The sequence below is a fragment of the Dipodomys spectabilis genome, unplaced genomic scaffold, assembly GCF_019054845.1.
Source record: "Dipodomys spectabilis isolate Male_0828 unplaced genomic scaffold, ASM1905484v1 ptg000266l, whole genome shotgun sequence".
Classification (NCBI taxonomy): domain Eukaryota; kingdom Metazoa; phylum Chordata; class Mammalia; order Rodentia; family Heteromyidae; genus Dipodomys; species Dipodomys spectabilis.
The window spans coordinates 914,535-1,202,892 of record NW_024870943.1 but is presented as its reverse complement, the minus strand read 5'-3'; the positions used below and the strand labels follow the sequence as shown (position 1 = coordinate 1,202,892).

Below are 288,358 nucleotides of genomic sequence, written 5' to 3'. Positions count from 1 at the left end.
TGCCAAAAGCTTTAATTGGCAGTAACTATTGAGCTGACATGAGCTACATGAAATTCATCTGCTCAGGAAAAAGTTTGTAAACCTGAGAGTCCATTGATCTCTTTCTAAAGGCCTACAAAGGTAACTTAGGCATTGTTAGGGTCACTAGAGATCACATTCCTAAGCCATCTAAAAGGATGTTTTTGCAAACCAGAGTGCTAAACAAACTACACTGCTGTAGCTGGAGAAAAGGTCTGTGCAGTTGTCAAAATATTGTTCTTAATGACATCTAACCCTGATAGCCTCTTTGTAAAATAGGCTAAGGTTATAGGTCCCTGGCTAGGTAGGATCAATGCCCCTGAAGTCAGCTTGAAGAAGTTATAGAAGATGGACCTTCACCCATCAACCCCCTTTTAAGATACAGAGTCTAGAGACAGTTTTAAAAAAATGAGGCAAACTAAATAAAATAATAATTTTTTTTAAAAAAGGCATAAAAAATAGTGTTAACAGCTGTGCAAGTGTTGAGACTGCATCTGTCAGAGATGGTTACAAGACTAAGCCTTCTGTGCCTGTTTACAAAAATATCTGGTTAGTAAAAAAAAAGTTGTAATTTTGGTAAATTGTCCTGGGCTATTGTTTAAAGGTCTGAAAAACCAGCGGAATCAAAGCCTGCCAAGCCTACGTATTACTTGCATCCTTAACCAGTCTGTGTAGGAATTTACAGCCCAGCATGAAGTGTGACAGTTCTTTGGAGCCACTGAGAGTTCCTGCTGCTGCTGTACACCCTAATGGGTAAAGTTCAACGATGGCCTGACAGTCACCTGGAGGAACTCCTGCCTGATTCCATCACCTAAGTTTGCTTCCTGGTTGACAGCTGCTAAATCTAAGATCTTGTGGGACATTCCTTTGGGTGATATCCAGAAATTCTCTCTATTCCCACAGTGGATACTGGGGACAAGGATATCACTGGTTTGCTTACCTTAGGCACTTCCATGCATAGTGACTGGAAATCCACTCTATAGTCACAGCCTAGTTTGGCTCTGGTATGGTAATAACCTGAGTGTGTTATCAATGGAAGTAGTACTCTTAGCCTGAACTTCTGCATCACAGTGGTGCCTTAAGGCTGTTCTAAGATAAAGGTTCCACAAGCCAAAGGAGGGAATGGCGCCCTGCAACTCATTCAAAATCAAGTGTGGAGACCTCTGGCAACAGCCTACGCAGCCAGGAACTCCACATTCCCACACCCCTTCCAGATCGGCGATGAGGTGTATGTGAGGAGACATCAGTCCAGGACCCTCGAGCCTTGCTGGAAAGGCGCGTATACCATACTACTGACCATCCCCACAGCATTAAAGGTGGACAGGATTGTGGCCTGGATTCACGCCTCCCACGTTAAACGTGCACCACCCGAGGTCAACAAGAATCCCACAGCATCGCCCAGATGGAAGCTGCAGTGTATTCAAAATCCTCTCAAGATAAGACTCTTAAAAACTGCTTAATGTTTTTTTTTCTATCGTGGCTTTGACCATAACAGAAGGACGCAGTGTCCATCCCCTGGCAGGCATAAACCCACACTTTCCCCAAAACCAGACGTGACAAGTAGTGACTGGGCAGAGGGCCGTAATATGGTCTACCTCTACCATAGGCCCCCTGTGGACTTGGTGGCCAGATTTGTATCCAGACCTTTGCAAGGTAGCACTGGGAGAGCATGGCTACTGGGACCTAGGGCAGTATTTTGACCCGGTCAAACTCCCTCGGGCCCTACCCCTGAAAACAAAATGGGGGGCTGCGGGGGAGCAGAAGGTGGGAGTGACCTAAGATCCCACTCAATATAAGTTTGTCTCGAATATCATGGGGACCGCTCCACCAACTGCTGCGGGGGAAGGAGTGACTACTTTTGTAAGGCTTGGGGCTGCGAGACCACAGGTGACAACTATTGGAAGCCTTCCTCCTCTTGGGATTACATAACTGTAAAGGCAAACTACACACACCCTCCTCTGTGGGATCCATCCATCCACAAATCCAAGGGGCCTGACAAGGTGAATCCTACGCTCCTTAACGAGTGCCAAGCTTGGTGTAACCCCCTCAAAGTACAATTTACCTCTAAGGAAAAAAGACCGAATGTGGGATGGGTCACTGGTTTTTCTTGGGGCATCAGGTTGTACAAGGACTTACACGATGATGGGTTTCTCATGATCATCCAGCTACGAGACCCCCGCACCCATACTTTTAAGGCCAAATCTGGTGCTGGGAGAATGAGGTTCCCTCAAAATGAGACCCGTGTTAAAAAAAAAATGATTGCTGGGGTATATGGTGACCTTTAAATGGGCCAATCCCGGGATGCCTTGTGTTAATCTTGTGGTCTTTGCTTTTAAAAATCCGTGTAACTGCTACTCTGGGCTCTCTCCCTTCCCAAGGCAGAGAGTCCATTTGTGCAAACATCAAATAAACTCCTCTTGCTTGTTGCATCTCCCGGTCTGGAGTCTGAGTTTCTGGGGCACCCTCCCATTCGATGGAAGTATCCCAGGGGGATAGGGTCTTTCACTCCTAAGGTGATCCCTTACCCAGAGTGTGGAACCTGGGGTCTCTCCTGCAGGTGCGCTTCTCCAGTGGCAGTAACACAAGTGCTGGCCTCTTCTCTCAGGATGTGCATTGCAGGGCGGGTCGTTTCTGAGATGCACATGGGCACTTCAGAGCTGCATAGGTCTCCTTAGATAGGGGTCCAGGAGGGCGGCAGCTGAGGTCGTATCCCGCGGGAGCAGTGATTTTCCCTTCACCTGGTGTGGCAAGCCAAGTTCTCAGTAAACTTTTTCTTTTCCCCAATGTGTCAATTATCAAGACACTTTTCACTTTCGTCTGGGTGCTTCTCCAGGGGGCAGGGGAGTGATGCAGTCGCTTACCGCTCCTGGATCCCAGTAGGCCAGCAGGAGACACTAAGGCCTAACTTGAGATGACTGTCTGTAAACAACCATAGCGATGTGTGAGCCATGTGTCCCCAAAGTTTCTAACCCAAAGTGTCACTTTCCTTTTTTTCCCCCCTTTCTGAGACTTGAACTCAGGGCTTGGGCACTGTTCCTGAGTTGCTTTGCTAAAGGCTAGCACTCTACCATTGGCGCCACAGCACCACTTCTGGCTTTTTCTATGTATGTGCTGCTGAGGAATTGAACCTAGGGCTTCATGCATGCTAGGCAAGCACTCTACCACTGAGTCACCTTCCCAGCCCTCCTCATCTCAGTCTCATTTTCTTTTATCATCATATATTCTATTAGCCTTTTCTTTTATCATCATATATTCTGTTAGAAAACAAAAATGGAACCCTGTACTGATGCAATCTCAGGAGCCTGATATCAGAGAATCAAGGTTCAAAGCCAGCCTGGTGAAGAAAGCACATGAAATTCTTATCTCCAATTCTTATCTCCACTCTCTGGTGGTAGAGTGCTAGCCTGGAATAAAAGAGCTCAGCAACAGCATCCAGGCCCAGAGTTCAAACCCCTGGCCTGGCACAAAAAAGAAATGAAATAGAATGAGACATTCCTGTACAGGAGTTTCTTTGGCAATAATGGCCATTTTTTTCTAAAATTGTTTTCATCCCTAGAGACCCCATTTAGAGATTAGAGGTAAGCATTTCATGCATATTCCTGAAAGCAGGGTGATGAGTGATCTCTTTTCATGCCAGGTCGTTTCTGAGGAGATAGCTTCATTCACTAATTCCCTACTCATTTTCATCGTTATCAGTGGTGATTTTGAAGCAGAAATTTGTCACTGTGCTCAGGAGAGGATCAGCAGTGACTCCTCACCCTGGGTTTCTGGTCTACCTCATTGCATGTGACTCCATTCCTCACCTGGACCCTTCTGGTCTTGCTAACAATTCCTCTGCCCTGTTCTTGTCTGTTTCAAGAACATGCATTTGCCTTTCTGTGTCTGACTTCTTACATTTTCCACAGCGATCTGTAGTTCTACAGATGTGGCAGCAAATGACATGATTTCCTTCTTTTTCCTGGCCTAATCATACTTTATGATGGAAATAGGCTACATCTTCTTCTTCTTCTTCTTTTTTTTTGGTGAAACATCTTTTTCTTAAACAGCAAAGCAGAAATGCAACACAATTTTAAATATTTGTAAAATTGAATCACAAAAGGGATTCAAAATGTTTGCAGTATGACTATTACCTCTTCACATATTTAAAGTCATTTATGATCATATACTAACACATAAGATTATCCAATGATTATCGTAGTTGAAATCTATTAACCGTAAGCTATATTAATGGATCTTGTTTCCTAGTATAATATCTTAATATTACTTCTGATATTTGTTCAGAGCCAACACTAAAGCTCTAAGGTCATCTTGACCCCTATGCTCAGTTGAAGGCACGTACAAGGAGCTGGCTTACTTAAAAAACACCTGGTGCCCAGGATTGCTTTTCTATGTCTGCAGAGTTTGTTTTACTTTCTACCAGTTGACATTGTCTTGTTTTACTGCGCTTTGTTTTTATTGAAATTTTCCTTGCTTTTCTGGACTATTGTAACCATATGTTACCTCTTGACTTCAAATAGTATATATTAGGGAAAGTTAAAAATAAACGTTGCTCCAGTCTTGAGCTGCAGACCTCCAGACCCCATCTTTGTCTTATGTCTTTATTTTACCTCATCCTCACCCCCTAATTCAGGATTCCCTTTTGTTGCTGGCTGGCTCCGGCAAGTGGCGCCCGATCAGGGACCTGAACACCTGGAATCATGGCAGAGGACCGAGCCAAGGTAAGAGGACGCCTCCGGAAAAAGACAGCGGTTGAAAGTATAGTTGTGAGTAAGAAATTATGGGGCAAGTTAAGATCCGCACATTATATATGTGCAGGCTCTTAAGGGCATGCTTCAAGCTGGAGGAGTGAAAGTTGGACAGAGTCAGTTAGTTTCCTTTGTTTTGTCAAAGAAGTATGCCCCTGGTTCCTGGAGGAAGCAACCATTAGTTTAGAAACTTAGCAAAAAAAAAAAAAAGGAAAAAAGGATTCAGGGACACTATGATGCAAATGGCGTGTAAGTTAAAACATTGCTGCTTTGTAATTGTCTGGTATCTGTGTAGCCTGCAGGTTCTGTATTGGGGTGGCAAGAGTCTTGGCGGACATGCTATAAGACAGCCAACTTGGCCGGTGGGAGCCATCCCCTGGATCCCCATCAAGGTAAACTTATACCTAGTGCGGAAATATGGGCCCGTCTGTACTCCGGCACTTTCTGTCTGACAGTCTATAACATGCATGTTGTAAATGTGTTTTGTCTCAATGTTTGTGTGTATGTATTTTGGAATTCTTGGAATGTTTCTTCTCTCAGATTCATCCTGATGTGAGAGCCCGGAGGAGGCTGGCTAACACCCCCTTTTAATATCTGTTTCTCAAAGGAGGAGGCTGCAATGCTTGCTAAGAAATGTACGCATTAACCTGTCCATGTGATTGTAACCCCTCTGTACAGTATGTTCACAAAAAATAAAAATTAAAAATTAAAAAAATAATATCTGTTTCTGTCTAGCTCCTTTTTTTTTACTTACGCTTTAAACTGACCCCCCTTTCTATCTTTCACTGCCACCTCCTCCACCCTCTCTGGATCCAGAAGTAGGTCAGTGGTGGGGGTGAAAAACCTGGAGGATCTAACAATAACTTGAAAGGGCCGGCAGGGAGAACTTGCAGCCATATGAAAATGCCACTGACCACCTGCAAGTGACACCAACAAGATCTTAGCCTCAGGCCTTGGCCCAGGGGGTCTGAGTTTGGGGGAGAACCTGTCAGTCTGAGGGGACGGCCGCTAGGGACTTCTTTCCCTTGCCCCAAGATGTCTAGGAATTTTCCTCAACCTTGGAAGGTCCCTGGGTCAATGTTTGCAGAAATCTAAAAGAAAAAATCCTCCAGAGGTGAGTAGAGGAGGTGCCAGTCCCCTGGTAAGTGGATTTGATTCCCAATTGTGAATGGTGGTGAGATGTTGCCCCATTCACTGAGACCCGATTTTGTCTTTGCGGCCACTTGTCTGTCTTGTTTACTTCAGTGTGTTTTCTGTTATGTTTTCTGAGGTAGGGATAAACTGGGGGCCCATTAGCCCCCAACTCAGCTTGATTGTTGTATTGTCTATTTCTGTTCTAGAATTGGTACCAGTTTTAAATGTACATACAACTCATTTGATTTTTGCACTCTTTAAGAACTGTGTGTGTTTTATATGTGTTTGTGAACATGTTCAAGATAAAAATTATCAGCATGCTGTAACAATTGTGTAAGTTTAAGTTTAAAATTTAAAAGGTTATGAGGTTTGGACATTACCAAAAATTTAAAAATTTTTTCACATTGTTTTTAATAATTTTTAAGGATTCTTTAACTTAAAAAATTTTAAAGCTCTGGTATTTTAATGACATTGCCCCATTTGTTAGGAAATAGAAAGGCTTGGAAAAAAATTATATTAAGTGAAGTAAGCCAGGCCCAAAGAAACATAGGTGCCATGGTTTCCCTTATTTGCAATAACTAGTATATGTCTGAGTCAAGCAGAAAAGGCCAGATAAGTTGATGTTAGGGAAATGAACCTTAAGATATGTACTCAAATGTTTTTTCTTTCATGTGATTGTTTCTAACATATTTATAAGATTATTTCTTTGTTGTCTTGTATGTCCCTCCCCCACGGTATAACCCCTGCTTTCACTGTATTTGATGTTGGTATAATTTGTGGAGGGGAAGAGAAAAAACAAAGTGTTTAAATAGGGATACAGGTGGACCCATTGCAACAATGAGATGTACAAATCGTATGTCAAAAATGAATTTACAACTTTGGTGGTGGGGGGGAGGAGGGTTGGGAAAGGGGGTAGGGGGAGGATGGGATGGGAAGGGAAAACAAAGGAGGAGGCTACAATGCTTGATAAGAAATGTACTCATTGTCTTGCCCATGTAATTGTAACCCCTCTGTACAGTATTTTCACAATAAAAAAATAGATATATCAAAAGTCTAAAAAAAAAAAAAAAAACTCTGGTATTTTAAAATGCATAAGGCTGTTTACACTGTAATCAAGTTATCTGGCTTAACAAAAATGCATTGGCTGTTTGAAATTTAGTTCTCTTGCCTAAAATGTGGGGATAAATATTAAAAGTTTAAATATCAAAGTTTTTTTTAACACTGTCAAAGACATTACCTGTTCTGTCTGTCTAAAACTGTGTATTTTCATTCAAAAACCAAAAGATAAGAAAAGGAAAAAACTTAAAAGCCAACAAAAGACCTATCTTTAGGGACAAGGGGTACACAGGCAAAAGTGCAGTTCAGCTGGTCATATATGGTGGGACGGGCCATGGGAGAAGTCCAAACATGGTAAAAGAAGACAAGCTGGCACAAACGCAGTTCATCTTACCCTAAAGAGTGAGATTAGGTGTGTGCCCATTCCACAGGAGGGGCCAAGTAGGCCAGCTTTGTTCTCTCCTTTTTCTCTACAGATAAATACTGGAAACATGATGGTAAAAATTAGTGATGTGATTCTGATTAGTATTGCTAAAACTGCCCCTTGGACTTAAAAAGAGGGTTAAAAAATGTATTTGTATAATGTGACTTGTTTTCAATGATGTTCTACAATTAGGATATGTTTTTAAAAGTCATATATGTGTTAAGTTTAACTTCTTGGTACAGTGATGATTGTAATTCTTGCATTAAGAACAAATTGTCATTTGAGTTTAAAAGTTTTAATGCATCTGGTTTAAAACAAACAGCCAAGAGACAATGAATGACACTTGGCCTCGAGATTTTAAGGGAATTTTTTTAATGTAACTAAAAACTAAAATATAAAATAATAAAAGAGATTAATAGGAGGCTTAAAAAATAGGAATGGATTTCTGGATATAAAATTTAAGAGTAAATTTGTTCTTCACATTTGCCTCAAAGTAAAAAAATTAGGATTACCAAAATAATTGCTTAATTGCTATTCCAGATTGCTCTTATAGGTTTTTTAAGTTTCCAGCAAGCCAAGAACAAAGCACAGAGGATTCTTAAAAGTTTGTCAGATGTAACTTTGGCTCTTAATAAGTTTCAGGTAAGAGCATGCTTAAAAGCTCCTTCTATGTTGACCACCTTGTTTCTTTTAATTGTAGTAAAGTGGCCTTTTATAAGACTCATTCATCTGCAAACTGGTTCAAACCCAGCCCGGGCAAAAAAGGTTCCGGTGAGACTGTCACCCCTACTCATCCAGCAGAGTGCTGAAAGAGCAAGCAGAGTTGCTTTGGGACTCATAGTGGCAGAGTGGTAGCCTTGAGTTGTAGAGCTGAGGGACAGCACTCAGGCCCGAGTTCATGTCCAGCAAACAGCTAAGGAAAATACAGATAAGACAGTTATCCCAGGGTAGAGAAGACATTCCTGGGACAAGAGCGATGGAGGAGCATCCAGAGGCAGTAAGCCACTGCTTGGATGACAAAAATGTCAAATCCTAGAGTCATTTGTGCATGGCCCTTCAAATATTGGTCAGAGCAAACTATCTTCATGGGAAGATAGTTTGTAAGCATGCCTAATATCCATGACTATCTACTTTGTAGGGACAGAAACTTGTGATAGTACTAAAAAGCTAAAGTTATAACATGTGGGGGATGGTTTAAATCCCAATCCTTGGATGTGCCAAAAGCCCTAATTGGAAATAACTTTCGAGCTATCACCAGCTACATAAAATTTATCTGCTCAAGAAAAAAGTTTGTAAACCTAAGAGTGTGTTTCTATTAACATCTTTCTAAAAGGCTGCACAGGTGACTTAGACATTGTTAGGGTCACTAGAGGTCACATTCCTAAAGATGCTTTTACAAGCCAGAGTGCTAAACAAGCTACACTGCTGTAGCCAAAAAAAAAGTCTGTGCATTTTTCAAAAGTTAAAATTTTGTTCGTAATGACATCTAATCCTGGTAAACCTCTTTGTAAAATAGACTAAGGTTATAGTTTCCTGGCTAGGTAGGATCAATACCCCTAAGTCACCTTGAAAACGTTACAGAAGACAATCTTCACCCATCATCCCCTTTTTAGAACTAGAGACCAAAGTCATAAAAAAATGTGATAAAATAGACCAAAAAAAGACATGAAAAATAGTAGTACAGGCCTGAGCCCTCTATATCTGCCTAAAAAAAAATCAGCCTTATTAAAAAAAAACTATCTATTTAAAAAGGTTGTCATCTTGGTAATTTGTCCTGTGCTATCTTCTAAATAGTCTTAAAAACTAGTGGGGCCAAAGCCTGCCAAGCCTATGTATTACTTGTATCCTTAACCAGTCTGTGTAGAAATATACAGCCCAGCACGAGACGTGACAGTCCCTTTGAGCCACTGAGAGGCCATGCTGCTGCTGCTGCTATAGCCTGACAGTCACTTGGAGGAAATCTACATCGTTATCCAGACCACCTCCACCGTGGAAAAAGTAGACTAAACTCCTGCCTGATTCCATCTTTTGGATGGCTTCGCTTTGTCCATGTTACCATATACCTACTCTAATTTTATTATGGCTACTCCTCTTGCTGGGGAGACTAACAAACATTGTATTGCTAATTCCCTACGCTGCTTTGCCATTATGGGACTTCCTAAACATATTAAAACTGACAATGGTCCGGGATATGTTGGACAAGCTTTTCAAACTTTTTATAAATCTTACCAGATTTTTCACTCTGCAGGTATTCCCTATATTCCTCAAGGACAAGAAATTGTTAAACAAACCAAAGGACTATTAAAAAACCAAATTTTTAAATTAAAATGGGGGAATTATACCCCTTCTCGTCTGTTAATATTCTTCTCACACTTTATTTGTACTATTTTTTTTTTTGTTCCGGTCGTGGGGCCTTAACTCTGGGCTGGGCACTGTCCCTCGGCTCTTCAGCTCAAGGCTAGCGCTCTACCACTTGAGCCACAGTGCCACTTCTGGCTTTTTTTCCTTTTTGCTTATGTGGTGCTGAGGAATTGAACCCAGGGCCTCATGCATGCGAGGCAAGTGCTCTACCACTGAGCCACCTTCCCAGCCCTTGTACTAAATATTTTAAGCTTAGACTGTGATGGCCTTTCCATAGCACAGCAGTTTTTGGAGAAAAAAAAAGAGAGAGACAGAGCAAAGAGCTTTTGCCCAAGTTAAGTGGAAGTATCCTTTAACAGGTGATTGGCACGGGCCCCATCTGGTTTTAACATGGGGTCAAAGACATGTTTGTATTATTTTGCCACTCTAAATTGGCAAAAACTGCTTAAAAAAAAAACAACTGTTTAAACAATTTCAATGCTGTATCACTTCCCTGAATTATGTCAAAGGATTGCTAATGTCATTCCTTGGCCTGGGAATGCTTTTACTGATGGTTTTTCTATGCCTTCCTTGTATTATACGTGCACTGCAAAACTCTCTTGAGTTTATCCAGCCAGCTACATAAGATCAAGCTCCATATAAATAAATTCCGCCCGAGAGGAACTGCAGCCAGAGATGGTTAGAGGGGGTGCCAGTCTGACCAACCTAAGACAGGGCCTTCAGCTTCGCTCTGAAAAAGTGCCCGATGACAGGTAAGGCAGACAAAGTTGTTCACCCAACCTAAGGCAGGCGGGTTCGCTTCTTCAAAGATGGGGAGATATTGATTCCTTTACCAAATGGAATCTATGAACTAAATTTTTAGAAATTGTTATGAGAATGACTAAAATTCTACCAACCAATTAGCTGCATTTACAGAGTGAGATAAAAATACTGAGCTTACCAAATATTATACATATAAAATTCTCTCATTCATGATTCTAGTAGCAGTACACTCTACAAGAAATTTGGTAACAGTTAATTGACTAGGTACAAAAAATAAACCTTGCAACCAAACCCTAAAGCTGGAATAGCAAAGCATGTGGTATATGTAAGATCAGTCAAACTTAAACTATTTTCATATATATATATATATATATATACACATATATATGTATATATATGTATATGTATGTGTGTGTATATATATATATATATATATATATATATATATATGTATATATATATGTATATATTCCCTGGAAGATCTGTTCTGTGCCAGAGACAATACAAAATCTGGAGTGAAAACATTTGGAGTTGGTTGCTACTTTTATCACATTATTTTTTTTTTTTTACCTATTTCTATGTATTCCTCCCAGACTTTCTACTTCTAATCAATACATAACCAAATTCTTTTTTTTGGGGGGGGGGGTACTGTCATGGGGTCTGAACTCTAAGCCTTGACACTGCCCCTCAGCACTTCAGCTCAAGGCTAACCCTCTACAACTTGAGTCATAGCACCACTTCTGGCATTTTTTTTCTTACGTTGTGCTGAGGAATCGAACCCAGAGCCTCATACATGCAAGGCAAACACTCTACTACTGAGCAACCTTCGCATCCCATAACCAAAATTCTTATCTTTTCAGATAGCAAGTGCGTTATTTGGTGGAAAAGCAAGTTGGTTTTTTGTTTTTAAACAGTTCTCAAGTTGATAATTTAGTTTCAACCTAAAATCCTCTTTATAGCCCAAATCTGTTTTCAAATGGTTAAAAAGAAACCATCAGACCTATCTTATTATTAGAAAGTAATTGGGGAGGATGAGGCAGATGGAGGAGAGGCACACAATGGTGAACAGGTACATACATAAAGCTATGCATTCAGTACATGATTTTGGTCACATTTTAACAACGTGGTTATTTTCTTGTATATCTTACTAAGTAAGCGTGTAGTAAAAGGCTAAGACTATATATCAAAGCAAATTCAATAAAATATTCATCTTCAAGTTTCATAAATATATGCAATTCTAATTATAAAGTCTATACAATACATCTGCACATTTTCTTAGACTAACATAATACACAGACTCATGGAAGTCTCCTGTTAAGTAGTTAATTTTGCCTAGATTTGAAATTATTTTCATAAACATTCAATGAAGCCACAAGCAAAGATACTTTAACATTTGGAATCTACCCAAGTTTTAAAGGGGGGAGAGAGGGAGGAAGGGGGAAGGGACGGAGAGAAGAAAGGGAGAGAGAGAAGCAGTAATTCTGTAAATGAGAAGGGAACTCAATCCCTTACTTTCTTTTGCTTTTTGCATCAGTTATTTGGAAAACACTGGAAGCAGACATGAGGTTTTCTATATATTGTCCAAGAACTTGGTCTACTGATTTTAGCTTCAGGTTTTCTTCCTTAACTGCATCTATTCTTGCTGAGAGATGTTCAAGTGTGTGTTGGAGTTCCAACACTTGATTAATCTCATGCTTTTTCCTCCAGTTCAAGCTGATTTTCAGCATCAACATCCATGTCAACGTGCATCATCCTGGGAACTGAACTGCTCCTCAGACAGAAAAATCCTGATGAAAGGTCCTCAGAGGCACCCAGAGGGTTGGGATCCAGAGATCACAACTCCGGCCAGGGACTCCAGCACCGACTGACCAGGCTACATCTTCTTTACGCATTGATCCACAGTTGGGCCTGTGACCACTGCTCTGAACCTGGCTGACTTTGCTCCACATGACCATGTTCAGTGTCACTCATTTCTCTGCAGACACCATGGAGCTTCTGAGTTGTTTCCTGGCTGTGGTCAATAGTGCCACAGTATATATGATATTCAAAGACCTACATATTCTTGAAATTATGCCTAAACATTTCATTTTCTATTGTTTTTTTTCTGTCGGTTGTGGGGACTAAACCCTGGGCTAGGATGCTATTCTCAAGCTCTTCAGCTCAAGGCTAACACTCTACCATGTGAGCCACAGCACCACTTTTGGCTTTTTCTGCTTAGGTGATGCTGAGGAATTGAACCCTGGTCATCATGCATGCAAGGCAATCAGTCTACCACTGAGCTACCTTCCCAGCCCCTCATTTTCTATTCTTTTTTTTTTTGGTCGGTCATGGGGCTTGAACTTGGCCTGGACACTGTCCTTCAGCTCTACAATTCAAGGCTATGGCTCTACCATTTGAGCCACAGTGCCACTTCCAGCCTTTGCTGCTTATGTGGTACTGAGGAATCCAATAAAGGGCCTCCTGCATGCAAGGCAGTTTATCACTGGGCCACCTACCCAGCCCCTTTTTTGCTTTCGAAGACAGGGTCTCAACTGTGTAGTCCAGACTAGCCTTGAACCTAGTATCCTCTTGCCTCAGCTTCCTCAGTGCTAGAATTTCAGGTGCACATCACTAAGCCCAGCTGCATTATTTACCTAACTGTTCATCAGTTCCATTGTGATGCCAAAGAGATGCTTAAATGCCTTGATGAGAGGCTTTTCTGCAGGGAAGCTCTCAGTTACTCTTCGCCTTCCCGGGGTGTAGGGCCTACTCTTCACCTCAATGCAGCTTGTTGATCTGCCATGCCCTGGGGGAGGAGGCCTTCTGTGCCCACCAGGGTTAGCTGGTCTCAGTGATGTCACTGCACTCAGCACACGTGACATCATTGTGCTCCGTGCACTGGAGCAAAGCAGGAGAAGCACACAGAGGAGGGTTTGCAGTCCACTGAAGTGGTTGCAATCAGAGCTTTGGGGTTAGGACCCTATCTACTCAGGCTGGCCTAGTAGGGTATACCTTGGTCCCAGCCTGGTTTCTTCAAGGGAGGGAGGGTCTCGGTGCTGCTTCTCCCTTCATGTGAACATGCTACGAGAATTTGATGCACCTGTTCTCTGGGACTGCTGGGACAAATAGCCTCACCCAGTGGCTTACATTCACAGCTTCTATGGGGATCCACTCTGAGTTCCTCTCCTCACTTCAGGCCCAGTTATGGCTCTTGATTTTCTTGGCCTTATGGATGCATCCTCTGCCTCCCCCTGTCTCTGTCCCCAGGCTGTGCCCTCTGGGTACTGAGTCTTCTCCAGCTCGGGTGCTTAGGACGACACTGTGGTTGGCTCTAGGACCCACCTTCAATTCAAAGTGAACTCATCCTGGGATGTTGAAACACTCACCCACAGACACTATTTTCCTGTCCACCAGCACTGGCTCGCGACTGGGAAATAGCTTACAGCATATATGTAAAGACAAACAAAATTCCCTGATTTTCCTCGACATTTCCACCACAGTCAACAGAAAAAGCTTTGGCCCTGAAAAATGTGATCACATCTCCCCAATAGCAAGCTAGCATTTCCCTTTTTTCTTTCTTTTTTTTTTTTATCCCTTCCCAGCCTCCCCTCTCCCCCCCAATCCCAATCCTTCTCCTTCCCCCCCCCTTCCCCCCTCCCCGACGTTGTAAAGCTCGTTTTGGACATGACAACTAGTACTTCTCATTGTTGCAACAGGTCCACCTGTATCCTTAAACAACTGGTTTTTCCCCATCTCCTCCACAAGTTATACTGACATCAAATATAGTGAAAGCAGGGGTTATACTGTGGGGGAGGGACATACAAAGCAACAAAGAGATAATCTTATAAATGCGTTAGAAACACATGCATGAAAGAAAAAAAAATTAAAATACATATCTAAGGGTTCATTTTCCTGACATCACATTATCTGACCTTTTCTGCTTGACTCATACATATACTAGATATTGCAAATAAGGGAAACCATGGGACCTATGTTTCTTTGGGCCTGGCTTACTTCACTTAATATAATTTGTTCCAAGTTTTTCCATTTCCTAACAAATGGGGCAATGTCATTCTTTCTGATGGAGGCATAGAATTCCATTGTGTATATATACCACATTTTCTTAATCCATTCATCTACTGAGGGGCATCTGGGTTGGTTCCATATCTTAGCTATGGTAAATAATGCTGCAATAAACATTGTTGTGCTGGTAGCTTTAGTGTGGTCTTGTTTGTAAACATTTGGGTAAATGCCCAAAAGTGGGATTGCTGGGTCATAGGGGAGTTCTATGTGAAGTCTTTTGAGGAACTTCCATACTGCTTTCCAAAGTGGTTGAACAAGTTTACATTCCCACCAACAATGAAGTAAGGTTCCTTTCTGTCCACATCCCCTCCAGCATCTGTTGTTGTTAGAGTTCTTGATTTTTGCCGTTCTAACTGTGGTGAGGTGATATCTCAATGTTGTTTTGATTTGCATTTTTTTTATGGCTAGGGATGTTGAACATTTCTTCATGTGTCTATTGGCCATCCTTCTTTCTTCTTCAGGGAAGTTTCTCTTTAAGTCTTTCGCCCACTTGTTTATTGGGCAGTTGTTTCTTTGAGGATTTGTTGTTGGGGGATTTAATTTTTTGAGTTCCAAGTATATTTTAGATATGAGACCCTTGTCCGTTGTATGGCTAGTAATGATCTTCTCCCAATCTGTGGGCTTTCTATTGATCTTGCTAGCTATGTCATTTGCCCTGCAGAAGCTCTGCAACTTTATGCAATCCCATTTGTCCAACCTTTCTTTGATTTGTTGTGTTTCCGGGTCTCTATTCAGAAAATTTCGGCCTGAGCCAAGGAGACCTAGGGTTTCTCCTATTCCATCCTGTAATGTTTTCAGAGTGTCTGCTGTGACTTCAAGGTCTTTGATCCATTTGGAGTTGATTCTGGTGCAGGGTGATATATAAGGATCTAGCTTTAGTTTTCTACATGTAGTTAACCAATTTTGCCAGCACCTTTTACTGAAGAGGCTGTCTTTCTTCCATTCTATTGTTTTAACTCCCTTATCGAAGATTAGATGGCTATAGGTCTGTAGATTCATTTCTGGGTTTTCAATTCTATTCCATTGGTCCTGAGGTCTGTTCTTATGCCAATACCAAGCTGTTTTGATTACTATGGCTTTATAGTAGAGTTTGAAATTTGGTATTGCTATTCCTCCAGCAGTGTTCTTTCCGTTGAGGAGCGTTTTTGCTATTCGGGGTCTTTTATTGTTCCATATGAATTTTTGGATTGCCTCTTCTATTTCCTTGAAGAATGAGGTTGGAATTTTGATAGGTATTGCGTTGAATTTGTAGATAGCTTTGGGAAGTATTGCCATTTTCTCTTTTTTTTTTTTTTTTTTTTTAATCTGAGACTAGAACTTCAACTGGGAATCTGATGCTTTTGCTCATTGACTGGTGCTCTACCACCAGAGCCACAAGTGCCCCCCCCCGCTGAACATTTCCTTATGCAACAGCAGACACAGCCCGGCCCCTCTAATTCAGTTCACTTCTCACCCTAACTTCCCCTGCTGCGGATGTGAAAGCCCAGGTTGCTTGCCTGTGTTTCTGACTCTGCCCCCACCTGGAGCTGATCAGCTCAAAGGAATCAGGACCAGGGACAAATCCTCACGGGTTCACCATAAAGGATGCTACTGAAAATATTTGTATGGCAAGGCCCCGGGAGCCGAGAGCCTTGTCTATACCCCCTATGCTCCACGAACCCTCACATCTTCAACTATCTGGAAGCTCTCCAAACCCTCTCGTTTTGTTCTTTTTTTTATATATATATAGACTTCAATGGGTGGGGAAGACTGTGTCAAAGTGTGATCAAGCAGAAAGGGTGTGACAGGGTGCTGATATGGCCAGGCTGGGGGCCTAGCAGCACCTCGGCCTGGAATCTTTGGACCACTTATTGGCACATGGGGCTGGACCCATCCCGTGACAGGTCTTCAGATGTACCATCAGACACTGGTCAGGATTCTGCTGCGATGGCTCTGAGATGGAAACGCTGGGTCCAGTAGTTATCATGGCCCTCTTCTGAAACAAAACTCGGGTTCTATAGGCTGCATTCCCGAGGAAGTTAATGAGCCAGAAACTGCACCCAGACCCACCTGTACAGTCTCAGGATCCCATTCACCCATGGTGGTACCCACAGCACGGCTGTGGATGACCCTATGTGGTCATTGCTATTTTGAGAAAAGATCTTACTATGTACGCCAGGCTGGTTTGGAGTCACAATTCTTCCACATCAGTCTGCTGGGTACTGGGATTACAGGTATGCATCAGCATACCTGAATTTTGTTTTTATAGTAATAGTATCCTATTGTTTGTTCTCTCATCATCACTGTTAGCCACAAGTCTTGTGTTTAAGTGCCTGCTTTGCCAGCCATCCTCTTAGCTCCATGAGCTGGCCAGAGCTTCTGTCTTGTGCTGTGCCTCACAGCATTGATGCTGTGAGCCAGCTTCATACCTTATACGATTGCTTTGAGGGTTCAGTGAGGTCACAGGTGTGTGTGTCTTGTCTAGGTCCTGGCCCAGAGCATGCATGCATGCATGCTATGCTGCCGCTGCTACTAAGTGGAGTATGTGGTGTAGTAGCCAGTGATGGGCAGAGTGTGTGATCTTATGAGAACTCGCAAAGTGCGCTGTTTCTATTGAACTGTGTGCTCCAGGTCAGAGGAGGGCATGGTGAGTGTGCTGAACATCTGTTCCCAGCATTGTGGAGCTCCCTTGAGTCTGGGATTACTGACATTCTCCCTCCTTATGCTCTCCTCAGCTTCGCCTGAACAGCATCAAGAAGCTGTCCATCATCACCTTGGCCCTTGGAGTGGAAAGGACCCGAAGTGAACTCCTCTCCTTCCTTACAGGTGGGGAATCCTTTGCCCCAGTGCAGTGGGGGAGGGGCCTGCAGATGGCTTCTGCTTAATAAGAGAAGCCCACCGCAGGGGCCCTGGATGATGGGGTACAGAGGCTGAGGTGCAGGTAGACAAGCTTTATATACTGCAGGACTGTGTTGAGGGGAAGGGTGAGGAAGAGAAGGGTGGAGGCAGGATGTCCTCTTGGAAGTCTGCTGGAAGGCAGCCGCAGCACTGGAGTGAGAATCCCAGCCTGAGACCTACCTTGGGCTCTGCAAGGTGGAAACAGTCATGTGACTCATACTAGAGACATGGAGAGCACTCAGTCCATTTAACACCTAAGTGTCGGCTGTGAGGACAGTCTCATCAGACAATGTTCTGCCTGCCTGGATGGAAAGAACTAGGTCGAGGGATGGGGGGAATGTAGGAACTTCAGGCCAAGAGCCACTGGGGATCCAGACACTTGGGGTCAGAGTCCCAATGGGCGTTAGGTTCCTTCTTCTCTGGACTTGTTGCCTGGGAGCCTCTCCAGTCACATGTGGCAAGTGCCGTGTCTTTGGGAAAACGAGGTGCTGTCCACAGAGAAAGCAGAAACCTCGGCCTCATGCCTGCAGAACATGCAGGATTGGCTTTGTGAGTGATTACTGCAGCATGATTGTGGGCTAGAGCAAAATGCCAGGCTGGCATCTTAAAGGACAGCAGCGTAGTGTCTTGGTTCTTTATGTGGTGCTCTGAGCCCTAGGTGCTTCTCTTCCTGTGGTGAGTCCTAGGTCAGAAAGGAACAATCCCCGAGATTGCCGGAGCCCCAGCTTGTCCTGCCTAGCCCTGAGGCCTGATACTGTGGCTGGGCTTGGCACTGTTTTCGGGTGGGAGCCAGGCAAAGGGGCCGGTGGTTGTGGGCAGGTTGGGGGAGGGACAGCCTGCAAAGTCTCTAGGAGGCAGTAGCTGAACCGAATCTGAACAGATAGAAAAGGATTTTTGGCAGAGAACAGTGCTGAGAGTGTAGGCTGTACCTGAGCAGGAAATCTGCATGCCACTGTGTTGCATAGGATGGGACTCAGTCTCCCCTCCCTGAGGGGTGTAGAGTGGCCCTGTCATGCAGTGCTCCCCCACCCACCCACAGCTCCTATCTTTTTCTCTTTGCTGGCCATATGGGAAAACTCTGGGTACTGACAGCTAGCTTGTGCATCTTGGGGCTGGGATCCCAGGGTGCAGGAGCCCCAAGAAACTGGAAGTGGCACTAAGCTCCAAGTGGTAGAGCACTAACCATGAGTAAAAGAGCTCAGGGACAGCACCCAGGCCCTGAGTTCAAGCCCTACTACTGATTTTCTGCTGCCCCACTCCCCCGAAAAAAGTCCTTATAATAAGGATCCATCTGCTTTAAAGGTTTCTCCACCAAGCACTATCAGCTGTAAGAAGTGAGTTGTTGGAATTTTAATGAAGTAGAAACAATGGGAAGGTAGATACAGTCTGGCAGGGACTTGACTAGGCAAGGTGTATGCAGTGTGCAATAATGGCTGCCATCAGGCCTGGACTCCGGTGTGACCCAGGAACAGAAGTCAGATGGCGACTGTCCTAGGCGTTAGTCAGTGGTTACTCCCAGATCTGACCAGGCATGAGGGCTTCCCCCCAAAACTTCCCCAGGACAGGACTTTCTTGGCCCTTCAGGATGCTGCTGTTTTGATCCCAATGGCCAGGCTTCTCCAGGCTGGATCTTTTGCGAGGATGGCAACCACAGTGTGGCATGTTCTACCAGCAGGAGGTGCACAAGGGGTGGGGCCCGGAGCCCCCAAGCTAAGCATGCAGGGTGTCGGGGGGAGCTGACCTCCCAGCCGGTTCATGAGCTGAGTCGCATCTTTGTGTCACAATCCATTTTTCCTGAAAGGCTTTGTCTGGAGCTTCAAGTCATCCCCCCGAGTGAGAGGTGAGTGTGTCTCATCCCTCCTTCATATTGAGCATAGTCATGAGATGCTGCTGTGAATGAAGCCAAGTGAGGAGCTGGCTGTGAGCTCTTGCCGGCAGATGTGCTTCGGGAGAACAGGAGTTGGGAGGTCCAGCCACAGTGTGGCAAGGACACAGGGGACAGGAAAGGGATTCGTACAAGATGGTGATGCAGAACCGAGGGTGTTCAGGAAGAAAGGAGGAGACAGAGATGGAAAGAGATGTCCTGAATGTGTGAACTCTCCAGAAGTAATGAGTCCAGGCAGGGCTGCATGTCAGCGTGACAACGGGAGGCTGTCCTTCCAGCCACTGCAGGGGTGTGTGAGGTGCAGAGCCTCACCTTGAGCTGAAGATGTGAGGGACAGACAGAGCCTAGGCCCAGAGTTCAAGCCACATGACCGAGCAAAGAGAACAAGAGGAAAAGCACGTGGAGCATTGCTGAGTGATGTTGGGGAGGGGAAGCTCACGGCATGGGTTGTCTTGGATTTGGATTGTGCTCAAGACAGAGGGGGCGGTGGGTGGAGGGTGGGTTGCTCCTGGGGAACGGGTGCTGACATGGGGTGGGGGCAGGGAAAGCCTGGGTCCCGTCAGAAGGCAGGGAGCTGGTGGAGGACTCATGTTGCCCCTAGGTCAGGAGGCTAAGTCCACATCCATGCTCTCCAAGGTGACACAGATGGGGAGGACCTCTGGGGACAGGAACACCAGAGGTCAGGAGAGGACCACGTGTGCGTGAGGTTAATGATGACACCAGACAGCTCCCCATGGAACCCAGAGCATGCGTGTGCTGGGTGGAATGACTTTGCACTGGATTAAGGGTGTGGGCATGGAGGGAATATGCCTGAAGGGAGTGTGGAGGGAGGGAGTGCAGGGACAGCGGGGCCTCTGGTTCAAGCCTTTCTGAGGATGGGTGGCTGTGGGAACTTCAGGATCAGGAGGAGACGCCTGGCTCAGGGCCCACAGTTCACTCAACACCCGTCATAATCGCTGGATGTCTCCTGGAGACAAGCCTGCAATCTTCTTGCTTTCCTTTTCTGTGTCAGTCCCAGGACTTGAGCTCAGGGCCTGGGGCCTGTCCCTGAGCTTTTGTGCTCAGGGCTGGTGACTGTCCCCAGCAAATCAGTGCTATTTCTGGCTTGCTGTCACCCTGATATTCATTCCTGAGAAGAAAAGGGTGGCAGTGGAGAGCCCTGGACAGGAGGCTCCTCCTCTCATTCACCACAGCAGCCCTGACCTGCACCCCAGAGGCTGTGATAAAGTGACCTCATAAAAACGGACATGAGGAGCACTGCAGGAAATGTCACAATAGCCAAGCAAGGGACTTTCTCAAGGAGCCTTCGTGTTGCAAAAACAACTTTACATTAAAAAATGTGCTTTTCAAAAGTACACTTAATGTCCTTGTTGAATTAGCAGAGAGTCTAGAGATATGTAACATAGACCGCCAAGGAAAATCAAGAGTTGTGAAAATAAATTATGTGGAAGAAATAAGCACAGACAAGACTAAGGGAGTAACTGTCAGGAAAGAGCCTTGATGTTTGTGGTCAGTGCTACACCATCAGGATTCCCTCCCTCCCTCCCTTCCTTCCTTCCTTCCTTCCTTCCTTCCTTCCTTCCTTCCTTCCTTCCTTCCTTCCTTCCTTCCTTCCTTCCTTCCTGCTGTGCTGGCTTGCCATCTCTCTTCTCTGTCTGTCTCTGTCTGTCTGTGTGTGTGTGTCCCTCATTCTCTCTTTCCCTCTTTGTGCCATTCCTGGGGCTTGAAATCTGGGCCTCTGTTGTATCCCTGGGACGATTTTGCTCAACACTAGCACTCTACCACTTCAGCCACAGCCCCACCTCCATCTTTTTTTTTTTAGTGGTTTCTTGGAGATGAGAGTTTCGGAGAGTTTTCTGCCTATACTGGTTTGAACTGTGATCCTTAGATCCCGCCTCTTCAGGAACTCAGAACACAGGCATCAACCACCAACACCCAGCTGCTATTTTCTTTCCAACTACTTTCTTCTCCAGAACAGAAAGGGCTTTAAGAATGATTTGCTTCATTGCATAGTGAACTGTTAAAGACAGAAGGAACAACAAATCAAAGACTCAAAATGGAATTAGGAATACATGTTAGGTGAGTTTAAACAGTTTATCTTAAACTTGACATGAACATCACTTAATGGAGCAGATTCTCTGGAGGAAGTTGACATGATCTAATAAGCATTATTTCAAAATCTAACATTTTCACTTTCACATACTTTTGTGGGGCAGCACAATAGAGATAGTTGAACACACACAGATATATAGCACACCAATGCACAGGTGTGGACGTGTGTGCACACATCTATCTCTCAGCAGATGACCTTTATCTAGGTGTAGAGATTGTTGAATGGCCAAGCAAAGTTCAACGTGATGCAAGCTTTGTGGTACTCAGGGGAGAACCACTTTCTTCTTCTTTGTGCAGGTGAAAAGGAAGCTGCATGGAGAGGAGTGTCTGCTCATGAGCAGGAAAGGGCTGAGGGCTGGGAAACAGCCCATAGCAAATGCTGCCATATAGGGCAGCACAGGGCTGGGGTTGGAAATCACAAACAAGCAAATTTGATAGATGCAGGATGCGGTGTAAAAGGAGACAAAGGTGATCACCAGAAGGAGGATGCTTATGGTAGCTCTGGACTGAAGAGAGGCTCTGGTGGAAACACAGGTCCTCGGGATGTGTTTCATTCTCTGCATGTGTCTGTACAGGACAAAGAGTGTGGAACTGCTGGCCCAGAGGATGAGCCCCAGACACAGAACATCAGGCACTGAGAGCTTGGCCAAATATAGCACATCAGCAGCTGGGTCGTGATGCACAAAGGAACAATATCCATAGGTGATTAAGCTCATCATGTTCTTGTATGCTTTGGGTCCGGTCGTGAACATGAGAAAAACAATGCTCACCAGGAGGAAGACACCCCCAACTGAAGTAGACGGTGGAGACAATGTGCTTGTGGGCTCTCCCCATCAGCCCTGCCCACCTGGAGTCCCCCTGGCTGATGATGACAGCAAGGAAGATACTCAGGGAGGAAGTGCTACTGATCGACACCCCCCTGCCCACTTGGTAAAAATAGAAGATCATTTTGCACCCCACATCATTGAAGAAATTTCTCTAGCCCCAAGACACCATGGTTTGGGGAACACCCCTACACAGAAGACTTAGGAAGTTGGCCACAATTAAGTGCCTAAGAATCAAGTCTGTGGCTCTCATCCTGTTCCCCATGAGGAAAGGAATAGACAATGGGAGAGAAGATACAAATTACCCACAAACCCAATCACAATCTGGGCTAAGAGGATCACCTCCATAGACACATGGGCATCGCCCATCCTCTCTGTTACTTGAGTTTCATCCAGAGGCTCTGGCTTGGGAAACTAACGCCTGCATGGTTCCAGGGGAATTCAGCATTCTCCATCCAGCATTCAGACCACTGGAAATACTGTGCTACTGTCTCTCATGTATTAGGAAAAATCCAATTCTATTCACCCATCGGGAAGAGGAAGATGGCATGTTCAGGGAAATTGGTGAACCTGGAGAAATGGCATTAAGGGAAGATGAGTCTGGTTCTGAGGTGAAGGCAGCTGCATTTCTCCTCTGTAGAATCAGATGTAAGATTCTAAACAAGCAAGGCCCTAGTGGCTCAAGCCTGTAATCCTAACTACTCAGGGGCTGAGACCTTGCATTCCCAATAAAAAGCCAGCCCAAAGAAGGAAAGTCTCTGAGACTCTTTTCTCAAGTTAAGCACCAGCAAATCAGAAGTAGACCTGTGGCTCAAAGTGGTAGAGGCCTAGCCTTGAGCAAAAAGGGCTCAAGGAACATGGGCAAGCCCCAAGTTCAAGCTATCTGACTGACTAAAGAAAAAAATTTGAAACATGCGTGACAGGTTCCCGGGGTCACATGCACTTATACCTCAATACACTGGCTGCGGGTGTTGGTCCAAAGTGTCACCCTTTCTTCAATGGGAGGGAGCCCACATTTCACAGAAGAAATACCAGGAAGATGAACCAGGTCCGTGGTGGGGATGGTGCGGGTGAAGGAGGAGGTGGATGCCAGAGATAGAGAGGGGGCAATTTTAGGTTCAAATGCCATTCTAGAGTCGCTGATGTGAACACATGGTCCCCAGCCCCTGGACAATCAGGATTCCTCCTCACTCGTCATAAACCAGGACAGACTCTGTGAGGGAGAGAAAGTTAGGAACCAACAGGGCTTGGGTGTGGGGGACCTAAAACCCCAGTTCTTTTCACTGTCCTAGCCCATTCCTATCATTCCCTGTTTCTTTGTCATGTAACCCAGTTCAATCTGGAATCCCTGCTCTTAAGGTGATCCCATACCCAGAGTATGGAACCTGGGGTCTCTCCTGCAGGCTCCACCTCTCCAGTGGCAGTGAACACAAGTGCTCACCTCTTCTCTCAGGATGTGCGTGGCAGGGCGGGTCATTTCTGAGATGCACATGGGCACTTCAGAGCTTCAGAGGGCTACTTAGATAGGGGTCCAGGAGGGCGGCAGCTGTGGTCGTCTCCCGCGGGAGTGGTGATTTTCCCTTCACCTGGGGTGGCAAGCCAAGTTCTCAGTAAACTTTTTCTTTTCCCCCATGTGACAATTATCAAGACACTTTTCATTTTCTCATGGGTGCTCCTCCAGGGGCAGGGGAGTGCTGCAATCACTTATCTCTCCTGGATCCCAGTAGGGGAGCTGGAGTCACTGAGGCCCAACAGGAAATGACTGTCTGTAAACAACCTCAGCGGTGTGTAAGCCATGTGTCCCCAAAGTTTCTTACCCAAAGTGTCTCTTCTCTTTTTTTCCAGTTCTGAGACTTGAACTCAGGGCTTGGGCACTGTTCCTGAGCTGCTTTTGCTCAAGGCTAGCACTCTACCATTGGCACCACAGCACCACTTCTGGCTTTTTCTATGTATGTGCTGCTGAGGAATTGAACCCAGGGCTTCGAGCATGCTAGGCAAGCACTCTACCACTGAGCCACCTTCCCAGCCCTCCTCATCTCAGTCTCATATATGCTGTTTTATCATCATATATGCTGTTAGAAAAGAAAAATGGATCCCTGTACTGATGCAATCTCAGGAGCCTGATATCAGAGAATCAAGGTTCAAAGCCAGCCTGGTGAAGAAAGTCCATGAGATTCTCATCTCCAGTTCTTATCTCCACTCTCTGGTGGTAGAGTGCCAGTCTGGAATAAAAGAGCTCAGCATCAGCATCCAGGCCCAGAGTTCAAACCCCTGGACTGGCACAAAAAAAGGAAATAGAATGAGACATTTCTGCGCATGAATATCTTTGGCAATAATGGCCATTTTTTTTTCTAAAAATATTTTCATTCCTAGAGACCCCATTTGGAGATTAGAGGTAAGCATTTCATGCATATTCCTGAAAGCACGGTGAGGAGCGATCTCTTTTCATGCCTGGTCATTAATGAGGAGCTAACTTCAATCTCTAAGTCCATACTCATTTTCATAGTTATTAGTGGTGATTTTGAAGCAGAAATTTGTCACTATGCTCAGGAGAGGATCAGTAGTGACACCTTACCCTGGGTTTCTGGTCTACCTCATTGCATGTGACTCCATTCCTCACCTCGACTGTTCTGGCCTTGCTAACAATTCCTTGGCCTCTTCTTCTCTGTTTCAAGAACATGCATTTGCCTTTCTCTGTCTGACTTCTTGCACTTTCCACAGTGATCTGTACTTGCACAAATGTGGCAGCAGATGACAGGATTTCCTTCTTGTTCCTGGCTTAGTCATAATTTGTGATGGAAATAGGCTACATCTTCTTAATGCATTCATCCACAGTTGGGCCTGTGACTCCACTGCTCTGAACCTGGACAACTTTGCTCCACATGACCATGTCCAATGTCACTTGTTGGTTGCCGACAGCAATGGTTAAATATCATCTTGACCCTGGTGTTCACTTGAAGGCACGTACAAAAAACCAGGTGCCTGGTATTGCTTTGCTATGTCTGCAGAGTTTGTTTTACTTTCTACCAGTTGACCTTGTCTTGTTTTTACTGCACTCTGTTTTTACTGAAATTTTCCTTGTTTTTCTGGTCTATTGTAACCTTATGTTACCTCTTGACTTCTAATAGTATATGTTAGGGAAAGCTAAAAATAAACGTTGCTGCAGTCTTGAACTACAGACCTCCAGACCCCATCCTTTGTTTTATGTCTTTATTTTTCTGCATCCTTGTCCCCTAATTCAGGATTCCCTTTCGTTGCCGGCAGGCTCTGGCAAGTGGCGTCCGAACAGGGACCTGAAAACCTGGGATCAAGGCAGAGGACCCCGCTAAGGTAAGAGGACGTCCAGAAACTTAAAATAGAGAGTGGGAGAGAGTACAGTTGGAAGTAAGAAATTATGGGGCAAGGTAACAGTCACACGCTATATGTGTAGGCTCTCAAGGGTATGCTTCAAGCTCGAGGACTGAAAGTTAGACATAGTCAGTTGAATGTTTCTTTCACTTTGTTGAGGAAATATGCCCGTGGTTCCTGGGGGAAGGAATCGTTAGTTTAGAAACTTAGCAAAAAAAAAAAAAAAATGGAAAAAAGGATTCAAGGACACTATGATGTTAATGGCCTGTAAGTAAAAACATTGCTGCTTTGTAATTGTCTGGTATCTGTGTAGCCTGCAGGTTCTTTATTGGGGTTGGCAAGAGGTCTTGGCAGAAACGCTATAAGACAGGCGATTGGGCTGGTGGGAGATGTCCCCCGGGTCTTCATCAGGGTAAACTATCCACTAGTGTGGACAATTGGGCCCATCTGTAGTCTGGCACTTTCTGTCTGACAGTCTACAACGCGCATTTTGTAAATGTGTTTTGTCTCAATGTTTGTGTGTATGGATTCTGGAATTCTTGTAATATTTCTTCTCTCAGATTCATCTTGATGTGAGAGCCTGGAGGAGGTTGGCTAACACTCCCTCAATATCTGTTTCTCTCTAGCTCCTTCTTTGTTATTTACACTTTGAACTGACCCCCCTTTCTACCTTTCACTGCCACCTCCTCCACCCTCTCTGGATGCAGAAGTAGGGGGGGGGTGCAGGGTGAAAAACCTGGAGGATCTAACAATAACTTAAAAGAGCTGGCAGGGAGAACTCCCAGCCAGATGAGAATGAAACTGACCACCTGCAAGTGACACCAGCAAGATCTTAGCCTCGGGCCTTGGCCCAGGGGGTCTGAGTATGGGGGGAAACCTGTCAGGCTGAGAGGACGGCCACTAGGGACTTCTTTCCCTTGCCCCAAGATGACTGGGAATTCTCCTCCACTTTGGAAGACCCCTGGGTCAATGTTTGCAGGAATCTAAAAGAAAAAATCCTCCAGAGGTGAGTAGAGGGGTTCGAGTTCCTTGGTAAGTGGATTTGAATCCCACTTGTGAATGGTGGTGAGATGTTGCCCCATTCACTGAGACTTTATTTTGTCTTTGTGGCTAGTTGTTTACTTGTTTGTCTTGTTTACTTCGGTGTGTTTTCTGTTCTATGTTTTCTGAGGTAGGGATAAACTGGGGGCCCATTATCCCACAACTCAGCCTTTGGTTGTTGCCTTGTCTAGTTCTGTTTTAGAATTGGTAACAGTTTTAAATGTACGTACAACTGATTTTGGCTTTTTGCATACTGTAAGGTCTATGTGTGTTTGGAATGTTTGTAAACATGTTTTAGATAAGGATTATGGGCATGCTGTAACAATCGGGTGATGTTAAGTTTAAAATTTAAAAGATTAAGAGGTTTGAACATCACCAATAAATTTAAAGAATTTTCACATTGTTTTAAATGACCTTTTAAGGATTCTTTAACTTAAAAAATTTTAAAAAATCTGGTATTCTAAAATGCATAAGGCTGTTTACACTGTAATCAAGTTATCTGGCTTAACAAAAATGTATTGGCTGTTGGAATTTAGTTCCCTTGGCTAAAATTTGGGGATAAATATTAGAAGTTTAAATATAAAAGTTTGTTTAACACTGTAAAAATCATTACCTGTTCTGTCTGTCTAAAACTGTGTATTTTGATTCAAAAACCAAGAGATAAGAAAAGGAAAAAACTTAAAAGCCAACAAAAGACCTATCTTTAGGGGTAAGGGGTACACAGGCAAAAGTGAAGTTCAGCTGGTCATACATGTTAGGATGGGCCATGGGAGGAGTCTATGCATGGTGAAAGAGGACAAGCTGGCACAAACTCATTTCATCTAACTCTAAAGAGTGAGATTAGGTGCCTGCCCATTCCATAGGCAGGTCCAAGTGGCCCAGCTTTGTTCTGTCCTTTTTCTCTACAGATAAATACTTGGAACATGATCATAAAAATTAGTGATGTGATGGTCTTATTAGTATTGCATAAACTGCCCCCTTGGACTTCAAAAGAGGGTTAAAAAATGTATTTGTATAATGTGACTTGCTTTCAATGATGTTCTACAATTAGGAAACGTTTTTAAAAGTCATAAAGGTGTTAAATCTAGCTCCTTGATACAGGGATGGGGATTGTGATTTTTGCATTAAGGAAAAATTGTCATTTGAGTTTAAAAGTTTTAATGTGGACCTGTTTTAAAACAAGCAGCCAAGAGACAATGAGTGACACTTGCCCTCAAGATTTTAAGGGATTTTTTTAATGTAACTAAAAACTAAAATATAAAAGAATAAAAGAGATTAATAGGAGGCTTAAAAATTAGGAACGGATTTTGGGATGTAAAGTTTAAAAGTAATATTGCTCTTAACATTTGCCTCAAAGTGGAATAATTAGGATTACGAAAATAATTGCTTAATTGCTATTCCAGTTTGCTCTTAGAGGTTTTTTTAAGTTTCCAACAAGCCCAGAGCAAAGCACAGAGGATTCTTACAAGTTTGTCAGATGTAACTTTGGCTCTTAATAAGTTTCAGGTAAGAGCATGCTTAAAATCTACTTCTATGTGGACCACCTTGTTGCTTTTAATTGGAGTAAAGTGGCCTTTTATAAGAATCATTAATCTGCAAACTGGTTCGAAGCCAGCCCCTGCAGAAAAAGGCCCTTCTGAGAATGTCACCATTACTCAGAAGAGTTGCTTTGGGACTCAAAGTGGCAGAGTGCTAGCCTTGAGCTGTAGAGCTGAGGGACAGCACTCAGGCCCCGAGCTCAAGTCCAGCGACCAGCTAAGAGAAATGCAAATGAGGCATTTATCCCAGTTTAGAGAAGACACTCCTGGGACAAGAGCAATGGAGGAGCATCCAGAGGAGCAAGCCACTGCTTGGATGGCAGAAATGTCAGATCCTAGAGTCATTTGTGCGTGGCCCTTCAAAAATTGGTCAGAGCCAGGAGGTCATGAGAAGATAGGTTGTAAGCATGCCTGATGTCCCTGACTATCTCCCTTGTAGGGACAGAAACTTGTTAGTAATCTGTGATAGTACTAAAAAGCTAAAGTTATAAAATGTGGGGGATGGTTTAAATCCCAACCCCTGCATGTACCAAAAGCCCTAATTGAAAGTAAATTTTGAGCTAACACCAGCTACATGAAATTTATCTGTTCAAGAAAAAAGTTTGTAAACCTGAGAGTATGTTTCTATTAACATCTGTCTAAAGGCCTGAACAGATGACTTAGGCATTGTTAGGGTCACTAGAGGTCACATTCCTAAAGATGCTATTACAAACCAGAGTGTTAAAGAAGCTACACTGCTGTAGCCAAAAAAAAAAAAAAAAAAAGTCTGTGCATTTGTCAAAAGTTAAAATATTGTTCTTAATGACATCTAACCCTGGTAACCTCTTTGTAAAATAGACTAAGGTTATAGGTTCCTGGCTAGGTAGGATCAACACCACTGAGTCAGCTTGAAGAAGTTACAGAAGATGAATCTCCACCCATCATCCCCTTATTAGAACAAGGGACCAGAGTCATAAAAAAAAGTGGCAAAATAGACAGAAGAAAAATGCATGGAAAATAGTAGTACAGGCCTGAGCCCTCTATATCTGCCTAGAAAATTAGCACTATTAAAAGAACTATCTAGTTAAAAAGGTTGTCATTTTGGTAAATTGTCCTGGGCTATTGTCAAAATAGTCTTAAAAACTAGTGGGGCCACAACCTGCCAAACCTATGTATTACTTGTATCCTTAATCAGTCTGTGTAGAAATTTACAGCCCTGCAAGTGGTGTGACAGTCCATTGGAGCCACTGAGAGACCCTGCTGCGGCTGCTACAGCCTGACAGTCACCTGGAGGAAATCTACATTGTTACCCTGACCACCTCCACCGTGGAAAAAGTAGACTAAACTCCTGCCTTATTCCATCTAATGGATGCCTTAACTTTGTCCATGTTACCATATACCTACTCTAATTTTATTATGGCTACTCCTCTTGCCGGGGAGACCAGCAAACATTGCTCATTCCCTACACTGCTTTGCCACAATGGGACTTCCTAAACATATTAAAACTGATAATGGTCTGGGATATGTCGGACAAGCTTTTCAAACTTTTTGTAAATCTTACCAGATTTTTCACTCTACAGGTATTCCCTAAGACTGACAAGCCTTCATCCAAGAACAGTGAAGGCATCAACTAAGAAAACTAGAATATCATAAAAGTTTAAATTCAAATTGTCACTGGGGAATATATTAGAATATATTACAAAATTAGTCCAGGGGCTGGGAAGGTACCTCAGTGGTAAAGTGCTTTCCTTGTATGCCTGAGGCCCTAGGTTCAAATCCTCAGCACCACATAAGCAAAAAGAAAAAAGCCAGAAATGGCACTGTGGCTCAAGTGGTAGATCACTATCCTTGAGCTGAAGAGCTGAGGGACAGTGACCATTCCCAGAGATCAGGCCCAATGACCAGACCCAAAAAAGAAAAGAAAAGAAAAGAAAATTAGTCCAACACATTAGAAAAAATACAAGGAATGGATTCAGTCTTTGCATGTTGGACCCATTAGGTTTGATCCAAGATAACTTTAATCACCTAACTTCATCTGTAATCAAGCAGTATATCGATTCACTGATGGGTTAAACCAGGTGTTCAGAATTACCACCAATGCCCCTCAGACAGGTTCAAAAACTAAGAAAGGAAGAAGGCTACCAAACTCCCTCTCATACTAAAATGAGAACAGACTAGAGACAAGATTAGACACCTATTTCCTTGAAGAGCACAGATGTAAAATATTTCATAACATACCTGCAAGTAAGATCAACAATGCATTGAAAGATCGTGCACCATGTCCATGTTGCATTCCACCCATAATTGTAAGTGTGGCTCAACAAGTCCTGGACAATTTGAAGAGTAAGACCCTAGACACCTGTGTCTCACACCAGTCATCCTAGCTACTGAGGCTGAGATCTGAGGATCACAGTTCAAAGCCAGCCTGGACAGAAAAGTCCAGGAGACTCTTCAATTCCGTACCAAAACACTGGCAGTGGCACTAAGCTCCAAGTGGCAGAGTGCTAGTCATGAGGAAAAGAGCTTAGGGACAGCACCCGGGCTCTGAGTTCAAGCCCCACTACTGATTCCCATTCCTCCCTCCAAAAGTCATTATACCAAGGATCCATCTTCTTTAAAGGTTTCTCCACCAAGGCACTATCAGCTATAAGAAGTGAGTAGTTAGGGATTTTAATGAAGTAGAAGCAATGGGAAGGTAGATACAGTCTGGCAGGGACCTAACAAGGCAAGGTGTGTGCAGTGTGCAATAGTGGCCACCATCATGCCAGGACTTGGGTGTGACCCAGATACAGAAGTCAGATGGTGCCTGTGCTAGGCGTCAGTCAATGGTTACTTCCTGATCTGACCTGGTGTGAGCCCTTCCCCCAAAAACCTCCCAAGGACTTTCTTGGCCCTTCCGGAGTCTGCTGTTTTGATTGCAATGGAAGATGATTCATCAGGCTGGTGGTTTTGTGAGGATGGCGACCACAGTGTGACTTGCTCTACCAGCAGGAAGTGCACAAGGGGTGGGGCCGGAGAAAGCAAGCTAAGGATGCAGGGTGTGGGGGTGTGTGAACCAGCCGGTTCACAGGCTGAGTAGCACCTTTGTGTCACAACCCATTTTTCCTGAAAGGCTTTGTCAGGAGCTTCAAGTCATCCCCACCCGTGAGAGGTGAGCATGTCTCATCCCTCCTACATATTGAGCATAGTCACCACGTGCTGCTGTGAATGAAGCCAAGGCAGGAGCTGGCTGTGAGCTCTGGCCAGCAGGTGTGCGGCAGGGGAACAAGAGTCAGGGGTCCGGCCACCGTGTGGCAAGCACACAGGGAACAGGAAAGGGATTTGTACAAGATGGTGGCGCAAAACTGAGGGTGCTCAGGAAGAAAGGAGACAGAAATGGAGATATACATCCTGAATGTGTGAACTCTCCAGAAGTAACGAGTCTAGACAGGGCTGCATGTCAGCATGACGATGAGTGGCTGTGCTTACAGCGGACTGCAGGGGTGCGTGGGTGGAGAGCCTAACCTTGAGCTGAAGAGCTGAAGGACAGCGCCTAGGACCAGAGTTCAAGCCCCAGGGCTGACCAAAAAAAAAAAAAAAGAAAGAAAGAGGAAAAGCATGTGGGGCATTGCTGAGCGCTGTGGGGGAGGGGAAGTGCGGGGTGTGGTTTGTCTTGGATTTGGATCTTGCTCAAGACAGAGTGTGAGGTGGGTGGAGGGTGGGGTGCTCCTGGGGACCAGGTGCTGAGAAAAGGTGGGTGGGGGCAGGGAAAGCCTGCATTCCCTTACAAGGCAGGGAGCTGGTGGAAGATGCGCGCTGTCCCTAGTTCAGGATGCTAAGTCCACATCCACGCTCTCCAAGGTGACTCAGATGGGGAGAATCTCTGAGGATGGGAACACCAGGGGTCAGGAGAGGACCAGGTGTGGATGAGGTTAATGATGACACCAGACAGCTCCCCAAAGAGACAAGAGCACACCTGTGCTGTGTAGAATGACTTTGGGCTGGATTAAGGGCATGGGGCATGGAGGGAATCTGGCTAAAGCCAGTGTGGGGGGAGGGAGTGCAGGGATGACAGGGCCTGTGGTTCAAGCCTTTCTGTGGTGGGGTGGCTATGGGAACTTCAGGATCAGGAGGAGGCACCTGGCTCAGAGCCCACAGTCCACTCAGCACCTGGCATAGTCCCTGGATGGCTCATGGAGGCAGGCCTGCCATCTGCTTGCTTTCCTTTTCTGTGCTGGTCCCAGGAATTGACCTCAGGGCCTGGGGCCTGTCCCTGAGCTTTTGTGCTCAGGGCTGGTGACTGTCCCCGTGGCATTAGTGCTACTTCTGGCTTGCTGTCATCCTGCAATTCATTCCTGAGAAGAAAAGGGTGGTGGTGGAGAGCCCAGGACCGGAGGGCCCTGACTGTCACTCAGCACAGCAGCCCTGACCTGCACCCCAGAGGCTGTGGTAAAGTGATCTCATAACAAGGGACATGAGGATCACTGCAGGAAATGTCACAATAGACAAGCAAGGGACTTTCTCAAGGAGGCTTCATGTTGTAAAAACAACTTTACATTAAAAAATGTGCTTTTCAAAAGTACACTTAATGTTGAATTAGCAGAGAGTCTAGACATATGTAACATAGACCACCAAGGAAAATAAAGAGTTGTGAAAATAAATTATGTGGAAGAAATAAGAACAGACAAGACTAAGGGAGTAACTGTCAGGCAGGACCCTTGATGTTTGTGGTCAGTGTTACACCAGCAGGACTCCCTTCCTTCCTTCTTTCCTTGCTTCCTTCCTTGCTTCCTTCCCTTCTTCCTTCCTTCTTCTTTGCTGGCTTGCCATCTCTCTTCTCTGTCTCTGTGTGTCTGTGTGTCTGTGTCCCTCATTCTCTCTTTCCTTCTTTGTGCCAGGCCTGAAGCTTGAACTCTGGGCCTCTGTTCTGTCCCTGGGATGGTTTTGCTCAAGACTAGCACTCTTCCACTTCAGCCACAGCACCACCAGCACCACCTCCATCTTTTTTTGTTTTTTAGTGATTTATTGGACATGAGAGTCTCAGAGAGTTTTCTGCCTAGACTGGATTTGAACTGTGATCCTTAGATTTCACGTGCTGAGGAACTCAGAACACAGGCATCAACCACCAACACTCAACTGCTATTTTCTTTTCTTGTTTTTTTTTTATTGTGAGAATACCCTACAGAAGAGTTACCATTATATGGGCAAGATAACGAGTACATTTCTTATCAAGCATTGTTGCATCCCTTTTGTTTCCCCTTCCCATCCCTTCCCATACACCTGCCCTCCCCCAACCCAATTCGACCCCACACCAAAGTTGTGAAGTTCATTTTTGGACATAACGATTTGTATGTCTCATTGTTGCAATGGGTCCACCTGTAGCCCTAAATGATTTGTTTTTTCCCTTCCTCTCCACAAATTATACCAACATCAAAAACAGTGAAAGCATGGTTATACCGTGGGGGAGGGACAAAGCAACATAGAAATCATCTTATAAATATGTTAGAAACAATTGCCAGCTGCTATTTTCTTTTCAACTGCTTTCTTCTGCAGAACAGAAAGGGCTTTAAGAATGATTTGCTTCATTGCATAGGGAACTATTAAAATAAGAAAAAAATCAAAAGACTCAAAATAGAATTAGGAAAACATGTTAGGTGAGTTTAATCAGTTTTTCTTGAATTTGACACCACTACCAATTAATGGGGCAGATTCTCTGAGGGAGTTGTCATGACCTAATAAGCATTATTTCAAAATCTCACATTTCCACTTTCATATAATTTTGTGGGCCAGCACAATAGAGACAGATGAACACACACACAGATATATAGCACACAAATGTGCATGTGTGGACAGGTGTGCACACCTTTATCACTCAGCAGATGACTTTTATCTAGGTGTGGAGATTGTTGAAGGGCCAAGCAAACTTTAGCAGAGATGCAAGCTTAGTGGTCCTCAGGGGAGGACCATTTTCTTCTTCTTTATGCAGGTGAAGAGGAGGCTACAGGGAGTGGAGTGTCCTCTCATGAGCCGGAAAGGGCTGAGGGATGGGAAACAGCCCATAGCAAATGCCGCTATAAGGTACAGCACAGGGCTGGGGTTGTAAATCACAGACAAGCAAATCTGACAGATGCAGGACATGGTATAAAAGGAGACAAAGGCGCTCACCAGGAGGAGGATGCTTATGGTGGCTCTGGACTCGAGAGAGGCTCTGGTGGAGAAAATAGTCCTCGGGATGTGTTGCATTTTCTGCTTGTGTCTGTACAGGACAAAAAGCATGGAGGTGCTGGCCCACAGCATGAGCCCCAGACACAGAACATCAGGCACCGAGAGTATGTTCACGTGCAGCACATCAGCAACTGGATTGTTAAGCATGGAAGAACAGTATCCATAGGTCTTTAAGCTCGTCATGTTGTCATGCACTTTGGTTCCGGTCATGTGCATAAGAAAAACAATACTCAGGAGGAGGAAGATCCCCCAGCTGAGGTAGACTGTGGTGACAGTGTGCTTGTAGGCTCTCCCCTTCAGCCTTGCCCACCTGGAGTCCCCTTGACTGATGCTGACAGCAAGGAAGATGCTCAGGGAGCAAGTGCTAATGATGGACACCCCTCTGCCTACTCGGTAAAGATAGAAGACCATTTTGCACCCCACATCATTGAAGAAAATTCTCCAGCCCAAAGCCACCATGGTTTGGGGAACACCCCTACACAGAAGACTTAGGAAGTTGGCTACAATTAAGTGCCTAAGAATCAAGTCTGTGGCTCTCATCCTGTTGCCCATGCAGGAAAGGAATAGATAATGGGAGAGAAGAGACAAATTACCCACAAAATCAACCACAGTCTGGGCTAAGAGGATCACCCCCATAGACACATGGGCATCTGCCATCCTCTCTGTTCCTTGAGTCTCATTCAGAGGCTCTGAGTTGGGAAACTGAGGCCTTCATGGTGCCAAGGGAACTCAGCATTCTCCATGCAGCATTCAGACCACTGGAAATACTGTCCTACTGTCTCTCATGTATTAGGAAAAATCCAATTCTATTCATCCATCAGGAAGAAGAAGATGGCATGTTCAGGGAAATGGGTGAACCTGGAGAAATGGCATTAAGGGAAGGTGAGTCTGGTTCTGAGGTGAAGGCAGCTGCATTTCACCACTGTAGGATCAGATCTAAGATTCTAAACAAGCAAGGCTCTAGTGGTTCAAGCCTGTAATCCTAGCTACTCAGGGGCTGAGACCTTGGATTCCCAATTCAAAGCCAGACCAGAGAAGGAAAGTCTGTGAGACTCTTCTCTCCAGTTAAGCAACAGCAAACCGGAAGTAGACCTGTGGCTCAAAGTGGTAGAGGCCTAGCCTTGAGCAAAAAGGGCCCAACAACATGGGCAAGCCCCAAGTTCAAGTTCTCTGACTGACTAAAGAAAGAAACTTGAAACATGCGTAACGCATTCCCGGGGTCACATGCACTTATACTTCAATACCCTGGCTGCGCAAGTGGGTCCCAGGTGTCACCCTCTCCTCAACATGGAGCTGAAATTTCACAGAAGAAATACCAGGAAGATGAACTAGATCTGCGGTGGGGATGGTGCAGGTGAAGGAGGAGGTGGATGACAGAGACAGAGAGGGGCAATTTTAGGTTCAAATGGGATTCTAGAGTCGCTGATGTGAACATATCTTCCCCAGCCCCTGGACAATCAGGATTCCTCCTCAGTTGTCATAAACCAGGACAGACTCTGTGAGGAAGAGGAAATGAGGAACCCACAGGGCTTGGGAGTGGAGGATGCCCTGAACCCTAATTCTTTTCACTCTCATAGCCCATTCCTATCCTTCCCTGTAGCTTTGTCGTGCATCCGGGTTCAATCCAGAATCCCTGCTCCTAAGGTGATCCCTTACACAGAGTGTGGAAACTGGGGTCTCTCCTGCAGGCTGCGCCTCTCCAGTGGCAGTGAACATAAGTGCTCGCCTCTTCTCTCAGGATGTGCATGGCAGGGTGGGTCATTTCTGAGATGCACATGGGCACTTCAGAGCTGCAGAGGCCTCTTTAGATAGGGGTCCAGGAGGGCGGCCCCTGAGGTCATCTCCCGCGGGAGCGATGATTTTCCCTTCACCTGGGGTGGCAGACCAAGTTCTCAGTAAACTTTTTCTTTTCCCCCGTGTGACAATTATCAAGACACTTTTCACTTTCATGTGGGTGCTTCTCCAGAGGGCAGGGGAGTGGTGCAGTCACTTACCTCTCCTGGATCCATGTAGGCCGGCAGGAGACACTGAGTCTCAAAGCTAGATGACTGTCTGTAAACAACCTCAGCGGTGTGTAAGCCATGTGTCTCCAAGTTTCTTACCCAAAGTGTGCCTTCTCTTTTTTTCCAGTTTTGAGACTTGAACTCTGGGCCTGGGCACTGTCCCTCAGCTCTTCAGCTCAAGGCTAGCAGTCTACCACATGAGCTACAGCACCACTTCTGGCTATTCTTTCCTGCTTCTGTGGTGCTGAGGAATAAAACCTAGGGCCTGAAGCATGCAAGGCAGGTGCTCTACCACTGAGCCACCATCCCAGACCTTATGATTATATTTCTATCCACTGTTCTGGGTTTGCTTTTATATTGTGCTTCATCGTTGATTGCATTTGAGACACCTGTTTTCATGCCAGGCCTGCACAGTTGTAAATTCCCTGAGCTTTTGCTGCATCCCAGAGTTTCTGGAAAGTTGTGGTATGGTTTTGATTCTTGAATTTGTAAACTTGTTCCTTCGTTTGATCCTTAAGTCTTATGCCTGACGTTGGGCTCGATAGTATATCACTTGATGAGAAGGGTCTTAAGCCAACATTCTAACTTGGCCTGGACTTACGGGTCCATGGCATCCAGTAGTACTAGTTCATGAAACCAGGGCAGCAGTAGGCATCTGTGTGCTGGCTCGCTGTCAGTCAGCAGAGGGTGACGGTCTTTATCTCATCAGCCTAACTTGGGTTTGATGTCTCCCCTGCTCTCGTGGAACAAGCAACTGGGGCTCCCTTTCAGGTCACTTCCCATTTGCTTGGGACAGTTTTCCACCCAGAACTTTCAGTTTTCAGTTTGGCTGGTGAAGTGTCATCTCACTGCAGTGTTGGTTTATAACTGGGCCGGGCAAGCTCTCCCTCCTGGCTGAGAGGCACAGGGTAGAGCCGGGTCACTGCTTTATAGTTCGGGCAGGTGTATACAGTTCCAGACAATACTGCCAGCTTTATGTTGTATATCAATTCCCCACTAACAAATAGCTCCAAATTTTTCATATGCTATCTATTGCCATCTACTCCTTTCTATCTCGTATATTTGTCTGTTCTGCTAAAAAACAACTTTCCAAAGCCTGGCACTTGCAGGAAAATGGATGGAACTGGAATTCATCATACATCTTGGGAAGGAAAACAACCCAGACAAGAAATGTAAATATGTTTTTCTCAGGTAGAATCCAGACTTTAAAAGACACAAACCTAGACAGGTGCCGGTGGCTCACTCCTGTCATCCTCGCTACTCAGAAGGCTGAGATATGAGGATCATGGATCAAAACCAGCCAGGGCAGGAAAGTCCATGAGACTCTTATCTCCAATAAACCACCAGAAAACCAGAAGTGAGGCTGTGGCTCAGGTGGTAGAGTGCTCGCCCTCAGCTGACGAGCTGAGGCACAGCAGCCAGGAACATAGTTCAATCCACAATCCACATGGGTAACCAAAAACAAAAAAGATATAAAGCTGTAAAGGAGACTCACACTGATGTCCTCTACCACAGGGGCCTTGGGCATGCTTGCAGTACCCAGTGGGAAACCCAGGTTTTGAGACAATGCTATGAGCTCATCAAAAAACATAGATGATTTTCCCAGGGCCCGGGTGTGGCTCAGTGAATAGTCAGAGGACTTGAGCAGTAGGAGGATGTGAATAGTAGGAGGATGTGAACAGTAGGCACTTTGCAGGCAGCCTGGGTCTTTGGCCAGCTCTGCCACAGCAGGCAGCATGCCTAGGGGTCAGGACACTCAGTGTGAGTGTTTAAGACTAAGTCTCCTCACAGAAAAGGGCAGAGACCAAGTCCCCAGGACACTCTCCCCAACCCCCACTAAGACCTGAGGGCCAACTGTTTCTATACCTTTATTTCTTTGTAAAAAGAAGGAAAAGGGGAATAAAATATAAACAGTACAGTAGACACAAATAAACCACCGTGGTGGGGGGTTGGGGGAGGGAAGGGGAGGGCGGTGGGAGGGAAGTATGGATGGGGTCCCCATCTCAGCAACAAGAGGCAGTGACCCAGATGCTCTCATCTCTCCCTACAGGGCAGGAGTGGCACCTTCCTCCTGGCTGCTGTCCATCCCACTGTGTGTCCCTCAGCCTTTGGGAGGGAGCCGGGCGCCGTCTCCCCAGTGGGCTCAAGGAACGTGAGTGGGGCCAGGTCTGGGATCAGGCCATGCACAGGGAGGGCTGTCAGGGACTCACTGTCTCCTTGAGGGGGGAGCTCAGGGAGGGTTGAGCAGAGGGTTGGCCGGAGGCCAGGCACTGAAGGCCCAAGCACTGGCTCTTCTTCCAGCATCAGGCAAGAGACAGAACTGGAGGAACAGGAATGGGCCGGCTCAGAAGCCCAGCCTCGTCCTCTTGTGTCCCTGCCAAGGCCCCACCACCCTCTCCCCATCCACCTGCCTCTCTGGTCCCCAGCCCCTGCCTGGGCACTGCCACCCTCTGGCACTCCTGGGCCCCTGCCCGGGCACCACCACCTCTCCCACCTGTCACTCCCCGCCCACCCCCAGCCCGCACCAGTCAGGGCCTCCTGGGCAAAGTCCTGGTCCTGGGTCAGCTTCTCCAGGACCGGCTTGACCTCGCTCTGCAGGGTGCTGGAAGCAGAGGGGAAAGGGCTGGAGCATGAAGCTGATGGGGCCCACAGCTTTGAACTCAGCTCAGGCCTAGCCAATCCCTGCTGAATTACAACTTGCATCTCCAGATGGCTAGCGATGCTGAGCCACCCATCACCTACCTTCCCTTCACACCCCCCTCCCCAGAAGGCTCGCCACTGCCACTGCTGACTCCTCAGTCTACAGTGAAGCTGACACTGGGAGGAAACAGCAGGGAGCAGTGGCAGCTGAACACACTGGTGCACATCTGGAATCCCAGCCACTGAGGAAGCCCTAGCAATAGCTGGGCGTGGTGGCACCTGTTATCCTAGCGGTATGAGCAGCATGCACAGACCAGGCAGCCTGGGCCTACACATGCATTCTGTGAAATATAACAAAGGCAAAAAAGCACTGGGGGCATGGCTCATGTGGCAGAATGCTTGCCTAGCGAGGTCAACCCTCAGTATCACCACAAAGGAAGAAACAGTGTAGCTGGAGAGGAGTATAAGAACAGCGATGGGCCCCATCTTCTGCAGGGACTTGGCCACATTGAAGCAGACTTTGGTGTCAGGGTCCCTTGCTATTCCCACAACGGTGGCCAGCATGTGCTTGGTGATGATGTCCTGCCTGCACACCTCTGACAGAACCTGGCCAAGCACAGGCACACGATCAGTACAGTCAGTGCCTGGCACATGGGCCTGGGTGTCAAGGCGGCGAGAACCCTCACCAGCATCCAAAAGGCACACACAACTGACACCACCTCCCCGCGACTACGATTTACAATGAGATCAACTCTGAACACACAGCCAACAGTGTGCCTCACACAAGGTCACCCACACCCAGGCCAAGGGTGCCAGAGGCCTGGAGTCCGCCCAGCTCCAGATGTGTACCACTGGCCCTGGCCTCCGGCCTCTCCACTCCCAAACTTGGTGTCACAGCTTGGCTGTGGGTGCCTCTCCCCTGCCAATCCGGCTCCTCGGCGCAGTTGGGGCGCGGGCCACACTCACGTTTATGCAGAAGTGGGTGGTCATAAGATGCAGATATTTGGGGTATCCGGACATGGCCAGCACCTTGAGGATGATGGTGGTATGTGCCCACTTCTTCCCGAACTTCTCCACCAGCTTCTTGAGGTTTCTGGTGGCTGCCTCATAGATGGCATAGACTGCAAGGGGGACAGGAAGGCCATGGGGGAGTTTTAGAGTGGGTCAGGGCTCAGCGCCAGCCTCCCACAAGGTTCCAACAGCAGTCGGCACTACACAGACAGAACAGTGGCGAGGCCCCGCCCACTGGCTGCCAGCTCCTTGTGGCAGGACTCACCATGGTCCACCAGCCATGCCATGCACAATGAGTTGAGTTTCTCATCAAAGAATTCTATTCCCTGCCAGAGGAGAGAGGTGGTGAGGGCTCTGAGGGTGAGGGAGGCTGGCCAGCCTCCTCTCCCCTCCCCGCCCTACCTGGCATGCCCTGGATCATGCACCAGCTACCTAGCCAGCAGGGGCATGTACTCAATGATGGCCAACCACAGGCACCACTTGGCGTCCTCGGCTAAATCCACGATGGCTGGCAGAAGCGACTGGGACAGCTGCCAGATGGCGAAAATCTTCACATAGTCCAGGTTGGAGATGATGTTCAGCTGCACCTCTGGGCACTGCAGAGGATGGGGCTCCAGTGATGCCTGGCCCAAGGAGGCCCAGAATGGGGGGAGGGGTGTGCCACCCCACAGCAACACCCTACAGACCTGCCATCTCCCCAAGGTCACTGCCCCAGCCCCAAACTGGCCCTGGCGATACCTGCTGGACTCTGCGATGGCAATCGATCACCTGGGTGGGGGACTCGGGGAGGGAATACTCACCTGTCCCTCAGCTGGGCCAGGAAGAGTGGCAGGAGGTGATCAATGGTGTTGTCTTTGCCCAGAAGGGGAGAGAGGCCGATGATGACAGAGGCCAGGGCAGACTTCACGTGCTGGTTGGCATCTGACACCAGTTCCTGGGAGGGAGAGGAGAGGGAGGCCCTGGGGGACCAGCCTCAGCCTCCTCTGCACATGATTGGCAGGGGGCATGGGGGCGGGCTGCAGGGGTCCTGTCTCCATCTCTTTGGCTGAAGCCTGTGACCCAAGTGCCTGGTCCGTTTCCACAGCCTGTTCTGTGCCCTCTTTAATGCCCAGCTGACTCCCTCCCTCAATCCAGTTACCTTGACGCACAGCAAGATCTGGGTCATGATCAAGTTCTCCCAACAATCTACAGAGAGGTTCTCGCAGAACTCTGCGGGACAGGGTGGGGGATGAGATGGTGCCGGCTGCACCTCCAACCTGAGCCCCCCTCCTCAGGCATGGGCCACGGGCACACACCTTTCACCTTGTGGGAGGCCGCGGCCCTCACCTTGGCCTCACAGTCCTTCATCAGGTTCTAGAAGGCAGGCACCAGGTCTGTCTTGGTGATCTCAGGCCCCATTGCTTTCTGGAGCTGTAAACTTGGAACCAGGGAGAGGCAGGGTGTATGGAGCGAAAGGGGTCTGGAAGACTCTCTCAGCTATTGAGGCCAAAATCCAGGCAGAAGCGGTGCAGAGGTGTGGAGACTAGGCAGGCTGCTCTCCCCAGAGCCAGGAGACATCCCCAACAGCATGTGCCAAAACCACAGACCTTAGTTCACATTGTCCCAAGTGGGGCTTTCTGTGACCAGATCCAAAAACATGCCAGCGATGCACAGTCTCCCGCTTTTACATTTCTACTAACATATAGTGGGCTGAGTCACTAAATGGGCAGGGGAGCTAAGGAGAGACTTCTCAGAAGAGGGAAGAATGGCAAAGAAGCACAGGAGGTTATGCTCATCATTCCTGGGCATGAAGGAAGTACAAATCACAACAACCCTGAGATTCCATCTTAATCCAGTTAGATTGGCCAGCATTGTGAATTGGAACAAATGCTGGAAGGGATGTGGAGAAAAGAAGCCCTACTGAGCTGCTGGTGGGAATGTGAACTAGTGCAGCCACTCAGCACAGCAGTCTGCAGGTTCCTCCAAATACTAAACACAGACCTTCCCTCCCACCCATTCCTGGGCATCTACACTGAGCATCATGACAAGGACACCTGCACACCCATGTTCACTGCCACACTACTCACAATAGCCAAGATACAGAAACAGCCCAGTTGCCCCACAGTAGATGAGTGGACCCACAAATGTGGACAATGGAACTTTACCCAGCCATTAGAAAGAATAAAATAATGTCATTAGCAGGGAAATGGATGGAACTAGAACAAATCATGCGAAGTGAGGTAAGTCAAGATTGGAGATTAACGGTGCACGTTCTCTGATATAAGGAAGTTAGATCTAAAATGTACTGGGATATGACAAATGCCACAAGATTCCAGAGACTCACACACAGTGAGACCAAAGGAGAATAGTCTTAGGAGAGAATCACAAAGGCCCAATGCCTAAGCATCTCTTCATATTCATATAAAATATTACACGTACAGAAACAAATCCCAAGATGTGGAAACAAAATACATATATATGTTTTGGTTTTAGCTTTTGATACTTCTGTGTTCTTTATCTGATAAACAGTCTGTTCTCATGTTATCTTTGGGAGGGTCCAAGGAGGGAAAAGGGATGGAAAAAAGTGCATCCATGGAGCTCACTGGACATTGATGAAAGTGAACTGCACAACTCATGGGTGGAGAAGGGAGGGAGGGGCTGGGAGGGAATGAGAGAACAGCAGGCACTCACTGTACAAAAGAAAATGTCCTGCCGAAACTAAACCAAGATGAGTTAAACCTTCTTAACAGGGCCATATCAAGTATTGAAATAGAAACAGCAGTAAGAGTCCTCCCATCTAAGAAAAGTCCAGGACCAGATGGTTTTACAGTGGAATTCTACAAGACCTTCAAAGCAGAGCTCACACCAATACTCCTCCAACTCTTCAATGAAATTGAAAGAGAAAGTTCACTACTGAACTCATTCTATGAAGCCATCATAACCTTCATCCCAAAACCAGGCAGGGACTCATCAAAGAAAGAGAACTATAGACCCATTTCTTTGATGAACATTGATGCAAAATTTCTAGACAAAAGTTTGGCCAATCAACTTTAACAATTCATCCAAAAAATCATACACCACGATCAAACAGGATTCATTTCAGGGATGCAAAGCTGGTTCAATATACGCAAATCAATTAATATAATTCATCATATCAACAAGAGCAAGGATAAGAACCACATGGTTTTCTCAATAGATGCAGAAAAAGCATTTGACAAGATCCAACACCACTTTATGATAAGGGTTCTGGAAAAATTAGGAATCCATGGAACCTTCCTCAATACAATAAAGGCTGTATATGACAAACCAACAGCCAGCATTGTACTTAATGGTGAAAAACTAAAGCCATTTCCTCTAAACTCAGGAACGAGACAAGGATGTCCACTCTCTCCACTGCTCTTCAATCTAGTATTAGAATGCCTAGATACAGCAATAAGACAAGATGCATAAAGGGGATCCAAATAGGGAAAAGAGAAATAAAACTCTCCCTCTTTGCAGATGACATGATCTTGTATTTAAAGAATCCCACAGACTCCACTCCCAAATTACTCAAGCTTATTCAAAACTTTGGCAAAGCAACAGGGTATAAAATTAACCCTCAAAAATCAACAGTTTTCCTGTATGCTAACAATGAGAAAAGTGTGGCTAAAATAAGGAAAGCAACTCCATTCGTAATAGCCCCACAAAAAAAAAATTACCTAGGAATTAACTTAACCAAAGAAGTGAAGGACCTCTATGATGAAAACTTTAAAAACTTGAAAAAGGAAATCAAAACAGAACTTAGAAAGTGGCAAAAATTCCCATGGTCCTGAATTGGAAAATGGCAATACTTCCCAAGCCTATCTACAAATTCAATGTGATACTTATCAATATTCCAACCTCATTCTTCAAGGAAATAGAAGAGGCAATCCAAAAATTCATATGGAACAATAAAAGACCCCAAATAGCAAAAGCAATCCTCAACAGAAAGAACAGTGCTGAAGGAATAACAATGCCAAATTACAAACCCTACTACAAAGCCATAGTAATCAAAACAGCTTGGTATTGGCACAAGAACAGACCTCAGGACCAATGGAATAGAATTGTAAACCCAGAAATGAACCTACAGACCTACAGCCATCTAATCTTCGATAAGGGAGCAAAAAACATAGAATGAAAGAACGACAGCCTCTTCAGTAAATGGTGTTAGCAAAATTGGTTAACTACTTGTAGAAAACTAAAGCTAGATCCTTATATATCACTCTGCACCAGAATCAACTCCAAATGAATCAAAGACCTCGGAGACAAAGCAGATACTCTGAAAATATTACAGTATGGAATAGAAGAAACCCTCGATCTCCTTAGCACAGGCAGAAATTTTCTTAATAGAGATCCAGAAACACAACAAATCAAAGAAAGGTTGGACAAATGGGATTGCATAAAGTTGCAGAGCTTCTGCATGGCAAAGGACATAGCTAGCAAGATCAATAGAAAGCCCACAGATTGGGAGAAGATCTTCACTAGCTATACAACAGACAAGGGTCTCAAATCTAAAATATACCTGGAATTCAAAAAATTAAATCCCCAACAACAAATCTTCAAAGAAACAAATGCCCAATAAGTAAGTGAGCTAAAGACTTAAAGAGAAACTTCTCTGAAGAGGAAAGAAGAATGGCCAATAAACACATGAAGAAATGCTCAACCTCCCTAGTCATAAAAGAAATGCAAATCAAAACAACATTGAGATACCACCTCACCCCAGTTAGAATGGCAAAAATCAAGAACTCTAATAACAACAGATGCTGGAGGGGATGTGGACAGAAGGGAACCTTACTTCATTGTTGATGGGAGTGTAAACTTGTTTATCGCATGAGATTCTTATCTCCAATTCTTATCTCCACTCTCTGGTGGTAGAGTGCCAGCCTGGAAAAAGAAAGCTCAGGAACAGCATCCAGGCCCAGAATTCAAACCGCTGGACTGGCACAAAAGAAAGAAAGAAAGAAAATAGAATGAGACATTTCTGTGCAGGAATTTCTATGGCAATAATGGCCATTTATTTCTAAACATGTTTTCATCCCTAGAGAACCCATTTGGAGATTAGAGTAAGCATTTCATGCATATTCCTGAAAGCAGGGTGATCTCTTTTCATGCCTGGTTGTTTCTGAGGAGGTAGCTTCATTCTCTAATTCCCTACTCATTTTCATCGTTAGCAGTGGTGATTTTGAAGCAGAAATTTGTCATTGTGCTCAGGAGAGGATCAGCAGTGACTCCTCACCCTGGGTGTCTGGTCTACCTCATTGCATGTGACTCCATTCCTCACCTGGACCCTTCTGGTCTTCCTGACAATTCCTCTGCCCTGTTCTTGTCTGTTTCAAGAACATGCATTTGCCTTTCTGTGTCTGACTTCTTGCATTTTCCACAGCGATCTGTAGTTCTACACATGTGGCAGGAAATGACAGGATTTCCTTCTTGTTCCTGGCCTAGTCGTACTTTGTGATGGAAATAGGCTACATCTTCTTTTTGTGTGTGTGTGAAACACCTTTTTCTTAAACAGCAAAACAGAAATGCAACACAATTTTAAATATTTGTAAAATTAGGTGACAAAAGGGATGCAAAAGGGATGTTTGCAGTATGACAATTACATCTTCATATAGTTAAAGTCATTTATGAAATCTTATACTAGCACATAAGATTATCCCATGATTAAAGTAGTTCAAATCTAATAACCATAAGCTATATTAGTGGATCTCCTTTCCTAGTATAATATCTTAATATTACCTCTGATAGTGATTCCTTTATCAAATGGAATCTATGAACTAAATTTTTAGAAATTGTTATGAGAATGACTAAAATTCTACCAATCAATTAGTTAAATTTACAGAGTGAGATAAAAATACTGAGCTTCCCATGATGCTGATCACATGTATGGTGTATAGTGTACACCATTATATGTTATAGGCTGTGATAGACAATTTGCCCCAGAAAAGTTAGAATGAACTTATGACTTTAAACAAGCATCATTATTCCACAATACTGTGAAATTTGGGAAATTATGTAATCACTTAACCACAATTTTAAAAAAAAGAACATCAGGGAAGGTGGGGAGGGAAGGGATGGTAGGGGGAAAACAATGGAGGGGGAAACAATACTCAATAGGAAGTGGACTCATTACGTTGCTCATGTAACTGTAACCCTCTGTATAGTATCTTTACAATAAAAAAATTAAAAAATACTGAGCTTACCAATTATTATACATATAAAATTCTCTCATTCATGATTCTATACTAGAACACTCTTCAAGGAATTTCATAACAGCTAATTTACTGGGTACAACAAATAAATCTTGCTACCAAACCCTAGAGCTGGAAGAGCATAGCATGTGGTGTACTGTAAGATCAGTCACACTTAACCCATATTCACATATTTATTTATATATATATATATATATATATATATATATATATATATATCCTGGAAGATCTGTTCTGTGTCAGAGACAATACAAATTGGGAGTGAAAACATTTGGAGTTGGTTGCTACTTTTATCACATTTTTTTTTTACCTATTTCTATGTATTCCTCCCAGACTTTCTACTTCTAATCAATACATAACCAAAAAAAAATTTTAGGGGGAGGGAGTCCAGTTGTGGGGCCTGAACTCTAGGCCTGGGCACTGTCCCTCAGCTCTTCAGCTCAAGGCTAGCACTCTACAACTTGAGCCATAGCGCCACTTCCGGTTTTTTTCTTTTTGCTTATGTGGTGCTCAGGAATCAAACCCAGGGCTTCATACATGCAAGGCAAGCACTCTACCACTGAACCACCTTCACAGCCCATTACCAAAATTCTTATCTTTTCAGATAGCAAGTGGGTTATTTGGGGCAAAAGCAAGTTGGTTCTTTGTTTTTAAACAGATCTCAATATGATAATTTAGTTTCAACTTAAAATCCTCTTTATAGCCCAAATCTGTTTTCAAATGATTAAAGAGAAACCATCAGTCCTACCTTATTATTAGAAAGTACAACTGACAAACTTTAGGCAAGGTTTTGGTTAACTTCAGGACTTACAGATCAGATGACTGTCAGTTGATTACTACTCAAAGTACTTTTACAAATGTGAAACTATCTTGACTTAGGAGAAGGTAAATGCGGAGGATGAGGCAGATGGAGGGGAGGCACACAATCGTGAACAGGTACATACATAAAGCTGTGCATTCAGTACATGATTTTGGTCACATTTTCACAACATGATTATTTTCTTATATATCTTACTAAGTAAGCATGTAATAAAAGACTAAGCCTATATATCAAAGCAAATTCAATAAAACATTCATTTTCAAGTTTCATAAATATATGCAATTCTAATTATAAAGTCTCTACAACACATCTGCACATTTTCTTAGACTAACATAATACACAGACTCATGGAAGTCTTCTGTTAAGTAGTTAATTTTGCCTAGATTTGAAATTATTTTCATAAACATTCAATGAAGCCACAAATAAAGGAACTGTAACATTTGGAATCTTCCCTAGTTTAAAGGGGGGAGAGTAGGAGGGTGGGGGAAGAATGGAGAGAAAGAAGGGGGGAGAGACAGAGGGAGAGAGAAGCAGCAATTCCATAAATGAGAAGGGAACTCAGTCCCTTACTTTCTTCTGCTTTTCATGTCAGTTGTTTGGAAAACACTAGAAGCAGACATGAGGTTTTCTATATATTGTCCAAAAAGGTGGTCTTCTGATTTTAGCTTCAGGTTTTCTTCCTTAACTGCACTACACTTGCTGAGAGATCTTCAGGCTTGAGGAATTGGCCAAGGTCCTGGAGCTGGACAATGTCAAGAGTGAGATCATCCCCATGTTCTCCAATCTAGCCTCTGATGAGCAGGTGGGTCCCTGCCCCATTCCCCACCCCTCACCCCCCCTTGGGCCCTCGGCCCGTGTGCCCCGTGGGCACTCAGCACCCCTTCTGCTCCCCAGGACTCCGTGCAGCTTCTGGCAGTTGAGGCATGTGTGAACATCTCCCAGCTCCTGGCCCAGGAGGACCTGGAGGCCCTGGTGATGCCCATACTGAGCCAGGAGGCTTAGGACAAGTCCTGGCGCGTCTGCTACATGGTGACCAACAAGTTCACTGAGATGCATGAGGCCTGCAGTGCACAGGCAGGGCCAAGGCTGAAGGGAAGAGGGACAGGTGTCTGTCCTGCATGGAGCGGGCACCCTGACATCCGTGGGTAGAGAAGCCAGGGCTGGATCTTGGCATGGTCAGGTTAGACCGACTTGCGTGCAGCCCCGCTGGCCCCACCCCTTGCGGGGTGCATGTTCATGCTGGGAAGCTCGCCCCACTTTGCACATGGCAGGGCCTAGGAAAGACAGGAAGGCAAGCTCTCTGACCTGGGCTCCAAGCGAGGAAGACAGCTCTTGTCCTGTCCAGAAGTGCAAGTTGCAGACAGACAAGGAGCTGAGGTAGAAACAGGGCTTCCCACCAGCACTCCATACCAGTTACACTGGTAAAAGAGCATGAGGAACTACGAGGGCTGCCTTTGTGTGTGTCCTTACTGTGGACCCATTGGCTCTGGTGGTGATCAGGAGCAAGTGGTGGTCAGGAGCAAGCGTAAGACATCTCTGGCAACCAGTCTCAAGAAAATGCAGAGTCACTAGGCACACCTTCATCCAGACACGTGTTCATACTGGCAGAATGGGGCTCTGAACTGGAGCCTTGTGCTCGCTGGGCAGGTGCCCCCTTCTTGAGGCACACCCCACACTTTGGATTTATTTTTCAGCTAGGATCTCAAGCTTTTGCCTGGGCTGACCTTGGATTCCAATTCTCCTAACTCTGCTTCCTGTATAGCTAGCTAGATTGTAAGTGTGAGCTGGTGTGCACAGTCCATTTTATACATGTATACTGTTATTATAGAGGGGATGTATAGAGGGATTACAATGGCATGCATGAGTCAGGTAATGAGGACATTTCCTTTTTGTACAGTGAGTGTCTGCTGTTCTCTCATTCCCTCCTAGCCCCTCCCTCCCATCTCCACCCTCAAGTTGTGTAGTTTACTTTCATCAGAGTCTAGTCAGCTCCATAGCTGCAGTTTTTATTTCCAAACTTTTTCCCTCTTGGACCCTCCTAAAGATAACATGAGATCACACTGTTTATCAGATAAAGAAAACAGAAGTATCAAAAGCTAAAACCAATATATATATATGTATGTATTTTGTTCCCACATCTTGGGATTTGTTTCAGTATGTGTAATATTTTATTTGAATATGAAGAGACGTTTAGGCATTGGGCCTTTGTGATTCTCTCCTAAGACTATTCTTTGGTCTCACTGTGTGTGAGTCTCTGGAATCCTGTGGCATTTGTCATATCCCAGTGCATTTTAGATCTAACTTCCTTATATCAGAGAGAACGTGCACTGTTAATCTCCAATCTTGACTTACCTCATTTCACATGATTTGTTCTAGTTCCCTCCATTTCCCTGCTAATGACATTATTTTATTCTTTCTAATGGCTGGGTAAAGTTCCATTGTCCACATTTGTGGGTCCACTCATTTACTGTGGGGTATCTGGGCTGTTTCTATATCTTGGCTATTGTGAATAGTGTGGCAGTGAACATGGGTGTGCAGGTGTCCTTGTCATGGCGCTCAGCGTAGATGTTCAGGAAAGGTTTGTGTTTAGTATTTGGAGGAACCTGCAGACTGCTGTGCTGAGTGGCTGCACTAGTTCACATTCCCACCAGCTGCACAGTAGGGCTCCTTTTCTCCACATCCCTGCCAGCATTTGTTCCAATTCACACTGCTGGCCAATCTAACTAGGATAAGATGAACTCTCAGGGTTGTTTTGATTTGTACTTCCTTCATGCCCAGGGATGATAAGCATTTCTTTGTGTTTCTTTGCCATTCCTCCCTTTCCTGAGAAGTCTCTCCTTAGCTCCCCTGCCCATTTAGTGACTCAGCCCACTATATTTTAGTAGAAATGTAAAAGGGGGAGACTGTGCATCGCTGGCATGTTTTTGGATCCGGTCACAGAAAGCCCCACTTGGGATAATGTGAACTAAGGTCTGTGGTTTTGGCGCACGCTGCTGGGGACGCGGCCTGGCTCTGGGGAGAGTAGCCTGCCCCGTCTCCATACCTCTGCACCACTTCTGCCTAGATTTTGGCCTCAATAGCTGAGAGAGGCTACCAGAACCCCTTGGGATCCACACTCACCCCTTCTCGCTGGTTCTGGGTTTCCAGCTCCAGAAAGCAGTGGGGTCTGAGATTACCAAGACAGACCTGGTGCCTGCCTTCCAGAACCTGATGAAGTACTGCGAGGCCAAGGTGAGGGCCATGGCTTCCCAAAAGGTGAAAGGTGGGTGCCTGTTTTCCATGCGAGGAGGAGGGGAGCGCAGAACGGTGGAGGTGCAGCTGGCACCATCTCATCCCCCACCCCAGCCCACAGAGCTCTGCGAGAACCTCTCCACAGACTGTCAAAAGAACATGATCATGATCCAGATCATGCTGTGCACCAAGGTAACTGGTTTGTCGGAGGGAGTCAGCCGGGCATGAAAGAGGGCACAGAACAGGCTGTGGAAACACCCCAGGCACCTGGGTCACAGGCTGCAGCCAAGGAGATGGAGGCAGGGACCCCTACAGCTTGCCCCTAGCCCCCTGCCAATCATGTACAGAGGAGGGCTGAGGAAGGTCTCCTGGGGCCTCCCTCTCTTGTCCCTCCCAGGAACTGGTGTCAGATGCCAACCAATATGTGAAGTCCACCCTGGCCTCCATCATCATGTGCCTTTCTCCCACCCTGGGCAAAGACAACTCCATCGAGCAACTCCTGCTCCTCTTCCTGGCCCAGCTGAAGGACTAGGTGAGTCTCCCCTCCCCCAGCCCCCTGCCCAGGTGATTGATGGCTATCCTGGAGTCCAGCGGGGCTGCTGAGCTGAGTGATGAGTCTATGTGTGATGGGTAAGCATGCACGTGTGGGGTTGAACAGAGCTCACAATCTGGGAGCCAGAAGCAGTTCAAACTCTTTCTGTCATGGAGCACCTGCTGTGTTTGCCCCGGCCCTGCTGGATAGTGGGGGCATGGCATGGATGAGGCTTGCCCTGGAGGCGGGGCTGTGCTCTGGTGGGGGTTCATGTCAGTGGAGGGAGTTGAGGTGACAGGAATGAAAGGCGCAAGTCTCAGTACTGGTGGGCCAAGTGTCATGACTCCTCCCTTCTGGCTCAAGCCTCAACTGGGTCCTGACACAGCTGTCCTGGGTGGAGTTGGGGCTCACCTTTCTTCTCCCACTGTGTTATTTTTCCTCATGAGTCATTCTCTCAGAATGACTGCAGGTGTCATATGATGCCCAAGCCTCCATCACTTAATGTCAAGTGTGGCTCTGTATGTGGCCTTGTCACTGTGTCCCTGGGGCCAGGTTGGAGTTAGGGCAGTGGCCCTGGGGAGATGGAAGGTCTGTAGGGTGTTGCTGTGGGGTGGCACTCCCCTCCCCCCATTCCAGGCCGCCTTGGGCCAGGCATCACTGGAGCCCCATCCTCTGCAGTGCCTGGAGGTGCGGCTGAACATCATCTCCAACTTGGACTGTGTGATCTAGGTGATCGGAATATGGCAGCTGTCCCAGTCGCTGCTGCAAGCCATTGTGGAGCTAGCCAAGGACACCAAGTGGCAGATGCGGCTGGCCATAATCGAGTACATGCCCCTGCTGGCTGGGCAGCTGGTGCATGATCCAGGGCATGCCAGGTAGGGCGGGGAGGAGAGAGGAGGCAGGCCAGCCTCCCTCACCCTCGGAGCCCTCACCACCTCTCTCCTCTGGCAGGGAGTGGAATTCTTTGATGAGAAACTCAACTCATTGTGCATGGCATGGCTGGTGGACCATGGTGAGTCCTGCCACAGGGAGCTGTCAGCCAGTGGGCGGGGCCACGCCACTGTTCTGTCTGTGCCCTGCCTCCCAGTGTTGGAACCCTGGCTAAGGCTGGTGCTGAGCCATGACCCACTCTAAAACTCCCCCATGGCCTTCTTGTCCCCCTTGCAGTCTATGCCATCTGTGAGGCAGCCACCAGCAACCTCAATATGCTGGTGGAGAAGTTCGGGAAGGAGTGGGCACATGCCACCATCATCCCCAAGGTGCTGGCCATGTCTGGAGACCCCAACTACGTGCATCCCATGACCACCCTCTCCTGCATAAACGTGAGTGCGGCCCACACCACACCTGCACCCAAGAGCCGGCTTGCCATAGAAGGGGCACGCACGGCCCTGCCGTGACAACAAGCTTGGGAGTGGAGAGGCCGAGGGCCAGGGCCAGCAGTACAGATCTAGAGCTGGGCGGGCTCCAGGCCTCTGGCACCCTTGGCCTGGGCGTGGGTGAGCTGGTGTGAGACACACCGTTGGCTGCGTGTTCAGAGTTGAGCTCGTTGTAAATCATAACTGAGGGGAGATGATGTCAGTTATGCGCTCCGTTTAGATGCCAGTGAGGGTTGGCGTAGGCTTGACACCTGGGCCCAGGTGCCAGGCGCTGACTGTACTGATTGTGTGCCCATGCTTGGCCAGGTTCTGTCAGAGGTGTGCGGGCAGGACATCACCACCAAGCACATGTTGCCCACTGTCATGCGCATGGCAGGGGACCCTGTTGGCAACGTCCACTTCAATGTCGCCAAGTCCATGCAGAAGATCGGGCCCATCCTCCACAACAGGTGCACTGGGACTTGCTGTTCTTATGCTCCTCTCCAGCTACACTGTTTCTTCCTTTGTGGTAATACTGAGGGTTGACCTCGCTAGGCAAGCAATCTGCCACTTGAGTCATGCCCCCAGCGCTTTTTGCCTTTGTTATATTTCACAGAGCACATGTGTGGCCCAGGCTGCCTGGTCTGTGCATGCTGCTCACACCACTAGGATAACGGGTGCCACCACGCCCAGCTATTGCTAGGGCTTCCTCAGTAGCTGGGATTCCAGATGTGCACCACTGTGTTCAGCTGCCACCGCTCCCTGCTGCTTCCTCCCAGTGTCAGCTTCACTGTAGACTGAGGAGTCGGCAGTGATGGTGGCGAGCCTTATGGGGAGGGGGTGTGAAGGGAAGCTAAGGTGAGAAGTGGCTCAGTATTGCTAGTCGTCTGGAGATGCAAGGGGGTGGCCAGGCCTGAACTGAGTTCCCAGCTGTGGGCACCCATCTGCTTCATGCTCCAGCCCTTACCCCTCTGCTTCCAGCAACCTGCAGAGTGAGGTCAAGCCGGTCCTGGATAAGCTGACCCAAGACCAGGATGTGGGCATCAAGTACTTTGCCCAGGAGGCCTTGACTGGTGCGGGCTGGGGGTGGGTGGGCAGTGGCAGGTGGGAGGGGTGGTGGTGCCCGGTCAGGGGCCCAGGAGGGCCAGAGGGTGGCAGAGCCCAGGCAGGGACTGGGTGGCCAGACAGGCGGGTGGATGGGGAGAGGGTGGTGGGGCCGGGGCAGGGGCGCAAGAGGGCCAGGTTGGGCTTCTGAGCCAACCCATTCCTGTTCCTCCAGTTCTGTCTCTTGCCTGATGCTGGAAGAAGAGCCAGTGCTTGGGCCTTCAGTGCCCAGCCTCTGGTCCACCCTCAGCTCAGCACTCCTTGAGCTCCTCCCTCAAGGAGCCAGTGTGTCGCTGACAGCCCTCCCCGTGCTTGGCCTGATCCCAGACCTGGCCCCATGCACATTTCATGAGCCACCTGGGGAGATGGCGCCCGGCCCCCTCCCAAAGGCTGAGGGACACACAGTGGGATGGACAGCAGCCAGGAGGAAGGCGCCACTCCTGCCCTGTAGGGATAGATGCGAGCATCCAGGTCACTGCCTCTTGCTGCTGAGATGGGGACCCCATTCCCATCTCCCTCCCACCTTTCTCCCTTTCTCTCCCCCCACCTCCACCACCGTGGTTTATTTGTGTCAACTGTTCTGTTTATATTTTATTACTTTTTTCTCTCTTTTCAAAAGAAATAAAGGTGTAGAAACAGTTGGCCCTCAGGTATTAGTGGGGGCTGGGGAGAGTGTCCTGGGGACTTAGTCTCTGAACTTTTCTGTGAGGAGACTTAGTCCTAAACACTCACACTGAGTGTCCTGACCCCTAGGCATGCTGCCTGCTGTGGTAGAGCTGGCCAAGGACCCGGGCTGCCTGTGGAGGCGCTACTGTTCACATCCTCCTATTATTCACATCCTCCTACTGCTCAAGTCCTCTGACTATTCACTGAGCCACACCCCTGCCCTGGGAAAATCATCCATGTTTTTTGATGAGCACATAGCATTGTCTCAAAGCCTGGGTTTCCCACAAGGTACGGCAAGCATGCCCAACGCCCCTGTGGTCGAGGACATCAGTGTGAGTCTCCTTTACGGTTTTATATCTTTTTTTTTTTTTGGTTACTCCTGTGGATTGAACTCTGGTCCTGGCTGCTGTGCCTCAGCTCATCAGCTAAGGGCGAGCACTCTACCACCTGAGCCACACCCTCACTTGTGGTTTTCTGAGGGTTTATTGGAGATAAAATGTCTCATGGATTTTACTGCCCTGGCTGGATTTGAACCGTGATCCTCATATCTCAGCCTTCTGAGTAGCTAGGATGACAGGAATGAGCCACCGGCACCTGTCTAGGTTTGTGTCTTTTAAAGTCTGGATTCTACCTGAGAAAAACATATTTACGTTTCTTGTCTGGCTTGTTTTCCTTCCAAAGATGTATGATGAATTCCAGTTCCATCCATTTTCCTGAAGGTGCCAGGCTTTGTTCTTCATGGAAAGTTGTTTTTTAGCAGAACAGACAAATATACAAGATAGAAAGGAGTAGATGGCAATAGATATTATATTAAAAATTTGGAGCTATTTGGTGGTGGGGAATTGATATACAGCATAAAGCTGACAGTATTTTCAGGATCTGTATACACCTTTCCAAACTGTAAAGCAGTGACCCAGCTCTACCCTGTGCCTGTCAGCCAGGAGGGAGGGCTGGCCCGGCCAGTTATAAACCAACACTGCATAGAGATGATACTCAAACCCAAGTTAGGTTGATGGGATAAAGACCATCACCCTATGCTGACACACAGCGAGCCAGCACACACATGACGACTGCTGCCCGCGTGTCATGAACTAGTACTACTGGATGCCATGGACCCGTAAATCCAGACCAAGTTAGAATGTTGGCTTAAGACCCCCTCTCAACAAGAGATAGGCTGTCGAGCCCAAAGTCAGCCATAAGACTTAAGGATCAAATGAAGGAACAAGTTTACAAATTCAAGAATCAAAACCATAGCACACCTTTCCAGAACCTCTGGGATGCAGCAAAAGCTTCTCAGGGAATTTACAGCTGTGCAGGCCTGGTATGAAAACAGTCAGGTGTCTCTAATGCAATCAACGATGAAGCACAGTCTAAAAGCGAACCCAGAACAGTGGATAGAATGATAATCATAAGGGCTGGGAAGTTGGCTCACTGGTAGAGCACATGCCTTGTATGCTTGAGACCCTGGGTTCAATTCCTCAACACCTCATAAGCAGGAAAAAAAAAGCCGGAAGTAGCACTGTGGCTCAAGTGGTAGAATGCTAGCCTGAGCTGAAGAGATGAGGGACAGTGCCCAGGCACAGAGTTCATGCCCCACGACTGGACCCCTCCCCCCGACCCCCCGCAAAAAAGAAAGATAATCATAAAAATCAGCATAGAGCCAGCCAGGCACTGATGCTGCTCACCACTAATCAGAGCTACTACAGAAGTTCAGATCGTAGGATTGTGGTTCAAAGACAGCAGAAATGTCCATGAGGCTTATTATCAATAAACATCCCCAGAATGTACAAAGCAGAGCTGTGGCTCAAGTGGTAGTGCACTAGCCTGGAGGTAAAGAAGCTTAGCAACAGTGCCCAGGCCCTGAGTTCAAGCCCTAGGACAGGCACACACATAAACACACACAGACACACACACACACCAAAAAAAATCAGGGTAAAAATGAAAAAAAATTGAGATTAAAAGAACAATGTAAAAAAAATCTGTGAAAGGAGCTGAGCGCTGGTGTTTCATCCCTGTAATCCTAGCTACTCTGGAGGCTAAAATCTGAGGATCATGAGTCCATGAGACTCATCTCCAATAAACCACCAGAAATTTTGAAATGGCGACTGTGGCTCAACTGATAGAGTATTCTCCTTGGGCTAAAGAGCTGAGGGACAGTGCTCAGGCCCAGAGTTCAAGCCTCAGGACTGACAAAAAAATCAAGAAAGGTAAGAACTTTCCTTGGTAAGATAGCTAAGACTGACAAGCCTTCATCCAAGAACAGTGAAGACATCAACTAAGAAAACTAGAATGTCATAACAGTTTAAATTCAAGTTGTCACTGGGAAGTATATTAGAAACTTAATCCAACACATTAGAAAATATACAAGAAATGGATTCACTTCTTTGCATGTTGGCACCATCAGGTTTGATCCAAGATGATTTTAGTCACCTAACTATATCTGTAATCAAGGAGTAAATAGATTCACTGACAGGTTCTACCAGGTGTTCAGATTTACCACCAATACCTCTCAGACAGGTTCAAAAACTAGGAAAGGAAGAAGGTTACCAAACTCCCTCTCATACCAAAATGAGAACAGACTAGAGACAAGATTAGACACCTATTTCCTTGAAGAGCACAGATGTAAAATATTTCATAACATACCTGCAAGTAATTTCAAAAATGCATTGAAAGATCATGCACCATGCCCACGTTACATTCCACCCAAATTTGCAAGTGTGGCTCAACCAGTCCTGGATAATTTGAAGAGTAAAATCCTGGAAATCTGTGGCTTGCACCTGTCATCCTAGCTACTGAGGCTGAGATCTGAGGATCATAGTTCAAAGTCAGCCTGGGCAGAAAAGTCCAGCAGACTCTTCAATTCCCTACCAGAAAACTAGAAGCGGCACTAAGCTCCAAGTGGTAGAGCACTAACCATGAGTAAAAGAGCTCAGGGACAGCACCCAAGCTCTGAGTTCAAGCCCCACTACTGATTTCCCGCTGCTTCCCTCCCCCCAAAAAAGTCAATATAGCAAGGATCCATCTGCTTTAAAGGTTTCTCCGCCAAGGCACTATCAGCTGTAAAAAGTGAGTAGTTAGGGTATTTAATGAAGTAGAAATAATGGGAAGGTAGATACAGTCTGGTAGGGACAGGAATAGGCAAGGTGTGTACAGTGTGCAATAGTGGCTACCATCATGCCTGGACTCAGGTGTGACCCAGGAAAAGAAGTCAGATGGTGCCTGTGCTAGGCGTCAGTCAATGGTTACTCCCAGATCTGACCTGGCGTGAGTGCTTCCCCCAAAAACCTCCTCAGAACAGGACTTTCGTGGCCCTTCTGGATTCCGCTGTTTTGATCCCAATGGCAGCGCTTCTCCAGGCTGGTTGTTTTCGAGGATGGCGACCACAGTGTGGCCTGCTCTACCAGCAGGAGGTGCACAAGGGGTGGGGCCCGGAGCCCCCAAGCTAAGCATGCAGGCTGTGGGGGGGAGCTGACCTTTCAGCTGGTTCATTGGCTGAGTCGCACCTTTGTGTCACAACCCATTTTTTCTGAATGGCTTTGTCAGGAGCTTCAAGTCATCACCAGGAGTGAGAGGTGGGCGTGTCTCATCCCTCCTTCATATTGAGCATAGTCACGAGAGGCTGCTGTGAATGAAGCCAAGTCAGGAGCTGGCTGAGAGCTCTGGCTGGCAGGTGTGCTGCAGGGGAGAAGGAATCGGGGGTCCCGCCACCCCATGGCAAGGACACAGGGGACAGGAAAGGGATTCCTACAAGATGGTGGTGCAGAACTGAGGGTGCTCAGGAAGAAAGGAGGAGACAGAGATGGAGAGAGACATCCTGAATGTTGGAACTTTCCAGAAGTAATGAGTCCATGCAGGGCTGCACGGCAGCATGAGGACAGGCGGCTGTGCTTCCAGCAGACTGCAGGGATGCATGGGGTGCAGAGCCTAACCTTGAGCTGAAGAGCTGAGGGACAGCGCCTAGGCCCAGAATTCAAGCCCCAAGGCCGACCAAAAATAAAAAAGAGGAAAAGCGCATGGAGCATTGCTGAGCACTGTGGGGGAGGGGAAGCGCGGGGCGTGGGTTGTCTTGGATTTGGATCATCCTCAAGACAGAGAGTCAGGCGGGTGGAGAGTGGGGTGCTCCTGGGGAGCAGGTGCTGAGAGGGGGTGGAGTAGGGGCAGGGAATGCATGCGTCCCCTTAGAAGGCAGGAAGCTGGTGGAGGAGGTGCGCTGCCCCTAGGTCAGGAGGATAAGTCCCAGGACTTGAACTCAGGGCCTGGGTCCTATCCCTGAGCTTTTGTGCTCAGGGCTGGTGACTGTCCCCATGGCATCAGTGCTACTTCTGGCTTGCTGTCACCCTGATACTCATTCCTGAGAAGAAAAGGGTGGAGGTGGAGATCCCTAGACTGGAGGGCCCTGCCTGTCATTCAGCACAACAGCCCTCACTGGTACCCCAGAGGCTGTGGTGAAGCGACCTCATAACAAGGGACATGACGAGCATTGCAGGAAATGTCACAATAGCCAAGCAAGGGACTTTCTTAAGGAGACTTAGTGTTGTAAAAACAACTTTACATTTAAAAAAAAATGTGCTTTTCAAAAGTACACTTAATGTCCTTGTTGAATTAGCAGAGAGTCTAGAGATAGGTAACATAAACTGCCAAGGAAAATAAAGAGTTGTAAAAATAAATTAGGTGGAAGAAATAAGCATGGACAAGACTCAAGGAGTAACTGTCAGGAAGGAGCCTTGATGTTTGTGGTCAGTGCTACACCAGCAGGACTCCCTTCCTTCCTTCCTTCCTTCCTTCCTTCTTTGCTGTCTTACCATCTCTCTTCTCTGTCTGTTTCTGTCTGTCTGTTTGTCTGGGTCCCTCATTTTCTCTTTCCATCTTTGTACCAGTCCTGGAGCTTGAACTCTGGGCCTGTTCTATCTGTTCTATCCCTTGGACAATTTTGCTCAAGGCTAGCGCTTTACCACTTCAGCCACAACACCACCTCCATTTTTTTAGTGGTTTATTGGAGATGACAGTCTCAGAGAAATTTTTCCCTAGACTGGCTTTGAACTATGATCCTTAGATCCCACCTTCTCAGGAACTCAGAACACAGCCATCAACCGCCAACACCCAGCTGCTATTTTCTTTCCAACTACTTTCTTCTCCAGAACAGAAAGGGCTTTAAGAATGATTTGCTTCGTTGCATAGGTATCTATTAAAGAAAGAAAGAAAGAAATCAAAAGACTCAAAATGGCATTAGGAAAACATGTTAGGTAGATTCACCAGTTTATCTTGAACTTGAAACCACCACCAGGTAATGGGACAGATTCTCTGGGAGAAGTTGACATGATCTAATAAGCACTATTTCAAAATCTAACATTTCTACTTTCATATAATTTTGTGGGCCAGCACAATACAGACAGATGAACACACACACAGATATATAGTACACAAATGTGCAGGTGTGGACATGTGTGCACACCTCTATCTCTCAGCAGATGACATTTACCTAGGCATGGAGATTGTGGAAGGGCCAAGCAAAGTTCAGCTGAGATGCAAGCTTGGTGGTCCTCAGGGGAGGACCACTTTCTTCTTCTTTGTGCAGATGAAGAGGAGGCTGCAGGGAGTGGAGTGTCTGCTCATGAGCAGGAAAGGGCTGAGGGCTGGGAAACAGCCTATAGCAAATGCCGCTATAAGGTACAGCACAGGGCTGGGGTTGTAAATCACAGACACGCAAATCTGACAGATGCAGGACATAGTGTAAAAGGAGACAAAGGCGCTCACCAGGAGGAGAATGCTTATGATAGCTCTGGACTCGGGAGAGGCTCTGGTGGAGACACTGGTCCTCTGGATGTGCCCCATTCTCTGCTTGTGTCTGTACAGAACGAAGAGCATGGAGGTGCTGGCCCAGACCATGAGCCCCAAACACAGAACATCAGGCACAGAGAGCATGGTCACATAAAGCACATCCTCAGCTGGATCATGACGCACAGAAGAACAGTATCCAAAGGCCTTTAAGATCGTAATGTTGTCATGTGCTTTGCGTCCAGTGATGTACATGGGAAAAACAGTGCTCACCAGGAGGAAAACCCCCCAGCTGAGGTAGACGGTGGAGACAATGTGCTTGTGGGCTCTCCCCTTCAGCCCTGCCCACCTGGAGTCCCCCTGGCTGATGCTCACAGCCTGGAAGATGCTGAGGGAGCAAGTGCTACCTATCGCCACGCCCCTGCCCACTCGGTAAAGATAGAAGACCATTTTGCACCCCATATCATTGAAGAAATTTCTCCAGCCCCAAGCCACCATGGTTTGGAGAATACCCCTACACAGAACACATAGAAAGTTGGCCACAATTAAGTGCCTAAGAATCAAGTCTGTGGCTCTCATCCTGTTTCCCATGCAGGAAAGGAATAGATAATGGGAGAGAAGAGACAAATTACCCACTAACCCAACCACAGTCTGGGCTAAGAGGATCACCCCCATGGACACATGGGCATCTGCCATCCTCTCTGTTACTTGAGCCTCATCCAGAAGCTCTCGCTTATGAAACTGAGGCCTGCACAGGGCCAAGGGAACTCAACATTCTCCACTCAGCATTCAGACCACTGGAAATACTGTCCTACTATCTCTCATGTATTAGGAAAAATACAATTCTATTCATCCATCCGGAAGAGGAAGATGGCATGTTCAGGGAAATGGGTGAACCTAGAGAAATGGCATTAAGCGAAGGTGAGTCAGGTTCTGAGGTGAAGGCGGCTCCATTTCTCCTCTGTAGAATCAGATCTAAGATTCTAAACAAGCAAGGCCCTAGTGGCTCAAGACTGTAATCCTAGCAACTCAGGGGCTGAGACCTTGGATTCCCAATTCAGAGCCAGAACAGAGAAGAAAAGTCTGTGAGACTCTTCTCTCCAGGTAAGCACCAGCAAACTGGAAGTGGACCTGTGGCTCAAAGTGGTAGAGGCCTAGCCTTGCGCAAAAAGGGCTCAAGGAACATGGGCAAGCCCCGAGTTCAAGCTCTCTGACTGACTAAAGATTGGAACTTGAAATATGTGTGACAGGTTCCCGGGGTCACATGCACTTAAACCTAAATAGGCTGGCTGTGGGAGTGGGTCCCAGGTGTCACCCTTTCCTCAACATGGAGCCCACATTTCACAGAAGAAATACCAGGAAGATGAACCAGGTCTGCGGTGGGGATGGTGGGGGTGAAGGAGGAGCTGGATGACAGAGACATAGAGGGGGCAATTTTAGGTTCAAATCCCATTCTACAGTCGCTGATGTGAACACATCTTCCCCAGCCCCTGGACATTCAGGATTCCTCCTCACTTGTCACAAACCAGAACAGACTCTGTGAGGGAGAGGAAAGTTAGGAACCCACAGGGCTTGGGGATGGGGGGGCCTAGAACCCCAGTTCTTTTCACTGTTGTAGCCCATTCCTATCCTTCTCTGTTTCTTTGTCATGCAACCGGTTTCAATCTGGAATCCCTACCCCTAAGGTGATCACTTACCCAGAGTGTGGAACCTGGGGTCTCTCCTGCAGGCTGCACCTCTCCAGTGGCAGTGAACACAAGTGCTTGCCTCTTCTCTCAGAATGTGCGTGGCAGGGCGAATCATTTCTGAGACACACATGGGAACTTCAGAGCTTCAAAGGCCTCCTTAGATAAGGGGTCCAGGAGGACGGCTGTTGAGGTCATCTCCCACGGGAGTGGTGATTTTCCCTTCACCTGGGGTGGCAAGCCATGTTCTCAGTAAACTTTCTCTTTTCCCCCATATAACAATTATCAAGACACTTTCCACTCTCATGTGGGAGCTTCTCCAGGGGACAGGGGAGTGGTGCAGTCGCTTACATCTCCTGGATCCAAGTAGGCTGGCAGGAGACACTGAGGTCTGAAGCGAGGTGACTGTAAACAACCCCGGCAGTGTGTAAGCCATGTGTCACCAAAGTTTCTTCCCCAAAGTGTCCCTTTCCTTTTATTTTTTTCCAGTTCTGGGACTTGAACTCAGGGCTTGGGCACTGTTCCTGAGCTGCTTTTGCTCAAGGCTAGCACTCTACCATTGGCACCACAGCACCACTTCTGGCTTTTTCTATGTGTGTGCTGCTGAGGAATTGAACCCAGGGCTTCATGCATGCTAGGCAAGCACTCTACCACTGAGCCACCTCCCCAGCCCTCCTCATCTCAGTCTGCTTTTATTATATCATCATATACGGTGTTAGAAAAGAAAAATGGAACCCTGTACTGATGCAATCTCAGGAGCCTGATATCAGAGAATCAAGGTGCAAAGCCAGCCTGGTGAAGAAAGCCCATGAGATTCTTATCTCCAATTCTTATCTCCACTCTCTGGTGGTAGAGTGCCAGTCTGTAATAAAAGAGCTCAGCAACAGCATCCAGGCACAAACTTCAAACCGCTGGACTGGCACAAAAGGAAGAAAGAAAATAGAATGAGACATTTCTGTACAGGAATTTGTTTGGCAATATGGCCATTTTTTTAAAATGTTTTCATCCCTAGAGAACCCATTTGGAGATTAGAGGTAAACATTTTATGCATATTCCTGAAAGCAGGGTGATTTCTTTTCATGCCTGGTTATTTCTGAGGTGGTAGCTTCATTCTCTAATTCCCTACTCATTTTCATCATTAGCAGTGGTGATTTTGAAGCAGAAATTTGTCACTGTGCTCAGGAGAGGGTCAGCAGTGACTCCTCACCCTGGGTTTCTGGTCAACCTCATTGCATGGACACCATTCCTCACCTGGTCCCTTCTGGTCTTGCTGACAATTCCTCTGCCCTGTTCTTGTCTGCTTCAAGAACATGCATTTGCCTTTCTGTGTCTGACTTCTTGCATTTTCCACAGCGATCTGTAGTTCTACAGATGTGGCAGCAAATGACAGGATTTCCTTCTTGTTCCTGGCCTAGTTGTACTTTGTGATAGAAATAGGCTACATCTTCTTTTTCTGTGTGTGTAAAGCATCTTTTTCTTAAACAGCAAAGCAGGAATGCAACACAATTTTAAATATTTTTAAATAGGTCACAAAAGGGATGCAAAAGGGATGTTTGCAGTATGACTGTTACATCTTCATATAGTTAAAGTCATTTATGAAATCTTATACTAACACATAAGATTATCCCATGATAAAAGTAGTTCAAATCTAATAACCATAAGCTATATTAGTGGATCTCGTTTCCTAGTATAATATCTTAATATTACCTCTGATATTGATTCCTTTACCAAATGGAATCTATGAACTAAATTTTTAGAAATTGTTATGAGAATGACTGAAATTCTACCAAACAATTAGCTGCATTTACAGAGTGAGATAAAAATAATGAGCTTACCAGTTATTATACATATAAAATTCTCTCATTCATGATTCTAGTACCAGTATACTCTTCAAGGAATTTGGTAACAGTTCATTGACTAGGTACAACAAATAAACCTTGCAACCAAACCATAGAGCTGGAATAGCATAGCATGTGGTGTATGTAAGATCAGTCAAACTTAACCCATTTTCATATATTTAGATATATATTCCCTGGAAGATCTGTTCTGGGACAGAGACCATACAAATCTGGAGTGAAAACATTTGGAGTTGGTTGCTACTTTTATCAAATTATTTATTACCTATTTCTATGTATTCCTCCCAAACTTTCTACTTCTAATCAATACATAACCAAAATTTTTTTAGGAGGGGGGCGTCCAGTGGTGGGGCCTGAACTCTAGGCCTGGGCACTGTCCCTCAGCTCTTCAGCTCAAGGCTAGCCCTCTACAACTTGAGCCACAGCTCCACTTACGGCTTTTTTCTTTTTGCTTATGAGGTGCTGAGGCATCGAACCCAGGGCCTCATACATGCAAGGCAAGCGCTCTACCACTGAGCCACCTTCACAGCCCATAACCAAAATTCTTATCTTTTCAGATAGCAAGTGAGTTATTTGGGGCAAAAGCAAGTTGTTTTTGTGTTTTTAAACAGATCTCAATTTGATAACTTTGTTTCAACTTAAAATCCTCTTTATAGCCCAAATCTGTTTTCAAATGAGTAAGAGAAACCATCAGTCCTATCTTATTATTAGAAAGTACAACTGACAAACTTTAGGCAAGGTTTTGATTAACTTCAGGACTTACAGATCAGATTACTGTTGGGTGATTACTACTCAAAATACTTTTACAAATGTGAAACTGTCTTGACTAAGGAGAAGGTAACTGGGGAGGATGAGGCAGATGGAGGAGAGGCACACAATGCTGAACAGGTACATACATAAAGCTGTGCATTCAGTACATAATTTTGTTCACATTTTCACAACATGGTTATTTTCTTCTATATCTTACTAAGTACGCATTTAGTAAAAGAATAAGCCTATATATCAAAGCAAATTCAATAAAACATTCATTTTCAAGTTTCATAAATATATGCAATTCTAATTATAAAGTCTCTACAATACATCTGCACATTTTCTTAGACTAACATAATATACAAACTCATGAAAGTCTCCTGTTAAGTAATTAATTTTGCCTAGATTTGAAATTATTTTCATAAACATTCAATGAAGCCACAAACAAAGATACTGTAACGTTTGGAATCTTCCCAAGTTTTAAAGGGGAGAGAGAAGGAGGGTGGGAGAATGGATGGTGAGAAGGAAAGGGAGAGAGAAAGAGGGAGAGAGAAGCAGCAATTCCGTAAATGAGAAGGGAACTCAATCCCTTACATTCTTTTGCCTTTCATGTCAGTTGTTTGGAAAACACTAGAAGCAGACATGAGGTTTTCTATATATTGTCCAAAAAGGTGGTCTTCTGATTTTAGCTTCAGGTTTTCTTCCTTAACTGCATCTACTCTTGCTGAGAGATCTTCAAGTGTCTGTTGGAGTTCCAACACTTGATTAATGTCGTGCTTTTTCCTCCAGTTCCATCTGATTTCAGCATCAACATCCATGTCAGCTTTCATCATCCTGGGCACTGAACTGTGTCTCAGACAGAAAAATCGTGATGAAGGGGTGTTATCTCAAGATCACACCTCTGGCGGGGGACTCCAGCACTGACTGACTAGGCTACATCTTCTTTATGCATTCATCCTCGGTTAGGCCTGTGACTCCACTGCTCTAAACCTGGCTGACTTTGCTCCACATGACCATGTTCAGTTTCACTCATTTCTCTGCAGACACCATGGAGCTTCTGGGTTGTTTCTTGGCTGTGGTGAATAGTGCCACAGTAGATATGCTGTTCAAGGACCTACATATTCTTGAGAATATGCCTACATATTTCATTTTCTATTGTTTTTTTTTTTCTGTCGGTTGTTTGGCCTAAACTCTGGTATAGGGTGATGTTCTTAAGCCCTTCAGCTCAAGGCTAACACTCTACAACTAGAGCCACACCACTACTTCTGGCTTTTTCTGCTTAGGTGATGCTGAGGAATTTAACCCTGGTTATCATGCATGGAAGGCAATCAGTCTACCACTGAGCTACCTTCCCAGCCCCTCATTTTCTATTCTTTTTTTTTTTGGTCGGTAATGGGGCTTGAACTTGGCCTGGACACTGTCCTTTAGCTCTTCAACTCAAAGCTATGGCTCTACAATTTGAGCCACAGTGACACTTCCAGCTTTTTCTGCTTATGTGGTGCTGAGGAATCAAACCCAGGGCCTCCTGCATGCAAGACAAGCAGTCTATCACTGAGCCACCTTCCCAGTCCCTTTTTTGCTTTTGAAGACAGGGTCTCAACACTGTAGTCCAGGCTAGCCTTGAACCTAGTATCCTCTTGCCTCAGCCTCCTCAGTGCTGGCATTTCAGGTGCACATCACTAAGCCCAGCTGCATTATTTACCTAACTCTTCATCAGTTCCATTGTGATCCTAAAGAGATGCATAATGCCTTGATGAGAGGCTCATCTGTAGGAAAGCTCTCAGTCAGTCTTTGCCTTCCCGGGGTGTGAGGCCTACTCTTCACCTCAGTGCAGCTTGCTGGTTTGCCATGCCCTGGGGGAGGAGGCCTTCTGTGCCCACCAGGATTAGTTGGTCTCAGTGATGTCATTGCACTCAGCACACGTGATGTCATTGTGCTCCATGCACTGGAGCTAGGCAGGAGAAGCACACAGGGGAGGGTTTGCAGTCCACTGTAGTGGTCGCAATCAGAACTTTGGGGTTAGGACTTGTCTACACAGGCTGGCCTAGGCGGGTGTCCCTTGCTCCCAGCCTGGTTTCCTCAGGGGAGGGAGGGTCCCTGCTGCTTCTCCCTTTATGTGAACACATGACGAAAATTTGATGCACCTGTTCTCTGGGGCTGCTGGGACAATAGCCTCACCCAGTGGTTTACATTCACAGCTCCTATGGGGATCCACTCTGAGCTCCTCTCCTCACTTCAGGCCCAGTTATGGTTCTTGATTTTCTTGGGCTTATTGATGTATCCTCTGCCTCCCCCTGTCTCTGTCCCCAGGCTGTGCCCTCTGTGTACTGTCTTCTCCAGCTTAGGAGAAGACTTAGGGTGCTTAGGAGGACACTGTGGTTGGCTCTAGGACCCACCCTCAAATCAGAGTGAACTTATCATGGGATATTGAAACACTCACCCACAGACACTACTTTCCTGTTCACCAGCACTGGCTCAGAACTGGGAAATAGCTTACAGCCCATGTGTAAAGACAATCAAATTTCCCTGATTTTTCTCCACACTTCCAGCACAGTCAACAGAAAAGCTTTGGCCCTGAAAAGTATGATTATTTTTCCCCAGTAGCAAGCAAGTATTTCCTTTTTTTTTCTTTCTTTTTTTTTTTTTACCTGAGACTAGAACTTCAACTGGGTATCTGATGCTTTTCCTCATTGGCTGGTGCTCTACCACCAGTGCATTTCCTTATGCAACAGCAGATACAGCCCAGCCCCTCTAATTCAGTTCACTTCTCACCTTAACTTCCCCTGCTGCGGATGTGAAGGCCCAGGTTGCTTGCCTGTGTTTCTAACTCTGCCCCCACGTGGGGCTGATCAGCTCAAAGGAATCAGGACCAGGGACAAATCCTCACGGGTTCACCATAAAGGATGCTACTGAAAAGATATGTATGGCAAGGCCCCGGTAGCCAAGTGTCTTGTCTACACCCCCTACGCTCCAGGAACCCTCACATCTACAGCTCTCTAGAAGCTCTCCCAACCCTCTTGTTTTGTTCATTTTTCTGCAGACTTCATTGAATGGGGAAGACTGTGTCAAAGTGTGATCACGCAGAAAGGGTGTGACAGGGTGCTGACAAGGCCAGGCTGGGGGCCTAGCAGCGGCTCCACCTGCACCCTGTGGCCCTCCTGTTGTCACGTGGGGCTGAACCCATTCCGTAACGGGTCTTGGGATGTACCATCAGACACTGGTCAGGATTCTGCTGCGATGGTTCTGAGATGGAAACGCTGGACACAGTAATTACCATAGCCCTCTTCTGAAACAAAGCTCAGGTTCTATGGCCTGCATGCCGGGGGGAGTTAATGAGCCAGAAACTGTGCACCCAGACCCACCTGTACAGTCTCAGGTTCCCGTTCACCCATGGTGTTGCCCACATGGCTGAGGTTGCCCCTCTGTTGTCATTGTTATTTTGAGAAAGGATTTTTTACTATGTACCACAGGCTGGTTTTGAAGTCATGAATCTTCCACATCAGTCCACTGAGTACTGGGATTACAGGTGTGCATTAGCATACCTGACTTTTGTTTTTGTAGTAATACTATGCTATTGTTTGTTCTCTCATCATCACCATTAGCCACAAGTCTTGTGTTTAAATGCCTGCTCTGCCAGCCATCCTCTTACCTCTGTGAGCTGACCAGAGGTTCTGCCTTGTGCTGCGCCTTACAGGATTGACACTGTGAGCCAGCCTTACACCTTCTACAATTGCTTTGAGGGTTCAGTGAGGTTGCAGGTGTGTGTGCCTTGTCTAGGGCCTGGCTCAGAGCATGCATGCATGCATGCTAGGCAGCGGCTGCTACTAAGTGGAGTATGTGGTGTAGTAGCCAGTGGTGGGCAGCGTGTCTGATCTTACGTGAACTCGGAAAGTGCACTGTTTCTATTGCACTGTGCGCTCCAGGTCAGAATAGGGCATGGTGGGTGTGCTGAGCATCTGCTCCCAGCACTGTGGAGCTCCCTTGAGTCTGGGATTACTGACATTCTCCCTCCTTATTCTCTCCTCAGCTTCACCTCAACAGCATCAAGAAGCTGTCCACCATCGCCTTCGCCCTTGGAGTGGAAAGGACGTGAAGTGAACTCCTCCCCTTCCTTACAGGTGGGTACTCGTGGGGCCCAGTGCAGTGGGGATGCCTGGAGATGGCTTCTGCTTAATAAGAGAAGCCCATGGCAGGGGCCCTGGATGATGGGGTACAGAGGCTGAGGGGCAGGTAGACAAGCTTTATGTACTACAGGACTGTGTTGAGGGGAAGGCTGAGGAAGAGAAGGGTGGAGGCAGGATGTCCTCTCGGAAGACAGCTGGAAGGCAGCTGCAGAACCGGAGTGAGACTCCCAGCCTGAGACCTGCTTCGGGCTCTGCCAGGTTTACACAGTCCTGTGACTCATACTAGAGACATGGAGAGCATTCAGTCCGTTTAACACCTAAGTGTCTGCTGGGAGGACAGACTAATCAGACAATGTTCTGCTTGCATGGATGGAAAGAAATGGGCCTGGGATGGGGGTAATGTGGGAGCTTCAGACCAAGAGCTGCCGGGTATCCAGACACAATGGGCTCAGGGCCCCAAGGGACTTTAGGTCCCTTCTTTGGATTTGCTGCCTGGGAGCCTCTCCAGTTGCATGTGGCAGGTGCCGTGTCCGTTGGGAAAAGGTGGTGCTGTCCAGACAGAAAAGCAGAAGCCTCAGCCTCACGCCAGCAGAACATGCAGGATTGGTTTTGTAAGCGATTACTGTAGCATGATCGTGGGGTAGAGCAAAATGCCAGGCTGGCATCTTAAATACAGCAATGTAGTGTCAGGGTTCTGGAGGTGGTGCTCTGAGCCCTTTGTGCTGCGCTTCTTGTGGTGAGTCCTAGGTCAGAAAGGAAGAATCCCAGAGATCACCCGTGTCCTGGCCTGCCCTGCCCAGCCCTGAGGCCTGAGACTGTAGCTGGGCTTGGGACTGTCTTTGGGTGGGAGCCGGGCACAGGGGCCGGTGGTTGGGGGCAGGCTGGGGGGAGGGGACAGCCTGCAAAGTCTCCAGGAGGCAGTAGCTGAACCGAGTCTGAACAGATAGAAAGGATTTTTGGCAGAGAACAGTGCTGAGAGTGTAAGCTGTACCTGAACAGGAAATCTGCTTGCCACCGTGTTGTACAGGATAGGACTCAGTCTCCCCTCACGGAGGGGTGTAGAGTTGCCCTGTCACTCAGTGCTCCCCCACCCATCCCCAGTTCCTATCTTGTTCTCTGTGCTGGCCATATGGAAAACTGTGGGTACTGACAGCAAGCTTGTGCATCTTGGGACCAGGATCCCAGGATGCTCGGGTCACAGGGTGGGCTGTGATGGGAATGCCCTGCCCCTACAGACACCATCTATGCTGAGAATGAGGTCCTTCTAGCCCTGGCTGAGCAGCTGGGAACCTTTACCAGCCAGGTGGGGAGCCAGAGTACGTGCACTGCCTGCTGGTGAGTGACATGCAGGGTCCTTGTTCTCATCCCTGGAGCAGAGACAGGAGCCATGGAGCAGGGTTGGTAGGGGGGCGGGGTGCTGTCGAGGGGAATGGCCTCAGGGCTGGAGGGCTGAGCAGAGCATCAGTGAAACCCATCCCTCCCCCGCCCCTGCAGCCCCCACTGGAGTCGCTGGCCACGGTGGAGGAAACCGTGGTGCGGGACAAGGAGGTGGAGTCCTTGCGGTCGTCTCCCATGAGCACTTGACCGCTGAGCTCAAAGCCCATTTTGTGTCCCTTGTGGAACGGCTGGTGGAGGGCGACTGGTTCATCTCCCGCACCTTGGCCTGCAGCCTCTTCTCCGTCTGCTACCTGTGAGTGTCCACCGATGTGAAAGGAGAGCTCTACCAGTGAGTCCGGGTCTCCCTTGTCACCGCCTGCCCAACTGCCCCTGTCTTGTCCCCTGGGGTCAGCTCACCTGCTGGGCCTCAGTGGCAGTCCCCTCCCCCACCCATGTGAGTATCAATGCGCAGTAACCCTACTTGCTGCTCTCTTGAGCTGCCCTGGCCAAAGGCTCCCCTCCTACTCTTCCTCCTATCCTGAGTGAAGCCTCCTATGTCCTGGGCAACAACCATGGCACCCAAGGGTCCACGCCCTCTGATCTCTCCTGGCTCCATGAGTTCTTCCTGCCCAGCGCCACTCTAGATCCCCAGGTATTTCCAAAATCTCTGTTCAGATGACACCCCCATGGTGCGGCAGGCCACAGCTTCTAATCTGGGGGAGTTCGCCAAGGTCCTAGAGCTGGACAACGTCAAGAGTGAGATCATCCCCATGTTCTCCAACCTAGCCTCTGATGAGCAGGTGGGTCCCTGCTCCACCCTTCCTCCTCTCCCCTTTTCCCCCTCCCCCATTCTGCCACTGATCCCTCTGCCCTTATGCCCCAGGGACACTCAGCACCCCTTCTGCTCCCCAGGACTCCGTGAGGCTGCTGGCGGTGGAGATGTGTGTGAACATTGCCCAGTTCCTGCCCCAAGGGGACCTGGGGGCCCTGGTGATGCCCACACTGCGCCCAGCGGCCGAGGACAGGTCCTGGCACACCCGCTACATGGTGGCCGACAAATTCACTGAGGTGCGTGAGGCCTGCAGTGCACAGGCAGGGCCAAGGCTGAAGGGAAAAGGGACTCATGTCTGTCCTGCATGGGAGCGGGCAGCCTGACATCCGTGGGCAGAGAAGCCAGGGCTGGATCTTGGCAGTGTCAGGGGCGCACATTCACACTGAGAAGCTGTCACTCGCCCTGCTTTGTACACGGCAAGGACCTGGAAAGGTGGGAAAGTGAAGCTCTCTGTCCTGGGCTCCAAGGGAGACTCTTGTCCTGGCCAGGAGTAGAAGCTGCAGACAGACAAGGAGCTGAGGTAGAAACAGGGCTGTCCATCAGCACTCCATACCACTTACACTAGTAAAAGAGCATGAGGCCCTTGGAGAGCTATGCCTGTGTGTGCCCTTAGTGTGGTCCCATCGGCTCTGGTGATGGTCAGGAGCAAGCGTAAGGCATCTCTGGCAACCAAGAAAAGGCAGAGTCACTAGGCACACATTCGTCCAAACGTGTGTTCATACTGGCAACTTGGGATGTGAACTGGGGCCTTGTGCTCACTGGGCAGATGCCCCCCTTCTTGAGGCACACCCTACATTTTGGATTTATTTTTCAGCTAGGATCTCCACCTTTGCCTAGGCTAACCATGGAGTCCAATTCTCCTAACTCTGCCTCCTGTATAGCTAGATAGATTGTAGGTGTGAGCTGCTGTGCACAGCCCATTTTATACATGTGTACTGTTATTATAGAGGGGATGTACAGAGGGATTACAATGGCATGCATGAGTCAGAGAATGAGGACATTTCCTTTTGTACAGTGAGTGTCCGCTGTTCTCTCATTCCCTCCCAACCCCTCCCTCCCATCTCTACCCACGAGTTGTACCGTTCACTTTCATCGGTGTCCTGTGAGCTCCATGGATGCACTATTTTTTTCTATCCTTCCCCCCCCCCCCCCCGTACCCTCCCAGAGATAACATGAGAACAGACTCTTTATCAGATAAAAAACACAGAAGTATCAAAAGCTAAAACCAAAAAATATAGATGTATTTTGTTTCCACATTTTGGGTTTTGTTTTAGTATGTGTAATATTTTATATGAATATGAAGAGATGCTTAGGCATTGGGCCTTTGTGATTCTCTCCTAAGACTATTCTCCTTTGGTCTCACTGTGTGTGATTCTCTGGAATCCTGTGGCATTTGTCATATCCCAGTGCATTTTAGATCTAACTTCCTTATATCAGAGAGAACGTGCACCATTTATCTCCAGTCTTGACTTACCTCACTTCTCAGGATTTGTTCTAGTTCCATCCATTTCCTTGCAAATGACATTATTTTATTCTTTCTAATGAATGTGTAAAGTACCATTGTCCACATTTTGTGGGTCCACTCATCTACTGTGGGGCATCTGGGCTGTTTCCATATCTTGGCTATTGTGAATAGTGTGGCAGTGAACATGGGTGTACAGGTGTCCTTGTCATGATGCTCAGTGTAGATGCCCAGGAGTGGGTGGTAGGGAAGGTCTGTGTTTAGTATTTAGAGGAACCTGCAGACTGCTGTGCTGAGTGGCTCTACTAGTTCACATTCCTACCAGCTGCACAGTAGGGCTCCTTTTCTCCATATCCCTGCCAGCATTTGTTCGAATTCACAGTGCTGGCCAATCTAACTGGATTAAGATGGAACCTCAGAGTTGTTGTGATTTGTAATTCCTTCATGCTCAGAGATGATGAGCATTTCCTCATGTGTTTCTTTGCCATTCTTCCCTCTTCTGAAGAGTCTCTCCTTAGCTCCCCTGCCCATTTAGTGACTCAGCACACTATATTTTAGTATAAATGTAAAAGCAGGAGACTGCATCGCTGGCATGTTTGTGGATCAGGTCACAGAAAGCCCCACTTGGGATAATGTGAACTAAGGTCTGTGGTTTTGGCGCACGCTGCTGGAGACGAAGGCTGGCTCTGGGGAAAGCAGCCTGCCCAGTCTCCACACCTGCACCACTTCTGCCTGGATTTTGGCCTCAATAGCTGAGAGAGGCTGCCAGACCACCTTTCGTTCCACACACCCTGGCTCTTCTGGTTCTGGGTTTACAGCTCCAGAAAGCAGTGGGGCCTGAGATCACCAAGACAGTCCTGGTGCCCGCCCTCCAGAACCTGATGAAGGACTGTGAGGCCGAGGTGAGGGCCGCAACCTCCCACAAGGTGAAAGGTGGGTGCCCGTGACCCATGCTTGAGGAGGTAGGCTCAGGGTGGAGGTGCAGCCGGCTCCATCTCATCCCCCACCCTGGCCTGCAGAGTTCTGCAAGAACCTCTCCACAGATTGTCAGGAGATCATGATCATCACCCAGATCTTGCCGTGCACCAAGGTTACTGGTTTGGCGGAGGGAGTCAGCTGGGCAGGAAAGAGGGCACAGAACAGGCTGTGGAAATGCCCCAGGCACATGGGTCACAGGCTGCAGCCAAGTAGATGGAGGCATGGACCCTGCAGCCCATCCCCATGCCCCCTGCCAGTCATCTGCAGAGGAGGCTGAGGCAGGTCCCCCTGGGCCTCCCTCCCAGGAACTGGTGTCAGATGCCAACCGATATGTGAAGTCAGCCCTGGCCTCTGTCATCATGGGCCTCTATCCCATCCTGGGCAAAGACAACACCCTTGAGCACCTCCTGCTCCTCTTCCTGGCCAAGCTGAAGGACCAGGTGAATGTCCCCTCCCGTATCCCCCTGCCAAGGTGATTGATGGCTATCATGGAGTCCAGCGGGGCTTCTGAGCTGAGTGATGAGCCGATGTGTGATGGGTAAGCATGCACGTGTGAGGTTGATCAGAGCTCACGATCTGGGAGGCAGGAGCAGTTCAAACTCTCTGTCATGGAGCACCTGCTGTGTTGCCCGGGCCCTGCTGGATAGTGGGGGCATGGCATGGATGAGGCTTGTCCTGGAGGCAGAGCTGTGTTCTGGTGGGGTCTCATGTCAGTGGAGGGAGTTGAGGTGACAGGAATGAAAGGGGCAAGTCTCAGTACTGGTGGGTCAAGTGCCCTGACTCCTCCCTTCTGGCTCAAGCCTCAATTGGGTCCTGACACATCTGTCCTGGGTGGAGGTGGGGCTCACCTTTCTTCTCCCACTGTGTTATTTTTCCTCATGATTCCTGCAAGTTCTCTCAGAATGACTGCAGGTGTCATATGATGCCCCAGCCTCCGTTACTTAATGACAAGTGTGGCTCTGTATGTGGCCTTGTCACTGTGTCCCTGGGGCCAGGTTGGGGCTGGGCAGTGGCCCTGGGGAGATGGCAGGTCTGTAGGGTGTTTCTGTGGGGTGGCACTCCCCTCCCTCCATTCTGGGCGGCCTTGGGCCAGGCATCACTGAAGCCCCATCCTCTGCAGTGCCCGGAGTGCGGCTGAACATCATCTCCAACCTGGACTGCGTGAACAAGGTGATCGACATCCAGCAGCTGTCCTAGTCGCTGCTGCCCACCATCATGGAGCTAGCCGAGGATGCAAAGTGGCGGGTGAGGCTGGCCATCATCAAGTACATGCCCCTGCTGGCTGGTCAGATGGTGCGTGATCCAGGGCATGCCAGGTATGGTGGGGAGGGGAGAGTAGGGTGGCTGGCCTACCTCTTCCTTGGAACCCTCACCACCTCTCTCCTCTGGCAGGGAGTGGAATTCTTTGATGAAAAACTCAACTCGATATGCATGGCATGCTGGTGGACCATGGTGAGTCCTGCCAGAAGGAGCTGGCAGCCAGTGGGTGAGGCCACGCCACTGTTCTGTCGCCCTGCCCCCTGATGTTTGAACCCTGGGAAAGGCTGGCTTTGAGCCATGACCCACTCTAAAACTCCCCTATGGCCTTACTTTCCCCCGTGCAGTCTATGCCATTTGTAAGGCAGCCACCAGCAACCTCAAGAAGCTGGTGGAGAGGTTCAGGAAGGAGTCAGCACATGCCACCATCATCCCCAAGGTGCTGGATATGTCTGGAGACCCCAACTACCTGCACCGCATGACCACCATCTTCTGCATAAACATGAGTGTGGCCCACGTGCCACCTGTACCCAGGAGCCGGCTTGCCAGGGGAGGGGCATGCACATCCCTGCCGTGACACCAAGCTTGGGAGTGGAGAGGCCCGAGGCCAAGGCCAGTGGTACACATCTGGAGCTGGGCGGTCTCCAGGCATCTGACACCCTTGGTCTGGGCGTGGGTGAGCTGGTGTGAAGTACACCATTGGCTGCATGTTCAGAGTTGAGCTCATTGTAAATCATAGTCGCGGGGAGGTGGTGTCAGTTGTGTGCAACCTTTGGATGCCAGAGAGGTTTTGCTCAGCCTCACCACCCGGGCCCAGGTGCCAGTCACTGACTGTACTGATTGTGTGCACGTGCTTGTCAGGTTCTGTCGGAGGTGTGCAGGCAGGATATCACTACCAAGTACATGCTGCCCACTGTCATGCGCATGGGAGTGGACCCCGTTGCCAAGGTCCCCTTCAATGTGGCCTAGTCCCTGCAGAAGATCAGGCCCATCCTCCACAACAGGTGAGCTGAGTCTCGCTGTTCTTATGCTCCTCTCCAGCTACACTGTTTCTTCCTTTGTGGTGATACTGAGGGTTGACCTCGCTAGGCAAGCATTCTGCCACTTGAGCCATGCCCCAGCGCTTTTTGCCTTGGTTATATTTCACAGAGTGCATGTGTGGCCCAGGCTGCCTGGTCTGTGCATGCTGCTCACACCGCTAGGATAACGGGTGCCACCACGCAAAGCTATTGCTAGGGCTTCCTCAGTGGCTGGGATTCCAGATGTGCACCACTGTGTTCAGCTGCCACTGCTCCCTGCTGCTTCCTCCCAGTGTCGGCTTCACTGTAGACTGAGGAGTCGGCAGTGGCAGTGGCGAGCCTTATGGGGAGGTGGGTGTGAAGGGAAGGGAGGTGAGGGGTGGCTCAGCATTGCTAGCCATCTGGAGATGCAAGTTGTAATTCGGCAGGGGTGGCCAGACCTGAACTGAGTTCCCAGCTGTGGGCCCCCATCTGCTTCATGCTTCAGCCCTTTCCCCTCTGCTTCCAGCACACTGCAGAGCGAGGACAAGCCGGTCCTGGAGAAGCTGACCCACGACCAGGATGTGGGCGTCAAGTACTGTGCCCAGGAGGCCTTGACTGGTGCGGGCTGGGGGTGGAGGGTGGTGGCAGGTGGGAGGGTTGGTGGTGCCCAGGCAGGGGATGGGAGGGACTGAGGGTGGCAGTGCCCAGGCAAGGCTAGAGGGCCACACATGCTGGTGGATGGGGAGAGGGTGGTGGGGCCTGGGCAGGGGCGCAAGAGGGCCAGGCTGGGTTTCTGTGCCATCCCGTTCCTGTTCCTTCAGTTTTGTCTCTTGCCTGATGCTGGAAGAAGAGCCAGTGCTTGGGCCTCCAGTGCCCAGCCTTCGGCCGACCCTCGGCTCAGCCCTCCCTGAGCTCCTCCTTCATGTAGTCAGTGAGTTGCTGACAGCCCTCCCTGTGCATGGCTGATCCCAGACCTGGACCCACTCATGTTCCCTGAGCAGCCTGGGGAAACGTCGCCCGGCCCCTCCCAAAGGCTGAGGGACACACGGTGGGATGGACAGCAGCCAGGAGGAAGGCGCCACTCCTGCCCTGTAGAGAGAGACGTGAGCATCCGGGTCACTGCCTCTTGCTGCTGAGATGGGGACCCCATCCCCACCTGCCTCCCACCCCCTCCCCTTACCTCCCCCCACCTCCACCCCAGTAATTTATTTGTGTCAACTGTACTGTTTATATTTTATTCCCGTTTTCTCTCTTTTCAAAAAGAAATAAAGGTGTAGAAACAGTCGGCCTTCAGGTCTTAGTGGGTGTTGGGGGGAGTGTCCTGGGGGCTTGGTCTCTGCCCTTTTCTGTGAGGAGACTTAGTCCTAAACACTCACCCTGGGTGTCCTGACCCCTAGGCATGCTGCCTGCTGTGGCAGAGCTGGCCAAGGACCCAGGCTGCCTGTGGAGGCTCTACTGTTCACATCCTCCTATTATTCACATCCTCCTACTGCTCAAGTCCTCTTACTGTTCACTGAGCCACACCCCTGCCCTGGGAAAATCATCCATGTTTTTGATGAGCACATAGCATTGTCTCAAAGCCAATTGATATACAACATAAAACTGACAGTATTTTCCAGATCTGTATACACCTGTCTGAACTGTAAGGCAGTGTCCTGGCTCTACCCTGTGCCTATTAGCCAGGAGGGAGAGCTGGCCCGGCCCAGTTATAAACCAACACTGCATAGAGATGACATTTCACCACCCATGACTGAAAACTGAAAGTTCAGGGTGGAAAACTGTCCCAAGCAAATGGGAACAGACCTGAAATGGAGCCCCAATTGCTTGTCCCACGAGAGCAGGGGAGACATCAAACCCAAGTTAGGTTGATGAGATAAAGACCGTTAACTTCTGCTGACAAACAGCAAGCCAGCAAACAGATGCCTACTGCTGCCCCAGTTTCATGAACTACTACTACTGGATGCCATGGACCCGTAAGTCCAGACCAAGTTAGAATGTTGGCTTAAGACACCCTCTCATCAAGAGATAGGCTGTCAAGCCCAAAGTCAGCCATAAGACTTAAGGATCAAATGAAGGAACAAGTTTACAAATTCAAGAATCAAAACCATACCACAACTTTCCAGAACCTCTTGGATGAAGCAAAAGCTTCTCTTAGGGAATTTACAGCTGTGTGGGCCTGCCAGGAAAAAGTCAGGTGTCTCAAATGCAATCAACAATGAAGCACAGTCTAAAAACAAACCCAGAACAGTGGATACAAAGAGAATCATAAAAATCAGGATAGAGCCAGCCAGGAACTGATGGCTGCTCACCACTAATCAGAGCTATATAAGAAGCTCAGATCTGAGGATTGTGGTTCAAAGGCATCAGAAAAATCCATGAGGCTCATTTTCAATAAACTATCCCCAGAATGTACAAAGCAGAGCTGTGGCTCAAGTGGTAGCGCACTAGCCTGGAGGGAAAGAAGATTAGCAACAGTGCCCAAGCCCTGATTTCAAGCCAAAGGACAGGCACATACATAAACACACCACACACACACACACACACACACACACACACACACACACACACACACACACACACACAAATCAGGGTAAAAATGAAAGAAATGGAGATTAAAAGAACAATGTAAAAAAAAATCAGTGAAAGAAGCTGAGCTCTGGTGGCTAACGCCTGTATTCCTAGCTACTCAGAAGGCTGAGATCTGAGGATCATGGTTCAAAGCCAGCTGATTCAGCAAAGTCCATGAGACTCATCTCCAATAAACCAGCAGAAAACTGGAAGTGGCGACTGTGGCTCAAGTGATAGAGTGCACACCTTAAGCTGAAGAGCTGAGGGACAGTGCCCAGGACCAAAATTCAAGCCTCAGGACTGACAAAAAAAAAATCAGTGAAGGTAAGAACTTTCCTTGGGAAGATAGCTAAGACTGACAAGCCTTCAGCCAGGAACAGTGAAGACATCAACTAAGAAAACTAGAATATCATAACAGTTAAAATTCAAGTTGTCACTGAAATATATTAGAAAATTAATCCAACACATTAGTAAACATACAAGAAATGGATTCACCTCTTTGCACGTTGGACCCATCAGGTTTGATCCAAGATGATTTTAGTCACCTAACTTCATCTTTAATCAAGCAGTAAATAGAGTCACTGATGGGTTACACCAGGTGTTCTGAGTTACCACCAATGCCTCCCAGACAGGTCCAAAAACTAGGAAAGGAAGAATGCTACCAAACTCCCTCTCATATCAAAATGAGAACAGACTAGAGACAGGATTAGACACCTATTTCCTTGAAGAGCACAGATGTAAAATATTTAATATAACATGTCTGCAAGAAATTTCAAAAATGCATTGAAAGATCATGCACCATGCCCATGTTGCATTTCACCAAAACTGCAAGTGTGGCTCAACCAGTCCTGGATAATTTGAAGAGTAAGTCCCTGGACACCTGTGGCTCGCACCTGTCATCTTAGAGACTGAGGCTGAGATCTGAGGATCACAGTTCAAAGCCAGCCTGGGCAGAAAAGTCCAGCAGATTCTTCAGTTCCCTACCAGAAAACTGGAAGTGGCACTAAGCTCCAAGTGGTAGAGCACTAGCCATGAGTAAAAGAGCTCAGGGACAGCACCCAAGTCCTGAGTTCAAGCCCCACAACTGATTTCCCACCCACACCCACCAAAAATTCATTATAACAAGGATCCATCTGCTTTAAAGGTTTCTCTGCTAAGGCACTATCAGGCGTAAGAAGTGAGTAGTTAGGGATTTTAATGAAGTAGAAACAATGGGAAGGTAGATACAGTCTGGTAGGGACCTGACAAGGCAAGGTGTGTGCAGTGTGCAATAGTGGCCACCATCATGCCAGGACTCAGGTGTGACCCAGGAACAGAAGTCAGATGGCGCCTGTCCTAGGGGGTCAGTCAATGGTTACTCCCATATCTGAACTAGCGAGAGCGCTTTCCCCCAAAACCTCCCCAGAACTTTCTTGGCCCTTCTGAATTCCACTGTTTTCATCACAATGGCAGCGATTGGCCAGGGTGGTTGTTTTGTGAGGATAGCAAACAGTGTGGCCTGCTCTACCAGCAGGAGATGCACAAGGGATGGGGCCAGAGCCCCCAAGCTAAGGGTGCAGGGAGTGAGGGAAAGCTGACCTCCCAGCTGGTTCAGGGGCTGACCCATTTTTTCTGGAAGGCTTTGTCAGGAGCCTCAACTCATCACCAGGAGTGAGAGGTGAGCATGTCTCATCCCTCCTTTATATTGAGCATAGTCATCAGGTGCTGCTGTGAATGAAGCCAAGTCAGGAGCTGGCTGTGAGCTCTGGCTGGCAGGTGTGCAGCAGGGGAGCAGGAGTTTGGTGGCCGACTGTGTGCACTCCAACTGCGTGGCAAGGACACAGGGAACAGGAAAGGGATTCATACAAGATAGTGGTGTAGAACCGAGGGTGCTCAGGAAGAAAGGAGACAGAGATGGAGGAAGACAACCTGAATGTGCGAACTCTCCAGAAGTAACAGGTCCAGGCAGGGCTGCATGTCAGCATGACGATGGGCAGGTGTGCTTCCAGTGGACTGCAGGGATGCATGGGATGCAGAGCCTAAGCTTGAGCTGAAGAGCTCAGAGACAGTGCCTAGGCCCAGAGCTCAAGCCCCAGGGCCGACCAAAAACAAAAAAAAAAAAAAGAAAAGTGGGAGGAGCATTGCTGAGAGCTGTGGGGTAGGGGAAGCACGGGGCGTGGGTTGTCTTGGATTTGGATCCTGCTCAAGACAGAAGGTGAGGTCAGTAGAGGGTGGGGTGCTCCTGGGGAGCGAGTGCTGACAGGGGGTGGAGTGGGGACAGGGAAAGCCTGCGTCCCCTCACAAGGCAGGGAGCTGGTGGAGGACACACGCTGCCCCTAGGTCAGGAGGCTAAGTCCACATCCACACTCTCCAAGGTGACACAGACGGGGAAGACCTCTGGGGAAGGGAACACCAGGTGAGGAGAGAAACAGGTGTGTGTGAGGTTAATGATGACACCTCACAGCTCCCAAAGGAGACCAGATCATGCCTGTGCTGGGTGGAATGACTTTGGGCTGGATTAAGGGCATGGAGCAGGTACGGAATCTGGCTAAAGCGAGTGTGGGGGGAGGGAGTGCAGGGATGGCAGGGCCTGTGGTTCAAGCCTTTCTGTAGTTGGGTGGCTGTGGGAACTTCAGGATCAGGAGGAGGTGCCTGGCTCAGAAGCCACAGTCCACTCAACACTCGGCATATAGTCCCTTGATGGCTCCTGGAGGCAGGCCTGCCATCTGCTTGCTTTCCTTTTCTGTGCACGTCCCAGGACTTGAACTCAGGGCCTGTGTCCTATCCCTGAGCTTTTGTTCTCAGGGCTGATGACTGTCCCCAGGACATCAGTGCTACTTCTGGCTTGCTGTCACCTTTCAATTCATTCCTGAAGAAAAGGGTGGAGGTGGAGAGCCCTGGACAGGAGACCCCTCCTCACATTCAGCACAGCAGCCCTGACCTGCACCCCAGAGGCTGTGGTAAAGGTACCTCATAACAAGGGACATGAGGAGCACTGCAGGAAATGTCACAATAGCCAAGCAAGGGACTTTCTCAAGGAGCATTCGTGTTTTAAAAACAGCTTTATATTAACAAAGGTGCTTTTCAGAAGTACACTTAATGTGCCTGTTGAATTAGCAGAGTCTAGAGATATGTAACATAGACTTCCAAGAAAAAGAAAGAGTTGTGAAAATAAATTATGTGTAAGAAATAAGCAAGGACAAGACTAACGGAGTAACTGTCAGGAAGGAGTCTTGATGTTTGTGGATAGTACTACACCAGCAGCACTTCCTTCCTTCCTTTCTTCCTTCCTTCCTTCCTTCCTTCCTTCCTTCCTTCCTTCCTTCCTTCCTTCCTTCCTTCCTTCCTTCCTTCCTTCCTTCCTTCCTTGTTTCTTCCTTCCTTCTTTCCTTCCTTCCTTCTTTGCTGGCTTGCCCTCTCTCTTCTCTGTCTGTCTCTGTCTGTGTGTCTGTGTCCCTCATTCTCTCTTTCCTTCTTTGTGCCAGGCCTGGGGCTTGAAATGTGGGCCTCCATTCTGTCCCTGGGAAATTTGACTCAAGGCTAGTGCTCTACCACTTCAGCCACAGCACCACCTCCATGTTTGTTTGGGGTTTTTTTTGGTGGTTTATTAGAGATGAGAGTCTCAGAGAGTTTTCTGCCTAGACTGGCTTTGAAATGTGATCCTTAGATCTCGCCTCCTCATGAACTCAGAACACAGGCATTAATCACCACACCCAGCTGCTATTTTCTTTTCTTTATTTTGTTATTGTGAGAATACCCTACAGAGGAGTTACAATTATATGGGAAAGATAACGAGTACGTTTCTTATCAAGTTTTGTTGCTTCCTCTTTGTTTCTCTTTCCTATCCATTCCCATACTCCAGCCCTCCCCCAACCTGATTCCCCACACACACACCAAAGTTGTAAAGTTCATTTTTCGACATAACGACTGTACATCGCATTGTTGCAATGGGTCCACCTGTATCCCTAGTTAAACGAGTTGTTTTTTCCCTTCCACTCCACAAAATATACCAACATCAAATACAGTGAAAGCATGGGTTATACTGTGGGGGAGGGACATACAAAGCAACATAGAAATCATCTTATAAATATGATAGAAACAATTGCCACGTGCTATTTTCTTTCCAACTACTTTTGTCTCCAGAACAGAAAGGGTTTTAAGAATTATTTGTTTCATTGCATAGGGAACTATTAAGAAAGAAAGAAAAAAATCAAAAGACTCAAAATAGAATTAAGAAAACATGTAGAGTGAGTTTAACCAGTTTATCTTGAATTTGACAGGACTACCATTTAATGGGGCAGATTCTCTGGAAGAAGGTGACATGACCTAAGAAGTATTATTTCAAAATCTAACATTTCCACTTTCATATAATTTTCTGGGCCAGCACAATAGAGACAGATGAACACACACACAGATATATAGCACACAAATGTGCAGATGTGGACCTGTGTGCACATTTCTATCTCTCAGCAGATGACTTTTATCTAGGTATGGAGATTGTTGAATGGACAAGCAAAGCTCAGCAGAGATGCAAGCTTGGTAGTCCTCAGGGGAGGACCATTTTCTTCTTCTTTGTGCAGGTGAAGGGGAGGCTGCAGGGAGTGGAGTGTCCGCTCATGAGCAGGAAAGGGCTGAGGGATGGGAAACATCCCATAGCAAACACCGTAATATGGTGCAGCACAGGGCTGGGGTTGTAAATCACAGACAAGCATATCTGACAGATGCAGGACATGGTATAAAAGGAGACAAATGCGCTCAACAGGAGGAGGATGCTTATGGTAGCTCTGGACTCGAGAGAGGCTCTGGTGGAATCGCTGATCCTCTGTATGTGTCGCATTCTCTGCTTGTGTCTGTACAGGATAAAAAGCATGGAGGTGCTGGCCCAAAGCATGAGCCCCAGACATAGAACATAAGGCAACGAGAGCAGGGCCACATACAGCACAGCAGCAGCTGGGTTGTGACGCACGGAAGAACAGTATCCATAGGCTTTAAAACTCGTCATATTTTCGTATGCTTTGGGTCCGGTCATGAACTTGAGATTAACAATGCTCACCAGGAGGAAAACCCCCCAGCTGAGGTAGACGATGGAGACAATGTGCTTGTGGGCTCTCCCCTTCAGCCCTGCCCATCTGGAGTCTCCCTGGCTGATGCTGACAGCAAGGAAGATGCTCAGGGAGCAAGTGCTAACAATCGACACCCCCCTGCCCACTCGGTGAAGATAGAAGACCATTTTGCACCCCACATCATTGAAGAAATTTCTCCAGCCCCAAGCCACCATGGTTTGGGGAACACCCCTACACAGAAGACTTAGGAAGTTGGCCACAATTAAGTGCCTAAGAATCAAGTCTGTGGCTCTCATCCTGTTCCCCATGCAGGAAAGGAATAGATAATGGGAGAGAAGAGACAAATTACCCACAAACCCAACCACAGTCTGGCCTAAGAGGATCACCTCCATACACACATGGGCATCTCCCATCCTCTCTGTTCCTTGAGTCTCATTCAGAGGCCCTGGCTTGGGAAACTGAGGCCTGCATGGTGCCAAGGGAACACAACATTCTCCATCCAGCATTCACATCACTGGAAATACTCTCCTACTGTCTCTCATGTATTAGGAAAAATCCAATTCTATTCATCCATCGGGAAGAGGAAGATGGCATGTTCAGGGAAATGGGTGAACCTGGAGAAATAGCATTAAGGGAAGGTGAGTCAGGTTCTGAAGTGAAGGCGGCTGCATTTCTCCTCTGTAGAATCAGATCTAAAATTCTAAACAAGCAAGGCCCTAGTGGATCAAGACTGTAATCCTAGCTACTCAGGGGCTGAGACCTTGGATTCCCAATTCAAAGCCACCCAGAGAAGCAAAGTCTCTGAGACTCTTCTCTCCAGTTAAGCACCAGCAAACTGAAAGTAGATATGTGGCTCAAAGTGGTAGAGGCCTAGCCTTGAGCAAAAAGGGCTCAAAGAACATGAGCAAGCCCTGAGTTCAAGCTCTCTGACTGAATAAAGAATGGAACTTGCAATATGCGTGACAGGTGCCCAGGGTCACATGCACTTAAACCTCAATAGGCTGGCTGCAGGAGTGGGTCCCAGGTGTCACGGTTTCCTCAACACGGAGCCCACATTTCACAGAAGAAATACCAGGAAGATGAACCAGGTCTACCTTGGGATGTTGCGGGTTAAGAAGGAGGTGGATCACAGACACAGAGAGGGGGCAATTTTAGGTTCAAATGCCATGCTAGAGTAGCTGATGTGAACACATTGTCCCAAGCCCCTAGACAATCAGGATTCCTCCTCACTTGTCATAAACCAGGACAGACTCTGTGAGGGGAGACGAAGTTAGGAACCAACAGGACTTGGGGGTGAGGGGCCTGGAACCCCTGTTCTTTTCACTGTCCTAGCCCATTCCTATCCTTCCCTGTTTCTTTGTTATGCAACCGGGTTCAATCAAGAATCCCTGCTCCTAAAGTGATACCTTACCCAGAGTGTGGAACCTGGGGTCTCTCCTGTAGGCTGCGCCTCTCCAGTGGCAGTGAACACAAGTGCTCGCCTCTTCTCTCACAATGTGCATGGCAGGGTGGGTCATTTCTGAGATGCACATGGGCACTTCAGAGCTGCAGAGGGCTCCTTAGATAGGGGTCCAGGAGGGCCGCAGGTGAGGTTGTTTCCCTCGAGAGCAGTGATTTTCCCTTCACCTGTTGTAGCAAGCCAAGTTCCCAGTAAACTTTTTCTTTTCCCCCATGTGACAATTATCAAGACACTTTTCACTTTCTTGTGGGTGCTTCTCCAGAGGGCAGGGGAGGGGTGCAGTCGCTAACCTCTCCTGGATCCCAGTAGGCCAGCAGGAGACACTGAGGCCCAACTTGAGATGACTGTCTGTAAACAACCTCAGCGGTGTGGAAGCCATGTGTCCCCAAAGTTTCTTACCCAAAGTGTCCCTTCCCTTTTAATTTTTCAGTTCTGAGACTTGAACTCAGAGCTTGGGCACTGTTCCTGAGCTGCTTTTGCTCAAGGCTAGCACTCTACCATTGGCGCCACAGCACCACTTCTGGCTTTTTCTATGTAGGTGCTGCTGAGGAATTGAACCCAGGGCTTCATGCAGGCTAGGCAAGCACTCTACCACTGAGCCACCTTCCTAGCCCTTCTCATTTCAGTCTCCTTTTCTTTTATATCATATATGCTCTTAGAAAAGAAAAATGGAACCTGTACGGATGCAATCTCTGGAGCCTGATATCAGAGAATCAAGGTTCAAAGCCAACCTGGTCTAGAAAGCCCATGACATTCTTATCTCCCATTCTTATCTCCACTCTCTAGTTGTAGACTGCCAGTCTGGAATAAAAGAACTCATCATCAGCATCCAGGCCCTGGATGGCACAAAAAAAAGAAAGAAAATAGAATGAGACATTCCTGTACAGGATTTTCTTTGGCAATAATGGCCATTTTTTTCTAAAAATGTTTTCATCCCCAGAGATCCCATTTGGAGATTAGAGGCAAGCATTTCCTGCATATTCCTAAAAGGGTGATGAGTGATCTCTTTTCATGCCTAGTCATTTCTGAGGAGGTAACTTCATTCTCTAATTCCCTACTCCTTTTCATCATTATCAGTGGTGATTTTGAAGCAGAAATTTGTCACTGTGTTCAGGAGAGGATCAGCAGTGACTCCTCACCCTGGGTATCTGGTCTACCTCATTGCATGTGACTCCATTCCTCACCTGGACCCTTCTGGTCTTGCTGACAATTCCTCTGTCCTGTTCTTGTCTGTTTCAAGAACATACATTTGCCTTTCTGTGTCTCACTTCTTGCATTTTCCACAGCAATCTGTAGTTCTACAGATATGACAGCAAATGACAAGATTTCCTTCTTGTTCCTGGCCTAGTCATACTTTGTGATGGAAATAGACTACATCTTCTCTTTTTTTGTGAAACATCTTTTTATTAAATAGCAAAACAGAAATGCAACACAATTTTAAATATTTGTAAAATTAAGTCACAAAGGGGATTCAAAATGTTTGCAGTATGACTATTACATCTTCATATAGTTAAAGTCATTTATGAAATCATATGCTAACACATAAGATTATCCAATGATTAAAGTAGTTCAAATCTAGTAACCATAAGCTATATTAGTGGATCTTGTGTCCTAGTATCATATCTTAATATTACCTCTGATATTTGTTTGGAGCCGACAGTAAAGCTCTAAGGTCATCTTGACCCCTGTGCTCACTTGAAGGCACGTACAAGGAGCTGGCTTACTTAAAAAACACCAGGTGCCCGGGATTGCTTTGCTATGTCTGCAGAGTATGTTTTACTTTCTACCAGTTGACCTTGTCTTGCTTTACTGCACTGTTTTTACTGAAATTTTCCTTGTTTTTCTGGACTATTGTAACCTTATGTTACCTCTTGACTTCTAATAGTATATATTAGGGAAAGTTAAAAACAAACGGTGCTGCAGTCTTGAGCTGCAGACCTCCCGACCCATGCTTTGTCTTATGTCTTTATTTTTCTCCTCCTTACCCCCTAATTCAGGATGCCCTTTGGTTGCCGGCCGGCTCCGGCAAGTGGTGCCCGATTCGGGACCTGAAAATCTGGGATCAAGGCAGAGGACTCCGCTAAGTTAAGAGGACGCGCCCGGAAAAAGAGAGTGGGTGAAAGTATAGTTGGGAGTAAGAAATTATGGGGTACGGTAAAGGCCGCACGTTATATGTACAGGCTTTTAAGCCCAGGCTTCAACCTCAAGGAGTGAAAGTTGGACAGTGGCAGTTAGAGAGTTTCATTCGCTTTGTCAAGGAAGTATGCCCCTGGTTCCCAGAGGAAGGAACCATTAGTTTAGAAACTTAACAAAAAAAAATGGATAAAAGGATTCAGTGACACTATGATGCAAATGGCCTGTAAGTTAAAACATTGCTGCTTTGTGATTGTCTGGTTTCTGTGTAGCATAAAGGTTCTGTATTGGAGTTGGCAAGAGTCTTGGCAGACACAGTATAAGACAGCCAACTGAGCCTGGAGGAGACGTCCCCGGATCCTCATCAGGGTAAACTATACAGTAGTGTGGACATTTGGGCCTGTCTTTAGTCCTGCACTTTCTGTCCAACATTCTACAATGCGCATGTTGTAAATGTGTTTTGTCTCAATGTTTGTGTGCATGTATTTTGGAATTCTTGGAATGTTTCTTCTCTCAGATTCATCCTGATGCGAGAGCCCTGAGGAGGCTGGCTAACAACCCCTTTTCATATCTGTTTCTCTCTAGCTCCTTCTTTGTTACTTACACTTTAAACTGACCCCCCTTTCTACCCTTCACTGCCACCTCCTCCACCCTCTCTGGATCCAGAAATAGGGAAGTGGTGGAGGGTGAAAAACCTGGAGGATTTAACAATAACTTAAAAGGGCTGGCAAGAAGAACTTGCAGCCTGATGAAAATGCCACTGAGCACTTGCAAGTGACACCAGCAAGATCTTAGCCTCAGGTCTTGGCCCAGGGGGTCTGACTATGGGGGAGAACCTGTCAGTCTGAGGGGACGGCCACTAGGGACTTCTTTCCCTTGCCCCAAGATGACTGGGAATTCTCCTCCACCTTGGAAGGCCCCTGGGTCAACGTTTGCAGGAATCTAAAAGAAAAATTCTCCAGAGGTGAGTAGAGGGGGTACGAGTCCCTTGGTCCGTGGATTTGAGTCCCACTTGTGAATGGTGGTGAGATGTTGCCCCATTCACTGAGACCTGATTTTGTCTTTGTGGCCACTTGTTTGTCTTGTTTACTTCGGTGTGTTTTCTGTTCTATGTTTTCTGAGGTAGGGATAAACTGGGGGCCCATTAGCCCCCAACTCAGCCTTTGGTTGTTGTCTTGTCTAGTTCTGTTTTAGAATTGGTACCAGTTTTAAATGTATGTACAACTGATTTTGATTTTTTGCGCGCTTTAAGGTCTGTGTGTGTTTTGTATGTGTTTGTGAACATGTTCAAGATAAGGATTATCAGCATGCTGTAACAATTGGGTGAGTTTAAGTTTAAAATTTAAAAGGTTATGAGGTTTGGACATCACAAAAATTTTAAACAATTTTCACATTGTTTTAAAGGACTTTTTAAGGATTCTTTAACTTAAAAATTAAAAAATCTGATATTTTAAAATGTATAAGGCTGTTTACACTGTAATCAAGTTATCTGGCTTAACAAAAATGCCTTGGCTGTTTGGAATTTCTTTCCCTTGGCTAAAATTTGGGGATAAATATTAGAAGTTGAAATATAAAATTTTGTTTAACACTGTCAAATACATTACCTGTTCTGTCTGTCTAAAACTGTGTATTTTCATTCAAAAACCAAGAGATAAGAAAAGGAAAATACTTAAAAGCCAACAAAAGACCTATCTTTAGGGGTAAAGGGTACACAGGGGAAAGTGCAGTTCAGCTGGTCATACACGGTGGGACGGGCCATGGGAGGAGTCCACACATGGTAAAAGAGGACAAGCTGGCAGTTCATCTTACCCTAAAGAGTGAGACTAGGTGCATGCCCATTCCATAGGAGGGGCCAAGTGGCCCAGCTTTGTTCTGTCCTTTTTCTCTACAGATAAATACTAGAAGCATGATAGTAAAAATTAGTGATGTGATGGTACGATTAGTATTGCTAAAACTGCCCCTTCGACTTAAAAAGAGGGTTAAAAATGTATTTGTAAAATGTGACTTGCTTTCAATGATGTTCTACAATTAGGATATGTTTTTAAAAGTCATAAAGGTGTTAAGTCTAGCTTCTAGGTACAGGGATGGTGATTGTAATTCTTGCATTAAGGAAAAATTGTGATTTGAGTTTAAAAGTTTTAATGTGTACCTGTTTTAAAACAAGCAGCCAAGAAACAATGAGTGACACTTGCCCTCAGGATTTTAAGGGCTTTTTTTTTAATGTAACTAAAATATAAAGGAATAAAAGAGATTAATAGGAGGCTTAAAAAATTACTAATGGATTTCTGGATATAAAGTTTAAAAGTAAAATTGTTCTTAACATTTGCCTCAAAGTGGAAATATTAAGATTACCAAAATAATTGCTTAATTGCCATTCCAGTTTGGTCTTATAGATTTTTTAAGTTTCCAACAAGCCCAGAGCAAAGCACAGAGGATTCTTACAAGTTTGTCAGATGTAACTTTGGCTCTTAATAAGTTTCAGGTAAGAGCATGCTTAAAAGCTACTTCTATGTTGACCACCTTGTTGCTTTTAATTGGAGTAAAGTGGCCTTTTATAAGACTCATTGATCTGCAAACTGGTTCAAAGCCAGCCCCTGCAGTAAAAGGTCCCTGTGAGAATGTCACCATTACTCAGAAGAGTTGCTTTGGGAGTCAAAGTGGCAGAGTGCTAGCCTTGAGCTGTAAAGCTGAGGGACAGCACTCAGACCCCGAGTTCAAGTCCAGCGACCAGCTAAGAGAATGCAAATCAGGCATTTATCCCAGTTTAGAGAAGACACTCCTGGGACAAGAGCAATGGAGGAGCATCCAGAGGAGTAAGCCACTGCTTGGATGGTAGAAATGTCAGATCCTAGAGTCTTTTGTGCATGGCCCTTCAAAAATTGGTCAGAGCCAGGAGGTCATGGGAAGATAGGTTGTAAGCATGCCTCATGTCCATGACTATCTACATTGTAGGGACAGAAACTTGTTAGTAATCTGTGATAGTACTAAAAAGCTAAAGTTATAAAATGTGGGGGATGGTTTAAATCCCAACCCCTGTATGTGCCAAAAGCCCTAATTGACAGTAACTTTTGAGCTAACACCAGCTACATGAAATTTATCTGTTCAAGAAAAAAGTTTGTAAACCTAAGAGTGTGTTTCTATTGACATCTGTCTAAAGGCCTGCACAGGTGACTTAGGCATTGTTAGGGTCACTAGAGGTCACATTCCTAAAGATGCTATTACAAACCAGAGTGCTAAACAAACTACACTGCTGTGGTGTATTTGTCAAAAGTTAAAATATTGTTCTTAATGACATCTAACCCTGGTAACCTCTTTGTAAAATAGACTAAGGTTATAGGTTCCTGGCTGGGTAGGAGCAACACCCTGAGTCAGCTTGAAGAAGTTACAGAAGATGAATCTTCACCCATCATCCCCTTTTTAGAACAATGGACCAGAGTCATAAAAAATTTTTTTTGGCAAAATAGGCAGAAGCAAAAGGCATGGAAAATAGTAGTACAGGCCTGAGCCCTCTAAATCTGCCTAGAAAATCAGCCTTATTAAAAGAACTATCTAGTAAAAAGGTTGTCATCTTGGTAAATTGTCCTGGGCTATTGTCAAAATAGTCTTAAAAACTAGTGGAGCAAGGGGTGGGGGCTGGGCCTCCTTACAGGTTCTGAGTGCTGAAGTTTACACTCTCCATATCAGCAGCACTTCCTTGTAGGTCCTTTGCTTTGCTGTTCCATGGGCGTCCCATGTAGCTCTGGGAGCTCTTGTCGTGGGGCTGAGTTCTGGGCTCGGGGGTTTCTCCGTTTATCGCAGTCGGCAGGTCTGACATCAATACCTCAGGAGGCTTCTGCACGGGTTATCTGCAGGCAGCCCCCTGTGTCTCTGGGACCCCGGCGGCCCCTGCCGGGTCGTTGCAATTGGCGGGTCTGACAGGGGTACCTCAGGCGGCTTCTGAGCTATCTGCAGGCAGCTACCTGAGTCTCTGGGACTCCAGTAGCCCCCGCTGGGCGGGCTGGAGGTGGCCTGATGCGCTGCAGGTGCCTAGCAGCTTTGGCGGGATGGAGCCTCTCTGCTCTGGAGAGTGAGGGGTGGGGTTGGGATCTTCGTGGAGACTCCCAGCTGGTAGGTTTCTCTGTTTGTGGCGATCAGCAGGTCTGCAAACCAGTACCATAGGCGGCTTCTGCGCAGGTGATCTGCACGCAGCCCCCTGTGTCTGTACGACTAAGGCAGCCCCCACCAGGCCGGCTGTCTGCAGCTTGGTGCACTGCTGCACGGACAGTGAAGGTTGGGGGAGGGGGTCTTTGCTCTTCTCTGTTCTGAAATTCTTCTTTTCCTCTCTTTCTTTTTTGTTATTTTCCACCTCCTGTTTTTCTCTGAGTGTTCGTCTTTTTGTTGTTGGTGGTCTCTTGGGGAGATTAAGCATTGGAACTCGAACTCTCTTTTTGGTTGGGGAGAGCTATGGCGTTTCCCTACTGCCCAGTTGCCATCTTGGTTCCCCCTCCCGCCCCCCACCTCTGCACTGTTATATGTCATAGACCATGATAGACAATTTGCTCCAGGAAAGTTAGAATGAACTTTTGACTTTAAATGAGCCTCATTATTCTACAATACTGTGAAATTCGGGAAATTATGTAATTCCTTAACCACGATTAAAAAAAAAAGAACCGCGGGGAAGGTAGGGAGGGAAGGGATGGTAGGGGAAAAACAATGGAGGAGGTAACAATGTCCAATAGGAAGTGTAGCATTACCTTGCTCAAGTAACTGTAACCCTCTGGATAGTATCTTTACAATAAAAAATTAAAAAAAAAAAAAACTAGTGGGGCCACAGCCTGCCAAGCCTATGTATTACTTGTATCCTTAACCAGTCTGTAGAAATTTACAGCCCAGCACGAGGTGTGACAGTCCCTTGGAGCCACTGAGAGACCCTGCTGCTGCTGCTGTTACAGCCTGACAGTCACCTGGAGGAAATCTACATTGTTACCCTGACCACCTCCACCGTGGAAAAAATAGACTAAACTCCTGCCTGATTCCATTTTTTGGATGGCTTTGCTTTGTCCATGTTACCATATACCTACTCTAATTTTATTATGGCTACTCCTCTTGCCAGGAAGACTAGCTAACATTGTATTGCTCCTTCCCTACACTGCTTTGCCACTATGGGACTTCCTAAACATATGTCGGACAACTTTTCAAACTTGTTGTAAATCTTACCAGATTTTTCACTCTACAGATATTCCCTATATTCCTCAAGAACAAGAAATTGTTAAACAAACCAATGGGCTGTTAAAACACCCAATTTTTAAATTAAAATGGGGGAATTACACCCCTTCTCTCCTGTTAATATTCTTCTCACACTTTATTTGTACTACATTTTTTAACCTTAGATTGTAATGGCCTTTCTGCAGCACAGTGGTTTTGGGGAAAAAAAGAGAGCAAAGAGCTTTTGCCCAAGTTAAGTGAAAGGATCCTTTAACAGGTGATTGGCACGGGCCCCGATCTGCTTTTAACTTGGGGTCGAGAACATGTTTGTGTTTTTTCACAGGAAGAAAATAAATCTCACTTGTTGCCTGAGCATAACATTAGCATTGTGGAGGCTCATTCAGATGACACAAATGCTGACACATTGGGCGTACGTGCCGGATCCCCCGATTGTGCACCCTACAACTTGGGAGGGAGTTGAAGTACTCATTCACATCAATAGATCAGCATACAGTACAACCCCCTATCCCTTCATCCAGCACACCAAGATGGGAAATATCTCAGCTTCAGGCATTGGAACTCCTTTATGCTTTACCACCAGCTCTAAGGCTCCATTCCAGGCTGTATTATAATGCTATCCATGACTCATAAAATTTGGATCACGGACAAAAAAATCAGATCTACAATATGCAGATGACATCTTTGCCAACTGAACACCCAGTTCATGCAAATTCTACTCCATCCTATATGATACCCTGTTGCATTAATTCTTCACAAATAGTAGTATCTACAGGAGAGCCTCATCCAATAAGGTGCAGGCATGTACAGTCATTTGTTACCAATATTTCTGGAACTAACTCTCAATTAATGGACTGGTCGTGAGCTAATCTTACTAATAAGTACAATCTTGGACTGTGGTGGATGAATGGGCATCCTCAACATCATGTTTGGATGCTGGTGGCTGCACTCAACAACATAACCTGGCCCAATTCATCCTTTAAAAAAATAATTATGAGGGGCTGGGAAAGTGGCTCAGTGGTAGAGCGCTTGCCTTGCATGCATGAGGCCCTGGGTTCGATTCCTGAGCACCACATAAGCAAAAAGAAAAAAGCCGGAAGTGGCACTGTGGCTCAAGTGGTAGAGCGCTAGCCTTGAGCTGAAGAGCTGAGGGACAGCGCCCAGGCCCAGAGTTCAGGCCCCACGACTGGACCAAAAAAAAAAAACCAATTATGAGTTCTGCATAACCACCCATGTCATTATGTATGGACTGTTTAATATTTCTGTGGGAACTAATTATTTTAATGTTACCTGCGATAATTGTTCTTTTACTAATTGCTTGTATAGCGGCATAACTGAATCCATACTTATTGTTAGACAACCATCTTTTGTTATGCTTCCTGTAAATATTTTTGAAACTTGGTATGAAGATTCTGGCATTCAGGTGTTAAGACAATTGAAAGAACTAATGCGCCCTCATTGATTTGTTGGGCTACTTTAGCTGATGTTTTGGCCTTTATTTTGTTAGCTGCCTCCGCAGCAACAGCTACTGTCTGTGACGCTAACACAAAATGTACAAGCTGCCCATTATCTTAATCAGCTTGCTCATAATACTACACAAGCCTGACCTCTGGACTCTAAAGTGGCAAAAACTGCCAAAAAAAAAAAAAAAAAAAACAAACTAAACAATTTCAACACTATATTCCTTCCCTAATTTATGTTAAAGGATTGCTAATGTCATTGCTTGGCCTGGGAATGCTTTTGCTGATGGTTTTTCTATGTCTTCCTTGTATTATATGTGCACTCCAAACTCTCCTATGAGTTTAGCCAGCCAGCTACATAAGATCAAGCTCCATATAAATGAATTCCCCCCCACACTGAGAGGAACTGCTGCCAGAGATGGGTAAGAGGGGGTGCCAGTCTGACCAACCTAAGACAGGGCCTTCAGCTTCACTTAGAAGTTCCCAATGACATGTAAGGCAGACAGGGTGATCCACACAACCTGAGACAGGAAGGTTCGCTTCTTTAAACAAAGATGGGGGAGAGATTGGGCGCTGACAGTAAAGTTTGTTTGTTTGTTTGTTTGTTTGGATCTTGTCCTGGGGCCTAAACTCTGGGCCTGGGCACTTTCCCTCAGCTCTTCAGCGCAGGCTAGTGCTTTAACACTTGAGCCACAGGGCCACTTCTGGGTTTTTTTCTTTTTGCTTACGTGGTACTGAGGTATCGAACCCAGGGCCCCTGTGGTAGAGGACATCACTGTGAGTCTCCTTTACAGCTTTATATCTTTTTTGGGGGGGTTGGGGCGGTTACTCATGTGGATTGAACTCTGGTCCTGGCTGCTGTGCCTCAGCTCTTCAGCTGAGGGTGAGCACTCTACCACCTGAGCCACAGCCTCACTTCTGGTTTTCTGGTGGTTCATTGGAGATAAGAGTTTCATATAGTTTCCTGCCCTGGGTGGCTTTGAACCATGATCCTCAGAACTCAGCCTTCTGAGTAGCTAGGATGACAGGAGTAGGCCAACGGCACACGGCTAGGTTTGTGTCTTTTAAAGTCTAAATTATACCTGGGAAAAACATATTTACATTTCTTGTCTGGCTTGTTTTCCTTCCCAAGATGTATGATGAATTCAAGTTCCATCCAGGCTTTGTTCTTCATGGAAAGTTGTTGTTTTTTAGTAGAACAGACAAATATACGAGATAGAAAGGAGTAGATGGCAATAGAAAGTATATTAAAAATTTGTTGCTATTTGGTGGTGGGGAATTGATATACAACATAAAGCTGACAGTATTTTCTGGATCTGTATATACCTGCCCGAACTGTAAAGCAGTGACCTGGCTCTACCCTGTGCCTGTCAGCTAGGAGGGAGAGCTGGCCTGGCCCAGTTATAAACCAACACTGCATAGAGATGACACTTCACCAGCCAAGACTGAAAACTGAAAGTTCCGGGTGGAAAACTGTCCCAAGCAAATGGGCATGGCCTGCAAGGGAGTCCCAGTTGCTTGTCCCAGGAGAGCAGGAGAGACATCAAACCCAAGCTAGGTTGATGAGATAAAGACTGTCACCCTCTGCTGACAGCGAGCCAGCACATAGATGCCTACTGCTGCCCCAGTTTCATGAACTAGTACTACTGGATGCCATGGACCCGTAAGTCCAGGCCAAGTTAGAATGTTGGCTTACGACCCCCCTCTCATCAAGTGATAGGCTGTCGAGCCCAAAGTCAGCCATAAGACTTAAGGATCAAATGAAGGAACAAGTTTACAAAATCAAAAATCAAAGCCATACCACAACTTTCCAGAACCTCTGGGATGCAGCAAAAGCTTCTCTGAGGGAATTTACATCTGTATGGGCCTGGCATGAAAAAAGTCAGGTGTTTCAAATGTCATCGACAACGAAGCACAGTCTAAAAGCAAACCCAGAACAGTGGATAGAGAGATAATCATAAAAATCATGATAGAGCCAGCCTAACACTGATGGCTGCTCACCACTAATCAGAGCTACTCCAGAAGCTCAGATCTGAGGATTATGATTCAAAGTCAGCAGAAAAGTCCACGAGGCTCATTTTCTATTTTTTTTTATTTTTTTATTTTTTGGGCCCTGTCTTAGAGCCTGAAGTCTAGGCCTGGGTGCTATCCCTCAGCTCTGCAGCTCAAGGCTAGTGCTCTACCACTTGAGCCACAGTGCCACTTCCGGCTTTTTTCTATTTACTTATGTGGTGCTGTGGAATCGAACCCAGGGCCTCAGGCATGCAAGCAAGAGCTTTACAACTGAGCCACCTTCCCAGCCCCACAAGGCTCATTTTCAATAAACTATCCCCAGAATGTACAAAGCAGAGCTGTGGCTCAAGTGGTAGCGCACTAGTCTGGAGCTAAAGAAGATTAGCAACAGTGCCCAGGCCCTGAGTTCAAGCCCAAGGACAGGCACACACATAAACACTCACACACACACACACACACACACACACACACACGCACACACAAATAGGGGTAAAAATGAAAAAAAGGAGATTAAAAGAACAATGTAAAAATAAATCAGTGAAAGAAGCTGAGGCCTGGTGGCTCACGCCAGTAAGTAATCCTAGCTACTCTGGAGTCTGAGATCTGAGGACCATGGTTCAAAGCCAGCCGAGGCAGGAAAGTCCTTGAGACTCATCTCACCAGAAAAGTGGAAGTGGGAACTTTGGTTCAAGTGATAGAGTGTCCACCTTGAGCTGCAAAGCTGAGGAACAGTGCCCAGGCCCAGAGTTCAAGCCTCAGGACTGACAAAATAATCAGTAAAGGTAAGAAGTTTCCTTGATAGCTAAGACAGAAAAGCCTTCATCCAAGAAGTGTGAAGACATCAACTAAGAGAACTAGAATATTATAACAGTTTAAATTCAAATTGTCACTGGGGAATATATTACAAAATTAGTCCAAGACATCAGAAAACATACAAGAAATGGATTCAGTCTTTGCACATTGGACCCATCAGGTTTGATCCAAGATGACTTTAATCACCTAACTTCATCTGTAATCAGGCACTATATCAATTCACTGATGGGTTACACCAGGTGTTCAGAATTACCACCAATGTCCCTCAGACAGGTTCAAAAACTAGGAAAGGAAGGATGCTACCAAAATCCCTCTCATACCAAAATGAGAACGGACTAGAGACAAGATTAGACACCTATTTCCTTGAAGAGCACAGATGTAAAATATTTCATAGCATACCTGCAAGTAATTTCAACAATGAAATGAAAGATCATGCACCATGGCCACGTGGCATTCCACCAATAATTGCAAGTGTGGCTCAACCAGTCCTGGACAATTTGAAGAGTAAGACCCTGGACATCTGTGGCTTGACCTGTCATCCTAGCTACTGAGGCTGAGATCTGAGGATCACAGTTCAAAACCAGCCTGGACAGAAAAGTCCAGGAGACTCTTCAGTTCCCTACCAGAACACTGGAAGTGGCACTAAGCTCCAAGTGATACAGTGCTAGCCATGAGGAAAAGAGCCCAGGGACAGCTCCCAGGCCCTGAGTTCAAGCCCCACTACTGATTCCCATTCCTTCCCCCAAAAATCATTATACCAAGGATCCATCTGCTTTAAAGGTTTCTCTGCCAAGGCACTATCAGCAGTAAGAAGTGAGTAATTAGGTATTTTAATGAAGTAGAAACAATGGAAGGTAGATAGAGTCTGGCAGGGACCTGACAAGGCAAGGTGTGTGCAGTGTGTAATAGTGGCCACCATCATGCCAGGACTTGGGTGTGACCCACGAACACAAGTAAGATGGTGCCTGTCCTAGGGGTCAGTCAATGGTTACTCCCAGATCTGACCTGGCATGAGCGCTTCCCCCCAAAACCTCCCCAGGACTTTCTTGGCCCTTCCAGATTCCGCTGTTTTGATCGCAATGGCAGGGATTCGCCAGGCTGGTGGTTTTGTGAGGATGGCGACCACAGTGTGGCCTGCTCTACCAGCAGGAGGTGCACAAGGGATGGAACCAGAGCCCCCCAGCTAAGGATGCAGGGTATGCGGGGCAGCTGACCTCCCAGCCGGTTCCGGTTCATGGGCTGAGTCCCACCTTTGTGTCACAACCCATTTTTCCTGGAAGGCTTTGTCAAAAGCTTCAAGTCATCCCCACGAGTGAGAGGTGAATGTGTCTCATCCCTCCTTCATATTGAGCATAGTCACCAGGTGCTGCTGTGAATGAAGTCAGGAGCTGGCTGTGAGCTCTGGTGGGCAGGTATGCGGTGAGGGAGCAGGAGTCGGGGGTCAGGCCACCGCATGGCAAGGACACAGGGAACAGGAAAGGGATTCGTACAAGATGGTGGTGTAGAATTGATGGTGCTCAGGAAGAAAGAAGACAGAGATGAAGAGAGACTTCCTGAATACGTGAACTCTCCAGAAGTAATGAGTCCAGGCAGGGCTGCACGTCAGCATGATGATGGGTGGCTGTGCTTTCAGCGGACTGCAGGGGTGCGTGGGGTGCAGAGCCCAACCTTGAGCTGAAGAGCTGAGGGAGAGCACCGAGGTCCAGAGTTCAAGCCCCACAGCAGACCAAAAAAAAAAAAAGAAAGGAGGAAAAGCACATGGAGCATTGCTGAGCGCTGTGAGTGAGGGGAAGCGCGGGGCATGGGTTGTCTTGGATTTGGATCATGCTTAAGACAGTGTGAGGTGAGTGGAGGGTGGGGTGCTCCTGGGGAGCAGGTGCTTAGAGGGGTGGGGTGGGAGCAGGGAAAGCCTGCATCCCCTCAGAAGGCAGGGAGCTGGTGGAGGGCGAACACTGCCCTTAGGTCAGGAGGCTAAGCCCACATCCCTGCTTTCCAATGTGACTCAGATGGGGAGGACCTCTGGGGACAGGAACACCAGGGGTCAGGAGAGGACCAGGTGTGCGTGAGGTTAATGATGACACCAGACAGCTCCCCAAGGAGACCCCAGCATGTGTGTGCTGGCTGGAATGACTTTTGGCTGCATAAGGGCATGGGCGTGGAGGGAATCTGGCTAAAGCCAGTGTGAGGGGAGGGAGTGTAGGGACGGCAGAGCCTGTGGTTCAAGCCTTTTTGTTGTGGGGGTGGCTGTAGGACCTTCAGGATCAGGAAGAGGCACCTGGCTCAGACCCCACCGTGCACTCAACACCTAGCATACTCCCTGAATGGCTCCTGGAGGCAGGCCTGCCATCTACTTGCTTTCTTTTTCTGTGCCAGTCCTAGGACTTGAACTCAAGGCCTGGGGCCTGTTCCTGAGCTTTTGTGATCAGGGCTGGTGACAGTCCCCGGGGCATCAGTGCTACTTCTGTCTTGGTATCACCCGGAAATTCATTCCTGAGAAGTAAAGGGTGGAGGTGGAGATCCCTGGACCGGAGGGCCCTGCCTGTCATTCAGCACAGCAGCCCTGACCTGCCCCCCAGAGACTGTGGTAAAGGGACCTCATAAAAAGGGACAAGAGGAACACTGCAGGAAATTTCACAATAGCCAAGCAAGGGACCTTCTAAAGGAGCCTTTGTGTTTTAAAAACAGCTTTACATTAAAAAAAAAATGTGCTTCTCAAAAGTATACTTATTGTACTTGTTGAATTAGCAGAGAGTCTAGAGATATGTAATATAGACCACCTAGGAAAATAAAGAGTTGTGAAAATAAATTATGTGGAAGAAATGAGCACAGACAAGACTAAGGGAGTAACTGTCGGGAAGGAGCCTTGATGTTTGTGGTCAGAGCTACACCAACAGGACTGCCTTTATTCCTTTCTTCTTTCCTTCCTTCCTTCTTTCCATCCTTCCTTCCTTCTTTCCTTCTTCTTTGCTGGCTTTCCATATCTCTTCCCTGTCTGTCTCTATTTGTCTGTATATCTGTGTCCCTCATTCTCTCTTTCCTTCTTTGTGCAGTCCTGAGGCTTGAACTCTGGGCCTCCGTTCTATACCTGGGACGATTTTGCTCAAGGCTAACGCCCTACCACTTCAGCCACAACACCACCAACATCTTTTATTTTAATGGTTTATTGGAGATGAGAGTCTCAGAGTTTTCTGCCTAGACTGGTTTGAACTGTGATCCTTAGATCCTACCTCCTCAGGAACTCGGAACACAGGCATCAACCACCAACACCCAGCTGCTATTTTCTTTCTAACTACTTTCTTCTCCAGAACAGAAAGGGCTTTAAGAATGATTTGCTTCGTTGCATAAGGAACTATTAAAGAAAGAAAGAAAAGAAACAAAAGACTCTAAATGGAATTAGGAAAACATGTTAAGTGAGTTTAACCAGTTTATCTTGAATTTGACATGATTACCAATTAATGGGGCAGATCATCTGGAGGAAGTTAACATGACCTAAAATCATTATGTCAAAATCTCACATTTCCACTTTCATATAGTTTTGTGGGCCAGCAAAATAGAGACAGATGAACACACCCAGAGATATATAGTACACAAATGCGCAGGTGTGGACGTGTGTGCACACCACTTTCTCTCAGCAGATACTTTTATCTAGGTGTGGAGATTGTTGAATGGACAAGCAAAGTTCAGCAGAGATGCAAGCTTGGTGGTCCTCAAGGGAGGATCATTTTCATCTTCTTGGTGCAGGTGAAGAGGAGGCTGCAGTGAGTGGACTGTCCACTCATGAGCAGAAAAGGACTGAGGGCTGGGAAACAGCCCATAGCAAATGCCGCCATATGGTGCAGCACAGGGCTGGGGCTGTAAATCATAGTCAAGCAAGTCTGACAGATGCAGGACACAGTGTAAAAGGAGACAAAGGCGCTCAACAAGAGGAAGATGATTATGGTAGCTCTGGACTCGAGAGAGGCTCTGGTGGAGACACTGATACTCTGTATGTGTCTCATTCTCGTTTGTGTCTGTACAGGACAAAGAGCATGGAGGTGCTAGCCCAGAGCATGAGTCTCAGACACAGAAGATCAGGCACTGAGAGCATGGCCACACATAGGACATTAGCAGCTGGGTCCTGACACATGGAAGAACAGTAGCCATAGGCCTTTAAGCTCGTCATGTTATCCTGTGCTTTGGTTCTGGTCATGAACATAAGAAAAACAATGCTCACCAGGAGGAAGACCCGCCAGCTGAGGTAGAGGGCTTGTGGGTTCTCCCCTTCAGCCCTGCCCACATGGAGTCCCCCTGGATGATGCTGACAGCAAGGAAGATGCTCAGGGAGCAAGTGCTACCGATCGACACCCCCCCGCACACTTGGAAAAGATAGACGACCATTTTGCACTCCATATCATTGAAGAAATTTCTCCAGCCCCAAGCCACTATGGTTTGGGGAACACCCCTACACAGAAGACTTAGGAAGTTGGCCACAATCAAGTACCTAAGAATCAAGTCTGTGGCTCTCATCCTGTTCCCCATGCAGGAAAGGAATGGATAATGGGAGAGAAGAGACAAATTACCTACAAACCCAACCACAGTCTGGCCCAAGAGGATCACCCCCATAGACACATGGGCATCTCCCATCCTCTCTGTTCCTTGAGTCTCATTCAGAGGCCCTGGCTTGGGAAACTGAGGCCTTCATGGTGCCAAGGGAACACAACATTCTCCATCCCACATTCACACCACTGGAAATACTCTCCTACTGTCTCTCATGTATTAGGAAAAATCCAATTCTATTCATCCATCGGGAAGTGGAAGATGGCATGTTCAGGGAAATGGGTGAACTTGGAGAAATGGCATTAAGGGAAGGTGAGTCTGGTTCTGAAGTGAAGGCAGCTGCATTTCTCCTCTGTAGAATCATATCTAAGATTCTAAACAAGCAAGGCCCTAGTAGCTCAAGACTGTTATCCTAGCTACTCAGGGGCTGAGACCTTGACTTCCCAATTCAAAGCCAGCCCAGAGAAGTAAAGTCTCTGAGACTCTTCTCTCAAGTTAAGCACCAGCAAACCAAAAGTAGATATGTGCCTCAAAGTGGTAGAGGCCTAGCCTTGAGCAAAAAGGGCTCAAGGAACATGGGCAAGACTCAAGTTCAAGCTCTCTGACTGACTAAAGAACGAAGCTTGAAACATACCTGACATGTTCCCGGGGTCACATGCACTTATACTTCAATACCCTGGCTGCAGGAGTGGGTCCCAGGTATCACCCTTTCCTCAACATGGAGCCCATATTTCACAGAAGAAATACCAGGAAGATGAACCAAGTCTGTATTGGGATGTTGCGGGTTAAGAAGGAGGTGGATCACAGAGACAGAGAGGGGGTAATGTTAGGGTCAAATCCTATTCTAGAGTCACTTATGTGAACATATCTTCCCCAGTCCATGGACAATCAGGATTCCTCCTCACTTGTCATAAACCAGGACAGACTCTGTGAGGGGAGTCGAAGTGAGAAACCAACAGGAATTGGGGGTGAGGGGCCTGGAACCCCTGTTCTTTTCACTGTCCTAGCCCATTCCTATCCTCCCTGTTTCTTTGTTATGCAACCGGGTTCAATCAAGAATCCCTACTCCTAAGGTGATACCTTACCCAGAGTGTGGAACCTGTGGTCTCTCCTGCAGGCTGCACCTCTCCAGTGGCAGTGAACACAAGTGCTCGCCTCTTCTCTCAGGATGTGCGTGGCAGGATGGGTCATTTCTGAGATGCACATGGGCACTTCAGAGCTACAGATGGCTCCTTAGATAGGGTTCACTGCAGGAGCGGTGATTTTCCCTTCACTTGGGGTGGCAAGCCAAATTGCCAGTAAACTTTTTCTTTTCCCCCATGTGACAATTATCAAGACACTTTTCACTTTTAGGTGGGTGCTTCTCCAGAGGTCAGGAGAGTGGTGCAGTCGCTTACCTCTCCTGGATCCCAGTAGGCCAGCAGGAGACACTGATGCTCAACTTGAGATGACTGTCTGTAAACAACCTCAGTGGTGTGTAAGCCATGTGTCCCCAAAGTTTCTTACCCAAAGAGTCCCTTCTCTTTTTTTTTCTGGTTCTGAGACTTGAACTCAGGGATTGGGTACTGTTCTTGAGCTGCTTTTGCTCAAGACTAGCACTCTACCATTGGTGCCACAGCACTACTTCTGGCTTTTTCTATGTATGTGCTGCTGAGGAATTGAATCCAGGGCTTCATGCATGCTAGGCAAGCACTCTACCACTGAGCCACCTTCCCAGCCGTCCTCATCTCAGTCTCCTTTTGTTTTATCATCATATACGCTGTTAGAAAAGAAAAATGGAACCTTGTACTGATGCAAACTCAGGAGCCTGATATTAGAGAATCAAGGTTCAAAGCCAGCCTGGTGAAGGAAGCCCATGAGATTCTTATCTCCAATTCTTATCTCCACTCTCTGGTGGTAGAGTGCCAGTCTGGAATAAAAGAGCTCAGCAACAGCATCCATGCCCAGAGTTCAAACCTCTAGACTGGCACCAAAATAGAAAGAAAGTAGAATGAGACATTCCTGTGAAGGAATTTCTTTGGCAATAATGGCCATTTTTTTCTAAAAATGTTTTAATCCCTTGAGACTCCATTTGGAAGTTAGAGGTAAGCATTTCCTGAATATTTCTGAAAGCAGAGTGATGAGTGATCTCTTTTCATGCCTGGTTGTTTCTGAGGAGGTAGCTTCACTCTCTAATTCCCTACTCATTTTCATCCTTACCAGTGGTGATTTTGAAGCAGAAATTTGTCACTGTGCTCAGGAGAGGATCAGCAGTGACTCCTCACCCTGGGTTTCTGGTCTACCTCATTGCATGGACTCCATTCCTCACCTGGACCCTTCTGGTCTTGCTGACAATTCCTCTGCTCTGTTCTTGTCTGTTTCAAGAACGTGCATTTGCCTTTCTGTGTCTGACTTCTTGCATTTTCCACAGCGATCTGTAGTTCTACAGATGTGGCAGCACATGACACGATTTCTTTCTTGTTCCTGGCCTAGTCGTACTTTGTGATGGAAATAGGCTACATCTTCTTTTTTTTGTGAAACATCTTTTTATTAAACAGCAAAGCAGAAATGCAGCACAATTTTAAATATTTGTACATTTAAGTTACAAAAGGGATTCAAAATGTTTGCAGTATGACTATTACATCTTCATATATTTAAAGTCATTTATGAAATCATATACTAACACATAAGATTATCCAATAATTAAAGTAGTTCAAATCTAGTAACCGTAAGCTATATTAGTGGATCTCATGTCCTATTATAATATGTTAATATTACCTCTGATATTTTTTCGGAGCTGACAGTAAAGCTCTAAGGTCATCTTGACCCCTGTGCTCACTTGAAGGCACGTACAAGGAAAAATTGTCATTTGAGTTCAAAAGTTTTAATGTGTATCTGGTTTAAAACAAACAGCCACGAGACAATGAGTGACACTTGGCCTCGACATTTTAAGGGATTTTTTTTAATGTAACTAAAAACTAAAATATAAAAGAATAAAAGAGATTAATAGGAGGCTTAAAAATTACTAATGGATTTCTGGATATAAAGTTTAAAAGTAAACTTGTTCTTAACATTTTCTTCAAAGTAAAAAAATTAGGATTACCAAAATAATTGTTTAATTGCTATTCCAGTTTTTTCTTATAGGTTTTTTAAGTTTCCAGCAAGCCAAGAACAAAACACAGAGGATTCTTATAAGTTTGTCAGATGTAACTTTGGCTCTTAATAAGATTCAGGTAAGAGCAAGCTTAAAAGCTACTTCTATGTTGACCACCGTGTTGCTTTTAATTGGAGTAAAGTGGCTTTTTATAAGACTCATTGGTCTGCAAACTGGTTCAAAGCCAGCCTGGGCAGAAAAAGGTCCCTGTGAGACTGTCACCTCTACTCATCCAGCAGAGTGCTGAAAGAGCAAACAGAGTTGCTTTGGGACTCATAGAGGCAGAGTGCTAGCCTTGAGTTGTAGAGCTGAGGGACAGCACTCAGGTCCAAGTTCCTGTCCAGCAACCAGCTAAGGAAAATACAGATAAGACAGTTATCCCAGTGTAGAGAAGACATTCCTGGGACAAGAGCAATGGAGGAGCATCCAGAGGCAGTAAGCCACTGCTTGGATGACAAAAATGTCAAATCCTAGAGTCATTTGTGCATGACCCTTCAAATGTTGGTCAGAGCAAGGAGGTCATGGGAAGATAGGTTGTAAGCATGCCTAATATCCATGACTATCTACATTGTAGGGACAGAAACTTGTGATAGTACTAAAAATCTAAAGTTATAAAATGTGGGGGATAGTTTAAATCCCAACCGCTGTATGTGCCAAAAGCCCTAATTGGCAATAGTTTTTAAGCTAACATCAGCTACATAAAGTTTATCTGCTCAAGAAAAAGTTTGTAAACCTAAGAGTGTGTTTCTATTAACATCTGTATAAAGGCCTGAACAGGTGACTTAGACATTGTTAGGGTCACTAGAGGTGGCATTCCTAAAAGTGCTTTTACAAACCATAGTGCTAAACAAGCTACACTGCTGTAATCAAAAAAAGAAAAAGTCTGTGCATTTGTCAAAAGTTAAAATATCATTCTTAATGACATCTAACCCTGGTAACCTCTTTGTAAAATGGACTAAGGTTATAGGTTCCTGGGTAGGTAGGATCAACACCCCCTGAGTCAGTTTGAAGAAGTTACAGATGAATCTTCACCCATCATCCCCTTTTTCGAACAAGGGACCAAAGACATAAAAAAAAAAAAAGTGACAAGATAGACAAAAAAAAAGACATGGAAAATAGTAGTACAGGCCTGAGCCCTCTATATCTGCCTAAAAAAGTCAGCCTTATTTTAAAAAACTATCTAATTAAAAAGGTTGTCATCTTGGTCATTTGTCCTGGGCCATCGTCTAAATAGTCTAAAAAACTAGTGGGCCACAGCCAGCCAAGCCTATGTATTACTTGTATCCATAACCAGTCTGTGTAGAAATTTACAGCCCTGCAAGAGGTGTGACAGTCCCTTGGAGCCACTGAGAGACCCTGCTGCTGCTGCTGATACAGCCTGAAAGTCACCTGGAGGAAATCTACATCGTTCCCCTGACCACCTCCACCGTGGAAAAAGTAGACTAAACTCCTGCCTGATTCCATTTTTTGGATGGCTTCACTTTGTCCATGTTACCATATACCTACTCTAATTTTGTTATGGATACTCCTTTTACTGGGAAGACTAGCAAACATTGTATTGCTCATTCCCTACACTGCTTTGCCAATATGGGACTTCCTAAACATATTAAAACTGATAATGGTCCGGGATATGTTGGACAAGCTTTTCAAACTTCTTATAAATCTTACCAGATTTTTCACTCTACAGGTATTCCCTATATTCTTCAAGGACAAGAAATTGTTAAACAAGCCAACTGGCTATTAAAACACCAAAATTTTAAATTAAAAGGGGAGAATTATATCTCTTCTCTCCTGTTAATATTCTTCTCACACTTTATTTGTACTAGATTTTTTAAGCTTAGACTGTAATGGCCTTTTCACAGCACAGCGATTTTTGGGAAAAAAAAAGAGAGAGAGATCAAAGAGCAAAGAACTTTTGCCCAAGTTAAGTGGAAGGATCCTTTAACAGGAGATTGGCACAGGCCTGATCTGGTTTTAACATGGGGTAAAGGACATGTTTGTGTTATTTTGCAGGAAGAAAGTAAATCCCGCTGGTTCCCTGAGCATTGCGTTAGGATTGTGGAGGCTCAATCAGATGACACAAACGCTGACACATTGGGCTTACATGCCGGATCCCCCGATTGTGCACCCTACAACTTGGAAGGGAGTTGAAGTACTCATTCACGTCAATAGACCAGCATACAATACAGCCCCGGATCCCTTCATCCAGCACAGAAAGATGGGAAATATCTCAGCTTCAGACATTGGAATTCCTTTTTGCTTTACCACCAGCTCTAAAGGCTCCATTCCAGGCTGCATTATAATGCTATCCATGACTCATAAAATTTGGATCCCAGACAAAAATCAAATGTACAATATACAGATGACATCTTTCTCAAGTGAACACCCACTTCATGCAAATTCTTCTCCATCCGATATGATACCCCATTGCATTAACTCTTCACAAATAGTAGTATCTACAGGAGAGCCTCATCCAATAAGGTGCAGGCATGTACAACCATTTGTTACCAATATTTCTGGAACTAACTCTCAATTAATGGACTAGTCTGGAGCTAATCTTACTAACAGGTACAATCTTGGACTGTGGTGGATGAATGGGCATCCTCAACATCATGTTTGGATGCTGGTGGCTGCACTCGACAACATAACCTGGCCCAATTAATCACTTTTAAAAAATATTACGAGTTGTGTATCACCGCCCAATGTCATCATGTATTGACTGTTTAATATCTCTGTAGGAGCTTATTATTTTAATGTAGCCTGTTCTAATTCTTCTTTTACTAATTGCTTGTATAGCGGCATAACTAAATCCATACTTATTGTTAGACAACCATCTTTTGTTATGCTTTCTGTAAATATTTCTAAAACTTGGTATAAAAGTTCTGGCTGACATTGCCCCATTTGTTAGGAAATGGAAAAACTTGGAAAAAATGATATTAAGTGAAGTAAGCCAGACCCAAAGAAATATAGGTCCCATGGTTTCCCTTATTTGCAATATCTAGTATATGTATGAGTCAAGCAGAAAAGGTCAGATAATGTGATGTTAGGAAAATGAACCCTTAGATATGTATTTTAATGTTTTTTTCATTCATGCATTTGTTTCTAACGCATTTATAAGGTTATCTCTTTGTTGCTTTGTATGTCCCTCCCCCACAGTATAACCACTGCTTTCACTATATTTGATGTCAGTATAACTTGTAGAGGAGATGGGGGAAAAACAAGTCGTTCAAGGATACAGGTGGACCTGTTGCAACAATGAGAAGTACAAGTTGTCATGTCAAAAACCAGCTTTACAACGTTGGAGCACAGTCAACAGAAAAGCTGTGGCTCTGAAAATTTGAGCATTTTTCCCCAGTAGCAAGCAAGCATTTCCTTTTTTTATAATGTGAGACTAGGGATTGAAGTAGGTATCTGATGCTTTTGCTCATTGGCTCGGCTGCAGTTGCTCTACCACCTGAGTCATACCTCCCACACCAAGCACTTCCTCATGGAACAGCAGACACAGTCCGGCCCCTCTAATTCAGTTCACTCCTCACCCTAACTTCTGCCCCCATGTGGACCTGATCAGCTCAAAGGAATCAGGACCAGGGACAAATCCTCACAGGTTCAACATAAAGGATGCTACTGAAAAGATTTTTATGGCAAGGCCCATGGGAGCTGAGTGCCTTGTCTACACCCACTAAGCTCCACGAACCCTCACATCTTCAGCTCTCTGGAAGCTCTCAAAACCACTTATATTGTACTTTTTTAAATGCAGATTTCATTGGATGGGGAAGACTGTGTCAAAGTTTGATCAAGCAGAAAGGGTGTGACAGGGTGCTGACTGTGCCTGGCCTAGCAGAGCCTCTGCCTGCACTCTGTGGCCCTCCGGTTGGCACATAGGGCTGGACCCTTCCTGAAACTGGTAAAGAGATGTACTGTCAGACACTGGTCAGGATTCTGCTGTGATGGCTCTGGGATGGAAAAGCAGGGTGCAATAGTTACCATGGCCGTCCTCTGAAACAAAGCTCAGGTTCTATGGCCTGCATTCCAGAGGGAGTTAATGAGCCAGAAACTGAGCACCCAGATCCACCTGTACAGTCCAGTCCCACCTGTACATTCTTAGGTTCCCATTCACCCATGGTGTTGCCCACAGCACGGCTGTGTGTAGAGCACATGGGCAACAAAAATGGCGCTGAGAGAGGTAGTTGAGTGGGCAGAGCCTGATTTGCTTTATGTTTATTGCATAATCAGACCGTGGAAGCTTAGGTGCATGATAGGGTGTGAACTTGACAGTGATTGGTTCCTTTTCCTTCCCTGCCATGCCACCCGCTCTTTTTTGCTTTAAAAAGGGCTTGCTGTGTGTTAATAAATGAGTTTTCCTGCTTGACTTGACTCTCCACTGTGTCTGATTGTCTCCCAGGCAAAGGGAAGCTGGGGAACGGGCGAGCTGCCACACTTACCTTTCCTTGGACCCCGTCCGTCTATGAGGAACAGACAAAAACCCGACATCTGGCACCCAACTTGGGGCATGAAAGGAAAAGATGCCTGCCAAGGCTAAGCAGTCTCTCAGGGTATGTGAAACCCTTAGTATGGGTAATGCTATCTCACAGAAGAAGGAGGAGGAGGCAACATTAGGCCTTAGGGAGTAAAAGAGGACTTGAGAAGTGGGAAGGAAAAGGAATGGGTCAAATTTGACTGATAATGCACTGAATCATGCACAGTGGAAGTTAAAACAAGGGTGAAAGTTACCCCCTCTGACTCAGGTGTCCCTGACTGTCCCTTACTGTCGTAGGCCTCCTATCTATTCCCCCAATTTTAGGGGAGGTACATCACCCTAAGCAACCTGCGAGAGGGACCTGCAAGACCTGGATCCCTACCAACTTTCCACAGAGGGGCCGAGGGCTGGGGAAGTAACCTACTCAGAGGCCTACCCTGCAAAGGAAGGGCCACCCGGGAGCCTGGACTCTAGGACACAGGATTTGCTTTCTGAAGCAGATCCGATCAATCTGACACCAGGAGCTAACAGGCACTTGGAATGGTATCCATGGGAAGCTAAGGACCTTAAAGAGGTCCACAAGGCAGTGGTGGAGCATGGCCCGAACTCTCCTTGGCCCAGACCCTATTACAGGACATTGCTTATCACCTGTGTGTCCCTAAAGAATGGCTGGATGTGGCCAAAGCCATCCTCACCAGTTCTCAGTTTATTAAATGGTGTGCTTTCTTTAAGGAGGAATGCAGAGTGCGGGAGGAGAATAACTGGCAGGGTCAACCCGAGATACCTATTACTTATGCCATGTTAACAGAGACATGGGAAGGGCACTCCACTGGCATCCAACAGGCCACAATTCCTGGTCCATACTGTGACCAGGTGAGGCAGGCAGGACCTGCTGCATGGTACAAACTGGATGATGGGCCTACTGAGTTCCCCAGAGCAGGAGTGAGACAAAAACCTGGTGAGTCTCTAGCTGAGTTTGTAGACCGAGTCCAACAGAGTATTAACTGCAAGCTGCCAGCAGGGAACCTCTGAGATCAGTTTGTAAAGCTGCTGGTCTGGGAAGGGATGAATGCAGACCACCGCATGGCCTGCGGGGATTGAGAGAGAGTTCCCTGAGCAGATGGGTGGTGGCCTCGCAGGACGTGGGAACGCAACAGCACCAGTCCCAATCACTAGCTTTAGCCTTACAGGCTCAGACATCAGCAATGACTGAGGCTATTACCCATCACCTGCAGCCCAGGGCCAAGGAACCCCAATACCATTTGGGAGAGGGACTTGTTTTAAATGCAGGTAGGAGGGACTCTTTACAATAATCCCCGACCAACCGGATCGGGGGAGGGGAGGGGGGAGACAAACTGCTCCCTACACCCTGCCCCAGGTACAGGAAGTGATACCATTGGGAAAAGGATTGTCGATCCAAGTTTAATTTAGACGGAAAGCCTTTAAACTAGGGTAGGGGCATTCTCCAGCTTCATTAACTCAAGGAGGAACCCCCTCTGCTGCAGGCCCAGGCAGCCTCATGGCAGGATGACCCAGGACCATTTGACCACCTCCCTGGTGGAGGGACTCCGCCCTATAATGAGTATTCTCATAACATAGGTGGGAAGCAGTTTCACTGCTTAATTGACAGTGGGGCAGAACGAACCATACTCAGGGAGGAGGAAGTGCCCTTGGAATGGATGCTTGCACCTGGGCCCACTATATTGGGGGTAGGGGGCAACTCCCAGTCCAAAGAGATGGTCACCCTTATGAAATGGACTAATGCAGATAGAGAGCAGGGAAAGATACTCCCTTTAGTGGCAAAGAACCTCACTGCCAATTTACTAGGGCAAAACATGCTAAGACAAATGAATGCTGTGGTCACTACAGACCATGGAGCATCCTATGGTGATAGCCTGGATGGGGAAGAAGCACAAAGGCTTGAACAGGATCTAGAGGGAATTAAGGAAAAGGATTTTTTTAACTTTCATAATTACAGAGAAGAACATAGGGGACCCGCTCGGGTGCACCCCCAATCCTAAAGGCCACTCCCCCACCCCCAGTACCTCCCATTAGGTGGAAGCCAGGAAGCCCTATCTGGGTGGAGCAGTGGCCATTGACCAAACCTAAACTTGTAGCCCTTCAACTTCTGGTGGAGGAACAGAAAAACCTTGGGCACCTTCTGTGAGTCCTTGGAACACGCCCCTATTGGTTATTCAAAAAGCCGCTGGGGCTTGGCATATGTTCCAAGATCTAAGTAAGGTAAATGAAAGGATGGAGCTAGTAAGACCTCCCCTAAGAGGCAGGCCCTGGACTCCTGCTATACCTTCAGAATATACCTTGGTTGTGATTGATAGTCAAGATTTTTTTTTTAAATATCCACCTGCATCCAAATGATTGCGAGAAGTTTGCTTTCTCCATCCCTTCTAGCCTGGCCTTTTGCCAACAATATGTGGCCACACTTTTAGGGCCTATGCTTGATTCAGATACCTCCCTTGCCTATGCCTACATGGATGATATAATCCTGGGGCACCAAGACCTGGGCCGCCTGGAGGGCCTTCTGGCCCAGGTTCTCGCCATATTAAAAAAGGGGAGTTTTACCATAGCTCTCAATAAAATTCAAAAGGTACCTCCTTTTAAGGTGCTTGGAACCCACCTTACCTTGACTCAGGCCAGGCCCTTAAGCCTTTGCTGGATATTCCAGCCTCTCTGACCTTAACCCAACTTCAGAGCCTTTTAGGGAAATCATTTGGCTGTTGCCATGGGTTCCTGTCCCTAAAGATAGTTTTGTGCCTTTATTTGCCCTACTAAAAGACAGGATGCCCCACGAAGTTATTACAATTACAGACAGCCATCGGGCAATATTTTTGCAGTTCCAAGAAGCCCTGGATGCAGTTTCCCTGAGGAGGTATTCTATTTTTGAGCCCATTTATCTTTGGTTGTTTCTAGGTGTTACACTGATTTCTGCAGTTTTAATTCAAAGCGGGGAGCCATTAGAGTGGGTTCACACTCCCCTGGCGGGGCACACCTCGGGTGTACTCTCAGGCACACCAACTTGCTATTGTCAAGTGAAGGACGCAAGCCCAAAGGCATTATGGCTTGGATCCTCACTAAATTGTTTTTCTTTTTCGGGTGGCAGACGTTGAGTGGCTCAATCGAGCCAATGCTAGTCTTGCTCTCTCCTTGGAGGGGTTTCTAGGCCAAATTGACTGCATTGACCGGGAGCCTTTCCAGTCACATGTGGCAGGCGCCGTGTCTTTTGGGAAAGGTAGTGCTGTCCAGACAGCAAAGCAAAAGCCTCGGCCTCACTCCTGCAGAACATGCAGGATTGGTTTTGTGAGCAGTTACTGAAGCAGGATTGTGGGCTAGAGCAAAATGCTGGGCTGGCATCTTAAAGGACAGCAGTGTAGTGTCGTACTTCTGGAGGTGGTGCTCTGAGCACTGGGTGCTGTGCTTCCTGTGGCAAGTCCTATGTCAGAAAGGAAGAATCCCAGAGATCGGTGGTGCCTCGGCCTGCCTTGCTCAGCCCTGAGGTCTGAGACTATGGGTGGGCTTGGTGCTGTCTTCGGGTGGGAGCCAGTCACAGGGGCCGGTGCTTGGGGGCAGGCTTTTGGAGGGACAGTCTGCAAAGCCTCCGGGAGGCAGTAGCTGAACCGAATCTGAACAGAGAGAAAGGATTTTTGGCAGAGAACAGTGCTGAGAGTGCAAGCTGTACCTGAACAGGAAATCTGCTTGCCACAGTGTTGCACAGGATGGGACTCAGTCTCCCCTTCCTGAGGGGTACAGAGTGACCCTGTCATGCAGCGCTCTCCCACCCACCCCCAGCTCCTATCTTGTTCTCTGTGCTGGCCATATGGGAAAACTCTGGATACTGACAGCAAGCTTGGGTTTCTTGTGGCCGAGATCCCAGAGTGCCGGGGCCCAGGGTAGGCTGTGATGGGAATGCCCTACGCCTACAGACACCATCTACAATGAGGATGAGGTCCTTCTGGCCCTAGCTGAGTAGCTGGGAACCATCACTGGCCTGGTGGGGTGCCCACAGAATGTGCACTGCCTGCTGGTGAGTGGCATGTAGGGTTCCTGTTCCCATCCCCAGGGCAAAGACAGGAGCCATGGATCCATGTTGGGAGTTGGACGGGGTGCTGTCCTGGGGTCCTGGGGTATGGCCTCAGGGCTGGAGGGCTGAGCAGAACATCAGTGCCACCCCACTGACCCGCCCCTGCAGTCCCCACTGGAGTCGCTGGCCACGGTGGAGGAGATGGTGGTGCAGGACGAGGCGGTGGAGTAATTGTTGCCAGAGCCTTGCGGGAATGAAAGAGATTCCTGAATTAGGGAAGCCATCCGAAAGATGGAATCAGGTAGGAGTTAGTCTACATTTTCCATGAGGAGGTGGTCAGGGTAACGATGTAGATTTCCTCCAGGTGACTGTCAGGCTGTAGCAGCAGCTGCAGCAGGGTCTCTCAGTGGCTCCAAGGGACTGTCACACCACGTGCTGGGCTGTAAATTTCTACACAGACTGGTTAAGGATACAAGTAATACATAGGCTTGGCAGGGTGAGGTCCCAATAGTTTTTAAGACTGTTCAGACGAAAGCCCAGGACAAATTACCAAGATGACAACCTTTTTAACTAGATAGTTTTTTTTTTTTTTAATAAGGCTGATTTTTTAGGCAGATATAGAGGGCTCAGGCCTGTACTAGTATTTCCCGTGTCTTTTTTTTTTTTTTTGTCTATTTTGTCACATTTTTTTAATGACTCTGGTCCCTTGTTTTATTTTATTTTTTTGTTTGGTCCAGTCATGGGCCTGAACTCTGGGCCTGGAGGCTGTCCCTCAGCTCTTCAGCTCAAGGTTAGCATTCTACCACTTGAGCCACAGTGCCACTTCCGGATTTTTCTTTTTGCTTAAGTGATGCTGAGGAATCAAACCCAGGGCCTTAAGCATGCAAGGCAAGCGCTCTACCACTGAGCCACCTTCCCAGCCCCGGTCCCTTGTTTTAAAAAGGGGATGATGGGCAAAGATTCATCTTCTGTAACTTCTTCAAGCTGACTCAGGAGGGTTGATCCTACCTACCCAGGAACCTATAACCTTAGTCTATTTTACAAAGAGGTTTACCAGGGTTAGATGTCATTAAGAAAAATATTTTAAGTTTTGATAAATGCCGGACTTTTTTTTTTTTGGCTACAGCAATGTAGCTTGTTTAGCACTTTGGTTTGTAAAAGCATCTTTAGGAGGACCTCTAGTGACCCTAACAATGCCTAAGTTACCTGTGCAGGCCTTTAGACAGATGTTAATAGGAACACACTCTCAGGTTTACAAACTTTTTTCTTGAGCAGATAAATTTTATGTAGCGAGACTTAGTTCAAAAGTACTGCCTATTAGGGATTTGGGCACATACAGGGGTTGGGATTTAAACCATCCCCCACATTTTATAACTTTAGCTTTTTAGTACTATCACAGATTACTGACAAGTTTCTGTCCCTATAAGGTAGATAGTCATGGACTTTAGGCATGCTTACAAACTATCTTCCCATGACCTCCTGGCTCTGACCAATTTTTGAAAGTTCATGCACAAATGACTCTGGGATCTGACATTTCTGTCATCTAAGCAGTGGCTGACTCCCTCTGGAGGCTCCTCCATTCCTCTTGTACCAGGAATGTCTTCTCTACACTGGGATAAATGCCTCATTTGTATTTCCCTTAGCTGGTCTCTGGACTTGAACTGGGGGCCTGAGCTCTGTCCCTCAGCTCTACAACTCAAGGCTAGCACTCTGCCACTATGAGTCCCAAAGCAACTCTGCTTGCTCTTTCAGCATTCTGCTGGCTGAGTAGAGGTGACAGTCACACAAGGACCTTTATCTGCCCAGGCTGGCTTTGAACCAGTTCGCAGATCAATGAGTCTTATAAAAAGCCACTTTACTCCAATTAAAAGCAACAAGGTGGTCAACATAGAAGTAGCTTTTAAGCATGCTCTTACCTGGAACTTATTAAGAGCTAAAGTTCCATCTGACAAACTTGTAAGACTCCTCTGTGCTTTGTTCTTGGCTTGCTGGAAACTTAAAAAACCTATAAGAGTAAACTGGAATAGCAACTAAGCAATTATTTTCCTAATCTTAACTTTTCCACTTTGAGACAAATGTTAAGAACAATTTTACTTTTAAACTTTATACCCAGAAATCCATTCCTATTTTTTAAGCCTCCTATTAATCTCTTTTATTATTTTATAATTTAGTTTTTAGTTACAATTTAAAAAAAACCGTTAAAATCTTGAGGCCAAGTGTCACTTATTGTCTCTTGGCTGCTTGTTTTAAAACTGATACACATTAAAACTTTTAAATCGAATTACAATTTTTCCTTAATTCAAGAATTACAATCACCATCCCTGTACCAAAAGCTAGACTTAACACCTTTATGACTTTTAAAAACATATCCTAATTGTAGAACATCATTGAAAGCAAGTCATATTATACAAATACATTTTTTAACCTTCTTTTTAAGTCCAAGGGGCAGTTTTAGCAATACTAAGCAGATGATCACATCACTAATTTTTACCATCATGTTTCTAGTATTTCTCTGTAAAGAAAAAGGACAGAACAAAGCTGGGCCACTTGGCGCCTCCTATGGAATAGGCAAGCACCTAGTCTCACTCTTTAGGGTAAGATGAACTGGGTTTGTGCCAGTTTGTCCTCTTTTACCATGTGTGGACTCCTCCTATGGCCCGTCCCACCATGTATGACCAGCTGAACTGTACTTTTGCCTGTTTACCCCTTGTCCCTAAAGATAGGTCTTTTGTTGGCTTTTAAGTTTTTTCCTTTTCTTATCTCTTGGTTTTTGAATGAAAATACAGTTTTTGACAGACAGAACAGGGAATGTCTTTGACAGTGTTAAACAAATTTTTATTTTTAAACGTTTAATATTTATCCCCAAATTTTAGCCAAGAGAACTAAATTCCAAACAGCCAAGGCATTTTTGTTGAGCCAAATAACTTGATTACAGTGTAAACAGACTTATGCATTTTAAAATACCAGAATTTTTAATTTTCTAAGTTAAAAAATCCTTAAAAAGTCATTTAAAACAATGGGAAAATTCTTAAAAATTTTTGTAATGTCCAAAGCTCATAACCTTTTGAATTTTAAACTTAAACTTACCCAATTGTTACAGCATGGTGATAATTTTTCCATTGAACATGTTCACAAACACATACAAAATGCACACAGATCTTAAAGCGCGAAAAAATCAAAATCAGTTGTACATACATTTAAAACTGGTATCAATTCTAAAACAGAACTAGAGAAGACAACAACCAAAGGCTGAATTGGGGGCTAATGGGCCCCCAGTTTATCCCTACCTCAGAAAACATAGCAGAAAATACACTGAAGTAAACAAGACAGACAAGTGGCTACAAAGACAAAATCAGGTCTCAGTGAATGGCGCGACATCTCACCACAATTCACAAGTGGGACTCAAATCCACTTACCAGGGGACTCGAATCCCCTTTACTCGCCTCCGGAGGATTTTTCTTTTAGATTCCTGCAAACATTGACCCAGGGGCCTTCCAAGGTGGAGGAGAATTCCCAGTCATCTTGGGGCAAGTGAAAAAAGTCCCTAGCAGCCCTCCCCTCAGACTGACAGGTTCTCCCCCATACTCAGACCCCCTGGGCCAAGGCCCGAGGCTAAGATCTTACTGGTGTCACTTGCAGGTGGTCAGTGGCAGTTTCATCAGGCTGCGAATTCTCCCTGCCAGCCCTTTTAAGTTATTTTTAGATCCTCCAGGTTTTTCACCCCTCACCACTCCTTTACTTCTGGATCCAGAGAGGGTGGAAAAGGTGGCAGTGAAAGGGAGAGAAAGGGTTCAGTTTAAAGTGTAAGTAACAAAGAAGGAGCTAGAGAGAAATAGATATTGAAGGGGTGTTAGCCAGCCTACACCGGGCTCTCCTATGAGGATGAATCTGAGAGAAGAAACATTCCAAGAATTCCAAAATACATACACACAAACATTGAGACAAAACACATTTACAGCATGCACGTTGTAGACTGTCAGACAGAAAGTGCTAGACTAAGGAGGGCCCAAATGTCCCCACTAGTGGATAGTTTACCCTGATGGGGATCCAGGGGATGTCTCCCACTGGCCCAGTTGGCTGTCTTATAGTGCGTCCGCTAAGACCCTTGCCAACCCCAATACAGAACCTGCAGGCTACACAGATACCAGACAATTACAAAGCAGCAATGTTTTAACTTACAAGCCATTTGCATCATAGTGTCCCTGAATCCTTTTGTCCATTTTTTTTTTTGCTAAGTTTCTAAACTAATGACTCCTTACTCTGAGAACCAGGGGCATACTTCCTTGACAAAGCAAAAGAAACTCTCTAACTGACTCTGTCCAACTTTCACTCCTCGAGCTTGAAGCATGCCCTAAAGAGCCTGCACATATAATGTACAGCTGTTACCTTGCCCCATAATTTCTTACTCCCGACTATACTATCACCTGCCCTTTTTCTCCAGACACGTCCTCTTACCTTAGCATGGGCCTCTGCCTTGATGCCAGGTTTTCAGGTCCCTGTTCGGGCGTCACTTACCGGAGCCTGCAGGCAACAAAAGGGAATCCTGAATTAGGGGGCAAGGATGCGGAAAAATAAAGACATAAGACAAAGGATGCGGTCGGGAGGTCTGCAGCTCAAGACTGCAAAACCGTTTATTTTTAACTTTCCCTAATATATACAATTAGAAGTCAAGAGGTAACATAAGGTTACAATAGTCCAGAAAAACAAGGAAAATTTCAGTAAAAACAGAGTGCAGTAAAAACAGGACAAGGTCAACTGGTAGAAAGTAAAACAAACTCTGCAGACATAGCAAAGCAATTCCAGGTACCTGGTGTTCTTCAAGAAAGCCAGCTCCTTGTATGTGCCTTCAAGTGAGCACCAGGGTCAAGATGACCTTTAAACATTACTGTCGGCTCCCAACACCTTCTGGGCCATCTCCCACGAGCTCTAGGCCTCTGACCTCGAAGTCCACTTCATGCTGCTGGTGAAATGGCTGGTGGGGGCAACTAGTTCACCTCCCGCACCTCTGCTTGTGGCGTCTTCTCCGTCTGCTACCCAGGAGTGTCCAGCGCTGTGAAGGCAAAGCTCCCCCAGTGAGTCCCGGGCTCCCCTGCCACCACCTGCCCCACCACCCCTGTCCTGCCCCCTCGGGACAGCTCACCTGCTGGGCCTCAGTGGCAGTCCCCTCCCCCCCCACAGGTTTGTGAATGCACAGTAACCCTACCTGCTGCTCCCTTGACCTGCCATGGCTGAAGTCCCCCCTCTTCCTCTTCCTATTATCCTGCGTGAAGCCTCCTATACTCTAGGCAGCAACAAGCATGGTGCCCAGGGGTCCACCCCCTCTGATCTCTCCTGGCTCCGAGTTCGTCCTGCCCAGCATGTCTCATCCCTCCTTCATATTGACCATAGTCACCAGGTGCCGCTGTGAATGAAGCCAAGTCAGGAGCTTGCTGTGAGCTCAGACCGGCAGGTGTGCGTCAGGTTAACAGGAGTCGGGGGTCCGGACACCACATGGCAAGGACACAGTGGACAGGAAACAATATGGTAGCGCAGAACTGAGGGTGCTCAGGAAGAAAGGAGGAGACAAATATGGAGAGAGACGTCCTGAATGTGCGAACTCTCCAGAAGTAACGAGTCCAGGGAGGGCTGCATGTCAGAGTGAAAACGGAAGGCTGTGCTTCCAGTGGACTGCAGGAGTGCATGGGGTGCAGAGCCTAACCTTGAGCTGAAGAGCTGAGGGACAGTGCCTAGGCCCAGAGCTCCAGCCCCACAGCCAACCAAAAAAAAAAAAAAAAAAAGAAAAGAGGAAAAGCGCGTGGAGCGTTGCTGAGCGCTGTGGGGGAGGGGAAGCACGGGGCGTGGGTTGTCTTGGATTTGGATCATGCTCAAGACAGAGTGTGAGGTGGGTGAAGGGTGGGGTGCTCCTGGGGAGCTGGTGTGAAGAGGGGGTGGGGTGGGGACAGGGAAAGCCTGCGTCCCCTCAGCAGGCAGGGAGCTGGTGGAGGGTGCGCGCTGCCCCTAGGCTACGAGGCTAAGTCCACATCCACTCTCTCCAAGGTAACACAGACAGGGAAGACCTCTGGGGACGGGAATACCAGCGGTCAGGAGAGGACCAGGTGTGTGTGATGTTAATAATGACACCAGACAACTCTCCAAGGAGACCCCAGCATGTGTGTGCTGGGTGGAATGACTTTTGGCTGCATAAGGGCATGGGCGTGGAGGGAATCTGGCTAAAGCCAGTGTGAGGGGAGGGAGTGCAGGGACAGCAGGGCCTGTGGTTCAAGCCTTTCTGTGGTGGGGTGACTGTGGGAACTTCAGGATCAGGAGGAGGCGCCTAGCTCAGAGCCCACAGTCCACTCATCACCTGGCATAGTCCCTGGATGGCTCCTGGAGGCAGGCCTGCCATCTGCTTCCTTTCCTTTTCTGTGCCCATCCCAAGAATTGAACTCAGGGCCTGGGGCATGTCCCTGAGCTTTTGTGTTCAGGGCTGGTGACTGTCTCCAGGGCATCAGTGCTACTTCTGGCTTGCTGTCACCCTGAAATTCGTTCCTGAGAAGAAAAGGGTAAAGGTGGAGAGCCCTGGACCAGAGGCCCTCCTGTCATTCAGCACAGCAGCCCTGACCTGCACCGCAGATGCTGTGGTAAGGTGGCCTCACAAAAAGGGACCTGAGGATCACTGCAGGAAATGTCACAATAGCCAAGCAAGGGACTTTCTCAAGGAGCCTTCGTGTTGCAACAATAACTTTACATTAAAAACTGTGCTTTTTCAAAAGTACACTTAGTGTCCTTGTTGAATTAGCAGAAAGTCTAGAGATATGTAACATAGACCACACAGGAAAAGAAACAGTTGTGAAAATAAATTATGTATAAGAAATAAACACGGACAAGACTAAGGGAGTAACTGTCAGGAAGGAGCCTTGATGTTTGTGGTCAGTGCTACACCAGCAGGACTTCCTTCCTTCCTTCCTTCCTTCCTTCCTTCCTTCCTTCCTTCCTTTCTTTCTTTCTTTCTTTCTTTCTTTCTTTCTTTCTTTCTTTCTTTCTTTCTTTCTTTCTTTCTTTCTTTCTTTCTTTCTTTCTTTCTTTTCTTTCTTTCTTTCTTCTTTCCTTCCTTCCTTCCTCTTTGCTTCCTTCTCCTTCTTCCTTCTTTCCTTCTTTCCTACCTACCTTCCTTTGTTTCTTTCTTCCTTCCTTCCTTCCTTCCTTTTTTGCTGGCTTTCCCTCGCTCTCCTTGGTCTGTCTCTGTCTATCTGTCCATCTGTGTCCCTCATTCTCTCTTTCCTTCTTTGTGCCAATCGTGGGGCTTGAACTCTGGCATCTCTTCTATCCCTGGGACGATTTTGCTCAAAGGTAGTGCTCTATCACTTCAGCCAGAGCACCACCTCCATCTTTTTTTTCTTTTAGTGGTTTATTGGAAACAAGAGTCTCAGAGAGTTTTCTGCCTAGACTCGTTTTGAACTGTGATTCTTATATCCCGCCTCCTCAGGAAATCAGAATACAGCCATCAACCACCACCATCCAGCTGCTATTTTCTTTCCAACTACTTTATTCTCCAGAACAGAAAAGGCTTTAAGAATGATTTGCTTCATTGCATAGGGAACTATTAAAGAGAGAAAGAAAAAATCAAAAGACTCACAATAGAATTAGGAAAACATGTTAGGTGAGTTTAACCAGTTTATCTTAAACTTGACACCACCAACAGGTAATGGGGCAGATTCTCTGGAAGAAGTTGACATGATCTAATAAGCATTATTTCAAAATCTAACATTTCCACTTTCATATAATTTTGTGGGCCAGCACAATAGAGACAGATGAACATACACACAGATATATAGCATACAAATGTGCATGTGTGGCCATGTGTGCACACCTCTATCTCTCAGCAGATGACTTTTTTCTAGGTGTGGAGATTGTTGAATGGCCAAGCAAAGTTCAGCAGAGATGCAAGATTGGTGGTCCTCAGGGGAGGACCTTTTTGTTCTTTGTGCAGATGTAGAGGAGGCTGCAGGGAGTGGAGTGTCCGCTCAAGAGCAGGAAAGGGCTGAGGGTTGGGAAACAGCCCATAGCAAATGCCGCTATAAGGTACAGCACAGGGCTGGGGTTGTAAATCACAGACAAGCAAATGTGACAGATGAAGGACACGGTATAAAAGGAGACAAAGGCGCTCACCAGGAGGAGGACGCTTATGATGGCTCTGGACTCGAGAGAGGCTCTGGTGGAGACACTCGTCCTCTGGATGTGTCGCATTTTCTGCTTGTGTCTGTACAGGACAAAAAGCATGGAGGTGCTGGCTCAGAGCATGAGCCCCAGACACAGAACATCAGGCACCGACAGTATGGCCATGTACAGCACATCAGCAGCTGGATCGTGACGCACGGAAGAACAGTATCCATAGGACTTTAAGCTCGTCATGTTGTCATGCGCTTTGGGTCCAGTCATGTACATAAGAAAAATAATGCTCACCAGGAGGGAGACCCCCCAGCTGAGGTAGATGGTGGAGACAATGTGCTTGTGGGCTCTCCTCTTCAGCCCTGCCCACCTGGAGTCTCCCTGGCTGATGCTGACAGCAAGGAAGATGCTGAGGGAGCAAGTGCTACCCATCGACACTCCCCTGCTCACTCGGCAAAGATAGAAGAATATTTTGCACCCCACATCATTGAAGAAAATTCTCCAGCCCCAAACCTCCATGGTTTGGGGAACACCCCTAAATAGAAGAGTTAGGAGGTTGGCCACAATTAAGTGCCTAAGAATCAAGTCTGTGGCTCTCATCCTGTTCCCCATGCAGGAAAGGAATTGATAATGGGAGAGAAGAGACAAATTACCCACAAACCCAACCACAGTCTGGCCTAAGAGGATCACCCCCATAAGCACATGGGTATCTCCCATCCTCTCTGTTCCTTGAGTCTCATCCAGAGGCTCTGGCCTGGGAAACTGAGGCCTGCATGGTTCCAAGGGAACTCAACATTCTCCATCCAGTATTCAGACCACCAGAAATATTTTCCTAATGTATCTCATGTATTAGGAAAAATCCAATTCTATTCATCCATGGTGAAGAGGAAGATGGCATGTTCATGGAAATGGGTGAGCCTGGAGAAATGGCATGAAAGGAAGGTGAGTCAGGTTCTGAGATGAAGACGGCTCCATTTCTCCTCTGTAGAATCAGATCTAAGATTCTAAACAAGCAAGGCTCTTGTGGTTCAAGCCTGTAATCCTAGCTACTCAGGGGCTGAGACCTTGGATTCCCAATTCAAAGCCAGCTCAGAGAAGGAAAGTCTGTGAGACTCTTTTCTCCAGTTAAGCACCAGCAAACCAGAAGTAGACCTGTGGCTCAAAGTGGTAGAGGCCTAGCTTTGAGCAAAATGGGTTCAAGGAACATGGGCAAGACTCAAGTTCAAGCTCTCTGACTAACTAAAGGAAGAAACTTGAAACATGGGTGACACATACACATGGTCACATGCACTTATACCTCAATACACTGGCTGTGGGCGTGGGTCCTAAGTGTCACTCTTTCCTCAACACCGAGCCCATATTGCACAGAAGAAATACCAGGAAGATGAACCAGGTCTGTGGTGGGGATGGTGCGGGTGAAGGAAGAGGTGAATGACAGATAACAAGAGGGGCAATTTTAGGTTCAAATGCCATTCTAGAGTCGCTGATGTGAACACATCTTCCCCAGCCCATGGACATTCAGGATTCCTCCTCACTTGTCATAAACCAGGACAGACTCTGTTAGGAAGAAGAAGTGAGGAATCAACAGAGCTTGGGGGTGGGGGGCCTAGAACCCCAGTTCTTTTCACTGTCCTAGCCCATTCCTATCCTTTCCTGTGGCTTTGTTATGCATCCAGGATCAATGCAGAATCCCTGATCCTAAGGTGATACCTTACCCAGAGCTGGGAACCAGGGGTCTCTCCTGCAGGCTGCGCCTTTCCAGTGGCAGTGAACACAAGTGCTCGCCTCTTTTCTCAGGATGTGCGTGGCAGGGCGGGTCATTTCTGAGATGCACATGGGCACTTCAGAGCTTCAGAGGGCTACTTAGATAGGGGTCCAGGAGGGCGGCAGCTGTGGTCGTCTCCCGCGGGAGTGGTGATTTTCCCTTCACCTGGGGTGGCAAGCCAAGTTCTCAGTAAACTTTTTCTTTTCCCCCATGTGACAATTATCAAGACACTTTTCACTTTCATGTGGGTGCTTCTCCAGGGGACAGGGGAGTGGTGCAGTCGCTTAATTCTCCTGGATCCCAGTAGGCTGGCAAGAGACACTAAGGCCTGAAGCGAGATGACTGTAAACAACCTCAGCGGTGTATAAGCCATGTGTCCCCAAAGATTCTTACCCAAAGTGTCTCTTCCCTTTTTTTTTTTCCAGTTTTGAGACTTGAACTCAGGGTTTGGGCACTGTTCCTGAGCTGCTTTTGCTCAAGGCTAGCACTCTACCATTGGCGCCACAGCACCATTTGTCTTTTTTCATGTGTGTGCTGCTGAGGAATTGAACCCAGGGCTTCATGCATGCTAGGCAAGCACTCTACCCCTGAGCCACCTTCCCAGCCTTCCTCATCTCAGTCTCCTTTTGTTTTATCATCATATATGGTGTTAGAAAAGAAAAATGGAACCCTGTACTGATGCAATCTCAGGAGCCTGATATCAGAGAATAAGGTGCAAAGCCAGCCTGGTGAAGAAAGCCCATGAGATTCTTATCTCCAATTCTTATCTCCACTCTCTGGTGGTAGAGTGCCTGTCTGGAATAAAAGAGCTCAGCAACAGCATCCAGGCCCAGAGTTCAAACCCCTGGACTGGCCCAAAAGAAAGAAAGAAAAAAGAATGAGACATTTCTGTACAGGAGTTTCTTTGGCAATAATGGCCATTTTTTTCTTAAAATGTTTTCATCCCTAGAGACCTCATTTGGAGATTAGAAGTAAGTATTTCATGCATATTCCTGAAAGCAGGTTGATCTATTTTCATGCCTGGTAATTTCTGAGGAGGTAGCTTCATTCTCTAATTCCCTACTCATTTTCATCATTAGCAGTGGTGATTTTGAAGCAGAAATTTGTCACTGTGCTCAGGAGAGGATCAGCAGTGACTCCTCACCCTGGGTTTCTGGTCTACCTCATTGCATGGACTCCATTCCTCACCTGGACCCTACTGGTCTTGCTGACAATTCCTCTGCCTTGTTTTTGTCTGTTTCAAGAACATGCATTTACCTTTCTGTGTCTGACTTCTTGCATTTCCCACAGCGATCTGTAGTTCTACACATGTGGCAGCAAATGACAGGATTTCCTTCTTGTTCCTGGCCTATTCGTACTTTGTGATGAAAATAGGCTACATCTTTTGTGTGTGTGTGAAACATCTTTTTCTTAAACAGCAAAGCAGAAATGCAACACCATATTAAATATTTGTAAAATTAGGTCACAAAAGGGATGCAAAAGGGATGTTTGCAGTATGACTATTACATCTTCTTATAGTTAAAGTCATTTATGAAATCTTACACTAACACATAAGATTATCCCATGATTAAAGTAGTTCAAATCTAATAACCATAAGCTATATTAGTGGATCTCGTTTCCTAGTATAATCTCTTAATATTACTGCTGATATTGATTCGTTTACCAAATGGAATCTATGAACTAAATTTTTAGAAATTGTTATGAGAATGCCTAAAATTCTACCAACCAATTAGTTGCCTTTACAGAGTGAGATAAAAATACTGAGCTTACCAATTATTATACAAATAAAATTATCTCATTCATGATTCTAACACCAGTATACTCTTCAAGGAATTTGGTAACAGTTAATTGACTAGGTACAACAAATAAACCTTGCAACCAAACTCTAGAGTTGGAATAGCATAGCATGTGGTGTATGTAAGATCAGTCAAACTTAACCCATTTTCATATATTTATATTTATATTTATATATATATATTCACTGGAAATCTGTTTTGTGCCAGAGACAATACAAAATTGGAGTGAAAACATTTGGAATTGGTTGCTACATTTATCACATTATTCATTACCTATTTCTATGTATTCCTCCCAGACTTTCTACTTCTAATCGATACATAACCAAAATTCTTTTTTTTTAGAGGAGGGGATCCAGTTGTTGGGCCTGAACTCTAGGCCTGGTGGCTGTCCCTCAGCTCTTCAGCTCAAGGCTAATGCTTTACAACTTGAGCCATAACACCACTTCTGGCTTTTTTCTTTTTGCTTATGTGGTGCTGAGGAATGGAACCCAAGGCCTCATACATGCAAGGCAAGCACTCTACCACTGAACCACCTTCACAGCCCATAACCAAAATTCTTATCTTTTCAGATAGCAAGTGAGTTATTTGGTGCAAAATAAGTTGGTTTTTTGTTTTTAAACAGATCTCAATTTGATAATTTAGTTGCAACTTAAAATCCTCTTTATAGCCCAAATCTGTTTTCAAATGGTTAAAGAGAAACCATCACTCCTATCTTATTATTAGAAAGTACAACTGACAAATTTTAGGCAAGGTTTTGGTTAACTTCAGGACTTACAGATCAGATTACTGTCGGGTGATTACTACTCAAAGCACTTTTACAAATGTGAAACTATCTTGACTTAGGAGAAGGCAAATGGGGAGGATGAGGCAGATGGAGGAGAGGCACAAAATGGTGAACAGGTACATACATACAGCTGTTTATTCAGTACATGATTTTGGTCACATTTTCACAACATGGTTATTTTCTTCTATATCTTACTAAGTAAGCATGTAATAAAAGCAAATTCAAAAAAACATTCATTTTCAAGTTTCATAAATATATGCAATTCTAATTATAAAGTCTCTACAACACATCTGCACATTTTCTTAGACTAACATAATACTCAGACTCATGAAAGTCCCCTGTTAAGTAGTTAATTTTGCCTAGATTTGAAATTATTTTTATAAACATTCAATGAAGCCACAAACAAAGATACTGTAAAGTTTGGAATCTTTCCAGGTTTTAAAGGGGGGAGAGAAGGAGGGTGGGGGAAGGGATGGAGAGAAGGAAAAGAGAGAGAGAGGGAGAGAGAAGCAGCAATTCCGTAAATGAGAGGGGAACTCAATCCCTTACTTTCTTTTGCCTTTCATGTCAGTTGTTTGGAAAACACTAGAAGCAGACATGAGGTTTTCTATATATTGTCCAAAAACGTGGTCTCCTGATTTTAGCTTCAGGATTTCTTCCTTAACTGCATCTACTCTTGCTGAGAGATCTTCAAGTGTGTGTTGGAGTTCCAACACTTGATTAATGTCGTGCTTTTTCCTCCAGTTCCATCTGATTTTCAGCATCAACATCCATGTCAACGTTCATCATCCTGGACACTGAACTGTGCCTCAGACTGAAAAATCCTGATGAAAGGTCCTCAGAGGCACCCGGAGGGGTGGTATATGAAGATCACGCCTCTGGCCGGGGACTCCAGCACTGACTGACTAGGCTACATCTTCTTCATGCATTCATCCACAGTTAGGCCTCTGACTCCAGTGCTCTAAACCTGGCTGACTTTGCTCCACATGACCATGTTCAGTTTCACTCATTTCTCTGCAGACACCATGGAGCTTCTGGGTTGTTTCTTGGCTGTGGTGAATAGTGCCACAGTAGATATGGTGTTCAAGGACCTACATATTCTTGAGAATATGCCTAAATATTTCATTTTCTATTGTTTTTTTTTCTGTCCATTGTGGGGCCTAAACTCTGGGCCAGAGTGATGTTCTTCAGCTCTTCAGCTCAAGGCTAACATTATACAACTAGAGCCACACCACTACTTCTGGCTTTTTCTGCTTAGGTGATGCTGAGGATTTGAACTCTGGTCATCATGCATGCAATACAATCAGTCTACCACTGACCTACTTCCCAGCCCCTCATTTTCTATTCTTTTTTTTTTTTTGGTCGGTAATGAGGCTTGAACTTGGCCTGGACACTGTCCTTCAACTCTTCAACTCAAGGCTATGGCTCTAACATTTGAGCCACAGTGCCACTTCAGGCATTTGCTGCTTATGTGGTGCTGAGGAATCAAACCCAGGGCCTCCTGCATGCAAGGCAAACAGTCTATCACTGAGCCACTTTCCCAGTCCCTTTTTTGCTTTTAAAGACAGGGTCTCAACTCTGTAGTCCAGGCTAGCCTTGAACCTAGTATCCTCTTGCCTCAGCCTCCTCAGTGCTGGCATTTCAGGTGCACATCACTAAGCCCAGCTGCATTATTTACCTAACTCTTCATCAGTTCCATTGTGATCCTAAAGAGATGCATAATGCCTTGATGAGAGGCTCATCTGCAGGGAAGCTCTCAGTCACTCTTCGCCTTCCCGGGATGTGGGGCCTACTCTTCACCTCAGTGCAGCTTCCTGGTCTGCCATGGCCTGGGGGAGGAGGCCTTCTGGGCCTACCAGGGTTAGCTGGTCTCAGCGATGTCACTGCACTCAGCGCATGGGATGTCATTGTTTTCCATGCACTGGAGCTAGGCAGGAGAAGCAGACAGGGAGTGTTTGCAGTCCACTGCAGTGGTCACAATTGGAGCTTTGGGGTTAGGACTTGTCTACACAGGCTGGCCTAGGCGGGTGTCCCTTGCTCCCAGCCTGGTTTCCTCAGAGGAGGGAGGGTCTCCCTGATGCTTCTCTCCTCATGTGAACACACGACGAGAATTTGATGCCCCTGTTCTCTGGGGCTGCTGGGAAATAGCCTCACCCAGTGGCTTACATTCACAGATACTATGGGGATCCGCTCTGAGCTCCTCTCCTCACTTCAGGCCCAGTTATGGTTCTTGATTTTCTTGGACTTATGGGTGTATCTTCAGCCTCCCCCTGCCTCTGTTCCCAGACTGTGCCCTCTGTGTACTGAGCCTTCTACAGCTTAGGAGAAGACTTAGGGGTGCTTAGGATGACACTGTGGTTGGCTCTAGGACCGACCCTCAATTCAGAGTAAACTTAACATGGGATGTGGAAACACTCACCAATATATACTACTTTCCTGTTCACTAACACTGTCTCGGGACTGGGAACTAGCTCACAGCCCGTGTGTAAAGACAAACAAAATTCCCTGATTTTTCTCCACATTTCCAGCACAGTCCACAGAAAAGCTTTGGCCCTGAAAAGTGTGATCGTTTCTCCCCAATAGAAAGCAAGCATTTCCTTTTTTTCTTTCTTTTTTTTATCTGAGATTAGAACTTCAACTGGGTATCTGACGCTTTTGCTCACTGGCTGGTGCTCTACCACCAGAGCATTTCCTTATGGAACAGCAGACACAGCCCGGCCCTTCTAATTTGGTTCAGTTCTCACCCTAATTCCCCTGCTGCAGATGTGAAGGTCCAGGTTGCTTGCTGTGTTTCTGACTCTGCCCCCACATGCAGCTGATCAGCTCAAAGGAATCAGGACCAGGGACAAATCCTCATGGGTTCACCATAAAGGATGCTACTGAAAAGATGTGTATGGCAATGCCCCGGGAGCCGAGTGTCTTGCCTACACTCCCTACACTCCACAAACTCTCACATCTTCAGCTCTCTGGAAGCTCTCCAAAACCTCTCGTTTTGTTCTCTTTTTTTATGCAGACTTCATTGGATGGGGAAGACTGTGTCAAAGTGTGATCAAGCAGAAAGGGTGTGACAGGGTGCTGACAAGGCCAGGCTGGGGGCCTAGCAGTGGCTCCACCTGTACCCTGTGGCCCTCCTGTTGTCACGTGGGGCTGAACCCATTCCGTAATGTGTCTTGGGATGTACCATCAGACACTGGTCAGGATTCTGCTGCGATGGCTCTGAGATGGAAACGTTGGGCACAGTAATTACCATGGCCCTCTTCTGAAACAAAGCTCAGGTTCTATGGCCTGCATTCCAGAGGGAGTTAATGAGCCAGAAACTGTGCACCCAGAACCACTTGTACAGTCTCAGGTTCCCATTCACCCATGGTGTTGCCCACAACATGGCTGAGGTTGCCCCTCTATTGTCATTGTTATTTCGAGAAAAGATTTTACTATGGTTTTGAAGTCACAAATCTTCCACATCAGTTCACTGAGTACTGGGATTACAGGTGTGCATCAGCATACCTGACTTTTGTTTTTGTAGTAATACTATGCTATTGTTTGTTCTCTCATCATCACCATTAGCCAAAAGTCTTGTGTTTAAATGCCTGCTCTGCCAGCCATCCTCTTACTTCTGTGAGCTGGCCAGAGGTTCTGCCTTATGCTGTGCCTCACAGGATTGACACTGTGAGCCAGCTTAGCACCTTGTACAATTGCTTTGAGGGTTCAGTGAGGTCGCAGGTGTGTGTGCCTTGTCTAGGGCCTGGCCCAGAGCATGCATGCGTGCATGCTAGGCTGTGGCTGCTACTAAGTGGAGTATGTGGTGTAGTAGCCAGTGGTGGGCAGCGTGTCTGATCTTAAGTGAACTCGGAAAGTGCACTGTTTCTATTGAACTGTGAGCTCCAGGTCAGAGGAGGGCATGGTGGGTGTGCTGAGCGTCTGCTCCCAGCACTGTGGAGCTCCCTTGAGTCTGGGATTACTGACATTCTCCCTCCTTGTTCTCTCCTCAGCTTCACCTCAACAGCATCAAGAAGCTGTCCACCATCGCCTTCGCCCTTGGAGTGGAAAGGACTTGAAGTGAACTCCTCCCCTTCCTTACAGGTGGGTAATCGTGGGGCCCAGTGCAGTGGGGATGCCTGGAGATGGCTTCTGCTTAATAAGAGAAGCCCTTGGCAGAGGCCCTAGATGATGGGGTACAGAGGCTGAGGGGCAGGTAGACAAGCTTTATGTACTGCAGGACTGCATTGAGGGAAGGCTGAGGAAGAGAAAGGTGGAGGCAGGATGTCCTCTTGAAAGTCTGCTGGAAAGCAGCCGCAGACCCGGAGTGAGACTCCCAGCCTGAGACCTGCTTCGGGCTCTGCCAGGTGGACACAGTCGTGTGACTCGTACTAGAGACATGGAGAGTGTTCAGTCCGTTTAACACCTAAGTGTCAGCTGGGAGGACAGTCTCATCAGACAATGTTCTGCCTGCATGGGTGGAAAGAATTGGGGCTTGGGATGGGGGGAATGTGGAAGCTTCAGACCAAGAGCTGCCAGGTATCTAGACACATGGGGCTCAGAGCTCCAAGGGATGTAAGGTCCCTTCTTTGGACTTGCTGCCTGGGAGCATCTCCAGTTGCATGTGGCAGGTGCCATGTCTGTTGGGAAAAGGTGGTGCTGTCCAGACAGAAAAGCAGAAGCCTCAGCCTCACGCCAGCAGAACATGCAGGATTGGTTTTGTAAGCGATTACTGCAGCATGATCGTGGGGTAGAGCAAAATGCCAGGCTCGCATCTTAAAGGACAGCAGTGTAGTTTCAGGGTTCTCGAGGTGGTGCTCTGAGCCCTGGGTGCTGCGCTTCTTGTGGTGAGTCCTAGGTCAGAAAGGAAGAATCCCAGAGATCGCCAGTGTCCTGGCCTGCCCTGCCCAGGCCTGAGGCCTGAGACTGTGGTTGGGCTTGACCCTGTCTTTGGGTGGGAGCCGGGGACAGGGGCCGGTGGTTGGGGGCAGGCTGGGCGAAGGGGACAGCCTGCAAAGTCTCCAGGAGGCAGTAGCTGAACCGAGTCTGAACAGATAGAAAAGGATTTTTGGCAGAGAACTGTGCTGAGAGTGTGAGCTGACCTGAACAGGAAATCTGCTTGCCACAGTGTTGCACAGGATGGGACTCAGTCTCCCCTCCCTGAGGGGTGTAGAGTGGTCCTGTCACTCAGTGCTCCCCCACCCATCCCCAGCTCCTATCTTGTTCTCTGTGCTGGCCATATGGGAAAACTGTGGGTACTGACAGCAAGCCTGTGATCTTGGGACCGGGATCCCAGGGTGCCGGGGTCCCAGGGTGGGCTGTGATGGGAATGCCCTGCCCCTATAGACACCATCTATGATGAGGATGAGATCCTTCTGGCCCTGGCTGAGCAGCTGGGAACCTTTACCGGCCTGGTGGGGAGCCCAGAGTACGTGCACTGCCTGTTGGTGAGTGGCATGCGGGGTCCTTGTTCTCATCCCTGGAGCAGAGACAGGAGCCATGGAGCAGGGTTGGTAGGGGGGCTGGGTGCTGTCTAGGGGGATGGCCTCAAGGCTGGAGGACTGAGCAGAGCATCAGTGCCACCCGCCCCTCCCCCGCCCCTGCAGCCCCCACTGGAGTCGCTCGCCACGGTCGAGGAGACAGTGGTGCGGGACAACGCAGTGGAGTCCTTGCGGGCCATCTCCCATGAGCACTTGCCCTCTGACCTCGAAGCCCATTTCATGCCCCTGGTGAAATGGCTGGCGGGGGGGCGACTGGTTCACTTCCCAGACCTTGGCCTGCGGCCTCTTCTCCCTCTGCTACCTGTGAGTGTCCAGCGCTGTGAAAGGAGAGCTCTACCAGTGAATACGGGGCTCCATTGCCACCACCTGCCCAATTGCCCCTGTCCTGTCCCCTCAGGTCAGCTCACCTGCTGGGCCTCAGTGGCAGTCCCCTCCCCCTCCCATGTGAGTATGAATGCGCAGTAACCGTACCTGCTGCTCCCTTGTCTGCCCTGGCCAAAGGCCCCCCTCCTACTCTTCCTCCTATCCTGAATGAAGCCTCCTATGCCCTGGGAAACAACCATGGCACCCAAGGGTCCACGCCCTCTGATCTCTCCTGGCTTCTTGAATTCTTCCTGCCCAGCGCCAGTCTAGATCCCCAGGTACTTACAAAACCTCTGTTCAGATGACACCCCCATGGTGGGACGGGCCACATCTTCCAAGCTGGGGGAGTTCACCAAGGTCCTAGAGCTGGACAACGTCAAGAGTGAGATCATCCCCATATTCTCCAACCTAGCCTCTGATGAACAGGTGGGTCCCTGCTCCACCCTCCCTCCTCCCCCCTTTTCCCCCTCCCCCATTCCGCCACTGGGCCCTCTGCCCTTATGCCCCATGGACACTCAGCACTCCTTCTGCTCCCCAGGTCTCTGTGCGGCTGCTGGCGGTGGAGGTGAGTGTGAACATTGCCCAGCTCCTGCCCCAGGAGGACCTGGGGGCCCTGGTGATGCCCACACTGCACCATGTGGCTGAGGACAGGTCCTGGCATGTCCGCTCCATGGTGGCCGACAAGTTCACTGAGGTGCGTGAGGCCTGCAGTGCACATGCAGGGCCAAGGCTGAAGGGAAGAGGGACGCGTGTCTGTCCTGCATGGGAGCGGGCAGCCTGACGTCCCTGGGCAGAGAAGCCAGGGCTGGATCTTGGCAGGGTCAGGGGGGCACATTCACACTGGGAAGCTGTCACTCGCCCTGCTTTGTACACGGGAAGGACCTGGAAAGGTGGGAAAGTGAAGCTCTCTGTCCTGAGCTCCAAGGGAGACTCTTGTCCTGCCCAGGAGTAGAAGCTGCAGACAGACAAGGAGCTGAGGTAGAAACAGGACTGCCCACTCGCACTCCATACCACTTACACTGGTAAAAGAGCATGAGGCCCTTGGGGGGCTACCCTTGTGTGTGCCCTTAGTGTGAACCCATCGGCTCTGGTGGTGGTCCGGAGCAAGCGATGGTCAGGAGCAAGTGTAAGGCATCTCTGGCAACCAAGAAAAGGCAGAGTCACTAGGCACACATTCATCCAGACCTGTGTTCATACTGGCAACTGGGGCTGTGAACTGGGGTCTTGTGCTCGCTGGGCAAGTGCCCCCCTTCTTGAGGCACACCCTACACTTTGGATTTATTTTTCAGCTAGGATCTCCACCTTTGCCTAAGCTAACCTTGGACTCCATTTCTCTAACTCTGCCTCCTGTATAGCTAGCTAGATGGTAGGTGTGAGCTGCTGTGCACAGCCCATTTTGTACATGTGTACTGTTATTATAGAAGGGATATACAGAAGGATTACAATGGCATGCATGAGTCAGAGAATGAGGACATTTCCTTTTGTACAGTGAGTGTCCGCTGTTCTCTCATTCCCTCCCAGCCCCTCCCTCCCATCTCTACCCATGAGTTGTGCAGTTCACATTCATCGGTGTCCTGTGAGCTCCATGGATGCACTTTTCTTTCTATCCTTTTTCCCTCCCTGTACCCTCTCAGTGATAACATGAGAACAGACTCTTTATCAGATAAAGAACACAGAAGTATCAAAAGCTAAAACCAAAAAATATATGTGTATTTTGTTTCCACATCTTGGGTTTTGTTTTATATATTTTATATAAATATGAAGAGACGCTTAGGCATTGGGCCTTTGTGATTCTCTCCTAAGACTACTCTCCTTTGGTCTCACTGTGTGTGAGTCTCTGGAATCCTGTGGCATTTGTCATATCCCAGTGCATTTTAGATCTAACTTCCTTATATCAGAGAGAACGTGCACCATTAATCTCCAATCTTGACTTACCTCACTTCTCAGGATTTGTTCTAGTTCCATCCATTTCCTTGCAAATGCCATTATTTTATTCTTCCTAATGACTGTGTAAAGTACCATTGTTCACATTTTGTGGGTCCACTCATCTACTGTGGGGCATCTGGGCTGTTTCCATATCTTGGCTATTGTGAATATTGTGGCAGTGAACATGGGTGTGCAGGTGTCCTTGTCATGATGCTCAGTGTAGATGCCCAGGAGTGGGTGGGAGGGAAAGTCTGTGTGTAGTATTTGGAGGAACCTGCAGACTGCTGTGCTGAGTGGCTGCACTAGTTCACATTCCTACCAGCTGCACAGTAGGGCTCCTTTTCTCCACATCCCCACCAGCATTTGTTCGAATTCACAATGCTGGCCAATCTAACTGGATTAAGATGGAATCTCAGGGTTGTTGTGCTGCCCAGAGATGATGAGCATTTCCTCATGTGTTTCTTTGCCATTCTTCCCTCTTCTGAAGAGTCTCTCCTTAGCTCCCCTGCCCATTTAGTGACTCAGCACACTATATTTTAGTATAAATGTAAAAGCAGGAGACTCTGCATCGCTGGCATGTTTGTGGATCAGGTCACAGAAAGCCCCACTTGGGATAATGTGAACTAAGGTCTGTGGTTTTGGCGCATGCTGCTGGAGATGAGGGCTGGCTCTGGGAAGAGCAGCCTGCCCCATCTCCACACCTGCACCGCTTCCACCTAGATTTTGGCCTCAATAGCTGAGAGAGGCTGCCAGACCCCCATTCACTCCACACACCCCACCTCTTCCTGGTTCTGGGTTTCCAGCTCCAGAAAGCAGTGGGGCCTGAGATCACCAAGACAGACCTGGTGCCCGCCCTCCAGAACCTGATGAAGGACTGTGAGGCCGAGGTGAGGGCCGTGGCCTCCCACAAAGTGAAAGGTGGGTGCCCATGGCCCATGCATAAGGAGGGGGGCTAGGGTGGAGGTGCAGTGGGCTCCATCTCATCACTCAGCCTGGTCCGCAGAGTTCTGCAAGAACCTCTCCGCAGATTGTCTGGAGATTGTGATCATGACCCAGATCTTACCGTGCATCAAGGTAACTGGTTTGGCGGAGGGAGTCAGCTGGACAGGAAAGAGGGCACAGAACAGGCTGTGGAAATGCCCCAGGCACCTGGGTCACAGGCTGCAGCCAAGGAGATGGAGGCATGGACCCTGCAGCCCACATTCATGCCCCCTGTCAATCATGTGCAGAGAAGGCTGAAGCAGGTCACCTGGGGCCTCCCTCCCTTTTCCCTCCCAGGAACTGGTGTCAGATGCCAACCAATAGGTGAAGTCAGCCCTGCCTCCGTCATCATGGGCCTCTCTCCCATCCTGGGCAAAGACAACACCCTCGAGCACCTCCTGCTCCTCTTCCTGGCCCAGCTGAGGGACTAGGTGAATCTCCCCTCCCCTAGCCCCCTGCCAAGGTGATTGATGGCTATCATGGAGTCCAGCGGGGGGGCTTCTGAGCTGAGTGATGAGTCGATGTGTGATGGGTAAGCATGTATGTGTGGGGTTGATCAGAGCTCACAATCTGCGAGGCAGAAGCAGTTCAAACTCTTTCTGTCATGGAGCACCTGCTGTGTTTGCCCCGGCCCTGCTGGATAGTGGGAGCATGGCATGGATGAGGCTTGCCCTGGAGGCAGGGCTGTGCTCTGCCGGGATCTCATGTCAGTGGAGGGAGTTGAGGTGACAGGAATGAAAGGGGCAAGTCTCAGTCTGGTGGGCCAAGTGCCATGACTCCGCCCTCCTGACTCCAGCCTCAATTGGGTCCTGACACAGCTGTCCTGGGCAGAGCTGGGGCTCACCTTTCTTCTCCCATTGTGTTATTTTTCCTCATGATTCCTGCAAGTTCTCTCAGAATGACTGCAGGTGTCATATGATGCCCAAGCCTCCATCACTTAAGTGTGGCTCTGTATGTGGTCTTGTCACTGTGTCCCTGGGGACAGGTTGGGGCTGGGCAGTGGCCCTGGGGAGATGGAAGGTCTGTAGGGTGTTGTTGTGGGGTGGCACTCCCCTCCCCCCATTCTGGGCCGCCTTGGGCCAGGCATCACTGGAGCGCCATCCTCTGCAGTGCCCGGAGTTGCGGCTGAACATCATCTCCAACCTGGACTTCGTGAACAAGGTGATCGACATCTGGCAGCTGTCCTAGTCACTGCTCCTCGCCATCGTGGAGCTAGCCAAGGATGCCAAGTGGCGGGTGTGGCTGGCCATCATCGAGTACATGCCCCTGCTTGCTGGGCAGATGGTGCATGATCCAGGGCATGCCCGGTGTGGTGGGGAGGGGAGAGGAGGCAGGCCAGACTCCCTCACCCCCTCTCCTATGGCAGGGAGTGGAATTCTTTGACGGGAAACTCAAATCTTTGTGCATGGCATGGCTGGTGGACCATGGTGAGTCCTGCCAGAAGGAGCTGGCAGCCAGTGGGTGGGGCCATGCAGCTGTTCTGTCTATGTCCTGCCCCCCGCTGTTGGAACCCTGGGGAAGGCTGGCACTGAGCCATGACCCACTCTAAAACTCCCCCATGGACTTCCTGTCCCCCTTGCAGTCTATGCCATCCGTGAGGCAGCCACCAGCAACCTCAAGAAGCTGATGGAGAAGTTTGGGAAGGAGTGGGCACATGCCACCATGATCCCCAAGATGCTGGCTATCTCCGGACACCCCAACTACCTGCACTGCATGACCACCCTTTTCTGCATAAACATAAGTGTGGCCCGCACCACACCTGCACCCAGGTGCCAGCTTGCCAGGGGAGGGGCACGGCCGGCCCCACCGTGAAACCAAGCTTGGGAGTGGAGAGGATGGAGGCCAGGGCCAGGAGTACACTTCTGGAGCTGGGCGGGCTCCAGGCCTCCGGCATCCTTGGCCTGGGTGTGGGTGAGCTGGTGTGAGACACATTGTTGGCTGGGTATTCAGAGTTGAACTCGTTGTAAATCATAGTCGCGGGGAGGTGTTGTCAGTTGTGCACACCATTTCCATGCCGGTTAGGATTGGCGTAGCCTTGCCACCCGGACCCAGGTGCCAGGCGCTGCCTGTACTGATCGTGTGCCCATGCTTGGCCAGGTTCTGTCGGAGGTGTGCAGGCAGGACATCACGACCAAGCACATGCTGCCCACCGTCGTGCACTTGGCTGGGGACCCCATCGCCAACGTCCGCTTCAATGTGGCCAAGTCCCTGCAGAAGATCAGGCCTATCCTCCACAACAGGTGAGCTGGGACTCGCTCTCCTTATGCTCCTCTCCAGCTACACTGTTTCTTCCTTTGTGGTGATTCTGAGGGTTGACCTCGCCAGGCAAGCATTCTGCCACTTCAGCCATGCCCCCAGCACTTTTTGCCTTTGTTATATTTCACAGAGTGCATGTGTGGCCCAGGCTGCCTGGTCTGTGCATGCTGCTCACACCGCTAGGATAACGGGTGCCACCACGCCCAGCTATTGCTAGGGCTTCCTCAGTGGCTGGGATTCCAGATGTGCACCACTGTGTTCAGCTGCCACTGCTGCCTGCTGCTTCCTCCCAGTGTCGGCTTCACTGTAGACTGAGGAGTCATCAGTGGCTGTGGTGAGCCTTCTGGGGAGTGGGATGTGAAGGGAAGGGAGGGGAAGGATGGCTCAGCATCGCTAGTCATCTGGAGATGCAAGTTGTAATTCCCCAGGGGGTGGCCAGGCCTGAACTGAGTTCCCAGCTGTGGGACCCATCAGCTTCATGCCCCCCCCTTTCCCCTCTGCTTCCAGCACCCTGAAGAGCGAGGTCAAGCCAGTCCTGGAGAAGCTGACCCAGGACCAGGATGTGGCCGTCAAATACTTTGCCCAGGAGGCCTTGACCAGGGTGAGTTGGGGGTTGGCGGGCGGTGGCAGGTAGGAGGGGTGGTGGTGCCCGGACAGGGGCCCGGTAGGGCCAGAGGGTGGCAGTGCCAGGCAGGGGATAGGGGGCCAGACAGGCAGTTGGATGTGGAGAGGGTGGTGGGGCCTGGGCAGGGGCGCAAGAGGGCCAGGCTGGGCTTCTGAGCCTGCGCATTCCTGTTCCTCTAGTTCTGTCTCTTGCCTGATACTGGAAGAAGAGCCAGTGCTTGGGCCTTCAGTGCCAGCCTCTGGCCCACCCTCGGCTTAGCCCTCTCTGAAATCCTCCCTCACGGAGCCAGTGTGTCCCTGACAGCCCTCTCTGTGCTTGGCTTGATCCCAGACCTGGCCCCACGCACGTTCCCTGAGCTGCCTGGGGAGATGGCGCCCGGCCCCCTCCCAAAGGCTGAGGAACACGCAGTGGGATGGACAGCAGCCAGGAGGAAGGCGGCACTCCTGCCCTGTAGGGAGAGAATCGAGCATCCGGGACACTGCCTCTAGTTGCTGACATGGGGACCCCATCCCCACCTGCCTCCCACCTCTCTCCCCTTCCCACCGCCCAACCCCCCCAGGTGGTTTATTTGTGTCAACTGTATTGTTTATATTTTATTCCTTTTTTCCCTCTTTTCACAAAAAAATAAAGGTGTAGAAACAGTCGGACCTCAGGTCTTAGTGGGAGTTTGGGGAGTGTCCTGGGGCCTTGGTCTCTGCCCTTTTCTCTGAGGACACTTAGTCCTAAGCAGTCACGCTGAGTGTCCTGACCCCTAGGCATGCTGCCTGCTGTGGCAGAGCTGGCTAAGGACCCGGGCTGCCTTTGGAGGCCCAACTGTTCACATCCTCCTATTATTCACATCCTCCTACTGCTCAAGTCCTCTTACTGTTCACTGAGCCACACCCCTGCCCTGGGAAAATCAGCCTTTTTTCGATGAGCACATAGCACTGTCTCAAAGCCTGAGTTTCACACTGGGTACCTGAAGCATGCCCAAGGCCCCTGTGGTTGAAGACATCACTGTGAGCTTTATATCTTTTTTTTTTTTTTTTTTGGTTACTCATGTGGATTGAACTCTGGTCCTGGTTGCTGTGCCTCAGCTCTTCAGCTGAGGGCGAGTGCTCTACCACCTGAGCCACAGTCTCACTTCTGGTTTTCTGGTGGTTTATTGGAGATAAGAGTGTCATGGACTTTCCTGCCCTGGCTGGCTTTGAACCATGATCCTCATATATCAGCCTTCTGAGTAGCTAGGATGAAACTAGTGAGCCATTGGCATGAGGCTAGATTTTTGTCTTTTAAAGTCTGGATTCTACCAGAGAAAAACAGATTTACATTTCTTGTCTGGCCTGTTTTCCTTCCCAAGATGTATGATGAATTCCAGTTCCATCCATTTTCCTGCAGTTGCCATGCTTTGTTCTTCATGGAAAGCTGTTTTTTAGGAGAACAGACAAATATACAAGATAGAAAGGAGTAGACGGCAATAGAAAGTATGTTAAAAATTTGGAGCTATTTGGTGGTGGGAAATTGATATACAACATAAAGCTGACAGTATTTTCTGGATCTGTATATACCTGCCTGAACTGTAAAGCAGTGACCCAGCTCTACCTTGTGCCTGTCAGCTAGGAGGGAGAGCTGGCCTGGCCCAGTTATAAACCAACACTGCATAGAGATGACACTTCACCAGCCAAGCCTGAAAACTGAAAGTTCAGGGTGGAAAACTGTCCCAAGCAAATGGGAACTGACCTGAAAGGGAGCCCCAGTTGCTTGTCCCACGAGAGCAGGAGAGACATCAAACCCAAGCTAGGTTGATGAGATAAAGACTGTCACCCTCTGCTGACAGCGAGCCAGCACATAGATGCCTACTGCTGCCCCAGTTTCATGAACTAGTACTACTGGATGCCATGGACCAGTAAGTCCAGACCAAGTTAGAATGTTGGCTTACGACCCCCCTCTCACCAAGTGATAGGCTGTCGAGCCCAAAGTCAGTCATAAGACTAAAGGATCAAATGAAGGAACAAGTTTACAAAATCAAAAATCAAAGCCGTACTACAACTTTCCAGAACCTCTGGGATGCAGCAAAAGCTTCTCTGAGGGAATTTACAGCTATCTGGGCCTGGCATGAAAAAAGTCAGGTGTTTCAAATGTCATCAACAACAAAGCACAGTCTAAAAGCAAACCCAGAACAGTGGATAGAGAGATAATCATAAAAATCAGGATAGAGCCAGCCTGCCACTGATGGCTGCTCACCACTAATCAGAGCTACTCCAGAAGCTCAGATCTGAGGATTATGATTCAAAGTCAGCAGAAAAGTCCACCAGGCTCAATTTCTATTTTTTTTTTTATTTTTTGGTTCCTGTCGTGGAGCCTGAACTCTAGGCCTGGGCTCTGTCCCTCAGCTCTTCAGCTCAAAGCTAGTGCTCTACCACTTGAGCCATGGCGCCACTTCTGGCTTTTTTCTTTTTGCTTATGTGGTGCTGTGGAATCAAACCCAGGGCCTCACGCATGCAAGGCAAGAGCTCTACCACTGAGCCACCTTCCCAGCCCCACAAGGCTCATTTTCAATAAACTATCCCCAGAATGTACAAAGCAGAGCTGTGGCTCAAGTGGTAGCACACTAGCCTGGAGCTAAAGAAGCTTAGCAACAGTGCCAGGCACTGAGTTCAAGCCCTAGGACAGGCACACACATAAACACACACACACACACACACACACACACACACACACACACACACACACACAAATAAGGGTAAAAATGAAAAAAAAGGAGGTTAAATGAACAATGTAAAAAAAAATCAGTGAAAGAAGCGGAGGCCTGGGGGCTGACGCCTGTAATCCTAGCTACTCTGCAGGCTGAGATCTGAGGAGCATGGTTCAAAGCCAGCCGAGGCAGGAAAGTTCATGAGACTCATCTCACCAGAAAACTGGAAGTGGCAACTATGGCTCAAGTGATAGAGTGCCTGCCTTGAGCTGAAGAGCTGAGGGACAGTGCCCGGGCCCATAGTTCAAGCTTCAGGACAGACAAAAAAAAAATCAGTGAATGTAAGAAGTTTTCTTGATAGCTAAGACTGACAAGCCTTCATCCAAGAACAGTGAAGGCATCAACTAAGAAAACTAGGAAGTCACGCCTGTAATCCTAGCTACTCAGGAGGCTGAGATCTGAGGATCGCGGTTCAAAGCCAGCCCGGGCAGGAAAGACCATGAGACTCCTATCTCCAATAAACCACCAGAAAACCGGAAGTGGCGCTGTAGCTCAAATGGTAGAGCGCTTGCCTTGAGCTGAAGAGCTGAGGGACAGCGCACAGGGCCAGAGTTCAAGCCCCACGACCGACAAAAAAAAAAAAAAAAGAAAACTAGAATATCATAACAGTTTAAATTCAAATTGTCACTGGAGGATATATTAGAAAATTAGTCCAACACATTAGAAAACATACAAGGAATGGATTCAGTCTTTGCACGTTGACCAATCAGGTTTGATCCAAGGTGACTTTAATCACCTAACTTCATTTGTAATCAAGCAGTATGATGATTCAGTGATGGGATACACCAGGTGTTCAGAGTTACCACCAATGTCCCTCAGACAGGTTCAAAAACTAGGAAAGGAAGAAGGCTACCAAACTCCCTCTCATACAAAAATGAGAACAGACTAGAGACAAGATTAGACACCTATTTCCTTGAAGAGCACAGATGTAAAATATTTCATAACATACCTACAAGTAATTTCAACAATGCATTGAAAGATCATGCACCGTGCCCACATTGCATTCCACCCATAATTGCAAGTGTGGCTCAACCAGTCCTGGACAATTTGAAGAGTAAGACATTGGACACCTGTGGCTTGCACCTGTCATCCTAGCGACTGAGGCTGAGATCTGAGGATCACAGTTTAAAGCCAGCCTGGGCAGAAAAGTCCAGGAGACTCTTCAATTCCCTACCAGAACACTGGAGGTGGCACTAAGCTCCAAGTGGTAGAGCGCTAGCCATGAGGAAAAGAGCTTAGGGACAGCACCCAGGCCCTGAGTTCAAGCCCCAATACTGATTCCCTCCCCCCAAAAAGTCATTATACCAAGGATCCGTCTGCTTTAAAGGTTTTTCCGCTAACCCATTATCAGCTGTAAGAAGTGAGTAGTTAGGTATTTTAATGAAGTACAAGCAATGGGAAGGTAGATACAGTCCAGCTGGGACCTGACAAGGCAAGGTGTGTGCAGTGTGCAATAGTGGCCACCATCATGCCAGGACTCGGGTGTGACCCAGGAACAGAAGTCAGATGGCACCTGTCCTAGGCATCAGTCAATGGTTACTCCCAGATCAGACCTGGCATGAGTGCTTCCCCCCAAAACCTCCCCAGGACTTTCTTGGCCCTTCTGGATTCTGCTGTTTTGATTGCGATGGAAGATGATTCGCCAGGCTGGTGGTTTTGTGAGGATGGCCACCACATTGTGGCCTGCTCTACCAGCAGGAGGTGTTCAAGGGGTGGGCCCAGAACCCCCAAGCTAAGGATGCAGGGTGTTGGGGGGAGAAGCTGACCGCCCAGCCGGTTCACAGGCTGAGTCGTACCTTTGTGTCACAACCCATTTTTCCTGAAAGGCTTTGTCAGGAGCTTCAAGTCATCCCCACGAGTGAGAGGTGAGCGTGTCTCATCCCTCATTCATATTGATCATAGTCACCAGGTGCTGCTGTGAATGAAGCCAAGTCAGGAGCTGGCTGTGAGCTCTGGCCAGCAGGTGTGCGGCAATGGAGCAGGAGTCATGCCACGGCATGGCAAGGACACAGGAGACAGGAAAGGGATTCATACAAGATGGTGGTGCAGAACTGAGGGTGCACAGGAAGAAAGGAGACACAGATGGAGAGAGGTGTCCTGAAAGTGCGAACTCTGTAGAAGTAACGAGTCCAGGCAGGGCTGCATGTCAGCGTGACGACAGGCGGGTGTGCTTCCAGCAGACAGCAGTGGTGCGTGGGGTGCAGAGCCTAACCTTGAGCGGAAGAGCTGAGGAAAAGCACCTAGGTCCAGAGTTCAAGCCATATAGCCGGGCAAAAAAAAGAGGAAAAGCATGTGGAGCATTGCTGAGTGCTGTAGGGGAAGGGAAGCTCGGCACATGGGCTGTCTTCCATTTGGATCATGCTCAAGACAGAGTGTGAGATGGCTGGAGGGTGGGGTGCTCCTGGGGACCAGGTGTTGAGAGGGGGTGGGGTGGGGGCAGGGAAAGCCTGAGTCCCCTCAGAAGGCAGGGAGCTGGTGGAGGACACGCAGGACACGCGGTGCACCTAGGTCAGGAGGCTAAGTCCACATCCACGCTTTCCAAGGTGACACAGATGGGGAGGACCTCTGAGGACAGGAACACCAGGGGTCAGGAGAGGACCAGGTGTGTGTGAGGTTAATGACACCAGACAGCTCCCCAAGGAGACCAGAGCACGCGTGTTCTGGGTGGAATGACTTTGGGCTGGATTAAGGGAGTGGGGCAGGTATGGAATCTGGCTAAAGCCAGTGTGGGGGGAGGGAGTGCAGGGATGGCAAGGCCTGTGGTTCAAGCCTTTCTGTGGTGGGGTGGCTGTGGGAACTTCAGGATCAGGAGGAGGCACCTGGCTCAGAGCCCACAGTCCACTCAACACCCAGCATAGTCCCTGGATGGTTCCTGGAGGCAGGCCTGCCATCTGCTTGCTTTCCTTTTCTGTGCAGGCCCTAGGACTTGAACTCAGGGCCTGGGGCCTGTCCCTGAGCTTTTGTGCTCAGGGCTGGTGACTCTCCCTGGGACATCAGTGCTACTTCTGGCTTTCTGTCACCCTGCAATTCATTCCAGAGAAGAAAAGGGTGGAGGTGGAGAACCCGGGTCGGAGCGCCCTGCCTGTCATTCAGCACAGCAGCCCTGACCTGCACCCCAGAGGCTGTGGTAAAGTGATCTCATAACAAGGGACATGAGGAGCACTGCAGGAAATGTCACAATAGGCAAGCAAGGGACTTTCTCAAAGAGCCTTCGTGTTTTCAAAACAACTTTACATTAAAAAATGTGCCTTTCAAAGTACACTTAATGTCCTTTTTGAATTAGCAGAGAGTCTAGAGATTTGTAACATAGACCGCCAAGGAAAATAAAGAGTTGTGAAAATAAATTATGTGGAAGAAATAAGCACAGACAAGATTAAGGGAGTAACTGTCAGGAAAGAGCCTTGATGTTTGTGGTCAGAGCTACACAAGCAGGACTCCCTTCCTTCCTTGCTTCCTTCCTTCTTCCTTTCTTCCTTCCTTCCTTCCTTGCTTGCTTCCTTCCTTCCTTCCTTCTTCTTTGCTGGCTTTCCATCTCTCTTCTCTGTCTGTCTCTGTCTGTCTGTGTGTCTATGTCCGTGATTCTCTCTTTCCTTCTTTGTGCCAGGACTGAGGCTTGAACTCTGGGCCTCCATTAAGTCCCTAGGATGATTTTGCTCAACGTTAGCTCTCTTCCACTTCACCCACAGCACCACTTCCATCTTTTTTTTCTTTTTTTCTTCTTTTCTTCTTTTTTTTATTATTGTGAACATACTGTACGGAGGGGTTACAATTACATGGGCAAGATAATGAGTACATTTCCTATCAAGAATTGTAGCCTCCTCCTTTGTTCTTTTTTTGTTTTTTAGTGGTTTATTGGAGATGGGAGTCTCAGAGGGTTATCTGCCTAGACTGGCTTTGAACTGTGATCCTAAGATCTCGTCTTCTCAGGAACTCAGAACACAGGCATCAACCACCAACACCCAGCTGCTATTTTCTTTTTTTTTTTTTTTTTTTATTGTGAGAATACTCTACAGAAGAGTTACCATTATATGGGCAAGATAATGACTACATTTCTTATCAACCATTGTTGCATCCTCTTTGTTTCCCCTTCCAATCCTTTCCCATACTCTCACCCTCCCCAACCCAATTCCCCTCACACCAAAGTTGTAAAGTTCATTTTACGACATAACGACTTGTATGTCTCATTGTTGCAATGGGTCCACCTGTATCCCTAGTTAAAAGATTTGTTTTTTCCCTTCCCCTCCACAAATTATACCAACATCAAATACAGTGAAAGCATGGGTTATACTGTGTGGGAAGGACATACAAAGCAACATAGAAATCATCTTATAAATATGTTAGAAATAATTGCTAGCTGATATTTTCTTTCCAACTACTTTCTTCTCCAGAACAGAAGGGGCTTTAGGAATGATTCACTTCATTGCATAGGGAACTATTAAAGAAAGAAAGAGGGAGTTCCGGGAAGATGGCAGAGGAGAAGCTGGAATCTGAACAAGCTCTCGCATAGAAAGCAGTTTTAGAGTTCCAGTGAACAGTCCTAAGCCAGAGAATCACACCAAGTGTGCCATCACAGGACAGAGAGTTAGACAAGAGAGGGGAAGCCAAGACAAGGAGACACATCTGAGCGCCTGCCAGCAGCCGTCGCGGCGGCGGCAGGGTCGCAGCGGCCACCGCAGCCACGGCCATACCTGACAGCTCACACAGAGAGTCGGGGATGAAGGAGCCAGACACAGCGGGCGAGAGGATTCTACTCAACACCAGCAAGAAGCGACAAGGAGCGGACATCTTCATCCTGCAGTTTGCAGACCAGAGACGACCCAGGATCCAAGTCTCGGTGTGAGTAGAAGCCCGACGTCCTCACTCCTTCTCAGGGAGCAGAGGAGGGAAGGCCACCCCTCCCCCCCCCAGCACCGGTGATCTCCATCTTGGATACCGACAAAGCTCGGAGGAGCTGCTAGCTCCAACTCAGGCCTTGGAATAAAACGAGTCATTTAACAGGTCACAAGAACTTAACGGCGAAGTGACCTGCCAGACTCAGCTCGATCCAGGGAAAAGTCACCCAGCTCAGGCACCAGCCATTGGAGTGGCTTTCCTCACTGGGTAACCAGAGCCAGAGGCTGCCCCTCCCTCTAGCAGCCTCCACAATCAATTGAAAAACAGAAACCCTGAGAATGGCTCCAGGGTGGGCTCTGTGAATTTTTCACAAAATAGCCCCAGGGAAAAGCTACTGTTTGTTGAAAGGCCTCAACTCTACCAGAACCTAGCCTCATCACCCCTCTTTTGTGATTCTCAAAGCAGATCACCCTCCCATTAAACTAACCTGGGAGGGGGATCTCAAAATCTTGGGTCAAGCAGAGCATTTTTCTGCCTGTTCGAACAAACTGACTTAAGAAACCAATCAAGCCACAGGACCTCAAGCTGACCAGAGACTCCAACAAGAGGCTGGTTACAGACAAAAGGGAGATACAGGATTCTTCCCACCCTTCCCCCCCCAAAAAAAATCAACGAACTTTTTTTTCTTCTTTTCTTTTTTTTTTTTGGTACGTTATATATATAAAAAATTTTTTTCCTTTTCTAAAACTTTTATTAATCTTTAATTTTTGCCTTTTTTTGAAAAAATAATTGTTTTCCAGTAACTTTTTTTTCCCTCTTATAATTTTTATTTTAGGAATACGTGAATGAATGTTTTCCTTTCTTTTCTTGTCTTCTCTCTCTTTTTCTTTCTTTCTTAATTATGTTTTTGTTTTTTGTCTAGCTCTACTGAACTTCTGATCTTTTTTTTTCTACCTTTCTTATCCTTTTCACCTTTTCCTTTCTTTTGTTCTTCTGTATGTGACTTAACTCTTGTCCTGCACATCCTCAGATAAACCCATAGTTAACTAGTAGACCCTATCCCCCATTGTGTATACACTTAATCCACAAATTTATTACTCAATCCAAAACCTCTGAGATTTAAATTCCTTAATAGCAGTACTACCTCTTTATACCTATATAATATTTTAAACATTTTTTAAGTTTTTCACATCTCCTCTATCTCCCTCCTGTTTTCTCATTATATTCACATTCCTCTCTAAATAGATTGTCTTTCAATCTCCATAACTATATTAATTTTTACGTTTCTAATTTTTTTTCTGGTCTTTTTTCATTTCCCTTTCCCTTTCTTCTTTATCTCTCCCTCTCTACTTGCATCCTACCCAACCTATTTCCTGCATTGAGATTAGGACATAGTTAACTCTCCCTGTGCCTCCCTACACCAATCTATTCCTAATTTTTACCCACATCTCTCCCTAACCCTAAAAATTTCTGGTTTTCCAAATTCTTCTCTGCGGTTCGAAGCCCATTAACATATAGTTTTTTGATGTTGAATAGATGTATCTCTTGAACTAGATTGTATCTGTAGACTATTGACTGTATAAATGCAAACGTTGGTTGATGGTTGCCTTAAGATAGTGTTCTAGCACAAAACTGGTGCTATTTTCATCTCAAATGGGCAGAGTAAGCCGGAAAAACACAAGAAAAATGGCAAATCCGGGTATCTCAATTCCCAATCTTGATAATCAGGGGTCAGATCAGATAATGAACAATCCAGAGGAGAGTTCCCAAATAGCTCTACAAACACTGGTGGCAAACATGATAAATGAGAAGTGGGACAACTTACAAAGGACTCTGTATGAGCGTGATAGGGAGAGAGAGGAGGCATCCCAAAAGTAAAAACTGATACAGGATTTGCATGAACAACTTGAGAATACTCAAAGAGAAAGGGAGGAATGGCGTGAGCAGGCTGAGAACACTCAAAGAGAACTGCAGAAATCCCACGAACGGGAGGAAAGAGAAGTGCAAGAATCCCACAAACGGGAGGAAGCTAATCAAAGAGTAATTCAGGAATTGAGAGACCAGGTAGAGAACACACAAAGATCACTAAAGGCATTCATGGAATCCATTAACAAATAGCTGAAGGAAGTCAGGGAGACCACAAAGGGAATGCTGAATGGAACCCAACAGAAAGAATGGGAGTCCAAAGAAACCATAACCAATCAACTAAGTGATTTGAGAACAAACAATGAACACCAAATTAAGGAAGTAAAGAAATTCATACAAGACCTAAAACAGAGCTTCAACAAAGAACTTGAAGCCATCAAAGCTGACCAATTAGAAGGAAAAGAGATAAAAAACAAAGTAGAGAGTCTTGACAGCAGGTTAGACCATGCAGAAGTTTGAATCTCAGGGATTGAAGACAGCCTAGATATTATAGAGAAAGAACATACACCCATCCAAGACAAGTCCAAGAAGTATGATAGATCTATCCAACACCTGGAAGACACCATCAGAAGGCCTAATCTAAGGATAATGGGTGTAGAGGAGCACCTAGAAACAGAAGTTAATTGTCTAGGAAATTTGTTTAACAGGATCCTAGCAGAGAACTTCCCAAACATACAAAAAGATAGGCCTATTTAGATACAAGAAGCTTTTAGAACCCCAAATAGACCAGACCAGAATATGACATCCCACCGTCACATTATAATCCACACAGGATCAACTCAGACCAAGGAAAAGATCCTAAAAGCTGTGAAGGAGAAAAGATTAATCACCTATAAAGGGAAACCAATTAGAATCACCTCAGATTTCTCAGCAGAGACAATCAAAGCAAGAAGAGCCTGGAATGATGTATGCCAAGCCCTAAAAACAAACAAATATCAACCAAGAATACTGTACCTAGCTAAACTCTCCTTCATAACTGAAGGCCAAATAAAAAACTTCCATAGCAAAGAAAAATTGAAACAATACATCTCCACCAAACCAGCCCTACAAAAGATTCTTAAAGATGTCCTACACATAGAAAACCAACAAGACCGCAACAAAGGCCAAGAAACTGCACCCAAACTGAGAATCCAAGAAACATAGGAAGAACCCAGTTTTCGCAGCCCCCAAGAAGGTGGATAACATGGCTGGAACTCCCAAATACCTCTCAGTCCTATCTCTTAACGTTAACGGACTGAACTCTAAAATTAAGCGACATAGACTGTCTAGTTGGATTAAAAAACAAGACCCTTCTATCTGCTGCCTGCAGGAGTCACATCTTGCCCGTAAAAACAAACACATTTTCAATGTTAAAAGCTGAAACAAAATCTACCAAGCAAACGACCCAAATAAACAGGCGGGAGTTGCAATCTTAATATCAGATAAAATAGACTTCAAATTAAAATTCGTGAGAAGAGATAAAGAAGGTCGCTACATACTAATTAAGGGATCTCTCCTTCAGGAGGATATTACAATTCTAAATATCTATTCGCCAAAAAATGGAGCACCCAAATTTATCCAAGAAACACTACTTTCCCTCAAATCCCACATAGATCCAAACACATTAATTGTTGGGGATTTTCACACACCACTCTCCCCACTAGATAGATCAACTCGGCAAAAACTCAACAGAGAAACCGCAGATCTAAACAGCTGCTTAGATCAACTACACTTAACAGACATCTACCGAACATTTCACCCAGCAGCATCAGAATACACGTTTTTCTCAGCAGCACATGGAACATTTTCTAAAATAGACCACATTTTAGGCCACAAAGCAAACTTGTCCAAATTCAGAAACATTGAAGTTATACTTTGCATTCTCTCTGACCACAAGGGAATAAAATTAGAACTCAACACCAAAAGCCACCAAAGAAAGTCCGGTATCATATGGAGGCTGAACAACACACTGCTGAATCAAGAGTGGGTCATGGAAGAGATTAGAAAGGAAATTCAAATGTTCATGCTATTCAACAAAAATGAACACACAAATTACCAGCTCCTCTGGGACACAGCAAAGGCAGTACTCAGAGGCAAGTTTATAGCTCTGAGCTCCTACATCAACAAATTGGAGAGATCTGAAACTAGCAATTTAATGACACATCTAAACCTCCTTGAAAAAGAGCAACAAGATAAACCCCAATCCAGTAGACGGAAAGAAATAATCAAAATTAAATCAGAATTAAATGAATTAGAATCCAAAAAACCTATAGAAAGAATCAACAAAACAAAGAGTTGGTTCTTCGAAAAACTTAACAAAATTGACAGACCCTTAGCAAATCTTATCAGAAAAAGAAGAGAACACACCCAAATTAATAAACTCAGAGATGAGAATGGAAACATCACCATGGAAACAACCAAGATTCAGAACATTATAAGGGAATACTTCTCAAAATTTTATGCTAATAAGTTTGAGAACTTGACAAAAATGGACCTTTTCCTAGCAAATATTGACATGCCAAAACTAAACCAAGATGAGTTAAACCAGCTTAAAAGGCCCATATCAAGCATTGAAATAGAAAGAGCAATAAGAGACCTCCCAGCTAAGAAAAGTCCAGGACCAGATGGTTTTACAGCGGAATTTTACAAGGCCTTCAAAGCAGAGCTCACACCAATACTCCTCCAACTCTTCAATGAAATTGAAAGAGAAAGTTCATTACTGAACACATTCTATGAAGCCATCATAACCCTCATCCCAAAACCAGGCAGGGACTCATCAAAGAAAGAGAACTATAGACCCATTTCTTTGTTGAACATTGATGCAAAATTTCTCAACAAAATTTTGGCCAATCGACTTCAACAAGTCATCCAAAAAATCATACATCACGATCAAACAGGATTCATTTCAGGGATGCAGAGCTGGTTCAATACACGCAAATCAATTAATATTATTCATCACATCAACAGGAGCAAGAATAAGAACCACATGGTTATCTCAATAGATGCAGAAAAAGCATTCGACAAGATCCAACACCCCTTTATGATGAAGGTTTTGGAAAAATTAGGAATCCATGGAACATTCCTCAATACAATAAAGGCTGTATATGACAAACCTACAGCCAGCATTATACTTAATGGTGAAAAACTTAAGCCATTTCCTCTTAACTCAGGAACAAGACAAGGATGCCCACTCTCTCCACTTCTCTTCAATCTAGTATTAGAATGCCTAGCTACAGCAATAAGACAAGATGCAGACATAAAGGGGATCCAAATAGGGAAAGAATAAATAAAACTCTCCCTCTTTGCAGATGACATGATCTTGTATTTAAAGAATCCCATAGACTCCACTCCCAAATTACTCAAGCTGATTCAAAACTTTGGCAAAGTAGCAGGTTATAAAATTAACCCCCAAAAATCAATGGCTTTTCTGTATGCCAACAATGAGAAAAGTGTGGCTGAAATTAGGAAAGCAACTCCATTTGTAATAGCCCCACAAAAAATAAAATCCCTAGGAATTAACTTAACTAAAGAAGTGAAGGACCTCTATGATGAAAACTTTAAAATCTTGAAGAAGGAAATCAACACAGAACTTAGAAAATGGCAAAACCTCCCATGCTCCTGGATTGGAAAGATTAACATCGTGAAAATTTCAATACTTCCCAAGGCTATCTACCAATTCAACGCAATACCTATCAAAATTCCACCCTCATTCTTCAAGGAAATAGAAGAGGCAATCCAAAAATTCAGATGAAACAATAAAAGACCCCGAATAGCAAAAACGCTCCTCAACGGAAAGAACACTGCTGGAGGAATATCAATACCAAACTTCAAACTCTACTATAAAGCCATAGTAATCAAAACAGCTTGGTATTGGCATAAGAACAGACCTCAGGAACAATGGAATAGAATTGAAAACCCAGAAATGAACCTACAGACCTATAGCCATCTAATCTTCGATAAGGGAGCTAAAACAATAGAATGGAAGAAAGACAGCCTCTTCAATAAATGGTGCTGGCAAAACTGGTTAACTACATGTAGAAAACTAAAGCTAGATCCTTATATATCACCCTGCACCAGAATCAACTCCAAATGGATCAAAGACCTTGAACTCAAAGCAGACACTCTGAAAACATTACAGGATGGAATAGGAGAAACCCTGGGTCTCCTTGGCTCAGGCCGAAATTTTCTGAATAGAGACCCGGAAACACAACAAATCAAAGAAAGGTTGGACAAATGGGATTGTATAAGGTTGCAGAGCTTCTGCAGGGCAAATGACATAGCTAGCAAGATCAATAGAAAGCCCACGGACTGGGAGAAGATCTTTACTAGCCATACAACGGACAAGGGTCTCATATCTAAAATATACTTGGAACTCAAAAAATTAAACCACCCAACAACAAATCCTCAAAGAAACAACTGCCCAATAAGTAAGTGGGTGAAAGACTTAAAGAGAAGCTTCTCTGAAGAAGAAAGAAGGATGGCCAATAGACACATGAAGAAATGTTCAACATCCCTAGCCATAAAAGAAATGCAAATCAAAACAACATTGAGATATCACCTCACTCCAGTTAGAACGGCAAAAATCAAGAACTCTAACAACAACAGATGCTGGAGGGGATGTGGACAGAAAGGAACCTTACTTCATTGTTGGTGGGAATGTAAACTTGTTCAACCACTTTGGAAAGCAGTATGGAGGTTCCTCAAAAGACTTCACATAGAGCTCCCCTATGACCCAGCAATCCCACTTTTGGGCATTTACCCTAATGTTTACAAACAAGACCACACTAAAGCTACCAGCACAACTATGTTTATTGCAGCATTATTTACCATAGCTAAGATATGGAACCAACCCAGATGCCCCTCAGTAGGTGAATGGATCAAGAAAATGTGGTATATATACACAATGGAATTCTATGCCTCCATCAGAAAGAATGACATTGCCCCATTTGTTAGGAAATGGAAAAACTTGGAAAAAATTATATTAAGTGAAGTAAGCCAGGCCCAAAGAAACGTAGGTCCCATGGTTTCCCTTATTTGTAATATCTAGTATATGTATGAGTCAAGCGGAAAAGGTCAGATAATGTGATGTCAGGAAAATGAACCCTTAGATGTGTATTTTAATGTTTTTTTTCTTTCATGCATGTGTTTCTAACACATTTATAAGATTATCCCTTTGTTGCTTTGTATGTCCCTCCTCCACAGTATAACCCCTGCTTTCACTATATTTGATGTCAGTATAACTTGTGGAGGAGATGGGGAAAAACCAGTTGTTTAAGGATACAGGTGGACCTGTTGCAACAATGAGAAGTACAAGTTGTCATGTCCAAAACGAGCTTTACAACGTTGGTGCGGGGGGGGGGGGGAAGGAGAAGGATTGGGATTGGCGGAGGAGGGGGGAGGCTGGGAAGGGATGTGAAGGATAAACAAAGGAGGAGGCTGCAATGCTTGGTAAGAAATGTACGCATTATCCTGCCCATGTAACTGTAACTCCTCTGTACAGTATGTTCACAAATAAAATTAAATTAAATTAAAAAAAAATAGATGCAGAAAAAGCATTCGACAAGATCCAACACCCCTTTATGATGAAGGTTTTGGAAAAATTAGGAATCCATGGAACATTCCTCAATACAATAAAGGCTGTATATGACAAACCTACAGCCAGCATTATACTTAATGGTGAAAAACTTAAGCCATTTCCTCTTAACTCAGGAACAAGACAAGGATGCCCACTCTCTCCACTTCTCTTCAATCTAGTATTAGAATGCCTAGCTACAGCAATAAGACAAGATGCAGACATAAAGGGGATCCAAATAGGGAAAGAATAAATAAAACTCTCCCTCTTTGCAGATGACATGATCTTGTATTTAAAGAATCCCATAGACTCCACTCCCAAATTACTCAAGCTGATTCACAACTTTGGCAAAGTAGCAGGTTATAAAATTAACGGCCCAAAATCAATGGCTTTTCTGTATGCCAACAATGAGAAAAGTGTGGCTGAAATTAGGAAAGCAACTCCATTTGTAATAGCCCCACAAAAAATAAAATACCTAGGAATTAACTTAACTAAAGAAGTGAAGGACCTCTATGATGAAAACTTTAAAATCTTGAAAAAGGAAATCAACACAGAACTTAGAAAATGGCAAAACCTCCCATGCTCCTGGATTGGAAAGATTAACATTGTGAAAATGGCAATACTTCCCAAGGCTATCTACAAATTCAATGAGATACCTATGCAAATTCCAACCTCATTCTTCAAGGAAATAGAAGAGGCAATCCAAAAATTCAGATGGAACAATAAAAGACCCCGAATAGCAAAAACGCTCCTGAATGGAAAGAACACTGCTGGAGGAATATCAATACCAAACTTCAAACTCTACTATAAAGCCATAGTAATCAAAACAGCTTGGTATTGGCATAAGAACAGACCTCAGGACCAATGGAATAGAATTGAAAACCCAGAAATGAACCTACAGACCTATAGCCATCTAATCTTCGATAAGGGAGCTAAAACAATAGAATGGAAGAAAGACAACCTCTTCAGTAAATGGTGCTGGCAAAATTGGTTAACTACATGTAGAAAACTTAAGCTAGATCCTTATATATCACCCTGCACCAGAATCAACTCCAAATGGATCAAAGACCTTGAACTCAAAGCAGACACTCTGAAAACATTACAGGATGGAATAGGAGAAACCCTAGGTCTCCTTGGCTCAGGCCGAAATTTTCTGAGTAGAGACCTGGAAACACAACAAATCAATGAAAGGTTGGACAAATGGGATTGCATAAAGTTGCAGAGCTTCTGCAGGGCAAATGACATAGCTAGCAAGATCAATAGAAAGCCCACGGACTGGGAGAAGATCTTTACTAGCCATACAACGGACAAGGGTCTCATATCTAAAATATACTTGGAACTCAAAAAATTAAACCCCCCAACAACAAATCCTCAAAGAAACAACTGTCCAATAAATAAGTGGCCGAAAGACTTAAAGAGAAACTTCTCTGGAGAAGAAAGAAGGATGGCCAATAGACACATGAAGAAGTGTTCAACATCCCTAGCCATAAAAGAAATGCAAATCAAAACAACATTGAGATATCACCTCACTCCAGTTAGAACGGCAAAAATCAAGAACTCTAACAACAACAGATGCTGGAAGGCATGTGGACAGAAGGGAACCTTACTTCATTGTTGGTGGGAATGTAAACTTGTTCAACCACTTTGGAAAGCAGTATGGAGGTTCCTCAAAAGACTTCACATAGAGCTCCCCTATGACCCAGCAATCCCACTTTTGGGCATTTACCCTAATGTTTACAAACAAGACCACACTAAAGCTACCAGCACAACTATGTTTATTGCAGCATTATTTACCATAGCTAAGATATGGAACCAACCCAGATGCCCCTCAGTAGATGAATGGATCAAGAAAACGTGGTATTTATACACAATGGAATTCTATGCCTCCATCAGAAAGAATGACATTGCCCCATTTGTTAGGAAATGGAAAAACTTGGAAAAAATTATATTAAGTGAAGTAAGCCAGGCCCAAAGAAACGTAGGTCCCATGGTTTCCCTTATTTGTAATATCTAGTATATGTATGAGTCAAGCGGAAAAGGTCAGATAATGTGATGTCAGGAAAATGAACCCTTAGATGTGTATTTTAATGTTTTTTTCTTTCATGCATGTGTTTCTAACACATTTATAAGATTATCTCTTTGTTGCTTTGTATGTCCCTCCCCCACAGTATAACCACTGCTTTCACTATATTTGATGTCAGTATAACTTGTGGAGGAGATGGGGAAAAACCAGTTGTTTAAGGATACAGGTGGACCTGTTGCAACAATGAGAAGTACAAGTTGTCATGTCCAAAACGAGCTTTACAATGTTAGTGCGGGGGGTGGGGCGGGGGAAGGGGGGGGAAGGGGGGGAATGAGAAGGATTGGGATTAGGGGGGGAGGGGGGAATCTGGGAAGGGATGTGAAGGGTAAACAAAGGAGGAGGCTGCAATGCTTGGTTAGAAATGTACGCATTATCCTGCCCATGTAACTGTACCTCCTCTGTACAGTATGTTCACAAATGAAATTTAATTAATAAAAAAAAAAGATTATCTCTTTGTTGCTTTGTATGTCCCTCCCCCACAGTATAACCCCTGCTTTCACTATATTTGATGTCAGTATAACTTGTGGAGGAGATGGGGGAAAACCAGTTGTTTAAGGATACAAGTGTACCTGTTGCAACAATGAGAAGTACAAGTTGTCATGTCCAAAACGAGCTTTACAACGTTGGTGCGGGGGGGGGGGGGGGAAGGGGGGGAAAGGGGGGGAAGGAGATGGATTGGGATTGGGGGGGAGGGAGGAGGCTGGGAAGGGATGTGAAGGGTAAACAAAGGAGGAGGCTGAAATGCTTGGTAAGAAATGTACGCATTATCCTGCCCATGTAACTGTAACCCCTCTGTACAGTATGTTCACAAATAAAATTAAATTAAATTAAAAAAAAAAGAAAGAAAGAAAAATCAAAGACTCAAAATGGAATTAGGAACACATGTTAGGTGAGTTTATCCAGTTTATCTTGAATTTGACAAGACTACCAATTAATGGGGCAGATTCTCTGGAAGTAGTTAACATGACCTAATAAGCATTATTTCAAAATCTAACATTTCCACTTTCATATAATTTTGTAGGCCAACACAATAGAGACAGATGAACACACACAGAGATATATAGCACACAAAAGCGCATGTGTGGACATGTGTGCACACCTCTATCTCTCAGCAGATGACTTTTATCTAGGTGTGGAAATTGTTGAATGGCCAAGCAAAGCTCAGCAGAGTTGCAAGCTTGGTGGTCCTCAGGGGAGGACCACTTTCTTCTTCTTTGTGCAGGTGAAGAGGAGGCTGAAGGGAGTGGAGTGTCTGCTCATGAGCAGGAAAGGGCTGAGGGATGGGAAACAGCCCATAGCAAACACCGACATATGGTGCACCACAGGGCTGGTGTTGTAAATCACAGACGAGCAAATCTGAAAGATGCAGGACATGGTATAAAAGGAGACAAAGGTGCTCATCACGAGGAGGATGCTTATGGTAGCTCTGGACTCGAGAGAGACTCTGGTGGAGACACTGATCCCCTGGATGTGTCGCATTCTCTGCTTGTGTCTGTACAGGACAAAAAGCATGGAGCTGCTGGCCCAGAGCATGAGCCCCAGACACAGAACATTAGGCCCCGAGAGTATGGCCATGTGCAGCACATCAGCAGCTAGATCGTGACGCACTGCAGAACAGTATCCATAGGCCTTTAAGCTCGTCATGTTGTTGTGCGCTTTGGGTCCGGTCGTGTACATAAGACAAACAATGCTCACCAGGAGGGAGACCCCGCAGCTGAAGTAGATGGTGGAGACAATGTGCTTGTGGGCTCTCCCCTTCAGCCCTGCCCACCTGGAGTCCCCCTGACTGATGCTGACAGCAAGGAAGAGGCTCAGGGAGCAAGTGCTACTGATCGACACCCCCCTGCCCACTCGGTGATGATAGAAGACCATTTTGCACCCCACATCATTGAAGAAAATTCTCCAGCCCAAAGCCACCATGGTTTGGGGAAAACCCCTACACAGAAGACATAGGAAGTTGGCCACAATTAAGTTCATAAGAATCAAGTCTGTGGCTCTCATTCTGTTCCCCATGCTGGACAGGCATAGATAATGGGAGAGAAGAAATAAATTACCCACAAACCCAACCACAGTTTGGCCTAAGAGGATCACCCCCATAGACACATGGGTATCTCCCATCCTCTCTGTTCCTTGAGTCTCATCCAGAGGCTCTGGCTTAGGAAACTGAGGCCTGCACGGGGCCAAGGGAACTCAACATTCTCCATTCAGCATTCAGACGACTGGAAATACTGTCCTACTATCTCTCATGTATTAGGAAAAATCCAATTCTATTCATCCATCGGGAAGAGGAAGATGGCATGTTCAGGGAAATGGGTGAACCTGGAGGAATGGCATTAAGGGAAGGTAAGTCAGGTTCTGAGATGAAGGTGGCTACATTTCTCCTCTGTAGAATCAGATCTAAGATTCTAAACAAGCAAGGCTCTAGTGGTTCAAGCCTGTAATCCTAGCTACTCAGGGGCTGAGACCTCGGATTCCCAATTCAAAGCCAGCCCAGAGAAGGAAAGTCTGTGAAACTCTTCTCTCCAGTTAAGCACCAGCAAACCAGAAGTAGACCTGTGGCTCAAAGTGGTAGAGGCCTAGCTTTGAGCAAAATGGGTTCAAGGAACATGGGCAAGACTCAAGTTCAAGCTCTCTGACTGACTAAAGAAAGAAACTTGAAATATGTGTGACACATTCCCTGGGTCACATGCTCTTATACCTCAAAACAATGGCTGCGAGGCTGGGTCCCAGGTGTCACACTTTCCTTAACACGGAGCCCACATTTCACAGAAGAAATAACAGGAAGATGAACCAGGTCTGTAGTGGGGATGGTGTGGGTGATGGAGGAGGTCAATGACAAAGAATGAGAGGGGCAATTTTAGGTTCAAATGCCATTCTAGAGTCACTGATGTGACTCTCAACCCCTGGACAATCAGGATTCCTCCTCACTTGTCATAAACCTGGACAGACTATATGAGGAAGAAGAAGTGAGGAACCAACAGGGCTTGGGGGTAGGGAGCCTAGAACCCCAGTTCTTTTCACTGTCCTAGCCCATTTCTGCCCTGTGGCTTTGTCATCCATCTGGGTTCAATCCAGAATCCATGCTCCAAAGGTGATCCCTTACCCACAGTGTGGAACCTGGGGTCTCTCCTGCAGGCTGTGTCTCTCCAGTGGCAGTGAAAACAAGTGCTGGCCTCTTGTTTCAGGATTTGCATGGCACGGCGGGTCATTTCTGAGATGCACATGGTCACCGCAGAGCTGCAGAGAGCTCTTTACATAGGGGTCCAGGAGGGAGGCAGCTGAGGTCATCTCCCATAGGAGCAGTGATTTTCCCTACACCTGGGGTGGCAAACCAAGTTCTCAGTAAACTTTTTCTTTTCCCCCATGTGACAATTATCAAGACACTTTTCACTTTCATGTGGGTGCTTCTCCAGGGGACAGGGGAGTGGTGCAGTCGCTTACCTCTACTTGATCCCAAGAGGCCAGCAGGAGACACTGGGGCCCAATGCTAGATGATTGTCTATAAACAACCTCAGACTTGTGTAAGCCATGTGTCTCCAAACTGTCTTACCCAAAGTGTCCCTTCCGTATATTTTTTCCAGTTCTGACACTTGAACTCATGGCTTGGGCATTGTTCCTGAGCTGCTTTTGCTCAAGGTAGCACTCTACCATTGGTGCCACAGCACCACTTCTGGCTTTTTCTCTGTATGTGCTGCTGAGGAATTGAACCCAGGGCTTCATGCATGCTAGGCAAGCACTCTACCAATGAGCCACCTTCCCAGCCCTCCCCATCTCAGTCTGCTTTTGTTTTATCATCATATATGCTGTTAGAAAAGAAAAATGAAACCTTGTACTGATGCAATCTCAGGAGCCTGATATTAGAGAATCAAGGTTCAAAGCCAGCCTGGTGAAGAAAGCCCATGAGATTCTTATTTCTACTCTCTGGTGGTAGAGTGCCAGTCTGGAATAAAAGAGCTCAGCAACAGCATCCAGGCCCAGAGTTCAAACTGCTGGACTGGAACAAAAGAAAGAAAGAAAGAAAATAGAATGAGACATTTATGTACAGTAATTTCTTTGGCAATAATGGCCATTTTCTTCTAAAAATGTTTTTATCCCTAGAGAACCCATTTGGAGCTTAGAGGTAAGCATTTCATGCATATTCCTGAAAGCAGGGTGATCTCTTTTCATGCCCGGTCAGTTCTGAGGAGGTAGCTTCATTCTCTAATTCCCTACTCATTTTCATGGTTATCACTGATGATTTTGAAGCAGAAATTTCTCACTGTGCTCAGGAGAGGATCAGCAATGACTCTTCACCCTGAGTTTTTAGCCTACCTCATTGCATGTGACTCCTTTCCTTACCTGGACCCTTAGGTCTTGCTGACAGTTCCTCTGCCCTGTTCTTGTCTGTTTCAAGAACATGCATTTGCCTCTCTGTGTCTGACTTCTTGCATTTTCCACAGGGATCTGTAGTTCTACAGATGTGGAAGCTAATGATAGAATTTCCTTCTTGTTCCTGGCCTAGTCGTAGTTTGTGATGGAAATAGGCTATATCTTCTTTATTGTGTGTATGTGAAACATCTTTTTATTAAACAGCAAAGCAGAAATGAAACACAATGTTAAATATTTGTAAAATTAGGTCACAAAAGGGATGCAAGAGGGATGACTGCAGTATGACTATTACATCTTCATATAGTTAACGTCATTTATGAAATCTTTTTTAAATTTTTTTTTGTGAACATACTTTACAGAGGGGTTACAATTACATGGGCAAGATAATGAGTACATTTCTTATCAAGCATTGCAGCCTCCTCCTTTGTTTACCCTTCACATCCCTTCCCAACCTCCCACCGCCCCTCCACCCAATCCCCCCCCTCATACCCTCCCCCAAAAAAGTTGTAAAGTTCGTTTTTGACATGACAACTTGTACTTCTCATAGTTACATCGGGTCCACCTGTATCCTTAAACGACTTGTTTTTCCCCATCTCCTCCACAAATTATACCGACATCAAATATAGTTAAAGCAGGGGTTACACTGTGGGGGAGGGACATACAAAGCTACAAAGAAATAACCTTATAAATGAGTTAGAAACAATTGCATGAAAGAAAAAAACATTTCAATACATATCTAAGGGTTCATTTTCCTAACATCACTTTATCTGACCTTTCCTGCTTGACTCATACATATACTAGATATTGCAAATAAGGGAAACCATGGGACCTATGTTACTTTGGGCTTGGCTTACTTCACTTAATATAATTTTTTCCAATCCTTTCTATTCCTAACAAATGGGGAAATGTCATTTTTTCTGATGGAGGCATAGAATTCCATTGTGTATATATACCACATTTTCTTGATCCATTCATCTACTGAGGGGCATCTGGGTTGGTTCCATATCTTAGCTATGGTAAATAATGCTGCAATAAACATAGTTGTGATGGTAGCTTTAGTGTGGTCTTGTTTGTAGACATTAGGGTAAATGCCCAAAAGTGGGATTGCTGGGTCATAGGGGAGCTCTATGTGAAGTCTTTTCAGGAAACTCCATATTGCTTTCTAAAGTGGTTGAACAAGTTTACACTCCCACCAACAATGAAGTAAGGTTCCCTTCTGTCCACATCCCCTCCAGCATCTGTTGTTGTTAGAGTTCTTGATTATAGCCATTCTAACTGGGTTGAGGTGGTATCTCAATGTTGTTTTGACTTGCATTTCTTTTATGGCTAGGGATGTTGAGCATTTCTTCATGTGTCTATTGGCCATCCTCCTATCTTCTTCAGAGAAGTTTCTCTTCAAGTCTTTAACCCACTTATTTATTGGGCAGTTGTTTCTTTGAGGATATGTTGTTGGGGGATTTAATTTTTTGAGTTCCAAGTATATTTCAGATATGAGACCCTTGTCCGTTGTATGGCTAGTGTAGATCTTCTCCCAATCTGTGGGCTTTCTATTGATCTTGCTAGCTATGTCCTTTGCCATGCAGAAGCTCTGCAACCTTATACTATCCCATTTGTCCAACCTTTCTTTGATTTGTTGTGTTTCCAGGTCTCTATTAAGAAAATTTCGGCCTGAGCCAAGGAGACCTAGGGTTTCTCCTATTCCATCCTGTAATATTTTCAGAGTGTCTGCTTTGACTCTGAGGTCTTTGATCCATTTGGAGTTGATTCTGGTGCAGGGTGATTTATAAGAATCTAGCTTTAGTTTTCTACAAGTAGTTAACCAATTTTGCCAGCACCATTTACTGAAGAGGCTGTCTTTCTTCCATTCTATTATTTTAGCTCCCTTATGGAAGATTAGTTGGCTATAGGTCTGTAGGTTCATTTCTGGGTTTTCAATTCTATTCCATTGGTCCTGAGGTCTGTTCTTATGCCAATACCAAGCTGTTTTGATTACTATGGCTTTATAGTAGAGTTTGAAGTTTGGTATTGATATTCCTCCAGCAGTGTTCTTTCCATTCAGGAGCGTTTTTGCTATTCGGGGTCTTTTATTGTTCCATATTCATTTTTGGATTGCGTCTTCTATTTCCTTGAAGAATGAGGTTGGAATTTTGATAGGTATCTCATTGAATTTGTAGATAGCCTTGGGAAGTATTGCCATTTTCACGATGTTAATCTTTCCAATCCAGGATCATGGGAGGTTTTGCCATTTTCTAAGTTCTGTGTTGATTTCCTTTTTCAAGATTTTAAAGTTTTCATCATAGAGATCCTTCACTTCTTTGCTTAAGTTAATTCCTAGGTATTTTATTTTTTGAGGGGCTATTACAAATGGAGTTACTTTCCTAATTTCAGCCACACTTTTCTCATTGTTGGCATACAGAAAAGCCATTGATTTTGGGGGGTTAATTTTATAGCCTGCTACTTTGCCAAAGTTGTGAATCAGCTTGAGTAATTTGGGAGTGGAGTCTATGGGATTCTTTCAATACAAGATCATGTCATCTGCAAAGAGGGAGAGTTTTATTTCTTCTTTCCCTATTTGGATCCTGTTTATATTGCATCTTGTCTTATTGCTGTAGCTAGGCATTCTAATACTAGATTGAAGAGAAGTGGAGAGAGTGGACATCCTTGTGTTGTTCCTGAGTTAAGAGAAAATGGCTTTAGTTTTTCACCATTAAGTATAATGCTGGCTGTAGGTTTGTCATATACAACCTTTATTGTAGTGAAGAATGTTCCATGGATTCCTAATTTTTCCAAAACCTTCATCATAAAGGGGTGTTGGATCTTGTCGAATGCTTTTTCTGCATCTATTGAGATAACCCATGTGGTTCTTATCCTTGCTCCTATTGATGTGATGAATTATATTAATTGATTTGTGTATATTGAACCAGCTTTGCATCCCTGAAATGCATCCTGTCTGATCGTGGTGTATGATTCTTTGGATGAATTGTTGATTATTATTTTTTTTTTTTTTGCCTATTGTGGGGCCTGAACTCTGGGCCTGGGTGCTGTCCCTCAGCTCTTCAGCTCAAAGCTAGCCCTCTACCGCTTGAGCCACAGCGCCACTTGCGGCTTTTTCTGCATATGTGGTGTTGAGGAATCGAACCCAGGGCCTCATGCATGCAAGGCAAGCGCTCTACCACTGAGCCACCTTCCCAGCCCTTTTTGGATGAATTGTTGAAGTCGATTGGCCAAAATTTTGTTTAGAAGTTTTGCATCAATGTTCAACAAAGAAATGGGTCTATAGTTCTCTTTCTTTGATGAGTCCCTGCCTGGTTTTGGGATGAGGGTTATGATGGCTTCATAGAATGTGTTCAGTAATGAACTTTCTCTTTCAATTTCATCAAAGAGTTGGAGGAGTATTGGTGTGAGCTCTGTTTTGAAGGCCTTGTAGAATTCCGCTGTAAAACCATCTGGTCCTGGACTTTTCTTAGGTGGGAGGTCTCTTATTGCTGTTTCTATTTCAATGCTTGATATAGGCCTGTTAAGCTGGTTTAACTCATCTTGGTTTAGTTTTGGCATGCCAATATTTGCTAGGAAAAGGACCATTTCTGTCAAGTTCTCAAACTTATTAGCATAAAGTTTTGAGGAGTATTCCCTTATAATGTTCTGAATCTTGGTTGTTTCCGTGGTGATGTTTCCATTCTCATCTCTGAGTTTATTAATTTGGGTGTGTTCTCTTCTTTTTCTGATAAGATTTGTTAAGGGTCTGTCAATTTTTTTAATTTTTTCAAAGAACCAACTCTTTGTTTTGTTGATTCTTTCTATATTTTTTTTGGATTCTAATTCATTTAATTCTGATTTAATTTTAATTATTTTTTCCATATACTGGATTGGGGTTTATCTTGCTGCTTTTTTTCAAGGAGGTTCAGATGTCTCATTAAATTGTTGGTTTCAGATCTCTCCAATTTGTTGATGTAGGAGCTCAGAGCTATAAACTTGCCTCTGATTACTGCCTTTGCTGTGTCCCAGAGGAGCTGGTAATTTGTGTGCTCATTTTTGTTGAATAGCATGAACATTTGAATTTCCTTTCTAATCTCTTCCATGACCCACTCGAGATTCAGCAGTGTGTTGCTCAGCCTCCATATGTTACCAGACTTTCTTTGGTGGCTTTTGGGCTTTTGGTGTTGAGTTCTAATTTTATTCCCTTGTGGTCAGAGAGAATGCAAGGTATAAGTTCAATGTTTCTGAATTTGGACAAGTTTGCTTTGTGGCCTAAAATGTGGTCTATTTTAGAAAATGTTCCATGTGCTGCTGAGAAAAACGTGTATTCTGATGCTGCTGGGTGAAATATTCGGTAGATGTCTGTTAAATCTAGTTGATCTAAGCAGCTGTTTAGATCTGCGGTTTCTCTGTTGAGTTTTTGCCGAGTTGATCTATCTAGTGGGGAGAGTGGTGTGTTAAAATCCCCAACAATTAATGTGTTTGGATCTATGTGGGATTTGAGGGAAAGTAGTGTTTCTTGGATAAATTTGGGTGCTCCATTTTTTGGCGAATAGATATTTAGAATTGTAATATCCTCCTGAAGGAGAGATCCCTTAATTAGTATGTAGCGACCATCTTTATCTCTTCTCACGAATTTAATTTGAAGTCTACTTTATCTGATATTAGGATTGCAACTCCCGCCTGTTTATGGGGGCCATTTGCTTGGTAGATTTTGCTCCAGCCTGTAACATTGAAAATGTGTTTGTTTTCATGGGCAAGATGTGACTCCTGAAGGCAGTAGAAAGAAGGATCTTGTTTTTTAATCCAACTAGACAGTCTATGTCGCTTAATTGGAGATTTAAGTCTGTTAATGTTAAGAGATAGGATTGAGAGATATTTGGGAGTTACTGCCATGTTATCCACCTTCTTGGGGGTTGCGAACACTGGGTTCTTCCTATGGTTCTTGGATTCTCAGTTTGAGTGCAGTTTCTTGGCTTTATTGCGGTCTTGTTGGTTTTCTATGTGTAGGACATCTTTAAGAATCTTTTGTAGGGCTGGTTTGGTGGAGATGTGTTGTTTCAATTTTTCTTTGCTATGGAAGGTTTTCATTTGGCCTTCAGTTATGAAGGAGAGTTTAGCTGGGTACAGTATTCTTGGTTGATATTTGTTTGTTTTTAGGGCTTGGCATACATCATTCCAGGCTCTTCTTGCTTTGATTGTCTCTGCTGAGAAATCTGAGGTGATTCTAATTGGTTTCCCTTTATAGGTGATTAATCTTTTCTCCTTGACAGCTTTAAGGATCTTTTCCTTGGTCTGAGTTGATCCTGTGTGGATTATAATGTGATGGTGGGATGTCCTATTCTGATCTGGTCTATTTGGAGTTCTAAAAGCTTCTTGTATCTGAATAGGCCTATCTTTTTGCATGTTTGGGAAGTTCTCTGCTAGGATCCTGTTAAAAAAATTTCCTAGACCATTAACTTCTGTTTCTAGGTGCTCCTCTACACCCATTATCCTTAGATTAGGCCTTCTGATGGTGTCTTCCAAGTGTTGGGTAGATCTACCATATTTCTTGGACTTGTCTTGGATGGTTGTATGTTCTTTCTCTATAATATCTAGGTTGTCTTCAATCCCAGAGGTTCCATCTTCTGCATGGTCTAACCTGCTGTCAAGACTTTCTGCTTTGTTTTTTATTTCTTTTCCTTCTAATTGGTCAGCTTTGATGGCTTCACATTCTTTGTTGAAGCTTTGTTTTAGATCTTGTATGGACTTCTTTACTTCCTTAATTTGGTGTTCAGTGTTTATTCTCAAATCACTTAGTTGATTGGTGATGGTTTCCTTGGACTCCCATTCCTTCTGTTGGGTTCCATTCAGCATTCCCTTTGTGGTCTCCCTGACTTCCTTCAGCTCTTTGTTAATGGATCCCATGAATGCCTTTAGTGATCTTTGTGTATTCTCATCCTGCTCTCTCAATTCCTGTATTACTCTTTGCTTAGCTTCCTCCCATTCATGCCATTCTTGTAGTTCTCTTTGAGTGTTCTCAGCCTGTTCACGCCATTCCTGCCTTTCTCTTTGAGTATTCTCAAGCTGCTCATGCAAATCCTGTATCAGTTTTTGAGTAGTTTCCTCACGCTCATGATATTCCTGTATAAACCTTTGGATTGCCTCCTCTCTCTCCCTATCACTCTCATACAGAGTTCTTTGTATGTTTTCAATCTTTTCATTTATCATGTTTGCCAGCAGTGTTTGTAGAGCTACTTGGGAACTCTCCTCTGGATTATTCATTGTCTGTTCTTTCCCCTGATTATCATGAGTGGGAGTGTAGATACCTGGACTTGCCATTTTTCTTGTGGTTTTCTGGTTTACTCTGCCCATTTGGGATGAAAGTAACACCAGTTTTGTGCTAGAACACTAACTTAAGGCAAGCATCAACCAACGTCTGAATTTGCACAGTCAATAGTCTGCAGATACAATCTAGTTCAACAGATACCTCTATTCAACATCAAACAACTATATATTAATGGCTATGAACCGCAAAGAAGAATTTGGTAAACCAGAAATTATTAGGGTTAGGGAGAGATGTGGGTAAAAATAGGAATAGAGTGATGTGGGAAGGTACAGGGAGAGTTAACCAAGTCCTAGTCTCAAAGCAGGAAATAGGTTGGATAGGATGAAAGAAGAGAGAGAAAACAAGAAGAAAGGGAAAGGAAAAAAAAGAGACCAGAAAAAATAGAAAAATAAAAATTATTAATATGCAGATTTGAGAACAAACTCTTCAAAGAACGTGAACATAATGAGAGAAGGGGAGGGATATAAAGGAGATGTGAAAAACTTAAAAATAAAAATACTTAAAATATTATATAGGTATAAAGAGGTAGTACTGCTATTAAGGAATTTAAGTCTCAGAAGTTTTGCATTGAGAAATAAATTTGTGGATTAAGTGTGTACACAATGGGAGATAGGGTCTAATAGTCAACTACGGGTTTATCTGAGGATGTGCAGAGCAACAGTTAAGTCCCATAAAGAAGAACAAAAGAGAGGAAAAGGTGAGAAGGATAAGGAAGAAAGAAAAAAAATATCAGAATTTCGGTCGAGCTAAGCAAAAAACAAAAAGAAAATTTTTTTAAAAAAAAGAAAGAAAAACACACACACGCATGTATCCCTAAAATAAAGATTATGAGAGGGAAATAATTACTAGAAAACAATTTTTTCCAAAAAAGGTAAAAATTAAAAATTAAGGGGGGGACCAAGATGGCGACGGGGCAGTAAGGAAACGCCACAGCTCTCTCCAACCAAAAAGAGAGTTCGAGTTCCAACGCTTAATCTCCCCAAGAGACTTACAACAACAAAAAGACGAACACTCAGAGAAAAACCAGAGGTGGAAAATCACAAAAAAAGAAAGAGAGGAAAAGAAGAAATTCAGAACAGAGAAGAGCGAAGACCCCTCCCCCAACCTTTACTGGCCGCACGGCAGTGCACCAAGCCGCCGGCCAGCCGGCCTGGCGGGGGCTGCCGGAGCCACAGAGACACAGGGGGCTGCTTGCAGATCACCAGGTACCGGATTGCAGAACAGCGGATCGCCAGGAACAGAGAAACCTACCAACCGGGAGTCTCCACAAGGATCCCACCCCCACCCCTCACTCTCCACGGGAGCGGAGAGGCTCCATCCCGCCAAAGCCGCCCGGCACCAGCAGCGCGACAAAGGGACCTGTCTGCAGACCACCCGCCCAATTGCGACGCAACTACCCGGCGGGGGGCCGCCCAACCCAGCCCGCAACCACCCCAACTGAACTCGGATTGCAACAACAACTGACGACCTACAGGGTGAGTACCCAACAGGGGACAGTGAATCCATCAAGGGAGACCAGAGCTGGAGGGAATCCCCAGACCCTGACCTAGACTCCCTACCCCAACACCCGGACCACAGGACCCACTAAAACTGGGAACTGTTCGAGAGCTCCACCAGCCGGTGGAGCACACTCTGCTGGCCAGGCCAGAGCAAGAGCGCCCCTGGAAGGGAGCTTAAATGCCCAAGCCAGGAACAGCGCCCCTGGGTCAAGATTACCAACAGTAGAAGAAATTTGAACTGTGTCCTCCAGGCTGCATAACCTAGGTGGTATACACATTAGCACGGGCCTAACGAGCGAGCTCCAGGCTGGGGCCGGAACCAGGCCCGGGGACCGGCGCCTGAACAAAGCAAAAAGGGTCAGAAGTGGGGCTGTGGCTCAAATGGTAGGGTGCCAGCCTTGAGCTGAAGAGCTGAGGGACAGCACCCAAACCTAGAGTTCAAGCCCACAACCAGCCCAAAACAAACAAACAAAAACACATCAGGAGCCCATAGCAGACTCCAGTATTTGGGAGAGTGCATCCAGAGCATCTGATCTTCCCAAGAGCACCCGCAGGAGCAAACACAAGCAGTCTAGGCTGCTCAACCCTTCCAAAGGCGGGAATTGCTACAGCAGAGAGCTGAGAATCCTAAGTAAGTCAGAATAGCAGCTGGAAATAGGCTCCCAACAGAATCCAGATCAGGCACAGACTCTCTCTACCAATACAGAATCAGCAACCAAGCAAAGACAGACACACCAAAACAAGATTGAAGAGCAGTCTCCTGAACCCCCATGCGAAAATCACAGAGAAAAATCACAAGGTTTACCACTACCCAGGACAGCAAGCTCACCTCAAAAGCCAGCAGCCACGCAGGGGAGAGCCCCAGTGGGAGCAAAGCAGGAATGGAAGACAAAAGCTACATCCAAGGGTTGCTGGAGGCAATGACTCAAGAAATAAAGCGAGAAATGGATCAGAAATTGAAAGAGCACAAGGATGAACTATCAAAAGATATACAGAACATCAAACAAAAGTTGGATGCAAAAATAGAAGCGGCACAAACCTCAGTAAGAAGTGAGATAAACGCCAAATTAGAGGTAATGCATACTGATCTCACCTCATTGAGAGGTGAGATCAGTACTCTGAGAACCAACATTGAATCCATAAAGGGATCCATTTCCACCATGCAAACCACAATAGAAGCCACGGTCACAGAGTGAATGAAATGGAAGGTAGAGTGTCAGATACAGAAGACAGAATACACCAACTGGACCAAAAAGTGACAGATATGGAAAAATCACTCAAATTAAACCAAAGGGAAATTCAAGAGCAAGCAGATAATGCTAAAAAATTTAACCTTCGCATAATCGGAGTGGACGAAGGTGAGGAATTCCAGAGCAAGGGAATGCAACACCTATTTAACAAGATAGTCAATGAAAATTTTCCCCACCTCAAAAACCACCATCTTAACTACATCACAAAAGCTTATCGAACACCCAACAAGCAAGATCCCAGGAGAAACACTTCTAGGCACATTATAGTAAAAATGATGGATCTGAATAATAAGGAAACAATCCTGCATGCAGCAAAAATGAAGAAGGAGCTATACTACAACGGGAAAAAAATTAGAATCACTGCAGATCTCTCCACACAAACAATGAATGCAAGAAAAGCCTGGGAAAGCACCATACGAGCCCTGAGAGCCAATAACTGCCAACCCAGACTGATATACCCGGCAAAGCTAGCATTCACATTCGATGGAGAACTGAAAACTTTTAATAGCAAAGAAAAACTAAATGAATACATAAACATTAAGCCAGCATTACAAAGAATTCTAAGAGGGGGGACACAACCTGAAGAAAGCAACCAGGAACTGGGACCTGCCCCAAACAGGCATTACTCAAAGTCTAACTGAGCAAGCACAGGAGGAAAGGAAAGAAGAAAAACTTAGGAAAACGGAATGGCAGGGACAACAATGCATCTCTCTATACTTTCTCTTAATATAAATGGGCTGAATTCGCCAATTAAAAGAAAATGAACTGAGGACTGGATCAGAAAACAAGACCCATCCATCTGTTGCCTTCAGGAGACCCACCTCTCAGCCAAACATACAAACAAACTCAGAGTGAAGGGGTGGAAAAGGATCTACCAATCAAATTCCCCCAATAAGAAAGCAGGTGTAGCTATCCTGATATCTGACAAAATAAACTTTTCATTAAAATCAGTACAGAAAGACAAGGACGGACACTACATATTAATAAAGGGAACAATCCAAGAGGAGGATATAACCATCATCAACTTATATGCCCCAAATATCGGTGCACCCAGATATGTTAAACAAATGCTCTCAAACTTACAGAATAAAATAGATCCCAATACGATAATACTAGGAGACTTTAACACGCCACTCTCACCAAAGGACAGGTCTACCAACCAGAGGATTGGCAAAGAAGCCCATACTTCAAGCGGAATTAACTGACATCTACCGAGTATTTCACCCTAAAACAACACAGTACACATTCTTCTCAGCAGCTCATGGAACTTTCTCCAAAATAGACCATATCATAGTTCATGCAAGGAACTTAAGCAAATACAAAGGGATCGACATAATCCCCTGTATCCTATCTGACCACAGTGGAATCAAGCTAGCTCTCAATAACAAAGCATACCGCAGAAATTTCTCTAATACATGGAAATTGAACAGCACACTCCTTAACAATACCTGGGTAATAGAAGAGATCAGAGAAGAAATAAAGCATTTCCTACAACTCAATGAAAATGAAAACACCTCACAAAGAAACTTGTGGGACACAGCAAAAGCAGTCCTGAGGGGCAAATTTATTGCCCTCAGTGCCCACATCAAGAGAATGGAGACAGACCAAGTAAATAATCTCATGTTGCAACTAAAACAGCTAGAAAAACAAGAAAAAATGGGACCTAAAGCTACTAGACGAAGCCAGATAACCAAATGGAGAGCAGAGATTAACCAATTAGAAAATCAGAAAACCATAACCAAAATAAACCAAACAAAAAGCTGGTTCTTTGAAAAAATAAACAAAATTGATGGCCCGTTGGCAAGATTAATTAAAAAAAGAAGAGAGGAAACCCATATTAATAGGATTAGGGATGCCACGGGAGACATCATAACACGTACCCAAGATATCCAAACAATTCTAACAGACTACTTTCAAAAGCTATACTCTCTAAAGGAAGAAAATCTGGCAGAAATGGATGCATTTTTAGAGAAATACAAGTTACCCAAACTGAGCAAAAAAGAAGTTAACCAATTAAATAAGCCAATATCCTATAATGAGATACAGGAAGCTATCAAAAGTCTTCCAACAAAAAAAAGCCCAGGACCAGATGGATTCACAACAGAATTCTATAAGACCTTTAAAGAAGAACTAATACCCATACTCCTCAAGCTCTTCAGAGAAACAGAGAAGGAGGGAGCTATCCCAAACTCATTCTACGAAGCCAATATCACACTCATCCCCAAACCAGGCAAAGACCCAACCAAAAAGGAGAATTACAGGCCAATCTCCTTGATGAACACAGATGCAAAGATCCTTAACAAGATTCTAGCTAACAGAATCCAGAAACACATTAAAAAAATAATACACTATGATCAGGTAGGCTTCATCCCAGAGACACAGGGATGGTTTAACATACGTAAGTCAATAAATGTAATCCAGCATATCAACAGAGCCAAGGTCAAGAATCACATGATTATCGCCACAGATGCAGAAAAGGCCTTTGATAAAATTCAACATTCATTCATGCTAAAAGCTCTGGAGAAAATAGGAATAGAAGGAACATTTCTAAAAACAATAAAAGCCATTTATGACAGACCAATAGCCAATATTATACTTAATGGGGAAAAGCTACAACCAATCCTCCTAAAAACAGGAACAAGGCAAGGATGTCCACTGTCTCCACTCCTCTTCAACATAGTCCTAGAACCCTTAGCCAGGGCAATAAGGCAAGAAAAAGACATTAAAGGGATCCGCATAGGGAAAGAAGAAGTTAAACTATCCCTTTTTGCAGACGACATGATACTATACCTCCACGATCCCAAAAACTCCATCCCCAAACTTTTAGAAATCATAAGTCACTTCGGCAAAATAGCAGGATACAAAATAAACCCACAAAAATCAGTTGCCTTCCTATACACTGATAACGTACAGGAAGAGAGGGAAATAAAGGGAGCAACCCCATTCACAATAACCTCCCAAAAAATAAAATATTTAGGAATTAACCTAACCAAAGACGTAAAAGAACTATTTAATGAGAACTATAAAAAGTTAAAGAAAGAAATTGCAGAAGACACTAGGAAATGGAAAGACCTCCCATGCTCCTGGATAGGCCGATTTAATATAGTAAAGATGGTGATACTTCCAAAACTAATATACAAATTCAATGCAATTCCTATTAAAATCCCAATGACGTACATCACTGAAATACAGAAAACAGTCCAAAAATTTATATGGAACAACAAAAGACCTAGAATAGCCAAAACAATTCTAGGGGATAAAGACAATATGGGAGGGCTATCCATGCCGAACTTCAAACTCTACTACAGAGCTATAATCACAAAGACAGCATGGTACTGGCACAAAAACAGACCCGAAGACCAATGGAACAGAATAGAAGATCCAGATATAAATCCACAGGCCTACAGCCAGCTGATATTCGACAAAGGAGCCAAAGACATACAATGGAAGAAACACAGAATCTTCAACCGCTGGTGCTGGGAAAACTGGGCAGCCACATGCAGAAAACTAAAGTGGACCCCAGCCTATCACCATGCACCAACATCAACTCAAAATGGAAAAGACCTTAACATTAAACCTGAATCTCTGAAACTACTGCAGGACAGAGTAGGAGAGACACTTGAACTAATAGGCACAGCAAGAAACTTCCTGAACAGAGTCCCAGGGTCACAACAAGTTGGAGAGAGACTCGACAAATGGGACTACCTTAAAATAAAAAGCTTCTGCACAGCTAAATCTATCGCAACTAAGCTAGAAAGACAACCAACTAATTGGGAAAAAAATATTTACCAGCAATATATCAGACAAGGGGTTAACATCCTGTATATACAGGGAACTCAGGAAACTAATCCCTCCCAAACCTAACAAACCAATTACTAAATGGGCAAGGGAACTAAAGAGGGACTTCTCAAATGAAGAAATAAAAATGGCAAAGAAACACATGAGGAAATGTTCATCATCCCTGGTGGTGAAGGAAATGCAAATAAAGACAACCCTAAGATACCACCTTACCCCAGTCAGAATGTCCCACATCCACAAATCAGCCAACGACAAATGCTGGAGGGGATGTGGAGAAAGAGGAACCCTATTACACTGCTGGTGGGAATGTACACTTATACAACCACTTTGGAAAGCAGTCTGGAGGGTCCTTAGAAAGCTAAAGATTGACCTCCCTTACGACCCAGTCATACCACTTCTAGGCATCTACCCTGAACAACAGGAACCAATATACAAGGACACGTGCACCTCCATGTTTATTGCAGCACTGTTCACAATAGCTAGGATATGGAAACAACCTAGGTGCCCCACCACAGATGAATGGATCCAAAAATTGTGGTATCTATACACAATGGAATATTATGCAGCCATTAGAAATGACAAAATAATGGCATTTGCAGGGAAATGGATGGAGCTAGAAGGAATCATGTTGAGCGAGGTAAGCCAAGAACGAAGAGACAAATGGTACATGGTCTCCCTGATAAGTGGATGCTAAATCCAAAAGGTTAGGTGATACGACAAAACTAACAGGACTTAAGAAACAAAGAACTCCCGCTCATCTGGTTGAACCACTACTAAATATCCCCATGCTGCTGATCACAAATATGGTATATAACATGTGAACACTGTTATATATTACAGACTGTGGTAGACAATTTGCTCCAGGGAAGTTAGAATGCACTTGTGACTTTGAAATTATGTAATCATTTAATCACAATCAAAAAAAAAAAAGAACCTCAGGGAAGGGAGGGAGGGAGGGGATGGTAGGGGGAAAACAATGGAGGGGGTAACAATGTTCAAGAGGAAGTGTACTCAGTACCTCACTCATGTAACTGTAACCCTCTGTATAGTAGCTTTACAAGAAAAAAAAAAAAGAAAAATGGGTCAGCCCGTGAACCAGCTGGGAGGTCAGCTCTCCCTCACTCCCTGCACCCTTAGCTTGGGGGCTCTGTCCCGATCCCTTGTGCACTTCCTGCTGGTAGAGCAGGCCACACTGTTTGCCATCCTCACAAAACAACCACCCTGGCCAATGGCTGCCATTGTGATGAAAACAGCGGAATTCAGAAGGGCCAAGAAAGTCCCGGGGAGGTTTTGGGGGGAAGCGCTCATGCTAGTTCAGATATGGGAGTAACCATTGACTGACCCCTAGGACAGGCGCCATCTGACTTCTGTTCCTGGGTCACACCTGAGTCCTGGCATGATGGTGGCCACTATTGCACACTGCACACACCTTGCCTTGTCAGGTCCCTGCCAGACTGTATCTACCTTCCCATTGTTTATACTTCATTAAAATCCCTAACTACTCACTTCTTACGCCTGATAGTGCCTTGGCAGAGAAACCTTTAAAGCAGATGGATCCTTGTTATAATGAATTTTTGGTTTGTGTGGGTGGGAAATCAGTTGTGGGGCTTGAACTCAGGACCTGGGTGATGTCCCTGAGCTCTTTTACTCATGGCTAGTGCTCTACCACTTGGAGCTTAGTGCCACTTCCAGTTTTCTGGTATGGAACTGAAGAATCTGCTGGACTTTTCTGCCCAGGCTGGCTTTGAACTGTGATCCTCAGATCTCAGCCTCAGTCTCTAAGATGACAGGTGGGAGCCACAGGTGTCCAGGGACTTACTCTTCAAATTATCCAGGACTGGTTGAGCCACACTTGCAGTTTTGGGTGGAATGCAACGTGGGCATGGTGCTGATCTTTAAATGCACTGTTGAACTTTCTTGCAGGTATATTAAATATTTTACATCTGTGCTCTTCAAGGAAATAGGTGTCTAATCCTGTCTCTAGTCTGTTCTCAGAGTTTGGTAGCATTCTTCCTTTCCTAGTTTTTGAACCTGTCTGAGAGGCATTGGTGGTAACTCTGAACACCTGGTGTAACCCATCAGTGACTCTATTTACTGCTTGATTAAAGATGAAGTTAGGTGACTAAAATCATCTTGGATCAAACCTGATGGGTCCAACGTGCAAAGAGGTGAATCCATTTCTTGTATGTTTACTAATGTGTTGGATTAATTTTCTACTATATTTCAGTGACAACTTGAATTTTAACTGTTATGATATTTTAGTTTTTTTAGTTGATGTCTTCACTGTTCTTGGCTGAAGGCTTGTCAGTCTTAGCTATCTTCCCAAAGAAAGTTCTTACCTTCACTGATTTTTTTTTTTGTCAGTCCTGAGGCTTGAATTTTGGTCCTGGGCACTGTCCCTCAGCTCTTCAGCTTAAGGTGTGCACTCTATCACTTGAGCCACAGTCGCCACTTCCAGTTTTCTGGTGGTTGATTGGAGATGAGTCTCATGGACTTTGCTGAATCAGCTGGCTTTGAACCATGATCCTCAGATCTCAGCCTTCTGAGTAGCTAGGAATAGAGGAGTGAGCCACCAGAGCTCAGCTTCTTTCACTGATTTTTTTATACATTGTTCTTTTAATCTCCATTTCTTTCATTTTTACCCTGATTTGTGTGTGTGTGTGTGTGTGTGTGTGTGTGTGTGTGTGTGTGTGTGTGTGTGTGTGTGTGTGTTTATGTGTGTGCCTCTCCTTTGGCTTGAACTCAGGGCCTGGGCACTGTTGCTAATCTTCTTTCGCTCCAGGCTAGTGCGCTACCACTTGAGCCACAGCTCTGCTTTGTACATTCTGGGGATAGTTTATTGAAAATGAGCCTCATTGACTTTTCTGATGCCTTTGAACCACAGTCCTCAGATCTGAGCTTCTTATGTAGCTCTGATTAGTGGTGAGCAGTCATCAGTTCCTGGCTGGCTCTATCCTGATTTTTATGATTCTCTTTGTATCCACTGTTCTGGGTTTGTTTTTAGACTGTGCTTCATCACTGATTGCATTTGAGACACCTGACTTTTTTCCTGACAGGCCCGCACAGCTGTAAATTCCCTTAGAGAAGCTTTTGCCTCATCCAAGAGGTTCTGGAAAGTTGTGGTATGGTTTTGATTCTTGAATTTGTAAACTTGTTCCTTCATTTGATCCTTAAGTCTTATGGCTGACTTTGGGCTCAACAGCCTATCTCTTGATGAGAGGGTGTCTTAAGCCAACATTCTAACTTGGTCTGGACTTACAGGTTCATGGCATCCAGTAGTACTAGTTCATGAAACCGGGGCAGCAGTAGGCATCTGTGGGCTGGCTCGCTGTTTGTCAGCAGAAGTTAACGGTCTTTATCTCATCAACCTAACTTGGGTTTGATGTCTCCCGTGCTCTCATGGGACAAGCAACTGGGGCTCCATTTCAGGTCTGTTCCCATTTGCTTGCGACAGTTTTCCACTCGGAACTTGCAGTTTTCAGTCTTGGCTGGTGAAGTGTGTCATCTCTATGCAGTGTTGGTTTATAACTGGGCCGGGCCAGCTCTCCCTCCTGGCTGACAGGCACAGCTTAGAGCCAAGACACTGCTTTACAGTTCAGACAGGTGTATACAGATCTGGAAAATACTGTCAGTTTTATGTTGTATATCAATTGGCTTTGAGACAATGCTATGTGCTCATCAAAATCATGGATGATTTTCCCAGGGCAGGGGTGTGGCTCAGTGAACAGTAAGAGGACTTGAGCAGTAGGAGGATGTGAATAATAGGAGGATGTGAACACTAGAGCCTCCACAGGCAGCCTGGGTCCTTGGCCAGCTCTGCCACGGCAGGCAGCATGCCTAGGGGTCAGGACACTCAGTGTGAATGTTTAGGACTAATTGTCCTCACAGAAAAGGGCAGAGACCAAGGCCGCAGGACACTCCCCCCAACACCCACTAAGACCTGAAGGCCGACTGTTTCTACACCTTTATTTCTTTTTGAAAAGAGGGAAAAAAGGAATAAAATATAAACAGTACAGTTGACACAAATAAACCACCGGGGTGGGGGTGGGGGGAGGTAAGCGGAGGGAGGTGGGAGGCAGGTGGGGATGGGGTTCCCATCTCAGCAGCAAGAGGCAGTGACCCGGATGCTCACGTCTCTCTCTACAGGGCAGGAGTGGCGCCTTCCTCCTGGCTGCTGTCCATCCCACCGTGTGTCCCTCAGCCTTTGGGGGGGGCCGGGCGATGTCTCCCCAGGCTGCTCAGGGAACTTGAGTGTGTCCAGGTCTGGGATCAGGCCATGCACAGGGAGGGCTGTCAGCAACTCACTGGCTACATGAAGGAGGAGCTCAGGGAGGGCTGAGCCAAGGGTGGGCTGTAGGCTGGGCACTGGAGGCCCAAGCACTGGCTCTTCTTCCAGCATCAGGCAAGAGACAAAACTGAAGGAACAGGAATGGGATGGCACAGAAGTCCAGCCTGGCCCTCTTGCGCCCCTGCCCAGGCCCCACCATCCTCTCCCCATCCACCAGAATGTCTGGCCCCCCAGCCCCTGCCTGGGCACTGCCACCCTCTGTCCCTCCCATCGCCTGCCTGGGCACCACCCACCCTCCCACCTGCCACCGCCCCCCACCCCCAACCTGCACCAGCCAAGGCCTCCTGGGCACCGTACTTGACGTCCACATCCTGGTCGTGGGTCAGCTTCTCTAAGACCGGCTTTTCCTCATTCTGCAGTGTGCTGGAAGCAGAGGGGAAAGGGCTGAAGCATGAGGCAGATGGGACCCACAGCTGGGAACTCAGTTCAGGCCTGGCCACCCCTGCCGAATTACAACTTGCATCTCCAGATGGCTAGCGATGCTGAGCCACCCCTCACCTCCCTTCCCTTCACACCCGCCTCCCCATAAGGCTTGCCAATGCCACTGCCGACTCCTCAGTCTACAGTGAAGCCGACACTGGGAGGAAGCAGCAGGGAGCAGTGGCAGCTGAACAGAGTGGTGCACATCTGGAATCCCAGCCACTGAGGAAGCCCTAGCAATAGCTGGGCGTGGTGGCACCTGTTATCCTAGCGGTGTGAGCAGCATGCACAGACCAGGCAGCCTCGGCCACACATTCACTCTGTGAAATATATCCAAGGCAAAAAGCACTGGGGCATGGCTCAAGTGGCAGAATGCTTGCCTACCAAGGTCAACCCTCAGTATCACCACAAAGGAAGAAACAGTGTAGCTGGAGAGGAGCATAAGAACAGCGAGTCCCAGCTCACCTGTTGTCGAGGATGGGCCTGATCTTCTGCAGGGACTAGGCCACATTGAAGGGGACCTTGGCAACGGGGTCCACTCCCATGCGCATGACAGTGGGCAGCATGTACTTGGTAGTGATATCCTGCCCGCACACCTCCGGCAGAACCTGGCAAGCACGTGTACACAATCAGTACAGTCAGTGACTGGCACCTGGGCCCGGGTGGTGAGGCTGAGCAAAACCTCTCTGGCATCCAAAGGTTGCACACAACTGACACCACCTCCCCGAGACTATGATTTACAATGGGCTCAACTATGAACATGCAGCCAATGGTGTATCTCACACCAGCTCACCCATGCCCAGGCCAAGGGTGTCAGATGCCAGGAGTCCGCCACGCTCCAGATGTGTACCACTGGCCTTGGCCTCGGGCCTCTCCACTCCCAAGCTTGGTGTCATGGCAGGGATGTGCATGCCCCTCCCCTGGCAAGCCGGCTCCTGGGTACAGTTGGCACGTGTGCCGCACTCATGTTTATGCAGAAGATGGTGGTCATGCGGTGCAGGTAGTTGGGGTCTCCAGACATATCCAGCACCTTGGGGATGATGGTGGCATGTGCTGACTCCTTCCTGAACCTCTCCACCAGCTTCTTGAGGTTGCTGGTGGCTGCCTCACGAATGGCATAGACTGCACGGGGGAAAGTAAGGCCATAGGGGAGTTTTAGAGTGGGTCATGGCTCAAAGCCAGCCTTTCCCAGGGTTCAAACATCAGGGGGTAGGGCACAGACAGAACAGTGGCGTGGCCCCACCCCCTGGCTGCCAGCTTCTTCTGGCAGGACTCACCATGGTCCACCAGCATGCCATGCATAACGAGTTGAGTTTCTCATCAAAGAATTCCACTCCCTGCCAGAGGAGAGAGGTGGTGAGGGCTCCAAGGGTGAGGGAGGCCAGCCACCCTCCTCTCCCCTCCCCACCGTACCTGGCATGCCCTGGATCACACACCAGCTGCCCAGCCAGCAGGGGCATGTACTTGATGATGGCCAGCTGCACCCACCACTTGGCATCCTCAGCTAGCTCCACGATGGTGGGCAGCAGCGACTGGAGGCTGGATGCCTATCACCTCCTTCACACAGTCCAGGTTGGAGATGATGTTCAGCTGCTCCTCCGGGCACTGTAGAGGATGGGGCTCCACTGATGCCTAGCCCAAGGCGGCCCAGAATGGGTGGAGGGTGCACCACCCCACAGTAACACCTTACAGAATTGCCATCTCCCCAGGGCCATTGCCCCAGCCCCAGGCTGGCCCTGGGGATATCCAATGGACTCCAGGATGGCCTTTGATCACCTGGTTGGGAGACTGGGGGAGAGGAGATTCACCTTGTCCTTCAGCTGGGCCAGGAAGAGGAGCAGGAGGTGCTCGATGGTGTTGTCTTTGACGAGGATGGGAGAGAGGCCCATGATGATGAAGGCCAAGGGGGACTTCACTTGCTGGTTGGCATATGACACCAGTTCCTGGGAGGGAGAAGGGAGGGAGGCCCCAGGTGACCTGCTTCAGCCTTCTCTGCACATGATTGACAGGGGGCATGAATGTGGGCTGCAGGGTATATGCCTCCATCTCCTTGGCTGCAGCCTGTGACCCAGGTGCCTGGGGCATTTCCACAGCCTATTCTGTGCCCTCTTTCCTGCCCAGCTGAATCCCTCCAGCAAACCTGTTACCTTGATGCATGGCTAGATCTGGCTCATGATCATGATCTCCCGACAATCTGCGGAGAGGTTCTCGCAGAACTCTGCAGGCCAGGGTGGGGGATGTGATGGAGCCGGCTGCACCTCCATCCTGAGTCCCCCTCCTTAAGCATGGGCCATGGGCACCCACCTTTCACCTTGTGGGAGGCCGCAGCCCTCAACTCGGCCTTGCAGTTCTTCATCAGGTTCTGGAAGGCGGGCACCAGGTCTGTCTTGGTGATCTCAGGCCCCACTGCTTTCTGGAGCTGTAAACCTGGAACCAGGAAGAGGCGGGGTGTGTGGAGTGAAAGAGGGTCTGGCAGCCTCTCTCCACAGCTATTGAGGCCAAAATCCAGGCAGAAGCGGTGCAGAAGTGTGGAGACTGGGCAGGCTGTTCTCCCCAGAGCCGGGCCTCATCCCCAGCAGCATGTGCTGAAGCCACAGACCTTAGTTCACATTATTCCAAGTGGGGCTTTCTGCGACTGGATCCAAAATTATGCCAGAAATGCACAGTTTGCCGCTTTTACATTTATACTAAAATATAGTGGGCTGAGTCACTAAATGGGCAGGGGAGCTAAGGAGATACATCTCCGAAGAGGGAAGAATGGCAAAGAAACACACGAGCAAATGCTCATCATCTCTGTGCATGAAGGAAGTACAAATCACAACAACCCTGAGATTCCATCTTAATCCAGTTAGATTGGCCAGCATTGTGAATTCGAACAAATGCTGGTGGGGATGTGGCGAAAAGGAGCCCTACTGTGCACCTGGTGGGAATGTGAACCAATGCAGCTACCCAGCACATCAGTCTGCAGGTTCCTCCAAATACTGAACACAGACCTTCCCTCCCACCCACTCCTGGGCATCTACACTGAGCATCATGACAAGGACACCTGCACACCCATGTTCACTGCCACAGTACTCACAATAGCCAAGATATGCAAACAGCCCAGATGCCCCACAGTAGATGAGTGGACCCACAAAATGTGGACAATGGAACTTTACACAGTCATTAGGAAGCATAAAATAATGTCATTTGCAAGGAAATGGATGGAACTAGAACAAATCATGTGAAGTGAGGTAAGTCAAGACAGGAGATAGATGGTGCATGTTCTCTCTGATATAAGGAAGTTAGATCTAAAATGCACTGAGATATGACAAATGCCACAGGATTCCAGAGACTCACACACAGTGAGACCAAAGGAGAGTAGTCTTAGGAGAGAATCACAAAGGCCCAATGCCTAAGCGTCTCTTCATATTTATATAAAATATTACACATACTAAAACAAAACCCAAAATGTGGAAACAAGATATATGTATATATATTTTGGTTTTAGCTTTTGATACTTCTGTGTTCTTTATCTGATAAAGAGTCTGTTCTCGGGTTATCTCCAGGAGGGTCCAGGAGGGAAAAAGGATGGAAAAAAAAGTGCATCCATGGAGCTCACAGGACACTGATGAAAGTGAACGGCACAACTCATGGGTAGAGATGGGAGGGAGGGGCTGGGAGGGAATGAGAGAACAGCGGACACTCACACTGTACAAAAGGAAATGTCCTCATTCTCTGACTCATGCATGCCATGGTAATCCCTCTGTACATCCCCTGCATAATAACAGTACACATGTATAAAATGGGCTGTGCACAGCAGCTCACACCTACAATCTAGCTAACTATACAGGAGGCAGAGTTAGGAGAATTGGAGTCCAAGGTTAGCCTAGGTAAAGGTCGAGATCCTAGCTGAAAAATAAATCCAAAGGCCTCAAGAAGGGGGGCACCTTTCCACGGAGCACAAGGCTCCACTTCACAGCCCCAGTTGCCAGTATAAACACACGTCTGGATGAATGTGTGCCTAGTGACTCTGCCTTTACTTGGTTGCCAGAGATGCCTTACTCTTGCTCCTGACCACCACTTGCTCCTGACCATCACCAGAGCCGATGGGTCCACACTAAGGGCACACACAAGGGTAGCCCACCAAGGACCTCATGCTCTTTTACCAGTGTAACTGGTATGGAGTGCGGGTGGGCAGCCCTGTTTCTACCTCAGCTCTTTGTCTGTCTGCAGCTTCCACTCCTGGGCAGGACAAAAGTCTCGCTTGGAGCCCAGGACAGAGAGCTTCACTTTCCCACCTTTCCAGGTCCTTGCCGTGTACAAAGCAGGGCAAGTGACAGCTTCCCAGTGTGAATGTGCCCCCCTGACCCTGCCAAGATCCAGCCCTGGCTTCTCTGCCCATGAAGGTCAGGCTGCCCATTCCCATGCAGGACATACTTGCGTCCCTCTTCCCTTCACCCTTGGCCCTGCCTGTCCACTACAGGCCTCACCTACCTCAGTGAACTTGTCAGCCACCATGTAGCACCAGGACTTGTTCTTGGCCGCCTGGTGCAGTGTGGTCATCACCAGGGCCTACAGAGCCTCCTGGGGCAGGAGCTGGGCTAGCAACCGCACGGAGTCTTGGGGAGCAGAAGGGGTGCTGAGTGCCCACGGGGCATAAGGGCAGAGGGCACAGTGGCAGGATGGGGGAAGGTCCAAGGGGGGGAGGAGGAAGGCCAGAGCAGAGGCCCACCTGCTCATCAGAGGCTAGGTTGGAGAACATGGGGATGATCTCACTCTTGACATTGTCCAGCTCCAGGACCTTGGCGAACTCCCCCAGCTTGGAAGCTGCAGCCCGCTGCATCATGGGGGTGTCATCTGAGCAGAGGTTCTGGAAGTACCTGGGGATCCAGAGTGGCACTAGGCAGGAGGAACTCAAGGAACCCAGAGCGATCAGAGGGCGTGGACCATTGGGCTCCATGGTTGCTGCCCAGGGCATTGGAGGCCTCACGCAGGATAGGAGGAAGAGAGGGGGGGCCTTCGGCTTGGGCAGCTCAACGGAGGAGCAGCAGGTAGGTTTACTGCACATTCAGGCACCCATGGAGGGGAGGGTACTGCCACTGAGGCCCAGCAGGTGAGCTGATCCGAGGATACAGCCAGGGGCAGTTGGGCAGGTGGTGGCAAGGGATCCCGGGACTCACTGGTGGAGCTCTGCCTTCACAGCGCCAGACACTCATGGGTAGCAGATGGAGAAGAGGCGGCAGGCTGAGGTGTGGGAGGCGAACCAGTCACCCCCCTCTAGCCATTTCACCAGGGGCACGAAGTGGGCTACGAGGTCAGAGGGCTAGTGCTTGTGGGAGATGGCCCACAAGGACTCCACTACTTTTTCCCGCACCACCGTCTCCTCCAAGGTGGACAGAGACTCTAGTGGGGGCTGCAGGGGTGGGGGAGGGGTGGGTGGCACTGATGCTCTGCTCAGCCCTCCAGCCCTGAAGCCATCCCCCTGGACAGCAGCCCACCCCTCTACCATCCCAGCTCCATGGCTCCTGTCTCTGCCCCGGGGATGGGAGCAAGGACCACGCATGCCACTCACCAGCAGGCAGTGAACATACTCTGGACCCCCCACCAGGCCCGTGAAGGGTCCCAGCTGCTCAGCCAGGGCCAGAAAGACCTCATCCTCAGTGTAGATGGTATCTGTAGGGGCAGGGCATTCCCATCACAGCACACTCAGGGGCCCCGGTACCATGGTATCCTGGCCCCAAGATCGCAAGCTTGCTGTCAGAACCCAGAGTTTTCCCATATGGCCAGCACAGAGAACAAGATACGAGCTTGGGTTGGGTGGGGGAGCACTGCATGACAGGGCCACTCTACACCCCATAGGGTAGGGAGACAGAGTCCCATCCTGTGCAACACTGTGGCAAGCAGATTTCCTGTTCAGGTACAGCTTACACTCTCAGCACTGTTCTCCGCCAAAAATCCTTTTCTATCTGTTCAGACTCGTTCAGCTACTGCCTCCTGGAGCCTTTGCAGGCTGTCCCTCCCCCAGACTGCCCCAACCACCGTCCTCTGTGCCTGGCTTCTACCTGAAGACAGTGCCAAGCCCAGCCACAGTCTCAGGCCTCAGGGCTGGGCAGGGCAGGCCAGGGCAAAGGTGATCTCTGGGATTCTTCCATTCAGACCTAGGACTTACCAATGGAAGTACAGCACCCAGTGCTCAGAGCACCACCTCCAGAACCGCGACACTACACTGCTATAATTTAAGATGCCAGCCTGGCATTTTGCTCTACCCCACGATCATGCTGCAGTAATCGCTAACAAAACCAATCCTGTATGTTCTGCTGGCGTGAGACTGAGGCTTCTGCTTTTCTGTCTGGACAGCACCACCTTTTCCCAAAGGACACGGCACCTGCCACATGCAACTGGAGATGCTCCCAGGCAGCAAGTCCAAAGAAGGGACCTAAAGTCCCTTGGGGCTCTGAGCCCATTGTGTCTGGATACCCGGCAGCTCTTGGTTTGAAGCTCCCACATTCCCCCCATCCCAAGCCCCAGTTCTTTCCATCCAGGCAGGCAGAACATTGATGAGACTGTCCTCCCAGCCGACACTTAGGTGTTAAACAGACTGAACGCTCTCCATATCTCTAATACGAGTAACACGACTGTGTCCTCCTGGCAGAGCCCAAGGCAGGTCTCAGGCTGGGAGTCTCACTCTGGTCTGCGGCTGCCTTCCAGCAGACTTTCGAGAGGACATTCTGCCTCCACCTTTCTCTTCCTCAGCCTTCCCCTCAACACAGTCCTGCAGTACATAAAGCTTGTCTATCTGCCCCTCAGCCTCTGTACCCCATCATCCAGGGCCCCTGCCATGGGCCTCTCTTATTAAGCAGAAGCCATCTCCAGGCACCCCCACAGCACAGGGCCCCAAGAGTGCCCACCTGTAAGGAAGGAGAGGAGTATACTTTGGGTCCTTTCTGCTCCAAGGGCCAAGGCGATGGTGGACAGCTTCTTGATGCTGTTGAGGTGAAGCTGAGGAGAGAATAAGGAGGGAGAATGTCAGTAATCCCAGACTCAAAGGAGCTCCACAGTGCTGGGAGCAGACGTTCAACACACCCACCATGCCCTCCTCTGACCTGGAGGGCAAAGTTCAATAGAAACAGCGCACTTTCCGAGTTCATGTACGATCATACACGCTGCCCACCACTGGCTACTACACCTCATACTCCACTTAGTAGCAGCCACTGCATAGCATGCATGCATGCATACTCTGGGCCAGGCCCTAGACAAGGCACATACACCTACGACCTCACTGAACCCTCAAAGCCATCGTATAATGTGTGAAGTGGCTCACAGCGTTAATCCTGTGAGGCTCAGCACAAGGCAGAAACTGGCCAGCTCACAGAGCAAAGAGGACGACTGGTGGAACAGACATTTAAACACAAGACTTGTGGCTAACGGTGATGGTAAGAGAACAAACAATAGGATACTATTACTACAAAAACAAAAGTCAGGTATGCTGATGCACACCTGTAATCCCAGTACTCAGCAGACTGATGTGGAAGAATCATGACTTCAATCCAGCTTGGCGTACATTGTAAGATCTTTTCTCAAAATAGCAATGACCACATAGGGGCATCCACAGCTGTGCTGTGCGTAACACCATGGGTGAATGGGAACCCGAGACTGTAAAGGTGGGTCTGGGTGCACAGTTTCTGACTCATTAACTCCCTCTGGAATGCAGGCCATAGAACCTGAGCTTTGTTTCAGAAGAGGGCCCTGATAACTACTGGACCCAGAGTTTCCATCTCAGAGCCATTTCAGCAGAATCCTGACCAGTGTCTGACGGTAAATCCCAAGACTAATTACGGGACGGGTCCAGCCCCACGTGCCAACAGGAGGGCCAAAGAATGCAGACGGAGGTGCTGCTAGGCCCCGAGCCTGGCCCTGTCAGCACCCTGTCACACCCTTTCTGCTTGATCACACTTTGACACAGTCTTCCCCATCCAATGAAGTCTGTATATATATATATATATATATATATATATATATATATATATATATATATATATATATATATATAGGACAAAACCAGAGGGTTTGGAGAGCTTCCAGAAAGCTGAAGATGTGAGGGTTCATGGAGCGTAGGGGGTGTAGACAAAGCACTCGGCTCCTGGGGCCTTGCCATACACTTCTTTTCAGTGGCATCCTTATGGTAAACCCGTGAGGATTTGTCCCCGGTCCTGATTCCTTTGAGCTGATCAGCCCCACGTTGGGGCAGAGTAAGAAACACAGGCAAGCAACCTGGGACTTCACATCCGCAGCAGGGGAAGTTAGGGTGAGAAGTGAACCGAATTAGAGGTGCCGCACTGTGTCTGCTGTTGCATAAGGAAATACTCGGGGAGGGAGTTATGACTCTGGTGGTAGAGCACCAGCCAATGAACAAAAGCATCAGATACCCAGTTGAAGTTCTAGTCTCAGATAAAGAAAAAGAAAGAAAGAAAAAAGGAAATGCTTGCTTTCTACTGGGGAGAAATGATCCCACTTTTCTGGGCCACAGCTTTTCTGTTGACTGTGCTGGAAATGTGGAGAAAAATCAGGGAATTTTGTTTGTCTTTACACATGGGCTGTAAGCTATTTCCAAGTCCTGAGCCAGTGCTGGTGAATAGGAAAGTAGTGTCTGTGGGTGAGTGTTTCAACATCCCATGATAAGTTCACTCTGAATTGAGGGTGGGTCCTTGAGCAAACCACAGTGTCCTAGGCACCCCAGCTGGAGAAGACTCAGTACACACAGGGCACAGCCTGGGAACAGAGGCAGGGGGAGGCTGAGGATACATCAATAAGCCCAAGAAAATCAAGAACCATAACTGGGCCTGAAGTGAGGAGAGGAACTCAGAGGGATCCCCATAGAAGCTGTGAATGTAAGCCACTGGGTGAGGCTATTTGTCCCAGCAGTCCCAGAGAACAGGTGCATCAAATTCTCGTAGTGTGTTTACATGAAAGGAGAAGCAGCAGCGAGACCCTCCCTCCCCTGAAGAAACTAGGGTGGGAACAAGGGACACCTGTCGAGGGCAGCCTGCGTAGACAGGTTCCTAACCCGATAGCTCCAATTGCGACCACTGCAGTGGACTGCAAACCCTACCTTGTGTGCTTCTCCTGCCTAGCTCCAGTGCATGGAACACAATGATGTCATGTGTGCTGAGTGCAGCGACATCACTGAGACCAGCTAACCCTGGTGGGCACAGAAGGCCTCCTCCCCCAGGGTATGGCAGACCAGGAAGCTGCACTGAGGTGAAGAGTAGGCCCTACACCCCGGGAAAGAAAAGAGTGACTGAGAGCTTCTCTGCAGATGATCCTCTCATCAAGACATTTAAGCATCTCTTTGGGATCGCAATGGAACTGATGAACAGCTAGGTAAATAATGCAGCTGGGCTTAGTGACATGCACCTGAAATTCCAGCCCTGAGGAGGCTGAGGCAAGAGGATACTAGGTACAAGGCTAGCCTGGAATACAGAGTTGAGACCCTGTCTTCAAAAGCAAAAGAGGGGCTGGGGAGGTGGCTCGGTGATAGACTGCTTGCCTTGCATACAGGAGACCCTGGGTTTGATTCCTCAGCACCACATAAGCAGCAAAGGCTGGAAGTGGCACTGGGGCTCAAATGGTAGAGCCCTAGCCTTGAGTTGAAGAGCTCAGGGACAGTGCCCAGGCCGAGTTCAAGCCCCATGACTGACCACAAGAAAAAAGAATAGAAAATGAGGGGCTGAGAAGGTAGCTCAGTGGTAGACTGATTGCCTTGCATGCATGATGACTAGGGTTCAATTCCACAGCATCAGCTAAGCAGAAAAAGCCAGAAGTAGTGCTGTGGCTAAAGTTGTAGAGTGTTAGCCTTGAGCTGAAGAGCTGAAGAACATCACCCTGTACCAGAGTTTAGGCCCAACAACTGACCGAAAAAAACAACAGAAAATGAAATATGTAGGCATATTCTCAAGAATATGTAGGTCCTTGAACACCATGTCTACTGGGGCACTATTCACCACAGCCAAGAAACAACCCAGAAGCTCCATGGTGTCTGCAGAGAAATGAGTGACACTGAACATGGTCATGTGTAGCAAAGTCAGCCAGGTTCAGAGCAGTGGAGTCACAGGCCCAACTGTGGATGAATGCATAAAGAAGATTTAGCCTGGTCAGTCGGTGCTTGAGTCCCAGGCCAGAGGCATGATCTTGAGATGCCGCCCCTCCGGGTGCCTATGAGGACCTTTCATCAGAATTTTTGAGTCTGAGGCACAGTTCAGTGCCAGGATGATGAAAGCTGACATGGATGTTAATGCTGAAAATCAGATGGAACTGGAGGAAAAAGCACGACATTAATTAAGTGTTGGAACTCCAACACACACTTGAAGATCTCTCAGCAAGAGTAGGTGCAGTTAAGGAAGAAAACCTGAAGCTAAAATCAGAAGACCATGTTTTTGGACAATATATAGAAAACCTCATGTCTGCTTCTAGTGTTTTCCAAACAACTGACATGAAAAGTAAAAGAAAGTAAGAGATTTAGTTCCCTTCTCATTTACAGAATTGCTGGTTCTCTCTCCCTGTCTCTCTCCCTCTTTCTTTCTCTCCATCCCTTCCCCCACCCTCCTTCTCTCTCCCCTTTAAAACTAGGGAAGATTCCAAACATTACAGTACCTTTGTTTGTGGCTTCGTTGAATGTTTATTAAAATTCAAATCTAGGCAAAATTAACTACTTAAGAGGAGACTTCCATGAGTCTGTGTATTATGTTAGTCTAAGAAAATGTGCAGATGTGTTGTAAAGACTTTATAATTAGAATTGCATATATTTATGAAACTTGAAAATGAATGTTTTATTGAATTTGCTTTGCTATATAGGCTTAGTCTTTTATTACACGCTTACTTAATAAGATATACAAGAAAATAACCATGTTGTTAAAATGTGACCAAAGTCATGTACTGAATGCTCAGCTTTATGTATGTACCTGTTCACCATTGTGTGCCTCTCCTCCATCTGCCTCATCCTTCCCATTTACCTTCTCCTAAGTCAAGATAATTTCACATTTGTAAAAGTTCTTTGGATAGTAATCACCCGACAGCAATCTGATCTGTAAGTCCTGAAGTTAACCAAAACCTTGCCTAAAGTTTGTCAGTTGTACTTTCTAATAATAATATAGGACTGATGGTTTCTCTTTAATCATTTGAAAGCAGATTTGGACTATAAAGAGGATTGTTGAAACTAAATTATCAAATTGAGATCTGTTTAAAAACAAAGAACCAACTTGCTTTTGCACGAAATAACCCCCTTGCTATCTGAAAAGATAAGAATTTTGCTTATGGGCTGCGATGGTGGCTCAGTGGTAGAGTGCTTGCCTTGCATGTATGAGGCCCTGGGTTTGATTCCTCAGCACCACATAAGCAAAAAGAAAAAAGCCGGAAGTGGCGCTATGGCTCAGGTTGTAGAGGGCTAGCCTTGAGCTGAAGGGACAGCACCCAGGCCTAGAGATCAGGCCTCATGACTGGACTCCCCCCCCCAAAAAAAAATTTTTGGTTATGTATTGATTAGAAGTAGAAAGTCTGGGAGGAATACAGAGAAATAGGTAAAAATATAATGTGATAAACATAGCAACCAACTCCAAATGTTTTCACTCCCAATTTGTATTGTCTCTGGCACAGAAGATATCTTCCAGGATATATATATATATATATATATATATATATATATATGAAAATGGGTTAAGTTTGACTGATCTTACATACACCACATGCTATGCTATTCCAGCTCTAGGATTTGGTTGCAAGGTTTATTTGTTGTACCTAGTCAATGAACTGTTACCAAATTCCTTGAAGAGTATACTGGTAGTAGAATCATGAATGAGAGAATTTTATATGTATAATAATTGGTAAGCTCAGTATTTTTTTAAATTTTTTTTATTGTAAAGATATTATACAGAGGGTTACAGTTACGTTAGCAAGGTAATGAGTACAGTTCCTATTGAGTATTGTTTCCCCCTCCATTGTTTTCCCCCTACCATCCCTTCGCTCCCTACATTCCCTGATGTTCTTTTTTTTAAAAATTGTGGTTAAGTGAATACATAATTTCCCAAATTTCACAGTACTGTGGAATAATGATGCTCATTTAAAGTCACAAGTTCATTCTAACTTTCCTGGGGCAAATTGTCTATCAAAGTCTATAACATATAGTGGTGTACACTATACACCATACATGTGATCAGCAGCATGGGAAGCTCAGTATTTTTATCTCACTCTGTAAATTTAACTAATTGGTTGGTAGAATTTTAGTCATTCTCATAACAATTTCTAAAAATTTAGTTCATAGATTCCATTTGGTAAAGGAATCAATATCAGAGGTAATATTAAGTTATTAAGCTAGGAAATGAGATCCACTAATATAGCTTATGGTTATTAGATTTGAACTACTTTAATCATGGGATAATCTTATGTTCTAGTATAGGATTTCATAAATGACTTTAACTATATGAAGATGTAATTGTCATACTGCAAACATCCCTTTTGCATCCCTTTTGTGACCTAAATTTACAAATATTTAAAATTGTGTTGCATTTCTGCTTTGCTGTTTAATAAAAAGATGTTTCACACACACAAAAAAGAAGATGTAGTCTATTTCCATCACAAAGTACAACTAGGCCAGGAACAAGAAGGAAATCCTGTCATTTGCTGCCACATGTGTAGAACTACAGATCGCTGTGGGAAATGCAAGAAGTCAGACACAGAAAGGCAAATGCATGTTCTTGAAACAGACAAGAACAGGGCAGAGGAATTGTCAGCAAGACTAGGAGGGTCCAGGTGAGGAATGGAGTCACATGCAATGAGGTAGACCAGAAACCCAGGGTGAGGAGTCACTGCTCATCCTCTCCTGAGCACAGTGACAAATTTCTGCTTCAAAATCACCACTGCTAAGATGAAAATGAGTAGGGAATTAGAGAATGAAGCTACCTCCTCAGAAATGACCAGGCATGAAAAGAGATCACCCTGCTTTCAGGAATATGCATGAAATGCTTACCTCTAATCTCCAAATGAGTTCTCTGGGGATGAAAACATTTTTAGAAAAAAATGGCCATTATTGCCAAAGAAATTCCTGCACAGAAATGTCTCATTCTATTTTCTTTCTTTTGTGCCAGTCCAGTGGTTTGAACTGGGCCTGGATGCTGTTGCTGAGCTTTTTTGTTCCAGGCTGGCACTCTACCACCAGAGAGTGGAGATAAGAATTGGAGATAAGAATCTCATGGGCTGAACAAGTTTACACTCCCACCAATAATGAAGTAAGCTTCCCTTCAGTCCACGTCCCCTCCAGCATCTGTTGTTATTGGAGTTCTTGATTTTTGCCAATCTAACTGGGGTGAGGTGTTATCTCAATGTTGTTTTGATTAGCATTTCTTTTATGGCTAGGGAGGTTGAGCATTTCTTCATGTGTCTGTTGGCCATCCTTCTTTCCTCTTCAGAGAAGTTTCTCTTTAAGTCTTTAGTCCACTTATTTATTGGGCAGTTGTTTCTTTGAAGATTTGTTGTTGGGGGATTTAATTTTTTGAATTCCAGGTATATTTTAGATATGAGACCCTTGTCTGTTGTATAGCTAGTGCAGATCTTCTCCCAATCTGTGGGCTTTCTATTGATCTTGCTAGCTATGTCCTTTGCCATGCAGAAGCTCTGCAATTTCATGCAATCCCATTTGTCCAACCTTTCTTTGATTTGTTGTGTTTCTGGATCTCTATTAAGAAAATTTCTGCCTGTGCCAAGGAGACCGATGGTTTCTCTTATTCCATCCTGTAATATTTTCAGAGTGTCTGCTTTGACTCCAAGGTCTTTGATCCATTTGGAGTTGATTCTGGTGCAGAGTGATATATAAGGATCTAGTTTTAGTTTTCTACAAGTAGTTAACCAATTTTGCCAACATCATTTACTGAAGAGACTGTCGTTCTTCAATTCTATTTTTTTTTTTGCTCCCTTATCGAAGATTAGATGGCTATACATTAGTAGGTTCATTTCTGGGTTTTCAAACTGTTCTTTCTGTTAAGGATTATTTTTGCTATTCGGGTCTTTTATTGTTCCATATGAAATTTTGGATTGCCTCTTCTATTTCCTTGAAGAATGAGGTTGGAATACTGATAGGTATCACATTGAATTTGTACATAGCTTTGGGAAGTTTTGCCATTTTCCAATCCAGGAGCATGCGAGTTTTTGCCACTTTCTACGTTCTGTTTTGATTTCCTTTTTCAAGTTTTTAAAGTTTTCATCATAGAGGTCCTTCACTTCTTTGGTTAAGTTAATTCATAGGTATTTTATTTTTTGTGGGGCTATTATGAATGGAGTTGCTTTCCTAATTTTAGCCTCACTTTTCTCCATGTTAGCATACAGAAAAGCCATTGATTTTTGAGGGTTAATTTTATACCCTGCTGCTTTGCCAAAGTTTTGAATCAGCTTGAGTAATTTGGGAATGGAGTCTGTGGGATTCTTTAAATACAAGATCATGTCATCTGCAAATATGGAGAGTTTTATTTCTTCTTTCCCTATTTGGATCCCCTTTATGTTTGCATCTTGTCCTATTGCTGTAGCTAGGCATTCTAATACTAGATTGAAGAGCAGTGGAGAGAGTGGACATCCTTGTCTCATTCCTGAGTTTAGAGGAAATGGCTTCAGTTTTTTACCATTAAGTACAATGCTGGCTGTAGGTTTGTCATATACAGCCTTTATTGTATTGAGGAAGGTCCCATGGATTCCTAATTTTTCCAGAACCTTTATCACAAAGTGGTGTTGGATCTTGTCAAATGCTTTTTCTGCACCTATTGAGAAAACCATGTGGTTCTTATCCTTGCTCTTGTTGATGTGATGAATTATATTAATTGATTTGCGTATATTGAACCAGCTTTACATCCCTGAAATGAATCCTGTTTGATCGTGGTGTATGTTTTTTTGGATGAATTGTTGAAGTTGGCCAAACTTTTGTTTAGAAGTTTTGCATCAATGTTCATCAAAGAAATGGGTCTATAGTTCTCTTTCTTTGATGAGTCCCTGCCTGGTTTTGGGAAGAGGGTTATGATGGCTTCATAGAATGAGTTCGGTAGTGAACTTTCTCTTTCAATTTCATTGAAGTGTTGGAGGAGTATTGGTGTGAGTTCTGCTTTGAAGGCCTTGTAGAATTCCACTGTAAAACCATCTGGTCCTGGACTTTTCTTAGATGGGAGGACTCTTATTGCTGTTTCTATTTCAATACTTGATATGGCCCTGTTAAGATGGTTTAACTCATCTTGGTTTAGTTTTGACAGGACATTTTTTTTGTGCAGTGAGTCCCTGCTGTTCTCTCATTCCCTCCCAGCCCCTCTCTCCCGTCTCTACCCACCAGCTGAGCAGTTCACTTTCATCAATGTCCAGTGAGCTCCATGGATGCATTTTTTTCCATCCTTTTTCCCTCCTTGGACCCTCCCAAACATAACATGAGAACAGGCTGTTTATCAGATAAAGAACACAGAAAAATCAAAAGCTAAAACCAAAATATATATATGTATTTTGTTTCCACATCTTGGGATTTGTTTCCATATGTGTAATATTTTATATGAATATGAAGAGACGCTTAGGCATTGGGCCTTTGTGATTCTCTCCTAAGGCTATTCTCCTTTGGTCTCACTGTGTGTGAGTCTCTGGAATCCTGTGGCATTTGTCATATCCCAGTGCATTTTAGATCTAACTTCCTTATATCAGAGAATGTGCACTGTTAATCTCCAATCTTGACTTACCTCACTTCACATGATTTGTTCTAGTTCCATCCATTTCCCTGCAAGTGACATTATCTTATTCTTTCTAATGGCTGTGTAAAGTTCCATTGGCCACATTGTGGGTCCACTCATCTACTGTGGGGCATCTGGGCTGTTTCCATATCTTGGCTATTGTGAGTACTGTGGCAGTGAACATGGGTGTGCAGGTGTCCTTGTCATGACGTTCAGCGTAGATGCCCAGGAATGGGTGGGAGGGAATGTCTGTGTTTAGTATTTGGAGGAACCTGCAGACTGCTGTGCTGAGTGGCTGCACTAGTTCACATTCCCACCAGCTGCACAGTAGGGCTCCTTTTCTCCACATCCCTGCCAGCATTTGTTCGAATTCACAATGCTGGCCAATCTAACTGGATTAAGATGGAATCTCAGGGTTGTTGTGATTTGTACTTCCTTCAAGCCCAGGAATGATGAGCATATCCTCCTGTGTTTCTTTGCCATTCTTCTCTCTTCTGAGAAGTCTCTCCTTAGCTCCCCTGCCCATTTAGTGACTCAGCCCACTATATTTTAGTATAAATGTAAAAGCGGGAGAGTCTGCATCGCTGGCATGTTTGTGGATCCGGTCACAGAAAGCCCCACTTGGGACAGTGCGAACTAAGGTCTTTGGTTTTGGCACACGCTGCTGGGGACGTGGCCTGGCTCTGGGGAGAGCAGCCTGCCTAGTCTCCACACCTCTGCACCACTTCTGCCTGGATTTTGTCCTCAATAACTGAGAGAGGCTGCCAGACCCCCTTTCGCTCCACACATCCCGCCTCTCCCTGGTTCCAGGTTGACAGCTCCAGAAAGCAGTGAGGCTTGAGATCACCAGGACAGACCTGGTGCCTGCTTTCTAGAAGCTGATAAAGGACTGCGAGGCCAAGGTGAGGACCGTGGACTCCCACAAGGTGAAAGGTGGGTGCCCGTGACCCATGCTTGAGGAGGGGGGGCTCAGGGTGGAGGTGTAGCCGGCACCATCTCATCCCCCGCCCTGGCCTGCAGCGTTCTGCGAGAACCTCTCTGCAGATTGTCGGGAGAAAGTGATCATGACCCAGATCTTGCTGTGCATCAAGGTAACCGGATTGGAGGAGGGAGTCAGCTGGGCATTAAAGAGGGCCCAGAACAGGCTGTGGAAATGCCCCAGCCACCTGTGTCATAGTCTTCAGCCAAGGAGATGGAGACAGGACCCCTGCAGCCCGCCCCCAAACCCCCTGCCAATCATGTGCAGAGGAGGCTGAAGCAGGTCCCCCTGGGCCTCCCTCCCCTCTCCCTCCCAGGAACTGGTGTCAGATGCCAACCAGCACGTGAAGTCTGCCCTGGCCTCTGTCATCATCGGCCTCTCTCCCCTTCTGGGCAAAGACAACACCATTGATCACCTCCTGACACTCTTCCTGGCCCAGCTGAGGGACAGGTGAGTATTCCCTCCCCGAGTCCCCCACCCAGGTGATCGATTGCCATTGCGGAGTCCAGCAGGTATCCCCAGGGCCAGTTTGGGGCTGGGGCAGTGACCTTGGGGAGATGGCAGGTCTGTAGGGTGTTGCTGTGGGGTGGCACACCCCTCCCCCCATTCTGGGCCGCCTTGGGCCAGGCATCACTGGATCCCCATCCTCTGCAGTCCCTTGAGGTGCGGCTGAACATCATCTCCAACCTGGACTATGTGAAGGAGATTTTCACCATCCGGCAGCTGTCCCAGTCGCTTCTGCCAGCCATCGTGGAGCTAGCCCAGGACGCCAAGTGGCAGGTGCATTTGGCCATCATTGAGTACATGTCCCTGGTGGCTAGGCAGCTGGTGCGTGATTCAGGGCATGCCGGGTAGGGCAGGGAGGGGAGAGGAGGCTGGCTATCCTCCTTCACCCTCTGAGCCCTCACCACCTCTCTCCTCTGGCAGGGAGTGGAATTCTTTGATGAGAAACTCAACTCATTGTGCATAGCATGGCTGGTGGACCATGGTGAGTCCTGCCATAAGGAGCTGGCAGCCAGTGGGCGGGGCACGCCACTGTTCTGTCTGTGTAGCCCCCTGCTGTTGGAACCTTGAGGGATGCTGGTGCTGAGCCCTGACCCACTCTAACACTCCCCCATGGCCTTCCTGTCCCCCTTGCAGTCTATGCCATCTGTAAGGCAGCCACCAGCAACCTCAAGAAGCTGGTGGACAAGTTCAGGAAGGAATGGGCCCATGCCACCATCATCCCCAAAGTGCTGGCCATGTCCGGAGACCCCAACTACATGCATCGCATGACCACCCTCTTCTGCATAAACGTGAGTGTGGCTCGCGCCCCAACTGCACCCAAGAGCCGGATTGCCAGGGGAGAGGCACACACAGCCCCGTCGTGACACCAAATTTGGGAGTGGAGAGGCCGGGGGCCAGGGCCAGCTCTACACATCCAGAGCTGGGTGGACTCCAGGCCTCCGGCACCCTTGGACTGGGTGTGGGTGACCTGGTGTGAGACTCACCGTTGGCTGCGTGTTCAGAGTTGAGCTCATTGTAAATCGTAGTTGCGGGGAGGTGGTGTCAATTGTGTGTGCCTTTTGGATGCCGGTGAGGGTTCTTGCCGCCTCGACACCCGGGCCCAGCTGTCAGGCACTGACTGTACTGATTGTGTGCCCGTGCTTGGCCAGGTTCTGTCAGAGGTGTGCAGGCAGGACATCACCATCAAGCACATGTTGCCCACCGTTGTTCGAATGGCAGGGGACCGCGTCACCAAAGTCCGCTTCAATGTGGCCAAGTCCCTGCAGAAGATCAGGCCCATCCTCCACAACAGGTGAGCTGGGACTCGCTGTTCTTATGCTCCTCTCCAGCTACACTGTTTCTTCCTTTGTGGTGATTCTGAGGGTTGACCTCACTTGGCAAGCATTCTGCCACTTGAGCCATGCGCCCAGTGCTTTTTACCTTGGTTATATTTCACAGAGGGCATGTGTAGGCCCAGGCTGCCTCGTCTGCGCATGCTGCTCACACTGCTAGGAATAAGGATGCCACCACACCCAGCTATTGCTAGGGCTTCCTCAGTGGCTGGGATTAAAGATGTGCACCACTGTCTTCAGCTGCCACTGCTCCCTGCTGCTTCCTGCCAGTGTCGGCTTCACTGTAGACTGAGGAGTCAGCAGTGGAGGTGGCGAGCCTAATGGGGAGGGGTTGTGGAGGGAAGGGAGGTGAGGTGTGGCTCAGCATGGCTAGCAGTCTGGAGATGCAAGGGGGTGGCCAGGCCTGAACTGAGTTCCCAGCTGTGGGCCCCATCAGCTTCAGGCTCCATCTCTTTCCCCTCTGCTTCTAGCACCCTGCAGAGTGAAGTCAAGCCAGTCCTGGAGAATCTGACGCAGGACCAGAACTTTGCCCAGGAGGCCTTGACTGGTGTGGGCTGTGGGTGGGCGGGCAGTGGCAGGTGGGAGGGGTGGTGGTGCCCGCACAGGAGCCCAGGAGGGCCAGAGTGTGGCAGTGCCCATGCAGGGTCTGGGGGCCAGATAGGCAGGTGGATGGGGAAAGGGTGGTAGGGCCTGGGCAGGGGCACAAGAGGGCCAGGCTGGGCTTCTGAGCCGGCCCATTCCTGTTCCTCCAATTCTGTCTCTTGCCTGATGCTGGAAGAAGAGCCAGTGCTTGGGCCTCCAGTGCCTGGCCTCCGGCCTAACCTCTGCTCAGCCCTCACTGATCTCCTCCCTCAAGGAGCCAGTGTGTCGCTGACAGCCCTCCCTGTGCATGGCCTGAACCCAGACCTGGCCCCATGCAGGTTCCCTGAGGTCCCTGGGGAGACGGCACCTGGCCCCCTCCCAAAGGCTAGGGACACGCGATGGGATAGACAGCAGCCAGGAGGAAGGTGCCACTCTGCCCTGTAGGGAGAGACGCGAGCATCCAGGTCACTGCCTCTTGCTGCTGAGATGGGGACCCCATCCCCACCTCCCTCCCACTTCCCTCCCCTTCCCTCCCCCCACCCCCTATCCTGGTGGTTTATTTGTGTCAACTGTACTGTTTATATTTTATTTCCTTTCCCCCTCTTTTCACAAAGAAATAAAGGTGTAGAAACACTTGACCCTCAGGTCTTAGTGAGGGTTGGGGGGAGTGTCCTGGGGCCTTGGTCTCTGCCCTTTTCTGTGAGGACAATTAGTCCTAAGTGCTCACACTGAGTGTCCTGACCCCTAGGCATGCTGCCTGCTGTGGCAGAGCTGGCCAAGGACCTGGGCTGCCTGCGGAGGCCCTACTGTTCACATCCTCCTATTATTTACATCCTCCTACTGCTCAAGTCCTCTTACTGTTCACTGAGCCACACCCCTGCCCTGGGAAAATCATCCATGTTTTTTGATGAGCACATAGCATTGTCTCAAAGCCTGGGTTTCCCACTGGGTACGGCAAGCATTCCCAAGGCCCCTGTGGTCGAGGACATCAGTGTGAGTCTCCTTTACAGCTTTATATCTTTGTTGTTTTTTTTTTTTGGTTACTCATGTGTATTAAACTCTGGTCCTGGCTGCTGGACCTCAGCTCATCAGCTGAGAGCGAGCACTCTACCACCTGAGCCATAGCCTCACTTCTGGTTTTCTGGTGGTTTATTGGAGATATGAGTCTTGTGGACTTTCCTGCCCTGGCTGGCTTTGAACGGTGATCATCATATCTCAGCCTTCTGAGTAGCTAGGATGTCAGGAGTGAGCCACCGGCACCTGGCTAGGTTTGTGTCTTTTAAAGTCTGTATTCTACTTGAGAAAAACATATTTACATTTCTTGTCTGGCTTGTTTTCCTTCCCAAGATGTATGATGAAATACAGTTTCATCCATTTTCCTGCAGGTGCCAGGCTTTGTTCTTCATGGAAAGTTGTTTTTTTAGCAGAACAGACAAATATATGAGATAGAAAGGAGTAGACGGCAATAGATAGCATATGAAAAATTTGGAGCTATTTGGTGGTGGGGAATTGATATACAGCATAAAGCAGACAGTATTTTCAGGATCTGTATACACCTGCCTGAACTATAAAGCTGTGACCCAGCTCTACCCTGTGCCTCTCAGCCAGGAGGGAGAGCTGGCCTGGCCCAGTTATAAACCAGCACTGCATAGAGATGACATTTCACCAGCCAAGACTGAAAACTGAAAGTTCAGGGTGGAAAACCATGCCAAGCAAATGGGAACTGACCTGAAAGGGAGCCCCAGTTGCTTGTCCCATGAGAGCAGGGGAGACATCAAACCCAAGTTAGGCTGATGAGATAAAGACTGTCACCCTCTGCTGACAGACAGCGAGCCAGTTCACAGATGCCTACTGCTGCCCTGGTTTCATGAGCTAGTACTACTGGAGGCCGTAGACCCTTAAGTCCAGGCCAAGTTAGAATGTTGGCTTAAGACCCCTCTCATAAAGTGATAGGCGGTCGAGCCCAAAGTCAGCCATAAGACTTAAGGATCAAATGAAGGAACAAGTTTACAAATTCAAGAATCAAAACCATAGCACAACTTTCCAGAACCTCTGGGATGCAGCAAAAGCTTCTCAGGGAATTTACAGCTATTTGGGCCTGGCATGAAAACAGGTGTCTCAAATGCAATCAATGATGAAGCACAATATGAAAGCAAACCCAAAACAGTGGATAGAAATACAATCATAAGGTCTGGGAAGGTGACTCAGTGGTAGAGCACTTGCCTTGCATGCTTGAGGCCCTAGGTTCAATTCCTCAGCACCACATAAGCAGGAAAAAAAAGCTGGAAGTGGAGCTGTGTATCATGTGGAAGACTGCTAGCCTTGAGCTAAAGAGCTGAGGTACAGTGCCCAGGCCCAGAGTTCAAGTCTTAGAACTGGAAAAAAAGAGAAGGGACACTTTGGGTAAGAAACTTTGGGGACACATGGCTTACACACCGCTGAGGTTGTTTACAGACAGTCATCTCAAGTTGGGTCTCAGTGTCTCCTGCCGGCCTACTGGGATCCAGGAGAGGTAAGTGACTGCACCACTCCCCTGCCCCCTGGAGAAGCACCAACATGAAAGTGAAAAGTGTCTTGATAATTGTCACATGGGGGAAAAGAAAAAGTTTACTAAGAACTTGGCTTGCCACCCCAGGTGAAGGGAAAATCAACACTCCCTTGGGAGACGATCTCGGCTGCCGCCCTCCTGGACCCCTATCTAAGGAGCCCTCTGAAGCTCTGAGGTTCCCATGTGTGTCTCAGAAACGACCGCCCTGCCACGCACATCCTGAGAGAAGAGGCGAGCACTTGTGTTCACTGCCACTGGAGAGGCCAGCCTGCAGGAGAGACCCCAGGTTCCACACTCTGGGTAAGGAATCACCTTAGGAGCAGGGATTCTGGATTGAACCCGGATGCATGACAAAGAAACAGGGCAGGATAGGAATGGGCTTGGACAGTGAAAAGAACTGGGGTTCTATGCCCCCCCACCCCCAAGCCCTGTGGGTTCCTCACTTCCTCTTCCTCACAGAGTCTGTCCTGGTTTATGACAAGTGAGGAGGAATCCTGATTGTCCAGGGGCTGGGGAAGGTGTGTTCACATCAGTGACTCTAGAATGGAATTTGCACCTAAAATTGCCCCCCTCCGCCTTCACCCGCACCATCCCCACCACAGACCTGGTTCATCTTCCTGGTATTTCTTCTGTGAAATGTGGGCTCCGTGTTGAGGAAACGGTGACACCTGGGACCCACTCCCCCAGCCAGTGTATTGAGGTATAAGTGCATGTGACCCCAGGAATGTGTCACGCATGTTTCTAGTTTCTTTCTTTAGTCAGTCAGAGAGCTTGAACCCGGGGCTTGCCCATGTTCCTTGAGCCCTTTTTGCTCATGGCTAGGCCTCTACCACTTTGAGCACAGGTCTACTTCCGGTTTGCTGGTGCTTAATTGGAGAGAAGAGTCTCACAGACTTTACTTCTCTGGTCTGGCTTTGAATTGGGCATCCAAGGTCTCAGCCCTTGAGTAGCTAGGATTACAGGCTTGAGCCACTAGGGCCTTGCTTGTTTAGAATCTTAGATCTGATTCTACAGAGGAGAAATGTAGCTGCCTTCATCTCAGAACCTGACTCACCTTCCCTTAATGCCATTTCTCCAGGTTCACCCATTTCCCTGAACATGCCGTCTTCCTCTTCCCCACGGATGAATAGAATTGGATTTTTCCTAATACATGAGAGACAGTAGGACAGTATTTCCAGTGGTGTGAATGCGGGATGGAGAATGTTGAGTTCCCTTGGCACCATGAAGGCCTCAGTTTCCCAAGCCAGAGCCTCTGAATGAGACTCAAGGAACAGAGAGGATGGGAGATGCCCATGTGTCTATGGGGGTGATCCTCTTAGGCCAGTCTGTGGTTGGGTTTGTGGGTAATTTATCTCTTCTCTCCCATTATCTATTCCTTTCCTGCATGGGGAACAGGATGAGAGCCACAGACTTGATTCTTAGGCACTTAATTGTGGCCAACTTCCTCAGTCTTCTGTGTAGGAGTGTTCCCCAAACCATGGTGGCTTTGTGCTGGAGAATTTTCTTAAATGATGTGGGGTGCAAAATTGTCTTCTATCTTCACTGAGTGGGCAGGGTGGTGTCGATTGTTAGAACTTGCTCCCTGAGCATCTTCCTTGCTGTCAGCATCAGTCAGGGAGACTCCAGGTGGGCAGGGCTGAAGGGGAGAGCCCACAAGCACATTGTCTCCACAGTGTACCTCAGCTGGGGGGGATCTTCCTCCTCCTGAGAATTGTTTGTCTCATGTACATGATCGGACCCAAAGCACATGACAATATAACGAGCTTAAAAGCCTATGGATACTGTTCTTCCATGTGTAATGATCCAGTTGCTGACGTGCTGCACGTGGCCATACTCTCGGTGCCTGATGTTCTGTGTCTGGGGCTCATGCTCTGGGCCAGCACCTCCATGCTCTTCATCCTGTACAGACACAAGCAGAGAATGTGACACATCCAGAGGACCAGTGTCTCCACCAGAGCCCCTCTGGAGTCCAGAGCCACCATAAGCATCCTCCTCCTGGTGAGTGCCTTCGTCTCCTTATATACCATGTCCTGCATCTGTCAGATTTGCTTATCTGTAATTTACAACCCCAGCCCTGTGCTGCACCATATAGCGGAATTTGCTATGGGCTGTTTCCCAGCCCTCAGCCCTTTCCTGCTCATGAGCGGACACTCCATTCCCTGCAGCTTCCTCTTCTCCTGCACAAAGAAGAAAGTGGTTCTTCCCTGAGGACCACCAAGCTGGCATCTCTGCTGAGCTTTGCTTGGCCATTCAACAATCTCCACACCTAGATAAAAGTCATCTGCTGAGAGATAGAGGAGTGCGCACATGTCCACACCTATTCATTTGTGTGCTATATATCTCTGTGTGTGTTCATCTGTCTCTGTTTTGCTGGCCCACAGAATTATATGAATGTGGAAATATGAGATTTTGAATAATGCTTATTAGGTCATGTCAAGTTCCTCCCGAGGATCTGCCCCATTAATTGGTAGTCGTGTCAAATTCAAGATATACTGGTTAAACTCACTTAACAGGTTTTCCTAATTACATTTTGAGTCTTTTGATTTTTTTTCTTTCTTTCGTAATAGTTCCCTATGCAATGAAGCAAATAATTCTTAAAGCCCTTTCTGTTCTGGAGAAGAAAATAGTTGGAAAGAAAATATCAGCTGGCAATTGTTTCTAACATATTTATAAGATGATTTCTATGTTGCTTTGTATGTCCTTCCTCCATGGTATAACCCATGCTTTCACTGTATTTGATGTTGGTATAATTTGTGGAGGGGGAGGGAAAAAAACAAATCTTTTAACTAGGCATACAGGTGGGCCCATTGCAACAATGAGATGTACAGTTGTTATGTGGAAAAATGAACTTTACAACTTTGGTGTGGGGGAGAATCGGGTTGGGGGAGGGCGGGAGTATGGGAAGGGATGGGAAGGGGAAACAAAGAGGAGGCAACAATGCTTGATAGGAAACCTACTCGTTAACTTGCCCATATAATTGTAACTCCTCTGTAGGGTATTCTCACAATAAAAAAAAAATAAAGAAAAGAAAATAGCAGCTGGGTGTGGTGGTTTATGCCTGTGTTCTGAGTTCATGAGGAGGCGAGATCTAAGGATCACATTTCAAAGCCAGTCTAGGCAGAAAACTCTCTGAGACTCTCATCTCCAATAAACCACTAAACAAACAAATAAACATGGAGGTGGTGCTGTTGCTGAAGTGGTAGAGCATTAACTTTGAGCAAAATCTTCCCAGGGACAGAATGGAGGCCCAGATTTTAAGCCCCAGGCCTGGCACAAAGAAGGAAAGTGAGAATGAGGGACACAGACACACAGACAGAGACAGACAGAGAAGAGAGAGGGCAAGCCAGCAAAGAAGGAAGGAAGGAGGGAAAGAAGGAAGGAAGGAAGGAAGCAAGGAAGCAAGGAAGGAAGCAAGGAAGGAGGAAGGAAGCAAGGAAGGAGGAAGGAGGGAAGGAGGGAGGAAGGAAGGAAGGATTAAGGAAGGAAGGAAGGAAGGAAGAAAGGAAAGAAGGAAGAAAAAAAGGGAGTCCTGCTGGTGTACCACTGACCACAAATATTAAGGCTCCTTCCTGACAGTTACTCCCTTCGTCTTGTCCATGCTTATTTCTTCCACATAATTTATTTTCACAACTCTTTCTTTTCCTTGGCAGTCTATGTTACATATCTCTAGACTCTCTGCTAATTCAACAAGGACATTAAGTGTACATTTGAAAAGCACTTTTTAAATATAAAGTTGTTTTTAAAACACGAAGGCTCCTTGAGAAAGTCCCTTGCTTGGCTATTGTGACATTTCCTGCAGTGCTCCTCATGTCTCTTGTTATGAGGTCACTTTACTACAGCTTCTGGGGTGCAGGTCAGGGTTGCTGTGCTGAATATGAGGAGGGGCCTCCTGTCCAGGGCTCTCCACCTCCAGCCTTCTGTTCTCAGGAATGAATTGCAGGGTGACAGCAAGCCAGAAGTAGCACTGATTTCCCGGGGACAGTCAACAACCCTGAGCACAAAGCTCAGGGATAGGACCCAGGCCCTGAGTTCAAGTCCTAGGACCGGCACAGAAAAGGGAAGCAAGCAGATGGCAGGCCTGCCTCCAGGAGCCATCCAGGGACTATGCCGGGTGCTGTGTGGACTGTGGGCTCCGAACCAGGTGCCTCCTCCTGATCCTGAAGTTCCCACAGCCACCCCACCGCAGAAAGGCTTGAACCACAGGTCCCGTCCCTGCACTCCCTCCCCCCACACTTGCTTTAGCCAGATTCCCTCCATGCCCCATGCCCTTAATCCAGCCCAAAGTCATTCCACCCAGCACACGCATGCTCTGGGCTCCATAGGGAGCTGTCTGGTGTCATCATTAACCTCACACACACCTGGTCCTCTCCTGACCCCTGGTGTTCCTGTCCCCATGGGTCTTCCCCGTCTGTGTCACCTTGGAGAGTGTGGATGTGGACTTAGCCTCCTGACCTAGGGGCAGCGCGTGTCCTCCACCTGCTCCCTGCCTTGTGAGGGGACACAGGCATTCACTGCCCCCAACCCACCCCCTCTCAGCACCCGATCCCCAGCAGCACCCCACCCTCCACCCACCTCACACTCTGTCTTGAGCATGATCCAAATCCAAGACAACCCAAGCCCTGCACTACCCCTCCCCCACAGCGCTCAGCAAGCTCCACGTGCTTTTCCTCTTTTATTTTTTGGTTGACCTTGGGGCTTGAACTCTGGGCCTAGGTGCTGTCCCTCAGCTATTCAGCTCAAGGTTAGGCTCTGCACCCCATGCACCCCTGCAGTACACTGGATGCACAGATACCCATCGTCATGCTGACATGCAGCCCTGTCTGGACTCATTACTTCTGGAGAGTTCCCACATTTAGGAGGTTTTTCTCTGCTGCGGACCGGCTCTGTCGGGATGACGGAGGACACCTAGTGGAGGTAACTGGAATAGGTGGGGAGATGGCAAACAGACAACTCACACACAAGAGGCTTTGTCGGGACGACAGAGGACACCTAGTGGAGGTAACTGGAATAGGTGGTGAGATGGCAAACAGACAACACACACACAAGAGGAGTGAATGCTGAGTGCGATTTAATGCAGAGGATAACAAGCTTTTATAGCAAAAGTCTCCATGAGAAAGGGCAAAATTTTACACAATGTTGCTGCAAGACTTCGTTCTTGGGTGGTCACCAGCTGGTCGCCTGATCTTGTTTTTTGGATGATGAGGTATGATGATAGGCACTTGTTCCAGGCTTTACCTCTATTTTTAAGAAATACAATTGGTTTCGATGTTTATCACCTATTAACCACTAACCAGAGCATGAGGGCAAGCTGCTGAACAGAATGGCATGAAGTCTAGTACTTCATAGTTACTTTTGTTTAGTTTTATACTTTATAAGTTTCAAATCTTTTCTAAGCAATTGTGCTTCTTTGCCATTCTTTAGAGGGTCCCCAATTTGTGGCCCAAAATCATGATATTCAGTATACTTAGTTAAATCTGGCCATATATCAAATTTAAGCTCATAGTGTCTTTTCTGTAATCCTTTCACATAATCATTCATTCTTCTCCATAGAGGCCTTAACTGTCTCATAAGATCTTTCTTGTTCCTTCTTTGATAGTAAGCACCAAGGAGGCCTAGATCTAGCAAGTCTCTCAGTAAATGAAAGAGAGCAATAGGAAGTTCTTTCTCCTAAGTAGTTTTCCCAACGGTTGCGATCCTTATCATACACACCTGTTAAAGGCTATGGATCTGGGGGAAGTCTTTAGGGTCCTCTAGATAATGGAGGATCCCACCATTTTCCTCTGATAAGCCATTGCCACCTTCCATCTACCAACTTTTTAGGAATGTTATTTAGCTGTTGGTCTAAATAGCCCTCTACAGCTTTCTTATCTACAGGATATCTATATGAGTCTATTGTATATGCTTTAGGATTAAACGGAAGTCTCCAATAGCCATACACTCTTTCTGCTCTAGCTGTGCCTACAGCTTCTAGTAAATCTCTTACAAACAATTCCTTCTGCTGAAGTGATGTCATGAAACCCCCAATACTTTTATATTTACTTATGACTTGTCTACTAGCCTCCATAAGAGGGGCTTTCAGAGTAGCACTTAACTCTGGTGAGTTAGTCATATTCTCAGGACACTCATCAGATGTTGGAGTCGTCAACACTTCCAAGAAAGATCCTTGAATAAGGGAACGTTGAGCATGAGTAAGTAGAACAAGCAGCAGGAACAGTAAAAGATTAATAGGCACTCATATACAGTGAAGAAAAGAAAAACAGGAATAGAAACACATCTTTCCCAGGGGTTTGCCAGCCTTTTCCAGGAAGTAGGCCTCTTTGAAGCCCCATCCTCAGATCTGAAAGCAGGTTTCCCATGCTAAGCAGACTCCACCGGAGTAGGCGTGGCATTTCTCCATCTCTGTCTCCTCCTTTTCTCCTGAGCACCCTCAGTTCTGCACCACCATCTTGTACAAATCCCTTTCCTGTCCCCTATGTCCTTGCCACACTGTGGCTGGACCCCCCGACTCTTGTTCCCCCGCCGCACACCTGCCAGCAATAGCTCACAGCAAGCTCCTGACTTGGCTTCATTCACAGCAGCAGCTCGTGACTATGCTCAATATGAAGGAGGGATGAGACATGCTCACCTCTCACTCGTGGGGATGACTTGAAGCTCCTAACAAAGCCTTCCAGGAAAAATGGGTTGTGACACAAAGGTGCGACTCAACTCATGAACCAGCTGGGAGGTCAGCTCCCCCCCACACCCTGCATGCTTAGCTTGGGGGCTTCAGGCCCCACCCCTTGTGCACCTCCTGCTGGTAGAGCATGCCACACTGTGGTTGCCATCCTCGCAAAAGAACCAGCCTGGAGAAACGCGGCCATTGGGATCAAAACAGCGGAACCCTGAAGGGCCAAGAAAGTCCTGTCCTGGGGAATTTTGGGGGGAAGCCCTCATGCCTGGTTAGATCTTGGAGTAACCATTGATTGACGCCTAGGACAGGCACCATCTGACTTTGTTCCTGGGTCACACCCAAGTCCAGCCATGATGGTAGCCACTATTGCACATTGCACACACCTTGCCTAGTCAAGTCCCTGCCAGACTGTATCTACCTTCCCATTGTTTCTACTTCATTAAAATCCCAACTACTCACTTCTTACAGCTGATAGTGCTTTGGCGGAGAAACCTTTAAAGCAGATGGATCCTTGTTATAATGACTTTTTTGGGGGGAGATTGGCAGTGGGAAATCAGTAGTGGAGCTTGAACTCAGAGCCTGGGTGCTGTCCCTGAGCTCTTTTACTCATGGCTAGTGCTCTACTACTTGGAGATAAGTGCCACTTCCAGTTTCCTGGGGTCCCTGCACCCTGGGATCCAGGCCCCAAGATGCACAAGCTAGCTGTCAGTACCCAGAGTTTTCCCATATGGCCAGCACAGAGAAAAAGATATGAGCTGGAGGTGGGTGGGGGAGCACTGTGTGACAGGGCCACTCTACACCCCTCAGGGAGGGGAGACTGAGTCCCATCCTGTGCAACACAGTGGCATGCAGATTTCCTGCTCAGGTACAGCTTACACTCTCAGCACTGTTCTCTGCCAAAAGTCCTTTTCTATCGGTTCAGACTCGGTTCAGCTACTGCCTCCTGGAGGCTTTGCAGGCTTCCCTCCCCCAGCCTGCCCCCAACCACCGGCCCCTTGCCCGGCTTCCACCCGAAGACAGCGCCAAGCCCAGCCACAGTCTCAGGCCTCAGGGCTGGGCAGGGGAGGCTGGGGCACCGGCAATCTCAGAGATTCTTCCTTTCTGACCTAGGACTCACCACAGGAAGAGAAGCACCCAGGCTCAGAGCACCACTGCTGTCCTTTAAGATGCCAGCCTGGCATTTTGCTCTAGTCCACAATCATGCTGCAGTAATCACTCACAAAACCAATCTTGCATGTTCTGCAGGTGTGAGGCCGAGGCTTTTGCTTTTCTGTGTGGACAGCACCACGTTTTCCCATAGACGGCTCCTGCCACATGCGACTGGAGAAGCTCCCAGGCAGCAAGTACAGAGAAGAAGGAACTGAAAGCCACTTGGGACTCTGACCCCAAGTGTCTGGATTCCCTGGCAGCTCTTGGTCTGAAGCTTCCACATTGCCCCCATTCACTGCCCCAGTTCTTTCCATCCAGGCGGGCAGAACATTGTCTGATGAGACTGTCCTCACAGCCGACACTTATGTGTTGAATGGACTGAATTATCTCCATGTCTCTAGTATGAGTCACATGACTGTTTCCACCTTGCAGAGCTCAAGGCAGGTCTCAGGCTGGGGACCTCACTCCGGGTCTGCAGCTGTCTTCCAGCAGACTTCCGAGAGGACATCCTGCCTCCATCTTCTTCCTCAGCCTTGCCCTCAACACAGTCCTGCAGTACATAAAGCTTGTCTACCTGCACCTCATCCTCTTACCCCATTATCCAAGGCCCCTGCCGTGGGCTTCTCTTATTAAGGAGAAGCCATCTCGAGGCACCCCAACTGCACTGTGCCCCAAGAGTCCCCACCTGTAAGGAAGGGGAGGAGTTCACTTCTGGTCTTTTCCACTCCAAAGGCCAAGGTGATGGTGGAAAGCTTCTTGATGCTGTTGAGGTGAAGCTGAGGAGAGAATAAGAAGGGAGAATGTCAGTAATCCCAGACTCAAGGGAGCTCCACAGTGCTGGGAGCAGACGCTCAGCACACCCTCCATGCAATCCTCTGACCTGGATCTCACAGTTCAGTAGAAACAGCGCACTTTCTGAGTTCACGTAAGATCACATATGCTTCTCACCACTGGCTACTACACCACATACTCCACTTAGTAGCTGCGGCTGCATAGCATGCTCTGGGCACGGCCCTAGACAAGGCACACACACCTGAGACCTCACTGAACCCTCAAAGCAATCATACAAGGTGTGAAGCTGGCTCACAGCGTCAATCCTGTGAGGCGCAGCACAAGGCAGAACCTCTTGCCAGCTGACAGAGCTAAGAGGATGGTTGGCAGAGCAGGCATTTAAACTCAAGACGTGACTTACGGTGATGATGAGAGAACAAACAATAGGATACTATTACTACAAAAGCAAAAGTCATGTAGGCTGATGCACACTTGTAATCCCAGTATTCAGCAGAGTGATGTGGAAGAATCGTGACTTCAAAACCAGCCTGAGGTACATAGGAAGATCTTTTCTCAAACTAACAATGACAACAGAGGGGCAACCTCAGCCGTGTTGTGGGCAGCACCATGGGTGAACAGAAACCCAAGACTGTACAGGTGGGTCTGGGTGCACAGTTTCTTGCTCATTAACTCCCTCCGGAATGCAGGCCATAGGACCAGAGCTTTGTTTCAGAAGAGGGCCATGGTAACTACTGCGCCCAGCGTTTCCATCTCAGAGCCATGGCAGTAGAACCCTGATCAGTGTCAGATGGTACATCCCAACACCCGTTACGAGATGGGTCCAGCCCAATGTGCCAACAGAAGTGCCACAGGGTGCAGGTGGAGGTGCTGCTAGGCCCCCAGCCTGACCCTGTCTGCACCCTGTCACACCCTTTCTGCTTGATCATACTTTGACACAGTCTTCCCCATCCAATGAAATCTGCATTAAAAAAAGTACAAAAATGAGAGGAAAAAGCACAACATTAATCAAGTGTTGGAACTCCAACACACACTTGAAGATCTCTCAGCAAGAGTAGATGCAGTTAAGGAAGAAACCCTGAGGCTAAAATCAGAAGACCACGTTTTTGGACAATATATAGAAAACCTCATGTCTGCTTCTAGTGTTTTCCAAACAACTGAAATGAAAAGCAAAAGAAAGTAAGGGATTGAGTTCCGTTCTCATTTATGGAATTGCTGCTTCTCTCTCCTTCTCTCTCTCTCCCTTTCCTTCTCTCCATCCCTTCACCTACCCTCCTTCTCTCCCCCTTTAAAACTTGGGTAGATTCCAAACGTTACAGTACTTTTGTTTGTGGCTTCATTGAATTTTTATGAAAATAATTTCAAATCTAGGCAAAATTAACTACTTAAGAGGAGACTTCCATGAGTCTGTGTATTATGTTAGTCTAAGAAAATGTGCAGATGTGTAGTAGAGACTTTATAATTAGAATTGCATATATTTATGAAACTTGAAAATGAATGTTTTTTTGAATTTGCTTTGATATATAGGCTTAGTCTTTTATTACACGCTTACTTAGTAAGATATACAAGAAAATAACCGTGTTGTGAAAATGTGACCAAAATCATGTACTGAATGCATAGCTTTATGTATGTATCTGTTCACCATTGTGTGCCTCTCCTCCATCTGCCTCATCCTCCCCATTTACCTTCTCCTAAGTCAAGATAGTTTCACATTTGTAAAAGTATTTTGAGTAGTAATCACCGGACAGTAATCTGATCTCTAAGTCCTGAAGTTAACCAAAACTTGCCTAAAGTATGTCAGTTGTACCTTCTAATCATAAGATAGGACCAATGGTTTCTCTTTAATCATTTGAAAACAGATTTGGGCTATAAAGAGGATTTTATGTTGAAACTAAGTTATCAAATTGAGATCTGTTTAAAAACAAAGAACCAACTTGCTTTTGCAGGAAATAACGCACTTGCTATCTGAAAAGATAAGAATTTTGGTTATGGGCGCTGAAGGTGGCTCAGTGGTAGAGTGCTTGCCTTGCATGTATGAGTCCCTGGGTTTGATTCCTCAGCACCACATAAGCAAAAAGAAAAAAGCCGGAAGTGGCACTATGGCTCAAGTTGTAGAGGGCTAGCCTTGAGCTGAAGAGCTGAGGGACAACACCCAAACCTAGAGTTCAGGACCCATGACCGGCCCCCACCCCCTAAAATAAAGAATTTTGGTTATGTATCAATTAGAAGTAGAAAGTCTGGGAGGAATACACAGAAATAGGTAAAAAATAATGTGATAAATGTAGCAACCAATTCCAAATGTTTTCCCTCCAGATTTTGTATTATCTCTGCACGGAACAGATCTTTCAGGGAATATATATATATATATATGAAAATGGGTTAAGTTTGACTTATCTTACATATACCACATGCTATGCTATTCCAGCTCTAGGGTTTGGTGGCAAAGTTTATTTGTTGTACCTAGTCAATTAAATATTACCAAATTCCTTGAAGAGTGTACTGGTTTTAGAATCATGAATGAGAGAATTTTATATGTATAATAATTGGTAAGCTCAGTATTTTTATCTCACTCTGTAAATTCAACTAATTGGTTGCTAGAATTTTAGTCATTCTCATAACAATTTCTAAAAATTTAGCTCATAGATTCCATTTGGTAAAGGAATCAATATCAGAGGTAATATTAAGATATTATACTAGGAAACGAGATCCACTAATATAATTTACGGTTATTAGACTTGAACTACTTTAATCACGGGATAATCTTATGTGTTAGTATAAGATTTCATAAATGAGAGTTCTGGGAAGATGGCGGAGGAGAAGCTGGAGGCAAAACAAACTCTCACCTAGAAAGCAGTTTTAGAGTTCCAGTGAACAGTCCTAAGCCAGAGAATCACACCAAGTGTGCCATCACAGGACAGAGAGTTAGGCCAGAGAGGGAAAATCCAGACAAGGAGACAGATTGAAGCTCTTGTCATCTGCTGCCGCTGTGGCGGCAGCGGCGGCACCAGTGGTACTGCCATTCCTGAAACAAAGACAGTCTGGGATGAAAGAGCCAGGCGTGGTGGGCGAGTGGATTCTACTCAACACCAGCAAGAACTGACAAGGAGCAGACATCTTCATCCTGCAGTTCGCAGACCAGAGACGACCCAGGAACCAAGACTCGGCTTGAGTAGAAGCCTGATGTCCTCACTCCTTCTCAGGGAGCAGAGGAGGGAAGGCCACCCCTCCCCCCCCCCCACGACCGGAGATCTCCATCTTGGATACTGATAAAGCTCAGCGGAGCTGCTAGCTCCAACTCAGGCCTTGGAATAAAACTAGGGTCATTTAGCAGGTCACAAGAACTTAATGGCATGACCTGCCAGACTCAGCTCCACCCAGGGAAAAGTCACCCAGTTTGGGTGCCAGCCTAGGAGTGGCTTTCTTCACCGGGTAATCAGAGCCAGAGGCTGACCCTCCCTTTAGTAGCCTTGACATCAATAAACAGAAACCCTGAGAGTGGCTCCAGGCTGGGCTCTGTGAGTTTCTCACAAACTAGCACCCAGGAAAAGCTACTGTTTGCTGAAAGGCCTCAACTCTACCCAGAACCTAGCCTCATCACAGCATCTCCAAACTTGAGGAAAAAGCCATCTCCCTCTTTTGTGATACTCAAAGCACATCCCCCTCCCATTGAACTAACTTGGGAGGAGGATCACAAAATCCTGGGTAAAGCAGAGCATTTTTCTGCCTGTACAAACAAACTGACTTAAGAAACCAACCAAGCCACAGGACCACAAGCAGACCAGAGACTCCAACCAGAGACTGATTACAGACACAAGGGAGATACAGGATTTTTCCCAACCCTCCCCAAAATATCAAAGAACCTTTTTTCCCCTTTTTCCTCTTCTTCTTCTCTTTTTTTAATACCTTTTACAAATTTTTTTTTCTTTTCTAAAACTTTTTTTAATTTTTAATTTTTACCTTTTTTGGAAAAAAATATTTTCTAGTAATTTTTTCCCTCTCATAATCTTTATTTTAGGGATACATGCGTGTGTGCGTTTTTCTTTCTTTTTTTTAAAAAAATTTCTTTTTGTTTTTGCTTAGCTCGACTGAACTTCTGATCTTTTTTTTCTTTCTTCCTTATCCTTCTCACCTTTTCCTCTTTTTTGTTCTTGTTTATGGGACTTAATTGTTGCTCTGCACATCCTCAGATAAACCCGTAGTTGACTATTAGACCCTATCTCCCATTGTGTACACACTTAATCCACAAATTTATTTCTCAATGCAAAACTTCTGAGACTTAAATTTCTTAATAGCAGTACTACCTCTTTATACCTATATAATATTTTAAGTATTTTTATTTTTAAGTTTTTCACATCTCCTTTATATCCCTCCCCTTCTCTCATTATGTTCACGTTCTTTGAAGAGTTTGTTCTCAAATCTGCATATTAATAATTTTTATTTTTCTATTTTTTCTGGTCTCCTTTTCTTCCTTTCTCTTTCTTCTTGTTTTCTCTCTCTTCTTTCATCCTATCCAACCTATTTCCTGCTTTGAGACTAGGACTTAGTTAACTCTCCCTGTACCTTCCCACATCACTCTATTCCTATTTTTACCCACATCTCTCCCTAACTCTAATAATTTCTGGTTTACCAAATTCTTCTTTGCGGTTCATAGCCATTAATATATAGTTGTTTGATGTTGAATAGAGGTATCTGTTGAACTAGATTGTATCTGCAGACTATTGACTGTGCAAATTCAGACTTTGGTTGATGCTTGCCTTAAGTTAGTGTTCTAGCACAAAACTGGTGTTACTTTCATCCCAAATGGGCAGAGTAAACCGGAAAACCACAAGAAAAATGGCAAGTCCAGGTATCTACACTCCCACTCATGATAATCAGGGGAAAGAACAGATAATGAATAATCCAGAGGAGAGTTCCCAAATAGCTCTACAAACACTGCTGGCATACATGATAAAAGAAAAGATTGAAAACATACAAAGAACTCTGTATGAGAGTGATAGGGAGAGAGAGGAGGCAATCCAAAGGTTTATACAGGAATATCATGAGCGTGAGGAAACTACTCAAAAACTGATACAGGATTTGCATGAGCAGCTTCAGAATATTCAAAGAGAAAGGCAGGAATGGAGTGAACAGGCTGAGAACACTCAAAGAGAACTACAAGAATGGCATGAATGGGAGGAAGCTAAGCAAAGAGTAATACAGAAATTGAGAGAGCAGGATGAGAATACACAAAGATCACTAAAGGCATTCATGGGATCCATTAACAAAGAGCTGAAGGAAGTCAGGGAGACCACAAAGGGAATGCTGAATGGAACCCAACAGAAGGAATGGGAGTCCAAGGAAACCATCACCAATCAACTAAGTGATTTGAGAATAAACACTGAACACCAAATTAAGGAAGTAAAGAAGTCCATACAAGATCTAAAACAAAGCTTCAACAAAGAATGTGAAGCCATCAAAGCTGACCAATTAGAAGGAAAAGAAATAAAAAACAAAGTAGAAAGTCTTGACAGCAGGTTAGACCATGCAGAAGATGGAACCTCTGGGATTGAAGACAGCCTAGATATTATAGAGAAAGAACATACAACCATCCAAGACAAGTCCAAGAAATATGATAGATCTATCCAACACTTGGAAGACACCATCAGAAGGCCTAATCTAAGGATAATAGGTATAGAGGAGCACCTAGAAACAGAAGTTAATGGTCTAGGAAATTTGTTTAACAGGATCCTAGCAGAGAACTTCCCAAACATGCAAAAAGATAGGCCTATTCAGATACAAGAAGCTTTTAGAACTCCAAATAGACCAGATCAGAATAGGACATCCCACCATCACATTATAATCCACACAGGATCAACTCAGACCAAGGAAAAGATCCTTAAAGCTGTCAAGGAGAAAAGATTAATCACCTATAAAGGGAAACCAATTAGAATCACCTCAGATTTCTCAGCAGAGACAATCAAAGCAAGAAGAGCCTGGAATGATGTATGCCAAGCCCTAAAAACAAACAACTATCAACCAAGAATACTGTACCCAGCTAAACTCTCCTTCATAACTGAAGGCCAAATGAAAACCTTCCATAGCAAAGAAAAATTGAAACAATACATCTCCACCAAACCAGCCCTACAAAAGATTCTTAAAGATGTCCTACACATAGAAAACCAACAAGACCACAATAAAGGCCAAGAAACTGTACCCAAACTGAGAATCCAAGAACCATAGGAAGAACCCAGTGTTCGCAACCCCCAAGAAGGTGGATAACATGGCAGTAATTCCCAAATATCTCTCAATCCTATCTCTTAACATTAACGGACCTAACTCTCCAATTAAGCGACATAGACTGTCTAGTTGGATTGAAAAACAAGATCCTTCTATTTACTGCCTTCAGGAGTCACATCTTGCCCATGAAAACAAACACATTTTCAATGTTAAAGGCTGGAGCAAAATCTACCAAGCAAATGGCCCCCATAAACAGGCGGGAGTTGTAATCCTAATATCAGATAAAGTAGACTTCAAATTAAAATTCGTGAGAAGAGATAAAGATGGTCGCTACATACTAATTAAGGGATCTCCCCTTCAGGAGGATATTACAATTCTAAATATCTATTCGCCAAACAATGGAGCACCCAAATTTATCCAAGAAACACTACTTTCCCTCAAATCCCACATAGATCCAAACACATTAATTGTTGGGGATTTTAACACACCACTCTCCCCACTAGATAGATCAACTTGGCAAAAACTCAACAGAGAAACCGCAGATCTAAACAGCTGCTTAGATCAACTAGATTTAACAGACATCTACCGAATATTTCACCCAGCAGCATCAGAATACACGTTTTTCTCAGCAGCACATGGAACATTTTCTAAAATAGACCACATTTTAGGCCACAAAGCAAACTTGTCCAAATTCAGAAACATTGAACTTATACCTTGCATTCTTTCTGACCACAAGTGAATAAAATTAGAACTCAACACCAAAAGCCACTAAAGAAAGTCCGGTAACACATGGAGGCTGAACAACACACTGCTGAATCTCGAGTGGGTCATGGAAGAGATTAGAAAGGAAATTCAAATGTTCATGCTATTCAACAAAAATGAGCACACAAATTACCAGCTCCTCTGGGACACAGCAAAGGCAGTACTCAGAGGCAAGTTTATAGCTCTGAGCTCCTACATCAACAAATTGGAGAGATCTGAAACCAACAATTTAATGAGACATCTGAACCTCCTTGAAAAAAAGCAGCAAGATAAACCCCAATCCAGTATATGGAAAAAAATAATTAAAATTAAATCAGAATTAAATGAATTAGAATCCAAAAAAACTATAGAAAGAATCAACAAAACAAAGAGTTGGTTCTTCGAAAAAATTAACAAAATTGACAGACCCTTAACAAATCTTATCAGAAAAAGCAGAGAACACACCCAAATTAATAAACTCAGAGATGAGAATGGAAACATCACCACGGAAACAACCAAGATTCAGAACATTATAAGGGAATACTTCTCAAAACTTTATGCTAATAAGTTTGAGAACTTGACAGAAACGGTCCTTTTCCTAGCAAATATTGGCATGCCAAAACTAAACCAAGATGAGTTAAACCAGCTTAACAGGCCTATATCAAGCATTGAAATAGAAACAGCAATAAGAGACGTCCCACCTAAGAAAAGTCCAGGACCAGATGGTTTTACAGCGGAATTCTACAAGGCCTTCAAAACAGAGCTCACACCAATACTCCTCCAACTCTTCGATGAAATTGAAAGAGAAAGTTCATTACTGAACACATTCTATGAAGCCATCATAACCCTCATCCCAAAACCAGGCAGGGACTCATCAAAGAAAGAGAACTATAGACCCATTTCTTTGTTGAACATTGATGCAAAACTTCTAAACAAAATTTTGGCCAATCGACTTCAACAATTCATCCAAAAAGGGCTGAGAAGGTGGCTCAGTGGTAGAGTGCTTGCCTTGCATGCATGAAGCCCTGGGTTCGATTCCTCAGCACCACATATGCAGAAAAAGCCACAAGTGGCGCTGTGGCTCAAGTGGTAGAGGGCTAGCTTTGAGCTGAAGAGCTGAGGGACAGCACCCAGGCCCAGAGTTCAGGCCCCACAACAGGCAAAAAAAAAAAAAAATCAACAATTCATCCAAAAAATCATACACCACGATCAGACAGGATTCATTTCAGGGATGCAAAGCTGGTCCAATATACGCAAATCAATTAATATAATTCATCACATCAACAAGAGCAAGGATAAGAACCACATGGTTATCTCAATAGATGCAGAAAAAGAATTCGACAAGATCCAACACCCCTTTATGATGAAGGTTTTGGAAAAATTAGGAATCCATGGAACATTCTTCAATACAATAAAGGTTGTATATGACAAACCTACAGCCAGCATTATACTTAATGGTGAAAAACTAAAGATATTTTCTCTTAACTCAGGAACAACACAAGGATGTCCACTCTCTCCACTTCTCTTCAATCTAGTATTAGAATGCCTAGCTACAGCAATAAGACAAGATGCAAATATAAACGGGATCCAAAGAGGGAAAGAAGAAATAAAACTCTCCCTCTTTACAGATGACATGATCTTGTATTGAAAGAATCCCATAGACTCCACTCCCAAATTACTCAAGCTGATTCACAACTTTGGCAAAGTAGCAGGGTATAAAATTAACCCCCTAAAATCAATGGCTTTTCTGTATGCCAACAATGAGAAAAGTGTGGCTGAAATTAGGAAAGTAACTCCATTTGTAATAGCCCCTCAAAAAATAAAATACCTAGGAATTAACTTAAGCAAAGAAGTGAAGGATCTCTATGATGAAAACTTTAAAATCTTGAAAAAGGAAATCAACACAGAACTTAGAAAATGGCAAAACCTCCCATGATCCTGGATTGGAAAGATTAACATTGTGAAAATGGCAATACTTCCCAAGGCTATCTACAAATTCAATGAGATACCTATCAAAATTCCAACCTCATTCTTCAAGGAAATAGAAGACGCAATCCAAAAATGAATATGGAACAATAAAAGACCCCGAATAGCAAAAATGCTCCTCAACGGAAAGAACACTGCTGGAGGAATATCAATACCAAATTTCAAACGCTACTATAAAGCCATAGTAATCAAAACAGCTTGGTCCTGGCATAAGAACAGACCTCAGGACCAATGGAATAGAATTGAAAACCCAGAAATGAACCTACAGACCTATAGCCAACTAATCTTCCATAAGGGAGCTAAAATAATAGAATGGAAGAAAGACAGCCTCTTCAGTAAATGGTGCTGGCAAAATTGGTTAACTACTTGTAGAAAACTAAAGCTAGATCCTTATATTTCACCCTGCACCAGAATCAACTCCAAATGGATCAAAGACCTCAGAGTCAAAGCAGACACTCTGAAAATATTACAGGATGGAATAGGAGAAACCCTAGGTCTCCTTGGCTCAGGCCGAAATTTTCTTAATAGAGATCTGGAAATACAACAAATCAAAGAAAGGTTGGACATATGGGATTGCATGAAGTTGCAGAGCTTCTGCATGGCAAAGGACATAGCTAGCAAGATCAATAGAAAGCCCACAGATTGGGAGAAGATCTACACTAGCCATACAACGGACAAGGGTCTCATATCTGAAATATACTTGGAACTCAAAAAATTAAATCCCCCAACAACAAATCCTCAAAGAAACAACTGCCCAATAAATTAGTGGGCTAAAGACTTGAAGAGAAACTTCTCTGAAGAAGATAGGAGGATGGCCAATAGACACATGAAGAAATGCTCAACATCCCTAGCCATAAAAGAAATGCAAATCAAAACAACATTGAGATACCACCTCAACCCAGTTAGAATGGCTATAATCAAGAACTCTAACAACAATAGATGCTGGAGGGGATGTGGACAGAAGGGAACCTTACTTCATTGTTGGTGGGAGTGTAAACTTGTTCAACCACTTTAGAAAGCAATATGGAGTTTCCTGAAAAGACTTCACATAGACCTCCCCTATGACCCAGCAATCCCACCTTTGGGCATTTACCCAAATGTCTACAAACAAGACCACACTAAAGCTACCATCACAACAATGTTTATTGCAGCATTATTTACCATAGCTAAGATATGGAACCAACCCAGATGCCCCTCAGTAGATGAATGGATCAAGAAAATGTGGTATATATACACAATGGAATTCTATGCCTCCATCAGAAAGAATGACATTGCCCCATTTGTTAGGAAATGGAAAAACTTGGAAAAAATTATATTAAGTGAAGTAAGCCAGGCCCAAAGAAACGTAGGTCCCATGGTTTCCCTTATTTGTAATATCTAGTATATGTATGAGTCAAGCGGAAAAGGTCAGATAATGTGATGTCAGGAAAATGAACCCTTAGATGTGTATTTTAATGTTTTTTTCTTTCATGCATGTGTTTCTAACACATTTATAAGATTATCTCTTTGTTGCTTTGTATGTCCCTCCCCCACAGTATAACCCCTGCTTTCACTATATTTGATATAGTATAACTTGTGGAGGAGATGGGGAAAAACCAGTTGTTTAAGGATACAGGTGGACCTGTTGCAACAATGAGAAGTACAAGTTGTCATGTCCAAAATGAGCTTTACAACGTTGGTGCGGGGGGGGGGGCCCGGGGGGGGGGGGAAGGAGAAGGATTGGGATTAGGGGGGGAGGGGGGAGGCTGGGAAGGGATGTGAAGGGTAAACAAAGGAGGAGGCTGCAATGCTTGGTAAGAAATGTATGCATTATCCTGCCCATGTAACTGTAACTCCTCTGTACAGTTTGTTCACAAATAAAATTAAATTAAATTAAAAAAAAAAAAAAGAAAATGTGGTATATAAACACAATGGAATTCTATGCCTCCATCAGAAAAAATGACATTTCCCCATTTGTTAGGAATGGAAAGGCTTGGAAAAAATTATATTAAGTGAAGTAAGCCAAGCCCAAAGAAACATAGGTCCCTTGGTTTCCCTTATTTGCAATATCTAGTATATGTATGAGTCAAGCAGGAAAGGTCAGATAAAGTGATGTTAGGAAAGTGAACCCTTAGATATGTATTGAAATGTTTTTTTCTTTCATGCATTTGTTTCTAACTCATTTATAAGGTTATTTCTTTGTAGCTTTGTATGTCCCTCCCCCACAGTGTAACCCCTGCTTTCACTATATTTGATGTCGGTATAATTTGTGGAGGAGATGGGGAAAAACAAGTCGTTTAAGGATACAGGTGGACCCGATGCAACTATGAGAAGTACAAGTTGTCATGTCAAAAACGAACTTTACAACTTTGTTGGGGGAGGGTATGGGGGGGGATTGGGTGGGGGGGCGGTGGGAGGTTGGGAAGGGATGTGAAGGGTAAACAAAGGAGGAGGCTGCAATGCTTGATAAGAAATGTACTCATTATCTTGCCCATGTAATTGTAACCCCTCTGTACAGTATGTTCACAAAAAAAAAATTAAAAAAGATTTCATAAATGACGTTAACTATATGAAGATGTAATAGTCATACTGCAATCATCCCTCTTGCATCCCTTTTGTGACCTAATTTTACAAATATTTAACATTGTGTTTCATTTCTGCTTTGCTGTTTAATAAAAAGATGTTTCACATATACACAATAAAGAAGATATAGCCTATTTCCATCACAAACTACGACTAGGCCAGGAACAAGAAGGAAATTCTATCATTAGCTGCCACATCTGTAGAACTACAGATCCCTGTGGAAAACGCAAGAAGTCAGACACAGAGAGGCAAATGCATGTTCTTGAAACAGACAAGAACAGGGCAGAGGAATTGTCAGCAAGACCTAAGGGTCCAGGTAAGGAAAGGAGTCACATGCAATGAGGTAGGCTAGAAACTCAGGGTGAGTAGTCATTGCTGATCCTCTCCTGAGCACAGTGAGAAATTTCTGCTTCAAAATCATCAGTGATAACCATGAAAATGAGCAGGGAATTAGAGAATGAAGCTACCTCCTCAGAACTGACCGGGCATGAAAAGAGATCACCCTGCTTTCAGTAATATGCATGAAATGCTTACCTCTAAGCTCCAAATGGGTTCTCTAGGGATGAAAACATTTTTAGAAAAAAATGGCCATTATTGCCAAAGAAATTACTGTACATAAATGTCTCATTCTATTTTCTTTCTTTCTTTCTTTTGTTCCAGTCCAGCAGTTTGAACTCTGGGCCTGGATGCTGTTGCTGAGCTCTTTTATTCCAGACTGGCACTCTACCACCAGAGAGTAGAAATAAGAATCTCATGGGCTTTCTTCACCAGGCTGGCTTTGAACCTTGATTCTCTAATATCAGGCTCCTGAGATTGCATCAGTACAAGGTTTCATTTTTCTTTTCTAACAGCATATATGATGATAAAACAAAAGATAAAAAAAACTGAGATGGGGAGGGCTGGAAAGGTGGCTCATTGGTAGAGTGCTTGCCTAGCATGCATGAAGCCCTGGGTTCAATTCCTCAGCAGCACATACAGAGAAAAAGCCAGAAGTGGTGCTGTGGCACCAATGGTAGAGTGCTACCTTGAGCAAAAGCAGCTCAGGAACAATGCCCAAGCCCTGAGTTCAAGTCTCAGAACCGGAAAAATATACGGAAGGGACACTTTGGGTAAGACAGTTTGGAGACACATGGCTTACACAAGTCTGAGGTTGTTTATAGACAATCATCTAGCATTGGGCCCCAGTGTCTCCTGCTGGCCTCTTGGGATCTAGTAGAGGTAAGCAACTGCACCACTCCCCTGTCCCCTGGAGAAGCACCCACATGAAAGTGAAAAGTGTCTTGATAATTGTCACATGGGGGAAAAGAAAAAGTTTACTGAGAACTTGGTTTGCCACCCCAGGTGTAGGGAAAATCACTGCTCCCGTGGGAGATGACCTCAGCTGCGTCCCTCCTGGACCCCTATGTAAAGAGCTCTCTGCAGCTCTGCAGTGACCATGTGCATCTCAGAAATGACCCGCCGTGCCACGGAAATTCTGAAACAAGAGGCCAGCACTTGTTTTCACTGCCACTGGAGAGACACAGCCTGCAGGAGAGACCCCAGGTTCCACACTGTGGGTAAGGGATCACCTTTGGAGCAGGGATTCTGGATTGAACCCAGATGGATGACAAAGCCACAGGGCAGAAATGGGCTAGGACAGTGAAAAGAACTGGGGTTCTAGGCTCCCTACCCCCAAGCCCTGTTGGTTCCTCACTTCTTCTTCCTCATATAGTCTGTCCAGGTTTATGACAACTGAGGAGGAATCCTGATTGTCCAGGGGTTGAGAGTCACATCAATGACTCTAGAATGGCATTTGAACCTAAAATTGCCCCTCTCATTCTTTGTCATCGACCTCCTCCATCAACCACACCATCCCCACTACAGACCTGGTTCATCTTCCTGTTATTTCTTCTGTGAAATGTGGGCTCCGTGTTGAGGAAAGTGTGACACCTGGGACCCAGTCCCGCAGCCACTGTTTTGAGATATAAGTGCATGTGACGCAGGGAATGTGTCACGCATGTTTCAAGTTTCTTTCTTTAGTCAGTCAGAGAGCTTGAACTTGGGGCTTGCCCATGTTCCTTGAGCCCTTTTTGCTCAAGGTTAGGCCGCTATCAGTGGGGCCACAGGTCTACTTCTGGTTTGCTGGTGCTTAACTGGAGAGAAGAGTCTCACAGACTTTCCTTCTCTGGGCTGGCTTTGAATTGGGAATCCGAGGTCTCAGCCCCTGAGTAGCTAGGATTACAGGCTTGAACCACTAGAGCCTTGCTTGTTTAGAATCTTAGATCTGATTCTACAGAGGAGAAATGTAGCCACCTTCATCTCAGAACCTGACTCACCTTCCCTTAATGCCATTTCTCCAGGTTCACCCATTTCCCTGAACATGCCATCTTCCTCTTCCCAATGGATGAATAGAATTGGATTTTTCCTAATACATGAGAGATAGTAGGACAGTATTTCCAGTCGTCTGAATGCTGAATGGAGAATGTTGAGTTCCCTTGGCCCCGTGCAGGCCTCAGTTTCCTAAGCCAGAGCCTCAAGGAACAGAGAGGATGGGAGATACCCATGTGTCTATGGGGGTGATCCTCTTAGGCCAAACTGTGGTTGGGTTTGTTGGTAATTTATCTCTTCTCTCCCATTATCTATTCCTGTCCTGCATGGGGAACAGAATGAGAGCCACAGACTTGATTCTTATGAACTTAATTGTAGCCAACTTCCTATGTCTTCTGTGTAGGGGTTTTCCCCAAACCATGGTGGCTTTGGGCTGGAGAATTTTCTTCCATGATGTGGGGTGCAAAATGGTCTTCTATCTTCACCAAGTGGGCAGGGGGGTGTCGGTCAGTAGCACTTGCTCCCTGAGCCTCTTCCTTGATGTCAGCATCAGTCAGGGGGACTCCAGGTGGACAGGGCTGAAGGGGAGAGCCCACAAGCACATTGTCTCTACCATCTACTTCAGCTGGGGGGTCTCCCTCCTGGTGAGCATTGTTTGTCTTATGTATACGACCGGACCCAAAGCGCACAACAACATGACGAGCTTAAAGGCCTATGGATACTGTTCTGCAGTGCGTCACGATCTAGCTGCTGATGTGCTGCACAAGGCCATACTCTCGGGGCCTAATGTTCTGTGTCTGGGGCTCATGCTCTGGGCCAGCAGCTCCATGCTTTTTGTCCTGTACAGACACAAGCAGAGAATGCGACACATCCAGAGGATCAGCGACTCCACCAGAGCCTCTCTCGAGTCCAGAGCTACCATAAGCATCCTCCTCGTGATGAGCACCTTTGTCTCATTTTATACCATGTCCTGCATCTTTCAGATTTGCTCGTCTGTGATTTACAACACCAGCCCTGTGGTGCACCATATGTCAGTGTTTGCTATGGGCTGTTTCCCATCCCTCAGCCCTTTCCTGCTCATGAGCAGACATTCCACTCCCTTCAGCCTCCTCTTCACCTGCACAAAGAAGAAGAAAGTGGTCCTCCCCTGAGGACCACCAAGCTTGCAACTCTGCTGAGCTTTGCTTGGCCATTCAACAATTTCCACACCTAGATAAAAGTCATCTGCTGAGAGATAGAGGTGTGCACACATGTCCACACATGCGCTTTTGTGTGCTATATATCTCTGTGTGTGTTCATCTGTCTCTATTGTGCTGGCCTACAAAATTATATGAAAGTGGAAATGTTAGATTTTAAAATAATGCTTATTAGGTCATGTTAACTACTTCCAGAGAATCTGCCCCATTAATTGGTAGTCTTGTCAAATTCAAGATATACTGGATAAACTCACCTAACATGTGTTCCTAATTCCATTTTGAGTCTTTGATTTCTTTCTTTCTTTCTTTAATAGTTCCCTATGCAATGAAGTGAATCATTCCTAAAGCGCCTTCTGTTCTGGAGAAGAAAGTAGTTGGAAAGAAAATATCAGCTGGCAATTATTTCTAACATATTTATAAGATGTTTTCTATGTTGCTTTGTATGTCGTTCCCCCACAATATAACCAATGCTTTTACTGTATTTGATGTTGGTATAATTTGTGGAGGGGAAGGGAAAAAACAAATCTTTTAACTAGGGATACAGGTGGACCCATTGCAACAATGAGACATACAAGTCATTATGTCGTAAAACGAACTTTACAACTTTGGTGTGAGGGGAATTGGGTTGGGGAGGGTGAGAGTATGGGAAAGGATTGGAAGGGGAAACAAAGAGGATGCAACAATGGTTGATAAGAAATGTAGTCATTATCTTGCCCATATAATGGTAACTCTTCTGTAGAGTATTCTCACAATAAAAAAAAGAAAAAGAAAATAGCAGCTGGGTGTTGGTGGTGGATGCCTGTGTTCTGAGTTCCTGAGAAGGCGAGATCTTAGGATCACAGTTCAAAGCCAGTCTAGGCAGATAGCCCTCTGAGACTCTCATCTCCAATAAACCACTAAAAAACAAAAAAAGAACAAAGGAGGAGGCTACAATTCTTGATAGGAAATGTACTCATTATCTTGCCCATGTAATTGTAACCCCTCCGTACAGTATGTTCACAATAATAAAAAAAGAAGAAAAGAAGAAAAAAAGAAAAAAAAGATGGAAGTGGTGCTGTGGGTGAAGTGGAAGAGAGCTAGCCTTGAGAAAAATCATCCCAGGGACTTAACGGAGGCCCAGAGTTCAAGCCTCAGTCCTGGCACAAAGAAGGAAAGAGAGAATCACGGACACAGACACACAGACAGACAGAGACAGACAGAGAAGAGAGATGGAAAGCCAGCAAAGAAGAAGGAAGGAAGGAAGAAGGAAGGAAGCAAGGAAGGAAGGGAGTCCTGCTTGTGTAGCTCTGACCACAAACATCAAGGCTCTTTCCTGACAGTTACTCCCTTAATCTTGTCTGTGCTTATTTCTTCCACATAATTTATTTTCACAACTCTTTATTTTCCTTGGCGGTCTATGTTACAAATCTCTAGACTCTCTGCTAATTCAAAAAGGACATTAAGTGTACTTTGAAAAGCACATTTTTTAATGTAAAGTTGTTTTGAAAACACGAAGGCTCTTTGAGAAAGTCCCTTGCTTGTCTATTGTGACATTTCCTGCAGTGCTCCTCATGTCCCTTTTATGAGATCACTTTACCACAGCCTCTGGGGGGCAGGTCAGGGCTGCTGTGCTGAATGACAGGCAGGGCGCTCCGACCCGGGTTCTCCACCTCCACCCTTTTCTTCTCTGGAATGAATTGCAGGGTGACAGAAAGCCAGAAGTAGCACTGATGTCCCAGAGAGAGTCACCAGCCCTGAGCACAAAAGCTCAGGGACAGGCCCCAGGCCCTGAGTTCAAGTCCTAGGGCCTGCACAGAAAAGGAAAGCAAGCAGATGGCAGGCCTGCCTCCAGGAACCATCCAGGGACTATGCCGGGTGTTGAGTGGACTGTGGGCTCTGAGCCAGGCGCCTCCTCCTGATCCTGAAGTTCCCACAGCCACCCCCCCACAGAAAGGCTTGAACCACAGGCCTTGCCATCCCTGCACTCCCTCCCCCCACACTGGCTTTAGCCAGATTCCATACCTGCCCCACTCCCTTAATCCAGCCCAAAGTCATTCCACCCAGCACACGCGTGCTCTGGTCTCCTTGGGGAGCTGTCTGGTGTCATCATTAACCTCACACACACCTGGTCCTCTCCTGACCCCTGGTGTTCCTGTCCTCAGAGGTCCTCCCCATCTGTGTCACCTTGGAAAGCGTGGATGTGGACTTAGCCTCCTGACCTAGGTGCACCGCGTGTCCTCCACCAGCTCCCTGCCTTCTGAGGGGACTCAGGCTTTCCCTGCCCCCACCCCACCCCCTCTCAACACCTGGTCCCCAGGAGCACCCCACCCTCCAGCCATCTCACACTGTCTTGAGCATGATCCAAATCCAAGACAGTCCATGCGCCGAGCTTCCCCTCCCCTGCAGCACTCAGCAATGCTCCACATGCTTTTCCTCTTTTTTTTGCCTGGCTATATGGCTTGAACTCTGGGCCTAGGCGCTGTTCCTCAGCTCTTCCACTCAAGGTTAGGCTCTGCACCCCACGCACCCCTGCAGTCTACTGGAAGCACACCCGCCTGTCGTCACGCTGACATGCAGCCCTGCCTGGACTCGTTACTTCTAGAGAGTTCGCACTTTCAGGACGTCTCTCTCCATCTGTGTCTCCTTTCTTCCTGTGCACCCTCAGTTCTGTACCACCATCTTGTATGAATCCCTTTCCTGTCTCCTGTGTCCTTGCCATGCCGTGGCCACACCCCTGACTCCTGCTCCCCTGCCGCACACCTGCTGGCCAGAGCTCACAGCCAGCTCCTGACTTGGCTTCATTCACAGCAGCACCTGGTGACTATGATCAATATGAATGAGGGATGAGACATGCTCACCTCTCACTCGTGGGGATGACTTGAAGCTCCTGACAAAGCCTTTCAGGAAAAATGGGTTGTGACACAAAGGTACGACTCAGCCTGTGAACCGGCTGGGCGGTCAGCTTCTCCCCCCCACACCCTGCATCCTTAGCTTGGGGGTTCTGGGCCCACCCCTTGAACACCTCCTGCTGGTAGAGCAGGCCACAATGTGGTGGCCATCCTCACAAAACCACCAGCCTGGCGAATCATCTTCCATCGCAATCAAAACAGCAGAATCCAGAAGGACCAAGAATGTCCTGGGGAGGTTTTGGGGGGAAGCACTCATGCCAGGTCTGATCTGGGAGTAACCATTGACTGATGCCTAGGACAGGTGCCATCTGACTTCTGTTCCTGGGTCACACCCGAGTCCTGGCATGATGGTGGCCACTATTGCACACTGCACACACCTTGCCTTGTCAGGTCCCGGCCGGACTGTATCTACCTTCCCATTGCTTCTACTTCATTAAAATACCTAACTACTCACTTCTTACAGCTGATAATGGGTTAGCGGAAAAACCTTTAAAGCAGACGGATCCTTGGTATAATGACTTTTTGGGGGGAGGGAATCAGTATTGGGGCTTGAACTCAGGGCCTGGGTGCTGTCCCTAAGCTCTTTTCCTCATGGCTAGCGCTCTACCACTTGGAGCTTAGTGCCACCTCCAGTGTTCTGGTAGGGAATTGAAGAGTCTCCTGGACTTTTCTGCCCAGGCTGGCTTTGAACTGTGATCCTCAGATCTCAGCCTCAGTCGCTAGGATGACAGGTGCAAGCCACAGGTGTCCAATGTCTTACTCTTCAAATTGTCCAGGACTGGTTGAGCCACACTTGCAATTATGGGTGGAATGCAATGTGGGCATGGTGCATGATCTTTCAATGCATTGTTGAAATTACTTGTAGGTATGTTATGAAATATTTTACATCTGTGCTCTTCAAGGAAATAGGTGTCTAATCTTGTCTCTAGTCTGTTCTCATTTTTGTATGAGAGGGAGTTTGGTAGCCTTCTTCCTTTCCTAGTTTTTGAACCTGTCTGAGGGACATTGGTGGTAACTCTGAACACCTGGTGTATCCCATCATTGAATCATCATACTGCTTGATTACAAATGAAGTTAGGTGATTAAAGTCACCTTGGTCAAACCTGATTGGTCAACGTGCAAAGACTGAATCCATTCCTTGTATGTTTTCTAATGTGTTGGACTAATTTTCTAATATATCCTCCAGTGACAATTTGAATTTAAACTGTTATGATATTCTAGTTTTCTTTTATTTTATTTTTTTTTGTCGGTCGTGGGGCTTGAACTCTGGGCCTGGGCGCTGTCCCTCAGCTCTTCAGCTCAAGGCGAGCGCTCTACCATTTGAGCTACAGCGCCACTTCCGGTTTTCTGGTGGTTTATTGGAGATAGGAGTCTCATGGTCTTTCCTGCCCGGGCTGGCTTTGAACTGCGACCCTCAGATCTCAGCCTCCTGAGTAGCTAGGATTACAGGCATGACTTCCTAGTTTTCTTAGTTGATGCCTTCACTGTTCTTGGATGAAGGCTTGTCAGTCTTAGCTATCAAGAAAACTTCTTACATTCACTGATTTTTTTTTTGTCTGTCCTGAAGCTTGAACTATGGGCCCAGGCACTGTCCCTCAGCTCTTCAGCTCAAGGCAGGCACTCTATCACTTGAGCCATAGTTGCCACTTCCAGTTTTCTGGTGAGATGAGTCTCATGAACTTTCCTGTCTCGGCTGGCTTTGAACAATGCTCCTCAGATCTCAGCCTGCAGAGTAGCTAGGATTACAAGTGTGAGCCCCCAGGCCTCCGCTTCTTTCACTGGTTTTTTTTACATTGTTCATTTAACCTCCTTTTTTTTTCATTTTTACCCTTATTTGTGTGTGTGTGTGTGTGTGTGTGTGTGTGTGTTTATGTGTGTGCCTGTCCTAGGGCTTGAACTCAGTGCCTGGCACTGTTGCTAAGCTTCTTTAGCTCCAGGCTAGTGCGCTACCACTTGAGCCACAGCTCTGCTTTGTACATTCTGGGGATAGTTTATTGAAAATGAGCCTTGTGGGGCTGGGAAGGTGGCTCAGTGGTAGAGCTCTTGCCTTGCATGGGTGAGGCCCTGGGTTTGATTCCACAGCACCACATAAGCAAAAAGAAAAAAGCCAGAAGTGGCGCCATGGCTCAAGTGGTAGAGCACTAGCTTTGGGCTGAAGAGCTGAGGGACAGAGCCCAGGCCTAGAGTTCAGGCTCCACGACAGGAACCAAAAAATAAAAAAATAAAAAAAAAATAGAAAATGAGCCTGGTGGACTTTTCTGCTGACTTTGAACCATAATCCTCAGATCTGAGCTTCTGGAGTAGCTCTGATTAGTGGTGAGCAGCCATCAGTGTCAGGCTGGCTCTATCTTGATTTTTATGATTATCTCTCTATCCACTGTTCTGGGTTTGCTTTTAGACTGTGCTTTGTTGTGATGACATTTGAAACACCTGACTTTTTTCATGCCAGGCCCAGATAGCTGTAAATTCCCTCAGAGAAGCTTTTGCTGCATCCCAGATGTTCTGGAAAGTTGTGGTATGGCTTTGATTTTTGATTTTGTAAACTTGTTCCTTCATTTGATCCTTAAGTCTTATGACTGACTTTGGGCTCGACAGCCTATCACTTGGTGAGAGGGGGTTCGTAAGCCAACATTCTAACTTGGTCTGGACTTACTGGTCCATGGCATCCAGTAGTACTAGTTCATGAAACTGGGGCAGCAGTAGGCATCTATGTGCTGGCTCGCTGTCAGCAGAGGGTGACAGTCTTTATCTCATCAACCTAGCTTGGGTTTGATGTCTCTCCTGCTCTCGTGGGACAAGCAACTGGGGCTCCCTTTCAGGTCAGTTCCCATTTGCTTGGGACAGTGTTCCACCCTGAACTTTCAGTTTTCAGGCTTGGCTGGTGAAGTGTCATCTCTATGCAGTGTTGGTTTATAACTGGGCCAGGCCAGCTCTCCCTCCTAGCTGACAGGCACAAGGTAGAGCTGAGTCACTGCTTTATAGTTCAGGCAGGTATATACAGATCCAGAAAATACTGTCAGCTTTATGTTGTATATCAATTTCCCACCACCAAATAGCTCCAAATTTTTAATATACTTTCTATTGCCGTCTACTCCTTTCTATCTTGTATATTTGTCTGTTCTCCTAAAAAACAGCTTTCCATGAAGAACAAAGCATGGCAACTGCAGGAAAATGGATGGAACTGGAATTCATCATACATCTTGGGAAGGAAAACAGGCCAGACAAGAAATGTAAATCTGTTTTTCTCTGGTAGAATCCAGACTTTAAAAGACAAAAATCTAGCCTCATGCCAATGGCTCACTATTTTCATCCTAGCTACTCAGAAGGCTGATATATGAGGATCATGGTTCAAAGCCAGCCAGGGCAGGAAAGTCCATGACACTCTTATCTCCAATAAACCACCAGAAAACCAGAAGTGAGACTGTGGCTCAGGTGGTAGAGCACTCGCCCTCAGCTGAAGAGCTGAGGCACAGGAACCAGGACCAGAGTTCAATCCACATGAGAAACCAAAAAAAAAAAAAAAGCTATAAAGCTCATAGTGATGTCCTCAACCACAGCGGCCTTGGGCATGCTTGAGGTACCCAGTGCGAAACTCAGACTTTGAGACAGTGTTATGTGCTCATCAAAAAAATGGTTGATTTTCCCAGGGCAGGGGTGTGGCTCAGTGAACAGTAAGAGGACTTGAGCAGTAGGAGGATGTGAATAATAGGAGGATGTGAACAGTAGGGCCTCCAAAGGCAGCCCGGGTCCTTAGCCAGCTCTGCCACAGCAGGCAGCATGCCTAGGGGTCAGGACACTCAGCGTGACTGCTTAGGACTAAGTGTCCTCACAGAAAAGGGCAGAGACCAAGGCCCCAGGACCCTCCCCCAACTCCCACTAAGACCTGAGGTCCGACTGTTTCTATACCTTTATTTTTTGTGAAAAGAGGGAAAAAAGGAATAAAATATAAACAATACAGTTGACACAAATAAACCACCTGGGGGGGTTGGGCGGCGGGAAGGGGAGAGAGGTGGGAGGCAGGTGCGGATGGGGTTCCCATCTCAGCAGCAAGAGTCAGTGACCCGGATGCTCGCATCTCTCCCTACAGGGCAGGAGTGCCGCCTTCCTCCTGGCTGCTGTCCATCCCACTGCGTGTCCCTCAGCCTTTGGGAGGGGGCCGGGCGCCATCTCCCCGGCAGCTCAGGGAACGTGCGTGGGGCCAGGTCTGGGATCAAGCCAAGCACAGGGAGGGCTGTCAGGGACACACTGGCTCCGTGAGGGAGGATCTCAGAGAGGGCTAAGCCGAGGGTGGGCCAGAGGCTGGCACTGAAGGCCCAAGCACTGGCTCTTCTTCCAGTATCAGGCAAGAGACAGAACTGGAGGAACAGGAATGGGCCGGCTCAGAAGTCCAGCCTGGCCCTCTTGCGCCCCTGCCCAGGCCCCACCACCCTCTCCACATCCAACTGCCTGTCTGGCCCCCTATCCCCTGCCTGGCACTGCCACCCTCTGGCCCTCCCGGGCCCCTGTCCGGGCACCACCACCCCTCCTACCTGCCACCGCCCGCCAACCCCCAACTCACCCTGGTCAAGGCCTCCTGGGCAAAGTATTTGACGGCCACATCCTGGTCCTGGGTCAGCTTCTCCAGGACTGGCTTGACCTCGCTCTTCAGGGTGCTGGAAGCAGAGGGGAAAGGGCCGGACATGAAGCTGATGGGTCCCACAGCTGGGAACTCAGTTCAGGCCTGGCCACCCCCTGGGGAATTACAACTTGCATCTCCAGATGACTAGTGATGCTGAGCCATCCTTCCCCTCCCTTCCCTTCACATCCCACTCCCCAGAAGGCTCACCACAGCCACTGATGACTCCTCAGTCTACAGTGAAGCTGACACTGGGAGGAAGCAGCAGGCAGCAGTGGCAGCTGAACACAGTGGTGCACATCTGGAATCCCAGCCACTGAGGAAGCCCTAGCAATAGCTAGGCGTGGTGGCACCCATTATCCTAGCCGTGTGAGCAGCATGCACAGACCAGGCAGCCTGGGCCACACATGCACTCTGTGAAATATAACAAAGGCAAAAAGTGCTGGGGGCATGGCTCAAGTGGCAGAATGCTTGCCTAGCGAGGTCAACCCTCAGTATAACCACAAAGGAAGAAACAGTGTAGCTGGAGAGGAGCATAAGAACAGCGAGTCCCAGCTCACCTGTTGTGGAGGATGGGCCTGATCTTCTGCAGGGACTTGGCCACATTGAAGCGGACGTTGGCGATGGGGTCCCCAGCCAAGTGCACGACGGTGGGCAGCATGTGCTTGGTGGTGATGTCCTTCCTGCACACCTCCGACAGAACCTGGCCAAGCATGGGCACACGATCAGTACAGGCAGCGCCTGGCACCTGGGTCCGGGTGGCGAGGCTACACCAATCCTCAAAGGCATGGAAATGGTGTGCACAACTGACAACACCTCCCCGTGACTATGATTTACAACGAGTTCAACTCTGAACATCCAGGAAACAATGTGTCTCACACCAGCTCACCCACACCCAGGCCAAGGGTGCCGGAGGCCTGGAGCCCGCCCAGCTCCAGAAGTGTACTGGTGGCCCTGGCCTCCATCCTCTCCACTCCCAAGCTTGGTTTCACGGTGGGGCCAGCCGTGCCCCTCCCCTGGCAAGCTGGCACCTGGGTGCAGGTGTGGTGCGGGCAACACTTATGTTTATGCAGAAGAGGGTGGTCATGCAGTGCAGGTAGTTGGGGTGTCCGGAGATAGCCAGCATCTTGGGGATCATGGTGGCATGTGCCCACTCCTTCCCAAACTTCTCCATCAGCTTCTTGAGGTTGCTGGTGGCTGCCTCACGGATGGCATAGACTGCAAGGGTGACAGGAAGTCCATGGGGGAGTTTTAGAGTGGGTCATGGCTCAGTGCCAGCCTTCCCCAGGGTTCCAACAGCGGGGGGAAGGACACAGACAGAACAGCTGCATGGCCCCACCCACTGGCTGCCAGCTCCTTCTGGCAGGACTCACCATGGTCCACCAGCCATGCCATGCACAAAAATTTGAGTTTCCCGTCAAAGAATTCCACTCCCTGCCATAGGAGAGGGGGTGAGGGAGTCTGGCCTGCCTCCTCTCCCCTCCCCACCATACCGGGCATGCCCTGGATCATGCACCATCTGCCCAGCAAGCAGGGGCATGTACTCGATGATGGCCAGCCGCACCCGCCACTTGGCATCCTCGGCTAGCTCCACGATGGCGAGGAGCAGTGACTAGGACAGCTGCCAGATGTCGATCACCTTGTTCACGCAGTCCAGGTTGGAGATGATATTCAGCCGCAACTCCGGGCACTGCAGAGGATGGGGCTCCAGTGATGCCTGGCCCAAGGCGGCCCAGAATGGAGGGAGGGGAGTGCCACCCCACAGCAACACTCTACAGACCTGCCATCTCCCCAGGGCCACTGCCCAGCCCCAACCTGTCCCCAGGGACACAGTGACAAGACCACATACAGAGCCACACTTAAGTGATGGAGGCTTGGGCATCATATGACACCTGCAGTCATTCTGAGAGAACTTGCAGGAATCATGAGGAAAAATAACACAATGGGAGAAGAAAGGTGAGCCCCAGCTCTGCCCAGGACAGCTGTGTCAGGACCCAATTGAGGCTGGAGCCAGGAGGGCGGAGTCATGGCACTTGGCCCACCAGTATTGAGACTTGCCCCTTTCATTCCTGTCACCTCAACTCCCTCCACTGACATGAGATCCACCAGAGCACAGCCCTGCCTCCAGGGCAAGCCTCATCCATGCCATGCTCCCACTATCCAGCAGGGCCGGGGCAAACACAGCAGGTGCTCCATGACAGAAAGGGTTTGAACTGCTTCTGCCTCCCAGATTGTGAGCTCTGATCAACCCCACACATACATGCTTACCCATCACACATCGACTCATCACTCAGCTCAGAAGCCCCCCCGCTGGACTCCATGATAGCCATCAATCACCTTGGCAGGGGGCTAGGGGAGGGGAGATTCACCTAGTCCCTCAGCTGGGCCAGGAAGAGGAGCAGGAGGTGCTCGAGGGTGTTGTCTTTGCCCAGGATGGGAGAGAGGCCCATGGTGACGGAGGCAGGGCTGACTTCACCTATTGGTTGGCATCTGACACCAGTTCCTGGGAGGGAAAAGGGAGGGAGGCCCCAGGTGCCCTGCTTCAGCCTTCGCTGCACATGATTGACAGGGGGCATGAATGTGGGCTGCAGGGTCCATGCCTCCATCTCCTTGGCTGCAGCCTGTGACCCAGGTGCCTGGGGCATTTCCACAGCCTGTTCTGTGCCCTCTTTCCTGTCCAGCTGACTCCCTCCGCCAAACCAGTTACCTTGATGCACGGTAAGATCTGGGTCATGATCACGATCTCCAGACAATCTGCGGAGAGGTTCTTGCAGAACTCTGCGGACCAGGCTGAGTGATGAGATGGAGCCCACTGCACCTCCACCCTAGCCCCCCTCCTTATGCATGGGCCATGGGCACCCACCTTTCACTTTGTGGGAGGCCACGGCCCTCACCTCGGCCTCACAGTCCTTCATCAGGTTCTGGAAGGCGGGCACCAGGTCTGTCTTGGTGATCTCAAGCCCCACTGCTTTCTGGAGCTGGAAACCCAGAACCAGGAAGAGGTGGGGTGTGTGGAGTGAATGGGGGTCTGGCAGCCTCTCTCAGCTATTGAGGCCAAAATCTAGGTGGAAGCGGTGCAGGTGTGGAGATGGGGCAGGCTGCTCTTCCCAGAGCCAGCCCTCATCTCCAGCAGCATGCGCCAAAACCACAGACCTTAGTTCACATTATCCCAAGTGGGGCTTTCTGTGACCTGATCCACAAACATGCCAGCGATGCAGAGTCTCCTGCTTTTACATTTATACTAAAATATAGTGTGCTGAGTCACTAAATGGGCAGGGGAGCTAAGGAGAGACTCTTCAGAAGAGGGAAGAATGGCAAAGAAACACATGAGGAAATGCTCATCATCTCTGGGCAGCACAACAACCCTGAGATTCCATCTTAATCCAGTTAGATTGGCCAGCATTGTGAATTCGAAAAAATGCTGGTGGATATGTGGAGAAAAGGAGCCCTACTGTGCAGCTGGTAGGAATGTGAACTAGTGCAGCCACTCAGCACAGCAGTCTGAAGGTTCCTCCAAATACTACACACAGTCTTTCCCTCCCACCCACTCCTGGGCAACTACACTGAGCATCATGACAAGGACACCTGCACACCCATGTTCACTGCCACAGTACTCACAATAGCCAAGATATGGAAACAGCCCAGATGCCCCACAGTAGATGAGTGGACCCACAAAATGTGAACAATGGTACTTTACACAGTCATTAGGAAGAATAAAATAATGGCATTTGCAAGGAAATGGGTGGAACTAGAACAAATCCTGAGAAGTGAGGTAAGTCAAGACTGGAGATTAATGGTGCATGTTCTCTCTGATATAAGGAAGTTAGATCTAAAATGCACTGGGATATGACAAATGCCACAGGATTCCAGAGACTCACACACAGTGAGACCATAGGAGAGTAGTCTTAGGAGAGAATCACAAAGGCCCAATGCCTAAGCGTCTCTTCATATTTATATAAAATATATAAAACAAAACCCAAGATGTGGAAACAAAATACACATATATTTTTTGGTTTTAGCTTTTGATACTTCTGTGTTCTTTATCTGATAAAGAGTCTGTTCTCATGTTATCACGGAGAGGGTACAGGGAGGGAAAAAGGATAGAAAGAAAAGTGCATCCATGGAGCTCACAGGACACCGATGAATGTGAACTGCACAACTCATGGGTAGAGATGGGAGGGAGGGGCTGGGAGGGAATGAGAGAACAGCGGACACTCACTGTACAAAAGGAAATGTCCTCATTCTCTGACTCATGCATGCCATTGTAATCCTTCTGTATATCCCTTCTATAATAACAGTACACATGTACAAAATGGGCTGTGCACAGCAGCTCAAACCTACAATCTAGCTAGCTGTACAGGAGGCAGAGTTAGAGAAATGGAGTCCAAGGTTAGCTTAGGCAAAGGTGGAGATCCTAGCTGAAAAATAAATCCAAAGTATAGGGTGTGCCTCAAGAAGGGGGCACCTGCCCAGCGAGCACAAGACCCCAGTTCACAGCCCTAGTTGCCAGTATGAACACACGTCTGGATGAATGTGTGCCTAGTGACTCTGCCTTTTCTTGGTTGCCAGAGATGCCTTACACTTGCTCCTGACTATCGCTTGCTCCGGACCACCACCAGAGCCGATGGGTCCACACTAAGGGCACACACAAGGGTAGCCCCCGAAGGGACTCATGCTCTTTTACCAGTGTAAGTGGTATGGAGTGCGAGTGGGCAGTCCTGTTTCTACCTCAGCTCCTTGTCTGTCTGCAGCTTCTACTCCTGGGCAGGACAAGAGTCTCCCTTGGAGCTCAGGACAGAGAGCTTCACTTTCCCACCTTTCCAGGTCCTTGCCGTGTACAAAGCAGGGCGAGTGACAGCTTCCCAGTGTGAATGTGCCCCCCTGACCCTGCCAAGATCCAGCCCTGGCTTCTCTGCCCAGGGACATCAGGCTGCCTGCTCATATGCAGGACAGACACGCGTCCACCTTCCCTTCAGCCTTGGCCCTGCATGTGCACTGCAGGCCTCACGCACCTCAGTGAACTTGTCGGCCACCATGGAGCGGACATGCCAGGACCTGTCCTTGGCCACCTGGCGCAGTGTGGGCATCACCAGGGCCCCCAGGTCCTCCTGGGGCAGGAGCTGGGCAATGTTCACACTCACCTCCACCGCCAGCAGCCGCACAGAGACCTGGGGAGCAGAAGGAGTGCTGAGTGTCCAAGGGCAGAGGGCCCAGTGGCGGAATGGGGGAGGGGGAAAAGGGGGGAGGAGGAAGGGTGGAGCAGGGACCCACCTGTTCATCAGAGGCTAGGTTGGAGAACATGGGGATGATCTCACTCTTGACGTTGTCCAGCTCTAGGACCTTGGCGAACTCCCCCAGCTTGGAAGATGCGGCCCATCCCACCATGGGGGTGTCATCTGAACAGAGGTTTTGTAAGTACCTGGGGATCTAGACTGGCGCTGGGCAGGAAGAATTCCAGGAGCCAGGAGAGATCAGAGGGCATGGACCCTTGGGTGCCATGGTTGTTTCCCAGGGCATAGGAGGCTTCACTCAGGATAGGAGGAAGAGTAGGAGGGGGGCCTTTGGCCAGGGCAGACAAGGGAGCAGCAGGTACGGTTACTGCGCATTCATACTCACATGGGAGGGGGAGGGGACTGCCACTGAGGCCCAGCAGGTGAGCTGACCTGAGGGGACAGGACAGGGGCAATTGGGCAAGTGGTGGCAATGGAGCCCCGTATTCACTGGTAGAGCTCTCCTTTCACAGCGCTGGACACTCACAGGTAGCAGAGGGAGAAGAGGCCGCAGGCCAAGGTGTGGGAAGTGAACCAGTCGCCCAACGCCAGCCATTTCACCAGGGGCATGAAATGGGCTTCGAGGTCAGAGGGCAAGTGCTCATGGGAGATGGCCCGCAAGGACTCCACCGCGTTGTCCTGCACCATTGTCTCCTCGACCGTGGCGAGCGACTCCAGTGGGGGCTGCAGGGGCGGGGGAGGGGCGGGTGGCACTGATGCTCTGCTCAGTCCTCCAGCCTTGAGGCCATCCCCCTAGACAGCACCCAGCCCCCCTACCAACCCTGCTCCATGGCTCCTGTCTCTGCTCCAGGGATGAGAACAAGGACCCCGCATGCCACTCACCAACAGGCAGTGCACGTACTCTGGGCTCCCCACCAGGCCAGTAAAGATTCCCAGCTGCTCAGCCAGGGCCAGAAGGACCTCATCCTCATCATAGATGGTGTCTATAGGGGCAGGGCATTCCCATCACAGCCCACCCTGGGACCCCGGCACCCTGGGATCCCGGTCCCAAGATCACAGGCTTGCTGTCAGTACCCACAGTTTTCCCATATGGCCAGCACAGAGAACAAGATAGGAGCTGGGGATGGGTGGGGGAGCACTGAGTGACAGGACCACTCTACACCCCTCAGGGAGGGGAGACTGAGTCCCATCCTGTGCAACACTGTGGAAAGCAGATTTCCTGTTCAGGTCAGCTCACACTCTCAGCACTGTTCCCTGCCAAAAATCCTTTTCTATCTGTTCAGACTCGGTTCAGCTACTGCCTCCTGGAGACTTTGCAGGCTGTCCCCTTCACCCAGCCTGCCCCCAACCACCGGCCCCTGTGCCCGGCTCCCACCCAAAGACAGGGTCAAGCCCAACCACAGTCTCAGGCCTCAGGCCTGGGCAGGGCAGGCCAGGACACCGGCGATCTCTGGGATTCTTCCATTCAGACCTAGGACTTACCAATGGAAGTGCAGCACCCAGGGCTCAGAGCACCACCTTGAGAACCCTGAAACTACACTGCTGTCCTTTAAGATGCGAGCCTGGCATTTTGCTCTACCCCACAATCATGCTGCAGTAATCGCTTACAAAACCAATCCTGCATGTTCTGCTGACGTGAGGCTGAGGCTTCTGCTTTTCTGTCTGGACAGCACCACCTTTTCCCAACGGACATGGCACCTGCCACATGCAACTGGAGATGCTCCCAGGCAGCAAGTCCAAAGAAGGGACCTTACATCCCTTGGAGCTCTGAGCCCCATGTGTCTAGATACCTGGCAGCTCTTGGTCTGAAGCTTCCACATTCCCCCCATCCCAAGCCCCAATTCTTTCCACCCATGCAGGCAGAACATTGTCTGATGAGACTGTCCTCCCAGCTGACACTTAGGTGTTAAACGGACTGAACGCTCTCCATGTCTCTAGTACGAGTCACACGACTGTGTCCACCTGGCAGAGCCCGAAGCAGGTCTCAGGCTGGGAGTCTCACTCCGGGTCTGCGGCTGCTTTCCAGCAGACTTTCAAGAGGACATCCTGCCTCCACCTTTCTCTTCCTCAGCCTTCCCTCAACGCAGTCCTGCAGTACATAAAGCTTGTCTACCTGCCCCTCAGCCTCTGTACCCCATCATCTAGGGCCTCTACCAAGGGCTTCTCTTATTAAGCAGAAGCCATCTCCAGACATCCCCACTGCACTGGGCCCCACGAGTACCCACCTGTAAGGAAGGGGAGGAGTTCACTTCAAGTCCTTTCCACTCCAAGGGCGAAGGCGATGGTGGACAGCATCTTGATGCTGTTGAGGTGAAGCTGGGGAGAGAACAAGGAGGGAGAATGTCAGTAATCCCAGACTCAAGAGAGCTCCACAGTGCTGGGAGCAGACGCTCAGCACACCCACCATGCCCTATTCTGACCTGGAGCTCACAGTTCAATAGAAACAGTGCACTTTCCGAGTTCACTTAAGATCAGACACGCTGCCCACCACTGGCTACTACACCACATACTCCACTTAGTAGCAGCCACAGCCTAGCATGCACGCATGCATGCTCTGGGCCAGGCCCTAGACAAGGCACACACACCTGCGACCTCACTGAACCCTCAAAGCAATTGTACAAGGTGCTAAGCTGGCTCACAGTGTCAATCCTGTGAGGCACAGCATAAGGCAGAACCTCTGGCCAGCTCACAGAAGTAAGAGGATGGCTGGCAGAGCAGGCATTTAAACACAAGACTTTTGGCTAATGGTGATGATGAGAGAACAAACAATAGCATAGTATTACTACAAAAACAAAAGTCAGGTATGCTGATGCACACCTGTAATCCCAGTACTCAGTGAACTGATGTGGAAGATTTGTGACTTCAAAACCATAGTAAAATCTTTTCTCAAAATAACAATGACAACAGAGGGGCAACCTCAGCCATGTTGTGGGCAACACCATGGGTGAATGGGAACCTGAGACTGTACAAGTGGTTCTGGGTGCCCAGTTTCTGGCTCATTAACTCCCTCTGGAATGCAGGCCATAGAACCTGAGCTTTGTTTCTGAAGAGGGCCATGGTAATTACTGTGCCCAGCGTTTCCATCTCAGAGCCATCGCAGCAGAATCCTGACCAGTGTCTGATGGTACATCCCAAGACACATTACGGAATGGGTTCAGCCCCACGTGACAACAGGAGGGCCACAGGGTGAAGGTGGAGCCACTGCTAGGCTCCCAGCGTGGCCTTGTCAGCACCCTGTCACACCCTTTCTGCTTGATCACACTTTGACACAGTCTTCCCCGTCCAATGAAGTCTGCATAAAAAAAAAAGAACAAAACAAGAGGTTTTGGAGAGCTTCCAGAGAGCTGAAGATGTGAGGGTTTGTGGAGTGTAGGGAGTGTAGGCAAGACACTCGGCTCCCGGGGCCTTGCCATACACATCTTTTCAGTAGCATCCTTTATGGTGAACCCATGAGGATTTGTCCTTGGTCCTGATTCCTTTGAGCTGATCAGCTGCATGTGGGGGCAGAGTCAGAAACACAGCAAGCAACCTGGGCCTTCACATCTGCAGCAGGGGAATTAGGGTGAGAACTGAACCAAATTAGAAGGGCCGGGCTGTGTCTGCTGTTGCATAAGGAAATGCTCTGGTGGCAGAGCACCAGCCAGTGAGCAAAAGCATCAGATACCCAGTTGAAGTTCTAATCTCAGATAAAAAAAAGAAAAAAAAAGGAAATGCTTGCTTTCTACTGGGGAGAAACGATCACAATTTTCAGGGCCAAAGCTTTTCTGTGGACTGTGCTGGAAATGTGGAGAAAAATCAGGGAATTTTGTTAGTCTTTACACATGGGCTGTGAGCTAGTTCCCAGTCCCAAGACAGTGTTAGTGAACAGGAAAGTAGTGTATATTGGTGAGTGTTTCCACATCCCATGTTAAGTTTACTCTGAATTGAGGGTCGGTCCTAGAGCTAACCACAGTGTCCTCCTAAGCACCCCTAAGTCTTCTCCTAAGCTGGAGAAGACTCAGTACACAGAGGGCACAGTCTGGGAACAGAGGCAGGGGGAGGCTGAGGATACACCCATAAGCCCAAGAAAATCAAGAACCATAACTGGGCCTGAAGTGAGGAGAGGAGCTTAGAGTGGATCCCCATAGTATCTGTGAATGTAAGCCACTGGGTGAGGCTATTTCCCAGCAGCCCCAGAGAACAGGGGCATCAAATTCTCGTCGTGTGTTCACATGAGGAGAGAAGCAGCAGGGAGACCCTCCCTCCTCTGAGGAAACCAGGCTGGGAGCAAGGAACACCCGCCTAGGCCAGCCTGTGTATACAGGGTCCTAACGCCAAAGCTCCAATTGCGACCACTGCAGTGGACTGCAAACACTCCCTGTGTGCTTCTCCTGCCTAGCTCCAATGCATGGAAAACAATGACATCACATGCGCTGAGTGCAGTGACATCACTGAGACCAGCTAACCCTGGTAGGCCCAGAAGGCCTCCTCCCCCAGGGCATGGCAGACCAGGAAGCTGCACTGAGGTGAAGAGTAGGCCCCACATCCCGGGAAGGCGAAGAGTGACTGAGAGCTTCCCTGCAGATGAGCCTCTCATCAAGGCATTATGCATCTCTTTGGGATCACAATGGAACTGATGAAGAGTTAGGTAAATAATGCAGCTGGGCTTAGTGATGTGCACCTGAAATGCCAGCACTGAGGAGGCTGAGGCAAGAGGATACTAGGTTCAAGGCTAGCCTGGACTACAGAGTTGAGACCCTGTCTTTAAAAGCAAAAAAGGGACTGGGAAAGTGGCTCAGTGATAGACTGTTTGCCTTGCATGCAGGAGGCCCTGGGTTTGATTCCTCAGCACCACATAAGCAGCAAATGCCTGAAGTGGCACTGTGGCTCAAATGTTAGAGCCATAGCCTTGAGTTGAAGAGTTGAAGGACAGTGTCCAGGCCAAGTTCAAGCCTCATTACCGACCAAAAAAAAAAAAAAAGAATAGAAAATGAGGGGCTGGGAAGTAGCTCAGTGGTAGACTGATTGTATTGCATGCATGATGACCAGGGTTCAAATCCTCAGCATCACCTAAGCAGAAAAAGCCAGAAGTAGTGGTGTGGCTCTAGTTGTATAATGTTAGCCTTGAGCTGAAGAGCTGAAGAACATCACTCTGGCCCAGAGTTTAGGCCCCACAATGGACAGAAAAATAAAACAATAGAAAATGAAATATTTAGGCATATTCTCAAGAATATGTAGGTCCTTGAACACCATTTACTGTGACACTATTCACCACAGCCAAGAAACAACCCAGAAGCTCCATGGTGTCTGCAGAGAAATGAGTGAAACTGAACATGGTCATGTGGAGCAAAGTCAGCCACGTTTAGAGCACTGGAGTCAGAGGCCTAACTGTGGATGAATGCATAAAGAAGATGTAGCCAATCAGTCAGTGCTGGAGTCCCCGGCCAGAGGCGTGATCTTGAGATACCACCCCTCCGGGTGCCTCTGAGGACCTTTCATCAGGATTTTTCAGTCTGAGGCACAGTTCAGTGTCCAGGATGATGAACGTTGACATGGATGTTGATGCTGAAAATCAGATGGAACTGGAGAAAAAAGCATGACATGAATCAAGTGTTGGAACTCCAACACACACTTGAAGATCTCTCAGCAAGAGTAGATGCAGTTAAGGAAGAAATCCTGAAGCTAAAATCAGGAGACCACGTTTTTGGACAATATATAGAAAACCTCATGTCTGCTTCTAGTGTTTTCCAAACAACTGACCTGAAAGGCAAAAGAAAGTAAGGGATTGAGTTCCCCTCTCATTTACGGAATTGCTGCTTCTCTCTCCCTCTCTCTCTCCTTTTCCTTCTCTCCATCCCTTCCCCCACCCTCCTTCTCTCCCCCCTTTAAAACCTGGAAAGATTCCAAACGTTACAGTATCTTTGTTTGTGGCTTCATTGAATGTTTATAAAAATAATTTCAAATCTAGGCAAAATTAACTACTTAACGGGACTTTCATGAGTCTGGGTATTATGTTAGTCTAAGAAAATGTGCAGATGTGTTGTAGAGACTTTATAATTAGAATTGCATATATTTATGAAACTTGAAAATGAATGTTTTTTTGAATTTGCTTTTATTACATGCTTACTTAGTAAGATATACAAGAAAATAACCATGTTGTGAAAATGTGACCAAAATCATGTACTGAATGCACAGCTGTATGTATGTACCTGTTCACCATTGTGTGCCTCTCCTCCATCTGCCTCATCCTCCCATTTACCTTCTCCTAAGTCAAGATAGTTTCACATTTGTAAAAGTGCTTGGAGTAGTAATCACCCGACAGTAATCTGATCTGTAAGTCCTGAAGTTAACCAAAACCTTGCCTAAAGTTTGTCAGTTGTACTTTCTAATAATAAGATAGGAGTGATGGTTTCTCTTTAACCATTTGAAAACAGATTTGGGCTATAAAGAGGATTTTAAGTTGAAACTAAATTATCAAATTGAGATCTGTTTAAAAACAAAAAACCAGCTTACTTTTGCACCAAATAACTCACTTGCTATCTGAAAAGATAAGAATTTTGGTTATGGGCTGTGAAGGTGGCTCAGTGGTAGAGTGCTTGCCTTGCATGTATGAGGCCTTGGGTTCCATTCCTCAGCACCACATAAGCAAAAAGAAAAAAGCCGGAAGTGGTGCTATGGCTCAAGTTGTAAAGCATTAGCCTTGAGCTGAAGAGCTGAGGGACAGCCCCCAGGCCTAGAGTTCAGGCCCAACGACCGGAACCCCTCCTCTAAAAAAAAAGAATTTTGGTTATGTATCGATTAGAAGTAGAAAGTCTGGGAGGAATACATAGAAATAGGTAATGAATAATGTGATAAATGTAGCAACCAACTCCAAATGTTTTCACTCCAGATTTGTATTGACTCTGGCACAGAACAGATTTCCAGTGAATATATATATATATATATATATATATATATATATATATATATATATATATATATATATATATATATATAAATATAAATATATGAAAATGGGTTAAGTTTGACTGATCTTACATACACCACATGCTATGCTATTCCAACTCTAGGGTTTGGTTGCAAGGTTTATTTGTTGTACCTAGTCAATTAACTGTTACCAAATTCCTTGAAGAGTATACTGGTATTAGAATCACGAATGAGATAATTTTATTTGTATAATAATTGGTAAGCTCAGTATTTTTATCTCACTCTGTAAAGGCAACTAATTGGTTGGTAGAATTTTAGGCATTCTCATAACAATTTCTAAAAATTTAGTTCATAGATTCCATTTGGTAAACCAATCAATATCAGCGGTAATATTAAGAGATTATACTAGGAAACGAGATCCACTAATATAGCTTATGGTTATTAGATTTGAACTACTTCAATCATGGGATAATCTTATGTGTTAGTGTAAGATTTCATAAATGACTTTAACTATATGAAGATGTAATAGTCATACTGCAAACATCCCTTTTGCATCCCTTTTGTGACCTAATTTTACAAATATTTAATATGGTGTTGCATTTCTGCTTTGCTGTTTAAGAAAAAGATGTTTCACACACACACAAAAGATGTAGCCTATTTTCATCACAAAGTACGAATAGGCCAGGAACAAGAAGGAAATCCTGTCATTTGCTGCCACATGTGTAGAACTACAGATCGCTGTGGGAAATGCAAGAAGTCAGACACAGAAAGGTAAATGCATGTTCTTGAAACAGACAAAAACAAGGCAGAGGAATTGTCAGCAAGACCAGTAGGGTCCAGGTGAGGAATGGAGTCCATGCAATGAGGTAGACCAGAAACCCAGGGTGAGGAGTCACTGCTGATCCTCTCCTGAGCACAGTGACAAATTTCTGCTTCAAAATCACCACTGCTAATGATGAAAATGAGTAGGGAATTAGAGAATGAAGCTACCTCCTCAGAAACGACCAGGCATGAAAAGAGATCAACCTGCTTTCAGGAATATGCATGAAATACTTACTTCTAATCTCCAAATGGGGTCTCTAGGGATGAAAACATTTTAAGAAAAAAATGGCCATTATTGCCAAAGAAACTCCTGTACAGAAATGTCTCATTCTTTTTTCTTTCTTTCTTTGGGCCAGTCCAGGGGTATGAACTCTGGGCCTGGATGCTGTTGCTGAGCTCTTTTATTCCAGACAGGCACTCTACCACCAGAGAGTGGAGATAAGAATTGGAGATAAGAATCTCATGGGCTTTCTTCACCAGGCTGGCTTTGCACCTTGATTCTCTGATATCAGGCTCCTGAGATTGCATCAGTACAGGGTTCCATTTTTCTTTTCTAACACCATATATGATGATAAAACAAAAGCAGACTGAGATGAGGAGAGCTGGGAAGATGGCTCAGGGGTAGAGTGCTTGCCTAGTATGCATGAAGCCCTGGGTTCAATTCCTCAGCAGCACACACATGAAAAAAGACAAATGGTGCTGTGGCGCCAATGGTAGAGTGCTAGCCTTGAGCAAAAGCAGATCAGGAACAGTGCCCAAACCCTGAGTTCAAGTCTCAGAACTGGAAAAAAAAAAAGGGAAGAGACACTTTGGGTAAGAATCTTTGGGGACACATGGCTTATACACCGCTGAGATTGTTTACAGTCATCTCGCTTCAGGCCTTAGTGTCTCTTGCCAGCCTACAGGGATCCAGGAGAATTAAGCGACTGCACCACTCCCCTGTCCCCTGGAGAAGCACCCACAAGAAAGTGAAAAGTGTCTTGATAATTGTCACATGGGGGAAAAGAAAAAGTTTACTGAGAACTTGGCTTGCCACCCCAGGTGAAGGGAAAATCACCACTCCCGCCGGAGACGACCACAGCTGCCACCCTCCTGGACTCCTATCTAAGTAGCCCTCTGAAGCTCTGAAGTGCCCATGTGCATCTCAGAAATGACCCGCCCTGCCATGCACATCCTGAGAGAAGAGGCGAGCACTTGTGTTCACTGCCACTGGAGAGGCGCAGCCTGCAGGAGAGACCCCAGGTTCCACACTCTGAGTAAGATATCACCTTAGGAGCAGGGATTCTAAATTGATCCTGGATGCATGACAAAGCCACAGGGAAGGAGAGGAATCGGCTAGGACAGTGAAAAGAACTGGGGTTCTAGGCCCCCTACCCCCAAGCTCTGTTGATTCCTCCCTTCTTCTTCCTAACAGAGTCTGTCCTGGTTTATGACAAGTGAGGAGGAATCCTGAATGTCCATGGGTTGGGGAAGATGTGTTCACATCAGCGACTCTAGAATGGCATTTGAACCTAAAATTGCCCCTCTCGTTATCTGTCATTCACCTCTTCCTTCACCCGCACCATCCCCACCACAGACCTGGTTCATCTTCCTGGTATTTCTTCTGTGCAATATGGGCTCGGTGTTGAGGAAATGGTGACACCTAGGACCCACGCCCGCAGCCAGTGTATTGAGGTATAAATGCATGTGACCATGGGTATGTGTCACCCATGTTTCAAGTTTCTTCCTTTAGTTAGTCAGAGAGCTTGAACTTGAGTCTTGCCCATGTTCCTTGAACCCATTTTGCTCAAAGCTAGGCCTCTACCACTTTGAGCCACAGGTCTACTTCTGGTTTGCTGGTGCTTAACTGGAGAAAAGAGTCTCACAGACTTTCCTTCTCTGGGCTAGCTTTGAATTGGGAATCCAAGGTCTCAGCCCCTGAGTAGCTAGGATTACAGGCTTGAACCACTAGAGCCTTGCTTGTTTAGAATCTTAGATCTGATTCTACAGAGGAGAAATGGAGCCGTCTTCATCTCAGAACCTGACTCACCTTCCTTTCATGCCATTTCTCCAGGCTCACCCATTTCCATGAACATGCCATCTTCCTCTTCACCATGGATGAATAGAATTGGATTTTTCCTAATACATGAGATACATTAGGAAAGTATTTCTGGTGGTCTGAATGCTGGATGGAGAATGCTGAGTTCCCTTGGAACCATGCAGGCCTCAGTTTCCCAGGCCAGAGCCTCTGGATGAGACTCAAGGAACAGAGAGGATGGGAGATGCCCATGTGCTTATGGGGGTGATCCTCTTAGGCCAGACTGTGGTTGGGTTTGTGGGTAATTTGTCTCTTCTCTCCCATTATCTATTCCTTTCCTGCATGGGGAACAGGATGAGAGCCACAGACTTGATTCTTAGGCACTTAATTGTGGCCAACCTCCTAACTCTTCTATTTAGGGGTGTTCCCCAAACCATGGAGGTTTGGGGCTGGAGAATTTTCTTCAATGATGTGGGGTGCAAAATGTTCTTGTATCTTTGCCGAGTGAGCAGGGGAGTGTCGATGGGTAGCACTTGCTCCCTCAGCATCTTCTTTGCTGTCAGCATCAGCCAGGGGGACTCCAGGTGGGCAGGGCTGAAGGGGAGAGCCCACAAGCACATTGTCTCCACCATCTACCTCAGCTGGGGGGTCTTCCTCCTGGTGAGAATTATTTTTCTTATGTACATAACTGGACCCAAAGCGCATGACAACATGACGAGCTTAAAGTCCTATGGATACTGTTCTTCCGTGCGTCACGATCCAGCTGCTGATGTGCTGTACATGGCCATCCTGTCGGTGCCTGATGTTCTGTGTCTGGGGCTCATGCTCTGGGGCAGCACCTCCATGCTTTTTGTCCTGTACAGACACAAGCAGAAAATGTGACACATCCAGAGGACGAGTGTCTCCACCAGAGCCTCTCTCGAGTCCAGAGCCATCATAAGCGTCCTCCTCCTGGTGAGCGCCTTTGTCTCCTTTTATACGTTGTCCTTCATCTGTCAGATTTGCATGTCTGTGATTTACAACCCCAGCCCTGTGCTGCACCATATGGCAGCATTTGCTATGGGCTGTTTCCCAGCCCTCAGTCCTTTCCTGCTCATGAGCGGACACTCCACTCCCTGCAGCCTCCTCTTCACTTGCACAAAGAAGAACCAGGTCCTCTCCTGAGGACCACCAAGCTTGGATCTCTGCTGAACTTTGCTTGGCCATTCAACAATCTCCACACCTAGATAAATTTCATCTGCTGAGAGATAGAAGTGTGCACACATGTCCACACATGCACATTTGTGTGCTATATATCTGTGTGTGTGTTCATCTGTCTCTATTTTGCTGGCCCACAAAATTATATGAAAGTGGAAATGTTAAAATTTGAAATAATGCTTATTAGATCATGTCAACTTCTTCCAGAGAATCTGCCCCATTATGTGTTGGTGGTGTCAAGTTTAAGATAAACTGGTTAAACTCACCTAACATGTTTTCCTAATTCTATTGTGAGTCTTTTGATTTTTTCTTTCTCTCTTTAATAGTTCCCTATGCAATGAAGCAAATCATTCTTAATGCCTTTTCTGTTCTGGAGAATAAAGTAATTGGAAAGAAAATAGCAGCTGGATGGTGGTGGTTGATGGCTGTGTTCTGATTTCCTGAGGAGGCGGGATATAAGAATCACAGTTCAAAACGAGTCTAGGCAGAAAACTCTCTGAGACTCTTGTTTCCAATAAACCACTAAAAGAAAAAAAAGATGGAGGTGGTGCTCTGGCTGAAGTGATAGAGCACTACCTTTGAGCAAAATCGTCCCAGGGATAGAAGAGATGCCAGAGTTCAAGCCCCACGATTGGCACAAAGAAGGAAAGAGAGAATGAGGGACACAGATAGACAGATAGACAGAGACAGACCGAGGAGAGCGAGGGAAAGCCAGCAAAAAGGGAAGGAAGGAAGGAAGGAAGAAAGAAACAAAGGAAGGTAGGTAGGAAAGAAGGAAAGAAGGAAGAAGGAGAAGGAAGCAAAGAGGAAGGAAGGAAGGAAAGAAGAAAGAAAGAAAGAAAGAAAGAAAGAAAGAAAGAAAGAAAGAAAGAAAGAAAGAAAGAAAGAAAGAAAGAAAGAAAGAAAGAAAGAAAGAAAGAAAGAAAGGAAGGAAGGAAGAAAGGAAGGAAGGAAAGAAGGAAGGAAGTCCTGCTCGTGTAGCACTGACCACAAACATCAAGGCTCCTTCCTGACAGTTACTCCCTTAGTCTTGTCCGTGTTTATTTCTTATACATAATTTATTTTCACAACTGTTTCTTTTCCTGTGTGGTCTATGATACATATTTCTAGACTTTCTGCTAATTCAACAAGGACATTAAGTGTACTTTTGAAAAAGCACAGTTTTTAATGTAAAGTTATTGTTGCAACACGAAGGCTCCTTGAGAAAGTCCCTTGCTTGGCTATTGTGAAATTTCCTGCAGTGCTCCTCATGTCCCTTTTTGTGAGGCCACCTTACCACAGCATCTGGGGTGCAGGTCAGGGCTGCTGTGCTGAATGACAGGAGGGCCTCTGGTCCAGGGCTCTCCACCTCTACCCTTTTCTTCTCAGGAACGAATTTCAGGGTGACAGCAAGCCAGAAGTAGCACTGATGCCCTGGAGACAGTCACCAGCCCTGAACACAAAAGCTCAGGGACATGCCCCAGGCCCTGAGTTCAATTCTTGGGATGGGCACAGAAAAGGAAAGGAAGCAGGTGGCAGGCCTGCCTAAAGGAGCCATCCAGGGACTATGCCAGGTGATGAGTGGACTGTGGGCTCTGAGCTAGGCGCCTCCTCCTGATCCTGAAGTTCCCACAGCCACCCCACCACAGAAAGGCTTGAACCACAGGCCCTGCTGTCCCTGCACTCCCTCACCTCACACTGGCTTTAACCAGATTCCCTCCACGCCCATGTCCTTATGCAGCCAAAAGTCATTCCACCCAGCACACACATGCTGGGGTCTCCTTGGAGAGCTGTCTGGTGTCATTATTAACATCACACACACCTGGTCCTCTCTTGACCCCTGGTATTCCCGTCCCCAGAGGTCTTCCCTGTCTGTGTTACCTTGGAGAGCGTGGATGTGGACTTAGCCTCGTAGGCTAGGGGCAGCGCGCACCCTCCACCAGCTCCCTGCCTGCTGAGGGGACGCAGGCTTTCCCTGTCCCCACCCCACCCCCTCTTCACACCAGCTCCCCAGGAGCACCCCACCCTTCACCCACCTCACACTCTGTCTTGAGCATGATCCAAATCCAAGACAACCCACGCCCCGTGCTTCCCCTCCCCCACAGCGCTCAGCAACGCTCCACGCGCTTTTCCTCTTTTTTTTTTTGGTTGGCCGTGGGGCTGGAGCTCTGGGCCTAGGCACTGTCCCTCAGCTCTTCAGCTCAAGGTTAGGCTCTGCACCCCATGCACTCCTGCAGTCCACTGGAAGCACAGCCTTCCGTTTTCACTCTGACATGCAGCCCTCCCTGGACTCGTTACTTCTGGAGAGTTCGCACATTCAGGACGTCTCTCTCCATATTTGTCTCCTCCTTTCTTCCTGAGCACCCTCAGTTCTGCGCTACCATATTGTTTCCTGTCCACTGTGTCCTTGCCATGTGGTGTCCGGACCCCCGACTCCTGTTAACCTGACGCACACCTGCCGGTCTGAGCTCACAGCAAGCTCCTGACTTGGCTTCATTCACAGCGGCACCTGGTGACTATGGTCAATATGAAGGAGGGATGAGACATGCTGGGCAGGACGAACTCGGAGCCAGGAGAGATCAGAGGGGGTGGACCCCTGGGCACCATGCTTGTTGCTGCCTAGAGTATAGGAGGCTTCACGCAGGATAATAGGAAGAGGAAGAGCGGGGCCTTCAGCCATGGCAGGTCAAGGGAGCAGCAGGTAGGGTTACTGTGCATTCAAAAACCTGTGGGGGGGGAGGGGACTGACACTGAGGCCCAGCAGGTGAGCTGTCCCGAGGGGGCAGGACAGGGGTGGTGGGGCAGGTGGTGGCAGGGAAGCCCGGGACTCACTGGGGGAGCTCTGCCTTCACAGCGCTGGACACTCCTGGGTAGCAGACGGAGAAGACGCCACAAGCAGAGGTGCGGGAGGTGAACTAGTTGCCCCCACCAGCCATTTCACCAGCAGCATGAAGTGGACTTCGAGGTCAGAGGCCTAGAGCTCGTGGGAGATGGCCCAGAAGGTGTTGGGAGCCGACAGTAAAGTTTAAAGGTCATCTTGACCCTGGTGCTCACTTGAAGGCACATACAAGGAGCTGGCTTTCTTGAAGAACACCAGGTACCTGGAGTTGCTTTGCTATGTCTGCAGAGTTTGTTTTACTTTCTACCAGTTGACCTTGTCCTGTTTTTACTGCACTCTGTTTTTACTGAAATTTTCCTTGTTTTTCTGGACTATTGTAACCTTATGTTACCTTTTGACGTCTAATTGTATATATTAGGGAAAGTTAAAAATAAACGGTTTTGCAGTCTTGAGCTGCAGACCTCCCGACCGCATCCTTTGTCTTAAGTCTTTATTTTTCCGCATCCTTGCCCCCTAATTCAGGATTCCCTTTTGTTGCCTGCAGGCTCCGGTAAGTGACGCCCGAACAGGGACCTGAAAACCTGGCATCAAGGCAGAGGCCCCTGCTAAGGTAAGAGGACGTGTCTGGAGAAAAAGGGCGGGTGATAGTATAGTCGGGAGTAAGAAATTATGGGGCAAGGTAACAGCTGTACATTATATGTGCAGGCTCTTTAGGGCATGCTTCAAGCTCGAGGAGTGAAAGTTGGACAGAGTCAGTTAGAGAGTTTCTTTTGCTTTGTCAAGGAAGTATGCCCCTGGTTCTCAGAGTAAGGAGTCATTAGTTTAGAAACTTAGCAAAAAAAAAAAAATGGACAAAAGGATTCAGGGACACTATGATGCAAATGGCTTGTAAGTTAAAACATTGCTGCTTTGTAATTGTCTGGTATCTGTGTAGCCTGCAGGATCTGTATTGGGGTTGGCAAGGGTCTTAGCGGATGCGCTATAAGACAGCCAACTGGGCCAGTGGGAGACATCCCCCGGATCCCCATCAGGGTAAACTATCCACTAGTGGGGACATTTGGGCCCTCCTTAGTCTAGCACTTTCTGTCTGACAGTCTACAACGTGCATGCTGTAAATGTGTTTTGTCTCAATGTTTGTGTGTATGTATTTTGGAATTCTTGGAATGTTTCTTCTCTCAGATTCATCCTCATGGGAGAGCCCGGTGTAGGCTGGCTAACACCCCTTCAATATCTGTTTCTCTCTAGCTCCTTCTTTGTTACTTACACTTTAAACTGAACCCTTTCTCTCCCTTTCACTGCCACCTTTTCCACCCTCTCTGGATCCAGAAGTAAAGGAGTGGTGAGGGGTGAAAAATCTGGAGGATCTAAAAATAACTTAAAAGGACTGGCAGGGAGAATTCGCAGCCTGATGAAACTGCCACTGACCACCTGCAAGTGTCACCAGCAAGATCTTAGCCTCGGGCCTTGGCCCAGGGGGTCTGAGTATGGGGGAGAACCTGTCAGTCTGAGGGGAGGGCTGCTAGGGACTTTTTTCACTTGCCCCAAGATGACTGGGAATTCTCCTCCACCTTGGAAGGCCCCTGGGTCAATGTTTGCAGGAATCTAAAAGAAAAATCCTCCGGAGGCGAGTAAAGGGGATTCGATTCCCCTGGTAAGTGGAATTGAGTCCCACTTGTGAATTGTGGTGAGATGTCGCGCCATTCACTGAGACCTGATTTTGTCTTTGTGGCCATTTGTCTATCTTGTTTACTTCAGTGTATTTTCTGCTATGTTTTCTGAGGTAGGGATAAACTGGGGGCCCATTAGCCCCCAACTCAGCCTTTGGTTGTTGTCTTGTCTAGTTCTGTTTTAGAATTGATACCAGTTTTAAATGTACGTACAACTGATTTTGATTTTTTCGCGCTTTAAGATCTGTGTGCATTTTGTATGTGTTTGTGAACATGTTCAATGGAAAAATTATCAGCATGCTGTAACAATTGGGTAAGTTTAAGTTTAAAATTCAAAAGGTTATGAGCTTTGGACATTACAAAAATTTTTAAGAATTTTCCCATTGTTTTAAATGACTTTTTAAGGATTTTTTAACTTAGAAAATTAAAAATTCTGGTATTTTAAAATGCATAAGTCTGTTTACACTGTAATCAAGTTATTTGGCTCAACAAAAATGCCTTGGCTGTTTGGAATTTAGTTCTCTTGGCTAAAATTTGGGGATAAATATTAAAAGTTTAAAAATAAAAGTTTGTTTAACACTGTCAAAGACATTCCCTGTTCTGTCTGTCTAAAACTGTGTATTTTCATTCAAAAACCAAGAGATAAGAAAAGGAAAAAACTTAAAAGCCAACAAAAGACCTATCTTTAGGGACAAGGGGTAAACAGGCAAAAGTGCAGTTCAGCTGGTCATACATGGTGGGACGGGCCATAGGAGAAGTCCACACATGGTAAAAGAGGACAAACTGGCACAAACCCAGTTCATCTTACCCTAAAGAGTGAGACTAGGTGCTTGCCTATTCCATAGGAGGGGCCAAGTGGCCCAGCTTTGTTCTGTCCTTTTTCTTTACAGAGAAATACTAGAAACATGATGGTAAAAATTAGTGATGTGATCATCTGCTTAGTATTGCTAAAACTGCCCCTTGGACTTAAAAAGAAGGTTAAAAAATGTATTTGTATAATATGACTTGCTTTCAATGATGTTCTACAATTAGGATATATTTTTAAAAGTCATAAAGCTGTTAAGTCTAGCTTTTGGTACAGTGATGGTGATTGTAATTCTTGAATTAAGGAAAAATTGTAATTTGATTTAAAAGTTTTAATGTGTATCAGTTTTAAAACAAGCAGCCAAGAGACAATAAGTGACACTTGGCCTCAAGATTTTAACGGTTTTTTTTTATTGTAACTAAAAACTAAAGTATAAAATAATAAAAGAGATTAATAGGAGGCTTAAAAAATAGGAATGCATTTCTGGGTATAAAGTTTAAAAGTAAAATTGTTCTTAACATTTGTCTCAAAGTGGAAAAATTAAGATTACGAAAATAATTGCTTAATTGCTATTCCAGTTTCTCTTATAGGTTTTTTAAGTTTCCAGCAAGCCAAGAACAAAGCACAGAGGAGTCTTATAAGTTTGTCAGATGTAACTTTAGCTCTTAATAAGTTCCAGGTAAGAGCATGCTTAAAAGCTACTTCTATGTTGACCACCTTGTTGCTTTTATTTTTTTTTTTTATTTTTTTTTTATTTTATTTTATTTTTTTATTGTAAAGCTACTATACAGAGGGTTACAGTTACATGAGTGAGGTTATGAGTACACTTCCTCTTGAACATTGTTACCCCCTCCATTGTTTTCCCCCTACCATCCCCTCCCTCCCTCCCTTCCCCGAGGTTCTTTTTTTTTTTTTTTTGATTGTGATTAAATGATTACATAATTTCAAAGTCACAAGTTCATTCTAACTTCCCTGGAGCAAATTGTCTACCACAGTCTGTAATATATAACAGTGTTCACATGTTATATACCATATTTGTGATCAGCAGCATGAGGATATTTAGTAGTGGTTCAACCAGATGAGCGGGAGTTCTTTGTTTCTTAAGTCCTGTTAGTTTTGTCGTATCACTAACCTTTTGGATTTAGCATCCACTTATGAGGGAGACCATGTACCGTTTGTCTCTTCGTTCTTGGCTTACCTCGCTCAACATGATTCCTTCTAGCTCCATCCATTTCCCTGCAAATGCCATTATTTTGTCATTTCTAATGGCTGCATAATATTCCATTGTGTATAGATACCACAATTTTTGGATCCATTCATCTGTGGTGGGGCACCTAGGTTGTTTCCATATCCTAGCTATTGCGAACAGTGCTGCAATAAACATGGAGGTGCACGTGTCCTTGTATATTGGTTCCTGTTGTTCAGGGTAGATGCCTAGAAGTGGTATGACTGGGTCGTAAGGGAGGTCAATCTTTAGCTTTCTAAGGACCCTCCAGACTGCTTTCCAAAGTGGTTGTATAAGTGTACATTCCCACCAGCAGTGTAATAGGGTTCCTCTTTCTCCACATCCCCTCCAGCATTTGTCGTTGGCTGATTTGTGGATGTGGGACATTCTGACTGGGGTAAGGTGGTATCTCAGGGTTGTCTTTATTTGCATTTCCTTCACCACCAGGGATGATGAACATTTCCTCATGTGTTTCTTTGCCATTTTTATTTCTTCATTTGAGAAGTCCCTCTTTAGTTCCCTTGCCCATTTAGTAATTGGTTTGTTAGGTTTGGGAGGGATTAGTTTCTTGAGTTCCCTGTATATACAGGATGTTAACCCCTTGTCTGATATATTGCTGGTAAATATTTTTTCCCAATTAGTTGGTTGTCTTTCTAGCTTAGTTGCGATAGATTTAGCTGTGCAGAAGCTTTTTATTTTAAGGTAGTCCCATTTGTCGAGTCTCTCTCCAACTTGTTGTGACCCTGGGACTCTGTTCAGGAAGTTCCTTCCTGTGCCTATTAGTTCAAGTGTCTCTCCTACTCTGTCCTGCAGTAGTTTCAGAGATTCAGGTTTAATGTTAAGGTCTTTAATCCATTTTGAGTTGATGTTGGTGCATGGTGATAGGCTGGGGAACACTTTTAGTTTTCTGCATGTGGCTGCCCAGTTTTCCCAGCACCAGCGGTTGAAGAGGCTGTGTTTCTTCCATTGTATGTCTTTGGCTCCTTTGTCGAATATCAGCTGGCTGTAGGCCTGTGGATTTATATCTGGATCTTCTATTCTGTTCCATTGGTCTTCGGGTCTGTTTTTGTGCCAGTACCATGCTGTCTTTGTGATTATAGCTCTGTAGTAGAGTTTGAAGTTCGGCATGGATAGCCCTCCCATATTGTCTTTATCCCCTAGAATTGTTTTGGCTATTCTAGGTCTTTTGTTGTTCCATATAAATTTTTGGACTGTTTTCTGTATTTCAGTGATGTACGTCATTGGGATTTTAATAGGAATTGCATTGAATTTGTATATTAATTTTGGAAGTATCACCATCTTTACTATATTAAGTCGGCCTATCCAGGAGCATGGGAGGTCTTTCCATTTCCTAGTGTCTTCTGCAATTTCTTTCTTTAACTTTTTATAGTTCTCATTAAATAGTTCTTTTACATCTTTGGTTAGGTTAATTCCTAAATATTTTATTTTTTGGGAGGTTATTGTGAATGGGGTTGCTCCCTTTATTTCCCTCTCTTCCTGTGCGTTATCAGTGTATAGGAAGGCAACTGATTTTTGTGGGTTTATTTTGTATCCTGCTATTTTGCCGAAGTGACTTATGATTTCTAAAAGTTTGGGGATGGAGTTTTTGGGATCGTGGAGGTATAGTATCATGTCGTCTGCAAAAAGGGATAGTTTCACTTCTTCTTTCCCTATGCGGATCCCTTTAATGTCTTTTTCTTGCCTTATTGCCCTGGCTAAGGGTTCTAGGACTATGTTGAAGAGGAGTGGAGACAATGGACATCCTTGCCTTGTTCCTGTTTTTAGGAGGATTGGTTGTAGCTTTTCCCCATTAAGTATAATATTGGGTATTGGTCTGTCATAAATGGCTTTTATTGTTTTTAGAAATGTTCCTTCTATTCCTATTTTCTCCAGAGCTTTTAGCATGAATGAATGTTGAATTTTATCAAAGGCCTTTTCTGCATCTGTGGCGATAATCATGTGATTCTTGACCTTGGCTCTGTTGATATGCTGGATTACATTTATTGACTTACGTATGTTAAACCATCCCTGTGTCTCTGGGATGCAGCCTACCTGATCATAGTGTATTATTTTTTTAATGTGTTTCTGGATTCTGTTAGCTAGAATCTTGTTAAGGATCTTTGCATCTGTGTTCATCAAGGAGATTGGCCTGTAATTCTCCTTTTTGGTTGGGTCTTTGCCTGGTTTGGGGATGAGTGTGATATTGGCTTCGTAGAATGAGTTTGGGATAGCTCCCTCCTTCTCTGTTTCTCTAAAGAGCTTGAGGAGTATGGGTATTAGTTCTTCTTTAAAGGTCTTATAGAATTCTGCTGTGAATCCATCTGGTCCTGGGCTTTTTTTTGTTGGAAGACTTTTGATAGCTTCCTGTATCTCATTATAGGATATTGGCTTATTTAATTGGTTAACTTCTTCTTTGCTCAGTTTGGGTAACTTGTATTTCTCTAAAAATGCATCCATTTCCGCCAGATTTTCTTCCTTTAGAGAGTATAGCTTTTGAAAGTAGTCTGTTAGAATTGTTTGGATATCTTGGGTACGTGTTGTGATCCTATCTGACCACAGTGGAATCAAGCTAGCTCTCAATAACAAAGCATACCGCAGAAATTTCTCTAATACATGGAAATTGAACAGCACACTCCTTAACAAGGCCTGGGTAACAGAAGAGATCAGAGAAGAAATAAAGCATTTCCTAGAACTCAATGAAAATGAAAACACCTCACAAAGAAACTTGTGGGACACAGCAAAAGCAGTCCTGAGGGGCAAATTTATTGCCCTCAGTGCCCACATCAAGAGAATGGAGACAGACCAAGTAAATAATCTCATGTTGCAACTAAAACAGCTAGAAAAACAAGAAAAAATGGGACCTAAAGCTACTAGACGAAGCCAGATAACCAAATTGAGAGCAGAGATTAACCAATTAGAAAATCAGAAAACCATAACCAAAATAAACCAAACAAAAAGCTGGTTCTTTGAAAAAATAAACAAAATTGATGGCCCGTTGGCAAGATTAATTAAAAAAAGAAGAGAGGAAACCCATATTAATAGGATTAGGGATGCCACGGGAAACATCACAACACGTACCCAAGATAGCCAAACAATTCTAACAGACTACTTTCAAAAGCTATACTCTCTAAAGGAAGAAAATCTGGCGGAAATGGATGCATTTTTAGAGAAATACAAGTTACCCAAACTGAGCAAAGAAGAAGTTAACCAATTAAATAAGCCAATATCCTATAATGAGATACAGGAAGCTATCAAAAGTCTTCCAACAAAAAAAAGCCCAGGACCAGATGGATTCACAGCAGAATTCTATAAGACCTTTAAAGAAGAACTAATACCCATACTCCTCAAGCTCTTCAGAGAAACAGAGAAGGAGGGAGCTATCCCAAACTCATTCTACGAAGCCAATATCACACTCATCCCCAAACCAGGCAAAGACCCAACCAAAAAGGAGAATTACAGGCCAATCTCCTTGATGAACACAGATGCAAAGATCCTTAACAAGATTCTAGCTAACAGAATCCAGAAACACATAAAAAAAATAATACCTTGTTGCTTTTAATTGGAGTAAAGTGGCTTTTTATAAGGCTCATTGATCTGCAAACTGGTTCAAAGCCAGCCCGGGCAGAAAAAGGTCCTTGTGTGACTGTCACCTCTACTCAGCCAGCAGAATGCTGAAAGAGCAAGCAGAGTTGTTTTGGGACTCATAGTGGCAGAGTGCTAGCCTTGAGTTGTAGAGCTGAGGGACAGCACTCAGGCCCCGAGTTCAAGTCCAGCGACCAGCTAAGGGAAATACCAATGAGGCATTTATCCCAGTGTAGAGAAGTCATTCCTGGGACAAGAGGAATGAAGGAGCCTCCAGAGGCAGTAAGCCACTGCTTAGATGACAGAAATGTCGGATCCCAGAGTCATTTGTGCATGGCCCTTCAAAAATTGGTCAGAGCCAGGAGGTCATGGGAAGATAGTTTGTAAGCATGCCTAAAGTCCATGACTATCTACCTTGTAGGGACAGAAACTTGTCATTAATCTGTGATAGTACTAAAAAGCTAAAGTTATAACATGTGGGGGATGGTTTAAATCCCAACCCCTGTATGTGCCCAAAGCCCTAATAGGCAGTACTATTGAGCTAACTCCTGCTACATAAAATTTATCTGCTCAAGAAAAAAGTTTGTAAACCGGAGAGTGTGTTTCTATTAACATCTGTCTAAAGGCCTGCACAGGTAACTTAGGCATTGTTAGGGTCACTAGAGGTCCTTCTAAAGATGCTTTTACAAACCAAAGTGCTAAACAAGCTACACTGCTGTAGCTAAAAAAAAAAGTCCCGCATTTATCAAAAGTTAAAATATTTGGGGCTGGGAAGGTGGCTCAGTGGTAGAGCGCTTGCCTTGTATGGATGAGGCCCTGGGTTCGATTCCTTAGCACCACATAAGCAAAAGGAAAAAAGCCGGAAGTGGGGCTGTGGCTCAAGTGGTAGAGCGCTAGCCTTGAGCTGAAGAGCTGAGGGACAGTGCCCAGGCCCAGAGTTCAAGCCCCACGACCGGACCCCCCCCCCAAAAAAGAGTTAAAATATTTTTCTTAATGACATCTAACCCTGGTAAACCTCTTTGTAAAATAGACTAAGGTTATAGGTTCCTGGGTAGGTAGGATCAACCCTCCTGAGTCAGCTTGAAGAAGTTACAGAAGATGAATCTTTGCCCATCTTCCCCTTTTTAAAACAAGGGACCAGGGCTGGGAAGGTGGCTCAGTGGTAGAGCGCTTGCCTTGCATGCTTAAGGCCCTGGGTTTGATTCCTCAGCATCACATAAACAAAAAGAAAAAAACTGGAAGTGGCACTGTGGCTCAAGTGGTAGAATGCTAACCTTGAGCTGAAGAGCTGAGGGACAGCCTCCAGGCCCAGAGTTCAGGCCCATGACTGGACCAAAAAAATAAAAAATAAAAAAATAAAACAAGGGACCAGAGTCATCAAAAAAATGTGACAAAATAGACACACACAAAAAAAGACACGGAAAATACTAATACAGGCCTGAGCCCTCTATATCTGCCTAAAAAATCAGCCTTATTTTTTAAAAAAAACTATGTAGTTAAAAAGGTTGTCATCTTGGTAATTTGTCCTGGGCTATCATCTGAACAGTCTTAAAAACTAGTGGGGCCACACCCTACCAAGCCTATGTATTACTTGTATCCTTAACCAGTCTGTGTAGAAATTTACAGCCCAGCACTAGGTGTGACAGTCCCTTGGAGCCACTGAGAGACCCTTCTGCAGCTGCTGCTACAGCCTGACAGTCACCTGGAGGAAATCTACATCGTTACCCTGACCACCTCCTCATGGAAAAAGTAGACTAAACTCCTACCTGATTCCATCTTTCGGATGGTTTTCCTAATTCAGGATTCCCTTTCATTGCTACAAGGCTCTGGCCACAAGGACTCCACCACCTTGCCTGCACCACCATCTCCTCCACCATGGCCAGTGACTCCAGTGGGGGCTGCAGGGGCGGGTCAGTGGGGTGGCACTGATGTTCTGCTCAGCCCTCCAGCCCTGAGGCCATACCCCAGGACAGCACCCCGTCCCACTCCCAACACGGCTCCACGGCTCCTGTCTTTGCCCTGGGGATGGGAACAGGAACCCTACATGCCACTCACCAGCAGGCAGTGCACATTCTCTGGGCCCCCCATTAGGCTGGTGATGGTTCCTAACTGTTCAGCTAGGGCCAGAAGGACCTCATCCTCATTGTAGATGGTGTCTGTAGGGGCAGGGTATTCCCATCACAGCCTACCCTGGGCCCCGACACCCTGGGATCTTGGCCCCAAGATACCCAAGCTTGCTGTCAGTACCCAGAGTTTTCCCATATGGCCAGCATAGAGAACAAGATAGGAGCTGGGGGTGGGTTGGGAGTGCTGCATGACAGGGCCACTCTGTACCCCTCAGGAAGGGGAGACTGAGTCCCATCCTGTGCAACACTGTGGCAAGCAGATTTCCTGTTCAGGTACAGCTTACACTCTCAGCACTGTTCTCTGCCAAAAATCCTTTCTCTCTGTTCAGACTTGGTTCAGCTACTGCCTCCCGGAGGCTTTGCAGGCAGTCCCTCCCCCAGCCTGCCCACAACCACCAGCCACTGTGCCCGGCTCCCACCCGAAGACAGCGCCAAGCTCAGGCATAGTCTCAGACCTCAGGGCTGGGCAAGGCAGGCCAGGGCACCACCGATCTCTGGGATTCTTCCTTTCTGACATAGGACTTGCCACATGAAGCACAGTACCCAGTGCTCAGAGCACCACCTCCAGAACTACAACACTACACTGCTGTCCTTTAAGATGCCAGCCTGGCATTTTGCTCTAGCCCACAATCATGCTTCAGTAACTGCTCACAAAACCAATCCTGCATGTTCTGCAGGAATGAGGCCAAGGCTTTTGCTTTGCTGTCTGGACAGCACTACCTTTCCCAAAAGACACGGCGCCTGCCACATGCGACTGGAAAGGCTCCCGGTCAATGCAGTCAATTTGGCCTAGAAACCCCTCCAAGGAGAGAGCAAGACTAGCATTGGCTCAATTAAGCCACTCAACGTCTGCCACCCGAAAAAGAAAAACAATTTAGTGAGGATCCAAGCCATAATGCCTTTAGGCTTGGGTCCTACACTTGACAATAGCAAGTTGGTGTGCCTGGGAGTACACCCGAGGTGTGCCCCCCCAGGGGAGTGTGAACCCACTCTAATGGCTCCCCTCTTTGAATTAAAACTGCAGAAATCAGTGTAACACCTAAAAACAACCAAAGGTAAATGGGTCAAAAATAGAATACCTCCTCAGGGAAACTGCATCCAGGGCTTCTTGGAACTGCAAAAATATGGCCCGATGGCTGTCTGTAATTGTAATGACTTCGTGGGGCATCCAGGCTTTTAGTAGGGCAAATAAGGGCACCAAACTATCTTTAGGGACAGGAACCCATGGCAACAGCCAAATGATTTCCCTAAAAGGCTCTGAAGTTGGGTTAAGGTCAGAGAGGCTGGAATATCCAGCAAAGGCTTAAGGGCTTGGCCTGAGACAAGGTAACGTGGGTTCCAAACACCTTAAAAGGAGGTACCTTTTGAATTTTATTGAGGGCTATGGTAAAACTCCCCTTTTTTAATATGGCGAGAACAGGGGCCAGAAGGCCCTCCAGGCAGCCTGGGTCTTGGTGCCCCAGGATTATATCATCCATGTAGGCATAGGCAAGGGAGGTATCTGAACCAAGCATAGGACCCAAAAGTGTGGCCAAGTATTGTTGGCAAAAGGCCGGGCTAGAAGGGATGGAGAAAGCAAACTTCTCGCAGTCATGTGGATGCAGGGGGATATTTTTTTTTTAAAAAAACTTGAATATCAATCACAACCAAGGTATATTCTGAAGGTATAGCAGGAGTCCAGGGCCTGCTTCTTAGGGGAGGTCCTACTAACTCCATCCTTTCTTTTACCAAGCCCCAGAGCCTTTTTGAATAACAAATAGGGATGTGTCCAAGGACTCACAGAAGGGAGTATGTGCCCAAGGTTTTTCTGTTCCTCCACCAGAAGTTGGAGGGCTACAAGTTTAGGTTTGGTCAATGGCCACTGCTCCACCCAGATAGGGCTTCCTGGCTTCCACCTAATGGGAGGTACTGGGGTGGGGGAGTGGCCTTCAGGATTGGGGGTGCACCCGAGTGGGTCCACTATGTTCTTCTCTGTAATTATGAAAGATAAAAAAATCCTTTTCCTTAATTCTCTCTAGATCCTGTTTAAGCCTTTGTGCTTCTTCCACATCCAGGATATCATCATAGGATGCTCCATGGTCTGTAGTGAACACAGCATCATTTGTCTTAGCATGTTTTGAGCTAGTACATTGGCAGTGAGGTTCTTTGCCACTAAAGGGAGTATCTTTCCCTGTTCTCCATCTGGGTTAGTCCATTTCATAAGGGTGACCATCTCTTTGGACTGGGAGTTGCCCCCTACCCCCAATATCGGAGGCCCAGGTGCAAGCTTCCAGTCCAAGGGCACTTCCTCCTCCCTGAGTATGGTTCGATTTGCCCCAGTGTCAGTTAAGCAGTGAAACTGCTTCCCACCTATGTTATGAGAATACTCATTATAGGGCGGGGTCCCTCCACCAGGGGGGCGGTCCAATGGGCCTGGGTCATCCTGCCACGAGGCTGCCTGGGCTTTGCAGCAGAGGGTGTCCCTCCTTGAGTTAATGAGGCTGGAGAATGCCTCTACCCTAGTTTAAAGGCTTTCCATCTAAATCAAACTTGGATTGACAATCCTTTTCCGAATGGTATCTCTTCCTGCACCTGGGGCAGGGTGTAGGGGGCAGTTGGTGGGGGATTGCTGTAAAGAGTCCCTCTTAAAGTGCCCGTCCTGCCCACATTTAAAACAAGTCCCTCTCCCCAATGGTATTGGGGTTCCTTGGCCCTGGGCTGCAGGTGATGGGTAATAGCCTCAGTCATTGCCGATGTCTGAGCCTGTAAGGCTAAAGCTAGTGATTAGGACTGGTGCTGTTGCGTTCCCACATCCTGCGAGGCCACCATCCATCTGCTCAGGGAACTCTCTCTCAATCCTGCACAGGCCATGTGGTGGTCTGCATTCATCCCTTCCCAGACCAGCAGCTTTACAAACAGATCTCGGAGGTTCCCTAGCTGCAGCTTGCAGTTAATATTCTGTTGGACTCAGTCTACAAACTCAGCTAGAGGCTCACCAGGTTTTTGTCTCACTCCTGCTCTGGGGGACTCCGTAGGCCCATCATCCAGTTTGTACCATGCGGCAAGTCCTGCCTGCCTCGCCTGGTCACAGTACGGACCAGGTATTGTGGCCTGTTGGGCCCAGTGGAGTGCCCTTCCCGCGTCTCTGTTAACATGGCAGAAGTAATAGGTATCTCGGGTGGAACCTGCCAGTTATTCACCACCCACACTCTGCATTCCTCCTTAAAGAAAGCACACCATTTAATAAACTGAGAACTGGTGAGGATGGCTTTGGCCACATCCAGCCAGTCCTTAGGGACACATGGGTGATAAGCAATGTCCTGTAATAAGGTCTGGGCCCAAGGAGATTTCGGGCGATCCTCCACCACTGCCTTGCAGCACTCTTTAATGTCCTTACTTTCCCATGGATACCATTCCAAGTGTCTATTAGTTCCTGGTGCCAGATTGACTGGATATGCTTGGGGAAGCAAATCCTATGGCCTAGGATCCGGGCTCCCAGGTGGCTCTTCCTTTGCAGGGTAGGCCTCCGAGTATGTTACTTCCCCAGCCCTTGGCCCCTCTGTGGAAGGTTGGTAGGGGTCCAGGTCTTGCAGGTCCCTCTCGGAAGTCCCATAGGGTGAGGTACCTCCACTCCAATCAGGGGAATAGGGAGGGGGCCAAGACCATCAGGGGCACCTGAGTCAGAGGGGTAACTTTCACCCTTGTTTGGGCTTCCACTGTGCATGTTTCAGTGCATTCTCAGTCGAATTTGACCCATTCCTTTTCCTTCCCACTTCCCAAGTCCTCCATTACTCCCTAAGGCCTAATGTTGCCTCATCCTCCTTCTTCTGTGAGATAGCATTACCCATACTAAGGGTTTCACTTACCCTGAGGGACTGCTTAGCCTCGGCCAGCATCTTTTCCTTTCATGCCCCAAGTTGGGTGCCAGATGTCGGGTCTTTGTCTGTTCCTCGAAGATGGACGGGGTCCAAGGAAATGTAAGTGTGGCAGCTCACCGGTTCCCCAGCCTCCCTTTGCCTGGGAGACAATCAGACACAGTGGAGAGTCAAGTCAAGCAGAAAAACTCATTTATTAACACACAACAAGCCCTTTTTAAAGCAAAAAAGAGTGGGTGGCATGGCAGGGGAGGAAAGGAACCGATCACTGTCAAGTTAACACCCTATCATGCACCTAAGCTTCCACGGTCTGATTCTGCAATAAACGTAATGCAAATCGGGCTCTGCCCACTCAACTACCTCTCTCAGCACCATCTTTGCTGCCCATGTGCTCTACACACAGCCGTGCTGTGGGCAACACCATGGGTGAACGGGAACCCAAGAATGTACAGGTGGGACTGGACTGTACAGGTGGATCTGGGTGCTCAGTTTCTGGCTCATTAACTCCCTCTGGAATGCAGGCCATAGAACCTGAGCTTTGTTTCAGAGGATGGCCATGGTAACTACTGCACCCAGCTTTTCCATCTCAGAGCCATCACAGCAGAATCCTGACCAGTGTCTGACAGTACATCCCTTTACCACTTTTGGGAAGGGTCCAGCCCAACATGCCAACAGGAGTGTCAGAGAGTGCAGGTGGAGGCTCTGCTAGGCCCCCAGCCTGGCCCTGTCAGCACCCTGTCACACCCTTTCTGCTTGATCGCAATTTGACACAGTCTTTCCCATCCAGTGAAATCTGCATTAAAAAAGTACAATATGAGAGGTTTTGAGAGCTTGCAGAGATGTGAAGGTTCGAGGAGCATAGTGGGTGTAGAAAAGGCACTCAGCTCCCATGGGCCTTGCCATCCAAATCTTTTCAGTGGCATCCTTTATGGTGAACCTGTGAGGATTTGTCCCCAGTCCTGATTCCTTTGAGTTGATCATCCCCACGTCGGGGCAGAGTCATAAACACAGGCAAGCAAGCTGGGCCTTCACATCCACAGCAGGGGAAGTTAGGGTGAGAAGTGAACTGAATTAGAGGGGTCAGGCTGTGTCTGCTGTTCCATGAGGAAATGCTTGGGGTGAGAGGTATGACTCAGGTGGTAGAGCACCTGCCAATGAGCAAAAGCATCAGATAACTACTTCAAGTCCTAGTCTCAGATTAAAGAAAAAGGAAATGCTTGCTTGCTACTGGGGAGAAATGCTCAGATTTTCAGGGCCATAGCTTTTCTCTTGGCTGTGGTGGCAATGTGGAGAAAAGTCAGGGAATTTTGTTTTTCTTTACACATGGCCTGTAAGCTATTTCCCAGTCCCGAGCCAGTGCTGGTGAACAGGAAAGTAGTGTCCGTGGGTGAGTGTTTCAACATCCCATGATAAGTTCACTCTGAATTGAGGGTGGGTCCTAGAGCCAACCACAGTGTCCTCCTAAGCATTCCAGCTGGAGAAGACTCAGTATACAGAGGGCACAGTCTGGGAACAGAGACAGGGGGAGGCTGAGGATACATCCTTAAGCCCAAGAAAATCAAGAACCATAACTAGGCCTCAAGTGAGGAGAGGGGTGCAGAGTAGATCCCCATAGAAGTTGCGAATGTAAGCCACTGGGTGAGGCTATTTCTCCCAACAGACCCAGAGAACAGTTGCAACAAATTCTCATAGTATGTGCACATGAAGAGAGAAAGCAGCAGTGAGACACTCCCTCCCCTGCAGAAACCAGGCTGGGAGCAAGAGACACCAGCCTAGGCCAGCCTGGGGTATAGTGTCCTCACCTCAAGGCTCTGATTGTGACCACAGCAGCAGACTGCAAACCTTCCCCTTTGTGCTTCTCCTGCCTTGCTCCAGTGCACAGAGCACAATGACGTCCCGTGTCCTGAGTGCAGTGACATCACTGAGAACAGCTAACCCTGGTGGGCACAGAAGGCCTCCTTCCCCAGGGCATGGCAGACCAAGAAGCTGCATTGAGGTGAAGAGTGGTCCTATGTCCCAGGAAGGTGAAAAGTGACTGAGAGCTTCCCTGCAGATGATCCTCTCATCAAGGCATTTAAGTATCTCTTTGGGATCACAATGGAACTGATGAACAGTTATGTAAAAAATGCAGCTGGGCTTAGTGATGTGCACCTGAAATTCCAGCACTGAGAAGGCTGAGGCAAGAGGATACTAGGTTCAAGGCTAGCCTGGACTACACAGTTGAGACCCTGTCTTCAAAAGCAAAAGAGGGTCTGGGAAGGTGGTTCTGTGATAGACTGCTTGCCTTGCATGCAGGAGGCCCTGGGTTTGATTCCTCAGCACCACATAAGCAGCAAAGGCTGGAAGTGGCAATGTGGTTTAAATGGTAGAGCACTAGCCTTGAGCTGAAGAGCTGAGGGACAGTGCCCAGACTGAGTTCAAGCCCCATGACCGACCAAAATAAAAAGAATAGAAAATGAGGGGCTGGGAAGGTAGCTCAGTGGTAGACTGATTGCCTTGCATGCATGATGACCAGGGTTCAATTCCTCAGCATCACCTAAGCAGAAAAATCCAGAAGTGTTGCTGTGGCTCAAGTGGTAGAGTGTTAGCCTTGAGCTGAAGGGCTGAAGAACATCGCCCAGGCCTAGAGTTCAGGTCCTACAACCGACCGAAAAAAAAGACAATAGAAAATGAAATATGTAGGTATATTCTCAAGAATATGTTGGTCCTTGAACACCATATCTACTGCGGCACTATTCACCACAGCCAAGAAACAACCCAGAAGCTCCATGGTGTCTGCAGAGAAACGAGTGACACTGGACATGTTTGTGTGGAGTAAAGTCAGCCTGGTTCAGAGCAGTGGAGTCAAAGGCCCAACTGTGGATGAATGCATCAAGAAGATGGAGCCTGGTCAGTCAGTGCTGGAGTCCCTGGCCGGGGGCGTGATCTTCGGATTCCACCCCTCCCAGTGCCTCTGACGACCCTTCATTAGGATTTTTCTGTTCGAGGCACAGTTCAGTGCCCAGGATGATGAATGCTGACATGGATATTGATGCTGAAAATCAGATGGAACTGAACGAAAAACACGACTTACTAATCAAGTGCTGAAACTCCAACACACACTTGAAGATCTCTCAGCAAGAGTAGATGCAGTTAAGAAAGAAAACCTGAAGCTAAAATCAGAAAACTAAGTTCTTGGACAATATATAGAAAACCTCATGTCTGCTTCTAGTGTTTTCCAAACAACTGATGCAAAAAGCAAAAGAAAGTAAGGGATTGAGTTCCCTTCTCATTTATGGAATTGCTGCTTCTCTTTCCCTCTCTCTCTCTCCCTTTCCTTCTCTCTGTCCCTTCCCCCTCCCTCCCTCTCTCCCCCCTTTAAAACTTGGGTAGATTCCAAATGTTACAGTATCTTTGTTTCTGGCTTCATTGAATGTTTATTAAAATAATTTCAAATCTAGGCAAAATTAACTACTTAACAGGAGACTTCCATGAGTCTGGGTATTATGTTAGTGTAAGAAAATGTGCAGATGTATTGTAGAGACTTTATAATTAGAATTGCATATATTTATGAAACTTGAAGATGAATGTTGTATTGAATTTGCTTTGATATATAGGCTTAGTCTTTTACTACAGGCTTACTTATTAAGATATACAAGAACATAACTATGTTGTGAAAATGTGACCAAAATCATGTATTGAATGCACAGCTTTATGTATATACCTGTTCAACATTGTGTGTCTCTCCTCCATCTGCCTCATCCTCCCCTTGTACCTTCTCCTAAGTCAAGACAGTTTCACATTTGTAAAAGTACTTTGAGTAGTAATCACCTGACAGTCATCTTATCTGTAAGTCCTGAAGTTAACCAAAACCTTGCCTAAAGTTTGTCAGTTGTACTTTCTTATAATAAGATAGGACTGATGGTTTCTCTTTAACCATTTGAAAACAGATTTGGGCTATGAAGAGGATTTTTAAGTTGAAACTAAATTATCAAATTGAGATCTGTTTAAAAACAAAGAACCAACTTGTTTTGCACCAAATACCCTACTTGCTATCTGAAAAGATAAGAATTTTGGTAATGGGCTGCGAAGGTGGCTCAGTGGGAGAGTGCTTGCCTTGCATGTATGAGGCCCTGGGTTCGATGCCTCAGCACCACATAAGCAAAAGGAAAAAAGCCGGAAGTGGCGCTATGGCTCAAGTTGTAGAGGGATAGCCTTGAGCTGAAAAGCTGAGGGACAGTGCCCATGCCTAGAGTTCAGGCCCCATGTCCGGACCCCCCCCCAAAAAAATGATTTTGGTTATATATCGATTAGAAGTAGAAAGTCTGGGAGGAATACATAGAAATAGGTAATAAATAATGTGATAAATGTAGCAACCAACTCCAAATGTTTTCACTCCAGATTTGTATTGTCTCTGGCACAGAACAGATCTTCCAGGGAATATATATATCTAAATATATGAAAATGGGTTAAGTTTGACTGACCTTACATACGCCACATACTATGCTATTCCAGCTCTAAGGTTTGGTTGCAAGGTTTATTTGTTGTACCTAGTCAATTAACTGTTACCAAATTCCTTGAAGAGTGTACTGGTATTAGAATCATGAATGAGAGAATTTTTTATGTATAATAATTGGTAAGCTCAGTATTTTTATCTCACTCTGTAAATTCAACTAATTGGTTGGTAGAATTTTCGTCATTCTCATAACAATTTCTAAAAATTTAGTTCCTAGATTCCATTTGGTAAAGGAATCAATATCACCCCGTCTTTGAAGAAGCGAACCCGCCTGTCTCAGGTTGGGTGGATCACCTTGTCTGCCTTACCCGTCATCGGGAACTTTTTCAGAGCGAAGCTGAAGGCCCTGTCTTAGGTTGGTCAGACTGGCACCCTCTCTTACCCATCTCTGGCTGTAGTTCCTCTCGGGGGGAATTTATTTATATGGAGCTTGATCTTATGTAGCTGGCTGGCTAAACTCAAGAGAGTTTTGCAGTGCACGTATAATACAAGGAAGGCATAGAAAAACCATCAGTAAAAGCATTCCCAGGCCAAGGAATGACATTAGCAATGCTTTGACATAATTCAGGGAAGCGATATAGCATTGAAATTGTTTAAACAGTTTTTTTTTTTTATAGCAGTTTTTGCCACTTTAGAGTCCAGAGGTAGGGCTTATGTAGTATTATGAGCAAGCTGATTAAGATAATGGACTGTTTGTACATTTTGTGTTAGTATCACAGCAGCTGCCACTGCGGAGGCAGCTAACAAAATAAAGGCCAAAACATCAGCTACAAGTAGCCCAACAAATCAACGAGGGCACATTAGTTCTTTCAATTGTCTTAACACCTGAATACCAGAATTATTATACCAAGTTTTAGAAATATTTACAGGAAGCATAAAAAAAGATGGTTGTCTAACAATAAGTATGGATTTAGTTATGCCTCTATACAAGCAATTAGTAAAAGAACAATTAGGACAGGTGACATTAAAATAATTAGCTCCTACAGAGATATTAAAAGGTCAATACATAATGACATGGGGTGGTGATACACAACTCATAATATTTTTTAAAAGGGATGAATTGGGCCAGGTTATGTTGTTGAGTGCAGCCACCAGTATGCAAACATGATGTTGAGGATGCCCATTCATCCACCACAGTCCAAGATTGTACTTGTTAGTAAGATTAGCGCCAGACCAGTCCATTAATTCAGAGTTAGTTCCAGAAATATTGGTAAAAAAATAGCTGTACATGTCTGTACCTTTTGGATGAGGCTCTCCTGTAGATACTACTATTTGTGAAGAATGAATGCAACGGGGTATCATATAGGATGGAGAAGAATTTGCATGAACTGGGTGTTTAGTTGGTAAAGATGTCATCTGTATATTGTACATTTGATTTTTGTCCGGGATCCAAATTTTATGAGTCATGGATAGCATTATAATACAGCTTGGAATGGAGCCTTTAGAGCTGGTGGTAAAACAAAAAGGAATTTCAATGTATGAGGCTGAGATATCTACCATCTTGCTGTGTTGGATGAAGGGATCCGGAGCTGTATTGTATGCTGATCTATTGACGTGAATGATTACTTCAACTCCCTCCCAAGTTGTAGGGTGCACAATCGGGGGATCCAGCACGTAAGCCCAGTGTGTCAGTGTTTGTGTCATCTGTATGAGCTTCCACAATCCTAACGCAATACTCAGGCAACCAGCGGGATTTATTTACTTCCTGCAAAATAACACAAACCTGTCCTCAACCCCATGTTAAAACTGGATCGGGCCCATGGCAATCACCCGTTAAAGGATTCTTCCATGTAACTTGGGCAAAAGCTCTTTGCTCTCTATTTTTTCCCCCCAAAAACTGCTGTGTTGCAGAAAGGCCATTACAGTCTAAGCTTTAAAAATTTAGTATAAATAAAGTGTGAGAAGAATATTAACAGGAAAGAAGGGGTATAATTTCCCCCTTTTAATTAAAAAATTTGGTGTTTTAATAGCCAGTTGGCTTGTTTAACAATTTCTTGTCCTTGAGGAATACAGGGAATACCTGTAGAGTGAAAAATCTGGTAAGATTTATAAAAAGTTTGAAAAGCTTGTCCAACATATCCCGGACCATTATCAGTTTTAATATATTTAGGAAGTCCCAGAGTGGCAAAACAGTGTAGGGAAGGAGCAATACAATGTTTGCTAGTCTCTCTGGTAAGAGGAGTAGTCATAATAAAATTAGAGTAGGTATATGGTCACATGGACAATGGGAAGCCATCCAAAAAAAATGGAATCAGGCAGGAGTTTAGTCTACTTTTTCCACGGTGGAGGTGGTCAGGGTAACAATGTAGATTTCCTCCAGGTGACTGTCAGGCTGCAGCAGGGTCTCTCAGTGGCTCCAAGGGACTGTCACACCACTTGCAGGGCTGTAAATTTCTACACAGCCTGGTTAAGTATACAAGTAATACATAGGCTTCACAGACTGTGGCCCCACGAGTTTTTAAGACTATTTAGACAATAACCCAGGAGAAATTACCAAGATGACAACCTTTTTAACTAGATAGTTTTTTTTTTAAAATAAAGCTGACTTTTTTAGGCAGATATAGAGGGCTCAGGCCTGTACTACTATTTTTCACGTCTTTTTTTTGTCTATATTGTCACATTTTTTTTTATGACTTTGGTCCCTTGTTCAAAAAAGGGGAGGATGAGCAAAGAATCATCTTTTGCAGCATCTTTAGGAATGTGACCTCTAGTAACCCTAACAATATCTAAGTCACCTGTGCAGGCCTGTAGACAGATGTTAATAGAAACACACTCTTTGGTTTACAAACCTTTTTCTTGAGCAGATAAACTTTATGTAGCTGGTGTTAGCTCAAAAGTTATTGCCAATTAGGGCCTTTGACACATACAGGGGTTGGGATTTAAACCATTGCCGACATTTTATAACTTTAGCTTTTTAATACTATCACAAGTTTCTGTCCCTACAAAGTAGATACTCATAGATATTAGGCATGCTTACAAACTATATTCACATGACCTCCTTGCTCTGACCAATTTTTGAAGGGCCATGCACAAATGACTCTAGGATTTGACATTTTTGTCATCCAAGCAGTGGCTTACTGCCTCTGGATGCTCCTCCATTGCTCTTGTCCCAGGAATGTCTTCTCTACACTGGGATAGATGTCTTATCTGTATTTTCCTTAGCTAGTTGCTGGACATGAACTCGGGCCTGAGTGCTGTCCCTCAGCTTTACAACTCAAGGCTAGCACTCTGCCACTATGAGTCCCAAGGCAACTCTGCTTGCTCTTTCAGCACTCTGCTGGCTGAGTAGAGGTGACAGTCTCACAGGGACCTTTTTCTGCCCGGGCTGGCTTTGAACCAATTTGCAGATCAATGAGTCTTATAAAAGGCTACTTTACTCCAATTAAAAACAACAAAGTGGTCAACATATAAGTAGCTTTTAAGCATGCTCTTACCTGAAACTTATTAAGAGCCAAAGTTACATCTGACAAACTTTTAAGAATCCTCTGTGTTTTGTTCTTGGCTTGCTGGAAACTTAGAAAACCTCTAAGAGCAAACTGGAATAGCAATTAAGCAATTATTTTGGTAATCCTAATTTTTTTACTTTGAGGCAAATGTTAAGAACAATTTTACTTTTAAACTTTATATCCAGAAATCCATTCTTATTTTTTAAGCCTCCTATTAATCTCTTTTATTCTTTTATATTTTAGTTTTTAGTTACATTAAAAAAATCCCTTAAAATCTTGAGGGCAACTGTCACTCATTGTCTCTTTGCTGTTTGTTTTAAAACAGATACACATTAAAACTTTTAAACTCAAATGACAATTTTTTTCTTAAGGCAAGAATTACAATCATCACTGTACCAAGAAGTTAAACAACACATTTATGAGTTTAAAAACATATCCTAATTGTAGAACATCATTGAAAGCAAGTCATATTATACAAATACATTTTTAACCCACTTTTTAAGACCAAGGGGCAGTTTTAGCAATACTAATCTGATCATCACATCACTAATTTTTACCATCATGTTTCTAGTATTTATCTGTAGAGAAAAAGGACAGAACAAAGCTGGGCCACTTGGACCCTCCTATGGAATGGGAACGCAACAAATCTCACTCTTTAGGGTAAGATGAACTGCGTTTGTGCCAGCTTGTCCTCTTTTACCATGTGTGGACTCCTCCCATGGCCCGTCCCACCATGTATGACCAGCTGAACTGCACTTTTACGAGTTTACCCCTTACACCTAAAGATAGGTCAGTTGATGGCTTTTAAGTTTTTCCTTTTCTTATCTCTTGGTTTTTGAATGAACATACACAGTTTTAGAAAGATAGAACAGGTAATGTATTTGACAGTGTTAAACAAACTTTGATATTTCAACTTTTAATATTTATCCCCACATTTTAGCCAAGAGAACTAAATTCCAAACAGCCAATGCATTTTTTAAGCCAGATAACTGATAACAGTGTAAACAGACTTATGCATTTTAAAATACCCGATTTTTAATTTTTTTTTATGGTAAAGAATCCTTAAAAAGTCATTGAAAACAATGTAAAAAGTCTTTAAAATTTTTGGTAGTGTCCAAACCTCATAACCTTTTAAATTTTAACTTAAACTTACCCAATTGTTACAGCACACTGATAATTTTTATCTTGAACATGTTCACAAACACATACAAAACACACACAGATCTTAAACCGTGCAAAAATCAAAATCAGTTGTATGTACATTTAAAACTGGTACCAATTCTAAAACAGAACTAGACAAGACAACAACCAAACGCTGAGTTGGGGGGCTAATGGGCCCCCAGTTTATCCCTACCTCAGAAAACATAACAGAAAACACACTGAAGTAAACAAGACAGGCAAGTGGCCACAAAGACAAAAACAGGTCTCAGTGAATGGGGCAACATCTCACTACCATTCACAAGTGGGACTCAAATCTACTTACCAGGGGACTGGAACCCCCTCTACTCACCTCTGGAGGATTTTTCTTTTAGATTCCTGCAAACGTTGACGCAGGGGCCTTCCAAGGTGGAGAATTCCCAGTCATCTTGGGGCAAGGGAAAGAAGTCCCTAGTGGTCGTCCCATCAGACTGACAGGTTCTCCCCAATACTCTGACCCCCTGGGCCAAGGCCCCAGGCTAAGATCTTGCTGGTGTCACTTGCAGATGGTCAGTTGCATTTTCATCTGGCTGCAAGTTCTCCCTGCTGGCCCTTTTAAGTTACTGTTAGATCCTCCAGGTTTTTCACCCCCCATCGCTCCCCTACTTCTGGATCAAGAGAGGGTGGAGGAGGTGGCAGTGAAGGGTAGAAAGGGGGGTCAGTTTAAAGTATAAGTAAAAAAGAAGGAACTAGAGAGAAACAGATATTAAAAGGGGGTGTTAGCCAGCCTCCTCAGGGCTCTCGCTTCAGGATGAATCTGAGAGAAGAAACATTCCAAGAATTCCAAAATACATACACACAAACATTGAGACAAAACACATTTACAACATGTGCTTTGTAGACTGTCAGACAGAAAGTGCCTAACTATAGACAGGCCAAAATGTCAGCACTAGTGGATAGTTTACCCTGATGGGGATCTGGGAGACGTCTCCCCGAGGCGCAGTTGGCTGTCTTATAGTGCGTCTGCCAAGACTCTAGCCAAACCCAATACAGAACCTGCAGGCTACACAGAACCAGACAATCACAAAGCAGCAATGTTTTAACTTACAGGCCATTTGCATCATAGTGTCCCTGAATTCTTTCTTCCTTTTTTTTTTTTTTTTGTTAAGTTTCTAAACTAAGGGTTCCTTACTCTGGGAACCATGGACATACTTCCTTGACAAAGCGAATGAAACTCTCTAACTGCCTCTGTCCAACTTTCACTCCTCGAACTTGAAGCATGCCCTTAAGAGCCTGCACATATGATGTGCGGTTCTTACCTTGCCCCATAATTTCTTACTCCCAACTATACTTTCACCCACTCTTCTTTTTCTGGACGCGTCCTCTTACCTTAGCGGGGTCCTCTGCCTTGATCCCAGGTTTTCAGGTCCCGAATCGGGCGCCACATGCCGGAGCCTGCCAGCAACGAAAGGGAATCCTGAATTAGGGAGCAAGGACGAGAAAAATAAAGACATAAGACAAATGATGGGGTCAGGAGGTCTGCAGCTCAAGACTACAGCATCGTTTATTTTTAACTTTCCCTAATATATACTATTAGAAGTCAAGAGGTAACATAAGGTTATAATAGTCCAGAAAAACAAGGAAAATTTCAATATAAACAGATGCAGTAAAACAAGACAAGGTCCACCGGTAGAAAGTAAAACAAACTCTACAGACATAGCAAAGCAATCCCGGGCACCTGGTGTTTTTTAAGTAAGCCAGCTCCTTATACGTGCCTTCAAGTGAGCACAGGGGTCAAGATGACCTTAGAGCTTTACTGTCGGCTCCAAAAAAATATCAGAGGTAATATTAACATATTATACTAGGAAACGAGATCCACTAATATAGCTTACAGTTACTAGATTTGAACTACTTTAATCATTGGATAATCTTATGTGTTAGTATATGATTTCATAAATGACTTTAACTATATGAAGATGTAATAGTCACACTGCAAACATTTTGAATCCCTTTTGTGACTTAAATGTACAAATATTTAAAATTCTGTTGCATTTCTGTTTTGCTGTTTAATAAAAAGATGTTTCACAAAAAAAAAGAAGATGTAGCGTATTTCCATCACAAAGTACGAGTAGGCCAGGAACAAGAAGGAAATGGTGTCATGTGCTGCCACATCTGTAGAACTACAGATCGCTGTGGAAAATGCAAGAAGTCAGACACAGAAAGGCAAATGCACTTTCTTGAAACAGACAAGAACGGGGCAGAGGAATTGTCAGCAAGTCCAGAAGGGTCCAGGTGAGAAATGGAGTCCATGCAATGAGGTAGACCAGAAACCCAGGGTGAGGAGTCACAGCTGATCCTCTTCTGAGCAGACTGACAAATTTCTGCTTCAAAATCACCACTACTAATGATGAAAATCAGTAGGGAATTAGAGAATGAAGCTACCTCCTCAGAAACAACCAGGCATGAAAAAAGATCACTCAACACCCTGCGTTCAGGAATATGCATGAAATGCTTACCTCTAATCTACAAATGGGGTCTCTAAGGATGAAAACATTTTTAGAAGAAAATGGCCATTATTGCCAAAGAAATTCCTGTACAGGAATGTCTCATTCTATTTTCTTTCTTTTTTTGTGCCAGTCCAGGGGTTTGAACTCTGGGCCTCGATGTTGTTGCTGAGCTCTTTTATTCCAGACTGGCACTCTACCACCAGAGAGTGGAGATAAGAATTGGAGATAAGAATCTCATGGGCTTTCTTCACCAGGCTGGCTTTGAGCCTTGATTCTCTAATACCAGGCTCTGGAGTTTGCATCAGTACAGGCATCCACTTTTCTTTTCTAACAGCATATATTATGATAAAACAAAAGGAGACTGAGATGGGGAGGGCTGGGAAGGTGGCTCAGTGGTAGAGTGCTTGCCTAGCATGCATGAAGCCCTGGGTTCAATTCCTCAGAAGCACATACATAGAAAAAGCCAGAAGTGGTGCTGTGGCACCAATGGTAGAGTGCTAGCCTTGAGCAAAAGCAGCTCAGGAACAGTGCCCAAGCCCTGAGTTCTAGTCTCTGAACGGGAAAAAAAAGGAAGGGCACTTTGGGTAAGAAACTTTGGGGACACATGACTTACATACTGCTGATATTGTTTCCAGAAAGTAATATCAAGTTGAGCCTCAGTGTCTCCTCCTGGCCTGCTGGGATCCAGGAGAGATAAGCGACTGCACCCCTCCCCTGTCCCCTGGAGAAACACCCATGAGAACGTGAAAAGTGTCTTGATAATTGTCACATGGGGGAAAAGAAAAAGTTTACTGGCAACTTGGCTTGCCACCCCAGGTGAAGGGAAAATCACTGCTCTTGAGGGAGACGACCTCAGCTGCGGCCCTCCTGGATCCCTATCTAAGGAGCCCTCTGCAGCTCTGAAGTGCCCTTGTGCATCTCAGAAACGACCCGCCCTCCCATGCACATCCTGAGAGAAGAGGTGAGCACTTATGTTCACTGCCACTGGAGAGGCGCAGCCTGCAGGAGAGACCCCAGGTTCCACACTCTGGGTAAGGTATTCCTTAGGAGCAGGGATTCTTGATTGAACCCGGTTGCATAACAAAGAAACAGGAAGAATAGGAATGGGCTAGGACAGTGAAAAGAACAGGAGTTCCAGGCCTCTCACCCCCAAGTCCTGTTGGTTTCTCACTTCGACTCCCCTCACAGAGTCTGTCCTGGTTTATGACAAGTGAGGAGGAATCCTGATTGTCTATGGACTGGGGAAGATATGTTCACATAAGTGACTCTAGAATAGGATTTGACCCTAACATTACCCCCTCTCTGTCTCTGTGATCCACCTCCTTCTTAACCCACAACATCCCAATGCAGACCTGGTTCATCTTCCTGGTATTTCTTCTGTGAAATGTGGGCTCCGTGTTGACGAAAGGATGACACCTGGGACCCACTCCTGCATCCAGAGTATTGAAGTATAAGTGCATGTGACCCCGGGAACATGTCAGACATGTTTCAAGTTTCTTTCTTTAGTCAGTCAGAGAGCTTGAACTTGAGTCTTGCCCATGTTTCTTGAGCCCTTTTTGCTCAAGACTAGGCCTCTACCACTTTGTGCCACATATCTACTTTCGGTTTGCTGGTGCTTAACTGGAAAGAAGAGTCTCACAGACTTTCCTTCTATGGGTGGCTTTGAATTGGGAATCCAAGGTCTCAGCCCCTGAGTAGCTAGGATTACAGTCTTGAACCACTAGGGCCTTGCTTGTTTAGAATCTTAGATCTGATTCTACAGAGGAGAAATGCAGCCGCCTTAACCTCAGAACCTGACTCACCTTCCCTTAATGCTATTTCTCCAGGTTCACCCATTTCTCTGAACATGCCATCTTCCTCTTCCCGATGGATGAATAGAATTGGATTTTTCCTAATACATGAGAGACAGTAGGAGATTATTTCCAGTGGTGTGAATGTTGGAAGGAAAATATTGTGTTCCCTTGGCACCATGCAGGCCTCAGTTTCCCAAGCCAGGGCCTCTGAATGAGACTCAAGGAACAGAGAGGATTGGAGATGCTCATGTGTTTATGGGGGTGACCCTCTTAGCCCAGACTCTGGTTTGGTTTGTAGGTAATTTGTCTCTTCTCTCCCACTGTCTATTCCTTTCCTGCATGGGGAACAGGATGAGAGCCACAGACTTGATTCTTAGGCACTTAATTGTGGCCAACTTCCTAAGTCTTCTGTGTAGGGGTGTTCCCCAAACCATGGTGGCTTGGGGTTGGAGAAATTTCTTCAATGATGTGGGGTGCAAAATGGTCTTCTATCCTCACCGAGTGGGCAGGGGGGTGTCGATTGTTAGCACTTGCTCCCTGAGCATCTTCCTTGCTCTCAGCATCAGCCAGGGGCACTCCAGGTGGGCAGGACTGAAGGGGAGAGCCCACAAGCACATTGTCTCCACCGTCTACCTCAGCTGGGGGGTTTTCCTCCTGGTGAGCATTGTTAATATCAAGTTCATGACCGGACCCAAAGCATACGAAAACATGACGAGCTTTAAGGCCTATGGATACTGTTCTTCCGTGCGTCAGGACCCAGCTGCTGATGTGCTGTATATGGCCATGCTCTCGTTGCCTGATGTTCTATGTCTGGGTCTCATGCTCTGGGCCAGCACCTCCATGCTTTTTATCCTGTACAGACACAAGCAGAGAATGAGACACATCCAGAGGATCAGCGTCTCCACCAGAGCCTCTCTCGAGTCCAGAGCTACCATAATCATCCTCTTCCTGTTGAGCGCCTTTGTCTCCTGTTATACCATGTCATGCATCTGTCAGATTTGCTTGTCTGTGATTTACAACCCCAGCCCAATGCTGCACCATATCTCGGTGTTTGGTACAGGCTGTTTCCCATCCCTCAGCCCTTTCCTGCTCATGAGCAGACATTCCACTCCCTGCAGCCTCCTCTTCACCTGCACAAAGAAGAAGAAAGTGGTCCTGTCCTGAGGACCACCAAGCTTGCATCTCTGCTGAACTTTGCTTGTCCATTCAACAATCTCCATACCTAGATAAAAGTCATCTGCTGAGAGATAGAAGTGTGCACACAGGTCCACATCTGCACATTTGTGTGCTATATATCTGTGTGTGTGTTCATCTGTCTCTATTGTGCTGGCCAACAAAATTATATGAAAGTGGAAATGTTAGATTTTGAACTAATGCTTACTAGTTCATGTCAACTTCTTCCAGAGAATCTGCCCCATTAAATGGTAGTTGTATCAAATTCAAGATAAACTGGTTAAACTCACTTTACATGTTTTCCTAATTCCATTATGAGTCTTTTGATTTTTTTTCTTTCTTTCTTAAAGTTCCCTATGCAATGAAACAAATAATTCTTAAAGCCCTTTCTGTTCTGGAGAAGAAAGTAGTTGGAAAGAAAATAGCACGTGGCAATTGTTTCTATCATATTTATAAGATGATTTCTATGTTGGTTTGTATGTCCTTCCCCCACAGTATAACCCATGCTTTCACTGTATTTGATATTGGTATATTTTGTGGAGTGGAAGGGAAAAAACAACTCGTTTAACTAGGGATACAGGTGGACCCATTGCAACAATGAGATGTACAGTCGTTATGTCGAAAAATGAACTTTACCACTTTGGTGTGTGTGTGGGGAATCAGGTTGGGGGAGGGCTGGAATATGGGAACGGATAGGAATGAGAAACAAAGAGGAGGCAACAATACTTGATAAGAAACGTACTCGTTATCTTGCCCATATAATTGTAACTCCTCTGTAGGGTATTCCCACAATAAAAAAAAAAATAAAGAAAAGAAAATAGCAGCTGGGTGTGGTGATTAATGCCTGTGTTCTGAGTTCATGAGGAGGCGAGATCAAAGGATCTCATTTCAAAGCCAGTCTAGGCAGAAAACTCTCTGAGACTCTCATCTCCAATAAACCACCAAAAAACCCCGCAAACAAACATGGAGGTGGTGCTGTGGCTGAAGTGGTAGAGCACTAGCCTTGAGTCAAATTTCCCAGGGACAGAATGGAGGCCCAAATTTCAAGCCCCAGGCCTGGCACAAAGAAGGAAAGAGAGAATGAGGGACACAGACACACAGACAGAGACAGACAGAGAAGAGAGAGGGCAAGCCAGCAAAGAAGGAAGGAAGGAAAGAAGGAAGGAAGAAAGAAGGAATGAATGAAGGAAGGAAGGAAGGAAGAAAAGAAGGAAGGAAGTGCTGCTGGTGTAGCACTAACCACAAACATCAAGACTCCTTCCTGGCAGTTACTCCATTAGTCTTGTCCTTGCTTATTTCTTACACATAATTTATTTTCACAACTCTTTCTTTTTCTTGGCAATCTATGTTACATATCTCTAGACTCTGCTAATTCAAGAAGCACCTTAAGTGTACTTCTGAAAAGCACCTTTGTTAATATAAAGTTGTTTTTAAAACACGAAGGCTCCTTGAGAAAGTCCCTTGCTTGGCTATTGTGACATTTCCTGCAGTGCTCCTCATGTCCCTTGTTATGAGGTCCCTTTACCACAGCTTCTGGGGTGCAGGTCAGGGCTGCTGTGCTGAATGTGAGGAGGGGTCTCCTGTCCAGGGCTCTCCACCTCCACCCTTTTCTTCTCAGGAATGAATTGAAAGGTGACAGCAAGCCAGAAGTAGCACTGATGTCCCAGGGATAGTCATCAGCCCTGAGAACAAAAGCTCAGGGATAGGACACAAGCCCTGAGTTCAAATCCTGGGACCAGCACAGAAAAGGAAAGCAAAAAAAAAGAAAAAAAAAAGAAAAAAAAAAAAAAAAAGAAAAGGAAAGCAAGCATATGGCAGGCCTGCCACCAGGAGTCAGCCAGGGACTATGCCCGGTGCTGAGTGGACTCTGGGCTCTGAGCCAGGCACCTCCTCCTGATCCTGTAGTTTCCACAGCCAGGCCACCACAGAAAGGCTTGAACCACAGGCCCTGCCGTCCCTGCACTCCCTCCCCCCACACTCGCTTTAGCCAGATTCCGTACCTGCCCCATGCCCTTAATCCAGCCTAAAGTCATTCCACCCAGCACACTCATGCTCTGGTCTCCTTGGGGAGCTGTGTGGTGTCATCATTAACCTCACACACACCTGTTCCTCTCCTGACCCTGGTGTTCCTGTCCCCAGAGGTCTTCCCCGTCTGTGTCACCTTGGAGAGTGTGGATGTGGACTTAGCCTCCTGACCTAAGGGCAGCGTGTGTCCTCCACCAGCTCCCTGCCTTGTGAGGGGAAGCAGGCTTTCCCTGTCCTCACTCCACCCCCTGTCAGCACTCGCTCCCCAGGAGCTCCCCATCCTCTACTGACCTCACTTTCTGTCTTGAGCAGGATCCAAATCCAAGACAACCCACGCCCTGTGCTTCCCCTACCCCACAGCTCTCAGCAATGCTCCTCCCACTTTTCCTTTTTTTTTTTTTTGGTCGGCCCTGGGGCTTGAACTCTGGGCCTAGGCACTGTCCCTGAGCTCTTCAGCTCAAGGTTAGGCTCTGCATCCCATGCATCCCTGCAGTCCACTGGAAGCACAGCTGCGCATCGTCATGCTGACATGCAGCCCTGCCTGGACTTGTTACTTCTGAAGAGTTCGCACATTCAGGTTGTCTTCCTCCATCTCTGTCTCCTTTCTTCCTGAGCACCCTCGGTTCTATGCCACTATCTTGTATGAATCCCTTTCCTGTTCCCTGTGTCCTTTCCACACAGTGGCCTGCCACCCGACTCCTGCTCCCCTGCTGCACACCTGCCAGCCAGAGCTCACAGCCAGCTCCTGACTTGGCTTCATTCACAGCAGCACCTGGTGACTATGCTCAATATCCAGGAGGGATGAGACATGCTCACCTCTTACTCCTGGGGATGAGTTGAAGCTCCTGACAAAGCCTTCCAAGAAAAATGGGTCAGCCCGTGAACCAGCTGGGAGGTCAGCTCTCCCTCACTCCCTGCACCCTTAGCTTGGGGGCTCTGTCCCGATCCCTTGTGCACTTCCTGCTGGTAAGCAGGCCACACTGTTTGCCATCCTCACGAAACAACCACCCTGGCCAATGGCTGCCATTGTGATGAAAACAGCGGAATTCAGAAGGGCCAAGAAAGTCCCGGGGAGGTTTTGGGGGGAAGCGCTCATGCTAGTTCAGATATGGGAGTAACCATTGACTGACCCCTAGGACAGGTGCCATCTGACTTCTGTTCCTGGGTCACACCTGAGTCCTGGCGTGATGGTGGCCACTATTGCACACTGCACACACCTTGCCTTGTCAGGTCCCTGCCAGACTGTATCTACCTTCCCATTGTTTCTACTTCATTAAAATCCCTAACTACTCACTTCTTACAGCTGATAGTGCCTTGGCAGAGAAACTTTTAAAGCAGATGGATCCTTGTTATAATGAATTTTTGGCGGGTGTGGGTGGGAAATCAGTTGTGGGGCTTGAACTCAGGACGTGGGTGATGTCCCTGAGCTCTTTTACTCATGGCTAGTGCTCTACCACTTGGAGCTTAGTGCCACTTCCAGTTTTCTGATATGGAACTGAAGAATCTGCTGGACTTTTCTGCCCAGGCTGGCTTTGAACTGTGATCCTCAGATCTCAGCCTCAGTCTCTAAGATGACAGGTGGGAGCCACAGGTGTCCAGGGACTTACTCTTCAAATTATCCAGGACTGGTTGAGCTACACTTGCAGTTTTGGGTGGAATGCAACGTGGGCATGGTGCTGATCTTTAAATGCATTGTTGAAATTTCTTGCAGGTATATTAAATATTTTACATCTGTGCTCTTCAAGGAAATGGGTGTCTAATCCTGTCTCTAGTCTGTTCTCATTTTGATATGAGAGGGAGTTTGGTAGCATTCTTCCTTTGCTAGTTTTTGAACCTGTCTGAGAGGCATTGGTGGTAACTCTGAACACCTGGTGTAACCCATCAGTGACTCTATTTACTGCTTGATTGAAGATGAAGTTAGGTGACTAAAATCATCTTGGATCAAACCTGATGGGTCCAACGTGCAAAGAGGTGAATCCATTTCTTGTATGTTTACTAATGTGTTGGATTAATTTTCTACTATATTTCAGTGACAACTTGAATTTTAACTGTTATGATATTCTAGTTTTTTTAGTTGATGTCTTCACTGTTCTTGGCTGAAGGCTTGTCAGTCTTAGCTATCTTCCCAAAGAAAGTTCTTACCTTCACTGATTTTTTTTTTGTCAGTCCTGAGGCTTGAATTTTGGTCCTGGGCACTGTCCCTCAGCTCTTCAGCTTAAGGTGTGCACTCTATCACTTGAGCCACAGTCGCCACTTCCAGTTTTCTGGTGGTTGATTGGAGATGAGTCTCATGGACTTTGCTGAATCAGCTGGCTTTGAACCATGATCCTCAGATCTCAGCCTTCTGAGTAGCTAGGAATACAGGAGTGAGCCACCAGAGCTCAGCTTCTTTCACTGATTTTTTTTTACATTGTTATTTTAATCTCCATTTCTTTCATTTTTACCCTGATTTGTGTGTGTGTGTGTGTGTGTGTGTGTGTGTGTGTGTTTATGTGTGTGCCTGTCCTTTGGCTTGAACTCAGGGCCTGGGCACTGTTGCTAATCTTCTTTCGCTCCAGGCTAGTGCGCTACCACTTGAGCCACAGCTCTGCTTTGTACATTCTGGGGATAGTTTATTGAAAATGAGCCTCATGGACTTTTCTGATGCCTTTGAACCACAGTCCTCAGATCTGAGCTTCTTAAGTAGCTCTGATTAGTGGTGAGCAGTCATCAGTTCCTGGCTGGCTCTATCCTGATTTTTATGATTCTCTTTGTATCCACTGTTCTGGGTTTGTTTTTAGACTGTGCTTCATCATTGATTGCATTTGAGACACCTGACTTTTTTCCTGGCAGGCCCGGACAGCGGTAAATTCCCTCAGAGAAGCTTTTGCTTCATCCAAGAAGTTCTGGAAAGTTGTGGTATGGTTTTGATTCTTGAATTTGTAAACTTGTTCCTTCATTTGATCCTTAAGTCTTATGTCTGACTTTGGGCTCGGCAGCCTATCTCTTGATGAGAGGGTGTCTTAAGCCAACATTCTAACTTGATCTGGACTTACAGGTTCACGGCATCCAGTAGTACTAGTTCATGAAACCGGGGCAGCAGTAGGCATCTGTGGGCTGGCTCGCTGTTTGTCAGCAGAAGTTAACGGTCTTTATCTCATCAACCTAACTTGGGTTTGATGTCTCCCCTGCTCTCGTGGGACAAGCAACTGGGGCTCCATTTCAGGTATGTTCCCATTTGCTTGGGACAGTTTTCGACCCTGAACTTTCAGTTTTCAGTCTTGGCTGGTGAAGTGTCATCTCTATGCAGTGGTGGTTTATAACTGGGCCAGGCCAGCTCTCCCTCCTGGCTGACAGGCATAGGGTAGAGCCAGGACACTGCTTTACAGTTCAGCAGGTGTATACAGATCTGGAAAATACTGTCAGTTTTATGTTGTATATCAATTGGCTTTGAGACAATGCTTGTGCTCAACAATAAAATGGATGATTTTCCCAGGGCAGTGGTGTGGCTCAGTGAACAGTAAGAGGACTTGAACAGTAGGAGGATGTGAATAATAGGAGGATGTGAACAGTAGGGCCTCCACAGGCAGCCTGGGTCCTTGGCCAGCTCTGCCACGGCAGGCAGCATGCCAAGGGGTCAGGACACTCAGTGTGAGTGTTTAGGACTAATTGTCCTCACAGAAAAGGGCAGAGACCAAGGCCCCAGGACAACTCCCCCAACACCCACTAAGACCTGAGGGCCAACTGTTTCTACACCTTTATTTCTTTGTGAAAAGAGGGGAAAAAAGGAATAAAATATAAACAGTACAATTGACACAAATAAACCACCGGGGTGGGGGTGGGGGGAAGGAAGGGGAGGAAGGTGGGAGGCAAGTGGGGATGGGGTTCCCATCTCAGCAGCAAGAGGCAGTGACCCGGATGCTCGCGTCTCTCCCTGCAGGGCAGGAGTGGCGTCTTCCTCCTGGCTGCTGTCCATCCCACCGCATCTCCCTCAGCCTTTGGGAGGGGGCCGGGCGACGTCTCCCCAGGCTGTTCAGGGAACGTGAGTGGGTCCAGGTCTGGGAACAGGCCATGCACAGGGAGGGCTGTCAGCGACTCACTGGCTCCATGAGGGAGGAGCTCAGGGAGGGCTGAGCTGAGGGTGGGCCGAAGGCCAGGCACTGGAGGCCCAAGCACTGGCTCTTCTTCCAGCATCAGGCAAAAGACAAAACTGAAGGAACAGGAATGGGCTGGCACAGAAGCCCAGCCTGGCCCTCTTGTGCCTCTGCCCAGGCCCCACCACACTCTCCCCATCCACCAGCATGTGTGGCCCCCTAGCCCCTGCCTGGGCACTGCCACCCTCTGTCCCTCCCGTCCTCTGCCTGGGCACCACCAACCCTCCCACCTGCCACCGCCCACCACCCCCAGCCCGCACAAGTCAAGGCCTCCTGGGCATAGTACTTGACGTCCACATCCTGGTCGTGGGTCAGCTTCTCCAGGACCGCTTGTCCTCGCTCTGCAGTGTGCTGGAAGCAGAGGGGAAAGGGCTGAAGCATGAAGCAGATTGGTGCCCACAGCTGGGAACTCAGTTCAGGCCTGGCCAATCCCTGCCGAATTACAACTTGCATCTCCAGATGGCTAGCGATGCTAAGCCACCCCTCACCTCCCTTCCCTTCACAACCGCCTCCCCATAAGACTCGCCACTGCCACTGCCAACTCCTCAGTCTACAGTGAAGCTGACACTGGGAGGAAGCAGCAGGGAGCAGTGGCAGCTGAACACAGTGGCGCACATCTGGAATCCCAGCCACTGAGGAAGCCCTAGCAATAGCTGGGCGTGGTGGCACCCATTATCCTAGTGGTGTGAGTAGCATGCACAGACCACGCAGCCTGGGCCACACATTCACTCTGTGAAGTATAACCAAGGCAAAAAGCGCTGGGGCATGGCTCAAGTGGCTGAATGCTTGCCTAGCGAGGTCAACCCTCAGTATCACCACAAGGGAAGAAACAGTGTAGCTGGAGAGGAGCATAAGAACAGCGAGTCCCAGCTCACCTGTTGTCGAGGATGGGCCCGATCTTCTGCAGGGACTAGGCCACATTGAAGGGGACCTTGGCAATGGGGTCCCCTGCCATGCGCATGACAGTGGGCAGCATGTACTTGGTGGTGATGTCCTGCCCGCACACCTCCGACAGAACCTGGCCAAGCACGGGCACACAATCAGTACAGTCAGTGACTGGCACCTGGGCCCGGGTGGCGAGGCTGAACAAAACCTCTCTGGCATCCAAAGGTTGCACACAACTGACACCACCTCCCCGCGACTATGATTTACAATGGGCTCAACTATGAACATGCAGCCAATGGTGTATCTCACACCAGCTCACCCACCCCCAGGCCAAGGGTGTCAAAGGCCAGGAGTCCGCCCAGCTCCAGATGTGTACCACTGGCCTTGGCCTCCGGCCTCTCCACTCCCAAGCCTGGTGTCACGGCACGGCTGTGCGTGCCCCTCCCCTGGCAAGCCGGCTCCTGGGTACAGGTGGCACGTGGGCTGCACTCATGTTTATGTAGAAGATGGTGCTCATGCGGTGCAGGTAGTTGGGGTCTCCAGACATATCCAGCACCTTGGGGATAATGGTGGCATGTGCTGACTCCTTCCTGAACCTCCCCACCAGCTTCTTGAGGTTGCTGGTGGCTGCCTCACGAATGGCATAGACTGCAAGGGGGACAGGAAGGCCATAGGGGAGTTTTAGAGTGGGTCATGGCTCAAAGCCAACCTTTCCCAGGGTTCAAACATCAGGGGGCAGGGCACAGACAGAACAGTGGCGTGGCCCCGCCCACTGGCTGCCAGCTCCTTCTGGCAGGACTCACCATGGTCCACCAGCATGCCATACATAACGAGTTGAGTTTCTCATCAAAGAATTCCACTCCCTGCCAGAGGAGAGAGGTGGTGAGGGCTCCAAGGATGAGGGAGGCCAGCCACCCTCCTCTCCCCTCCCCACCATACCTGGCATGCCCTGGATCACGCACCATCTGACCAGCCAGCAGGGGCATGTACTCGATGATGGCCAGCCACACCCGCCACTTTGCATCCTCGGCTAGCTCCACGATGGCGGGCAGCAATGACTAGGACAGCTGCCAGATGTCGATCACCTCGTTCACACAGTCCAGGTTGGAGATGATGTTCAGCTGCACCTCTGGGCACTGCAGAGGATGGGGCTTCAGTGATGCCTGGCCCAAGGCAGCCCGGAATGGGGGGAGGGGAGTGCCACCCCATAGCAACACCCTACAGACCTGCCATTTCCCCAGGGCCACTGCCCAGCACCAACCTGGCCCCAGGGACACAGCGACAAGGCCACATACAGAGCCACACTTGACATTAAGTGATGGAGGCTTGGGCATCACATGACACCTGCAGTCATTCTGAGAGAACTTGCAGGAATCATGAGGAAAAACAACACAGTGGGAGAAGAAAGGTGAGCCCCAGCTCTGCCCAGGACAGCTGTGTCAGGACGAAATTGAGGCTTGAGCCAGAAGGGAGGAGTCAGAGCTCTTGGACCACCAGTACTGAGAGTTGCCCCTTTCATTCCTGTCACCTCAACTCCCTCTAGTGACATGAGCCCCCACCAGAGCACAGCCCTGCCTCCAGGGCAAGCCTCATCCATGCCATGCCCCCACTATCAAGCAGGGCTGGGGCAAACACAGCAGGTGCTCCATGACAGAAAGAGTTTGAACTGCTTCTGCCTCCCAGATCGTGAGCTCTGATCAATCACGTGCATGCTTACCCTTCACACATTGACTCACTTAGCTCAGAAGCCCCCCCATCTCCCAGCTGGACTCCATGATAGCCATCAATCACCTTGGCAGGGCGATAGGGGAGGGGAGATTCACCTAGTCCTTCAGCTGGCCCAGGAAGAGGAGCAGGAGGTGCTCGAGGGTGTTGTCTTTGCCCAGGATGGGAGAGAGGCCCATGATGACGGAGGCCAGGGCTGACTTCACATATTGGTTGGCATCTGACACCAGTTCCTGGGAGGGAGGCCCAGGGGGACCTGCCTCAGCCTCCTCTGCACATGACTGGCAGGGGACTTGGGAGTGGGCTGCAGCGTCCATGCCTCCATCTCCTTGGCTGCAGCCTGTGACCCAGGTACCTGGGGCTTTTCCACAGCCTGCTCTGTGCCCTCTTTCCTGCCCAGCTGACTCCCTCCACCAAACCAGTTACCTTAATGCAGGGCAAGATCTGGGTCATGATCACGATCTCTCGACAATCTGCGGAGACGTTCTCGCAGAACTCTGGGGGCCAGGGTGGGGGATGAGATGGAGCCCGCTGCACCTCCACCCTGAGCTGGCCTCCTCAGGCATGGGTCACGGGCACCCACCTTTCACCTTGTGCGAGGCTGGGGCCCTCACCTCAGCCTCAAAGTCCTTCATCAGGTTCTGGAAGGCGGGCACCAGGTCTGTCTTGGTGATCTCAGGCCCCACTGCTTTCTAGAGCTGGAAACCCAGAACCAGGAAGAGGCGGGGTGTGTGGAACGAAAGGTGGTCTGGCAGCCTCTCTCAGTTATTGAGGTAAAAATCCAGGTAGAAGCGGTGCAAGTGTGGAGACTAGGCAGGCTGCTCTTCCCAGAGCCAGCCCTCGTCTCCAGCAGCGTGCGCCAAAACCACAGACCTTAGTTCACATTATCCCAAGTGGGGCTTTCTGTGACCTGATCCACAAACATGCCAGCGATGCAGAGTCTCCTGCTTTTACATTTGTACAAAAATATAGTGTGCTGAGTCACTAAATGGGCAGGGGAGCTAAGGAGAGACTCCTCAGAAGAAGGAAGAATGACAAAGAAACACAAGGAAATGCTCAACATCCCTGGACATGAAGGAAGTACAAATCACAACAACTCTGAGATTCCATCTTAATCCGGTTAGATTGGCCAGCATTGTGAATTGGAACAATTGCTGGCAGGGATGTGGAGAAAAGGAGCCCTACTGTGCAGCTGGTAGGAATGTGAACTAGTGCAGCCACTCAGCACAGCAGTCTGTAGATTCCTCCAAATACTACACACAGACCTTCCCTACCACCCACACTGAGGCATCTACGCTGAACATCATGACAAGGATACCTGCACACCCATGTTCACTGCCACACTACTCACAATAGCCAAGATATGGAAACAGCCCAGATGCCCCACAGTAGATGAGTGGACCCACAAAAAGTGGACAATGGTTCTTTACACAGCCATTAGAAAGAATAAAATAATGGCATTTGCAGGGAAATGGATGGAACTAAAACAAATCATGTGAAGTGAGGTAAGTCAAGACTGGAGATTAATGGTGCACGTTCTCTGATATAAGGAAGTTAGATCTAAAATGCACTGGGATATGACAAATGCCACAGGATTCCAGAGTCTCACACACAGTGAGACCAAAGGAGAATAGGCTTAGGAGAGAATCACAAAGGCCCAATGCCTAAGCATCTCTTCATATTTATATAAAACATTACACATACTAAAACAAATTCCAAGATGTGGAAACAAAGTACATATATATTTTTTGGTTTTAGCTTTTGATACTTCTGTGTTCTTTATCTGATAAAGAGTCTGTTCTCATGTTATCTCAGGGAGGGTTCAGGGAGGGAAAAAGGATAGAAAAAAAAAGTGCATCCATGGAGCTCACAGGACACTGATGAAAGTGAAATGCACAACTCGTGGGTAGAGATGGAGGGAGGGGCTGGGAGGGAATGAGAGAACAGCAGACACTCTGTACAAAAGGAAATGTCCTCATTTGCTGACTCATGAATGCCATTGTAATCCCTCTGTACATCCCCTCTATAATAACAGTACACATGTATAAAATGGGCTGTGCACAGCAGCTCACACCTACAATGTAGCTAGCTATACAGGAGGCAGAGTTAGGAGAATTGGAGTCCGAGGTTAGCCTAGGCAGAGGTGGAGATCCTAGCTGAAAAATAAATCCAAAGGGTGGGGTGTGCCTCAACAAGGGGGGCACCTGCCCAGCGAGCACAAGGCCCAAGTTCACAGCCCCAGTTTCCAGTATGAACACACGTCTGGACGAATGTGTGCTTAGTGACTCTGCCTTTTCTTGGTTGCCAGAGATGCCTTACACTTGCTCCTGACCACTGCTTGCTCCTGACCACCACCAGAGCCGATGGGTTCACACTAAGGGCACACACAAAGGTAGCCCTCCAAGGGCTTCATGATCTTTTACCAGTGTAACTGGTATGGAGTGCGGGTGGGCAGCCCTGTTTCTACCTCAGCTCCTTGTCTGTCTGCAGCTTCTACTCCTGGGCAGGACAAGAGTCTCGCTTGGAGCCCAGGACAGAGAGCATCACTTTTCCACCTTTCCAGGTCCTTCGCGTGTACAAAGCAGGGCAAGTACAGCTTCCCAGTGTGAATGTGCATCCCTGACCGTGCCAAGATCCAGCCCTGGCTTCTCTGCCCACGAATGTTAGGCTGCCTGCTCCCATGCAGGACAGACACGCGTCCCTCTTTCCTTCACCCTTGGCCCTGCCTGTCCACTACAAGCCTTACTCACCTCAGCAAACTTGTCAGCCACCATATCGTGCCAGGACTTTTCCTTGGCCGCCTGGTGCAGTGTGGTCATCACCAGGGCCTCCAGGGCCTCCTGGGGCAGGAGCTGGGCAATGTTCACACAGGCCTCCACCGCCAGCAGCCGCACGGTGTCCTGGGGAGCAGAAGGGGTACTGAGTGCCCATGGGGCATAAGGGCAGAGGGCCCAGTGGTGGGATGGGGGGAGGGGTAAGTGGGGGAGGAGAAAGTGCAGAGCAGGGACCCACCTGCTCATCAGAGGCTAGGTTGGAGAACATGGGGATGATCTCACTCTTGACATTGTCCAGCTCCAGGACCTTGGCCAACTCACCCAGCTTGGAAGCTGCGGCCCGCTGCATCATGGAGGTATCATCTGAGCAGAGGTTCTGGAAGTACCTGGGGATCCAGAGTGGCACTAGGCAGGAGGAACTCAAGGAACCCAGAGCGATCAGAGGGCATGGACCATTGGGCTCCATGGTTGCTGCCCAGGGCATTGGTGGCTTCATGCAGGATAGGAGGAAGAGAGGGGGGGCCTTCGGCTTGGGCAGCTCAATGGAGCAGCAGGTAGGTTTAGTGCACATTCAGGCACCCATGAAGGGGAGGGTACTGATACTGAGGCCCAGCAGGTGAGCTGATCCGAAGATACAGCCAGGGGCAGTTGGGCAGGCGGTGTCAAGGGAGCCCGGGACTCACTGGTGGAGCTCTGCCTTCACAGCACCAGACACTCATGGGTAGCAGATGGAGAAGAGGCAGCAGGCTGAGGTGTGGGAGGCGAACCAGTCACCCCCCTCTAGCCATTTCACCAGGGGCACGAAGTGGGCTACGAGGTCAGAGGGCTAGTGCTTGTGGGAGATGGCCCACAAGGACTCCACTACCTTTTCCCGCACCACCGTCTCCTCCAAGGTGGACAGAGACTCTAGTGGGGGCTGCAGGGGTGGGGGAGGGGTGGGTGGCACTGATGCTCTGCTCATCCCTCCAGCCCTGAGGCCATCCCCCTGGACAGCAGTCCACCCCTCTACCATCCCAGCTCCATGGCTCCTGTCTCTGCCCCGGGGATGGGAGCAAGGACCACGCATGCCACTCACCAGCAGGCAGTGAACATACTCTGGACCCCACACCAGGCCCGTGAAGGGTCCCAGCTGCTCAGCCAGGGCCAGAAAGACCTCATCCTCAGTGTAGATGGTATCTGCAGGGGCAGGGCATTCCCATCACAGCACACTCAGGGGCCCCGGCACCCTGGTATCCTGGCCCCAAGATCGCAAGCTTGCTGTCAGAACCCGGAGTTTTCCCATATGGCCAGCACAGAGAACAAGATACGAGCTTGGGTTGGGTGGGGGAGCACTGCATGACAGGGCCACTCTACAACCCATAGGGTAGGGAGACAGAGTCCCATCCTGTGCAACACTGTGGCAAGCAGATTTCCTGTTCAGGTACAGCTTACACTCTCAGCACTGTTCTCCGCCAAAAATCCTTTTCTATCTGTTCAGACTCGGTTCAGCTACTGCCTCCTGGAGCCTTTGCAGGCTGTCCCTCCCCCAGACTGCCCCAACCACTGTCCTCTGTGCCTGGCTTCTACCTGAAGACAGTGCCAAGCCCAGCCACAGTCTCAGGCCTCAGGGCTGGGCAGGGCAGGCCAGGGCAAAGGTGATCTCTGGGATTCTTCCATTCAGACCTAGGACTTACCAATGGAAGTGCAGCACCCAGGGCTCAGAGCACCACCTCCAGAACCGCGACACTACACTGCTATACTTTAAGATGCCAGCCTGGCATTTTGCTCTACCCCACGATCATGCTGCAGTAATTGCTAACAAAACCAATCCGGTATGTTCTGCTGGCATGAGGCTGAGGCTTCTGCTTTTCTGTCTGGACAGCACCACCTTTTCCCAAAGGACACGGCACCTGCCACATGCAACTGGAGATGCTCCCAGGCAGTAAGTCCAAAGAAGGGACCTAAAGTCCCTTGGGGCTCTGAGCCCATTGTGTCTGGATACCCGGCAGCTCTTGGTTTGAAGCTCCCACATTCCTCCCATCCCAAGCCCCAGTTCTTTCCTTCCAGGCAGGCAGAACATTGATGAGACTGTCCTCCCAGCCGACA

General features: G+C 46.6%; 1 protein-coding gene, 2 long non-coding RNA genes and 9 pseudogenes across 3 annotated transcripts; 5 read left to right on the top strand and 7 right to left on the bottom strand.

The window, feature by feature from the left end:
- The first annotated feature begins 672 nt into the window (after window positions 1–672).
- Window positions 673–16,574, top strand: LOC122125496. Its single transcript, XR_006150765.1, has 3 exons — window positions 673–757; window positions 1,102–1,104; window positions 16,563–16,574. It is a non-coding gene; the product is annotated as an uncharacterized LOC122125496 (long non-coding RNA).
- A 15,958-nt stretch (window positions 16,575–32,532) lies between these two features.
- LOC122125494 lies at window positions 32,533–38,929 on the bottom strand. Its single transcript, XR_006150763.1, has 4 exons — window positions 38,899–38,929; window positions 38,660–38,693; window positions 36,531–36,535; window positions 32,533–32,545 (listed from the first exon to the last, which is right to left on the bottom strand). It is a non-coding gene; the product is annotated as an uncharacterized LOC122125494 (long non-coding RNA).
- A 239-nt stretch (window positions 38,930–39,168) lies between these two features.
- LOC122125531 lies at window positions 39,169–42,069 on the bottom strand (annotated as a pseudogene).
- Window positions 42,070–47,131: 5,062 nt separating this feature from the next.
- Window positions 47,132–53,523, top strand: LOC122125530 (annotated as a pseudogene).
- A 717-nt stretch (window positions 53,524–54,240) lies between these two features.
- On the top strand, window positions 54,241–75,876 carry LOC122125529 (annotated as a pseudogene).
- A 6,255-nt stretch (window positions 75,877–82,131) lies between these two features.
- Window positions 82,132–83,061, bottom strand: LOC122125528 (vomeronasal type-1 receptor 4-like). Its single transcript, XM_042700063.1, has one exon. It carries the CDS (start codon window positions 83,059–83,061, stop codon window positions 82,132–82,134), a length of 930 nt encoding a protein of 309 aa, XP_042555997.1.
- Window positions 83,062–124,948: 41,887 nt separating this feature from the next.
- Window positions 124,949–125,192, bottom strand: LOC122125485 (annotated as a pseudogene).
- Window positions 125,193–127,566: 2,374 nt separating this feature from the next.
- Window positions 127,567–197,941, top strand: LOC122125527 (annotated as a pseudogene).
- Window positions 174,156–182,275, bottom strand: LOC122125508 (annotated as a pseudogene).
- A 374-nt stretch (window positions 197,942–198,315) lies between the features above and the next one.
- On the bottom strand, window positions 198,316–243,526 carry LOC122125525 (annotated as a pseudogene).
- A 19,660-nt stretch (window positions 243,527–263,186) lies between these two features.
- LOC122125492 lies at window positions 263,187–263,431 on the top strand (annotated as a pseudogene).
- Window positions 263,432–280,726: 17,295 nt separating this feature from the next.
- Window positions 280,727–288,358, bottom strand: part of LOC122125524 — an 8,198-nt pseudogene continuing 566 nt past the window's right edge.

What these genes read in the sequence shown, in the direction of transcription:
- LOC122125528 (XM_042700063.1), bottom strand. Translation starts at nt 83,061, where the DNA reads ATGGGAGATGCCCATGTGTGTATGGAGGTGATCCTCTTAGGCCAGACT.